This window comes from Meriones unguiculatus, chromosome 12 (assembly GCF_030254825.1).
Source record: "Meriones unguiculatus strain TT.TT164.6M chromosome 12, Bangor_MerUng_6.1, whole genome shotgun sequence".
In the NCBI taxonomy this organism is placed as follows: domain Eukaryota; kingdom Metazoa; phylum Chordata; class Mammalia; order Rodentia; family Muridae; genus Meriones; species Meriones unguiculatus.
Window position 1 is genome coordinate 52,496,766 of NC_083360.1, and position 230,298 is coordinate 52,727,063.

The window sequence follows — 230,298 nt, forward strand, 5'->3', positions numbered from 1 at the left end:
CAAGATGTGACAGTATACTTTAACAAAAGGATAGATCACTAAAGAAAATACAAACTAAAATAAAAATGGAAATAAAAGTTTTAGAATATAAAACAAAACCTCAAAAGTCATAAGACGTGGAAGAAGGAATTTCAGATATTGAAGGTGAGAGAGAAGAAATAGATAACTCAAAAACAATGTTAAATCTAAAAAAAAAAAATCAGTCACAAGACATTGAGGAAATATGAGACACTATGAGAATACCAGAGCCAGAAAAAAAATAGCATGGAAGGAAAGAGAACCCAGGTCAAAAAGACAAGAAGAGGTTTCTATCAAAAAGAAGCCTACCCAATACCAAATAGACAGGACCAGAAAATAAATTTCCCATGAACAATAATAATCAGTACACCAAATGTACAGATTAAAGAAAGGATATTATATGTTTCATGAAAAAAGAAAGAACAAGTAATACATAGAGGCAGACCAGTTAGAATAACACCCAACTATTCAATAAAGTCTCTGAAAGACAGAAGTGCCTGGAAAAATATTTTACAGACTCTGAGAGATACAGATTTCAGCTCAATCTACTATACCTAACAAAACCATCAATTTAAAATTAAAAACAAAGAAAAATATTCTATAATAAAACAAATTTTAAAATGTTTTGTCTATCATTCAAGCTCTACAAGATACATTAGAGGGAAAAAATGGTGTAAAGAGGATAACAACCTCAGAAGACAGGCTGAATAAATATCCCAGATCAGCAAATAAAAAAAAATCAGCAATTTGTCTGCCTTTCTGTGGTGTGGGAAAGGGAGAGCTGTACTTTGTCTCCTCAACCCCTCACCACCTGCTAGAGGTAGGAGAGCTGGCCACAGGGTCATAAGAGTAGAAAAGCCAAGAAGGAATGGTAGACAACGAGGAAGCAAAACCCTCTAAATCAACAAGATTGATGCAGAGAGTGAGGCACCAGGTCCTGCTTGGGTCTGCACCATCTGGGACCCTAAAACCAAATAAGAAGTGGTCACACGGCCTCATTCCCAACCCAGAAGTTCTCTGAAATTGATAGCTACTTACAAATGAAAATTTAGTTTTCTCCAAAGGCATCTCACTGGGGAAACAAACTACTCTTAAGGGTAGGCTGCATGCCCAGCAGTCAATGGCCAACTGAGGAAGGAATTCAATGGGACCTTTGCAGGTTCCTTGTCTCATGTTGTATTCAGGCTTTCTTTATTTTAATCTTACTATTTATTTTTATTTATATACTTTTCCTCTCTTTTTATCCTCCAATTTAGTATTTATATGGGATTTCTGAGTATGCAAACAACTGGGTCTCTGAATCTGTATCTGTTCCTTGTACTTTTCTTAGACTCTTTTTCTTCTGTTTTGTCTTATTTCAATATGATATCTCTTGTTTTATCTTACTTTATTTATTTTATTATTATCCATTAGAAGCCTGTTTGTTTGTTTGTTTGTTTTGTTGTTTTGGGGAGATATTTTTGTTTGGCTGATTGGGTTTCCTTTTGTATTTGGGGGGTTTGTTTATTTGTTTTGTTTTTGTTTTTCAAGACAAGGTTTCACTCTGTAGCCTTGGCTTCCTGGACTCTTCTTTGCAGATCAGGCTAGCCTCGGACCCACAGAGATCCAACTGCATCTGTCTCCCCAAGTGCTGAGATTATAGGCATGCACCACCATGCCTAGCTGCCTGTTTGGTTTCTAATGAGAGAGATAAAGAAGGTAGATCTAGATGGTAGGTGAGGTGGAGAACAACTGAGAAAAATAGGTGGAAAGGAAACAGTAATCAGGATATATTGAAATATATTATGTGAGAGAAAAAATTAATTTCAATAAAAGGAAGAAAGAAAAGGAAAAAAACCCACCCTTATGCGTGGAATGAGTTATATCTTGTTAAGCTATATGACACAGGGTCCCATTGAAGCTCCCAAACTTCACAGGCTGTTCCTAAGGCTACTTGATGATAAGGCCCTATGGCTGAAGACAACACTTATATTATTAAACATTGATCAATCAAGATGGTGTCTAACTATTAACTTGACCCCTATTGACTAAACTCATGGTAGTAGAAGACACTCTTCACACTACTAGAAGAGAAAGGTAAGCAATATTTCTAAGCTTCAAACCTTTGGACCTATAACAACGATCTGCTTGCAAGCTACACTGGTACAATAATAACACAAATGTTATGGCAGAAACATGTACTTTTTTTTAGATTTAAGTCCTACCCCATGAGACAGAACCCATTCATGAGACTGCTAAAGTGATAAAGAGCCTAAATATTAATAGGTCATGGGCCCTAGGGGAAAGCCTATTCTTGTTACTCTGCTAAAAGAACAAATTGATAAAATAGCTTCTAATAATGTAATGAAATACTCATTGATCAGTGCCTCACTCAGCCCTTATCAGAGAAGTTTTCTTCTTGCAGTAGATGGCAATTAACACAGAAATGCACAACTTCATAATGTACAAAGAGTGAAGGACTTTAGAACACTCACCCTAAGTGGAATTTATTTTTTCTTTCTTTCTTTTTTTTTTACACAAAAATATTTTATTTTTCCAATAGGTTTCTTGGCTTTTACAAGGAAATTTTCCCACCCATTCTGGCTGAAACACCAAAAAGAGCAGTCAAGGTGAGTGCTATGTGCTTCCACCACATGTACACATAGGGAGACTATAGCTTCAATATCAAGACACTCACAGTAATCAAGAGAACACTAATAGCATTTAACACAAAACACTAAAAATTATAGAATTTCTTTATCAAATATTTCTCTCCAATGCTCAGAGGTATATGTTAAACAGGAGGTGGAAATATTATAAGAACAATAGGTAGAAACAGTAGGATTGATACACATACAAACTCAAAGCAACTGTGCGACCATGTACAAAATCCCAGCACTGCTAAGGGGAGGTGGGTAGAATATCTCACCCATAATTAAGAATCTATCTGAAAATGATGCACATTGACAAAGAAAAATCAGTTCTTTCCAATAGAGTAATACTGAACATATTAACCACAATTAAGAACAGATCCATGACCAGGAGTAGTTGGCCACACAAAATGAACTCAATGGTACTTGTGAAGAATTTATGTCTCACTTTGCTTTGTACATTTTTTATCATTTGTGTGCTCATTTTGATTTCCATTTTAGTGTTTTTGTGGAGAATTTTGTGTATATGTGTTTATTGGTTTTGGAGGTTTGATATTGTTATTTGCTTATTGTCACTGATTTTTGTTTGTTATTAAAGAGAGAAAAATAGAACATGGTGTTAGGTTGGCAGGGAAGTGGGACAGATCCAATAGTAATTGGGAGAAGGAAAAAACATGATTAAAATTTTTGTATAATTTTTCAATGTTAAAATAATGTAGGAAATGGACAAAGAAGATCAATGAATACAGGGACATATGGACCAAAGAAAACAAATAATGTTTTATTGTAAGTGGATTTGAGTTTTACTTGTACAGAATCATCCATGCTACTTTCTGTTTAATAATGACCAGAGAAAATGGGAATGGAATCAGAAATCTCCCACACAGAGTAACAATTGTGTCATAGACACAGATGACTGGACATGGCTGTTATGAAACTATCTCTAGTTTCCTTTAGGCTCAATGCCAGGAACAGTATAAGTTCTCATGATAACCAAAGAGAATAATTTAGATAGGACACAGCAGTAAAGCAGGCTGTAAAGAGTATAACTATAGCAAGCAATGACGGAAGAATACACACTTTAGAACCAGAGTGGGTTAAGAAGAGCAACAATGGACCAATTCTTGAAAGGATAAGGCAAATATCTTTCTTCTTCCCATTATCTTTTCCATTATTTTTCTCTTGTGGGCATTTTCTAGTAAAAAAGTGTGTTTTCTTGAAAATAGGTAGTCGGACTTCCAAGATGGCGGTGGCTAGTGTGCAGCTTAGCAGAAGGGGAGAGGACCCGCAACATGGAAATTGGTGAGTAAGAGGTATCTAGACTTCCAAGAAGAAAGAGACTAACCATGATCTGAGTCCTTCTAGAATCAGGTCACGGCAGGCTCCTCCGGGAGGAGACACCCGAGAGGTGATGCCCAGGCACTTCCTGGCACCCAAAACCCTACTCCCTCTTTGGAGGAGGCAGGAGGTGTCCAGCAGGATCTGCGACAGACCACACTGTCTGTACCCCAGCCCCAGTGAGAGCTGCAGCTCCCACAAAAAAAAAAAAAAAAAAAAAAAAAAACTCGAGATCGGGGCTGAGAAAACCCAATCCTTTCGGGCACTCCCCCAAGTGCCCGAACGCTGCCATAACCCTGCCGCAGCAGCGCGGAAAAATAGAGAGGCGCACAGCGTCTTCACAGCGCCAGGACCCCAGTGCTGCTGGCTGCTCCTAGCAAACAAACTTCAGCTCGGGATCTGGGACTGTGGTCATTCAAAACGTCCCAAGACTCTCCTGGGTCCAGCACAATAAGAACCAGAACACAGCCATAACCACGCCACGGTGGAGCGAAGGGTTAGAGAGGTGCACAGCGGCTTCACAGCGCCCAGTCCCTGCTCCTAGCGAACAATCTTCAGCTCAGGATCTGGGACTGTGGTCATTCAACACGTCCTGAGACTCTTCCTGGCCCAGCACAATAAGGTCTAGCACCAAGTCCTAACACCAGCAGCCCCCCGGCCCCTGGCAGAGAAACCCCGGCTCAGGATCGGACTAAGAAGTCCCAACCCCTTCTGGCACTCCCCTGAGAGTACCTCCATAAGCTTGCCCTAGCGGAGGGGAAGGTCAGAGGGGAAGACAGAGAGGCAGCCTGCCACAGGACACAGTACCCCCTCTCCAGCTCACCCAGAGGCCCCTGGCAGAGAAACCCAAGCTCTGGATCTGAGGACACTCAACCATACCTGGTACTCTCTTGGAATCAGCAAACATAGGTTCTACCACCAGGCTGCTTCTGGCAGAGAGATCTGGGCCTGGGATCTGTGATTGAGAACACTCAACCCAACTCTTTTCCGTGCTACCCCAGGACCAGTCAACATAACCCCTCCTGGCAGAGGGAAAGTACAGAGAAGCAGCACACAGGAAAGGTGGACACCAAGACCTGTAGCCACAGTGCCACAGAGCTGACTGTTAACCTACCCACGCATTTCCCGCAGCAGGACCAAATCAGAGAGTAGAGAGCAAGGGGAACTCCTGTGCATTCCAACTGGTCCTGCAAGAGAGTGAGTGCCTGCCACCCACACCCCCTAGCGTGGGCATCATAAGGATTCTTGGGATAACGACTACAACATTGAAGCCTCTGCCTTGTGGGTCCACCAGTATAATCCAGGCAAACAATCTCTGGATCTCAGACAGAACTGCATAATAGTGGCCAATAGGCCACTGCAATAGTCAGAGACTTCATACATGCACACTGCGCCCGCTAAAAGCAGATGCGAATAGCGCCAGCATCACATTCCTTACTTAGGCAAAACTGAAACCACAACACACTCCCAAACCAGTGAACCTATCTCATTTTCCTGAAAAAACAGTTCAGAAAACAGAAAGAGATGATCATAGCCCGAATTACAAACTCGAGGAACAAACAGTGAGGATTAGAAATAACACAGATGGCTTACAGGCAGACATAAGAACACATCCAACAAAAATCAGGACATAATGACCTCACCAGCAACCCCACAAACCAATGGACACTTCACTTCACTAGATATACAAGAAAACGACCTCAAAACTATGTTTCTCCAGCTATCACAGGACCACAAAGATGAAATGAACAAAGCCCTCAGAGAAATAGCCAAAGAAATCGAGACGAACAAAGAGGAAAAAAATAGAGCTCTCAGAGAAATGGCCACGAAAATTGAGGCAAACAAAGAAGAAATGAACAAAGCTCTCAAAGAAATGTCCACACAAATGAAGGCAAATAAAGAAGAAACAAACAAAGCTCTAATAGAAATATGGGCAATTATAACCAAAGAAGTAGAGGCACAATTAGTGATATATAGAGAGGAAACGGACAAAAAAATAGAAGCTGTCATTGAAAAGCAGGACTCCACAATCAAACAGATGAAGGAAATGGTGCAAGACATGAAAACAGAAATAGAATCAATAAAGAAAACAAATAGAGAAAAACCTGGAGCTGGAGAACATAGAGAAAAGATCAGGAACTACAAAGGTAAGCATCACCAACAGAATACAAGAGATGGAAAAAAGAATCTCAGGAGCCAAAGATACACTTACGGAAATTGACACATCTCTCAAAGAAAAAAATGAACTAGAAACAGTTCCAAACACAAAACATCCAAGAAATCAAGGACACCATGAAAAGACAAAATCTAAGAATAATAGGAGTAGATGAAAAAGAAGACATCAGGCTCAAAGGTCCAGAAAATATTTTCAAGAAAATTATAGAAGAAAACTTTCCCAACTTAAAAAAGGAGATGGCCATAAACATACAAGAGGCCTACAGAACACCAAGTAGACTAGACCAGAAAAGAAATTCTTCACGTCACATCATAGTCAACACACTGAACCTACAGAAACTACAGAACAAATAAAAAATTCTAAAAGCAGCAAGAGAAAAAGGCCAAGTAACATATGAAGGTAGACCTATCAGAATCACACCAGACTTCTCAACAGAAACTATGAAAGCCAGAAGGGCCTGGACAGAAATCATACAGTCCTTAAGGGACCACAGATTCCAACACAGACTACTATACCCAGCAAAACTTTCAATCAACATAGATGGAGAATTCAAAATAGTCCAAGACAAAACCAAATATAAACAAAATCTACATAGTAACCCAGCTCTACAGAAGTTACTAGAAGGGAAACTCCAAACCAAAGAGAACAACTACATCTAAGGAAACAGAGGAAATAGATAACTACACAACAAAAAACCAAAAGAATACAAGCAATGAAACTCAGTGACACCACCAACCCCATATCTGAAATAAGTAACAATTGTTGGTCACTAGTCTCTATCAACATCAACGGAATCAACTTCCCAATAAAAAGACACAGACTAAAAGAATGGTTGCGGAAACAGGATCCAACATTCTGTTGCATCCAAGAAACACACCTATGCAACAAAGATAAACACTACCTCAGAGTAAAGGGCTGGAAAAATATTTTTCAAGCAAATGGTTCCAGAAAACAAGCTGGAGTAGCCATCCTAATATCTAATAAAATAGACTTTCAACCCAAGTTAATCAAAAAAGATAAGGATGGCCACTATATTCCCATCAAAGGAAAAATCCATCAAAAGGACATCAAATTTTGAATATCTATGCCCCAAATACAAGGGCACCTACATTCATAAAGGAAACAATATTAAAGCTTAAATCACACATTGATCCTAATACCTTAATAGTGGGAGACTTCAACACACCACTCTCACCAAGGGACAGATCAACTAGACAGAAAAGAAATAGGGAAATAAAAACACTTACAGAGTCCCTAAATCAAATGGACCTAATAGACGTCTACAGATCTTTTCATACAAACTCAAAAGAGTATACCTTCTTTTCAGCACCACATGGAACCTTCTCCAAAATACACCATATAGTTGGTCATAAAGCAAGCCTCAACAAATACAAAAAGATTGAAATAATTCCTTGTATTCTATCTGACGACCATGGACTAAAGCTGGACCTCAACAACAACAGAAATAACAAAAAGCCGACAAGCACATGGAAACTGAACAACTTGTTACTCAATGACAGCTGGGTTAAGGAAGAAATAAAGAAAGAAATTAAAGACTTCCTAGAATTCATTGAAAACGATGGCACAACACACCCAAATTTATGAGACACATTAAAAGCAGTGCTCAGAGGAAAATTTATGGCACTAAGTGCCTTCAAGAAGAAATTCGAGACAGCGCATTCAAGCAACTTAATGGCTCACTTTAAAACCCCAGAAAAAGAAAAAGCAGACACACCGAAAAGAATAGACGGCTGGAAATAATCAAACTCAGGGCTGAAATCAATCAATTAGAAACAAATAAAACTATTCAAAGAGTCAATGAAACAAAAAGCTGGTTCTTTGAGAAAATCAACAAGATAGACAAACCCTTAAACTAACTAAACTAACCAAACTAACTAAAAAGCAGAGAGAATCTATCCAAATCAGCAAAATCAGAAATGAAAAGGGTGACATAACTACAGACACGGAGGAAATTGAAACAATCATTAGGTCATACTATAAAAGCCTATATGCCACAAAATTTGAAAACCTAAATGAAATGGACAATTTTCTTGATAGATTCCATATTCCAACATTAAGTCAAGATCACGTAGAAAGACTGAATAGCCCTATATCCCCCAAGGAGATTGAAGCAGTCATTCCAGTCTCCCCTCCAAAAAAAGCCCTGGGCCAGATGGTTTCAGCACGGAATTCTACCAGACCTTCAAAGAAGTGCTAACACCAATTCTCCTCAAACTATTCCACAAAATAGAAACAGAAGGTACATTACCAAACTCATTCTATGAAGCGACAGTCACCCTGATACCTAAACCACACAATGAACCAACAAAAAAAGAAAACTTCAGACCTATTTCTTTTATGAACATTGATGCAAAAATACTCAATAAAATACTTGCAAACCGAATCCAAGAACACATCAAAGATATCATTCACCATGACCAAGTAGGCTTCATCCCAGGCATGCAAGGGTGGTTCAACATATGGAAATCCATCAAGGTAATCGACCACATAAACAAACTGAAGGAGAAAAACCACATGATCATCTCCTTAGATGCTGAAAAAGCATTTGACAAAGTCCAACACCCATTCATGTTTAAAGTCTTGGAGAGATCAGGGATACAAGGCACATATCTAAACATAGTAAAAGCAATATACAGCAAGCCTATAGGCAACATCAAACTCAATGGAGAGAGACTTAGATCAATCCCACTGAAATCAGGGACAAGACAAGGCTGCCCACTCTCTCCATATCTCTTCAACATAGTACTTGAAGTCCTAGCCAGAGCAATAAGACAACTAAAGGAGATCAAGGGGATACAAATAGGAAAGGAAGAGGTCAAAGTGTCACTATTCACAGATGATATGATAGTATATATGAGCGACCCCCAAAATTCAACTAGAGAACTCCTCCAGCTGATAAACACCTTCAGCAAAGTGGCAGAATACAAAATCAACTCAAAAAAATCAGAAGCCCTCCTGTATACCCAAGACAAAAGGGCCGAGAAAGAAATTAGGAAAACAACACCCTTCACAATAGCCACTAATAATATAAAGTACCTTGGGGTGACACTAACCAAGCAAGTGAAAGACCTGTTTGAGAAAAACTTCAAGTCTCTGAAGAAAGAAATTGAAGAAGATATCAGAAGATGGAAAGATCTCCCGTGCTCAAAGATTGGTAGGATTAACACTGTGAAAATGGCCATCCTGCCAAAAGCAATCTACAGATTCAATGCAATTCCCATCAAAATACCAACTCGATTCTTACAGATCTTGAAAAAAAGATTCTCAGCTTCATATGGAGAAAAAAAATACCCAGAATCTCCAAAACAATCCTGTACAACAATAGATCATCTGGAGGTATCTCCATCCCCAATCTCAAGCTGTACTACAGAGCAATAGTAATAAAACCTGTATGGTATTGGCATAAAAACAGAAAGGAGGATCAATGGAACCGAATAGAAGATCCCGAAATAAACCCACACACCTATGAATACTCAATTTTTTACAAAGAAGCCAAAACCTTTCAATGGAAAAAAGACAGCATCTTCAATAAATGGTGCTGGTCCAACTGGATGCCTACATGCAGAAAAATGAAAATAGATACATATTTCTCACCCTGCACAAAACTAAAGTCCAAGTGGATCAAAGATCTCCAAAAGGACACCATCATCAAGACAAAAGGACTGCCTACAGATTGGGAAAGAATCTTCACTAACCCTTTATCTGACAGAGGACTAATATCCAGTATATACAAAGAACTAAAGAAGCTGAAAAGCAGCAAACCAAGTAATCCAATTAAAAAATGGGGAACAGAGTTAAACAGAGAATTCTCGACAGAGGAATATCGAATGGCAGAGAAACACTTAAAGAAATGCTCAACCTCATTAGCCATCAGGGAAATGCAAATCAAAACAACCTTGAGATTTCACCTCATACCCATCAGAATGGCCAAGATGAAAAACTCAAGTGACAACACATGCTGGAGAGGTTGTGGAGAAAAAGGAACCCTCCTCCACTGCTGGTGGGAATGTAAACTGGTACAACCACTCTGGAAAGCTATCTGGCACTTTCTCAGACAATTAGGAATAGTGCTTCCTCAAGACTCAGCTATACCACTGCTAGGTATATACCCAAACTTAGCTCAAGTACACAAAAGGAATACTTGCTCAACCATGTTTATAGCACCTTTATTTGTAATAGCCAGAACCTGGAAACAACCCAGATGTCCATCATCGGAGGAATGAATACAGAAATTGTGGTATTTTTACACAATGGAATACTACTCAGCAATTAAAAAGGAGGAAATCATGAAATTTGCAGACAAATGGTGGGACCTAGAAAAGATCATTCTGAGTGAAATATCTCAGAAGGAGAAAGACAAACACGGTATATACTCGCTTATATATACCTATACGATATGATAAACATAATGAAATCTATACACTTAAAAAAGATAATCAAGAGAGCAGACATGGGGTAAGATGATCAATCCTCATTTAGAAAGACAGATGGGATGTGCATTGAACTGATGACAGGAGTCTACTGAAGGCATCTGAAAGACTCTAACTAGCAGTGTTTTTAAAGCAGATACAAAGACTTATAACCAAACCTTTGGCAGAGCATAGGGAATCATATGAAAGAAGGGGAGTTAGTCTGATGGGGAAAGGATAGGAGCTCCACAAGGACCAAATATATCTGGGCACAGGGTCTTTTCTGAGACTGATATTCAACCAAGGACCATGTATGGATATAACCTAGAACCTCTGCTCAGATGTAGCCTGTGGTAGCTCAGTAACCAATTGGTTTCCCATAGTAAGGGGAACAAAGACTATTTCTAACAGGAACTCAACGGCTGGGTCTTTGACCTCCCCACCCCAAAGGGATGAGCAGTGCTGTTAGGCCACAGAAGAGGACTTTGCAGACAGTCCTGAAGATACCTGATAAAACAGGATCAAATGAATGGGGAGGCGGTCCTCCCCATCAGTGGACTTGGAAAGGGGCAGGGTGGAGATAAGGGAGGGAGGGTGGGAGTAGGAGGGAATGAGGGAGCGGGATACAGCTGGGATACAGAGTTAATAAAATGTAACTGATAAGAAAAAAATAAAAAAGAAAGTAGGTAGTCACATTCAGAGTCAAGAACAAATAGAATTAATGAATGCTGCTTTTTTCTACATTTATGTGGTCCAAGGTCTCTGCTGTTGGAATCATGCAACCCACAATGAGCATTTAATACAATTGATCAAAGACATACTCATAGACAAAAGTGATAATCCCTCATTGAAAGTTAAAAATTAAAGTTACCATCACAGAACTAGATGGTAAGTGCCTCTTGCTGAAAGCACTGCACATTGAAGAAATAGAAGATGTCTGTTGGTATAATGTTCTTGTGGAATGTATAGAATTACCTTTATTGATTCAAAGGCTGATTCTTCTACCCCACTATCTGGTTTCAATCTGGGCATTGCATTGTGATGTTTATTCTAAGCATCACCTGTCTCAAGTTTGTGTAAACATGCCACCATTTATTCTCTGCATTGTCAGTGAAACAACCAGCCAATGCTGAGCAATGGAGAAAATAGGGTAGCACATCCTGGTCCAGAAGAGAGGGGAAAGAAGTGAGTGGGGGAGTTGGAGAGGAGCGATTGTCAGGAGAGGACATGGAACCATGAGGAGGGATGAACCGGACCTAAGATATAACTAAAAGCAAGTATAATGTGGGAAATCTGAATGGGAGGAAAGTATGCAGGTTTGGAGGTTTAGGATCAAGTAATTATTGCCCAGCATTGTGCCCTAGGTTAATTAAACAAATGCTAGTCTCTGTGTGGTGATTTGGGTATGCAGCTGGTTTAGGAATAACAACTGTCTAAATAAAAGATAAATCAATAATAAATATTAATAAACAACAATTGATGTCATGCTGGAATTTATCTGGAATCTTACTTCCAGTTCATTAGCTTTCATAGTCCAGAAAAATGCCGTGTAGGGTGCTTTGGGGGGGAGAAAGGCCATAAGACCATCAAGAGTTAGACCCAGCTGTGAATCATGTGACCTTCAATACCAGCCTGCCAAGCAGGATGTTCTCAGAGCTGCTATCAGGAATGTGACTTATGTTTTACTTCTTATTACCTATTCATTCTTTATTATCTATTATCATTCTTCTTTTTAATTCTCTCAGGATAGACCTTCTAGGAAAGAGGTATGTTTTTTATCAAAGTCCATTTTATATAAAATTTGTTCTGCATAGATGTGTAAGCTGCAGGAATATGCATAGGTATTTAAGTCTTTCTAATATTGAAAAGTTCACCAGGGGAAAGGACAACATTCTGTATGTGTTTTCCAATGAGGAAGTCTCTGAGGCGCTGTGACTTTCATAGTTAAAGTAACTACTTCTCTATATATTGTTTGTATCCTATTTGGGGAGCTCTGAACTGGCCCAGAAGGAAAGTATACTGCCAGCTCATATATATATATGAGCTGGCAGTATACTTTCCTTGGGGAAGCCATCTCACCACCACTATATATATAGTGGTGGTGAGATGGCTTCCCCAAAAAGATAACTACCACCTATTATTTGTTATTTATGGTCAACCCATTTGTCAGTCCTTGTTATAATTACTCTCCTGCCTAATACAATCACGTTGGTAACATAGTTAATGAACATGTGATAGATTTGGAAAGCTAAGGTGAGTAGGATTTTGTGAATAAATGTGACAATTAAGCCTTATTAAGTCAATAAGAGGAGCTTAACCATGGGACATCAAAATCTGACTACTCTTCAGGATGATCTGAATAGACTTAGTATGTGAAATAAGACAACATGGTCCCAGAAGACAGTGCAAAAAAGAGGGCTAGGAAATCTATCACCGGAGAAAGGGTAAGACTCTAACAAATGTTCAAGGTCAGGAACAAGACTCAGCCCAGGAAGAAACAATTAAGTACTGAAGACCATAACACTGAGGACCACAGAGAAATTAGTTACAAATGGAGCTGGGATGTTTTAAGGCCCAGAAGACAGGACAGAACAATGAGCAAAGCTAGACTAAGATTCTAATCTAAAGAACTTGGCTTCCCCTGCTTAGACCCTGTCATGTGAATGTATGACTCATTCAAAGTTTGAATGGTAGGCCAGATCTATTTAAGGACCAAATGATTCAACTCTATGGTGGTGATCTTTTTGGCACTACACTTCTTGGGTCAATAGCTAATAAAGGACTCACTGTATTTTATTACTGTTGGTTTACTAAGATCTGTAGTTTTCTCACATATATTATTTCACATCACCATCAAATACCAATTTATTTCCTTTAGACAAAGCAACTGTCCATTGTCACATTCATAATGTTGAAATGGAGACTTTAATAAAGTTCTCAACCAGACATCTATAAATGATTTCCTTCAGATGTTAGAGCCAGTAAGTCATCAGAGAAACTTCATCTAGGTAGTAGAGCTGCTTTGGTCACTCTTTCAATAACTATGACCCTCTACTAATATACTAGGTACTCCGCCACCTAACCCAGACATGATTTACCATTTTATACCCTATAGTTTTATAAGGCATAAATCCAAAGAAAATGTGTAGAACCCTTGTAGCCAAATCACATAAAAAATATCACGTGGGGTTTTTACCATATCAAAATAGTCTTTACTGAACCTACAAAATTCTTGTCCTTATCAAATATATTCATTTTTCCCATTAGATATAAAATTTTAGTTTGTTTTGACATGAATTCAGAATGTAAGTTAAGAGTCTCATCTAAATATCATCAAAATGAAATGTGTATGAATTCATCTTAAGGCAACCTGCTTTTTAGCTATAAGCTTGGAAATCAAAAAACGTGTGTGCTGTTAAAGTACACTGGTGGACCAGGAACGAAAAGGTCCTTCTCATGCTAAAATGATGGGTAAGAATAGAAAAAAAATTAATATAAAACAAACTAAAACCCAATATTAAATCTTGAGGCTTGTTATTAAATTCCTTTGACTCCATGTAAAGTCCTCTGGATACACCAGATATTAGATTGGAATCCCAAGGCTTCAGGAAGCTTCCATGCATAGTCTTATTGGGTATACCTGCATGTGTTAAATTCATGTGAAAATAGCTCGTCCAGGCTGTCAGTGTATATTTCACTAAAATTCTGAAATTTCAGCATAGTCCCAATTCCTTGGGTTCAGTTACTTTATTCTCTTTGTCGTGCTCTGTGTTTAAGATTTTCAAAGGTGTACTTTAATACATAGATGAAATTATACATGTGCTGAAATATGCCCATAGAATCATAACAATGTGAACATTTTCACAATTCCTATGCCTTCTGAAGAGTGACCTGAACTGCACCTTGGCCCACTACAATTTTGTCGTAGGTGGCCAAGAAGTGTTTGGCTGAGTGAATAGAGCCAAGTCCTGATGTAGCATTGGCAGCAAAATCAAGAATGTTATGGGAATCCTGCCCACAAAGCCCTGGCATGTGAGACATGTGATGGAAGCAGAGGCTCCAAGGATCTCCAAATTACCATTGGTGTTAGTCTCCTACTGTCTTGATAGATGATACGTTGCTTCCTTTTTTTCATACTACTCTTGTCAAATGATCGTTGTTGGTATCTTAAGTACTTTGTCAACTTGTTTTGCACTGTCACATGAAACTCTAACTGTATCTCATGGCCTTACCATTTATTTATTTATTTATTTGTTTGTTTTCTTTATTAGAAAGTAATTGATGTAATATTTTCTATCTGTCAAACCTTAGCTTCTTTTTCCATTGAGTGCCTCTAGGGTCAATAAACTACTTTTTTCATATTTTTTATTTTTTTGAATATTAGTTACAGTTTATTAACTTTGTATCCCAGCTGTATCCCTCATTCCCTCCCAATCCCACCCTCCCTCCCTCATCTCCTCCCTGCCCCTTTCCAAGTCCACTAATAGGGAGGACCTCCTCCCCTTTCATCTGACCCTGGTTTATCAGGTATCTTCAAGACTGGCTGCAAAGTCCTCCTCTGTGGCCTAGCAGGGCTGCTTCTCCCGCGGGGGGTGGGGGGAGGTCAAAGAGCCAGCCACTGAGTTTATGTCAGAGACAGTCCCTGTTCTCCTTACTAGGGAACACACTTGGATACTGAGCTACCATGGGCTACATCTGAACAGGAGTTCTAGGTTATATTTATACATGGTCCTTGGTTGGAAGAACAGTCTCATAAAAGACCCCTGTGCCCAGATTCTTACGCTTTATCACTGTGAGTCTGTAATGAGAAAAGACAAAGTTCTTTTCTTTTTCTCTTCTTCATTTTCTCTCTGAGGAAATGGTTCATATGATAGAAGGTCTGAATCTTAGCAGGATGTCCAAAGCTTGCATTAGGCCTCAGTGTGTAGGAGAAGTTCTGTACTGGCACTGTTTCATGAAGGAGTTTTATAATGTGTGTTTCAGAAACACCTCCTTCACTATAGAGCCTAAACATTCATCTCTATTTGTGAGTTGCAATAACTTGAGCAAGTCATTCTTCATCTCCCTTCTAACTGGTAAAACCACAAGTATTTGCCATTCAAAGATTCCTTTTTCTATGGGACTAATATAACAAATCGATAGCAGTAGGGTCTTCATTCTTTCAGGTTCCCGAGAACTGGCAACTCACAGGCTATCCTTGTCTCTAAGCTTGGCTGAAATATTTCATTCTCACATTTTCACACTATGCTAGACCTCAACATGAGCTGACTTACTTAAGATAAGAAGGAAATATAGACCAATCACTTCCTTCTGTGAAGCAGGATCAGACGGAAGGGGAGAAGGTCCTCCCCAATCAGTGGACTTGGAAAGGGGCAGAGAGGAGATGAGGGAGGGAGGGTGGAATTGGGAGGGAATGAGGGAGTGGGATACAGCTGGGATACAGAGTTAATAAAATGTAACTAATAATAATAAAATATAAAAAATAAAATAAAATAATTGTCTTTAAAATCACAACCGAAAAAAAAAAAAGACTGGCTGCAAAAATCCTCCTCCTCTGTGGCCTAGCAAGGCTGTTCCTCCCTTGGGGGGAAGGGAGGAGGTCAAAGAGCCAGCCATTGAGTTCATGTCAGAAATTGTCCCTTTTTCCCTTTCTCGGGAACCCACTTGGATACTGAGCTACCATGGGCTACATCTGACCAGGAGTTCTAGGTTATATCCATACATGGTCCTTGGTTGGAGAAACAATCTCATAAAAGACCCTTGTGCTCTGATATATTTGGTCCTTGTGGAGCTCCTGTCCTCTCCAGGTCATACTAACTCCCCCTTCTTTCATAAGATTCCCTGCACTCTGCCCAAGGTTTGGTTTTGAGTCTCAGCATCTGCTTTAATACACTGCTAGGTAGAGTCTTTCAGAGGCCCTCTGCAGTAGGCTCCTGTCCTGTTACTTGTTTTCTCCTACTTCCAATGTGCATCCCATTTTGTCTTTCTAAGTGAGGATTGAACATCTTATCCCGGGTCCTCTTTTTTGTTTATCTTCTTTAGTTGTACAGATTGTAGTATGTTTATCCTATCTTATAGGTCTAGCATAGGCTCTAAGAGCAACAATCAATAAATGGGACCTCACAAAACAGAAAAGCTTCTGTAAAGCAAAAGACACTGTCGTAAAACAAAACGACAGCCTACAGACTGGGAAAGGATCTTCACCAATCCTATATCGGACAAAGGGCTGATATCCAGAATATATAAAGAACTAAAGAAGTTAAAAAGCAATAAATCAAGCAATCCAATTAAAAAATGGGGTACAAATCTAAACAGAATTCTCAGTAGAGGAATGTAGAATGGCAGAGAAACACTTAAAGAGATGCTTAACATCCTTAGCCATCAGAGAGATGCAAATCAAAATGACCCTGAGATTTCACCTTACACCTATCAAAATGGCTAAAATCAAAAACTCAAGTGACAACACATGCTGGATATGTTGTGGAGAAATTTGTTCTAATTTCATTTCTGTTGCTGCAATAAAATACCCTGACTTGAAAAAAAGAAAGAAAAATCTTACTTCTCTTATGCATAGAAAAATAAAAACTCTATCTAGCTTACTAATATATTACAATATGAGACAAAGGAAAAGAGAATGCATAAATCTTTTGCAGTTTATGAAACTTTCCAGTCAACTATAGAATGAATCAAGAAGCAAGAGGCTTCTGTTATGCAAGAAACAGCTCAACTTTGATTCACCCTAGACTATAGGTTCTTCAGGGATGGTCTTCTGATGGTCCTCTATTGCTGGTGGGAATATAAACTTGTACAACCACTCTGGAAATCAATCTGGCACTTTCTCAGACAATTAAGAATAGTGTTTCCTCAAGATCCAGCTATACCACTCCTAGGCATATATCCAAAAGATGCTCAAGTACACAACAAGGACATTTGCTCAACCATATTTGTAGCAGCTTCATTCGTAATAGCCAAAACCTGGAAACAACCCAGATGTCCATCAACAGAGGAAGGGATACAGAAATTGTGATGCTTTTACACAATGGAATATTACTCAGCAATTAAAAACAAGGAAATCATGAAATTTGTAGGTAAATGGTGGGATCTAGAAAAGATCATCCTGAGTGATGTATCCTAGAAGCAGAAAGATATACACAGTATATACTCACTTTTTTTTTAAGGGAAACAGGAAGAATTGACCTGGAGAAGAAAGGGGGTGGTGAGGGAGGACTGGGAGGAGTGGAGGGAGGAGAACTGCAGTCAAGATATAATGTATGGGAGGGCTGGAGAGATGGCTCAGAGGTTAATAGCACTGGCTGCTCTTCCAAAGGTGTTGAGTTCAATTCCCAGCAACCACATGGTGGCTCACAACCCTCTATAATGAGACCTGGTGCCCTCTGCTGGTATGCAGGTGTACATGCAGACAGAACATTGTATACATAATAAATAAATCTTTAAATAAAAAATGTAATGTATGAGAGAAGAATAAAAGTTTAAAAGATCAATATAAAAACATTCAGGACTGTCCTTCATCACCTCTGCCATCAGATTAGCCCATCTTCCTACTGCCATTTATTAGGAAGATGACAATGTCTTGCTGGCATGTCTTGCTCTTCAGTGGGTTTCTATATAGCAGGTAACATGTATATAAGCTGATGGTATTTGTTCTAATTTCATTTCTGTTGCTGCAATAAAATACCCTGACTTGAAAAAAAGAAAGAAAAATCTTACTTCTCTTATGCATAGAAAAATAAAAACTCTAACTATCTAGCTTACTAATATATTACAATATGAGACAAAGGAAAAGAGAATGCATAAATCTTTTGCAGTTTATGAAACTTTCCAGTCAACTATAGAATGAATCAAGAAGCAAGAGGCTTCTGTTATGCAAGAAACAGTTCAACTTTGATTCACCCTAGACTATAGGTTCTTCAGGGATGGTCTTCTGATTCAAGGCTCCTCTTTTACCTTTGCATACTGGCCCTGGACCCTATTACCGTACCTATATGATCAATCCTTCAATTTCTCAGAAAACAAATGATTTACTTTTTAAGACTACTTTGCAGATAACATACTAGGAAACTTGGTTATGAGGTCAATGCCAACATCATAGAATAGACATCTGTTTTTATTAAAATCCTTTGTTGGGGTAAAGATAGTTAATGGAATGCCTCCCCCCTAAAAGATATTACATTTGGTTGTCATTTTGAAGGCTTAGGCCTATAATTTGTTATAAAATTCTACTTCATCGCCCATGTATAAAAATTTAGTTTAAAGAGGCCTTGGTTTCTGATCTGTGTTTTCCTATTGTCTCCTTCATATTTACCTCCAAAACTGCATATACAAATATTTTATCAGCAAATAGATTTTACTTGATTTATTATTATCTGTAAAGATGATATCATTTTTGTTAGACACCACCACCACCATTGATTCTCTCCCCCATTCCTTCACTGTCCCCTTTTCTCTACTTGAATTGCTCCTTAGCAAAATGGCTTAGCTACAAATGGCTTCTGGTATACATAAGCTGTTTTATAATGACTGCAGAATCAGTTTTTTTGTTTTTGTTTTTGTTTTTGTTTTTTTACCATATGAAACATTTTTAGTCTCTTACAACAGTGACTTTGAAAAATTTTTCCATATGGTATGTGAAAAGACAATGAATACCAAGCACACATACAGCATGACTTTGAGAACTTTAAGGGAAGTTGCTTCATAGATCCAGGGAGTGACATCTATGTCCATGCAGTGTTCCTCACATCTACTCTTGGATGAGTTTTCTATGCTAGGCCTTCTCTACCCTGAGAAAGTACTTCTGTGCCAATTGTGTATGACAGAATTTTATCAGCACTTACATGACTATTAGTAGAAATTCTGAGTTACATGTTAACTCATTTCTTGCATGTAAGGTATTGTAGGGACCACTAACTGAAACTGTTTGGTTGTTTTATTTTTGGTGTTATTGTTAATTCCTTTAGTATCTTATGCAATACTTTTTGATTATGTATTTGACTCTAGAGTCTCTTTTTCCAAACCATTCATTTCCTGAGAGGAAAAATGCATAGAATATATTTTGAACACATTCACTTTTGCAATGAAATAGCTTACTTCTTTAGCTCCACCTCAGTTGTTTAGTACCTCAAAGACAAAGTTTACCATCTACCCAACCCAGCATGGATTATTGCATACTCACTACCAATGTTCCCTTTGTTTAAAACTGTAATACACTAATTATCAAGGTTTGTCCAGAAGACCATCATTGTCTAGTTATCCAATAATTAGTTGCTTTCATCTTTTATGCTTTCTATATTAACTAATACACACTTGAAGTTCCTAGGCAAATAATCGTAGGCATATGCAACTTCTAACTACAAGTATTGTAAAATCTTAATGTTAAAAAATATTTCATTAAAGCTTAAATTATATATAATGAAACTTAAAAAAGAACAACTCAAAAAACTATATTGCTGCTTCATTACAACTGCTACTTAGATCAAAATATGCTACATTTCTAAAAATCTAGTTTGCTTTCTCATGTCTCTGTTTTAAGTTGATATGTCTCCCAAAGAGAATCACTATTCAGACCTATGTCAGACAAAATCTACCTGTTTAAATAGAATGTATAAGTGAAGCTTTTATTTGGTAGTTTGTATTCATTGCTGTGTAGTATATCAGTGAATAACTATACCATAATTTATTCACTTCTTTATGAACACAAGGACTTTTAAGACATTGTGAAAACACAAAACCTGTCCATTCTGATCAAAGAAAATGAAGAATCCCCTGCCAAAGGCATAGAAAATATTTTCAATAAAATCATAGAAGAAAATTCCCCAAATCTCGATGAGATGCCCATCCAGGTATTTATTTCTATCTTTTAGTGAATTCTATATGTTTTCTTGGAATTTGTTCAGCTTTTCTGCTTAGAACATGAAATAGACAGGACCAAAAAAAGAAAGAAAGAAAAAAAGAAAAGAAACTCTCTACATTATGTTGCATTAAAACACTAATGAAAAAAAAAGAAAAGAAAAAATATTGAAAGCTGCAAGAGATAAGGGCTAAGTCACAGTCAAAGACAAGCCCATCAAAATAACAGCTGTGTTTTCAATAGACTCTGTAAAAGCCAGAATGGTTTAGAAGGATATTTTACAAGTTCTGAAATACCACAGCTGCTAACTCAGAAAAATTATTCATCATAATTTGAGAGAGAAAAAAATAATTCTATAATAGAAACATAGTGAAGGACATTATGACCATTACACTCTCTCACAAAGGATGCTGGAAAGAATACAGCATACAAAAAAAGACAAATAAATACATTCAAGAGGCTAAAATGAAAAAAAAATGATGATAAAATAGTTATGGTGCAAAGAAAATCTACAAAAACACCTAACACTACAAAATAATGCCAAGACAGGCCTCAATCCCAAGGCTAGATAGGTAACATAAACTGGACTCAATCTCAAAGCTGAATGTCAAGGGATGGGAAACTGGGAAATATAGATAAGTGTGGAGTTGGGGGGAAAGGATGAAAATGTTCAAAATACACTATATGAAATATTTAAAGAATTAATTTAAATTGTTTAAAATGACAGTAATTAAGATATGTTTTTCAAAAAAAAGATATCTTTTTCAGTAATAACTGAAAATTAGTGAAAGGATACAAGCTACCAGACTGAATCGGAAAAAAAGATCCCTTTTGTTGTTGTTGTTGCCTTGAAGAAAAACATGTCATGATCAAAGATAGATAGATACTGTCTTATGAAAAAAGGAAGAGCAAATATGTTTCAAGCACACTGACACAGCAAAAAATCATTTGTCAATATTCTAATATGTGACAAAATACATTTCAAATTAAAACTAGCTAGAGGGAATAAAGTAGGTCACTTCATACTAATTAAAGGAACAATCTATAAAAATCATTACAGTTCTAACCATATATGAACGGGGTAAAAATGCTCTAAATTTTATAAAACACATGCTATAAGATATGAAGCCGTAAATAAATCCCAATACAATGCTAGTAGGTAGCTTTAGTACTCAACTCTCACAAAGAGACAAGTAATCAAGACAAAAAATAAACAAGTTTATTTTGGGGAGAAAGTGACTCCAAAGATAAAATGGATTTTGCAGACTTTTAAAGAACATTCCACCCAAATGCATAGACAGCTTGCTTCTGCCTCCCAAGTGCTGGGTTAAAGGTGTGCATCACCACTGCCCAGACAAATAAATAACTTAATGTAAACCGTTAAGGCACTAGAATTATAATATTAAAACTAAATCCAAAAATTAGACAGATGGGTAACAATAACTGATTCACAAAAACTTTGACCCAAAATTTACCTTGCCTACAAAATGTGCGGGCATAAAGATGGAGCAGAGATTGCAGAAATGCTAAGGTGATGTCTGGCCCAACCTATAAACCCCTGACACTATGAACGATATTCTGCTAAGCTTTCAAACAGGAGCATTTCAGAGTTGTTCTCTGAAAGTCGCTACCTAACAGTGCCTCAAAACAGCTGCTGAGATTCACAAACCAAACATTAGTCGGTATGTAGGGAGTCTTGGGGAATAGTGAGAGGAAAGAGAAAAGGATCCAGAAGTAGCAGGACCTCCACAAGAAAAACAACAGAGTCAACTAACTAGGGCCCAGAGGGATTTGCTAAGACTGAAGCATCAACCAAGGACCATGCATGAACAGGAACTACGCCCCCATAAAGATATAGCAGATGGGCAGTGTAAGCTTCAAGTGGATACTTTAGTAAGGGAAGTAGGGACTGCATCGGACATGCTAGCTTTTAGATCACTTTGCCCCGGTGGGACTTCCTTGACAGACCAAAGGGGAAAAGGAGATGTTCAGTCCTGATAAGGTTGATGAGCTGGGGTGGATGGGAAAGGGAGCTCCTCTTTTCTGAGGAAAAGGGAAGGGGGGAGGAGGATGAGGAGAGAGTAGACCTGGAAGGAGAAGAGGAAAGGGGTAAAGTGAATAAAATAAATAAATGAGAAAAAAATTAGACAGAAAAATTAGTATTAAGGAAGAAAACAACAAAACAATGAAATAAAAACAATAAATGTATATATGAAAGAATTATTTTTTAAAAAAACCTGGAGAGATGGTTCTTCAGAAAAATAAAAAAGAGTAAGTTCTTAGCTAAATTAAATAAAAGAGAAAATATATAAATCAATAAGATAATAAATAAAAATAGAGACATTAGAACAGATGCTAATGGAATTCTGAACATCAAAAGATATTTTAAAGATCTGTATTCTATAAAATTGGAAATTCTGAAAAGATAAATGTCTCAAAGCCTATTACCTATGAAAGTTAAAGAAAGATGAGATAAACAACTTAAACAAACCTATAACAAGCAACAAAACTGAAGCAATAATGAAAACAAACTTTCTAGACTAAAAGGTAGGTGTGTCCAGATGTATTTAGTACAGAATTCTACCAAAATTTTAAAGAACTCTCAAATTATTCTGTAAAACAAAAGGAAGGAGTACTTCCCAACGCTTTTTACAAAGTCAACATTACACCAATAACAAAACCAGACAAAGAAAAAACAGTGAATCAGTGGATTAATTTCCCTAATGATAATAAAAATAAAAATTCTAAATAAAATTCTTGCACACTGAACTGAAGAGCAGACCAGAAACACCAAAAAAAAAAAAAAATTATCAGCATACACCACAAATTGTGCTGAGAAATTTGGACATCTACATGCAGAATGATGAAACTAAATTCTTGTCCATCACATTGCATGAAAATCAGCAACAAATGGATCAAAGATCTTAATGTAAAACCTGAACCTCCATAATTGGTAGAGAAGAGACTGAGGGTTGGGGATGTACCCTACATGACACAGGCATAGGTAAATACTTCCCAAATAGTATTTTTGCTGGGGAAATACTGCCAAAAATTCAAAGTGGGACCTTATAGAATTAAAATTTTTCTGTACAGCAAATGCTGTTGTAACTTTAAAAAAAATGAAAGGATATTTAGCTATATAATGTCATTTATTATTAGTCTTATGATTAGCATGGCAGTATTCTCTAACATGCTATCACAAATAAAAAGACACAGACACCTGTTAGATTTTATAATTGCCTTATTTACCTTGGCCCAGTCACATATATTACTCATTCTCTCTCAAAATCCTCACCATCAATCTCCCATTCCCCTCCTTAACTAATGCAATCCTCCTTAACTATCCTATCTTCCATCCATAATCTTATAAATGCTTGCATTTATTCTTCATATAGGCCTTTTCATGTCATTATTAGAGTCCTTCCTCCTGGTCCCATGTGTTTTCTTCTCCAGGCTAACCTATCATGGCATCCTTCTTCCTCTCTTCCCATCAGTCTGTTTCTTGTGATTCTCTTCAAAAGCACGGGAACTCTAGCCATGCCTACTCCATTCTGCCCTGCCCAATTATAGGCTTTTTAATGAATCAAACAGGTACAATGTGTTTTAGGCAGGTTTATACAAACAAGGATGGGTGTATCCTGAGAGCAGTAACCAGATATTGAGTGTTGGTAATTAGCATTAGACCAACCTCCAACAAGCAAAGGAAACTATTCATTGAAGAGAAGCAGCTTATAAACTGTGGAAAATTTTTTGCAACTTGTCTTCTACATTTCACTTAAGCATGTGCCTAGCACACACTTAAGTTGAAAATCTTTCTAAACCTCATGGTTTTGACAGGTGGGTGGAGAGTAGATTTAGAAACCCGGAGGAACTCAGAAGATAAGGGAAATAGGGACAGTTACAGACAATTACGAAATGGAGCTGACACCAGAAGAAATAAACACAACTTATGCATGGCATTACTCTTTCTCTACTCAAGGTTGAAACTTAGTTTTGCTGATTTTAAGATCTAATCTTTTTCCTTTTTATAAGTTCTTTATATTTGTAAGAGTAATAGAAAACTAACATAGACTTTCCTAATTCTAGGTCTGTAGTGTAGGTGACTGGAGATGCTGCTTGGTGAACCATGAAAGGGAGGGGAAGAGCTTTAGGTCAAAAGCTCCACCGTGAATGCAGCTTATTGGGCAAGTGGAGGTATTGTTAAAGGATCTTGATAAAAGGCCAGTGTTTTCCTGCCACCAAGATGCAAAGTTCTTCCAGTAGAGATAAAGGAGCATTGGGGTAAAGCCTGATGACTGACAGTCTAGAGCACATCCAACATTTCCTGGCTCTCTATCTGTTCCACCCTCACCTGCTAAAACAGTCATGGAAGATAAGATCAATGTCCTCATTAAAGCAGCTGGTATCATATTGAGCCTTTCTGGCCTAGTTTGTTCTCAAAGGCTACTGTCAACCTCTGGAGCCTCATCTGCAATATAGGGACTGGTGGATCCTGGATACTCAACAGCAGGTGGTCTTGGCTCCTCCACTGCTGCTGTTCTAGCTGAGGTGTAGAAAGTGAAATCAAAGAATTTGAGGAGTCTGATATTGACATTGGCTTTGATCTTTATTAACCTGCCTTTGTTAATATGTTAAATAAAATATCAAACCTGTTAGAGAAAGAGTGTATTTTAGGAAGAAAACTAAAGAGCAAATTCCAACAAAGGAGCTGTTAATTATCAAAAGCTAATAAGAACAAAAACTGAAGTGTGTCCTTAATATTAGTAATATAATTTTAATTATATCTTGAGAAAAATAGTAAAATAGATTTTCCTTTTGTAAAATAAACTGTAATAAAGTATGCCTCGTGATGTTGGTGGTTCAAAAGGTATTGCATCTGAAAATTGCTTTTTTTTCTTGATAGTTATATTTTTTATAATTAAAATATAATTGCATTACTTCTCCTCTTCCCTTTCCTTCTTCAAAGACTTCTCAGGTCCTCTCCCTTAACCCCGCCCACATCCCACATTTACTCTCAAATTTTTATCTCTTTCTTTTGATTTTTGTTGTTCCATACATATGAAAAATATATAAATATGACCTACTGAGTTCACTTAATATTATTTCTATATGTACAACTTCAGAGCTGATCACTTGGTATTACATAAACAATAAGAGGATCATTCTTGTGGAAGATCCACACTCATTAGTCAACTGTAGTTCTTCCTCTACAGATAGGGTACAGGCGTGTTTTTCTCCTTACATATTAGAATGTCTATTACTTGCTAAGGTCAATTTTATAAAATTCTGTTTGTTTCTCAGTTTCTCTCTTAACCTGGCTATCACACAAATAATTGAGACTCTTTTATATTTGTTTAATAACAAGCTTCACCACATAATAACAGAGCAGTTGTTAGTGTATTCTTAACCCTCTAAACTAATCTGGTTTCATCCCAGTGGAAATCCGAAAGATACTTTCACTTTGTAGCTTTTCTGATACAGCTCCTTCTTCTTATCTCTCTTGAACCACCATGGCTGAATTCCCTACTTCCTTCTCTAACACCTCCTCCCTGGGCTGGCAGGAAGTCCAGCCTTATTCTCTCCCCTGCTCAATGATTAGCTGTAAGTTGCTTTATTGATATATCAAGGGATAATTGGGGAGCATTATTTATACAACATTAACATAGGAGATTCTTAGAACAAGCATTGCAACCAGATATGGGGTTACAAAAATCAACATTTAAATTACACAATAACTTTATACCTACATCTCCCCCTTATACTTTAATAAAAGGCTCTTTCTCTTCCAGTAACAAACTATATGTAATAATAATAGTTATGAACATTATTAGGTAAAATTTACATTTGTATATTTGACACTCTTGGATACAGTGTTCTACTATCTATCAAGTTCTATCATCCTAAACAATTTAAGTATAACTGTGAGACTATAACTATCTAGTCTTCCACCCCATCAGAAACTTAAGAAGGAATTAATATTACCTAAATATGTATTAAGTACAGGCAAGAAGCTTCCAAATGCTTCCTCCCTTCCGTTCCTGGATGCTCTTAATGAAGGGAGACAAGAAGTTGAAAATCTCCTACAATGAGGATTGGACTGGCTCCAAGGAACCAAATTGTCGGTCCTCCTCCTAAGGTCCAGCCCATCGATAAGGACAGAGAGTTCAAGCAGAGAGAGTAAAAGAGATCGGCGTCACTACACAGTAAGGTGAATGCAATCTGCGGGCAAGCAGATGCAGACTCATTTATTACAGAAAGAGAAAGCACGTTATAAAACTTCATCCACAGCATCTCCAAGCCTGCCATTGGCTGTTCACCTCTGGGCAGACTCTCCAAAGTCAGGTCCCCAGGTCATGTACTTTCTGATGGCCCATCTACTTCCGGTGTTGGTCTTATATCAGTGGAAGCTGCCCCAGGCCGTGAGCCCTAATGGTCGTTTTCTAGGGATGCCCACACCAATGACCCTAACCAGCAAAAAGCAGCTCAGAGAACTGTGGACCCTCTATCTAATCCTTTCTCTCTCCTATCTGGTATTGGGGTGTTGGAAGGGATTGTGGTGGAGTAGGGAAAGAGCTATTTAAAAATGTAAATAAAAGAGTTTTTAAAAGTATGCCAATAAATGGCACCCAGATATTGGGCTTAAAAAATGGCTAATGCCAGAGTAGACAGCAGATATGGAGAGATGAATATATCTTTCAGAATATGAGCATATGGTTTGCTGTGGCTGCCACTGCTGCTTTTATTCCAGATTTATTCCCAGAGTTGATTCTCTTGTTTTCACTTTATTGTTTTCTGCATTTTATTTTAAAGATTAGGAAAATGGTTGAACAATTAGAAAGAATTGCAAAGTTGGCAATGCGACTAGGAAATTTGCAGGTAGATGTTGAAAAGAGCCATTAGTAAAGGGAGAACACCCAGTAACTAATCGCCAGAATTCTTCACAAATGCCATCCAACCCTGCTCTAAGCAAGTTCTCACAGCCTCTGGGTATAGTGGGAAGCCAAGATGAGAAGTCTGTACAGGCTGAAATGGTTAGAGAAATAGTTCGTTTCAAGAAAAGATTAATCTTGAACAAACTGAGCTGCTGGAGGAGCAGCCTTAGATTACGAGACTATCTCAATTAGCTTTCTCAGTAGCCACTAAAAGCTGTAGATATTGAAATTCTCAATGCAACCTCAGAGCTGAAAATAGCCAATGTGTTAACTCTGAGAAATATCATACATCCTGCCAAAGGAGCAAATGAGCCTTTTCTGACAGCACTGCGTTCTCTGAAAGAATGTTTAGGTAACTTCTTGCTGTTAGGAACCTAGTTGGAGACTCAACAGCAAAAAGTGCAAGCTGATCCAGGTAAGAGAAGCTGAGAGTCATCAGGTTATAAGAGAAATTATTGATCCAAAAAGGATTTGCTTCCTTGATCATCTCCTTTTAATAAAACAACAGTAAGTTTTGTATACATTCCAAAAAAAGCCTTTTGTTTGTTTGTTTTTAAACAGAAAGGGGGGGAAATGTTGTGAATATAAACAGGTTTTGTTTTAACTCCAGGTGTGGGAATGTGGGACTGATTCAGATAGTACAAAGCAGCAAACTATTTGCCTCATGTGGGCTCTGAGAGCAGATCTTCGCCAGTTGCAGATCATTTAAATCCAAGGACTCTGGTGTGGGAATAAATGCCAGAGCCCAGAGAGTGTTGGGTTGCTCTGAGAAAGACCAAGGCTGCTGTTCCTTAACCACCTAAGCTCCTTGTTGCCATTCATGTAGTGACACAAGAAGTTGGAGATCTGAAATAAGGATTGGACTGCTCCAAGGAAACTGATGATCCTAACCAGTAGGAAGCAGCTCAGAGAACAGTGCCCACCTCCCATTAACTCTTTCTTTCTCTTACTTAGTGTTGGGGTTTTGGAAGGGATAGGGGTGAAGTAGAGAAAAAGAAATATAAAAAACATAAATAAAATAATTCTTAAAAAATACACCAACAAAAACACAAACTAAAGAAATCCACTTCCTGAAGTTGAACCAGAACCAAGATCAGGTAAACAAATTAAATAGTGCTATATCTTCTTTTTTTTTTTTTATACAACATTCTGCCTGTACACTAGCTCTCACTATAGATGGTTGTGAGCCACCATGTGGTTGCTGAGAATTGAACTCAGGACTTTTGGAAGAACAGCGAGTGTTCTTAACCTCTGAGCCATCTCTCCAGCCCCATGCTATATCTTCTAAGAAAAGAAAGGTAGTCATCAAAAATCTCCCATCCAAAAGAAACCCAGGACCAGATGGTTTCAGTGCAGAATTTTACTAGACCTTCAAAGAAGAGCTAATACCAATACTCTTCAACCTATTCCACAACATAGAAACATAAGAAACATTACCAAAGTCATTCTATGAGGCCACAGTCACCTTGATATCTAAACCACAAAGAGTCAACAAAGAAAGAAAATTTCAGATCAATTTCACTTATGAACATCAACACAAAATTACTTAATAAATTACTTGCAAACCAAATCCAAGAACACATCAAAGATATCATTCACCATGACCAAGTAGGCTTCATGCCAGGCTTTCTGGGATGGTTCAATATATGGAAATCCATCATTGTAATCCACCATATAAACAAACTGAAAGGAAAAAAAAAAAAAACATATTGTCATCTCTTTAGATGCTCGAAAAAGCATTTAACAAAATCCAACACCCATTCATGTTAAAAGTCTTGGAGAGATCAACAAACCTGAACATAGTAAAAGCATTATACAACAAGCCTAAAGTCAACTTCTAAACAGAGAGAAACTTAATTCTACTTAAATCAGAGAATAAGGCAAGGCTGCCCACTCTTTCTGAATCTCTTCAACATTGTACTTGAAATTATAGCTAGAACAATAAGAAAATTAAAGAAGATCAAGTGGATACAAATTGGAAAGGAAGAATTCAAGTATCACTATTTATAGACGATATGATGGCATACAATAGTGACCCTAAGTACAGGGAAACATATGAAAGAAAGGAGAGTTTGTATGACGTGGAAAGAATAGGAGCTCCACAAGGACCAAATATATCTGGGCACAGGGGTCTATTCTGAGACTGACACTCCACCAAGGACCATGTATGGATATAACCTAGAAATTCTGTGCGGATGAAGCTCATGGTAGCTCAATAACCAACTGGTTTCCCATAGGAAAAGAAACAGGGACTATTTCTGACAGGAACTCAATGGCAGGCTCTTTGACCTCCCCACCCCCCAAGGGAGGAGCAGTCCTGCTAGACCACAGAGAAGGACTTTGTAGCCAGTTCTGAAGATACCTGATAAAACAGGATCAGATGAAAGGGGAGGAGGCCCTCCCCAATCAGTGGACTTGGAAAGGGGCAGGGAGGAGATGAGAGAGGGAGGGAGGGTTTAGGAGGGAATGAGGGAGCAGATACAGCTGGGATACAGAGTTAATAAAATGTATCTAATAATAAAAATTAATAAATAAATATAGTGACCCCAAATATTCTGCGAAGGAACTCATATAGCTGATAAACAAGTTCAGCCAAGTGGCTGAATACAAAATTAACTTTAAAAAAAATCAGTAACCCTCCTGTATACAAAAGACAAACTGTCTGAAAAAGAAAACAGATACTACAGCCTTCACAATAGCCACAAAAAAAAAAAAAAACAAAAAAACTTCAAGTCTCTGAAGAAAGAAATTGAAGACATCAGGTGATAAAAAGATCTCCTATGCCCATGGATCAGTAGGATTAACATAGTAAAAATGGCCATTTTACTAAAAGCAATCTGCAGATTCAGTGTAATCCCCATCAAAATGCAAACACAATTCTTTGTAGATCTTGAAAGAACAATTCTCAATTTCACATGGATAAACAATAACAAAACAAAACAAAACAAAAAAAAACAACAAAAAAAAAACAGAAGAGCTAAAACAACCTTGTACAATAAAAGATCTTCTCGCCATCACTGACAGTACGGCCCGCCCAATCCCACAGTGACAGAGAATACGCTATATATTCACCCAAACCAGGCAGAAACGCCATACAGCCTAGACACATCAGGCGCTGGGCCTCCCAAGCTTGGAGAGCACAATGAAGAGACCCCAGGACTTCCCAAAAAGCATCGGGACTAGCGACCCAGTCTCCAGACACAGCAGGACTTGGCGGTGGAGCAGCACTGGAGGGGCACAACAGCCCTCCAGTTTAAGACTAACCAGGGCCAAACCAGAGAACAGAGAGCCTGGTTACGCCGATCCCTACTGACGTGACCACCCTGAAATCTCCAGCTGCAGCAAGACCCCAGAACCTGGCAGTGGCAGCAGCACAGAACTGGCAGAGCACATCAAAGAAGCAGGGCCAAACCAGAGAGCAGAGAGCCCGGATATCCAATCTCTGCCAAGTGACCTGCCTGTAAGTGAGTGCACCCTTGAGAATCTGCAGATCTCCAGATCCTGGGTCCTTCTAAAACAAAAGTCAGGCATCGAACCCCCTCCCACCCACATACCCACTTTGGGAAACAGAGGGGCACTAGGGTCATTGAAGTTCCTGCTCTGTGGATTTAATTGAGGAGTTAAGGCAGTTAATGCCAGAAATTGCACTGCGATCATCACTAGCGCCTGTGACATATACAGTGCAGAGCCCCTCCCACACACTCAAGGGTTCAACATTAGCCATCACTCTGTCCCTCGAGACACACATCCACGCACACTTACACACACACACACACACACACACACACACACGCACACACGCGCACGCACGCTTGCATTTGCCCCGTTTGCGCCTGTGTAGTTTCCTCCCACAGGTACAGCTAGTCTTCAGCACACGCTGAGAGTTCTCAGCTTCCTGAAGAACTCTCCAGATGCCAGAGAGAGACAGTACCAGTCTGATCTGCAGAATCCAAAAACAAACAGGGAAGGTTTCAGATAAGCCAATGGCTAGGGGTAGGGGAAAGAACACTTCCAATATAAGTCAGGACATCATGACTTCACCAGCAAACCCCAAAATCAATGGATACTCCAATTCAGCAGAAGCACAGGAAAATGATTTTAAAGCCATGATTGCCCAATTATTTGAGGCTCATAAGGAGGAAATGAACAAATCTTTTAAAGAGTTGGCCAGTCAATTGAAGCTAAAGAAAGAAGAAATAGACAAAATCCTTAAAGAAACGCAGGCAAACATAGCCAAACAAATAGATACACAAGTAGAGGAAAAATTTGTGGCATATAAAAAGGAAATGAACAAAGAAATAGAGGCCATCGTAGAGAGACAGGAATCCAAATTCAAACACATGAAAGAAATGGTGCAAGGCATGAAAACAGAATTAGAATCAATAAAGAAAACACAAAATGAGAAAACCTTTGAGCTGGAGAACTTGGAGAAAAGATCAGGAACCACAAAAGTAAGCATCACCAACAGAATACAAGAGATGGAAGAGAGAATCTCTGGAGCTGAAGACACACTTGTAGAAATTGATACTTCTCTCAAAGAAAAAGTAAAATCAGAAAAGTTCCAATCACTAAATATCCAAGAAATCAAGGATGCTATGAAAAGACAAAATCTAAGAATAATAGGAATTCATGAAAAAGAAGACTCCAGGCTCCAAGGTCCAGAAAATATTTTCAAGAAAATCATAGAAGAAAATTTTCCCAACTTAAAGAAAGAGATATCCATAAATATACAAGAGGCCTACAGAACTCCAAATAGACTAGACCAGAAAAGAAACATATCACGTCACATCATAGTCAAAACACTAAATCTACAGAACAAAGAAAAGATATTAAAAGCAGCAAGGGAAAAAGGCCAAGTAACATATGAAGGTAGACCTATCAGAATCACACCGGACTTCTCATCAGAAACTATGAAAGCCAGAAGGGCCTGGGCAAGTATCATGGAGACTCTAAGAGATCACAAATGTCAACCCAGACTACTCTACCCTGCAAAGCTTTCAATCAACATAGATGGAGAAAACAAAATTTTCCATGACAAAACTAAATTTATGCAATATCTACACAGCAAACCAACCCTACAGAAGATACTAGAAGGAAAACTCCAATCCAACAAAAAAAATTTACACAAGAAAACAGGGCATACAGATAATATCCCAAAAAAAGTGAAAAGAAAACAAGCAATGAAACAAGGTTAGATCACCGACTCCATTACAAAAGGAACTAACATGCATTGGTCACTATTATCTATCAATATCAATGGACTCAACTCACCAATAAAAAGACACAGGCTAACAGAATGGTTACAGAAACAGGATCCAACATTCTGTTGCATCCAAGAAACACACCTATGCAACAAAGATAAACACTACCTCAGAGTAAAGGGCTGGAAAAATGTTTTTCAAGCAAATGGTTCCAGAAAACAAGCTGGAGTAGCCATCCTAATATCTAATAAAATAGACTTTCAACCCAAGTTAATAAAAAAAGATAAGGAGGGCCACTATATTCTCATCAAAGGAAAAATCCATCAAGAGGACATCACAATCTTGAATATCTATGCCCCAAATACAAGAGCACCGACATTCGTAAATGAAACATTAAAACTTAAATCATACATTGATCCTAATACCTTAATAGTGGGAGACTTCAACACACCACTCTCACCAAGGGACAGATCAACTAGACAGAAAAGAAATAGGGAAATAAAAACACTTACAGAGTCCCTAAATCAAATGGACCTAATAGACGTCTACAGATCTTTTCATACAAACTCAAAAGAGTACACCTTCTTTTCAGCACCACATGGAACATTCTCCAAAATAGACCATATAGTGGGTCACAAAGCAAGCCTCAACAGATACAAAAGGATTGAAAAAATCCCTTGTATACTATCTGACCACCATGGACTAAAGTTAGACATCAACAACAACAGAAACAACAAAAAGCCGACACGCACATGGAAACTGAACAACTTCATACTCAATGACAGCTGGGTTAAGGAAGAAATAAAGAAAGAAATTAAAGACTTCCTAGAATTCAATGAAAAGGAAGGCACAACATACCCAAATTTATGGGACACATTGAAAGCAGTGCTCAGAGGAAAATTTATAGCACTAAGTGCCTGCAAGAAGAATTTCGTAACATCACATACAAACAACTTAATGGCCCAACTGAAAAACCTAGAAAAAAAGAAGCAGATACACCCAAGAGGAGCAGACGGCTGGAAATAATCAAACTAAGGGCTAAAATCAGTCAATTAGAAACAAATAAAACTATCCAAAGAATCAATGAAACAAAAAGCTGGTTCTTTGAGAAAATCAACAAGATAGACAAACCCTTGGCCAAACTAACTAAAAAGCAGAGAGAAACTATCCAAATCAGCAAAATCAGAAATGAAAATGGGGACATAGGGACATAACCACAGACACTGAGGAAATCCAAACAATTATTAGGTCATACTACAAAAGCCTATATGCCACAAAATTTGAAAATCTAAATGAAATGGATAATTTTCTTGACAGATTCCATCTACCAAAACTAAGTCAAGATCAGGTAGAAAGACTGAATAGCCCTATATCTCCTAAGGAAATTGAAGCAGTCATTAACAGTCTCCCCTCCAAAAAAAGCCCTGGGCCAGATGGCTTCAGCGCAGAATTCTACAAGACCTTCAAAGAAGTGCTAACTCCAATTCTCCTCAAACTATTCCACAAAATAGAAACAGAAGGAACACTACCAAACTCATTCTATGAAGCCACAGTCACCTTGATACCTAAACCACACAAAGATCCAACAAAAAAAGAGAACTTCAGGCCTATCTCTCTTATGAACATTGATGCAAAAATACTCAATAAAATACTTGCAAACAGAATCCAAGAACATATCAAAGATATCATCCACCATGACCAAGTAGGCTTCATCCCAGGCATGCAAGGGTGGTTCAACATATGGAAATCCATCAATGTAACCCACCACATTAACAAACTGAAGGAGAAAAACCACATGATCATCTCCTTAGATGCTGAAAAAGCATTTGACAAAGTCCAACACCCATTCATGTTTAAAGTCTTGGAGAGATTAGGGATACAAGGCACATACCTAAAGATAGTAAAGGCAATATACAGCAAGCCTATAGCTAACATCAAACTCAATGGAGAGAAACTTAAATCAATCCCACTGAAATCAGGGACAAGACAAGGCTGCTCATTGTCTCCATATCTCTTTAACATAGTACTTGAAGTCCTAGCCAGAGCAATAAGACAACTAAAGGAGATCAAGGGGATACAAATCAGGAAGGAAGAGGTCAAAGTGTCACTATTTGCAGATGATATGATAGTATACATGAGCGACTCCAAAAATTCAACCAGAGAAATTTTTCAGCTGATAAACACCTTCAGCAAAGTGGCAGGATACAAAATCAACTCAAAAAAATCAGAAGCCCTCCTGTATACCCAAGACAAAAAGGTTGAGAAAGAAATTAGGGAAACAACACCCTTCACAATAGCCACTAATAATATAAAGTACCTTGGGGTGACTCTAACCAAGCAAGTGAAAGACCTGTTTGAGAAAAACTTCAAGTCTCTGAAGAAAGAAATTGAAGAAGATATCAGAAGATGGAAAGATCTCCCATGCTCATGGATTGGTAGGATTAACATTGTGAAAATGGCCATCCTGCCAAAAGCAATCTACAGATTCAATGCAATTCCCATCAAAATACCAACTCAATTCTTTTCAGACCTTGAAAAAAAGATTCTCAGCTTCATATGGAGAAACAAAAAATCCAGAATCTCCAAAACAATCCTGTACATCAACAGATCATCTGGAGGTATCTCCATCCCTGATCTCAAGCTGTACTACAGGGCAACAGTAATAAAAAATGCATGGTATTGGCATAGAAACAGAAAGGAGGATCAATGGAACTGCACAGAAGACCCAGAAATAAACCCACACACATATGAATACTCGCTATTTGACAAAGAAGCCAAATCCATTCAATGGAAAAAAGACAGCATCTTCAACAAATGGTGCTGGACCAACTGGATGTCTACATGCAGAAAAATGAAAATAGATCTATATTTATCACCCTGCACAAAACTAAAGTCAAAGTGGATCCAGGACATCAACATAAAACCAGATACTCTAAACAATTGGAAAAAAAAGTGGGGAACAGCCTAGAACTCATTGGCACAGGAGACAACTTCCTGAACAGAACACCAACAGCACAGGCTCTAAGAGCAACAATCAATAAATGGGACCTCATGAAACTGAAAAACTTCTGTAAAGCAAAGGACACCGTCATCAAAACAAAATGACTGCCTACAGATTGGGAAAGAATCTTCACTAACCCTTTATCTGACAGAGGACTAATATCCAGTATATACAAAGAACTAAAGAAGCTGAAAAGCAGCAAACCAAGTAATCCAATTAAAAAATGGGGAACAGAGCTAAACAGAGAATTCTCGACAGAGGAATATCGAATGGCAAAGAAACACTTAAAGAAATGCTCATCCTCATTAGCCATCAGGGAAATGCAAATCAAAACGACCCTGAGATATCACCTTACACCCATCAGAATGGCAAAGTTGAAAAACTCAAGCGACAACACATGCTGGAGAGGTTGTGGAGAAAGGGGAACCCTCCTCCACTGCTGGTGGGAATGTAAACTGGTACAACCACTCTGGAACGCTATCTGGCGCTTTCTAAGACAATTAGGAATAGTGCTTCCTCCAGACCCAGCTATACCACTGCTAGGTATATACCCAAAATTTGCTCAAGTACACAACAAGGACATTTGTTCAACCATGTTTGTAGCAGCTTTATTTGTAATAGCCAGAACCTGGAAACAACCCAGATGTCCATCAACGGAAGAATGGGTACAGAAATTGTGGTATTTCTACACAATGGAATATTACTCAGCAATCAAAAAGGAAGAAATCATGAAATTTGCAGGCAAATGGTGGGATCTAGAAAAGATCATTCTGAGTGAAATATCCCAGAAGGAGAAAGACAAACACGGTATATACTCACTTATATAGACCTATAAGATATGATAAACATAAGGAAATCTATACACCTAAAAAAGATAATCAAGAGAGCAGACATGGGGTAAGATGATCAATCCTCATGTAGACAGACAGATGGGATGTGCATTGAACAGATGACATGAGTCTACTGAGCGCATCTGAAAGACTCTAACTAGCAGTGTTTTCAAAGCAAAGAGTCATGACCAAACCTTTGGCAGAGTACAGGAAATCATAAGAAAGATTGGGAGTTAGTCTGATACAGAAAGGATAGGAGCTCCACAAGGACCAAATATATCTGGGCACAGGGTCTTTTCTGAGACTGACATTCAACCAAGGACCATTTATGGATATAACCTAGAACCTCTGCTCAGATGTAGCCTGTGGTAGCTCAGTAACCAATTGGTTTCCCAAAGTGAGGGGAACAAGGACTATTTCTAACAGGAACTCAATGACTGGCTCTTTGGCCTCCCCACCCCCGAAGAGAGGAGCAGTCCTGTTAGGCCACAGAGGAGGGCTTTGCAGCCAGTCCTGAAGATACCTGATAAAATAGGATCAGATGAATCTGGAGGAAGTCCCCCCCTATCAGTGGACTTGGAAAGGGGCACGGTGGAGAGGAGGGAGGGAGGGAGGGGCTCGGAGGGAATGGTGGGATCGGGACATGGCTGGGATACAGAGTTAATAAAATGTAACTGATAAGAAAAAATAAAATTAAAAAAAATAAAATAAAAATTAAAAGATCTTCTGGGAAGTATCTCCAGAGCAACAGTAATAAAAACTGGATGGTACTGGCATAGAAACAGAATGGTGGATCAATGGAATCAAATAGAAGACCCAGAAATAAACCCACACACTTATGGACACCTGATTTTTTATAAAGAAGCCAAAAACATACAATGGGAAAAAAAAATGGTGCTTCTTCAATATATGGTGCTGGTCTACCTGGATATTTATATGTAGTAAAATGCAGATAGATCCATACTTATTACCCTGCACTAAAGTCCAAGTGGATCAAAGACCTCAACATAAAACCAGACTCACAAAATCTGTTATAAGAAAAAGTGAGGAAGAGCATTGAACTCATTGGCACAGGAGACAACTTCCTGAACAGAACACCAACAACTCAGGCTCTAAGATCAACAATTAATAAATGAAAGGAATCTCATGGAACTGACAAGCTTCTGTAAAGCAAATAACACTGTCAACAGAACAAAACAACAGCCTACATACTGGGAAAGGATCTTCACCAACCCTGCATCTGAAAAGAAATTAAACACCAACAAACTAAATAATCCAATTAAAAAATGGAATAAAGATCCAAACAAATAATTCTTAAAAGAGGAATATTGAATGGCAGAGAAGCACAAATGTTCAACATCCTTAGTCACCAGGGAAATACAATTCAAAATAACACTGAGATTCCATTTTACACCCATCAGAATGGCTAAGATCAAAAACTCAAGTAATAGCATATGCTAGTGAGGATGTGGAGAAAAGGTATCATTCCTCCATTGCTAGTGGGAGTGCAAACTTGTATAACCACTTTGGAAATCAGCACTTTCTCAGAAAATTAGGATTAGCATACATCTAAAATATGCTCAAGTACACAACAAGGACATTTGCCCATCTATGTTCATAGAAGCTTTATTCGTAGTGGCCAGAATCTGGAAAAACAGAAAACAAAAACCCTAGATGTTCCTCAGCTGAAGAATGGATAATGAAATTATGACACATTTCTACAATGGAATACTACTCAGCTATTAAAAAAAAGAAGTCATGAATTTTGCAGGTAAATGGTGGGAACTAGAAAAGATCATCCAGAGTGAGGTAGCCCTGAACAAGAGAGAGATACACATGGTACATACTCACTCAGATATTAGCCATGTACTACAGGCTAACCATGCTAAATATCACAGACCTAAAGAAGCTAAATAACAAGGACTCTAGGGAGGATGCTTAATTCTCATTTACTCAGGCAAATAGACTCGACACTGGAGAAATTTGAAGAGAGGAACAGATGTCTTCTGAAACACTCCTCCCAGGTAGGAGATCAACAGATCCTAAGACTCACAATCTTAGGCTCCAGATAGTAGCTTCCTCTAGTTTCTAGGGAAGTTTAGTGTAATCTTGAAAGAAAACACTTTCAGTAAACTCAAGTGATCTGAACATTAATAGAAATTTATTAGTTTAATCACTTTGGACATAATTTGGAATAGTGGGACCTCATCATTTTCTGGAGATACAGGAGGAAACAGTTTATACCATCAACTTAGTGATCTCTTATTCCCCCTCAAAAAACAACTTGAGGGCTGTCTCTAATACTTCGGAAAATAATAGGATAAAGAACACAACTAAGACAATTGTGTTCTGGTAAACTTCATTATTATTTTAAGGAAATGGACTCTCTGTTAGGGTGAGTATATTAAATAACAGACTGCCAGCCAGACCTGAAAGCCACCTAGTAACATTAAATAAAATGTTTGCCAGCATCTCTGCCTTTTGAAATCTTATTTTTTAACTTTGGTCTACTCAGTGACCACAAGTTAGCCAACATCTTTTTATCACTTTGCAATAAAAAGAAAGTGATCTCTGCCTGACTCATGGGATACACTTCGTATAGGCCCTTAGCTCACAGCCTCATTTAGCTAAGCAAAGGTTCCTTAAGAACATAGAGAACTAGTGAGATGGTTCATTGCCATGAAAGCTTGTTGAGCTGAGTTTGATACCAGGAGTCCATCTTAAAATGCTGATGTTGTGGATTTTTAATCCCAACACATCTTGGATAATACAGGAGGCTAGAGTAACACTGCCTCAAATAAAGTACAAATGGGTTGGTTGGGGGATCCCTTTTTCTGAGTAGAAGGAGGATAGGTAGAAGAGGATGAGAGGGAGGGTTGGAAGGACGCTACAATTGAAATGTAAAGTGTATGTATAAGTTAAAAATAAATTGTAAAAATACTTAAGTAAAAACCTTCCTCTTTTCAAAGAGGCACTTAAGCAAAATTTTTGTAATTTTGAATAACAGTTTCATGAACATGAGAATTTAGATTGCCCTTAACATCTAAAATATACAAAGAACTAAAAAAAACCATGAGGTACAAAGCTAATCAGAGAGTTCTTAAGAGATGAAACACAAATGGCTGAGGAGAACTTTTAAAGAAAATCTCAGCATTCTTACTCATCAGGGAAATGCAAATCAAAACTACTCAGAGATTTCTTCTCACACCAGTCAGAATGGGCGATATCAGTAAATAACAGCTCATGCTGTCATTGGCAAGCAAGTAGGGTAATGAAAACATTTGTTGCTGTAGGGAGGAGAAACTTGTAAAGGAAACTGGAAATAGGTCTACCTCAAGATCTAGTTATACCAGTCTTGATTATATAACCAAAGCATATTTCGTCCTTCTACAGATCCATGTTCCTTGCTGCTCTGTTCATAATAGCCAGAAATTTAAAACAGCCTACATGACCCTCAATAGATGAATAGGTTAAGGAAACATGTTACATTTACATAATGGAATATTATTCAGCTGTTAAAAAAATTATGAAAATTTCAGTTAAATGATGGAGTTAGAAAATAATCCTGATGAGCTAACTCAGACCACCAAGGACAAATATGGTAAATACGGTGTGTTTTCACTTATATGTGGATGTTAGCATTTAAACTTTAAGTAGACATAACCCAAATCCACAATACCCCTGAGGTTGGGTATAGAGTAAAGGACTAGGGATGAGGAATTAATTTCCTAAGGAAGTAGAAATAGAGTAAATAGTTACGGAGAAACATGGAGTTGGGAGACTGTAATGGGACAATTAATGGAGAAGAGGAAGGAATGAGGGAAAGTGGAGGGAATGGGAAGGGACAGATTATATATATGAAAGAAACCCAAATGGTATAATTAAATAGCAAGGACAAAAAGCCCCAAGTAGACAATTCTTGACAATAAGTGAAACCTTCAGTGCTATGAATGGGCTACATCTAATTGAGTTGATACCACAGGGGCCCCAAGAAAATTCCTAAACAACCCAGTCTATTGCCAAGGCAATTGTTTTTTCTCTATTATTTGATGGTAACTACGGCTTTATTGCTGAAAACAATCCCTACATATCTTGTCAAACACAGAGAAATTGAGCTATTACCTAACTAGAGCCTTACATGATTAGTGTTCATGTTACAGGAAGGTACTTTGTAGTTACAAGAGGAGAAAAGTAAACACCAAAATAGCTATAGGCCTTGTGATGACAATGGGAACTTTGCCTGTAAGTTATACTGGTACAATGTGGCATAAAAGTTAATAGAGTAACCAACCACTATGTGACTGGATTTAAATCTGACTCTATGAGATGGAACCCATGCCCAACATTGCTCACATGGCCAAGAACCTGAGATTCAACAAACTGTGAATCGAGGGGAAATCAAATATTACCGTTCTGCTAAAGGAAATTGGCAATAAAATTACTCCTGACTACATTCTGCTATACTCATAGATCAATGTCTTGCTCAACCATCATCAGGGAAGCTCCCTCTTGCAGTAAATGGAAAGAAATACACACACACACAGGATGATGTACATAGAGTGAAAGAGCCTGGAAAACTCAATACTGAATGGAATATCTCCAACAAACCCCTTATGGGATCACAGAAATCTGTGGAAGAGGAGACAGAAAGAGCCAGTGGGCATGAACAAACCAAGAAAATAAGGCTGTCTAAACACAACAGGACTGATACACAACTGAGTCACAGGACTGTGGCAACAAGCCTAGACAGGATCCTCACAAGTTCAAGCCAGATTGGGTTTCATTGCTCAGAGTGGAAGCAGACACAGCCCCTATCCCTAACCCAGAAGCTATGTCTTTTTTTATTCCTAGTTTTCGATTCAAAAGTGTAAACTTGCAAGAGCCTCATGGTATGGGTGGTTTTATGTCACTTTGAATCAAGTTAGAATGATCTGCAAATAGCACTATCAATTGAAACAATACTCCCATCAGATTGTAGGAAATTCTGTGAGGCATTTTCTTAATTGCCCCCTAAGGGCAGGACTACACCTGGGCAAGTGGCCCTCATTTGTATATGAAAGCAGGCTCCACAAGCTATGGAGAACAATCTTTTGTGTACATGCACGGGGAAAGTGTGTGTGTGTGTGTGTGTGTGTGTGTGTGTGTTCTAAGTGCTGTTCTTTGTGTGTGTGCCTTTAAAACTGACCCTTTGGATAACCTTTCAAGGGGTTCATCCATAGAGATGACTGATTCTCCCTTTCTCAACAGCCACAAATTGCCTGTAGCTATTCATACAAGGCCCTATACTGTCATGTCACCTCCTGTTTTCATTGCACAGATCTTCTTTACATAACAATATTTTTGAGATTTCATAGGTTTACTTTTTTATCATATGTAAAAGGAACTATCGTACAGCAGATGTCATAGTTCTCCAGGATTTACAATATTTCCTCCCCTTATTCTTTGTTGTTCCCTACCAGTTAAGTATAGGTGTGCTTGCTTTGGGAAAAGAAAAGACTTTTCCTAGAGAAGTGTATTTCTCTCTCTCTCTTTCCTCCCTCTCTCTTTTTCTTTCTCTCCCTCTCTCTCACACACACAACACAAACACACACAATTTGTTTTTTTTTATGGCTGTTTCAAACACATTTGGTGTTATTTATTTGTGTCCATTCCCTCACCTGTATTGGCCTCCCACATTCTTCCTAGTTTTCCTCATTTTTTCCATTCCTTCTTCAAGCACCTATATTTTCCTAGACCCCTCTCTCAAGCTCCTCCATGAATACCCCATCCCCATGTTGTGTTCTTTTTTTTCTGTTTTCTGTGGTGATAAAGTATAGATAGATAGATAGATAGATAGATAGATAGATAGATAGATAGAGTTATATATAGTCTATATAGAGACAAATATCTAGATATCTATATACATATATAGACGTATACCCATATATAAAGATATATATCTAGGTATACATATGTATATTATCTAGAGATTCAAAGACAGGTTCCACACATAAGAAAGAATATGAAACACTTGTCTTTCTAGGTCTGGATCACCTCCATCATTCTATATATTATTTCCAAGTTCCATCTATTTACCTTAAGATTTCATAATTTCATTTTTCTTTGCATCCGCATAGAATGCCGTTGCATATATACAACATCCATTTATAATTGAAGGGCATTTAGATTGTTTCTATTTCCTAAATATTGTGAATAGGATGGCAAAGAACATGGCCAAACAAGTATCTGTGAAATAGGATGACAAATGCTTTGGGCATGTATCAAGGAATGTTATAGCTAAGAATACGGTAGGTTTGTTTTAGCTTCTTGAGAATTCTCTGCACCAATTTCCAAAGTGGTTACCCCAATTTCCAATCCCACTAACAGTGATTAAGTATTTCTCTTTGATCTCATTCTCAACAGTGTATGTTGTCAGTTGTCTTAGCCATTCTAAAACCAGCCCTGGTACAGCTGAGGCTCACCTCCAATTCATGATCTCTGCCTCTTCAGCATACTTTTTATGTTTGTGTTTATTGTTCATTGGTTTCCATTCTGAAGACCCAAACTCAAGGTTGCACACATGCTGATTAAGCACTCTCCCACTGAGCAACAGAGTCACTTCACTGCCTCAAACCTTACCTTAAATCCTTAAATTTGTCCTTTGCCTTTTTTTTTTAAATCTTTTTTGAATTTGTAACACTCTTGCCTCATCATAACATGGATGATAGAACAAATTTTTTCACATGTCCTAGAACTAGAGGTATGTATCACCTCACCCAGGTAGAGATAGATCCTGGCTTTTAATATTATCTATGTGTCACCATGTAGTTTGGGGCATTTCATTGAGACTCCTGTTTTCCCATTCAGTTCTTTATTCACCTTATTTCATTTTGTTTCTATTTCAAAACTACTTAATCCCACATTTCTTCCTGTATTTCGTAGTTATTTATGAAGCATAATGTTCAGAAAAACTGTTTTCCAGAGATCAAAATATATTCTATATGTCAAGAATGAGATTATAGGTGCTATTCATGAATTTCTTTCAATTCCTAAATTTTATTATGTCTTTTTTCTCTCTTGACTGCAGAGCTATCTGCCTAATCCTGTTCTCATAGTTTTATTATTGTTATTATTATTATTTTATTTCTGATATTGTTGATTTAGATAGTGTCTCTCTGCCTTTTAGTTAGTTTGGCTATGGGTTTTTCTATCTTGTGGATTTTCTCAAAGAACCAGCTCTTGGTTTCATTGATTCTTTGAATTATTCTCTTTGTTTCTAATTCATTGATTTCAGCCCTGACTTTGATTATTTCCAGCCGTCTACTCCTTTTTGGTGTGTCTGACTCTGTCTTCTAACTTAGGCTTAGTACTGGAAACTTCTAACCTCCATATAGTCTAATTTAAGCCTAGAATGTTTTCACCCTTTGGGACTTACTGCTGAATAAATTCACCCTTTCTAGTTCTTTCTGAACTCTGGCTGGCTGGTTCAACTCAGCTGTTCTGGCTCAAACTCCTCTCCAAGCTTACTGATTCAATCAGGCCTCTCTCACTTTCTCACTGAATTGTTCTGTTTGGCCTCATTCTAACTTTGGCAATATTTTTTAATTCTCTGGCTCGTTCTGTCTTCACCTGTGTCTGGTTTGTTCTTTCTTTAACCTGTCTCTGTAAAACTCTTCTGGTAAAACTGCCTCTGAATTCCACAAACTGAACTGTCATGGACTCAACTCCTGCACTGCCTCTCAACTCACTGACTCAACTGAACTGACTGAACAGAACTGGTTAGTACTCAGAGATCTGCATGTCTCTGTCTCCTAGATGCTGGAGTTACAAGTGTGTATCACCCACCTAGATCTAAGGTTTTCTTCACCTGAGGCTTGCTCTATACCAGGCCTGCCTTGAACTCAGAGATCTGTTCGACTTTGTCTCCTGTGACTAAAGGTGTGCATGTATTCGGAGAAGTTAAAAAACTTAGAGTTAATTCCTGGGAAGGGGGCAAAATTACCACATCACAGTCCTTTCAGAGCAGGGGTCCAGCAGCAGTCTCCCACCCAGATAAACCTTCAGGTGTGACTAGCCCCTAAGAAAGCCCATGGAGTGTATTAACACCCCCTCCCCCTTGCTACAGCCTAACCTGTGGGTAACAGGGCAGTACTGGGGGTCAGGTGTCCTCCAAGTAGCCAGACCTGACCAGTTGCAGTTTTGGTGCCTAAAAACAAACCAATCATTTTAAAGGTCAGCTCCCCTAGAGACCCTTTCACCCAATCCTATAACACCAAGACTTGCACTTCTCTGCTTGCGTTTTGTCCCCTTAAAAACGTTGTTCTCCCGGAGTTGGGGGTCGCTTGCCCCTTTGTTCTTGTAAAGGGATGCCACCCAACTCGAGTTTGTAATAAAGACTCTCGTGTTTTACCTCAGACTCAAAGCCTGTCGGTCATCTGGGTATTTCAATTCCAGCCACAGTAGCCATGTACTGAATTAAAATTCCTCTACACTCTCTTCCTATTTTCTTTTGTTATTTGGTACAGTCTCACTAAGCAATCCTGGCTGGCCTCACACTTCCATTCTCCTGCATCATCATGTCTAGTGTTGAGGCTTCAGACAAGGGGCACTAGGTTGTCTTAGACTGATAGCTATTGCACTTTAGAGGATTGAGAAGCAGATGCCTGATTGTACATGATCATTAGTGCTGGAGGAGCAGAGGAAATAGGGAGTAGACAGAGGACAAGTACCAAATGCAATGCAGGCTACAACCAGTCCCTTTCCTCCACAGAATAGGGTATCCCCTTGTATGAAGAGACTCTGCACGTGTGGCAAAATGTTAAAGAATTGACAGCTTGCAACAAGTCTTCCCTCTAGTAATCATTGTTTTCTCACTGAAAAAGAAATAGCTGAGCAAAGCTTCTTTCATTTGCTTCCTATTTCCTAACATTCCACTCTACCACCGCGAAGCTCCACCCACCTGCAACAGCTGCAGCTTCTCTGCCCCTCCTTGAACTAGAGCATTTCACACAGGGACAGGAGCACCTTGGGGTGGAAATGATTTCCTGGAGAGCAGCAGGGAATTCCAGGGTTTCCAGCACGCAGAGGGGAGGCTAAAATAGGATGGGAGATTTCTTTGTTATCAGACTCCTACTAGATTCCCATGCAGTTGGAGGTGGGGGAGGCCCTCTATAGGGGGTGGTGCAGAATAAGGTTCGTAGATGGAATAGAAGGGGGTATTTTCATCAAAGATCACGATGCTTATGAAAGACAATTCCTTCCTAAGGAAGAAAGAAAGGGGCTACTATCAGCTAATATTAACCAAACCGGCAACTTTAAAATTTTCCAGGAATATCCGAAACTATTGCTATTTGGCCCTGTGCATGTGCAATGCTTGTGCTTTCTGCCATTGTTTGAGAATCCCTACCAACTCAACAGTTCTCTTCATCAGCGGAATTCCCGTTGAGGTTGTGTGGGTTGCTCTCCACTCTTTGCTGGCCCCTGGGATCAGGGAGTTCACAATGCAGGGAGCCACTGAGTCCCAGGGGAACAGGGCAGGTACTGTCTAGCAAGCACGATGGGAGGAGGGAGGAGGCGGCCAGCCGGAGGAAAGCATCGGGGCCTAGCCTGACGCAGCAGTAGCAGCGGCAGTGAAGGAGGCCCCCGCCAGAGCTCCTGGGCTTCAGGATTCAGTCTGTTCTCCCCCTCCTCCTGCCTAGCAGGGTCACAGGCGGGCTTCAGACGCCTTCAACCTCAAGCTCTAGCCAAGGGAGGTGCCCTCCGAGCTCTCTATGGAAAGGGGGCGGGGATTGGACTCTGTGAAGAAGAGAGGGAGGGAGGAGCGCTCTTCGCCTCTCTCCGCTGGTGGCCGCAGGCGCCCTGCTGCCTCTGTCCCAGGGCGGGGCTGCAACCAGAGCAGGGACTGTATTAAGAGCTTGTGAATGTTCGCGTGGACCAGGGCCGCGCGGGCCCCGCGCCTCCTACGGCTCGCTCCCGCGTGCGGCTGTGTATGTTCGCTTCTTGTCACTGTGTGCCCAGAGGCAGGAGGACTATGAAAATGATTCACTTTCGGAGCTCCAGCATCAAATCGCTCAGCCAGGAGATGAAATGCACCATTCGACTACTGGACGACTCGGAGGTCTCCTGCCATATCCAGGTGCGGTGGCACGGGGGAGTTTGCAGGGCGTGCGGTGTTCGCAAGGTGCAGGAGTGAGTGAGTGGGCTCTGAGGGTGGGCATACGGCTGGTAGGAAACCCATCTCAGCAGAGAAGCCCGGCTGGAATGCCAGATTTCCTTCAGTCCACAAGGTAGGTGCTTCGGCCCTCTGTAGTCATCTCCTGTGCTTTATCCTTTCCTCAGCCCCCTACCCTGACGTGCTCCTTGAGCTCACTTCGCGTTGCTCTTAGGCTGAAGCTTTAGGTAGACGCCTCTTGCTTGTCTCTGGGCTGGTCTCTTTGCAGCTTACCCCACTAGGACAGAGAAGCCGTGGAGCCAATGGGGACCCTTGCATACTACCTCCTTGGCTTCTTTCTCATCCACCACGTGGAAAAGGACTCCACCAGCCAGGGTTCGCTCTTGTTTCCCGCGCCCAGGCCGTTTGGGAACCTGCTTCTTGTGCCCTGCTGTCTCTCTGACGGTATTTTGTACTTCTCTAGTGTGGTAATGGACTTTTCCAAGTTTCCTCGAAACCCTGAGCTCAGCCTTGAAGGATGGGGTGCACGTTGTATTGAATTGGAGCTACCTCAAAAGAAACATGTGAAATCTGTGTTTCAGAGAAAACAAAAAGGTTCGTGAGGCTAGCAAACGGATCCCGCAGAAACGTGGGTCTTGGGTTACAAAGCTTGAAATTTTGGTGACTATTCACTGTGGTCAAGTTGGAGAAGGTGTGTTGCTTTGGATATTTATTGGCTGCTCCGTTCCTTGGGAGATAAGTGTCTTTGGCCTTGCAAACATATTTGTAAGCTGTTGTTGTTGTTGTTGTTGCTGCTGCTGCTGCTGCTGCTGCTGCTGGTGGTGGTGGTGATATGTGTGTGTATCTGTGCACTCATAAACTCTTTTGTGTCCTTTCGCTGCGCTTGTTCAAGTAGTAGGTATGAGCTTCTCCCATGACCTCATGTGGCATGCACATTTTGCAAAGGTTGTATCAGAGCTAAGCATCAGAGTTAGCATCAGAGTTTAAAAATCGAATTAATTTATTTCTAGGATTCATTCCATTTACCACATCTTGAGGTTCTAAAACCCGTGGTGAATGGATTAGCACCTCCTAGAGGCAAAAATCTGCCTCTAGGTTGTGCCTGAATGAAAAAAAAAAAAAGCATTTTTAATTAAAATATAATTACATTACTTTCCCCCTTCCGTTTCCCGTTCCAGCCCCACCCAAGTCTCCATTCTCTCCAACTTCTTCCAAGTTCCCCAACCACTCTTCAATGGACAGCCTCTTTTCTTTTATTATTATTGTTACATATATATGTATACCAATGCATAAGTATTTAACTACAACCTGCTGAGTCTGTTTTTATTGTTTGAGTGTATACGGCTCCATGACTAACCAGTTTGTATTGGATAAACAATGAAGGGATTTGTGCCTGGGAAAGGCTAATTCTCATTCTCTTTTACAGTCATTAATTGCCTGAAATTCTTTATGTAAGGGTGGGGCATTGTGAATATTTCCTCCTTCTCGGTTATTATGCTTATTGATATTGCCATTGTTCAAGTCTGCTTTATGCCATGTCTATGAAAGATTGTTTCACAGTGGACATTATGGTATTCTGCATCTTGCAGTCTTTCTGCCAGCTCTTACCCAATGTTCCCTAAGCAACAGATGCAGGAGCGTTTAGGATGTATCCACATGCATTTCCCATGAACCTTGATCTTTGTATTGTATTCAGTTGTGATAGCCATTTTCTGTGATTGTCTCCATTTGCTGTAAAGAGATTTTTTTTTTAAATGAGGGGTGGTTTCTACATTTGTCTGTGGGTATGAAAATAAGTTTTAGAATGTAGTTAGGAGTTATGTTGGTCTAGCAAAGTGGTATGAGTAGATTCTCTTGAGATGCATTACCTCACCAGCTCTGGGAAGTTGGCTAGGTTTCTAGTAGTGTGCATGATTTACCTCCTGTTAAGTGGACTTTATGTCCAACAAACAGCTGTTGTACCTTTATAGATATCTTTTCCATCCTGCTGGTGTCTTGGTTCCTGGGTGTCACAGCTCAGTAAGACTATTAATTGTTTCCCTCCTGTATGGGGTAGTTTTATGTCAAACTTGAAACTACCTAGAATTGTTTAGGAAGAGGGAACCTCAACTGGGAAATTGCCCCATTTGATTGGCCTGTGGAAAAGTCTGTTGATTGATGATGAATGTGAGAAGGCCCAGCTAGCTGTGGGCGGTGCCACCTCTGGACTGGTGGTGCTAGGTGCTATAAGGAAGCAGGCTCAACAAGCCATGAGGCGCAGAACAGTATGCCCTACTATTCCATGGCCACTGCTTCAGTTCCTGCTTCTAGGTTCTTGGTCTGCTTGAGTTCCTTCCTTTTCTTCCCTCATTGATGGATCCTTTGTTGGAAACATAAGTGAAATAAGCTCTTTCCTCCCCAATTTGCTTTTGATCATGGCTATACCACAGCATTAGAAACCTTACTAAAACACTCTGGAAGTTTTCATAGTGTTTTCTGGAATTATAGAAGTTAGAACACTGGAAGGAGACTTTCCAGCTTAAATAAAGATAATCTGAGTCCTGTGTCCTAAGTGTGCAGTGTCGCAGTAGGGCTTACCTTCAACCTCATAAAGGCAACAATGGCAACAAAAGTCTTCTATATTGTTTTGGGAATCTCTCTCTCTCTCTCTCTCTCTCTCTCTCTCTCTTTTGGTGCTTCTCACAAACACTTATTAATGCCACATTGTAAATGTGTACAGTGATGTTCCGTGTTTCCATATAACAGAGCTTGCTTAAGCTTAGTCTACATGATTCATCTTGAGTCCACTCAGGGAGCAGTTAATGATATATGTACCTCATTTACATTATCCATTCATCCGTTGAAAGACGATTAGCTTGTTTTTATTTCCTAGTTATTATAAATAAGGCGAGGAGCATGACTAAGTAAGTATATGTGGAGTAGGATATCAGTTCCTTTGAACGTGCACCAAGGAGTGATATAGCTCCACCATAGGAAAGATTTTTTTTTCTTTTTTTGATGATTCTCCATACTGATTCTCAGAGTACCTGCACTAATTTGCATTCCCACCAATAATGAATGATGGTTACCTTTTATACACAGGCTCACCAGAATCTGTTGTCAGTTGACTGGCGGAGCTTAGTCATTCTGATTGGGGTGACATTAAACCTCAGGGTTGTTTCAATTTGCAATTTGCATCTCTACTAAACTTGATACATTTTGGGGGTATTTCTTAACCATTTTTTTTTATGTACTGAGAACACTATGTTTACATCTCTAGGCCTTTTTTTTTTTTAAATTGGTTCATTTGTTTCCTAGACTCCTTTTCTTTCTCTCTTTTTTTTTTTTTGAGTTCTTTGTGTTTCCTGGATATTAATCCTCTTTAAGATGTATAGATGGCAGAGATTTTCTACCCTTCTGGGGGCTTCTCTATTCACTTGATTTTTTCCTTATCACAGAAGCTTTTCAGGTTTATGAAGCCTCACTCACTCATCAATACTTTTCAAATTCCTGAATAAATGGAGTCCTATTTAAAAAATCCTTTTCTGCAGCTATGTCTTATAGTATACTACCAACGTTTCTTCTAGAAGTTTTGGCATTTCAGGTTTCAAATTGAGGTATTTGAGCAACTTGGAGTTAATTTTTTTGCAGAGTGATATACATAGGTCCATTTTCATTCTTCTGCGTGGGGATATTTACTTTTCCCAGCACCATCTGTTGAAGATGCTATTCTTTCTCCAGTGCGTATTGCCTTTAGCCTCTGTTAAATACCGGTTGGTCATAGTTATATGCACTTATGTTTGGGTCTTGTATTTTATTCCACTGATCTACATATATGGCCTTTTAACAATACCATATTGTTTTTATTACTGCAATTCTATAATATATCTTGAAGTCTGGAATGGCAATCGTTCCAGTACTACTTTTTGTTCAGGATTGCTTAAGGTATCTAGTTTCATATGAATTTTAGTGTGTATTTTTGTACTTCTTCTGTCAAGAATATTATTGGTATTTCGGTTGGGATTTAATAGAATTTATAAACTGCTTTTGATAGGATGATAATTTCATAATATTAATTCTGCTTGATTCATTTTATTTGAAAGGCTTTCCTCTATGATTTCTAATTAGCATGTTGCAATTTTCAATTTCATCATCATTTTAGCTTGTGCTACCTTTAATGTTTCTAACTTTTATTAAATTCAATTTTCAAATCCCAAATTATCCTTTTCATTTCATTCAGTAGGTTGTTGTTGTTGACTGCTTTTTTGTTGTTGTTGTTATTTTGTTTTACAACACTCAAGCAATCATTGTTTTCCTCTTGGAGTTTGCTCATGTTTCTTAAATTCATTGAGTTCTTTGGCACATTTTATGATTGTTATTTTTAAACTCTGTGTCCTGGGGTAGTTGTGTCTATGTAAGTTGTTTTATTTATTTATTTATTTATTTATTTATTTATTTATTTAACCTGTGATGTAAGACCAGGTTATCATGTCAGATAGATTTTCTTTGATGAGACAGGAAAGGGTAATCTCACCAGTTGAAGATGGCTCTTGAACAAACACCACTGATCTGGACCTAAATCTATGGATAAGGAGATGGCCACAGGCAGTGGGATGGAGAAGAAATGAAAAGAGCAAGAATCAACTTAACCAGAAAAGGGGCTCATGGTTATTGTGGGATGCACATCTGGAGCTACGTGTGTGTGTGTGTCTGTGTGTGTGTGTGTGTGTGTGTGTGTGTGTATGTGTGTGTGTTTTTGTAGGGGACACAGACAGCAAAGGGAAGACTAAATTTACAAGGCAAAGGTGGATGATGAACAAATAGAGATCATGGAATGCAGGTTTGGAACTAGGTTTCTTCAATTTTTGTTGTTGGTTACTTATTCATTAGGGGTATTTGTTACAGTAGAGCAAAACTTTTGTAATCAACATCTGGTTAAGTTTCAGTGCAGGGCTATGGTTCCCCTTTATGTGCCAGGGAAAGTTACAGTGAGACACCAAAAAAATTAAAAATTAGCAGCTATTATTAATTAAGGCCTGAACTAGGTGGGTGGAGAAGTCCAGTAATGACCTGAGGGGAAGGACTGCCTTACTGCATTCTTTCCTCACCCACTAGAGATAACAGTTGCTAGGAAACTGGCCCATCCCCCTAGGGAGGGACACCAGGTCATTATGGTCTGGGAACCTTCCTATAGCCAATCAATTCAAAATGTAGCATTTTGACCAATAGATGCTTGCCAGGCAGGAATTGCATGCTGGGAGGGACCAGAATCTATATATCACCCAACTAACCTGGGCACGGCCGCTCGGCTCCCACCGCTTCGGCAGTGGGGCTGTGTAGGTCCAAGCTGCAGCTTCTAATTTACAATAAAAAGAACCTCATGTATTTACAGCAGAGTCTAGTTATTCCTGGTCTTTTGGGGTTCGTGAACTGGGCATAACAGCAGCAGCAGTGGCTCTTGAGTGTGTTCATACCAAAGTATACAGAGTGCTTCCTCCAGAATAAGCAGAAAAACTCAGGTTATAAATCCTTGGGTTGCTCTTTAGTCTGCTTTCCTTAGTAAGCATTCCCAGAAAGGTTCCACTGCAAGGACTGTTGTGTGAGAACAGGTGAATGAATCCAGAACCATTCTTCAGTATCTTCTATGTATTATCCCTTTTTAACCTATGATATCCAGTACATAATGTAAACCTTTCAGGTAGACATTTTGATTTTATTAATAAAAAAACTGAGAAAATGAAATATTAAGCTATTTGTCCAAAAGAATTTCAGCTGCTGGCCTTCAAATCTACTATTGTCTGTATCCAAAGCTGGAGTATGCCTTTGGCATACTATTTCATATTCAAAATAGATTTCAGGGAGACTTCCAACACAGAACCAGATGAATCCATGGAAGTCTGCCTGAACTGACTTGAAGATCAGTGGGAGTCTTGTCTTGCTAATTTGCATATGGATCAAGTTCAGGGTCTGGCAGAAAATCTGGCATTCCAGAGCTGATAGGAATGCAGCAATCTAAATGCCACTGAGAAACATTTCCACTCCCAGAAAACACTGTATTTTTTTTCAAGAAAACTATACTTACATGCAGTTAGGTTATACAGACTGTATTTTATGTTTCAGATCAAATAATTTTCAAATTATCTCTGTGAATCAAAAAATGAACTGTGAACAAAGCGAAAACTTAAGAGGAGATTCCCTGGCTGTGCTCGGATTACAGACTGTGATGGTCAAGGGACATGTGGGGTCCCAAATTTCCTCATGCAGCACTGACTCTGGAGGATAGTGTTTTTGTTTAATGTGAACTTTGGAGCTCATAGCATTGGTGATCTTCTTTACAAGCATAGGACAAAGGAAAAGAAACATTTCAGAAAAAAAAGTGTAACTCATTCATGAGATGAACTTTTGTGTAGTTCAGACCACTGCATTTTCAAAAATGAATTAACGTACTTTAAAAAAATCATTTCAGTCGGGGCTGGAGAAATGGCTCAGAAGAGCACTGGCTGTTCTTCCAAAGGTGCTGAGTTCAATTCCCAGCAACCACATGGTGGCTTATACCCATCTGTAATGGGATCTGGTGTCTTCTTGTGGTGTGTAGGCATGCAAGCAGAATACTATATAAATAATAAATAAATAAACCTTGTAATTTCAACTTCATGCAATTAACATTTGTTAAAAATCTTCCATATTTTCAAGCACAGAGCTAGAACAAAAAAATTTAATTGAGTTAGTTAAGAAGTCCTTGATCAGTTTGAGAAAGATACACTTTTTTTTTTTAATTTGAGAACAAAATGGCACATAGCCATGGCATAAAGAGAGCTGTATGCAGGTATAAATCTAAGAAGGCATCTGTACAAGCCTAGAGCATTACTAAGAATGAATGGTTATGTTCTGCCCAGTTCACAAACCCCAAAAGACCAGGAATAAACAGACTCCGCTGTAAATTCATGAGGTTCTTTTTATTATAAAACATTACAATCTGCAGCTTGGGCCCACACACCCCCACTGCCTAAGCGGTGAGAGCCGAGCACCTGTGCTCAGGATAGTTGGGTGCTTTAAAGATTCTGGTCCCTCCCAGCATGCCTAAGGCAGGGGCAATTCCTGCCTGGCAAGCATCTGTTGGTCAAAATGCTACATTTTGAATTGATTGGCTATAGGAAGGTCCCCAGACCATTAAAATGAGCTGGTGTACCTCCCTAGGGGGATGGGCCAGTTTCCTAGCAACTGTATCTCTAGTGGGTGGGGAAAGAATGTAGTAAGTCAGTCCTTCCCCTCAGGGCATTACTGGACTCCTCCACCCACCTAGTTCAGGCCTTAATTAATAATAGTTGCTAATTTTTAATCTTTTGGTCTCTCAGTTATAGATGAAAATGGTAAAGAATTAAAAGATCAGTGGAAATCAACTGTAAACAGGTTAGAAATTCAAATCTAAGGATCTTTTTGATGATCTGTTTTAGGATCTTCATTTGAATGAGAGCATAGAAGATTTCCAGTGGTATTTTATTTATTTTTTTAATTTTTTTTTCTTGAGACAGTTCTGTCTTATTTAGGATTTTTTTGCTGTGAAGAGACACCATGACCTAGGCAACTCTTAAAAAGGAAAACATTTAATGGGGCTGGCTTACAGTTTCAGAGGTTCAGTCCATTGTCATCATGGCAGGAAGCAAGGCATGGTGCTGGAAATGGAGCTGAGATTTCTACATCTTGATTCATAGGCAGGAATGAGAGACTATGTGCCACACTGGGTATAGCCTGAACACATGACCTCAAAGCCACCTCCACAGTGACACGCTTCCTCCAACAAGGCCTACCTCCTAGATAATTTCCTTTACGTGCTTGGCATGATTTGCTTTTTGTTCAAAATTTAAAATTAACCCTCCTATACTTACAAAGAGAAAGAACACAGTGATAATATCAATATGATTCCTGTCTATCCTCTAAAATGCTTTACCTTGTGGTCTTAAGAAAGATTCTGTAAGTCAGTTCAGTTCTTGAAATGTCAGCCCTGGTACTTAGCACTGTCTAGTAAATTAAGAGAACAAAATGTTTCGGGAACTGACCATAAGCTACAACATACTTTTTTTTTTTTTTTGAAAGCTTATGGAGAAGAGTAATAAAATCACTGAATCAGTGGAGTCAGAATAAAAACAAAACAAAACAAAAAACATAACAAAACCTAGTAAATAAAACTTAATGTTCTTTTATACTGCTTGGAACTTTATTTGTGGTAATTCACACCTAGAGTCCCCAAACCTCAAGGGAGATGTTTCTTCAGATGCATGTCCTGCCACCTGGTTGAGGGGCACCTTGAGCGATACTTTTTGCTTCCATGTTTGGAAAGAGTTTTTCCAGCAGGTGGAGGCAGCACTTTCTTGCTCAATGCTTATTAAGAAGGTGAAAGACAGGAAAACTTGTACCATAGTTCAAGGGCGGCTACAGAAGCTGAGTTTTCAGCTGCAGTCTAGCCACCTGACAACAGAAAATTAAAAGAACAAAGCAGGTTTCAACATATGCCACAAAGAGGGTAGTTCAGGTTTTTCTCCAAATTGTACCCTCATTAGAGAAAGTATGTCCTTTAAAGCTATTATCCAATCTATACTGTTAAAATATGCTCACTGAGAAAGAAATGCTAGGTTTTCTTCCCCTTCAGTATGTTAAGTAACTATGAAATACAAACATTTTCTTGGTGTTACTAGAAATAAAATGGGGAGAGGAAGCAGGATTTAATTTGTACCTTTAAGGTATTCCATTATGAAGGCAGAATTTAATACTTATCTATCCATCTATCCATGCATCCATTTTTCACAAAACATTTTCCCCCAGAAGATATTGGACTTTCTAAGTTCACAGCTAAGGTTTTAAACTTGTATGTGCTGTTGGGAATAGAGATGTTTTTTAAAAAAAAAAAACAAAAAACAAAAAACAAAAAAAACCCCTGTGATTTATTGCTGAAATAATTATTTTCAATTATAAATCAGGAAAATGGGAGACCTCACTAAGGCTACTCAATTCTTTTATCTATTGGAATGGCCCTGAGGATGGCTAGAGAGGGCCAAGAGCAAAGTGAAGATGTGAGCTACAGAAGGCGCAGGTTTCCGCTTAATTCTGTTGCTTTGTTCCAAAGCTACCACTCTCTAAAGGGAATTTTTTGAAAGAGATCACTGACGTTTTTCTCATTGACATTTTCTTACTCACATCCAACTTTGCTCTTTTTCCTGCAAATATCTCAGCAAAACTTGAACGTTATTATTATGGGGACATCTTTAGTTTTTTCTGATTTTCACCTTAGCCTGAGTTTTTATTGTTGTGTTTTTTAATGAAAAATAATCCTAAGAGTTTAATTAAAACATACAAGAATCATGATTGTCTTTTTAGAAAAAGAGAGAACTAAGCTAAACAAAAAGACCCTGGCCTTAGCAAACATAAAGGTTTATAGTTCTCCTTTTCCTGTTACTACTCTCTTTGTGCCTCTCCTAAGATGGAAACTTTTAGAAAAATGATGGGTATTTTTTTTTGGGGGGGGAGGGAGCTCACTATACCTAGAATTTAGTCTGCTATAAGTAGATGTATAAGATTTGAGAATAAGAATATGCATTTAAATATCCCTAAAGTTGAAAAGTTTACTAGGGCAAACAAAGGGTAACAATATGTCCCCATGGTCAGAATCTAGAGTTGATCATTACCACAGATGGCCTTTTGAGGACCCATCTGAGATGGCTTATCTGAAATATCCACCACTACGTCTTTAAATCCTGCTTTGTAGACCACCACTGTTTTTATGGCCATCTAGAATGATTCATACCATCTGTTGTATTGGTTGTCTTGTTTTAGGTGTACAGTACTTCCTAGATATAAAATCTTGATTCACATTGCAAAATGTGATTTTAAAGTAAATCCCATGTGTCACTTTCTGCCAGATTTTTACCCTACCATCTTTATTGCAGCAGTGACTGAATATATGCTCTAAGGCAGCATGGGAAAGAAGGAGAGGGCTTTTGAGGAGGTGTGACATATGATACACTTTAAAGAACAAGCAGTCACTGTCCAAAACCTGGGGAGTGAGCACAGTGAAGGGATATGGTAGGAAGGTAATTCTGGTAGAAGGAAAGACATGTCATTTGTGGGGAAATGAAAGAATTATACTGCAATTTACAAAATACGGTAGGGAGCTGACAATTCTCTGCTTATATAGATAGTATAGTATAATTAGAATCCTTAAAACATTATTAGCCATTTTTTGCTAGGGAAAAATTTAGACTATTCACCAAGGTATGGTTTATTTGGACTGAAGAATTGTTTTCCTGAGTAGTTGTTGGGTGCCATTATTCCTGGAGAGATGTGAACAAATGTTTGCTTTCCACAGACAGGACCAATGAAAGACCACAGTGTATCACCGAAGTCCAACTTGGTGAGCCAGTCAGTTTTATGGGGACCAGGAATGACTATAGGCTCATAGTAAGATTTCATCCTTCTTTAGAACATCTTATATCTTAATGAACTTCCCTTCAATATGGGATGTTTTATCTCAGGGGAATGTGCTACATTACATAACAGTGTTTAGCTCATATTTCTACAGCTACAGGTGAGATTTGCTAAGTGTTTTGTCTCATGCTTTAAATGTCTTAATGTTTTCTGAAAAGGATAATACCAGACACACTAGAGTTTGTAAATTCTTATCTAAATTTTAAACTGCCTCCACCATCAGTGAGTAAATCAATGAAACAAGTCATTCTTAATTACAGATCAAGAAATTGGGAGACCTTGCCAAGGCAGCTTATTCCTTTCACCTATTAAGGTGTCACTGAGCCCCCACCTGACTGATATAAGGTATCAAAAAGAAATGTATGAACTTCAAAAGGGCCTCATATACATGTTGTATAGTTTTTCCACAGACATTTCATGAAATTTGAATTTGTTCTGTTTCTGTTTCTGTGCTGGCTGGTAGGTACTAGCTAATAGGGCAGCTGGACAGTTAGGAGCTGAATTTTTAGGGATATTCATCTAAAGTTCCCCACGGTTTGAGTAGCACCTGGCTAGCCTCACAGCAGCAATTACCCTTGGAAGTAAAGGTTCCCTGTAGGGATAGAGTAGGAAATCCTCATTTCTACACTTTCATGTTATTTGGATGTTGCTGAACATGGGTTACATTTTTAAATGATAGAAAAAAATTGTACCAGATATATGCATGTTTATTATCAGAGAGTATTTGGAGGACTAGATTGGATTTTACACTTTTCAATGTCTATATGTTTCCTAAAGATATCCACCTATCATGCTAATAACAAAGAAGATTAGGACCTTGTTCTAATTGTCATTGTTCTTTCTCCCTTGTGATAAGTTATTGTTCATGCAGGCCTAGATAATATGCCATATTTCTCTTTGTATCTAAATATAAATGACCTACAATGATTAAGCGAAAGAAAATTTACTCTGGTAAATATTGATTTAAAAAAAAACCTTTGAAATTAGTTTTCCTTCTCTTATTGATTGTGGAGAGACTATCTTTTATCTTTAATTATAAAAACATATAGTAAAAATTCAAATAAACACAGATTACCCAGCACAAAGCAGATTCTCTTTTTTTTTTTTTTTTTTTTCTTTTTTGTGTGTTTATATGCATGTTTGTTTTAAGTGGGGGAGAGAAAGATGTGTGGGTATGATCTGGAAAGAGTTGTGGAAGGAAAAATATGACCAAACTATATTGTATGACAAGTTTTTTAATAAAAAAAAGGTAAAAGAAACACTTTTTCTGTAGCTTTGTGGGACAGTTTATAGTGTTCCCAGGTTAAAGGCAATTATGTGTTAGATTGTGTATCCCTCAGAGACTGTAAGACAGTTAACATTTGGGCATTTATTATGTAGGTATTAAAGCGTTTTCCCCAGTGTGTAAATTGTACCCCTTCTTTTAATTTGAAACTGTGTCTGTTTCACACTCTCTGCACAATATTATTCATAATGTCATCTAGGTACTTGATTTCTATAATGGTAATTTTCTAGGGAAACAGTGTCTGGACAGCTTTGGTTCTCCTGCTTTCTGATAGGCAGGAACCTCTACTACACCTAATAGTATCTAATTCCACTGATACATAAACAGTATCTAGTTTTGATGACCATGCATAATCCAGCAATGCCTTTTCCTTGCATTCAGAGTCTTCCATTCCCAGGATGCTGAGTCTCATGTTTCAGACTAAAACATGAGAACTTAGTATTTCTGAATATTCAGAGAGTTTAATCACATGAATTTTACACTGAACTGCTTATAGGGCAGTGATCATGGGCTATAAACACTAAAAACAAATATAAATACTGGTGTTGAAATCTCAGATCTCATTAGCTTCTTCACTTTCCCAATGCATCTATGAAAGAGGCTGTGAGCCTATAACTTTTGTGAGAAAATGATCCATGTGTATGCACATCAATCTACCTGTATCCCTGGAAATGGAGGACATCTCAGGTTTTCCCATATATTCACCAACTTAGGCTTTTGTTGTTAGCTATGGTGGTTGGAGAGATAACTCTGGGGTTTCAGGCTCTGCTTTCTCATGAAGGGGACCCAGGTTTGGTTCCAAGCATCTGTGCTGAAACCAAATCAATGGCTCACAACTGCCTGTAATTTCAGTTCCAGGAGATTTAATGCTTTTCTATCCTCTGTGGGCAACTACACATGTAGCATACATTCTGATAGTGACACACATATACATATTTTTTAATTAAATTTTTATTTTTTTATATTAATTACAGTTTATTCACTTTTTATCCTAGTTGTAGCCCCCTCTCTCATTCCCTCCCAATCCTACCCTCCCTCCCTCATCTCCTCCTTGCCCCTCTCTAAGTCCACTGATAGGGGAGGAGCTCCTCCCCTTCTATCTGATCCTAGCTTATCAGGTATCTTCATGATTGGCTGCAATGTCCTCCTCTGTGGACTAGTAAGGATGCTCCTCCCTCAGGGTTAGGGGGGAGGTCAAAGAGCCAGCTGTTGAGTTCATGTTAGAGACAGTCCCTGTTCCCATAATTAGGGAACCCACTTTGGATACTGAGAGACACACATGGTATATACTCACTTATAAGTGGATACTAGACCTATAAGATAAGAAAAACATGCTAAAATCTGTACACCTAAAGAAGATAAACAAGCAAGAGGACCCAGGGTAAGATGATCAATCTTCACTTAGAAAGACAAATTGGATGGACATTGGAAATAGGAGAAAACAAGTAATAGGACAAGAATATACCACAGAGGGCCCCTGAAAGAGACTACCTAGCAGTGTATCAAAGCAGACTCATAACCAAACCTTGGGCAGAGTGCAGAGAATCATATGAAAAAAGGGTGAGTTATTATGACCTGGATAGGATAGGAGCTCCACAAGGACCAAATATATCAGGGCACAGGGGTCTTTTTTGAGACTGTTTCTCTAACCAGGGACCATGCATGGATATAATCTAGAACCCCTGCTCAGATGTAGCCCATGGCAGCTCAGTACCCATATACATATAAACAAAAATAAATCTTAAAAAATTGTCATTTGAGTCACACAGGGCTTTTATAGGTGATTCTGTAAATATTTTCAACACTAACTTTTCATCATTAGCTTCTTATTATTCAAGACAAATAACAAATATTATAAGTTTATTCTATTAAAAAAATTCTACTACAGCCTGGTGAGGTGGCACACACCTTTAAGCCCAGCACTCAGGAAGCAGAGGCAGGCAGATCTCTGTGAATTTGAGGCCACCTGAGTGAGAAAGCAAATCCAGGACAGCCACGGCTGTTGCACACACACACACACACACACACACACACACACACACACGTATTACATTTAATGCATACTTTTTTAATACAGTGCTTTAACTGTATTCTCTGAAGTGAACAGCAGAGATCAAAATGAGATTTTTCATATTCTGTAGAACAGAGGACCTTGGATTAGTAGAGAATACATTATGTATCCAGTATTAGTGTACTATCCCTGCTTTCCTTGCCTACAAGTCCAGCTTTAAGTTCCTCAATTTTCTGAGGTAAGGCACAATATTTAGTCTTTATTTCCAATTTACTAAACTGAGCCCAGAATAGCAATACCAACAGGAGCATAGTTTAGCAAATGGTGGCCAACATAAGCAAGCCTGAAGAGACCTTTGAAGTATAATGTGTGGCTTTATGATTCCCAACAAGCAAACAAAGGTCGGTGTTGTAGACATTCCTCTGTCTCTAGATAGGCTTAAGGGAAGCTAACAGTGATGTTTTGGGGCTTCCCATGTGACAATATTATGATCTAGTGTAAATATGACCTTTGTGTAAACATAAAAAACACATAATATTGCAGTTCAATGAAATTCCTGAGATCTAGCTAACAAGAATCCAATAGTTGTTTGCTCCTAGGTGGTCTTCAGTATACACCAGAATTCTGAATAAATAGGTTCTAATGCCAGTTAAGAAATTAAGCTGTCAGTGAGATTAGCATAATCAGACAAATAGCAAAAACATCTCTCCTAGGCTACCATCAGAAGTGGCCCAGACTTAAGGTGGGTTTACTAATTTCATTGACTTGGGTTTAGAGTGATTTTTCTCACCTCAAATGATCCAATGAAGAAAAATCTCTCAAATGTATACTTAGTGTTTTGGGTTTTAGTTAATTTCAGATGTAGTCAGGTTAATAACCAAAAATAGCCATCACATCCAGATTGGTCTTCAGCTCAAGATCATAAAGTCTGCTTAACACTGTGCTCTGCAGTCATGTTTGCTAATCTTTGAAGGAGCCACTAAAGAGAGCATACAATGCTGATCTTGGAAAAAATAATGAGGAGAGGACTTATTTTACCCTAGTTTAAAAATTTTAACCATCAACCATTCATTTAGTAATGTGGAAGGTATTTTTAGTAAGAGCTGTGAGAAGTAGCCATTGGCTGTTTGGGATGAGCATGTGAAAATCCAATCATCTGTTTGAGGTTCAATCTCCTCACCTAATCTATTCTGAATATTTTTTTGTCTATAGAGAACAGAATAACAAGGATAGTGACACAAAAAAGAAAAGGGGAAAAAATGCTAGCATGTGCTGGCTTTGTGTCAGAATTGAAAGGGTGGCTCTAGACACTGTGACTTATGCTACCTCAGAAGTGACATGCATCTTCAGAGATGCAAAGCAGGTTATATTTATGAAGATATATGTATGTATATGTGTATGTATACATATGTGCATGTAATAATAATTAATAAGAATAGACATGAACTTGAAAGATAACAATCAGGGGCATATGGGAGGGTTTCGAGAGGAAAATAACGGGAGAATTGTGTCAATATATTATATTCTTGAAAATAAAAGAAAAAATAAATTTAGGTTTAGAGCAACACGTGATGTGCACACCATTAATCCTAGCAGGAGGCAGAGACAAGTGGATCTCTGATTTCAAGGCCAGCCTGGTCTACACTGAAAGTTCTGGGTGTGCCAGGGATCCTTAGTGAGAATCTGTGTATACGCGCGCGCGTGCACACACACACAAAAAGAAAGAGAAAGAGAAAGAGAATTTGTGTCTTGGACTTATATTTCACTGGATGAGAGCCTCGCTTTCCCTTATAAGATCTGTAAAAGTACCATATATTAGAGCTCTTGGAAATATTGAAAGGTTCAATGTATACAACGCTTTATGCTTGGTAAATAGAAACTCAGCTCACAAATAGAATCTCCTGTCATTAATCCTAATAAGAGGAAACTCAGTTTCAAAGCAGGTGATTAAGCTAAGATTCCCCCAGCTGTTGAATGGTAAGCATAGGATTTGAACTTCGCTCACTGGAATGTGGAGCTCATGTTTTCTATATGTGATTAGGTCTATGAGAAAAACATTTTTTTTCCCTCTTCAACCCAGTGCCTTTCATTTATTTCTTCTGTGCTAGATTTCTATAAGGAAGTGATGTTCTCTCTTTGGATTTGATGCTGGCTTTTTGAAAATATGGTACAATATCCAGGAAAGCAAAGCATTCTACTTTATTTGGATGGAAAATGAGAAAAATCATGCATCCTGTGCATTTAGAGCTGGGACATCTGCAGTTAGAAATGGAAAGTTTAGTGTATTTGTTTGTTTTGGCCAGGAAAATGCAGTACATTTTTTAGGATTGCTCACTACTATTTAATAATGTGGCTTTATACTCTAGAGCAGGAAACAGATGTTTTCTCATCTATTGATGAATTTTAAAGGCTGCAAGTACTTAAATGTTATTTTTTTCAGGGCTGATGACATTGATTCTTTGATTACAACTATTCTGGCTGAGGTTCAGAACTCCTAAGCTTTTAATCTATAGATTATTTTGTGTTTATCCCATGAGGCTTAATGTGAACATTTAAATCCTCAGTTTACAGAGGCATAGCACAGATTCAGAACTTGGATTATTTGCCTTTTCTCTTTTTAAGCCCATGTAATTAATATACCAAGGTTTGTCTCGTGAACTACCTTGTTCTTAAACATCATAGTCACAAAACCTCAGAATCAATGTTGTCTAACATTTGTTAGATTGTCCTTTCAGCAATGATGGGTTCCACCGCATTGTTATAATTCCCTCTGAATAGCAGTGATTTTTCTTTCTCCTAATGCTTTAATGCCCCATGGTATTAAATCATCAGAGGTATTTTGATCATCTCGTCACACAGTGACCACATATGATCGGAGGCTTCATTTCAAATGCTATCACAGTAAATGGAAGGCATTATCATGAGTCCCTCAGAGGCCTACTGGCCTAAACAAACCACAACTTAAGACACAAGGAGAGAAAAACTAGAATATATAGGCCTATCCCTAATGATCACCATACCTCTAGGACCAGACACAGTATTCACTGCCTTGATACAGCATTTATAAAAGGCACAAGTTCCTATGTCTACATTAAAAGAAGACTTATACAGGTAAGTGAATTATTCAGTAACTCACAGGCTTGAAATGGTATTTGTTCTATGTGATACTCCGAATGTGTTCACTTTCCTCTATTTTGCTGGCTGAAACAACTTAGATTTTATCTTGTCCCCAACCTAGATCAGTATCTGTGCGCTATAAACGTCATTAGAATCTCTCTTTCTCTCTCTCTTTCTCTCTCTCTCTCTGTCTCTCTTTCTCTCTCTCTCTCTCTCTCACACACACACACACAGAGAGAGAGAGAGAGAGACATGATTGGAGAGAGTTCAAGTTTGAGTTCTTACTATGTGGTCTTGACTTTACTGAAACTCATTATGTAGAACAGACTGCCCTTGAGTTTGCAGAGATCCTCTGTCTCTGCATTAGGGAGTGCTGGAAATACAGGCCACCACATCCATATATACCTTTTCTTTCTTAAAAATAGCACTTCTGGGTTAGAAACACTCTCTTAAGACATTTTTCTTAAGAAAGTCTACTTGCATCTGGAGGCTCAGGCTTGCAGAAATCCCCCTGCTGGCTTCAAATATTTCTTTCCTGGAGAGGAATCTACGGAATCACTCATTGTGTGAGAGGAAGACAGGGCTGAGGTAGAGTTGAGTCTTAGAACAACCTTTTATGGCCCTCCCAACTTTGGCAGACAGAGAAAATACAGGACAAGAAAACGATTTATTTCCTTTGTTCCCAATGTGGTTGTTTGACCTACTTAGGGCTGTGCTGCAGTTGCACATGATAATGGATGCTCACATTTGTGGAGAAAACAGTTTTTGAAAATCACAGAACAAGTAAGAGGAAATCACTTACGTTCCTTACCAAACACTCACTTATAAAGTCCCTTTAAGATATCGCCTTTCAGTGACAAGCATAGCTTCTGCAGATAGATTTTTATTTCATCAATTTAAAAATAAAGTTTTAAGGTTTTGCTATTTAGAGTAATATGTATATGTATCTGTCTCATACTCTGTAGTGTGCTTTGGAAATTACATTTGCTTTTTTTTTTTGGAAAATTCTGTCAGGTTGTTTTCTTGACTTAGGCATTTTCTTAGTATGATTACTAGTAATTTAGAAAGAAATTTTAGATGCCTTCTGGCACTTCCCCTCTCTGTGAGTTTGCTTATAGTATCAGAACAGGCAGTGTGTGGGAGGTGAAGCTGAAAGTAGAGGCTAATGCTGAAAAAATGAACTATCCTTCCCCTGTGCCCTCACATGCCCTCCTCCCACACTGCCTTATGTATTCTTGAGGATATCCTTTGCTTCACTTATTTAGCTTTGTTCGGTGACATACACACTTGTTTAAATGGAAAAACCTAATACAAACTTAATTTCTTGTAGCGGTCAATCAATAGGAATAGGATACTGGACCTAAAAAGATGCAGTTCTGACCAGTCTCTTCTATCTTTGTGCTGTTCTTGTATAAAAGACCCAGTTCTGAATATCTAGAGTAAATTCTTGTATTTCAGCCTGGTCAAAGTTGAACAGACTCCATAGGAGACACTGGTATGCAGGAAGAGCTACACTGGCCATAGTCAACGGTGATAGTCTTAGGAAAACTATATGAGCTAAATGAAACCTTGGCTCAAAGTATTTTGGAAATAACTTTTGAACTCAGACTTCTTATATATCACAGAAGTGGCATTCATTTACAAGATGGAAAAATGACTGGGTCAAATGGCAAAGAAAATTTCAGTGTAACATTTTCAGTAAATGAAAATACTGTGAGTTAAGATTTTATAAGTTCATAAAGTTGTTAAAATTTCACTGCCACCACTCATTGCCACAGGCGCTCTTCATCTAGCAAGTACCAAACATCTTTTCCCACACAGATGCAATTTGAATTCACATGACAATTTGTTTAGCTCATTAATGGGGGAAATAGAAGGATGGCAAGTCTAGCTCAAAGTGACATAGTAAGCATACATACACCATGAGAAAAAAACTATGAAAAAACAAGATGTGCCAAGACATATCTGTGATAGACCTCAGCAATAAGCTGATAAAATGATACTTTGAGCTGCTTCTTAAAAACAGAAATTATTCTCAGCTTACGAATTATCTACAAGTAACCACTAAATTTCATAATATTTATCCTAAAAGGTAGTAAACTTGAACTCTAACCAAATTTACATTTATAAAGAATGAGGTGGCCCTTGTGTGGCTGTGTTGGAGATGATTTATATGACATTTAATCATCATCACATGCTTAATTTTCAAAGTTTGGATATTTTCCTTTACAATACATGATATGATTATTATAGAAACTGTTGTTGTCAGCAACATTAAAACAGCCTTCTGATTTCTTGTTTGATATTTATTCTTTTTTAATTAAAACACATTGATACAATAAATTCTGCACTATTTTTCTCCCCTAATTCATCCCTGATGTTCCCCACCCATCCTGCTCCATAACCTTTTCCCCCGTATTTAGAAAACAAACAGGCAAAAAACAAACAAACAAAGAAGCCATTTAAAAAATAACAACAAAGAAGAAATCCATACCCACACAAAACCAAATCCATAAAAACTCAGAAGTGGAAACCATACAGATTCAAGCCAGATGAGGCACTGAGAGGAGGAAGAGGACAATGGCTTCCATCACTAACCAAGAAACTATCTCCATTTGACATTTGTTTGCAAAGGAAAAATTTGTTCTTACACTGGGCATATTAACCACATTTAAGGGTAGGCTCCATGCTCCACAGTAGATAATCAACACAAAATGAATTGAAATGTATTAATGTACTTTTTGTATCATATTTTTTTTGATCTTTTATATTTTATTTTTGTTTATCATCATATCTTTTTGTTGTACTGACCTTTTAAAGAAAAGCTACTTAAGAATACTTATAGCTTGAGACATGTCTCCATTTATTTCACCATTGTTTCTTTCTAGTATGTGATGGTCTATTGCAGAGTTGTTAGCTCCTGGGTAAGCCATTGAAATCAATTTGTAAAAATTAGATCCACCCCATACTACTTCATTCAGTTCAGACTGAAAATTTTCGAACACAGAATAAACAATGTGTAAACCTATAAATGGCATGGCTGTTTTGAAGAAGGAAAAATTACGGTTTTGTCTAGAACCAGTAGTTTGAATGGATCATATCAATATTAAAAATGCTATTTTATAACTAGCAGTTTTAATTAAGAAATTCACATCTTTTCATTGCCACTTGAAACCAAGTTTTTCTTTCTGAGTGAGTTGATTTTTTTCTGCATATACCCTTCCCCATCCAGCAAATATTGTTAATTTATATTATACTAGAGAACACTGTGATTAATCTGTACATATTAGGTTCTTATTTACTAAAAAGCTAAATATAGTGAAGGCACCTGAATCCCTTGTCATCCCTGCTGTGAAGATAGTTGTATGTGTCAGTTACCTATTTAACTATAAATTAATTCCAGTGCAGCAGACCAACAAATAGTTTTAAAAATAGTGAATGGATTCCTTCCATTATCTCTTCCATCTTGGAATTGTTTACTCTTAAGGAAGATACTATAAAATCAGAGCCAAAGACAAGATTTTTAAGGTGATAGACAGCTGACCTGACAAAGAGTCAAGTGAGGTTGGGACAGTGAGAAAGAATTGCATGTTTGCACAGCTTCTTATAAGGCATTCTGGGAATTCCTTACATCTGTTTATTGAGTATGTCTCTCACTTTCTTTCCATAGAGTTACATTCTGTGAACTTATTCTGTTTTGTCTCAAGTCAGATTCTAGAGAGTTTTGAGCAGACAACTGATTCACTCCCTGTATATTATAGTCTCATTAAAATCAATGGGGCAAAGGAATGTTAAAATTTAGAATTATGAACTTACATTTAAAATTTACTAATCGGGATATAAAGATGAAGTCAGAAAAAATCCATTTGAAAGTCTTCCAGGACATCTTTTTAAAAATTGAGAATCATTAAAATAAATGTTATATTTTTTCTATATTCCTCCTATCCTGGGTCCCAAATAAAAACATAGTAAAATAGGACAGAACAGATTCTTTCAATGCAGTTATTTGACATTTTGTTAAACTATCTAGACACACACACACACACACACACACACAAATCCATCTAACACTCTGGGAAAGAGTAAGACCTATCCAAGCATGGGTAAGTGCTTCTCAAGGAAAAAATCACAGTTCTGTTTTGTACCTTTATTGGATTTCAGAGTGGCTCGAAATCTCCTTTTTTCTTTCTATCATTGTAGATACTGTAGTTTGTAAGGCAGGTTTATAAGGGTCAATGTTTAGGCATAGGAAACAGATGGTAATGTTCAAGGCTATATATAATATTTGGCCCCAAGAAGCATAGTTCATTAGCTATCTTTCTCTTCTACCCTTTGTAGCCATTGTTAATTGCTGAGCACACAGGCTTTGATAATGTGGCTAAGAGTTACTTCTACCAAGCCCTTTATTAATGTATTTCTTTCAAGTAGCACTCTCTGTTTTTTTAGCCTTCTGCAATCTTTAAAAAATTTTATGAATAATAGATTTTTTCATATTACACTCTATATTCTTGTTATATTGAACTTGCTAGCAAATATTTCATTAGGGTTTTCGTGGGTGTTCTCTGACCTTTGTTTTGAATTTTTCTCTTTCTGGCCTTTAAAAATTCCAGAAGTGGGCAGTATTTTCCATGGCATGGCAGTGGGTTTTACTTTAATTCACATAGAAAATCTTAGAATTTGAGTGGGCTCTTGGGTAGTAAGAAATGACAGACTGTGGAGAAAGAATGACATAAAACATACATAGTCACATTCTTCCTGGGCCACTGAGTTACCCTAGTGGATCATTGCCATCAGGTCTCCAGCATTTTTCCCACATAGGCTTCTTGGAGCAAGGGTAACTCACTGTCTGGATGATGCAGAAATAGCTTATAGGGGAGGAGATTGTACCAAACATCTAAATTCACATCATTGTTCACAGCTAATAGGTAAATGAACCAGCTTCTAACAGAGGGACTAAACATGAGTCAAGAAAGTATTACTTGTCAGTTTTCTTTTAAAAAATTATTACATTTATTTACTTGTTTCTTATTTATTGTATGTGTGTGTACCATGGCACATGAATGCCATGTAAGATGTAAGAGAATAACTTGTGGGAGACAATTCTATCAACCATGTGACTCTCAGGAATTTAACTCAGGTTATCATACTTGGCAGCATCTACCTTTGCCTGCTGAGCCACGTCACCAGGTCTATGTGTTTTATTTTAATGCAATATTTCTGATAGCTTATTCATGTTAATCCTCCTCAATTATAGATCAATTCTAATAGATTCAGCTTAGAGAAAGACAAAGACATAAAGTTGTGTGGTTAAGAAGGTAAGGACGGTGAAGATACCTGATAAAACAGGATCAGATGAATGGGGAGGAGGTCCCCCCCATCAGTGGACTTGGAAAGGGGCATGGTGGAGATGAGGGAGGGAGGGAGGGAGGGACTGGGAGGGAATGAGGGATCGGGACATGGCTGGGATACAGAGTTAATAAAATGTAACTGATAAAAAAATAATAATAAAATAAAAAAAAAAGAAGGTAAGGACGGATCTAGGAAGAGATAAGGAGTCTAGTCAGTGTCAACTAAATTCAGCGGGTAACAAAACAAAACATGAATCTGGGAAAATGACTGGTAATGAGGAGAAGATTTGATAGTAGTGGAAGAGATGTTAAAAAAGGATGAGGGGCAAAAGTGATCAGAATGCATTATGTATGTACATGAAATTGTAAATAAAATAGGAATAATACCATGAGTACTCTTTAGGAAAATGGTAGAAATATTTTAGAATTTAATCATTAAATGAACTGAGAACTAAATATTTTATCTATAAAAACATTCAACCAACTTGAGTATAATATTCATGTACTATGCCTAAATATGGTGAGCATGTATGTATAAGAATTTTGACTAAGTGTGGTATACAGGTGCATATGAAATTATTTCTCATTCTTTTGATGAATACTTGAATTACTTAAGTTTTATTCTATTATAAAATGCCCTAATACATAATTTTATCATATATACATATATATATATATGACATAGGTAGAGATAGAGATAGCTATATCTCCTGTGTGCTTTCTTTGTAGGGTATGGATATATTGATTAATTCCTTCTTCAGCTCTTCTAGGTCATGCCAGATAGTTTTCTGAAGGCTTATCTTCATTTGCTTTTCTACAAGGATAATATCTGTTTCTTCTTTATCTGGATCCCATTAATACTTTCAAATGGTGAATTTTAAAGTTTAATGGTTGCCAGTCTTACAGGTAGACAATGGTAATTTGATTTTTAGTTATTGTCCTGATTACTCATCAGTTGAACATCTTTTCATATTTTTTAACCTTTTGATTTTTCTTTTTTTCAATTTCCTGTTAATGCTTTTTGCCAATTTTCTCCAGAGTCATCTTTTCAAAGATGCAAAATTACTGAGACAATATATATGTATCTATACTGTTCCATTGCTTTGAACCATTTAACTGGGAGCTTGTTCACAGTTTCTGAGATTTGGTCCATCATCGCCATGGTGGGAAGGAGACAGGCATGGCACTGGAGCAATAGCTGAGAGGTTTACATCCTGATCTGCAAGCAAGAGAGAGAGAGAGAGAGAGAGAGAGAGAGAGAGAGAGAGAGAGAGCACAGATTGAACTTGGTTAAGCACACACCTATACACACAAAGACACACCTCCTAATACTACCCAAATAATTCATCACCTGGGGAAAAAGCATGCAGATACATGAATCTGTGGTGGTCATGCTCATTTAAATCACCACATGCATGTGTATATATAACTATATATACAAGTTGTGGGAGACAGTTCTCTCTATCAACCATGTGAGTCTCAGGAATTTAACTCAGGTCATCTTACTTGGCAGCATCTACCTTTGCCTGCTGAGCCATATCACCAGATCTATGTGTTTTATTTTTAATGCAATATTTATAACTATAGACACATACATGTATATACAAAATGATCTATTAAACATATGATTATATAATTTATATAGGCTAAAGTTCAAAATCAGTTTATAGTAATATCACTACTATGTTGATACTTCAGACATATCATGTTTTTTGCATATTTTAGGAATGAATCTGAGCCCAATAAACAACTGCTGAGAGTTTTTAATTCTAGTGTCTCAGAATAAAGAATTTAACCAATGACATATGGATAGTGAGCTGGCAAGTTTTTATTTATGTCACATTGATACAGCTGAGATCATCTTGGAAAACATAACTTAAATAGAGAAAACGCCTTTATCACATTAGTCTGTAGAAAAGTCTGTAGGACATTTTCTTGATTAATGATTGATCAGAGACAGTACAGCTATCGGCAGTGCCACCCTTGGGCAGCTGGTTCTTGGTTATATTAAAAAGCAAGCTGAGCAACCCATGAGGAGCAAGCCAGTAAACAATATTCTTCTACGTATTCTGCTTCAGTTCCTGTCTCTGGGTTTCTACGTTGAGTTTCTGCCTTCATTTCCATATGTGGATTGTGACTCCACATATGTAAACTAAATAAACTTTTTCCTTCAAAAGTTTCTTTTGATCAGAATTTTGTCATATTAATAAAAAGTAGAATAATATGTATAGTGATATATGAGTTTATATAGAGTTTATCAATAAAGAGAAAGGAACTTCCAAAATGGAAGTTGGCTAGTGAGTTGGAACATGCATGAGCCTCCAACACCCTTGGCCAAGAAAGACAATCCAAATTTCTTATAAGTCCTTTATAAATCACTGGCCTTTGATTCCCGGCATGTTTTTCACACATACTCTGTTTTATCTTCTTCCTCCTGCCTCTCTTTCTCCTTCTTTCTTTATTTCATTATTTGAAACATGTATCCTTAGATGACATAAGTTTTTTCTGTCAGTTGGCTTCTTTCACATTAATAGTGATGCCTCTCATTCTCCACCTACTTAGCTCCTACCACAACTCCGGAAATACTTGGGAGGAGCTGAAAGATTCTATTAATGTTTTGTAATGTTTTCATGTTAATTAGTGGACATTCCTTTTTCTAGAAGTACCAGGAAGCTCTTTCTTTCCTTTATTTTTCAGTTTGAAAAATGCCCTTGGTGTGGTAAGGCTTGGGTGGAATTCCTACACCATAAGTTTAGTTTAAAACTTTCATATACCCTAAAAAGAAACATAAAAATACAAAGTCTAAGTAAAAGTAACCCTAACCATTGTCCTTAAGAAGGACAAAAGCCAGGAAGGTCATGGATATGATTTTCCCAGGAGAGCCATGTTTGTACAGATCCCAGCTGTGATAACTTGGACCATTTCCAACAACAAAATGTTTTCAGAATGTGACAAAGTACAAACAAATTAAAGAAGGAACATAATGGTGGAATAGACTAAGGAAGATATTCTTAAGGTGTAAGCTTTGAGTATAAGGTTTGTTAAAAGAAAAATAAAACACAAGAGAAGGTTACAATTAAAAATAGGTTTATATGTATGATTTTGCTTGGTGTTTAGTTGTCTTCAGTGTTTTAAAGATTTTTTTTCCCTGAAGAAGATTTTTATATGTTTTAGTGCGACATCTGGATTTCATTTCAAATTGTTTTGAATTTAATCACTCAAGTTGGAAGACTACTGGAAGAAGTGTCACTATTTTCTTGACTGATATGCAAAGATTCCATCTGATTGTAACAGTTCAATTAGCTGTTCAGAGAAAGTGGTGGGCAGAAGGAAGATCATCTCACCTTTTGCTTTCTTGGCTTTCCCTCTTACTATTGAGTTATTTTCCCTGTTGCTGCTAATGCTAGTCCTTATGATCAGATATCAGCATTTCCAGTCTTCCATCATCATGTATTAGAGAACTGTGGCTCTCTAGGAACCTTCTCTTTTCTGGCACTAGATTAGGACTGCTGAGATAGCAGTATAAATTGGGCAACTAATGGATGTCTTTCACTGGATAGTCTCTAGGTAGAGAAATCCAGATTTTTTATAAGTCACAGTCTCTACCCATTGAGAGACAGCCATTGCTGGATGACATTGACTGTGGAGACTGACTGCTGACACTGACCTGGCTTTGAGGATCTAGTAACTACATGGTTCTCAGATTTTCTGAGTAATTCTGCTACTGTTACTATTTTAAAATTGATTTAATAAGTTCATCCCATTTGTTCTATTCTGCTAGAATTCTTGAATAAAACATTTAGCGTTTTAGAAGTTTGTAGGTACAAGTGGCCTTGTCTTTGTTACTGTGTCTGGAGACTCCTGAAGATAAAGGTTTTATTTTAGAGAATAACATCTGAGTTCTTTTAGTATGGGTAGGTGGGTCTTCAGGTACCTTGAGGAAAGGTTAGCAACATAAGAAGATATTTATATATGTGACAAGCCACAATTATCAGCAATGATTTAACCGCTATTGTTTTTAAGAATCTCATATATCTACATGTTACAAATTCTAGTTGAAAGGGTAAACTGAGTTCAAAAGTTTTACAACATTTAGATGAGAACACTAAATGTCTTTTTTTTGTCATTGTGTCATGTTTGGGGCAATTCCCAATACTGAGGATTATCTTTATGATTATTTTGGCTTTTCTGTATTTTCATTAACATTGGTTACTATTTCATTTTATTTATTAAGGAATCCAAAATTAGAATGTTAGTAGCCGTCATCTATAGACCATCAATGGGAACTTTTTACTTGGGTAGAAACTTGGGTAGCTTCAGTCCTCTTGGGCCGCCAACACTGAGGCTGAGGTCTAGTTCTCACTTTTGGAAGATGTGTTATTTTGCTTCCAGTGTTTTCCTTCTTTTCAGAGAGGGCAAAGTCCAGTTTCCTGGAATGCCACTGATGGCATTATTTTCAATGTCCTGATTTCTTATGCCTGCAGAAAGCATAATTCCTATATAGCCTCTGTTCATTTACACTTTGCTGGTGTAATATGTTTAGGGAAATATATTATTTTCAAAGGATAAATATGTCATTTGAGCTTGTTCTTGAATCTGTAATCATCCTGTGGACTTTTGTATTGTATTTATTTGTTTTTAAAAATATAACCATGTTTTATTTTAATTTTTTATTAATTCTTTGGAATTCCCACCAAATTTGTGTACTGTTTTTTAAAAATGTTTCAAGACCAATTTGTGCTGCTCAAATATTCTTGCATATGTGATATGCCACTGAAGAGTGGCCAAATTACCTATGGCTACAGTCTTAGAAAAAAGTTGTGTTTCTCTCATTCAACAGCTAATTATTGCCAATAGTTCCATGCTGACATGTGGGATGGTTGCTTAATCTCCCTCTCCATGTGAGGCTTTTGTCTCAATTAAGTTTGCACAGATTTTTAGATGTTCCAACCACTGTGAATTCATAGGTACAGCTGCCCTGTATGTCTAGATGATGTTCCTTGCAGTCATCAATCACCTCTGACTCTTAAACTGCTCTGTTCCCTCTTTTGGAATTATCCCTGAGCCTTCAGAGGGTATGAGTAGCATATATTTCCTTTATACTTGACATTCACCTGGTCTCTTATAATCTAAAAGTTGACAGGTTGTGGGTTTCTATGTTAATCATCTACTTCAAACAGAACCTTCTTACAGGAGGATTGAGAGATGTGTTTATCTATGGGCATATAGTAACTCATTAAGATTCAGTTTAAAAATATGTCCAATTAGCCTCATAATAGTAGTAGATTCTGTAGCAGGGCCTATCACCTGCCCCATAACGATACCAAATATGGGTTATGGATTGAGACATAAAAAACAATTTTAAAAATGGGTGGTTACTCCTATCATGTTCATGCCACTTGTGTACTATTTGGCATATCTTGCCAGGTTAGGCAGAGCTCATAGCTAGGTATAATTGATTATAACATTTCTTTCCCAGTAGTTTTCATAACACCTTCTAACACTAGAATGTTTACTAGTAGGGAACAAACTTCATATCTGCACCAACTTGATTTTGCAATGTTCTATGACTCAAGTGTGTGTGGTCTTCAGTCCAGACCATGCATTGTCCTTGATTGGTGTTTCAGAATCCATACGCTCTCAGGACCCTGGTTGATTGGCTTTGAAGGTCCTTCTTCCAACTCTTCCAACATTACCTCTGTCTATTCTGTTACCCCTTCTGACTGAGATTTACATGCCCTTCCCAGGGTTCTCCTTGTTACTTATTTTCGTGTACATTATAGTTTGTCAGTCCTGTTCTATATGACTAAAATCTGCTTATAAGAGAGTATATGCCATGTGTGTCTTTCTGGGTCTGTTAACTTACCGAGGATGATCTTTTCTAATTCCATCCATTTGCCTGCAAATTTCATGACTTTGTTTTTAATGTACCACAGTTTCTTTATCTATTCTTTGGTTGAGAGACATCTAGGTTATTTCCAGTTTCTGGATATTACAAATGAAGCTGCTATGAACATGGTTGAGGAAATGTCTTTATTGTATGGTGGAGCATCTTTCAGGTGAATACCCAAAAGTGGGGTAGCTGGGTCTTGAGGTATGGCTATTCCCAGTCTTCTGAGAAAGTGCAGATTGATTTCCAAAGTGATAATACAAGTTTGCACTCCCACCAGCAGTGCAGGAGGGTTCCCTGTTTTCAACATCCTCACCAGCACGTGTTATCACTTGAATTTTAGCTCTTAGTCATTCTGACAGGTGTAAGATGGAATCTCAGAGTTGTTTTGATTTGCATTTCCCTGGTGACTAAGGATGTTGAACATTTCTTTAAGTGCTTTTCCACCGTTCGATATTACTCTGTTGAGAATTCTTTGTTTAGCAATATACCCCATTTTTTAGTTGGATTATTTGGTTTGTTGATGTTTAATTTCCTGAGTTCTTTATATATTCTGGGTATTAGCCCTTTTTCAGATGAACAGTTGTTGAAGATCTTTTCCCAGTCTGTAGGCTGTCATTTTGTTCTGTTGACAGTGTCCTATGCTTTACAGAAGCTTTTCAGTTTCAAGGTCCCATTTATTAATTGTAGATCTAAGAACCTGAGCTGTTCATGTTTTGCTCAGGGAGTTGTCTCCTGTGCCAACGAATTCAAGGTTCTTACCCGCTTTCTCCTCTAGCTGATTTAGTGTATCTGGATTTATTTTTGAGGTTTTTGATCCACTTGAACTTGAGTTTTGTACAGGGTGATAAATATGCATCTATTTGCATTTTTCTACATGTAGAAATCCAGTTGGACCAGCACCATTTGTTGAAGATGCTGTCTTTTTCCACTGTATGATTTTGACTCCTTTGTCAGAAATCAGGTGTGCATAGGTGTGGGGGTTTATTTTTGGGTCTTTAATTCAATTCCATTGATCAATCAGCCTATTTCTCTTGAGTGCCATGGAGTTTTTATTACTATTGCTCTGTAGTATAGCTTGAAGTCAGGTAGGGAGATACCTATAGAAGTTACATTATTGTGTAGGATTCGTTTAGCTATTTTGTTTTTTTTTGTTTGTTTGTTTGTTTGTTTTTGCTTTTGTTTTTTTATGAAGTTTATAATTATTCTTTCATGGTCTGTGAAAAATTGTGTTGGTATTTGTATGGGGATTGCACTCAATCTGGAGATTGCCTTTAGTAAGATGACAATTTTTACTATGTTAATCCTACCAGTCCTTGAGCATGGGTGATCTTTCCATTTTCTGGTATCTTCTTCAATTTCTTTATTCAGAGACTTAAAATTCTTGTCATATAGATCTTTGACTTCCTTGGTTAGAGTTACCCTTAGATACCTTATATTATTTGTGGCTATTGTGAAGGGTGTGATTTCCCTAATTTCTTTCTCAGCCTGTTTGTCATTTGTATACAGGAAGGCTACTGATTTTTTTAATTGATCTTGTATCCAGCCACCTTGCTTAAGGAGTGTTATCAGCTGCAGGAGTTTTCTGGTGGAATTTTTGAGGGTCGCTTATGTGTACTATCATATCTGTGAATAGTGATAACATAACTGATTCCTTTCTGATTTGTATCTCATTGATCTCCTTTTGTTGCCTTTGTTGCTCTAGCTAGAACTTCAAGTACTACATTGAAGAAATATGGAGAGAGAGGACAACTTTGTCTTGTCCCTGATTTTAGTGGTATTGTTTTGAGTTTCTCTCCATTTAGCTTGATGTTGACTATTGACTTGCTGTATATAGCCTTTCTTATGTTTAGGTATGGTACTTGTATCCTTGATCTCTCTAAGGCTTTTATCATGAAGTGGTGTTGGATTTTATCAAATGATTTTTCGGCATCTAATGAGATGATCATGTGATTTTTTTTTTTCTTTCAGTTTGTTTATATTGTGGGTTACATTGATGGATTTTCATATGTTGAACCATCCCTGCATCTTTGGGATGAAGCCTATTTGTTCAAGGTAGATGATGAGTTTGACATGTTCTTGAATTCGCTTTCAAGTATCTTATTGAGTATTTTTGCATCAATGATCATAAGGAAATTGGTCTGAAATCTTCTTTTTTTGTTGAATCTTTGGTTTAGGTATGGGTGACTAGCTTTAGTCATGTTTCTTCTGTTTCTATTTTGTGAAATAGTTTGAGGAGTATCAATATCTGGTAGAATTCTATGCTAAAACCATCTGGCCCTGAACTTTTTGTGGTTGGGAAAATTTGATAACTGCTTCTATTTTCTTAGGGGTTATAGGGCTGTTTAAACTATGTAACTGCTCTTGGTTTAACTTCGATTGGTGAAATTTATCAAGAAAATTGTCCATTTCCTTTAGATTTTCTAATTTTGTGGAATACAGGCTTTTGAAGAAAGACCTAATGGTTCTTTGGATTTCCTCAGTGTCTTTTTTTCTGTCCCCCTTTTCATTTCTGATTTTGTTAATTTGGGTACCATCTCTCTGTCTTTTAGTTAGTTTGGCTAGAGGTTCGTCTATCTTGTTAGTTTCCTCAGATCAAACACACACACACACACACACACACACACACACACGCACACACACACACACAAATCTGATTTCCTTGATTCTTGGCATTGTTCTCTTTGTTTCTAATTTATTGATTTCAGTCCTGAGTTTGATTATTTTCTGCCATCTACTCCTCTTGGGTGTTTTTCCTCCTCCTCCTTCTTCTTCTAAAGCTTTCAGATGATCTGTTAAGCTGTTGATATGGGATCTCTCAAATTGCTTCATGAAGACATTTAAAGCTCTGAACTTTCCTCTTAGCACTACTTTCAAAAGTTTCGTAAGTGTCCCATAAGTTTGAGTAAGTTGCACTCTCATTTTCATTGAATTCTAGGAAGTCTTTAATTTGTGTTTTTATTTCTTCCCTCACCCAGTGATCATTGATCAAGGAGATGTTAAGTTTCCATGATTGTGTAGGCTTTTTGTTGTTTCTGTTGTTTTAGAGGTCTAGCTTTTAATCCATGGTGATCTGATAAAGAACAATGGGTTAATTCAATTTTCATATGTCAGTTGAGGTTTGCTTTGTGACTGACTACATAGTCAATTTTGGAGAAGGTTATATGTGGTGCTGAGAAAAAAGTATATTCTTTTGTGTTTTGGTGAAAAGTTCTGTAGACATCTAGTAGGTCTATTTGATTCATGACTTGTTAGCTTCATTATTTCACTATTTAGCTTCTTTCTTAATGATCTGTTCATTGGTGAGAGTGGAGTGTTAAAGTCTCCTGCTGTCAATGTGCTGGAATTGATGTATCATTTAAGCTTTCATAATGTTTCTTTTACAAATGCAGATGCCCTTGTAATTGGTGTGTAGATGTTCAGGATTGTGATATTCACTTGATGGATTTTTTCTTTGACAAGAATGAAGTATTTTTCTTTGATAAATATTAATCTCTCTTGATTAATTTTGGTTTAAAATTTATTTTGTTAGGTATTATGATGGCAATTCCAGCTTGCTTCTTGGGTCTGTTTGTCTGGAAAACCTCTTCCCAACTTTTTACTATGAGGTAGCGTCTATCTTTGTTGCTGAGTTGTGTTTCATGAATGCAGCAGAATGTTGGATCCTTATTCTGCAACAATTCTGTTAGCCTGTGTCTTTTTATTGGAGAGTTGAATCCATTGTTGTTGATAGATAATAGTAACCAATGATTGTTCTTTTTATTGTGAAGATGGTGGTGATTATTTTGGTGTACTTGTTTTTTTTTTGGTTTTGCTGTTGTGAAGTTATAAATTCTGTATTTTCTTGGATCTAGTTTACCTCATTGGGTTGAATTTTTCCTTCTAGCATCTTCTGAAGGGCTAGGTTGGTGCATAGATAATATTTAAATTTAGTTTTGTCATGGAATATCCTGTTTTGCTGGGTATAGTTTCTGGGCTCACATCTGTGGTCTCTTAGTATCTGCATAACATCTGCCCAGGGCTTTCTGGTTTTCATAGTCTCTGTTGAGAAGTCAGGTGTGATTCTGACAGGTCTGCCTTTATATGTTACTTGGCTTTTTTCCCTTGTTCTGTAGATTTAGTGTTTTCATTATTATGTGATGGGAGGAATTTCTTTTTGGTCTAGTCTATTTGGTGTTCTGTAAGCCTCTTCTATGTTTAAGAGCATTTCTTTCTTTAGGTTGGGGAACTTTCCATCTATGCTTTTCTTGAAAATATTTTTCTTTTGTCTATTTCTATTATTCTTGGGTTTTGTCTTTTCATGGTGTCCTTGATTTCTTGGATGTCTTGTGTCAGGAACTTTTCCATTTTAATATTTTCTTTGAGAGATGTATTGATTTCTTCAATTGTATCTGCAGCGCCCGAGAGTCTCTCCTTCTCTGTATTTTATTGGTGATGCTTATCTTTGTGGTTCCTGATCTCTTCTCTAAGTTTTTCATCTCCAGGATTTTCTTGGTTTGTGTTTTCTTTATTTCCATTTTTAGGTCTTGAACAGTTTTAATCATTTCCTTTCCATGTTTGTTTGTGGGTTCCTGATTGTCCTTGATGGCCTCTATTTGTTTGGTTGTATTTTCCTGTAATTCTTTGAAAGATATATTCATTTCCTCTTTATATGCCTCAAATAAATGTATAAGCATAGATTTAATGTCATTTTACTGAGTTTCAGCTGCCTTTGAGTGTCCATTGTTTTGGGGGGTTTCTGGTGGAGCCATTGATGTCCTGGTTTTTGTTGATTGTGTTTTTGCTCCTGCCTTTAGCCATCTGGTTATTCCTAGTCTTGGTTGTTTGTTCCTGGAACCTGCTAGATTTCTTGGGTCTTTATGCTTAAGAGGTTCTGCTGGTCTCAACTAGAAGAGCTGCCTGCCCCTTCTGGAGTAGTCTTCAGGATGGTGAGGGGTCCAGGTAATCACGACTAGATGCAGTCATGCTGGGGTGCATGTTTCAGAAGACAGGTGCCTGGATGCAGGTGCCTCAAAGGGCAGAGTTGCAAGGGCAGGTGCCTCAAAGGGGAGGGGTATTGGCGCAGGTGCAGGCGTGGATGCGTACTTTCATATCTTGAACTTTTTGTTATTGCACTCAACTGAGGCATTTATTCATGCCTTCCTTGGCATTTATTCATAATTGCTGCCTTGAATTTACTTGTCCTGTTCTTTCTGTATATATTTCTTTGTGGTTTGTAACAAAATTGCATTTGACAGCTGCCTAACTCTTCTCTGTTAATTAGCAGTGGAAAAAAAAAAAACAACACAATACACCCCCCCCCAGGAAACAAACAAAAAGCTGAGCTTTAAGAGGAAAGATGATGTTTTCTTAGATGGAAAAAATAAACTTAAATTCTAATACCAACTATTATGACTCGGATTCTGGTAAGTTCCCTGAGCCTAGGCTGAAAGAGTCTGAAATTAATTTTCAAAAAGTTGATATAATTTTCATATCAAGCGCCCGTTAAAGGGTTGATTAGAAATTTCAACATGTCTCTCCTGAACTTTCTTCCCTATTAGGCATGTTTTTCTCCACATGCAATTGTGCAAATGCACACACATAGACATACACAGAGGAGGTGGGGTTTGTGTGCCCAGCAGGATGATTTCTTACTTGTATTTAAAGACTAGAAGGCTGGACTCTCCAATTACACCTCCTCCTCATTTGAAGAGATTAGTCACGGACAAGGAAAACCATCTTGATTATACTTGTATCTGCTCTGACAACACAGCAACTGAAGCCAAGGCTGTTTTGTTTTTAAGAAACTAAAAATATCCAGAATGCCTGGTAGCAATTTAGTCAGTTTTATCAGCTGTTACAAACCTTTTTGTATTCACTAAGCCTCCTCTGCCTTTTTCACTCTGTGGCAGATGGGAGGTTCCTGGAAAAAGGAAAATATCAAACCGCTTTGCCAGTTCTTTATTCTTGAAGATCGTGCTTGCCTATGTTTCAGCAAGGCTACAATGCAAAGCCTGACCAAACTTCAGAAACATGGAAAGCACATTGGGTTCCTTTGTTTGATATTAACTGAGGTTGGGTCAGAGTATCAGATGTTGAAGGATTTCATTCAGCAGTGGGCTTTGTGTACCCCCACCCCACCTTTTAAATTTTATTTTATTTTATTAATTACACATTATTCACCTTGTATCCCCCCATAAGCCCCTCCCTCCTCCCTTCCTAGTTCCACCCTCCCTCCCCCTTCTTCACACATGCCCATCCGCAAGTCCACTGATAAGGGAGATCCTCCTCTCCTTCGTTCTGATCTTAATCTATCAGATCACATCAGGAGTGGGTGGGTTCATTGTCATCTTCTGTGGCCTGGTAAGGCTGCTCCCCCCTCAGGGGGAGGTGATCAAAGAGCAGGCCAATCAGATTATGTCAGAGGCAGTCCCTCTTCCCATTACTATGTGACCCACTTAGACACTTAGGTTATCTCCATGCCTGGTACTGGGTTGGAGTATGAGTCTCTGGGAGGACCACTGTGTTCAAATTTTCTGGTTCTGTTGCTCTCCTTGTGGAGTTCCTGTCCTCTCCAGATCTTACTATTTCCCATTTCTTACATAAGATTCATGCATTCTTCCCAAAAGTTGTCCATAAGTCTCAGCATCTGTGTTGATAGTCTGCAGGGCAGAGCCTTTCAGAGGCCTTCTGTGGCAGGTTCCTAGATTGTTTCCTGTTTTCTTCTTCTTCTGATGTCCATCCTCTTTGCCTTTCGGGGTGGGGATTGAGCGTTTTAGTCAGGGTCTTCTCTCTTGATTAGTTTCTTTAGATCTACAGATTTTAGTAGGTTTATACTATGTTATATGCCTGTATGAGTGAATATATACTGTGTGTCTTTCTGCTTCTGGGACAACTCACTCAGGATGATCCTTTCCAGGTCCCACCATTTACGTGCAAATTTCATGATTTCCTTATTTTTCATTGCAGAGTAATCCATTGTGTAGATGTACCACAATTTCTACATCCATTCTTCAGTTGAGGGGCATCTGGGCTGTTTCCAGCTTCTGGCTATTACAAATAAAGCTGCTACAAACATGGTTGAGCAAATGTCTTTATTGTGTACTTGATCCTCTTTTGGATATATGCCTAGGAGTGGTATGGCTGGATCTTGAGGAAGCGCTATTCCTAGTTGTCTGAGGAAGTGAGAGATTGATTTCCAGAGTGGTTGTACAAGTTTACATTCCCACCAGCAGTGGAGGAGGGTTCCCCTTTCTCCACAACCTCTCCAGCATGTGTTGTTACTTGAGGTTTTCATCTTGGTCATTCTGATGGGTGTAAGGTAAAATCTCAGGGTCATTTTGATTTGCATTTCCTGATGGCTAGTGAGGCTGTGCATTTCATTAAGTGTTTCTCTGCCATTCCATATTCCTCTACAGAGAGTTCTCTGTTTAGCTCTCTTCCCCATTTTTTAATTGGATTACTTAGTTTGGGCATCTTTGTGAAAGATCAGGTGTCCATAAATGCTGTGGGCTTATTTCTGGGTCTTCTGTTCAGTTCCATTGATCCACCATTCGGTTTCTATGCCAATACCATGCAGTTTTTATTACTGTTGCTCCATAGTGCAGTTTAAGATCAGGGATGGAGATACCTCCAGAAGATCTTTTATTGTAGAGGATTATTTTTAGCAATTCTGGGCTTCTTGTTATTCCATACGAAGTTGAGAGTTTTTCTTTCCAGGTCTGTAAAGAATTGTGTTGGTAATTTGATGGGAATTGCATTGAATCTGTAGATTGCTTTTGGTAAGATGGCCATTTTTACTATGTTAATCCTGCCAAGCCATGAGCATGGGAGATCTTTCCATCTTCTGATATCTTCTTCTAATTCTTTCTTCAGAGACTTGAATTTTTTTTCCTACAAGTCTTTGACATGCTTGGTTAGGATTACACCAGGGTACTTTATGTCATTTGTGGCTATTGTGAAGGGTGTTGTTTCCCTAATTTCTTTCTCAGCCCTTTTGTCTTTTGTATACAGGAGGGCTACTGATTTTTTTGAGTTAATTTTGTATCTGGCCACTTTGCTGAAGTTGTTTATCAGCTGTAGTAGTTCCCTGGTATAATATTTGGGGTCACTCAGGTGTACTATCACATCACCTGCAAATAGTGATAATCTGACTTCTTCCTTTCCAATTTGTACCCCCTTGATCTCCTTCAACTGTCTTATTGCTCTAGCAAGGACTTCCAGAACTATGTTGAAGAGCTATGGAGAGAGTGAGCAGCCTTGTCTTGTCCCTGATTTCAGTGGGATTGCTTTAAGTTTCCCTCCGTTCAGTTTGATGTTGGCTATAGGCTTCTTGTATAACACCTTTACTATGTTTAGATATGTGCCTTGTATCCCTGATCTCTCCAGTACTTTAAACAGGAATTGATGTTGGATTTTGTCAAATGCTTTTTCAGCATCTAAGAGAATGATCATGTGGTCTTCCTCTTTCAGTTTGTTAATATGGTGGATCACATTGATGGATTTCCGTATATTGAACCACCCCTGGGATGAAGCCTACTTGGTCATAGTGTATGATATCTTTGATGTGTTCTTGTATTCAGTTTGCAAGTATTTTGTTGAGTATTTTTGCATCAATGTTCATAAGGGAGATTGGCCTGAAATTCTCTTTCTTTGTTGGGTCTTTGTGAGGTTTAGGTACCAAGGTGACTGTGACTTCATAGAATGAGTTTGGTAATGTTCCTTCTGTTTCTATTATGTGGAACAGTTGGAAGAGAACTGGAGTTAGCTCTTCTTTTAAGGTCTGGGCGAATACTGCACTGAAATCCTCTGGTCCTGGGCTTTTTTTGGATGGGAGACTTTCGATGACTGCTTCTGTTTCCTTAGGGGATATAGGACTATTTAGTTGATTTACCTGGTCCTGATTCAGCTTTGGTAAGTCGAATTGATCAAGAAAATTGTCCATTTCATTTAGATTTTCAACTTTTGTGGCATATAGACTTTTGAAGTAAGTCCTAATGATTGTTTGGATTTCCTCAGTGTCTATACTTATGTTCCTCTTTTCATTTCTGATTTTGTTGATTTGGATGGTATCTTTCTGCCTTTTAGTTAGCTTCACTAAGGGTTTGTCGATCTTGTTGATTTTCTCAAAGAACCAGCTCTTGGTTTCATTGATTCTTTGAATTGTTTTATTTGTTTCTAATTGATTGATTTCAGCCCTGAGTTTGATTATTTCCAGCCATCTGCTCCTTTTTGGTGTGTCTGCTTCTTCTTTTTCTAGGGTTTTTAAGTGAGCCATCAAGTTGCTTGAATGCGCTGTCTCAAATTTCTTCTTGAAGGCACTTAGTGCTATGAACTTTCCTTTTAGCACTGCTTTCATTGTGTCCCACAAGTTTGGGTATGTTGTGTCTTCATTTTCATTGAGTTCTAGGAAGACTTTAATTTCTTTCTTTATTTCTTCCCTGACCCAGCTGTAATTTAGTAGCACGTTATTCAGTTTCCATGTCTGTGTAGGCTTTTTGCTATTTCTGTTGTTGTTGAGGTCCAACTTTATTCCATGGTGATCAGACAGAATACAAGGGATTATTTCAATCTTCTTGCATCTGTTGAGGCTTGCTTTGTGACCAACTATATGGTCTATTTTGGAGAAGGTTCCATGAGGTGCTGAGAAGAAGGTAAATCCTTTTGTGTTTGGGTGTAAAGTTCTGTAAATGTCTGTTAGGTCCATTTAATTCATAACCTCTGTCAGAGACCTTGTTTCTTTGTTCAATTACTGTTTTGTTGACCTGTCCTTTGTTGAGAGTGGGGTGTTGAAGTCTCCTCCTATTAATGTGTGGAGATCTATGTATGGTTTAAGTTTTATCAATGCTTCTTTTACAAATGTGGGTGCCCTTGTATTTGGGGCATAGATGTTCAGGATTGTGATGTCTTCCTGGTGGAATTTTCCCTTGATGAGTAGAAAGTGGCCTTCCCCATCTCTTTTTATTAATTTTGGTTTAAAGTCTATTTTATTAGATATTAGAATGGCTACTCCTGCTTTCTTCCTGGGTCCATTTGCTTGGAAAGCTGTCTTCCAACCCTTTACCCTCGGGTAATGTCTATCTTTGTGCCTTAGGTGTGTTTCTTGTATGCAACAGATTGCTGGGTTTTGTTTACACATCCATTCTGTTAGTCTGTGTTTTTTTATTGGAGAATTGAGTCCAATGATGTTGAGAGAGATTAATGACCAGTGGCTGTTAGATCCTTTGATTTTGATGTTGGCCATGGTCATAAGGTTGTGTGTTTTTTACTTTTTGTTTTACTGTAGTGAGGTTAATTATTTCCTGTGTTTTCTTGAAAGTAGCTATTTTTCTTGGGTTGTATTTTTCATTCTAGTGTCTTCTGTAATGCTGGATTTGTATGTAGGTATTGGTGACATTTGTTTTTGTCACTGAATATCTTGTTTTCTCCATCTATGAGGACTGAGAGTTTTGCTGGGTATAGTAGCCTGGGCTGACATCTCTGTTCTCTTAGGGTCTGTATGATATCCGTCCTGGCCCTTCTGGCTTTCATAGTCTCTGTTGAAAAGTCACGCTGCCCCCTTTTTTAAATTAAATGTAGAGCAGCTTGAGCTAAGCATAAGAAAGCAAATATATAGTATTGTTAACTGATTGCCTCTTAGGCCTTTCTAGAACACACACAAGAAAACAAAACCAAAATCAACCAACCAAACAAACAAACAAAAACACCCATCTATATCTTTCCTGCCTCCTGCTTCATGACCACTTCCCACAGTGGGCTTCCCAATCCTTGCTCCATGTCCAAAGTTGGAAGATGAGAAGGAAACAAGTCAAAGATCATAAAAAACAAAACAAAACTCTGTCTACCTTTTGAAGTACACCAATATAACAGTTACTGCAGTGCAGTTTATATGTACATGCTCCATACAAATAAAAAGGGGCAGTACCAGATTCTCCTTGTGTCTCTTAGGTGGACGGAATGTCTGCATGGGCAACAAGCATGGATGGATTTTTCAGGGCTCGGAAACAAAAAAAGGAGATAAACATCATCTCTTGCAAAATAAGAAACAGTCTTGGTGGAAACCCTCATCAACCCTCAGTACTGTTCCCCTAAGTTAAATTCTGCCCTTCTGAAAATTGGTTGCTTGAACTTTTAAGACGGTGCCAAAGGGTCGTCACGTGTCAGCCAAAGTCTGTGAGAATACAAAGCACTGAAGAAGATAGGCATATTTTGAATGTGTCTAAATCTGGTGCCTAACTCTCTCAGTTTCTGCTATTCTGTTTTTGTTTATTTTTTTGTGTAGGTTTACAGTTACCTTTGCTTTACTGTCTATTCTTTCTTGCAGTTACTCTCATCACTCAAAACACTCCACAAAATTTCCCACCACCTTTTTGTTTTCCATTGCCTTCTAAGAACAAAGCCTTTTTTCTTCCTGTCACAACTCTGCTATTGGTTTATTAAGAATACCCAATTGGGACAGGACCTGCTCCCATAGCAAAGTACCTGTGCCCCGGTGCCTCATCCTCTGACTTCACTGAGAGTTGAAGAGCCATTGTGGCCAGGTTTCATATTGCTCTGAAATGTACTGATTTCTTGAGCAAAGTTTCCTCTCTCTGTTTATTGAATATAATACAGTAAATATAATATGGAAAAGCAATGTGGAACTTTTTGTTTTATACTTTCTAAGAGTCTCACAAAGGAAGAAATTGTTTTTCTTAGCATGTTGACCTAAAACAGCACACAAAGCCACAGCCACATGTCATCCATCTAGCCCACATTTTGTTCTCAACACTTTTTGTGAGGTTTTCCTTTAACATTTCCCTGCTTCTAGTGAATGGTTTTACATCTATTCATCTTAGGCACACATATGTTTTTCTGAGTTATGGCATGAATTGGTCACAATGGAAAATAGGCAGTATGGGTGTAAACTTGAGTTTACACATCCATAACATCCAGCTTAACTTATAAGAGTTAATTTTATTAGGCATCCAAATTTTAGTAAGACTAATTACATAGTTATCTTTAAAGACCAATAACTTCTGAGCAGGTTCAGTACACAGAATGAAACAGAAAGTACATAGTCATAAATTTCAAAAAATATTTTTCAATACAAAGAATGAAACAGAAAGTACAATACACAGAATGAAAGTTCAATACACAGAAAGTTCAATACACAGAATGAAACAGAAAGTACATAGTCATAAAGTTCAATACACAGAATAAACAGTTCAATAAACAGAAAAAAGTTCAATAAACAGAAAAGTTCAATAAACAAAAAAACAAAATAAACAAAAAAAGTTCAATAAACAGAAAGTACATAGTCATAAAGTTCAATACACAGAAAGTTCAATACACAGAATGAAACAGAAAGTACATAGTCATAAATTTCAAAAATACTGTAAAGGCACAATTAAAAATATTTCTCAGAAGACTCATCCTTATAGCTTAGGATTATTAGTGTGAATACTGCTAAGGATGAAGGAAATTAGGACATGAAAGACAACAGGCACTGTGTGAATAGAGCAGACAAGTGGAGTCACTCTTCAGGGAAGGAGCAGCTGGTGCTGAACTCCAGCTGACTCTTACAATTAGTCTTTCCAACAGCAGCCAGCAGTCAGCTTGTAAGAACAGTTTCCCACTCAAAAATGTCAAGGTGTTTTGTTGACAAAATAGAACATGCTGGTAAATGTGCTATACCAAATTTACGTATACCTGTGTTTTATTCCAGCATGAGTGGTTACTAATCAACTGTACTTGGCTTGAGGCATTATCTCACAATTTGCCCTGAATGAAAAGTTTGTGAGTACAAAAACCAGGAAAGCTAATTTGTACTAGCTTCAATAATAGGTGTACATCATGACATCTGTTTACATTCCTATTAATAGTTTAACAATGTGAAGACAGAGTCTTCATTTCTCTGGATATTAGGTTCTAGCCAACTGGGTTTTAGGCTATGGTGGCAGTCATAAGCTGCATGCTTTTGAACATTACCTAGAAGCAAAAGAAAGTTTTTTTCCTGAAACCCAAGAAAATAAACAGAATTCATCCTTAAAACTCTAATACATGGTTTATTATGCTGTGTTGTATGTCCTTTTCTAGAACCAGCCAGACAAGAGAGGATGAATTATCTTCAGATTAATCCAGCCTGAGCCCTGGAGATAGGGGTGGTTCCTAGTTTCTTTAGTCTCTAATATGGGTTTGTGTATCTACATTCATGCACATAGTTGCACAATATTGGGATGCCATTAGAAGAAACATAGGAATATTAGGATCCCAGGCAGTCATCCAATGACTTCACTACACTGTGCTTAATATTTTCTGAAAACACAAGGTTCGCCTTTCCTAGATACTATATTCTGTTTTGTAACACAGTGTTTGTTCCTATCTGTGTCCAAATTCTGGTGGATACCATGGGGTGAATATTAACTAAATCAGTGGCTTGTTAGGAGATTAAAGATGTAGTCTGTTAAAGCAGGTCATGCCACACACTAAGTATTTCATTAACTACATGAGATTTTCTATTGTTATGTTTTTACCTTCATTCCCAAAGGTAACTATTCTGAATGCTGAGCTTGGTTTGGAATCATCCTTTTGAGTGGTGTCCCTTTTCAGACTTAACCAACATTTAAAAGGTAGCAAAATGCCTTAGATTGGAGCTGTAGGAATTGAAATTAAGGCTTTTGTGGGTTTTTTCATGGAAAAAATTACTAACATAAGCCATTTATTTCTTTGCATTCTTTTTTTTTTGTATCACAGATGTATTATTGTATTATCAGAGCTATATTGCCACTGATTTAGAACATTAAAGTAAATACATTTCCAGCAACTAGTTGTTGCTGAAAGAGTTGAACCCTTTTCCTGTTACTCTGCATCCCTCATAAGTACCAGTTCTAGGAGGTTAATACTATTCTGAGCAACTTCTTTGAATCTAAAATAACCTATGACACTGAAACAATAATTTATGTTAATTTTATTCATAATTTTAGTAATAATGAGATATCAGTTGTGCTTTGCTATTTCTAAGATGTTTCATAATTTCAAACCACAGGGATTTAAGGTCTACAAATAATTGCTTACTATATTTTCTTCACTAATTGCTATCCCACTGTATCATAGGGTTTAACAAATATGTAAATGAGCCTTAAAATAACCTGTTGGGTATAGATCTGGAAATTATAACTGTTACTCATTTACCAAGGAAACTCAGCTTCACAGAGATTTCATGACTTGTTGAAGGCCTCTCAGCTGGTAAGTAGAAGAATCAAGATCTTAATGCAGTGATTTGTTTTGTTTTTGTTTGTTTGGTTGTTTGGTTGGTTTGGTTTGGTTTGTTTGGTTGGTTGCTTGTTTGATGCCTTGTTTGGAGTGACAAAGTGATATGGAATTTTAAAGAAGTAGTCTAGTTCGCATTCATATAAATCGAGTTCTTTGAGGTATAAGGAAGTAAAACCTATCCAATGAGAAAAAAACAAGTTCTACAGTCAATCTGTGTTTAATAGGAGTTCCTGCTTACTTTATGTGCATGCATGTGACAGCCTTCAAACAAGGCCCATGGCATCATAAGAAAATGCCTTTCTGTTAGATTATGCTGTAGTTGTTTTTTTCTTTTGTTTTGAGACAGGATCTCATTGTATAGCCCAGGACAACATTGAATTTATGATTCATATGTTTCAGCCTTTTGAGTCTTAAGATTACAGGCATTTGCCACTATACTTGAGTATAGTTTTCATTTACTGAACATCTAATTGTTGTTTGTCTTTGAATTTAATATTATAATTATTTACTTTTTTGTATATAATGAACTCTATACTACAGCTATGTAGTTTCTATGTTTCACCATGTAGCCCAGGCTGGGCTAGAACTTGCAATCCTCCTTCCTGAGCATCTGCCTCTTAACCACTGGGATTACAGGTGTGGCCACCATGCCTAAGGTCTTTAAAATTCACATAAAGTAAGGAATATTTTACCAAATACACTAGGTAATAGAAATTCAGAAAAACGAAATAATGTTTTCCTTCTCTCAAAATTATTACCAAAGCAATCCAACTGGAATGTTGTTGCCATGTTAGAATGGGCTAGAAAAGAGAGCTAATTCATTGGCAGCAATTCTAAGACAAGATGCCATATCTATGGCCACTGCTCTGATGTCTCCACACAGATGTCCACTGACTAGCTGTTTCCCACCCTTGGACTTCTGAAAGAGATCCTATTTGGCACTCTGGTGTAAGGACAACAGAATGAGGCCTTTCATTTACAAGTTCCCTGCCTTCTATATTGAAACACATAGTCATTCCATACATGAAGAAATGGCATTTTACTACCACACAGATGAACTTTTGTCCTACTTAAATTTGTCTTTTAAGATACCCAGAATTGGTGATGTGGGTAGTGGAAGCAAAGCAGGCCACTGTGCCTTATGGTATGGGTGACAGGCACCACTATGATGAACAAATATGTTATAGAAAGATGGGAAAGATAGAAAAACAGAGTGGAACATTCACTGTGGAGAGAGGCTGAACTGGAGACTGAGGACCAAGGTGATGTGAATGGCCTGCATTGCCAACTGAGGATGTGCTGATGTCTGAGTCCATGCTGCCACCAAAACTCTGAGGTCTATGTTGATGTATGTAGCTTGTTACCACTGAAGGCCATGTTATGCTGTCACCAGGGGCCATACTGATCACAGTGGTCTGTGCATCCACCTGAAGCCATGGTGATGTCCAGATCCATGCTGAAACTGAGGGTAATGTCTGGGTCTGAAATCCTCTGGCAGCCTGGAGTCATGTTCATGGTCTGTATTGTTGCCAGAAACCATGTGGAAGCCAATGATCCATGCTCCCACTGACTGTAAAGATCGAGAAAGCAACTTTTGCAAGTGATAATTGCAGGCATATAGTTGAGAAAAATGGACATGTAAGACTTCTCTCAGAACCTCTTCCTCAACTCTACTCCCCAACCCCCCAAAAGTAGCAGCCTAAACAGGAAGCCATTGAAGAGAACTCTTAGAAAGTGTGATAAGGGATGCAGAAGTTAGCTCTTGATGGTTTCTAGCAGGACTGCAGAAGAGGAAAGACAAAGTTCTATTTAAAAGGCAGGCCACTGATAGTTTGACTATGCTCTAGGAAGTGTATTGATAACACAAACTGGACTTGCTTCCCCTCTCTTTTTATTAATTTAATTTTTTTGGGGGGAGTGAGTTCACAAGGTTGGGAGAGCAGACATGAAATGACTGGGAAATGAGAGTAATCAGGGTGCATAATGTAAAATTCCCAAAGAATCAATAAAAATATGTTGAAAAATACCCCAAATTATGCCAAGTACCCTGCCGTACTCAAAGGAGTGATCTTTTCAGGTTAGGAATCTGCACACATATAGAGACACTTGTCTTACCAAACAGGTAGATGTGGAGAAAGGGCCTAGTCCATTCACATTTTAAGGCCTTTGACTTGAAGTCCCCACATGAAATCAAATATGGTGGCACTTTGGATCAGTGTAAACATTCTTTGGAATGAGTTCTACATTTTCTTTCCCCATCTGTTGTGAAGCAGTCATAACTGAAACACATTAAAAATTACTTTCTGCTTTAGTCTTATTGAAACTATATCAAGCAGTTAATATTATAACACAGTCCATGGGAAATCCCTATAATATAGTTGCTTAAAGATTTTTAACACAATATTTTACTTATATTTATATTACTTTGGAACAATATATAATCAAAATCTTTAGGGTCCTCTGTTCCCATTTCCCTGATCTGCTTTTACAGTAATTCTTATCCATACTTCAGTGGCATTTACATAGGCTAGTCATTACCTTGTTTGCAGTACTTATTTTTTCTCAGGGGTTTTGAATAATCTTAAGGAGATATTGCTGAAGGCAACGTACTGGTCACTGTGGGCATTCACTAAAAATAGTCTAAATTGGGTTGCTGAAAGATTCATTTAACACCTTAGGGATAAAACATGACCTATAAATAAAAATTTTAAAATTGGAGATATCAACAAGTCAGATTCTTTGCTTTAAAGAAAAAAGACATCTGAGCATGTTATGCAAAAACAAAGTCTTTTTGATTCTTCATGAAGAATTCTTGACCCACATAATTTCATAGTTTTTTTTTAAAGTTTATCTCACATATGGTAAGATGTAGCTGCCTATTCTAGTATCAATTGCAGATAGCTTGTAATCCATAATAAAGGATGATATTTTGTTATGTTCATTTAGTTGATCAAGTTCTTTAAACTCAGGATTTTAAAATATTTTGAACATTGAATTCAGCTATCTTAAAGCAGAATTTGTCATCACAGTAAGCAGGTTTAGAAAAGAATTGAAAAAGTATGAAGAAATTTATTTTGACAGTTTATCTTTGGCTTCTTGGAAAGAAGTAAAGCCTCATGACCAACACAAGCAACTGGGACATGGCTTCAGAAAGGCTTTCCTTACAAACCCCTGGATTTTTTTAGTGAACTCAATACAAGGACTGGCTTCTTATTCATAGCTTCTTCAGCTCTTACTAATATATTTTGATTAAAATGCCATCCTGTTAAGCACAAAATGTCTTCCTCTTTTAAATAATTATTCTTTTAGTTTTTGAAATTATAACATAATTGCATCATATTTCTCTTGCCTTTCATTCTACCAAGCCTTCCTATGTAGCTCCCCTTTCAATTTATGGCCTCTTTTTAATTAGCTATTGTTTATCTATCCATCTATCCATCCATCCAACCATCCATCATCTATCTATTTGTTTATCTATCTATCTATCTCTACCATCTATCTATCTATCTATCTATCTATCTATCTATCTATCATCTATATGTTTATCTTTTATCATCTATAATTTATCTACCTATGATCTATGTATCTATTTATGTATCTATCATCTATCATCATTACCTATGTATATATCTATATATCTATTATCTATCTATATCATTCCGTCTATCTATATTTAACTATCACTAAGTTTATAAATGGTACCTGTATGTATATGTTTCCAGAGAGGACCATTCGTTGTTGAATAAAATTGGCGTGCTCTTCCCCTGGAGAAGTCTAATTCTGTTCTCAGCATTCCTTAGTTTCCTGCAGTGTTTTTTTTTTTTTTGTTTGTTTGTTTTTTGTTTTTTTGTTTTGTTTTGTTTTGTGTGTGTATGTGTAGGCTTTAGGTCTCTGGACTTTCATTTATGTTGGAATGCCAATTGGTGATATCTTTGTTCAGGTCATGTTTAGGCAATCATGTTAGTGAGTCTTAATAGGTGGGGTTTCTGATATATCAAAGAGGAGAATCTCACAACAAACTCCCTGTTCTTTTGACTCTTTCTGTCACCTCTTCCATGGTGATCCCTGAGCCTTGTGTGCAAGGGATGTATTGTAGTTGTATCTGTTGGGACTGGGCTCCATAACGCTGAATTTAGATTAGTTGTAGTAATTTTATGATATGATCTCTTTCTGTTGCAAACAAGTTTTCATGATGAGAAGTGAGAACTACACTTATGTGGGCATAAAGAAAATACTTAAAATGTGGTTATAAGTTATGGTAATTTAGTAGTATAGTGGCAGTTGTAGATTCTCCTCAAAGAGCCATGACTTGACTATCCCCGGGTAGTTAGCAGGTTTCCAGTACCAGGCATAGTTTCTCTTCTGTAGAGGGGATCCTAAGTCCAATTAGAGAGGTGTTGGCTACTTCCCAGGTTTGCATGGCACTACAGCTCCCTGAGAGTTAATGTGCCATGGGGCTCTTTGCTGTGAAGTAGGATAGGACCAATGGTAGGCTCTTTTCTGTGAATGATTTTTTGAACCATGAAAGCTAGTCTTCAGGGAGGAGGCATTCTATTCCACTTTACTTAAGTGTCTTCTAGGCCTTGTACCAGAAGTATATGGTGTTTTCAGCAGTAGGGACTTAAGTTTCAATTCTGGGGAAAAACCAAGGGCAATGGCAGTACCCTGTATTTTTATTTGTTTGTTTGTTTTTGTTTTGTTTTGTTTTTGAGTTTTTGTTTGTTTTTTTGTTTTGTTTTGGTAGTTTCTTGGACAACCCTGACCCACAATCAAATGAGGGCTTCTGATATCTGGTGCTGGAATGTTTGGTCTATGGTTCTTGGGGGATGCATTGACAACTGAGATGGGAAAACTTCATTCAAACTATATATGTGTATTTATGAGCTGACTTATGTGTATTATATGTATAGATAGTAAATAATACAGCTTATTATGGATTTTCAAACATTCTTCCTTACTGGGTTTTTTTTTTTTTGTTTTTGTTTTTGTTTTTTTACTCTTATCTATTCATGTATTTATTTGTCTCCCTTTCCAACCATTTTTTTCCATTTCCCCCATCAGACTCTTTTTTATTGCTTTTCTGTCTTTTCTCCTAGCAATGGTCCAGTTTTCACTTACCTGGTTTCTGTAGTTACTCCAGAATAGGTATTCACATGTGAAGATTTATAGCTTTAAACCTCAGATTAAAAAAAAAAAAAAAGAAACATTATTTTTGGGTTCAGGTTTTATCATTCAATATATCATTCCATTATTTCCTTATTTCAGTGGGACTGCTTCAAGTTTTCCTCCACTTAAATTGATGTTGACTATTGGTTTTGCATATATTGCTTTTATTATGTTAAGGTATGTTACCTCTATTCCTTTCTCAAGGACTTTTCTCCGGAAAATGAGCCCACTGGCAGAGTTGAACAGTTTCTGAGTGTGGAGTGAGGATTGAAAGAAAATTTAAAACAATAACAACAACAACAACAAACACTACACACAAGATCAGTTCCAGAGGGTTGCCAGTAGAAACTATAGCACCTGGTTTATTCCACAATTCCTTTTTATAGACAGAGCAAAGCAGCTGGATACAATGAAGGGTTTCATCTGGAAGTCAAATTTGTTTACCTCTACCACCTGTCTGTGTGATCCTCACACAAACAAAAGGAAGTAAACTTGGCAAAATATCCTGCCTATCCCTGTCTCAAACAAAAGGGAAGTAACTTGGCAAAACATACTGCCTATCCCTGTCTCCAGGTGAAGGCCAGGGTGAAAACATGTTTTTGCTGAGAAGCCAATTACAAAGCAGCCTGAAAGCAGCTCTCCACAGGTCTCCCTTTTTTATATTTTCTAAATTCACCATAGTTTAAGAGCTATAGAGCAGAAGCTTGTGCCTGTCTTAGGTTGTCTCTCTTTAAAGATATATTATTACCCATCATTGCTACATGAATTCCATCATTCCTATCCTAGCTTAGGTTGAATATTCCTCAGAGAGATCTTCCCGTCTTTGAATACCAAACTCCACTAGGGTAGATGCTAGAGTTTAATTTTATGCACATCAGCTTTAACAGTCTAAAAGGCCTTGATGATTTTAATAAGCCAAGTCCTATAACACTCCACAAAAGTGACTTACAAGATGACACCTTATCAAAATACCAAGCCTGAGACACATTCACAGGACTCATAATAAAGGAAGGCTGTCAAATAACCAGAACCTGTTGTCAGTTTGAAAGCTTAGAAATATAGTTTGTTAGTTTATATTGATGGAAAGAAACATTAAAGTTTAAATCTTGTATTAAAAGTTAACATTTCCAAACAACAAAGCATAAGGAGAATTTACACAGGCATTTACAGGGCCTCCCAAGAGTTTCTGTGGCAAGCTTCCAAATATAGGTCTGCTGGAAACCAGAATCAGACCAAAGTTCCATAGTCAGTCCTTTTTCATTCTTCCCGGTTTTGTTGAGGATTGTCCTGATTACCAGACCAATCAATTCCAGTCACATTGTCTTTAAGAGGTTTCTTTGCACAACATTTTTCTCCTGGGAGCGAAAAGAAACAGAGGTGATTCAGGAGTATAAGCCCAATACAGCTCTCCTTTCAACATCAGGACAGAATTCATTATTGTCAGCAGCAGGAGCATCCTCCTTCCGGAAAACATCTCTTGCAAATCGCAACAACCTTTCAGGTTCCTTCAGTGTCCTGCAGAAAAACACAAACATGCCCTCTTCCCACAGGGTCAGGGCCCTGCCATATTCCAGTAATCAGATCTTTTCATTTCACTTGGAGATAATTATCTTTAATATTAGGGTGCCACAATCCAACAGCGGCAGAATAGCCTTGTACATCTGCATTTAAAAATTTTAAAATAAAGAGAGCATGATTAAGATAATTGTCTGTGCTGTTTGGGGGTATAACTCCCCATTTTTTATTTTTTGCAGATTTTAAACATACTCAATGACCAATAATCTATTACCAAGATGTATTGAACGTAGTAAACTTATACATTTAAGCAAACAGACAAATCACCTTGCTCTTTGTTGAATCCAATTTTTATGACCACAGAGGCTTTGTAGCAGAATTAACCGTTTGCTTTATTACCAGAAAAACTGAGAAGCTGCCTTTTTTTTCTAGTTCAAGTGATTTTAGCTATTGCTTGACACTGCTCAGCAAATTCTAACTTTCATAACAAATGATCTTCTCCTGTCAGTTGCTAATTGCTTCCAGTGCCCTGGGCAGAGGGCTTTTGTAGTCAAGGACTCTAACAGAGCTTGAGTAAAAGGTGCTGTAGTACCATATTGAATGCATGCAATTTTCAATTCTTTTAATTGTTTAAAAGGTATAGGGACATGGACTCTCACTATATTACTCATCATGTTGCTCTATAATTGGAAAGCCATAAAACTCAGTTATATCTCCTCCTTTCTGCCAAGCTTATAAAGAAGCTTGTAAAGGGGATACAGTTGCTTGCATAGTGGATAAAGGGAAAGGCCTCCTTGTCTTTTGAGTGAGAGCAACTGTAGCCATCCCAGGAGGTGGGCCAAGCCTGCAATCAATGAGGGAGTTGGAGTGGGGTATTGGCCCTCATTTTCCCTAGTAGTTAATTCTCCAATGTTTCTATTTCCTCCAAGCCCCATTCCAACTTTTTATTTCTTTTTGCCAAGGCTCAAGTTTTTTTAACATTCATAGCCTAAGTCGGAGGGTATCTCTCAGAATAATGATAATAATCTCTCAGAATAGGTGCTTCTTCCTCCAACTCTGCAACCTCATCAGGATCTTTGACGTCATCCTCAAAGACTTCTCCTAACAAGAAATTATTATCATTAGGAGGGACATATAACTTCAGGAGGAGTCAATAGTTCAATCTCATTTTGTCCTGAAACTTCCCAACTTTCTTTCCTCTTTCTAACTCTGAAAGTTTCACTTTCTCAGTCCCATGCCACATATGCAGACTATTTATAATTAAATTCCATACAAAAAAAAAAAAAAAAACAGTAGGCTACTGTCTTCTCCCATTTTTTTTACTCTCGAATTTTATTCACCACACCCTTTTATCTTTATGATGTGAGCTCACCAACACTGTGGTGTCCTTCACTGCTTCACCATATATCTCAGGTCCATGTTTGGGCCCCAGACTGCCAGAGCCCACTGTCAGAGTCGAAGAGTTCCTGCGTTGAGAGTGAGGACTGAAAGAAAAATTAAAAAATAACACACTACACACAAGATCAGTTGGAGAGTGCTGCTAGTAGAAACTCTAGTGCCTGGTTTATTCCACAATTCCTTTTTATAGTCAGAGCAAAGCACCTGGATACAATGAAGGGATTCATCTAGTGTTAGGCCTGGCAGGAGCCTGATAGGCTCAGCAGGAGCCTAATTACCAGAGAAGGAACTGGAGGAAACTCTTGGAGACCATGTAGATGCAAATGCAAGAGGTTTATTCAGGCCATCATGCAAAGAGGCTACTCTGCAAGTCAGCAAGAAGCAGCCGGAGACAAAAGCCTTGGGTTTTTAAAGGAAAAAACTAGGGGAAGCTCAGAGGTTGCAGTCTTGGCTGCACAGGATTGGATGAGGGGCTATAGGGTAGTTGGATTTTGAAATAATTGGCTGATTTTAGACACTCAGGTCTGGTCACTCCTCCCTTGAACATCTGGGGAATATCTAATCTTTAAGTCACATTTGGAATTTTCTGGTACATATGGATGTGGCCACAATTGAAGGTGTGCAGGTGATTAGCTCATCCTATATATTTTCTGAGGAGTGGGGCTGCAGGCTTTTGGTCAAAGGTCAGGGGCTATTCAGGTTAAAAGGGCCATCTGGGCTGATTGCTAGGCAATGTTATCTCTCAAGCACAGGTCTGCTCATTTTTCTTTACTGAGTTGGGGTCTTTGCTTGCTCACTTCCTTATCTCTGCCCCTGCAGATGGCCAGGGTCAGGGGCAGTAACATTCCTTTGTTCTCCGGAAACGTACTAAGAGGCTTTAATTGACACAGACCTAAAACTCAAAAATATAGGTTTCACAACAGTTAAATGAAATATAAGTTACAGGGTTAGTCTGATTCTTTTACTAGAAGTCAAACTTGTTGACCTCTACCACCTGTCTGTGTGATCCTCACACATACAAAAGGAAGTGAACTTGGCAAAACATCCTGCTTATTCCTGTCTACAGGTGAGGGCCAGGGTGAAAACATGTTTGCTGAGAGCTCAATAACAAAGCAGCCAGCCAAACAAGCAGCTCTCCACAGGAAAACATGTTGGATTTGGATTCTCTCAAATGTTTTTTTTTTTTTTTTTTTTTTTTTTTGCATCTCTTCAAGTGTATTTATATAGTTTATTGATGGGTTAATGGTAACCCATTCCTGGATTTCAGGAATAAAGGCAATTTGGTCATGATAAATAATCTTTTTGATTCTTGCCTCTGTTTGGATTGTAAATAATTCATGAATAATTTATATTCATCGGTGATACTGATCTATAGTGTTATATTTGCTGTATCTTTATCTGGTTTTTGTATTAGAGTGATACTGGCTTCACAGAAGACTTTTGGAAATGTTTCTTCTCTTTTTTTCCTTTCTCTCTTTCTTCTTTCTTTGTATCTCTTTCTCTTTTTCTCTTTCTTTCTGTCTTTCTTTCTCTCTCCCTCTCCCTTCCTTTCTTCCTTCCTTCCTTCCCCCGCCCCCCATCAGATTGACTGTAGATTTTCTTTGAAAGTCTGGTAGAATTACTCTGTAAATTCTTCCCTCTGGCCCTAAGGCATTTATTTATTTACTTATTTATTGATTGATTTGCTAGAAAGATTTTTAAATATTACTTTAATATCCTCTTTGGTTATAAGTCTGTTTAGGTTATGTCTTTCTTGGTTTAATTATGGTAAGTAATTTGGATGAATTTAAAAGTTTATTCCTTTTTCATTGTTTTCCAGCTTAATAGAGTGCAATTTTATAAGGTATTACATTACGGTATTCTGAGTTTCTTTTTTGTCTGGTGTATTGTTTCCCTGTTCAGTTCTGATTCTGTTCATTTGGGTTTCCTCTTACAGTTACTTCATTCAAGGGCCTGTACATATTAAAGAAACAGATCTTAGGTTCATTGATTCTTTGCTTTCCTTTTTCTTATTTCATTAGCTTCTATTCAATTTTTATTATTTAAGAAGTCAGTGTGTTTCAGATTTCTTGTTTTCATTTTCCCATTTTTTTCACTAATTAATTTATTCACTTTATGTTCCAATCACAGCCTCCTCCCTCCTTTCCCCCATCACCTCTCCCCTTCTCCTCAGAGACACAAAGGCCCCCATTATGGGTCCCAACCCACACTGTCATATCAAATTGCAGCAGTATTAGGCACATTCTTTTCCACTGAGGCCACACAAGGTAGCCCAACTAGGGGGAAGGGATCCAAAAGCAAGCAACAGAGTTAGAGACAGCCCCTGCTTCAGTTGTTAGGTGACCCTTATCTGTGCAGCAGGCCTGGGTACACTGGTTGGTGGTTCAGTCTCTGTGAGCCTCCATTGGCCCAGATTAGTTGATTATGTAGATCTTCTTGTGGTGTCCTTTACTGTTCCAGCTCTCTCAATCCTTCCCCCACTCATTCACAAGAGTCCTCAAGCTCCATATAATATTTGACTGTGGGTGTCTGTATTTGTTTTCAGCTGCTGGGTGAAGTCTCTCAGAGTACAGTTATGCTAGGCTCCTGTCTGCAAGCATTGCAGAGTATCATTTATAGTGTTAGGGGTTGGTTTTTCCCCCGGGGGATGGAGCTGAAAGTGCACCAGTCATTGGTTAGCCATTCCTTCAGTCTCTTGCCCTATCTTCACACCTGCAAATCTTACAGGCAAAACAAATACTGCATCAAAGGTTTTGTGGGTGGTCTGCTGTTTCTATCCTTCTGTTCTTGCAAGTCCTGCTTTGAATTACGCTACTAAATTACATATTTGTACTCTTTCTGTTTTTTTTTTTTTTAATGTAAGCACTTAGGAATGCAAACATCCTGCTTAGGACTGCTTTTAACATGTTCCAGGGGATTTTTATTGTGTTACATTTTCATTGTCATTTAGTTCCAGTAACACTTTTATTTCTTTTTTGATGTTTTCTTTGAGCCATTCATTTTTCAGCCAGAGTTATTCAATCTCATGAAGCTATGTATTTACAATAGATTTGCTTGCTGCCAATTTTAAGTTTTATTGTATACAGTCAGATAGAATACAGAGTTATTGCAATCTTTTTATTTTTAAAGATCTATTTCTTGCCTCAGTGTGTAGTCTATTTTAGAGAAGCTTCCATGAATTTGGGAGGAAGGTTCTATAGCTTTTTGTTAAGCCCATTTGTTGTAAAATGTCATTTATTCTGATGTTTCTCAGTTATCTGATGTTTCTCTGACTTATCTATTGGAGAAAGTTAGGCATTAAAATCACCTACTACTTACTTATTGATGACGTCAATCTGTGTCTTTAAATTTAGCACTTTTATGAAATTTCGTTCACCAAAGTTTGGTGAATATATGTTTAGGATAGTAATGTTATCTTCATTAACTATTTCCTTGCTTAGAATAACATAGTTTTCTCTATCTATTCTGATTAGATTGAAGGCTATTTTGTCAAATATTAGGATAGTAATTCCTGCATGCTTTCTGGTACCATTTAATAGAGTACTTTTGTCCATCCTGTATATCTAATATTGGTCTTATTTTTAAAGCTAAGATGTTGTTTCTTGTAGACAGTAGAGTAAATTTGTTTCCTGATCCATTTAACTACCTTGTCACTAAAGAATTGAGGGAATTGATATTTAATGTTGTTGTTGAAATATGTGTGCTAATTTTCGTTATTATGTTGCTTGTATTCTCAGTTGTACTTTTTCTTTTAGTAATTATAGCTTTGGGTTTCTTTATTCCACTTCTTGGCAATACTTATCCCTCTCTTCAAGATAAAATACTGCTTTCTTCATTTTCTCTAGTTGTTTTGGTTAGATATACATTCTTTTAAGGTAGTTTTATTATGAATTTTTTTTTCTCTTCTTCAACTGTGAGAAATGGTTTTGCTAGTTAGTCTAAGTTGGCAACCATGGTTTTTTAGAACTCAGAATAAGGTGCTCAAAGCCCATATGGTTTCATGGTTTTCACTGAGAAATCACCTGTTATTCTGAGGGGTTTTTCACTGCTTGTTATTTGTATTGTTTCTCTTGGAGCTTTCAATATACTTTCTTTTTGTATACTTATTCTTTTAACTATGATATACCATGGGCTTTTTCATATCTGGTCTTGCCCATTTGGTATTCTGTTTCTGTCTTGTATCTGTATGAATATGTATATCCTTAGTTTGAGGAAATTTTCTTCTATGATTTTATGGAAGATTTGGTCTCACTCATTGACTTGGGATTCTTGTCTCTCATCTATATCTATAATTTACAAGTTTGGTCTTTTCATGCTGTTCTGCTTTTCTTGTTTATCTTTTTCATGATATTTTCTATATTCTTTACTTATTTAGTCTACATCTACTTTATCTTTGAGTCTGGATATTCTATATTCTGTTTGATTCATTCTGCTTATAAGGTTTTCTTTTGAATTGTTCAATGAGGTTATTGAGGGTTTTCCATTTCATCTTGAATTCTTTTCTATATTTCTTTTCTGTTTCTTTTAATTTTAATTTTTTATATTAATTACAGTTTATTCACTTTGTATCTCAGCTGTAGCCCCCTCCCTCATTCCCTCCTAATCCCACCCTCATCTCCTCCCATGCCCCCCATCAAAGTCCACTGATAGGGGAGGTCCTCCTCCCCTTCCATATGACCCTAGCCTATCAGGTTTCATCAGGACTGGCTGCATTGTTCTCTTCTGTGGCCTGGCAAGGCTGCTCCCCTGTCAGGGGGAGGTGATCAAAGAGCCAGCCACTGAGTTTCTATGTCTTTATTAAATTCCATTTTCAAATCCTGGATTGTGTTTGTCATTTTTATCCCCCTTACATTTTCCTGCATCTGAAACAGGTATCCTTTTAAAGTTTCTTAAATTTCATTCAGCTATTTCTTTGTTTCTTCTTTAAATTCTTTGAAATCTTTAATTGTTCTCTCAAGTTCTATGTCCTGTGATTCTATAGGAATGGTGGTCTTTTATTTGTTTGTTTGTTTTTATGGGTTTTTTTTTACTTTTTGTGTGGGGGTGAGGATAGTACTCCTATGATCATTCATGCCATTTGTGATTTTCCAATGGTATCTTTGCATGTGAATATATATATATACATATATATATGCACATACACACACACATATATAATTTTTTTTCATGTCTGGCATGAAGAAAGCAGGTTGAGGCAGATGTGCAGATTTGGTTAGGTCTAAAGGTTGCATATACCTTGCCTGAAATAAAATGAGGTGTTCATAAATAACTGGGCTAATATGCAGAATGTGCATCGCAGTATAAGCCTGCAATGCAAGGATAGACGTGATGGTTGGGTGAGGGTGTATGGTGGGGAGGAACACAATGACTCACCTGGCTAGACCTTAGAGCAGCATCTGCCTGTATGGCAAGATAAATGTGCTGTAGAAGGAATCTCTTGGTCAGGAACAGCCTACTGTTTGCTTATAGGCTAGTCAAGGCTGTCCTTATTAGTCTGGGATACCAAATATATGGCCTGGGTTTTCTGGGGAGGGAGCTTTTGAGTGTGTTTGGAAGTGGGGATCACCAACTAAATCCTGGAGAAGGGTGTGCAGAATGTGGTTGGGTGCAGAGGTTAGAAATGGTATGGGATGGCCCTGTGTATCAGAGCAGGCATAGTATGAGGATAGGTCCTGGCCAAAGCCTAGAATTTGATTGTTGCACAGGCAGGAATGATATAGAAACTGGGCTGGCTCTGGGGATATGAAATAGGTGAGTTGTTTGGAAGAGAGGAATAGAAGGATTTCTCCAGCTAGACTCTGGAGAATGACGTGAAGAATCTGCATCATTCCCCCCTTTTGACATGCCAATATGTTAGCCTCGCTGTCCTTGAACTTGATATGTAAACAAGGTTGGCCTTGAACTAACAGGGACCATTTTGCTTCAGACTATGGATTGCTGTGATTAAAACCATGTGTGGAGGCTTGTGTGAGATGAAACCCACAGAACAATAAATTTTAATATTTGGTCCTCAGTTGGTGGAACTATTTGGGGAAGAATTAGGAGGTATTCCTGGTTGGAGATGACACTGAGTGTGAGCTTTTGAGCTTTCAAAAGTCTATGCCATGCCAAGTCCTTCTCTTCCCCCTCTCTCTTGGAACAATGACTCATTTGTCTCTCAAATTTCAAATTTTCTATTTATAGTCACAGTGTACCCGCTAAAGCATTCCATAGATCTGTCAGCAACTAAAACGCAAGTTTTATTTGTATTTTTTAGGTATGATGTATGTTCTATATGTCTGTGTCCCATATGTATCCCTACTGCCAAAGAAGAGCAGAGGACAATGCATTGCCATTAACTGAAGTTCCAGACAGTAGTGAGCCACTGTATAGGTGCTGCGAGTCAACTCTGGGTCCTTTGCAAGGGCAGCAATCTTTATCACTGAGCCATCTCTCCAGTTCTTTGTCAGACATATTGATTGACACTTACATTCTCTCTTGATTTACCATATTCTAAAACCAAAGACATGGAATTTCAAAACATTGTTAGTGGGAGCAAGAATATTCCAGTGCCTTTCACTGCACATCCTTGCATTCAAACCATGACTCTCAAATTCTCTCAGTGGTCTCACATATTCCAGAAAGACAGTAATGTTGGGCAGAAAGCCACATTCTACATTCAGATACTAGGATTGAGATCCTACCTTGACCTTAGTTATAAATATCATGAAATTAAATGGCCTCTAATAGAATGAAACAGAATATACAAGAGCACATTGTACCAATGCAGGATATTGCTGTATATTCTATCAATTCCTCCTTTGGGTGGTGTTCTTATTTAAGTGTGTAGGGGAGTAGGGGATGGCTGTGCTCTCACATGCACATACGCGCTTGCGCTTGCACACACACAGACACACACACACACGCACTCATACACACACAGTGCACAAACATGCATTTGTGTTGGCTTACTCTGGTGGTTTGAATGTCAAATATTCCCTGTAGGCTAATGTGTTTGAACATCTGCTTTCTAGATGATGATGCTCTGTGGAGAGATTGTGAAACCTTTAGGATTTGGGGCTTCACTGAAAGAAGTGGGTTTCTGTGGTTGGAATTTGAGGTTACAGGCTTGGTTTGTTTTTGTTTTCTGGGGGGTAGTTTAGGTTTTGTTTGTTTGTTTGTTTTTGTTTTTTTGTTTTTCCTAACTACATTTTATTTTACCCTTCTCTTTCATCCTCTGCTCACAGGTGTACAAGCAGCCTGTACATGGATTCCCATTGTCATGCCTTCATTTCCACCCAACTTGAATAAAATAAGCCTTTCCTATTTTAAGTTGCTTCTTGTAACTTCACTGGTCACAACAATCTGAACATTACTAATCTCACTTTGTAAAATGTGTTGCTTGCTGAGGTTGTAATTAAAAATATTGGAAACCTTGTGCCAGTGTCTGAAGTGATTAAATCTAATGTTCTAAACACAGACCCAGCTGGGTAAGTAAGTCCACTGGGAATGAAATGTGAATGTACATGTGAGCTCTGGCTGTAACTTAAATATTCTTCCTTTGCAGAGGGAGACCAAAGGGCAGTTTCTTATTGAGCACATCTGCAACTACTACAGCTTGCTGGAGAAGGACTACTTTGGAATTCGCTATGTGGACTCAGAGAAGCAAAGGGTAAAAGCCAGTCTTGATTTCCAACCTATGGGGTTAAGAATGCCAGTCAGTGTTGGATCCTTTCCAGAACCCTTATGGTAGCTTTATTCTCATGGATTATTGGCATGAGAAATTAAACAGCTGGTGGGTGTGTGATTGGAAGACTGTATGACTGGAAGGAATAGAAAAACAAAAAGGCCTTTCATAATCCTGCTCACATAAAGAAAAGTAGTAATGCTACCATACTCTATAAATTTAGCATCCTCAGAGTGATGGCATATAATCCAATTATAAAGAAACACTATCACCTCTGAAAGAACCTACTGGCAGAGGTGGGGGATGGACTCGGTAGGGTAGGCTTTCCTTATGGAGTGATGAAAATGTTTGGAGTCTGACACAGGTGATGCTAATTCATCACAGTCAATGACAATGAAATGTACATTTAAAATTTCACATTATTTGGAAAAGAGTTTTGGGTAAAATAATGAATCTCTATGTTCAAGCAGGCAAGAGAAGCTTGAACATTTCCCATCAGCAACACATGGCTTTAAGGTCACTGGAAACCACAAATGCTTCTCTTCACACACAGTGGCATTGCACAAACAGATTTGACTGCCAAGAACTGAGAACATAGAGATGACAAATAGGAGCCGAAGACATTGAAATAGTGCATGGATTGAGTGAGTAAGTGTGTGTGTGTGTGTGTGTGTGTGTGTGTGTGTGTGTGTGTAAAAATAATCAAAGAATAAGATTCCGTCAACTTAAAAGGGTTTATTAGGCCAGGAAATATGGGAAGGGCTAGAGGAACTTAATGGAAGATGGGAAGTTATATTTTTTCTTTATTTTATTAATTACAGTTTATTCATTTTATATCCCACCTATAGCCCCCTCTCCCCTCCTGTCCCAATCCCACCATTCCTCTCTCTTCTCCTATGCACCTCCTCCAGTCCAATGATAGGGGAGGTCTTCTTCTCCTTCCATCTGACCATAGTCTATCAGGTCTCGTCAGGACTGGCATCTTTGTCTTTCTTTGTAGACTAGCAAGGCTGAGGGGGAAGTAATCTTTTAATTAAAAAAAAAAAAAACAGGAATAATCTACTTTTTTCCAATAAATGGGTATCAAAAATAATCCCAAATTTCAGATAGAAGGATGAAAAGAATATATCAAAAAAGTGGAACTGAAGGGGGGAAAGTAGCTTGCTGTTCCAGTACCTGAAAAAAAAATATCAAATTATAGTTAGTCAGAAGAGACAAAGATCTTTTGGTGACTTCATATGGATGAAGAGACCAATTTGCTTTACAGATTGCAGTTCTAAATAGATATCCTAGACACAGTTCTCAGAACAGAGTCAAGAAAACTTTGTGCAGGAGGGAGTTGTAGTCCATGAATGAAGAATGGGATGGGTGAAAAAAAATCAACATAGAATATAGCCTGGGCTAGAACCAGGGAGACAAAGCAAGAGATCTACCAAGGAGATGGAAACAACATTCAGTCAATAATTTTGATTTTTTTTGTAACTCCCTCCACCCTGCTTTCCTTTCTCCCACATTACAGCTATTCCTTATCTGCCAGTGTTTTTATTTTCTTATGTCTCCACTCAGCTCTTCTCGCCCACTAGTTCTTTCTTATTTATTTAGTAAAGCGTATCAATGTAACAGGCTAACACCATACCCTATTATTCACACCTGTTAAGGTTTTGTACACAATCTTCTTTTGGCTCTTTTCTTTTTTTTAATTTTGTTTTTTTCTTTTCATAAGCATTCCTATTACTGTCACATATTCTGAGCCCAAGGGTGACCTTATTACAATATCTGAGTATATTTATTCATTCACTCTTTTTATTCTTCTATTAACTAAACTTCTAAATTTCCCCCCATTTTTCTTTATTCTCACTTTTCTATATTGTTCTCCTCTTTCTCCCATCTAACAAAAAGTACTAATCATTAGTCTTATTGATACCACTCACTCTGCTTCTCTTCAATTTTCTAGTCATATAAGTAATAACTAAAATGTTAACATAGGCAATATTACCAGGGTTCCTTTATATCTTAAATCAAGTAGGACTTTACAAGTATATGATTTATAGCCACCTGCTACTATGAAAGGGTTAACTACTGGTTAGAAATCGCAGAAAATAGTATTCAATCCACATGGGACAGACTGGGGTTAGAGCCTTTTGCCTGGAAAAACAAGACAGACCTATAAAAATATCACTACAACCATACTGTTTTTCTAAATATTCATTAGCTTCTATGACCTTGGAAAGCTGCATCAGTTACAATAGATTCTTATTTCAATTTCAGCCAGGTTCACACATTTACCTTAGGCTGGCCTCAAATTCTTCTACATCCTTTGGCTTGCACTTTATCGGCTCTAAAATTAGAGGCACGTGGCTCTGTGGCACCATACCTGCATAGTTTTTATTTGTTTTGATGTTTGCATTTCTGTGGGTCAGACTAAGAGCCTTTTACACACTAGGCAAGCATTCATACACTGAGTTACAACCCAACCTTTTAAAACTGCCTAGCTAGTGGACTAAGAAAGATGTGTTTTAAAAACCCTGCCTCTTTTGGTTAGTAAGCTGTTAGACCCACCAGGTTATTTCGCTTTTGTGCTCTGTCCCAATGGAAACAATAAATAGAATAATTTCCTTTATGACATATAAGTGCGTGGCACACAGCATATGTTGATCATGTGTTATATGTTGTCCTCTCTGTTAATCAATGCTATTGCTTTTACAATTAACTATGCTTTGGCTAGGTCCATGTGAGTATATAGAGGCATGTTTGGTGCCTGCAGGACATTCAAATGTTTTTAAGTTCTTTTAAAGAATGCTACTATTAACAGTCTTTTATGGCTTATTTATTCATAAAAAGCTAACCATTTAAGAAAGCCAGATAAACTAGAGAAGTGAAGTGTAACTACCCCTATTGTATAGTTAGTGGGTTATCTGTACCTCTTCTCAGCTTCAGTGTTGATAAATCATGGTGGAATATTAATCCACCATGTTAATTTCACCATGTTTCTGAGGTAATGTGGGTAAGTTCCTTTTAGATTACATTTTTTAAATAAGTTACTAATTTCATAACTTTAATTTCTATAATCATGGTTTCATATGTAAAGTGTACTAGACCTTCCTTCTTTGTGCCCCACCTTCTCCAGATCTAGGCAAGGAAGGCTGATACTATGCATTGGAACTAATATATACCCCAGCTACCACCCCAACCAAAGAAGAAGTGGGCCACATCTAGATTGTAGGTGAATGGTTTATATTCTGGGGTACTTGGTACTGGCACCTCCCCCTAATGTAAGTAAACACAGACATGAGCTTTTTATGTAGGAAGCCATATAGTGAGTCTACTGCTGTCTTATTAATAATGGGAAAAGATCTTATCTATAGCAGAACAATTTGTGATTTCTATAAGCACCTTCAGGAGGACAGAGAATGGAATAAACTATTGGGATGGTGGCAGGAAGCCAGATGGTATTATGTCCCACCACCTGCTCCTACTAGTGAAAGGCCATTTCCTGCTGCTCTCCTCGGGGTAATTGCTTCTCAGATGCTCCTCACTGAGAACAGGAAATTAAACAAAGATTTAGGACAGCTCTAAACAGAACATGATTTACTGCAAGCAGAAGTCCCTGCTTATGTTTGGCCTGCTATATAAATTTTCTTTTGTTTTTAAAGGTCAGTAAGGGTTAAATATTATAGTTTTAGAAGCTGGAAATATCAGTCAGTGGTTTGAAGTGCTTGCTTCTTTCACCTTAATTTGATTTTCATCACCCACATTAGACAACTCATACCTGCTGTAACTCCAGCTTGAGAGCATCCTATGCTCTTTTATTGCCTTTTCAGATACCCGCAGTCACATAGACATTCATACAGAGACATAAGGACTTAAGCATAATTTAAAAATAAAAAGAAGTATTTTAAAAATTACAAGTTTTTGTGTGCCTTGAAGGATATGTACAGATGAATTGTTTGCCTAAGGTCACTGGAACCACATAGCCTTGCCATCAGCTCTTTAAAACTGGATGTGTTATTATGAGGTCCAGGTGTGGCTCGAGGAATTAACGTTGCCACATTTTGGGAAGTTATCAGAATACTTCAGCAGACAGCAGAACTTGGAGTTTAACCATAGTTAAACTTGCACAATGGCAGCCTGTCTCCATCTGAAACCCTCCTGAGAGGGAGAGGAAGAACTGGAAGTTATTCAACACTCTCTGATGCCATTAATTTAACAGGAGAGGGGACAAATACACAGAGTAGTTGTTCTCTCGAAACAGAATACAATTATAGGAGTAAGAGATGTAGTGGGCAAATGCAATTTTAACATAACTGCATTCAGGAAAAACAAAATATCCAAAAGAGGGCATTTTTTTCTCACTTGGTTGGAGAAGAATCTGAAGAGAAATCAATTACAGTTTATAAGCTATCATTGAATAGAAAAAGAAACATGTGGGTATACAGCAGCCACAATCACTAGCCTTGAAAGTTTTGAAATAGCTTTCAAGTCATATTTTAAGTCAAGCTGAGAAGTAAACATTGCTATGATGCATAGCTTAAAGAAATACAAATAGTATAATCAAGCAGTGGCCATATAAAGGGGGCTTTTGTTTCTTCTGAACTTAAACCAGCAGATCGTTTTCAAATTTGAGTTGTAATTGTGTTACATGAATGAATCATGGCAAGCTGTGTTAGTTACCTTGCTGCGTAACCAGATCCCTATAATTTATTGTCTCAGAACATCCAGTATTATTCTTATAGATGATATAAGTTTAGGGTGTGAGTGGAGCTAAATTTGAGCAGGTGTTCAGGAGGTGACTAGTGTGGTCTGGAAAATCTAAGAATGTTTTTTTTTTTTTCCTCACACCTTTGTCTTTGCACATTTTGATGCCTTGGTGGAAGGAAGGGGAAAAGTTGTAGGGGAACCTTTTCTCCCTGAACGTAGTTTCGGGACATCTGAAGTCATGACATGGCTGGCTAGGGCTCCCTGTGTAAGTATACCTGATCACCAGATGAGCTGTGTGGAAAGTGAGCAGCAGCTGAGTAAATATGTTAAGTTTGGAAGACCTGTTAGCATAGTTAAAGCAGTGAGACACTGTAAATGTTTGAAAATTTGAGTCAGAAGCTAAATAAGGAGTTTAGGCCTCAGACAGAATTGCTTGGAACCAATAAAATGTTTTATTTCTTCAAACCCTGAGATTGATTGTAGAGCTAAGGAAGAGACTATAGATGAAGGAGAATTAGAAAGCTAAGGTACACTAATATTTTAAAATATGGTCTGAAAAATGAAACAGGAAGACCCAAATAGAGCAGACACACACACACACACACACACACACACACACACACACACATACACACACACACACACACACACACCTGAGGAAAACAAGGCTAGTTATAAACTCAGCACAGAGAAGACTTAACAGTTTCAAGAGCTAAGAAATTTACTATGTAATACAAGAAAGACTAAATGAGATCCCGTCCATGCTATTTGCCTCTTGTATAGTGTTGAGCAGATTCCTTAGCATTCTATCACTCAGTTTCATCATGTTTAGAACAAACAGTATCTATGTTTATAAATAATTCATGTATATTATCCATCTTATGTCACATTTTAAAGAGTTTAAGTAGGCCCATAGTGATATCTAGTCTTAAAACATTTCAGTAATAATGTTATTGAATGTATATGGCATGACATCTAATGTTATACATTGATAAATCATAAACTTGAATGAATTCCACAAGTTTTTTTATTTTTTAATTTTAATTTATCTTTATTTATGTGTATGCTTGTGTTCCTGTATGTACATATATGTAGCACTTATTTATCTGGTGCCCAGTGAAACCCAAAGGTTTCAGATTCTCTAGAACTGGAATTTTAAGAGATTGTGAAGCACCATGTGGGTGCTGGGAACCAAACCTGGGTCTACTGTTGGAGCAGCAAGTGCTTGTAACCACTAAATTATCTCTTCAGTCCTCATAATTTCCATTTAGAATGCTTGTTTTAACCTAATATAGTTTTCAATAATCATAGATAATTGTTTTTATAAGTTGTTGTATTCATATTACAACTAATGTTTTAGTGTTCACTAAGGAGTTATTGACTATATAATAGGAGCTGGCATGAAAGTATGTTTTCACAATTTCAATTTTATTGCAATACAAATATGACTACTTATTGATATGTTATCAATATTTTGGCTGATTTCATGCATGAAAAATAGAGCTAGTAGTGTAACAGGGGCCTTATTGGACACAAAGCCTAAAATTATACCCACTCCCTCTCACTTTCTTAGGTGCACTACAAGAATATAAGGATGTATGGAGAATTATAAGCATTGTAGGGAGTCCCAGAAAGATGAAATATGGAGTTGATGAATTTTAAATGGAACTTTGTAACACCCACCTCCTTCATTTCATTCAACATTTCTTCCTTTAACTGCCACTCCTTTTTAAGCTACCCAAGACTCTATGGCTACAAAAGCAAAAACCACTGTACCAAAGCAGTTAAGTTTTTCTTCTGTGGAGGACTTTCAAACAAACAAACAATAATTTGTTCTTGTGTCATATGCTGTACAGAAATGACTGTAATACATTTTACTGGTAGGCAAATGACAGGAAGCTTCTATTACTTACCAGCCAGAACTATGTTAAGGGCATATTCACTCAGATATCATTTTTTTTCTTTCCAGCAGAAACCAAAAGGCCCATAAATGGTGTAATTGACCTGTATAACACCAGAACTTTGATGCTTTGGGCTTTGCCCTGGTGAATATGAGAATCATAACATTTTTCAGGGCCATGCAGGAAACTGTTTAGTCATATGGATCTCATTACTATTAAGGATAAATGTTTCTGCTTCAAAACATGCATCCATTTTTTAAAGATTTATGAAACGTTGAACATATTTCTCTGGGTTATACATTTTTATACTTTAGGTTATTCAGATGTTTGAGAACAATAAAAAAGAGGAGTGTAACTTATTCTGTAATCATGAGCTAAATCCATGTCAACAGAAACCAAAGATTTGAAGTGTTATAATATTTACTTTAGGAGCCTTTTTTCAAAAACTGGTCTTGGAAATTACCAAATTAAAAAATCAGATTGCTCATAAATTAGTTGCCCATTCATATACCATCTTCCCACCCATTAGTCCAGATTAGAATGTAAAATAAGTGGAGAAGAAATTATCTTCATGTATGCAATTTGTGTACAAAGTTATAAAGAAACAAATATAAGAAAGACTTGGTGCTGTACTTACCCTTCAGGTTCACAGAGTGTGGACTGAAGAAGCAAAAAGAATCTACACTCAATCTCTTACCTCTGATCCTGCATCCCTTCCTATTACCATAGCAAATGAGAAAAATATAGTGTAGAAGTTTGGGGATTCTATCTTCATTTCTTTTATTCAGCTTCCTTCTATTCTTCCTCTTTTTTCTTTAAGCTGCTCTCAATCCAAATGTCCTAAGAAAGCGCTTATGTATTTGTCAGGTTAGATTTTGTTGATCTTAAAAGCTCTTTAATACTGGGACCTCTCACATGGGGCCTTTTGTGTGTGGACTTAAAGAAAGAAAGCAAAGCATTTATCATTATATGATAATGTTGGGTAAAGTCATTTTCTTTTATCTCACAGGGGAGCTGAGGAATTAAAGGTCATGCAAAGATATTTATGCTCCTGCCTCAGTCAATCACTACTTAATAAAACACCCTGGCATTTGGAAGGTAGGGTGAATTATGGAGGCTACCCTACAGTAGATTCCAACAACTTAAGGAACAGTATGCCTAAGAAGAGTAAGACTATTGTCTCAGATTTCTTTTACTGTGATGAACACTATTAAAAGCTGCTTGGTGTGGAGTTAATTTTAACTGATACTTGTAAACTCAAGTTCACTGAAAGTTACCACTGTGCCAGACATTCAGGGCAGGAACTCAAGGCAGTAACCTGTAGCCAAGAACTGATGGAGAAGCCATGGAGGAGCCCTGCTAACTAGATTGCTGTCTAGGCTTATGTTCAGCTATCTGGCTTATATCTTCCAGGGCCACTTGCCCAAAATTGGCAATGTCTGTGATGTCTGGGCCCTCTTACATCAATCATTAATGAAGAATCTCCATATAGATTTGCCTACAGGGCAGTCTGATGGGAGCATTTTATCCCTTAAGGTTTCTCTTCCCAGGTAACTCTATCTAATGTCAATGTTTACAAACAAAACAAACAAGCAAACAAACCAATAAGGACAATTGCTTAGTCCTGATCTCATTTGCTGCTGATGCACTCCTGGTACTTTCAAGTAACGTTAATCAGCACATCCTCTGTTTTCACTTGTTCCCTCAGTTCATTTTGTAGAACAAGTTTCCATACATTTGGGGACTTTCATTCTGCAAACAAACTGAAGAAATTAAATATTTAGCAATAGTAAACCAGCCATGAATTCACATATTCAGTTGGCAGACTTTTCTTTCTGCCTTCTTTAAGGGATACCTGTTTTTAGTTATCATTTTTAAAGAATTAATTATTTTTAAAAACTAAAGTGTCATAAATTCCATGTAGCAAATGAACTTAAACAAAATCAGAAAAAACATCTAAGCTTGTACCTAATTTCCAAGCTCATCACATCTAGACCTCTACTAAAAATAGAAAATGCTGACTTGATTCACTGTTGACATTATTGGCCAGCTTTTAGCTGTAATGGAAAGAACAAGCAAAAGAAGGAAACAAAAGAAGAGAGTGGAGAGGAAAATGGCTGAAAGTTGCCTGGCAAATGCATAAATAATGCCCTTATGTAGAGTAGAATGAAAGGTGAGACAGGAAGGGGGAAAAAATCAATAAAACTCCAGTTCACTGAAAGTTACCACTGTGCCAGCCAAGGAGAAAGACTATAACCATCAGTCCTACACTGAGCCTTACATCTTTCTATTAGAGGAAAATTCCTATGCAGAGTAAAAATTACATGAAATTCATTTTCATCCTCTAAGTAGAGGTTTCTGTTTTTAAAAATGTATTTCTAATTATTCATGGAATGTGCCAATATATAAAAATATTAAAGTTAAAATATCTCCAATAAAACGCTACACAAAAGGCTGAAGTTATAAATTGTTTAACACAGTTTTGAAAATAAACAGCACATAATGTTATAATATATTTGAAAAATAAATATAGGCTTCTAAGCCTGGTATTTAAAGTGTAGAAGCTACACAGTAAATTGATAACAGTGAGAGAATACATAGTATATTATAACATTATGAACTGTTTATTTTCAAAACAAATCATGTTAAATATATGATAGATTATTCAAATTCTTCCAAATTTTTATCAATATATGGTTCTCTTAGCCATTATCTCATTGTTGCCTCTAGGCTGAAGAACATTTCCCTATAAGTAAAAGTCAAATCTAAACAATATAATAGCCATTTATGTATGAATGATATAGTTGAAACTTGCAATATTTTTCACATAAGTTTTAAGAAAAATACTATTTTAATTTCATTCAAAAATAAGCACAATTACTTCACAATGGCAGGGTTGTACCTTTTGGGTACTCTCAGTATCCTACTGAGTTCTTTATGTGTTCTATGCATAATTTTAAATATTTTCTGCCTTTTATCACAGCATGCAAACTAAATTTGCAAAGGAAAGTGATATCAAAAAGTGTCAAACACAAACTAATGTTAGGACTATAAATTCTGCAATGGTGGCTGTGGTATTGACAGATGCTTGTTATAGCTATATTCCCTTTGGTTGCTAACTGTCACTACAGTTATAAATTTTGCAGTTTACTTTTTCATCCTGCATTGTATCTAAAAATTTTTATATATGTTATACATTAAATTTCATTTTATACAACACCCTTTTTGAGTCATCTAGAATATTATCAAACTACTATCATTTTCCTAATGATGGCCTTTGGTGTTATTTGTAACCTTTTATTACTTCACATAAAATTGTAATGAAAATCCTTGCTATGTACTTCTTTATTTACATGCATGAATTACAGAATAATGAAATTGTTTAGCCATTGTATTTCCATTCTGATATGTCAGAACTGTAAAGTCTTCCCAAGCAGTAAGGAGATTCTTCCAACTGTTTCACTATTATGGAACAATTCATCAAGAGTCTGTGCATTTACCCATACAAGGTAAGCTTCTTCATAAGAACAGAAATACAATAGTAGCTTTAGCTACTATTAACAGATTGAGCTAAGCCCTCTTTGTAAACATGGTTTCCTATAATCTTCTGAAACATGACTATTACTAGATTTTTCCCCCCTAGGTCTCTCCCTTGAGAATATCCTTTTACGAAAGGATAGTTTCCCTAAAAAAGTAAATATAAGTCACATTGTATAAGTAAGTGCAATACAGAGAACTTGAAAGAAAAGAAAATGGGAACTGATAAGAAACTTCATTCTTAAAGCAATGAAGAAAACAGCCCATTTAGAATAAATAATTTATTTAGGGCACAGATGGTAAACACCTTGAAGGCATTCCTAAAATAATTCCTATTTCTATCCTTGGCAAACATAGCCAATCCCAAATGACGTTCATTCTTTTTGAACCTTCATCCAGTACTAGCACCAACTTCACAGCACATGAAAGGCAACAGCTTCATCAATTCACTGAGTAAGAGACACTTTAGAGAAATGGGTTCAAATTCAGGAGGGAAGGCTAAGACTTCAAAGGTTGCTAAGCAAGGAGAACTTGAAAATGTTATTTATATTTCAGGCTTGCAAAGTGACCAGTGATTATCTTCATGATATAGTAATATTGCAGGTCTCTGATTACCTTACTTTTTTTTTCCTGAACACAATTCCAGATTAACCTAATTATTTTTCCCAAGGAGATTTAATCACAGTGAAGTCTGTTGATTATTCACCTCCATATAGCCCACTAAAAGATGGGGCCTACCAACTAAATTGTGGACATTAAATAAAAACAATGCAACAGACCTTCATTAGTTTTCACACTGCAGCTGTGAGATTCACATTTCTGATCTTTATACTAACTTTAAGTCCTTGAAACGCCCATAATATTGATGCTAGGTCAATTTTCACTTTATACTTGTTTAATCTGAGATATAGACTATTTATACAGGTTATTTAGAGGTTAAGCAATAAGATAAATTATCTTTCTGATTTTAATTATAAAGTAGGAAAAGTTGCAAAAAATAAGCTGATATAATTTTGGCCAGAAGTTTAAAAAAAAAAAAAAAAGGTGTTCTTTTGAAGAAGCTTACCTGTGTATGGATAAATGCACAGACTCTTGATGAATTGTTCCATAATAGTTTAACAGTTGAAAGAATCTCCTTACTGCTTGTGAAGACTTTACAGTTCTGACATATTAGACTGGAAATATCAGAAAGATTGGTTTACAGCAGAGCAGGGAGTGCTCTGCTACAGCCTTCAAATTCAGCCTGACAACATTTTTTGTCTTTTGACTAGTGGAAAATAGTGTTTTGTTAGGCTGATGTATTTGTAAGGCTTTTTAGGATCTTAGATTCAACAAAGAAATGAGAAACAAATGGCCATTTAGAAGTCTATGGCCCAAGGTAACTTTTTAATTAGGTTCTGGACCAAACTCTTTATAATCATTAAAGTTCTAATCACTTAATCAGCCCCCAGGACTTTCATTCACAAAGTATACTGTTCATAAAAATAAAATAAAAACAAAAACACAGTTTTCATCTTAAAGAGAATAAGAAATAGTTTATTCTGGAGTCATTTTGAGCGTCTATGGCCTGGGAACACATATTCATGTTATCCCAAGTTACATAGTCCAAAGTTTTTATAGTTCTATAAAACAGAAAAAGTCACAAATAAAGGCAAGTTTAAAATTCTTAGACTGGAACTGATGAAGGTGACATCAAAGTAAGATGAAGAAGACAGGCATCTCCAAAAGCAGAATTGTTCTTCCAGTCAGAACAACTGAAAGGTACTAGTAACTCTACAGAAGTGGAGGTTGTGTGCATGTGGCAACAGGGGGATTGGAGATTTATAGGGTCAAAGAGAGGCTGTAGATTGGGAATAGACTGATAACTGGGAAGGAAAGGAGATTCCAATCTCAACAGAAGAAAACTATCCTTTCATTGAAACAATGAAGGACAACAATCTTTAAGAGTGAGGGTTGATCCCTTAGGGTGACTTTGGGCAGGCTTATGTCAGGGAGTTGAGGGTAGGGAAGTATGAGTATGGGCTGTCCTCAGTTTTTCTGAGAACATATAGGGGTGCAGAGTTCCAGTAGGTTCTGAGCAAGTGCAATGCCCCTGACCAGTGTTGAAGGAGCAAAGCTGAATATTTTGGGTCAAACTATTCCAACATACATATTTATTCCAATATATCCTAACTCTGAAGAGGGGGATTCTGTAGCTTTTTAGAACATATATTCTGTGTTCAAGGCAGGGAATTTTATAATTTTATAAGCTGATCTTCATTTGGGGATAGGGTTTTTGTTTGGGGGCTGATTCCATTAGGAACAAAGATCAAGTTAAAGGTGAAGGGCTTGAAATGATCCATAGAGAAGATCACTATGTTGGGTACTAGTCCTGGCCTGAAAAACTTTTTGACCTTCTGGATGGTGAAAACTCATAATCTTTGTTGGAAGAACTTGGTGAAGCAACTGTGAAGGTAGAATCAAATAATTAAATTAGCAGTATCATAAGTATTGTGTCCCTGTGTGATTTAAGTATCCCTCCAAAGGATTGTTTTTTGTTTTGTTTTGTTTTGTTTTGTTTTGTTTTGTTTTTCATACTAGAATGGCAAGGAGAGGAGGTGAGGTAGATAGCCTATTCTTTTATGACATTACCAGATATGCTTTTAGAGGTTTGGGCAATAGATCTCTCTTAACTACTTCTAACTGATAAAGGGGGAATTATAGAAAGGACAGCAGTTAGAATGCCTCAGAAGTACAATAATAAAACTCAACAGATGGAAAAAAATCCAGAACAGAAGACAGCAGCATGATGACATATTATTGAAGCATGGGGTACAGAGCTAAACAGAGAATTCTCAATAGAGGAATATCGAATGGTAAAGAAACACTTAAAGAAATTTTCAACATCCTTAGTCATCAGGAAAATGCAAATCAAAACGACCCTGAGATTTTACCTCACAACCATCAGAATGGCTAAGATGAATAACTCAAGTGACAACACATGCTGGAGAGGTTGTGGAGAAAGGGGAACCCTCCTCCACAGCTGGTGGGAATGTACACTTGTACAACCACTTTGGAAATCAATCTGGCTCTTTATCATACAATTAGGAATAGCACTTCCTCAAGATCCAGCTATACCACTCCTAGGTATATATCCAAAATATGCTCAAGTACATAACAAGGACATCTGCTCAACCATGTTTGTAGCAGCTTTATTTTTAATAGCCAGAAGCTGGAAACAGCCCAGATGCCCCTCAGTTGAGGAATGGATACAGAAATTATGTTACATTTACACAATGGAATACTATTCAGCAATTAAAAACAAGGAAATCATGAATGATCATGAAGAAATGAGACCACAACTCAAACCTCAACAGAAGCAGAAGACTGTCTAATTACAACAATGAAGGAAACAACCACAGGGCTGAAATAGAAATTGAGCCCTCAGTGTATCTTTGGAGCCGGCTTGTACAAGGGAGTTGAGGGTATGGAATGTGCAGGTGTTGACTGTTGGCTATTGTCTTTCTGAGGATATTTAGAGGCTAGAAGCTCCAAGAGTGTCCAAGCAAGTAGAATGCCCTGGGCCAAGGTTTGGGGAGTAAAGCCTAACATCTCTGGGTCAAACTAAGTTTATACTAATAGGGAAATGTTTAGTATGGATTATTCCATCTGGAGGTCAGTTCCCATACAGTTTCAAAGTTGTAGATACCAAGGTGTAGGTGGGAGGTTGGACTGTTGATCTCCTCAACAGAAACTTCCACAAATATTATCAGTCAAGTCAACTTTCCTGTCTAAAGTTTCTCAGTTAACCTGAGGTTCTTAGGTCATTAACCCCTCAAAAATACATTGGTGGCTACTCCAGAGAGGCAGGTACAGCAAGATGGGGCAAGTTTTCTATAGGCCCAAGATACTAGCTACATGATTGCATTGGTAGCTTTCAAATTGGTGAAAGTTAGTTGTCTACTAATTAATAGATTCTAAAAGTTTCTATTACTTACAAGATGTTAGTTTAGACACAAAGAATTGCTGTTCTGGAGAATCAGAACCAGCCCAATGTAAGGTAATTAGCCTCAGGACATTTAACATTCCAGTCCCTCCACACTACTGCAGTTCTGGTCATTTCAGTTTCTGCTGACACAGCTTCGTTTCAGGAGTTTTCATTCACATCAACAATCTCTTTTGTTTTTGTTTTTCTCCCTAGCACTGGCTTGAACCTAACAAGTCCATCTTCAAGCAAATGAAATGTAAGTGTCAAGCTATGGTTTTGTTTCCTCTACAAAATATTAAAAAATAAATTGTTTCCTAAAAAACTGCTTCTCTCTGGAGATAAGGATACAGTCAAAGATATCTGGGTAAATGGCAGCTTCCCTCTCTGTTTGAGAGCTATGAATCTTCTGCCCCCTTTCCCCTGATCTTGGCTCCCCTTAAAGTCATTAGTTCAACTATCCACAGTGCCTCTTCCTCCCTGCCCTCTTTGGTCTTATATTTCTAGCTAAAACAGAAGCTTGGAAATTGAGTGGTTAAATATGTGTTAATCACAAATACATGCCTCTACATTGTAGGGTTTGTAGTTTGGTTTAAAGGTGTTGTATATAGTTTCAAGTGGAGTGTGTTTTGAAATTGAAACTTTTTACACTGAAAAGTTTTACACTGAAAAGTTTACTTGATAGCATTAATTTTTTTCATTTCCCCCAACTCCAAAAAACAAAAAATAAACAGTAAAAATTTTTCTTTCATTTAATTACTTTAAAAAGTATGGTGTTGTAAATATACCTTGTCTCTAGAACCCCTTGTCACTCACTATAGGCACTGTAAGGAGGGTGAATTTTTATTCTTTTTATAAAAAATTATGTATTTATTTTATTAATTACTTTACAAAGTTTATTCACTTTGTATCCCCACTGTAGCCCCTCCCTCACGCCCTCCCAATCTCATCTTCCCCCCTCTTCTCCTCCCATGCCCCTCCCCAAGTCAACTATAGGGGAGGTCCTCCTCCCTTGCCTTCTGACCCTAGCCTATCAAGTCTCATCAGGACTGTCTTCATTGTCTTCCTCTGTGACCTAGTATGGCTACACTCCCCTCAGAGGTAGGTGATCAAAGAGCAGGCCACTGAATTCATGTCAGAAACAGTGCCTGTTTCCATTACTAGGGAAACCACTTGGACACTGAGCTGCCATGGGCTACATCTGAGCAGGAGTTCTGGGTTATCTCCATGCATGGTCCTTGGATAGAATATCAGTCTCAGAAAGGACCCCTGTGCCCAGTTTCTTCTCTCTCTCTCTCTCTCTCTCTCTCTCTCTCTCTCTCTCCTTGTGGAGCTTCTCTCCTCTCCAGGTCTTTCTATCTTTCTTCTTGTATAAGATTGTCTTCAGTCTGCCCAAAGTTTGGCTAGAAGTCTCAGCCTCTGCTTCCATATTCAGCAGGATAGAGTCTTACAGAGGCCCTCTGTGGTAGGCTCCTGTTTTGTTCCCTGTTTTCTCCCTTATCTGAAGTCATTCCTGTTTGCCTTTCTGATTGAGAATTGATCCTCTTACTCATGATCCTCCTTCTTTAGGTAAGTGACATGATTCTCTGGTTGAGTCACCTCTGCCAGAATCGACCTAAACTGCTGATTTTATGTATTTCAAGGAGAACCTGTAACAGATACCAAAGAAACACATTGCCTGCTCTTAAACTCTACCCCACCCTGTCTTGGGTAGTTTTCTTTCAACTTAACAAAAGCTAGGATTATCTGGCAAAAGGGAACTACAATTCAGAAAAATGCCTATATCAAACTGGGTTGTAAGAAAATTAGTGAAAGATTTCCTCGATGAATAAAGAGGGAGGACCCAGCTGAATGTGAGTGGCACCACACTTGGTAGGTCATCCTAAGTTGTATATGAAAGCAAACTGAGCAAGCTATAAAGAGCCATAAAGGGTTCCTCCATGGCCTCTGCTTCAGTTTCTTCTTTGAGTTCCTATCCTGACTTTAGTTCTCCCCAACTAAAGCAAAAATCAGTACAAGGGCCATAAGATAATTCTTTAAAGACTTGGCTATGTTGTTTTTTGTGGGATTGTGGAAGTGTGTAGATATCTGGGACACTGAGAGCTTAATAGAGTGCTGCAGGGACTTAGAAGATAATGCTGAGGGCAATGCAAGTGATAGAAAGCCTGGCTTGTGAAGTTCCGAGGGAAGTTTGGGTGTTCCTCAAAGACTCTATTAACACTATTTACGTGGCATTTTGAATAAAGTGCCTGTGATTCTGGTCAGGTAGGCCTGAAGAAACAGTTTTGTTTAAGAAAAGACTAAGACCACCAATGTGAAATGTTTGCCTTAAAGGGACACTGTTGGCTGGTTAGATGGGACTGAGAAATTAGCCATGATTAAGAAGAGACCAGCAACACTGATGCAGCCCAGAAAATATCATTTGTTAACGATAAAAAGCATCAGCTGAACAGAAAAGGTTGTGATCACTCAACACTTAACCTGGGATCTTTTAGAAAGCAAGTGTCACATTTGTAGGCATTAAAGGCTTGTAGCCTGACAAATCAATGACATTTCTTATTTTCCTTTCTTCAAAGAGTTCCAGATAAGTGCAGTACAAGACCTATTCCAAGTGTAAGAATTGTCCTACAAACTGTCAGAGCTATGAATTTTAAGCTTGAACTTGGTTTATAGAAGACTGTAGGAGGGATATTTTTCTAACTAAAAGTCAAAAGTATATAATAGTGATCATGACTTTATGTGTGTTGCTGAAGTGATACTTTTCATTTTTTTGTGTGACTCATTGAAGCAACTATGGGAAGTTTTCTTCATTTTAAGCATTAAGGAACTATGCTAAGTGATGTTTCTATCCCAAAAAAGTAGTATTTGTACTGTTCTCCAGCAGGGACCAAAAGTCACCACTTGACAGAGACTCAGGTATCTTCCTTCTACTGATTCATTTTGACCTATCCAGACTACTTTGAGACCTGCCACTTACCTGCCTCAGCCCTTCCCCTCAGCCTACCCCCATCCACTATAGACTCACTGACATCTGGGGCCAGAGCCAGAGTACCCCTTATTCTATCTCTGTTACCTTTTGTGGAGCTGGACACTAAATTCTATGTAAGAGAATTCCAAAATCATCCCTCCCACTGCATACAAACCTAAACTTACCCTGTCCTCTGCACTGGGACTGTATATCATATAGACCCTAGAACACAGTGTCTCCATAACTGAAAACCAAGCATCATTCTTTTAATCAAAAAAACTGTCAGATTGAGGCTAGAGCAACCAATGAAATAAACACCGATTTAATAAAGGCAAGACCAGGTTTGTATACCAAATAAAACTGCAAACAGCATATCTCCAGATGCTGGTCCCAGCAAGAACACACAAACAAACAATAAGAAAATAAGTCTCTTCTAGAAGACACCACCACTATTGTAGCATGTTGAAACACAAGAAAAGTACTTTATAATAACAATTATGAATATGTTTGAGGACTTTAAATTTGTATGAACGAGCCATTGTGGTGACAGACACCTTTAATTCCAACCTTAATGAAGATCATGAAAACACAGTTGAATGAAATGACAAAAACAATTCAAGATATCAAAGTAAAACTTTACAAAAAAATGGGATTGATTAAGAAAATCCAAACTGAAATAAAACTGTATTTGAGAATTTCAGGATATAAAATAATAAAGGTCAGAGGTCAGCCTTGATAGATTAAAAGAAGGGAAAGTGAGAATATCAAATCTTAAAGACAAGGTAGAATAAATCGATAGCCAAGTCAAAACAAAGAACATGTTAAATCTGTAGAGAAAAAAAAAAAAACATAAAACACTCAGGGAACAAAGGATACAATAAAAAGACCAAACCTACAAATAATGGGCCTAAAGAAAAGAGAAGAAACTCAGGTCAAAGGCACAGAAAATATTTGTAACAACATCATTGACTAAAAGTTTTTTAACCTAATAAAAGAGATGCCTATCAATGTGCGAGAGAAAACAGAAGACCAAGTAGACCAGGCCAACAAAGAAACTTCCTACAATACAAAATAATCAAAATTTTAAGTGTAACGAACAACAGAAAAAATATATTAAAAGCTTCAAATGAAAAAACACCAAGTCACATATGGCTATGGGTACATTAGAATAACATCTGACTTTTCTATTTTGTTTGTTTTGTTTTGTTGCATTTTTTTTCTTTGAAAATTTCATGCATGTATACAATGTCTCCTGACCATATCCAGCTTCACTCCACCATCCAACTCTCCCCAGGGCACCCATCACATTTCCCAACTTGATGACCTCTTGCTTTTTTGTTTATAAGTCAATGAGTACAACTAGGGCTGTCCATAAGCTCATAGATGTGAGGTCATCCACTGGGATAGGGGAAACCTACCACTGGCTACACTCCTAAAGAGAAACGACTCTCCTGCCTCAGCACTGGAAATAACCTCCTCAGTCCATGCTGGAGTTTTTAGCTTAATATTTTGCAGGTCTTATGTTGGTAAATACACTTCCTGTGAGATCATATATGTTATTTCCAGATGAAAGAATTTCATAGAATTCCTCCCTATGTTCTGGTTCTTACATTCTTTGAGACTCCTGTTTCTCAATGCTACATCAGCCTTAGGCATGGTGAGAAGCACAAATCTGTGTACACAAACACAAATTTTTAGCAGCTTTATAACATGACCATTTAGAAACAGCATCAATGGGTTGTCCCTTAGGACCCATGATTCCTCTAGCTGTGGGTTTTGAGCCTGTGTACAGTATCAGAAATTAATTTCCTCCTATGAAGTAGGCCTCAATTTCAATCAAGAGACTGGTTGGCTCTCCACATAAACAATTTTGCCACTGTTGCACAAGTGGGCACATCTTCAGTGTATTGTAACATGAAAGCCAGAATGCCAAGAATGGAAGTCCTACTAACCCTGAAAGACCAAAAATACTTTTTCTTCATTTCTTTTCCATTTTCCCCTACAGCTTACTTGCACCCTTGCTGTGCAACATATGAACATAGGCAAATAGATAGAATCACACATGCAAAAAAACTGAGATAAAACAATATTTCCCTACTATTTTCCTCTCTGTTGTCCCCCACCCACCACACTCTATGTAACAATGGTCCTCTTTTTTTTTCTGTCCTGGTTTCTGTAGTTATTCCAGAGTATGTGCTTAAATCTAACTATTCAGAACACATGACTGACACTTGTCTTTCTGGGTGTGAATTACCTTACCCAATATGATCTTTTTTTAAGTCCATAACTTACCTACAAAGATCATTGTTTCATTTTTCTTTACAGCTGAACAGTATTCCAATGTGCCTATATAACATTTTTCACTATTCATTCATCAATTGATGAATATTATGTTCACTTCCTAGCTAGTGTGAATAGAGCAGCAATGAATATGGCCAAGCAAGTATCTTGAAGTAGGATATCAAGTCCTTTGGGCATATACCAATGAACAATATAGATAGGTTTATGTGTTGGATTGATTATTTAGCTTACTTTTTACACTGGATCTTTTAAGATCTTTTACACCGAAACCCACAGTGGGTGGAATAGTTTTCAGTGACATAGACTGTGAATGAAGGATTCCTTTTCTCCACCTCACATTCAGCATTTGTTGTCAGTTGGTTTGCTGATCTCTACCATTCTGATTTGGGTAACATGAAATCTGGTTGGTAAGAACAGAAAACATTTTTTTGAGCTATTTCTTAGCCTTCTTTTTCATTTTGAAAACCCTCTCTTGTATTAGCAGGCCTTCTTTATATACTCTAGGTATAATCCTCAGTAAAATGTACAGATGGTACTGACTCTGATTCTGTAGAATTTCTCTTTACCCATTTGGTTGTTTTAGTGGTTTGGTGTTTTCTTTTGTTTTTGTTTTATGTTTTTGAGAGGTTTTTTTTTTTTGGGGGGGGGGGAGGTTGTTTGTTGGTTGGTTGGTGTTTTGTTTTGGTTTGGTTTGTATGCTGGGAAGATACGTTATGTTTTGAATTTAATGTTATGAAATTCTACTTGTCAATTGGTGACCTTAAATCTTGGGCAAATTGAGTCCTATTTATAAAGTCTTTTCCTATGTCTACATCCTGCACAGGCTACCTATATCCCCTTCCAGCCATTTCAGTTCTCACATTTCTGTCTACAATCCACTTCAAGTTAGTTTCTGTGCAAGGCAATCGATTCTAGTCTAATTTCATTTTACTCCCTGTGGGCATCCAGTTTTCCCATCACCATTTGTTGAAGATGCTTTTATTTCTCCAGCATAAGCTTTTGGCAGCTTTGTCACATATTAAGTGGCTGAAGTTATGTGTTCTCATTACAGAGGATCTACCAATCCATGAATATGGCATGTTTTTCCATTTTTCTACTGTCTTTCTCTGTCTTTCCTCAGAGCTTTAAAGTTTTCACCTCTTTGATTAGGGTTATTTCTAGATAATTTTATCGTATTTTTAGTGTAAGTGTCTCTGACTTCTTTCTCTATATGTTTGTTGTTGTATAGAAAAACTGCTGATTTGTGAATGTTCATTCTATGTCCTGACACATTGCTGAATTTGTCTACCATTTCTGTTTTCTTACAGAATTTTCTTATAGACTTACTCTTTCCATGTTTTTTCCCTTTAATGCCCCTTTATTGCCTTATTGCTCTAGGTAGTACTTTGAGCACAATATTGAAAGGGAGTGGAGAGAGTGGAAACCTTTTTTTAAAGATTTCAGTGGGATGATTTCAAGAATATGATCACAATATATTGAATATATTTTTTAAAGAAACCAATAAATACATAACAAAATTCCAATTCATTTCTGAAAAGAATGACTTCCAAAAGAAGGGGATATGGGAATGTACTGGTACAAAAGGGGCCACTCATCTGCCCTTATGGAGACACTTGGCCTGTCTGACAGGCATCAATCTGTCAGCCAATAGATAATCCTACATTTTCCAGAGCAGTTGCATGATCTTGTCATTTAAAATGGGTTTTTCAGATTCTTCCCTTTGCTGCTTCTTCTAAGTGGTAATGACCACCCCCAACACACACAGACACACACACACACCTTACACAACTTAATACATGATTTTCAGCTTTTGAACTGAGCTCAATTTACTCTTCCCCTTCTCTTATCTCCAATTTCTACCTCCTGTATCTGTCTCTTCTTATAAAAGTATTTTTCTTAACAAGAGAAATCTTATGAATAGCTAATGTTCCACTAGATCCATCCAAACACCTCTGGGGTCAATGTGTCAGCTAATATTGTCCCCTCTTTCAACACAGGAAGCAGAAAACTTAGGCGGCTTCCTCAATGACACTAAAAAGAGAAGTATTTATCTAGAAATAAATTAAGGTCCTTGGACAAGTGCCAAGCAGTAAGTGCTCAGATGCCACTTGGCACCTAGAAGGAATCCTGATCCTATTCAGCAGTAATACAGCTGGTATGGACAGATACCAAGGCTCAAGTGCTACCTTCTCAACCTAAGCCGGTGCCCATAATACTTTGGAGGATAGATGGCTCCTCCTAATCTCCTTGTTGAATGAAAATAAATGTAAGTAGCTGTATTTTTCACTGTTTTATTTCTCTTGTAAGGAGAATTGCAAAAACTCTTATTTTACCCTCTGCATGGGACCAATGATGTTGATCCAATACTCCTAACATATGATGAGTTATATGATGATAGAAGAACACAGAAAAACTGGACTTTGAGAAGTAACTCCTTTTTTTTATTGCCATGTCATGTGTTCTCTGATAATGGGTCTATTAATAATGTGTCATGACTACAACTTACTGGTTTTATCTATGATTACATTCACAAAAAAGGAGATGTCAGAACACAGTGTATTATTATTATTATTATTATTATTATTATTAATTTTGCTTGTAACAAGCCACATCACATGTGAAAATAATTAAGATTTGCATGCTGTGAAGACTAAGTACTAAGGAGTCACCAGGACCCCATATTTAAGGAAGCACAGAGCTGCCATAGAAAAACTTTGTTTAGAGCACTTGAAAATGTCTCCTAGTAGAAACAGAGAGAAGAATTGTGGGTAGTTTTCTTATTTTTTAATTTTATGATGGCTGAGTGTTTAAGATTATTTGTTATTCTTGCAGACGACCTGGGTTATTTTTCCAGCATCCTACATTTCAGCAAAAAGTCTGTAACTCCAAGTCCAGGGAATCCTATGTCCTTTTCTGACTTCTGCAGGCACCAGCACAAAAGAGATGCGCATACACACATGAAGGCCAAATAGTCATACACATAAGATAAATAAATGTTTAAAATATTAAAAAAGAGAAAAGACTGTAGTGCTAGGAGCACAGTTTTCTAATGAGGCAGAATTCTCACATGACAGAGGTAGCCTTTGCATTAGAGTGAAAGTGACTGGGTAGAGGTGTTCCTCCACTCAGATGTACTCAAAGATGGTAACTGTGAAACTATGTCTTTCTTTGTATGGTCACTAGTTTTGATTTGTCTGTGATGAACTTAGATGTGTGCTACACCCAACTGTAGGGCATAAGTCCATTTCCTAAAAGATTATGCCCCTACTTGGAGAAAACCTATAGAACAGTTTGCATCCAATCAGGAAATTTAATTTTCTGTGTCTTTGAAAATTTTTTCCAGTGCATATTGGCCCAGGCATTCCACTTTTGGACTGCATTATGACCTACACAAAATATTTAATTGTAAAACTTTGAAAGTAACTAGAATGAAAATTTCAGGCAAATATGTGAGTAAATTTGGATTTACACATAATATGAGCTATTGCAGCTTATGGGAAATGAGTTATATAAATATTACATATACCCTACTGGAGGAAGGGGCATGTAAAGCTTTACATGATAAAAATAAAAGAAATTTTGATAGTTTGATAGTTTGATAGTTTGATTTAATTTTGAGAGAGTAAATAAAAGATGCCTCCATGTGTATGAGTATATAAGAATATATATGAATGAGATCATAAAACTCATACAAGTGAAGTGGAAGTTTCTGGTTTCCTTGCAAACTCAGTTGTATCATGTGAATATGTTGTTTTGGTTCCAAGTATGGAATATGGGAATGTTTTTTTCCCTGTGGAAAACAACCCCTGCAGAAAATAACTCCTGTGAGAGGGCACATGATTATTGGTAAGTTGAATTACCAATAAGCTGAAAGCTACCTAGTGTGAGGAAGCTGCAAAATATCCTTTTGTGGACTTAGAGAAGGGTTAGATAGAAGCCCACAGACACCGAGACAATGATCTCTGCATCTCTACGCTTTTTCACTGTTATGTTTCACATCCTTCACTGGTCCTCACACAGAAATTTGCTCCAGAGAAACGCCCATGCTGCTTTGGTATAATTCTGCAGCTTCAGTGGACTCCGCCATTTGTGTGGAGTCTAGCCACTTCTACTGAATACTTCCATCGCTGCTGATGCATGTTGCTGTTGCGGCTTTGCCGTTTGACTAGACTGATGGTATCCTGACAACTGAGATTAGTAATTCCCAAAGAACCCATCAACCTTTAATAGCAGGAAGTAAAACCTCTGCTAGGTCTATAGCCCCTTTACCTACTAATCTACATAAGGTCAGGGGTTGGAAGGGAGATAAACATGTTTAAGAACTTTAAATAAATAGGTGTTAAAAAATCTAAGCCTACATAGAAGAATATAAAAAATTATTAATAGTAGGAGGAGAGATGGTATTTGGTACGATCTTAAACAATGAAACATCAGGAACAGAGACAACCTAAAGGAGGATGGACTACCTATCATTCTATTTATTGGACATAGTTCTATGCATCTATCTAAAAATCTTAGAAAGAAAACTTTAACAAGAGGTAAAGATGGAAGTAATAAAGAAAATAAAGAAAAGTCTCTTAAATCTTCAGTTCAATTGTTATTCTAGTAAAAAAAATTTTCTGTTATAAAACAGTACAAATGTTTTATAATGAAAATCATAATTTTTTGTAATTTAAAGATGATTTTCAAAAAATCAAATAAACTCTAGATAATGTTCAATGATAAAATATTTTGTTCTAGATATGAAACGAATTACTTAAGACTCACTTGTAGTTTTCTAAGTTGCAATATTGCCTTATGAAAAGTGTCCATTTTTCATAATAAATAAGAAAATATACCACCTCTCATGGTATGTATTTCTATGTATGGTGTGTATAGTACACGCATGCACCTCTGTACATGCCTTTGCACGCCTGAGAAGGACTTTGTCTTTTTGTTGTTGTTTTCTACCTTTTGGTGGGGGGGAACAGGCTCACTTGCTGAACCTGAAACATACTATTTGGCTAAGTTTACTAGCCAGAAAACTCAGGAACCTTCATAGTCTGCAAGGCTAGGATTTGCAAAGCTATGCCGACTTTTGTGTGTGGTAGGAACTTGATCTCAGGTCCTCTTGCTTTCACAGTAAGTGCTCTTCTCATTGGTCATCTATTCATTCTCTCCTTTCTTTAATTGGAATTTACTATGATTACTATTTTAAAGATAGGGTCTTACTACTTAGCTCTCAATCACATAGAACACTGTTTTGTCTGAAATGCCTGATGATTTTCCTGCCTCTGTTTCCTGAGTCCTAGAATGCAGATAGGCATCAATGCATCCATACCTTTCTTTCTTAAATATAAAGCATAGGGTCATGTTGGTAGCAATAACTTAAGAAATTTACTGACAGGAAAACAGCATACTGACTCCTGTGTGATTGTATGTACTCATTTGTGTGTGTATTCACATTTTCTTCCCTAATATAATAGCACTGTTCTTATGATGTGTATATTTTCCATTCAATTATTTTAGTTATAGTTATTTTATTTATGGGGTAGGGCATGTGAAGATCAGAAAACAACTTGCAGGAGTTGGTTCTCCACATGCAGGCCTCAGGGACTGAACTCAGGTTTGGGGACCAGCTTCTTCACTTGCCAAGCCAACTCACCAGCTCAACTCTGAAATCAGTGCAATAATTATTTTCCATATGAATTTTCTTTATTATACAGCCAAATTTAAAACTGCTAGTACTTTCTATGAAACAAATTTGATTACATCCAGAATAGCTCAGATACTGTGAGCTGTCTGGTGATGATTTAACTCCTGCTTATCTTGAAAGAAGAATTAGAGAATAAAATTCCATTTAACCTCATATGTAGATAGTAATAAAAACCAACAAATATTATGGCCTGACTTCTTAAAAACATAATAATACATGAAAGACACCATCTTTTTCACTTAAGAACACATGTATGACAGCAATTTTCCACCTCATGCATTAAAAATTATTTCATGCATTCAAAACCTGAATGGTACTTTTTGACATTTTGTCTTTCACATGAGGGTATAAAGTATCAGAGGAGAAAATATCCTCTTCCTGTGTTATGAAGAGATGAAGGGATGAAAGTGAGTTGTGATGGGGAAAGACAGACTTTTTGCCTTGTTTACTTGTATTCTGCATTTGCTCTGTTAAATACTTTCTTTGTTTGAGTCACCATCATGTTATCCTCTTAAGCATTCTATTGGCTTCTTTCCTACAACATTCCTGCCTTCCCTGCTAGTTGGTTCCTTCATTGCTGAAATTCCTGTGTGTGTTGGAGTCTGTGATCTTTTGCCGCTTATCTCATGCCTTTTTTTTTTATGATGTTTCAGCTCATCCACCATACACCATGTGCTTTAGAGTGAAATTCTACCCACACGAACCCTTGAAGATTAAAGAAGAGCTTACAAGGTATTTTTCTTTTTCTGCGTTTTTACTTTACCACTTGTATCCAGTCAGAGTCTATGCTGCCTAATAGGCTAGTCATTCTTATTATCTCAATCACAACACCTCTAGGAAACAGGCTCCAGAGTCAGCATTGTGCTCCTCTTATTCTTCATGGTCTTGGATAGAGAACCAGAAAGTATTATCTGTACGAGAAAGCAATGGTTACGAGGGGGAGGCTCTCTGAGAAGAAGAAGATGAGTATCTTTTAGATGTGAGCAAATGCAGAGGGCAGCCCTAGTTTGTGTTTTGGATTTTTTTAAGCCTTTCTCAAACAGCAAGATTTGTGGACAGAGTGGACAGTTAACTGTTCTGCTTTCTATATTTGCTAAATTACAACTGCCAAGGAGACTTCCCTTCACTTGTACACTCTTCTCAGCCCCAATCCATTAATTCTCTGACTATTCCTTCTCTACCTCTCTCTCTCTCTCCTTCCCTCCCTCTGCTAGGTTTATGTTCAGTTAATCTTGGAGCTTTGTTTCCCTGAAAATTTTGATAAAAGTTGCTGAAGAGAACTCCAGGGTAGCTACCCTCTAGATAGATAAGTGAAAGAACTGTCATGCCCTTAGCTCTTGATAAGGTTATAATTTGGTAGTATCCAAATTGTCATATGTAATTATGTATAACAATAATCTTAGGTTCAAATTCTACAGAAAGAAAAATACATGTTATTATGATTATTAATAGGTGGAAGGTGAAGGTCTTGGCAGATTTTGAGGTTGAACTACAATCATTACATTTTTCCCTTCACTTTTCTTCTAAGCCCTTCCAAGTACCTGTTGTCTCTGCTCTCCTTCAGATTCATGTCCTCTTTTTTTACTAATTGTTATTTCATGCATAAATGTATATGTGTGAATATGTATACTTCTAATTTTAATTTGTCCAGTCCATATAATGTTAATTGTTTCTCTGTTTTCAGAGTAACCATGTGGTACTAAACAAATAATTGATGAAGAAACTTTGAACATACATCATAATATAAAATAAAGAATGAGGCTGTTGTTGTTGAGAAAAGTTTCATTCAATAATTAAATAATACAAAATTATAGTTAATGACTTTAATGTCTGTCAGTATTTTGTTTTTCTGTCTAAATGATATTTTATTTTGTCTAAATCCACATTTTTTATTCATTCATTAGTTAGTGAACATATAATAAATACCTTTATGTACAAATTTTGATGAAAGCTCCTATCTTGATTTAGTTGGGACCAGGGAAGCATTTAAAAATAAAAAATAAAAAAAAAAAGCCAACATAACTAAAACAATTCTTTTTTTTTTTTTTCAATGCAGTTTATTCAGGAACCTTGAACAATCATCTGACCCTGGGGAAAGCCAGCCCACAGCTTAAATAGCCTCTGGGTAGCCAACCCCAGTGTGCCACATGGGCAATGCAGATAGGTCCACATACATGGAAGCAAGCCAGATCCTCAGCCTTAGCCAAATGTGGAATTGTTCGTGACAGAGAGCACTCACCATCGGGAAGGTGGAAGGCGGAAACCAGCTCCATCTTTAGGGCACAGCATTCCGCAGCTCTCTACAGTTCCCCCTTTTTGTTTTAGATGCATCAGGCAAGAGTAGAGGTCTGATCTCTGATATTAGAAATAAATTGGGACTTTGTACTGATGTTCATTTAGGTGTCATCCACCCAAAGAGCATCAGACCAGTCCAATACCTTTTTCTCAGAGGCAGGACCTGGGGCATCAACCCGCATGTGGGCGGGCATGGGAGCGTTAGCAGGCCTTCTGGTGTTGGTCTCCTTGGTTTGCCTGTGATATATATGCAAAATTAGAGTCTCACAACAGTGTAATGCAGCCATGACCATTCAGGCCTTTACAGCCATTGAAGCAGGACAGTCTCCCCAAGCATGGTTGGCTACCATAAAAAGCTAAAATGTTACGCTCAGGATGTGAGGCTAAGCACTGCACTCAGGGTCAGCCGCTTTGGACCCAGAGAAGAGCATATCTAAAACGATTCTTTAGAAATAAAAAAACAACTGCTGAAGATATCACCATCCTTGATGTCAAGCCATACTACAAAGCAATAATAATAAAAAAATAAACAAATTAAAACAACCATGGTATTGGCATAAAAACAGACAGGTTGATCAATGGAAACAAACCAAAGACCTAGAAATAAGCCTACACACCTACAGACACCTGATTTTTGACAAAAAAAAAAAAAGCCAAAACCATACAAAAAATAAAAAGGGCATCTTCAACAAATGCTGCTGGTGTAACTGGATGTCTGCATGTAGAATACACATAGATCCATATCTATTACCCTGCACAAAATTCAAGTCCAAGTGGACCAAAGACCTCGACATAAAATTGAATATACTAATCCAGGATGATGGCAGATGCCTTTAGTCCCAGCACTCAGAGAGGCAGGGGCAGGTGAATTGCTGTGAGTTCGAGGTCTACAGATTGAGTCCAGTAGAGTCAAGGCTACTCAGAAAAACCCTGTCTTGAAAAGGGATCTTGGAACTACAGCCACCATTGTTACTACCATCTCATTCGCAGCTGTTGGAGCTACCACCGGGGCATTAGCCATGAGTCATACTGGGCAGACTGCTCAGACCCTGAATAATCATTTAGCCAATGTAGCTCATGCCTTAGTTGTACATAAAGGAATTAATGCTCAACTAAAAGGAAGCTTGATGGTGTTCAATCAGAGGATTGACCTCGTGCAGGAGCAAATTGATACCCTATGGCAAATCGCTCAACTTGGCTGTCAATGAAAATATGCTGGACTTTGAGTCACTAGCATATAACATGAGAATTTTTCCTGTGCTGCAAATCTGTCTAAACAATTGTCTAGCTATATTTTAGGTAATTGGACTGGAGAATTCGATACTACGATGGAGCAGCTGAGAGTGGCCATTGTCACAGTAAATTCTACCAGAGTGGACGCAGGACTAGCCACAGGATTATCATCATGGATTGCTGCAGCCCTGAATCATCTGAAGGAATGGGCGGGCATGGGAGCCTTAGCAGGCCTTCTGGTGTTGGTCTCCTTGGTTTGCCTGTGGTATATATGCAAGATTAGAGTCTTACAACAGTGTGATGCAGCCATGATCATTAAGGCCTTTACAGGCATTGAAACAGGACATTTGCCCCAAGCATGGTTGGATACCATAAAAAGCTAAAATGTTATGCTCAGGATGTGAGGCTAAGTACTGCACTCAGGGTCAGCCGCTTTGGACCCAGAGAAGAGCATGTCTGATTGCATGCGGGTTGATACCCCAGGTCCCGCCTCTGAGAAAAAGGTATCGGACCGGTCTGATGCTCTTTGGGTGGATGACACCTAAACGAACATCGGTACAAAGTCCCAATTTATTTCTAATATCAGAGATCAGACCTCTACTCTTGCCTGATGCATCTAAAACAAAAAGGGGGAACTGTAGAGAGCTGCGGAAAGCTGTGCCTTAAAGATGGAGCTGGTTTCTGCCTTCCACCTTCCCGATGGTGAGTGCTCTCTGTCACGAACAATTCCACATTTGGCTAAGGCTGAGGATCTGGCTTGCTTCCATGTATGTGGACCTATCTGCATTGCCCACGTGGCACGCCTGGGTTGGCTACCCAGAGGCTATTTAAGCTGTGGGCTGGCTTTCCCCAGGGTCAGATGATTGTTCAAGGTTCCTGAATAAACTGCATTGAAAAAAAAAAAGAATAAAATATCATATGTTCATTATCTATTTAAAAAAAAAAAGAAAAATCCTGTCTTGAAAAATAAAAAAAAAACTGTTTACACTAAATCCATTAAAAGAGAAAGTGGGAAATAGCCTTGAGTGCATTGGCACAGGAAACTACTTTCTGAACACTAAGATCAACAATTATTAAATGTAAGTGAAGTTTTGGTTTCTTTGTAAACTCAGTTTGTTTAAATCCCAAGTTTAATTTGGATTTTAGTTGGGCTGTAGTCTGTTCACACCTGTTAATTGCCTCATGCAGAGTGTGGCTTTTGCCAGCTGATAACAGCCTTACATGTGTGTGTGGCATGAAAAGGGGTGTGGTTTAGGGCTTAGATGTTATAAACTGAAAGCCCAGAAAGAGAAAGCATGGCATGCGGTGTTGGTGTGTGATGTTACCAGTTTGGAGAGGCCTGAGAGATGGACAGTGTGGCCTTTTGGAACAAACAGCGGAGAGAAACACTTATAGGCACAGTGGCTTGAAGACTGCTGACTGTATCTGCTATTGATAAAGATTTGTATAGAGTCCTAAATAAAAAAAATTTAAAAAAAAACCCTCAACCCTAAACCTCCAGGAGAAGTAAAGGTGCCCTCTCTCCCCACTAACTTTCTCTCTCCTACATAGGATTGGGAGGTTGGAGGAGAGGTTGACGCCTCAACACCCCAAATAGAGTTTTTAAAAAGAGTATTCCAGATAAATGGGGGATCATGAAAATGAAATGTTTCTGTAAGACAAAGGAAACCATCAATAGGACAAAGTGGCAGACTACAGGATGGGAAAATTTCTTCAACCCTACAACCAACAGAGGGCTAATATATAAAGTATATAAAGAACTCAAGAAATTAAACACCAGCAAACCAAATAACCTGATTGAAAAATGAGGTTCAGAATTAAACACAGAAATCTCAACACAGGAATCTCTAAGTGTCGAGAAGCACTTAAATAAATGTTCAACCTCTAAAAGAGAACATATAAATTACACTAGGAAGGGGAGATAGAATAGACAGAGATAGTGGCTGAAGAGAGGGAACAAGATAAGAGAGGGGCACAGAGGAGGATGAAGAACAGACATGGGGACAGCAAGGTCAAGAGAACAGAAGCCCTGTAGAGAAACGAGAAACTGAGGTTGGGATTATTTCTGTGACAATCTGGAGAAAATCAGATGCATGGAGAATTGGGGGAGACCAGGAGAAAGAACAGAAGTTGGTAAGGGGGTGCATCTCTGGCACAGGAGAGGCTCCCAGGAGTCTATTGGGTACTTGAGACTCCTAGCAAAGGGGATTAAGAAACCTGAAGCTGCTACCACCTGTAGCCAGGTAGGACTTCCTATGGAGGGAGGGGGACACAACCCACCCATAAAACCTTCCATCCAAATTTGTCTTGTCTATCAGATGTGTAGGGATTAAAATGAATCAGAGAGTGAGGAAATGGCAAATCAATGACTGGCCCAACTTAAGACCCACCACATGGAAGAGAGCCAGCCCCTGACACTATAAATGATACTCTGCTATGCTTGCAGACAGGAGCCTAACTTAACTGTCTTCTGAAAGGTTTCATTCAATAGCTGATGGAAACAGATGCAGAAACCCACACTCAAAGAATAGGATGAGCTTGGGGAGTTCTGTGGAAGAGAGGGAAAAAGGATAGAGGGAGTTGGAGGGGTCAAGGATACCACAAGAAGACCACAGAGTCAAGCAATCTGGACCCATGTTGGCTCTCAGAGATTGTAACACCAGCCAAAGAACATGCATGGGCCGGACCTAGACCCCCTCCACATATGTACCAGATGTACAGATTGGTCAACAGAATGGAAGTAAGGGCTGGCTGTCTCTGATTCTGTTGCCTGCCTCTGGATCCCTTTTCCTTAGCTGGGCTGCATTGTCAGATATAAGTGGGAAAGGATGTGTTTTGTCCTACTGACTTGAGTTGTCCTGATGGGTTGATACCCTTACGGAGAACTCCCGTTCTGGTCCTGGTGGTGGTACTGGAAGTAAAGTAGGGAAGAGGCTAGGATCAGACTGTAAAATGATTAAATAAATTAACTTATTAATAAAACATATAGAATGTGTTTTTCTTTAATTTTATTTTTTAATTTTTTGAGAATTTTGTAAATGAATTTTCATCATGTTCAATCTCCCTTCTCCAACTATTCCTAGATCCACTCCTCTTCCCTTCCCATCCAATTTTGTGTCTGCTTTCCCCCAATTAAAACCAATTTATCCTATGCAAATATTCTCGGATGTGTGGCCTTCCACTAGAGCATGGTGTACTACAAGGGGTACCTTCTTAGAAAAATAAATGAATAGCCCTTTACCAGCAGATAACAATTGTCAATAGCTCTTTGCCTGGTGATTGGGCTTCATTCCTAATTCCTCATTTCATGCTGAAATTTCCACTGTTTTGGACTCAACAAGTCTTATGCCTACTCTCACAATCACTTTGATGTGATTGTGATTTAATATGTACAGCTCCTTGCTGTGCCCAAAAGACAATGTTTCTTTGTAGTCATCCACATCTGGCTCTTACAGTCTTTCTGTCATCTTTGGAAAAATTGGGAATGATAGACATGCTCCATGTAGAACTGAATATTCTGCAGTCTCTTATTTTTTGCATCTCATTCAGTTGTGGGTCTCTGGTGATCATCATCTTGTACAAACAAAAGCATCTTCTCTGATGAAGGTTGAGAGGTACCTTAATCTATAAATGTAATGAGAAATCATCATGAGTTGGATTAGTATAATATAAACTAAGCAGAATAAGAGAAGTAGGTTCTCTTCTATGGCCTGTTGTATCTAGTAAGGTCTTTGTTAATTGCATTTTAATTCTTTTTTTTTTTTCAATGCAGTTTATTCAGGAACCTTGAACAATCCTCGGACCCTGGGGAAAGCCAGCCCACAGCTTAAATAGCCTCTGGGTAGCCAACCCAGGCGTACCACGTGGGCAATGCAGATAGGTCCACATACATGGAAGCAAGCCAGATCCTCAGCCTTAGCCAAATGTGGAATTGTTCGTGACAGAGAGCACTCACCATCGGGAAGGTGGAAGGCGGAAACCAGCTCCATCTTTAGGACACAGCATTCCGCAGCTCTCTACAGTTCCCCCTTTTTGTTTTAGACGCATCAGGCAAGAGTAGAGGTCTGATCTCTGATATTAGAAATAAATTGGGACTTTGTACCGATGTTCATTTAGGTGTCATCCACCCAAAGAGCATCAGACCCGTCCGATACCTTTTTCTCAGAGGCGGGACCTGGGGCATCAACCCGCATGCAACCAGACATGCTCTTCTCTGGGTCCAAAGCGGCTGACCCTGAGTGCAGTGCTTAGCCTCACATCCTGAGCATAACATTTTAGCTTTTTATGGTATCCAACCATGCTTGGGGAGAATGTCCTGCTTCAATGGCTGTAAAGGCCTGAATGATCATGGCTGCATCACACTGTTGTGAGACTCTAATCTTGCATATATACCACAGGCAAACCAAGGAGACCAACACCAGAAGGCCTGCTAAGGCTCCCATGCCTGCCCATTCCTTCAGATGATTCAGGGCTGCAGCAATCCATGATGATAATCCTGTGGCTAGTCCTGCGTCCACTCTGGTAGAATTTACCATGACAATGGCCACTCTCAGCTGCTCCATCGTAGTATCGAATTCTCCAGTCCAATTACCTAAAATATAGCTAGACAATTGTTTAGACAGATTTGCAGCACAGGAAAAATTCTCATGTTATATGCTAGTGACTCAAAGTCCAGCATATTTTCATTGACAGCCAAGTTGAGCGATTTGCCATAGGGTATCAATTTGCTCCTGCACGAGGTCAATCCTCTGATTGAACACCATCAAGCTTCCTTTTAGTTGAGCATTAATTCCTTTATGTACAACTAAGGCATGAGCTACATTGGCTAAATGATTATTCAGGGTCTGAGCAGTCTGCCCAGTATGACTCATGGCTAATGCCCTGGTGGTAGCTCCAAGAGCCGTCAATGAGATGGTAGTAACAATGGTGGCTGTAGTTCCAAGATCCCTTTTCTGTCTGAAGAGAGTCATAGCGTGAGGGGCATCAACGGGCACAGGCACGAAGTGAGGCATGCGAGTAACCGGGGCATACCTAAATTTACTAGCATTCCAGCATTGGGCAAAACAGCAAGTATCATTACCACAATTACTTGGCTCTATCTGGCTAATAATGAATAAAAATGGGGGATATAGACAAACAGGTGTGGGCTTATAGGAAATATTATGAGAAGCCTTAACCCCCTCGTTGGAACATCCTGCGTCAGTTCTAGAACTAGCAGTGGTGGTGTCCGAGGTCTGAGTAGGTTCAGGAGACCATTGCCCCCAGGGGCGAGACGTGCTCCATGCCAATTGACTAACTCCATGTTTTCGTCCACTTTTGAAAGTCATTTAAGGTTCTTAAATTATTTTTTCCCTTTTTTTTAAATTTTTCATCAATTACACTTTATTCATTCTGCATCCCCCCCATAAGCCCCTCCCTCCTCCCCTCCCAATCCCACCCTCCCTCCTCCCTCTGCTGCATTTTAATTCTTTTTATGTATGAGTATAGGTATATGAACCTTCTATAAAAGAATGTTTTATATAGTTTTCCATATAACATTTTGGGAAAGTCTTTGTTATTTTTCCCTCCTGGTTTTCCTCTTATTCTCTGTCCTTCCCTTCCCCATATCTATTTATCCCTTCTTGTTCCATAACTCCCTCTTTACCCTTCATACCAGTTATTTTTATCCCTATTCCTTTGAAAGCCCCTTTCTATGAACATTTTAATTACCTAACTTTTGTGGATTACTCCAACTGAGAAAATAAAAATGTATATCCAAGGACTCTAGGCTAATGTTCAAAAATGAGAGAAAAAATGTGATGTTTCTTCTTTCTGGGTTAGCCATCCATTTACTTGTATCTTTCATGATATCTGGTTAATATTCCATTATGTAAATATAACATATTTTTTATTGCCCATTCATCTGTTCATAGACATCTATCTTGTTTTCATTCCAGACTATTGTGAATAGTATTGCACTGGACATATTTGAAGAAGTATCTTTGTAGCAGGATATAGGGTCTTCAGAGTATATATCCAAGAGTGGTGTAATGTACCATTATCAGAACATCCACACTGATTTCCACAATGCCAGTGTCAGTTCGCACTCCTATCACCAGGGAATATGTGCTCCTCGTGTCCCTCATCAAACTCAACATCTGCCATCATTAGTTTTTTTGTATCTTATTTATTCTGACTGGGATAAAATTAAATGTCAGGGTAGCTTTAAGTTGCCTTTGTGTGGTGATTTAGGATGAGAGACCCACCCTCCTAATGATTCACATGTTCACTTGAGATTGAAAAACCTATAATTCAAAGTATGGCTTATGATCCAGCATCAAGAGATCACTATTAGATACATGAATGTCCTGCCTACCTACTGAGTCAGAGTAACATTTTAACAATATCTAATAAATGTGCTCATAAAAGTTTGCAGGCTTCAGTGTAGGGAACTAGTCTACACTGTCAGTTCAAGCTGGTAATTAACACATTAGGGACTTTATCTCTTCAGTAGAATTATGTACTAAATGGTCATGTGTCCCTACTAAATTTTTGGCCAACACAATGCATAGTGTAAAGTATGTGAGAGTAAAGATCTATGTGATAAAAACACTAGTAAACTAAGGAGTCCTTCATTGTATCTAATGTGATTTCAGTGAAGTAGCCCCCAACACTCGCAGCCGAACCGAGCAAAACTTTTATGATATTAGCACACGCATCTCTCATTTTCCAGTTTTGTTTGTTTGTTTGTTTGTTTTGTTTTTGGTCGGTGGTTGGTTTTTCTTTATGTTTTTGTTTGGTCTGTTTTGCTTGGGTTGGGTTGGGTTTTGGTTTGGTTTGGTTTGGTTTCAAGACAAGGTTCTCTGTGTAGCCTCAAACTCACAGAGATCCATGTGCCTCTGCCTTTTAAGGATTGTGATTAAAGGTGTGCACCACCATGCCTAGCTCATTTCTTTATCTTTAAAATGGGAGTATGCTTTTTTGTTGTTCATTATACAACCAAGTAAAGAGCAAATTACTAAGCAGTGGAGGTATTACTCAGGGTTTTTCCAGAGAAACATTTAGTAGGATTTGTGTGTGTGTGTGTGTGTGTGTGTGCACGCACACGCACATGCATGTGAGTGGCTATATATATATGTTTGTATAAAGTTTATTATAAGAAATTAGCTTGCATGATTATGGAGTCAGAAAAGCCCCACAATGTTCAAGTTAGAGTTTGCAGAGGGCCAGTGGCTTCTTATCTAGGTCTGAAGCCCTAAGGATAACAAATAAAAATTGCAGAGTACTTTAATTCACGTTGTCAGATCAAGTAAATTCACTTTCCCGCTGCATTTCTGTCTCACTCAGTCCTGTGACACATTGCATGATGTCAGACCCAAATAGCATAGCTATCTGCTTTGCTGTTTTATTAACTCAGCTACAAATTATGCCCATAAACATCCCTGAAGGCACCCAAAAGTCAGGTTTAACTTTATATCTGGGTATCCTAAGACTCAATAAAGATGATGGCCAAAATTAACCACCTAAAAGTTGTAACTGACTGACTGAAAGGTGTTTTTAAAGGTTCCTTTAAGGGCATACAAAGGGGAGAAAAAGGTCTCCTGTAGGTAAATGTTGAAGTTGGCATGAATAGATTATGTTACTTTGGTTAAAAAAAACAAAGACCTCAGACCTGACCCTGGTGGACAGGAGGATTTAATTTAAGAAAGAGCATGGAATGTGAAAAGCATTTGATCAGCATGGATGAACCCAAAGGACTGTGACAAAGATATGGGAGCCAGTATCTACAAATTGTTGCCTCTGGATCTTTTTTTTTTTTTTTTTTTTTTTTTTTTACTATAATGCTCTTTTAAATGTATTGAGATAAACCATATCAATGTAAAGGTTTCCCATGTAAATAATATCTCCTGAGTTTTCTCACAAAGTGAACACATAGATACATGCTTTATGCTTTTCTACAAGATAACACAGGCAGAGTTTCATAGTAGTTGATCCTACCATAATCTACCCTGTTTTTCAAAATGCTTCCCCAGCCCACATTACCAACTACACATGGTACAAGTACCTGAGCTTGTCCTGCAGAGCAGTGGAGACCAAATAAAGTGACACAGAGCTCAATTGAGTAGTAACTATGATGCTATCTGTTCTTGAGGAACATTGATTATATCTTTTCATACTAATTGACTCCAGTTCCTGATTACAAATTTCAGGAAGAACTCAGAATCTGGATGGTAAGTTTTGGTTTACCTTGTGTAAGAGTGATGATTGCTAGGCAATGTGTTTCTTGGTTAGTCTCAGCTTTCTTGGAAAGGTTGAACCCATTTACTTTTAGAAGCTCACATTTACTTTGGGTTTCTAAATTGTGAAGCCTCTACACTCCTTTCTGAGTGTGCTCATCTAAGGGAAGCTTGGCATGTCAAGCTGATTCCTAGAGCTAGGGGTGAATCTAGTGGTTTAAGTAGACAAAGTATAAACATTCTTACTTCCGGGCTTCAACAAAAACCTAGGATGATTATTTCTCCTTTTGTTTTGTAGGTACCTTTTATATTTGCAAATTAAAAGAGACATTTTTCATGGTCGACTGCTGTGTTCCTTTTCTGATGCTGCCTATCTGGGTGCTTGTATCGTTCAAGGTGAGTCTAGTCCCAGAACACTTATCCCACTACAGCAGTGGACTATGGAACTTCATTCTATGGCTCTCCTCTCTGCTTCCCTGTAACCATCTGTCTTTGTCTATGGGGAAATCTATATATGATTATGTAGTTTTCAAAAGATTACCCTATTCACTTTCTCTCCCAAGTCATTGGTCCTGACAGAAGGCTGAGCTCCAGTGTTCACAGTGCTTATGCTCATATTTGAAGACTTTTAAAACCCCAAAAACTATACTATAGGGTCTTTTTTTTCCCAAAGAGATAGACCATCATTATACAAGACTTTTTATTTTGATGTATCATATGTTCTGAGTTTCAACTGTCAAATGTGAGGCCTAATAGACATATCATGGGGTTAAACCATATAAAGATAGTACATTTTAAACAATTATGGTCATTCTAGATCATATTTCATGTATTCATGCATGCATGTATTTTCTATAAATTCCTCAGCTTTTTAGTTATACAAAATGAAGAGACCACTGAATTCACAAATCTGTCTACTGAATCTTTATTCCCATTTCCTAGTCATTTTGTCAAACATAAATTTCTTAAGTTCTTTAAGCTTCAGTTATTTTCTATATAAGTTGAGGTAGTGATATAGAATTTCAAGACACCACTGTGAATTAAGCCAAAAAAAGTTTTGGACCATCAGAGGTGGCTGTTGTTCTTTTTAGGGATGAGCATATTCCCCAGAGTGTAGAGAAGACAGAATATACTCACCAGACTTGGAGTCTGGATGCTTCTATCTTTTTGTTTTAATGCTGGTTTAAAAAGAAAAATTTGATATGATTTCAAAGATTGATTTCTCATTTTGTAATTAGTTCATTTGTTTTTTTGAGATAATAGTATCATTACACCATTTCACCTTCCCTTTCCTCCTTCCAAAACCTCCCATATACCTCGCCTTGACCTTTCTCAAATTCATTGACTCTTTTTAAGTAATTTTTCTTACAAACAAACATACATACATTACACGTACCTTTTTTCTAAATAAAAGAATTGAACATGTTCAATTTGTATAATGTTCAACTTGTGCATATTTTCAGGAGTATGCATTTGGTATTAGATGACCAGTTTGTATGTTTTCCATGGCATGAGTATTTCTTCCATTCTCAGCATTTCTTTGTTGCCTGGAGTACTTTTTTGTAGGGTTTAGACCCACTTCTCCTGTCTATGTTTATTGTTTGTGTCCTTATTCAGCAGAGTTTAGGCAGTCATTTTGGTGAGAACTCATTGAAGTAGCTTCTGACAATCTAAGACACAATCCTCTGTTCCTCTGATCCTCTGAATCTTACTAGTTTTCTACCACCTCTTCCCCAATATTACCTGAGACTTAGGTGCAGGGGTTTGTAGATATATATCTGGTTTATATAATTCTGCATTTTGATTGGTTTTGTTTTCTGAATGCTCTCTGTTTGTTGCAAAGATAAGTTTCCATGATGAGGGGTGAGTATTGCAGGGCATTTGGGTTTCCACTTGGGGTTTAATAAAAAAGACACAGAAAGCATCTATATTGCTTAAGGCTATTTGCCTTTTTCTGGGCAGGCTCTCAGCTAACCTCTAATTTAACCCTACTTCCCTGCCACTGTGGTTCTCGCTGTCTCTGTTCCTCTTGCCATTCCTTCTTTTGCCATTCCTCTTCTGCCCCAGTTAAGCTCTGCCCCAGTTAAGCTGCCAGCTCTAATTCTCCAAAAAGCCACATTCTAGTCTGAACCAATCATAAGCAGAACATCCCAATCCATGTCTTTGGGCTGCACTTTGGCATTTGAGCACTGTGTGATCCTCGCCAGGGCAGCCTGCTTTTTAACAGGATAATCTCAGAGAATCTTCCTTAGGGCAGGTCAAGGAGAATAAGCCTTTACATATAGAAACCTGATGATGATCCATTGAGAGGACAATACCAGCTATTCTGCCAGCACTTAACTCTGTCTGGCACAACAACTTAACATTTGAAAATACAGAAACACATTTTTATACACTGGGAAGGTCATCCCAGATGGTGAGTAATACACTTACTGTGGTTTTCAGGACAAATGTTTAGAATGTACTAAGAGATTATGCTGGCTCAGTAAATTAGCAGTTACAGGTTCCAAGATCCATGGATTCACTAGCCCTGGGTAGTTGGTTAGCAAGCATCAGTTTTCTCTTATTGAGCAAGTCTTACGTCCAATTAGAGAAATGTTGGTTATGACAAGGTGTGTGTAACACTCACTACTGCAACTTTAGGGTTAGTGCCCCATGTTGGTTATTGTTGTGGTTAATAGGCATCACATCTGGGTAGGTCCATTGATTGCATTCCTTTTTTGAAAGGTTACATGATATTTTATGATTCCGTTAAAGCTAGTCCTCAAGGAGGAAGCTTTTAGGTCATTTCTAGATCAGGGGCCTCTGGGCCCCATTTTTTAAATCCATAGTATCTTCAGCAATAGGGGTTACTTTTCACCTATGAGGGGTAACCAAGAGCAATAACAATAGCCTGTAACATTTTAGGAGTTTCTTGAGCAGCTCTAACAAATAACTTTAAAAGGGACTTCTCATGCCTTGTGCTGAGGCTTTTATAAGACAATCTTTGGCTCTCAGATGGAGCTTCATCAGTCCACATGGGAAATTTTATTTGAACTATACATGTATACTTATACTTAAGTGTATTATATCTTTTTTAAGGTAAATGTTTACTATTTTAAGTCCTTCTTATTTGTTCAGACATTCTTACAATTATTTTTACCCTTTTCTCACCTGTATTTTTTATAACCTTTTCCCATCCTTAATTAGAGTCCCTTGCTTTTCCTTTTTTCTATTTCCCCATCAGATCATTTAACTTTCCATCTTTATTGTACTCCTATTCTTGTACCGTTGTAATGATCTATTTTTACTTTCTTTGTTTCTGCACTTACTCCAAGATAAATACTCATCTCTGAAAAATTATAAGATGTTTGCCTTTCTGAAAGTGAGTTACCTCGCTCAATATGATCATTTTAGAGCCATCCATTTATCTTCAAAGATCATTTTATTTTTATTTACAGCTGAATAGCATTCCATATTGTATTTGTATCACATTTTCATTATTCTATGATCAACTGAAAAACATTTAGGTTTTTTTTCCAGTCTGTAGTTATTCTGAATAAAGCATTAGTGACCATGTACCATAAAGCGTCTAGGGAATAGGATATTGAATAATTTGGACATGTGCTAATAAGAGATACTGATTTGGGTTTAGGTTTGTAACTATTGTCTACACTGATTTCTAAATTGGTCCAACCAGTTTACAGTCCCATCGATAGTGAATGAGGGTTCTCTTTTTCATACATTCTATTCAGCATTTATTGTTGGTTGTTGTTCTTGGCCATTCTAACAGAGATAAGATAAAATCGCCAAGCTGTTTTGATTTTGCCTTTTCACACTTACCAGGGATGATAAACATTTTTTAGCTGGTTTTATTCTTCCTCTTCCTCGTACTTCTATTTTTCCTCTTCTTCTTCTTGAGAACTCTCTGTTTATATCCCAGTCCAATTTTTTTGGATGGGTTAGAATTTTATTGATGGTAGTGATAGTTTTATTTTTTTAATCTTTTGGGTTTTTTTTTAGTTTTATATATTCTAAATATTAATCTTCCATCAGATGTGTAGCTAGGAAGGATTCTGTCCCATTCTATCCATTTCTCCTTAACTGATTGTTTCCTTCTTTAGCTATGAGGAAGCCTTTTAGTTTTATGAAGTCTTACTTGTCAGTTGGTGGTCTTAATTCCTGGGGAAATGAAATTTTATTCATGAAGTTCTGTCCTACAAAGAGATCTGAGCATGTTGATTTCATTTGTTAGGTGTGTGTCTGATATGAAAAGAGCAGGTTGGGGCAGAAGAAGAGGTGAGTAGGCTATTCCTTGAAATAGAAACTGGCTTAGGTGGAATGATGTCATGAGGACAAAGGGGACTGGGCTGATGGGCAGGCTATGCATCTTTGCATATCTGGAATATGAGTGTAGATGTGGCTAGGTGGAGAGGTTGAATGTGGCATGGGTTAGAGAACACACAAGGAACATCCTAGTAGAAAGCTAAATGTTATTTGTAGTATAGCCAAGAGTGGTTAGACTGAACTAGGACACTGGGTATGTGTCCCAGGATAGATCTGGCAAGTTAGGGAGGGTCTGAAGAGAGCAGAGCTAAGCAGCATCACCTAGCTAAATCCTAGAGAAGGAAGTCAGGATCTGGTTAGGTAGAAGGTTTGGTGGGACATGGAAAGAGCCTGTGGACTGGGAGGCAGGCAGAGCAAGTGCTGGTAGAAGCCTAGAGGTTGGTTGTGATACAAGCAAGGATGTTAGACAGCACTTAGGAATATCACACAGATTTTCCAGGATAGATGCTGGAGAAGGTACACTTCTATTGTTTAAATTATTTTTTAAGGAAAACGACAAGTGAGCCTGAGCCAAGGATGGGCCCAGTACCTAAGTGAAGAGCTCATCGGTTCTCTTTTCCTAGACCTATTGGAAGATAGCTAGATACATGGATTTCTCAATGGCTCCTGCTATCCTAGCAAGTTTTAGTATATATTTTACTTCCTTTTAATTTATTTATTATTATTTGTGCATGTATGTATCTACAGATATATTTGAGTGGATATGTACATATTATGGCATGCATTTGGCAGTTAAAGGACAAATTACAGGAGACAAAACTTGTTATCTCCTTCCATGATGTATGGCTTGGAGATATACCTCATGTCAGTTGGCAGCCTTAACTTTTGAGCCATCTCACTAAAACTCATCACGAATTCTAATGACATATTTTTTTAGGAGAAAAGATGGAAGAGAAAGAGGAAGAGAGAATCACTATGTCAGTTTCACACTGTATCTACAGAGAATAGCAAAAAAGTATATAGCAAAGTATGAGATGGTCACAACCTATCACTTTGTTGGCCTTCATTCTGTAAAAGAGAAACCTATCCTCCTGGATTTTTCCTTGTGTCTTTATCCTAACAAGCTTCATGTTTGTAGTATTTACCAGTACAAGCCTATCATCCCTTAACAAATTTTCCTGGAAGGAAAAAGACACACTCCTCTCCCCCTCCCCCCTAAAAAAAACAATATCCTTTTGTTTCCTCTACTCTAAAATCTGACATGTTGTCTTATTTAGGTTGTCTCTTGTGACCAAAAGCAGCATGGAAAGGAAAGGGTTTTATTTGCTTATACTTCTGTATCACACTTTGTCTTCAAAGAAGTCATTAAAGCAGAATCTTAGACACAAGAGCTGAGGCATAAGCCATGGAGGAATTCTAAGCTTAGTGGTTTATTCTAAATGGTTTATTCAGCCTCCTTCATATACTACCCAGGATCATCTAATTGGCTTGACACTACATCCAATGAGGTGGGATCCTTCACATCAATCATTCAAAAAAAAAAAAAAGCAAGCAAGCATTACATTATAGTCTTACTTCTACCAAATTGAGAAGTTCTTTTTTCAAATGATTCTAACTTGTATTATTTTGACATAAAGTTAACCAACTCAATAGAACCTTTGTCAACTTGACACACAAATACATCACTATTAAACCATAAACTTTTAGTTCCTATTTGTCCCCAAAATTTTATATTAATATCCATACCAAGACATAATACATTCAACTTTTAAAATCCTATAATTTTTAAAAATTCAAGTCCTTTAAAAGTTTAATTTTTTTTTAAATATTCAGTTTCTTTTTAAAGTTCAAAGTCTCTCTTAAACATACAAAATCTCTCTAAATTCTCCAGCCTCTATAAAACTCCAAAGTCTTATTATATAAGTTCTAATTCTTTTGACTGCAGGCTTCTATAAAATACAATTTAAAAAATAGTTAAATACTTTCTTAATGCAAGAAAAAACATTCAGGGCACAGCAAGACCAAATCAAAATTCAACAGTATAAAATGTTCAGTGCTGGTTGACAGGGACCCACTCACTATTTTTTAGGCTCTAAATGGCTTTGGCAATTCCACTTGTCTAGCTCTGCAACCTGCAGCACACACAGACTGTTTCCTATACATGAGTTCACTCCACTTTACAGCTGCTGCTGTTCTTGGTGATCATCCCATGGTACTGATTTCTCCAAAATGCTAGGGTCTCTGCTAGGATTGGATTATGTCTTTACCAGTAGATTCTCTTCAGCTTGCTTCAGGGAACCTCACCCTGCCAAATGGTGCCAAACCTCAAATTCCTTCCGTGACCTCTTCCTGGAACTTCTGTTACAACTGAACTGTACCTTTGCCTTTAGACTTTCCTGTCCTCTCACCTTGCCAAGGCTCAGATTTACTTCATGATTCTTTCATGTCTTCAAAAACCAGTGCTTTCTGGATGCTGCCAGCAGGATCCCTACAACCACAGATTCTGTGTGCTGACCCCGAGAGAAAACTTCCCAGAAGATTTCACCTGAATGATAATGGTGTTTTCCCAATTACAACTGATTATTCCAATTCTTAATTCAAATTTCCATTTAAATGGCCCTAATTGTTAAAGGGCCTCTGAAACTCCACAACATAGGCATGATAAAACACCCTGACCATGAGCTACATGGGGAAGAAAAATGTGCATTTGGCTTACACTTCCACCTCACAGCCCATCCTCAAGAAAGATAGAAGGAACTCAAGACATGCACTGAAGCAGAAGCCACGAGGAGTGCCATGTACTCATTTGCTTCTCCTAGCTTATTCAGCCTACTTTTTGACACACTTGCCTAGGGCTGGCTCCACCACCCTTCCCCTGTGAGCTGAGCCCTTCCACATCAGTCATTAACCAAGAAAATATACTGTGGACTTGCCTACCAGCAAATCTTACAAAATGATATTCTCAAATGAGAGTCCCACTTACCAAATGTCTCTAACATATGTCAAAAAAAAATGACATAAAACTAAAGAAAATGTGTACTGAAGGGATCCAATTTCCTATTGATGAAACATTGTCCATTCATTTATGGTAAACAGAGCTAATGTGTTGCACCAAGTCCACTGTTAGGTGGGAGGGCCTGTCAAGTGTACTTCTGGAAACCAGTTTGAGTTATTCTTCATTCCATTGCTGATATTTCTGTTCATGTCTTGATTAATCAGTCTTCCTTTTGTTCCAACTATTCTCCATTTGGTTCCTGAAGATAATGGGATTCCGCAGACATTTTTTTCTACCTACAGTCTCATAACATGCTGACTATTACTTTGGGCTACACCGTGGTACACCTCATAAATTAGATAGGACAATAGAACTCATTTAATTTCTTGATTTTGTACTCAAAACACTGTTTGAGACTATTGCTTCTAATCAAAAAGAAAGTTCTGTAGGGTACATTTTTATGTTTTACTCATGACTATGACACTAACAGTGAGCACCAAAGTTGCCTCTCAATTTTAATAATCATGATTGATGTTGTGAAAGCCAAAGCTTACAACATATACCATTCTTTATATCCTTTCTTGCAGCTATGTCTAATATGTATGCCTAGAAGAGGGATTTCTTAATCATAATATTTAGCTTAATACTCCCACATTGTTCTCTATAATTGTGTGCATCTGTACACACATTTCTGTTTTCTCATGTCACTGCCACCTTACATTTTTTTAAGAAGAGTATAGACATAGAGTGACATTTTTATTTTGCTCGCATGTATCTTGTTTATTATAACTTAGAGCATCTCTTCCTATCCATTTTGGTTTAATATGTCATGTGTTTAGATATACTGAGCATTTCTCTTATTGATCATCCTAATCATTTTCTTATCAGTTTGTAGGGATTCTATATATGAGGCCTATAAACCTGAGATATTGCAAGTATATTGCTTAAAGTTGACATGTCTTATTTTAACTAAAATGCAGTTTAACATAATCAAATTAATCAATCTCTCTCCTATTTGTTTAAGGTTTTTTAGGGCTTTAGCAGTATTTGTATAACTTTTTATTTGAAATTTTTCATGCAATGTATTTTGCATGAAATACATCATCTATCACCTCTGCCAGTGCCAACCAAATTTTCTTTACCTCTTTACTCACCCAACTTCATGTTTTTTCTCTCTTTCAGAACAAAAAAAGCCATCTTCATCCAAAAATGTACAAGAAACAAAAAAGGGAAATCAAAGCATACAATAAATAAAACCCAACATGAAAAAACAATACCAAAACAAACTAAAACTTGGCTTATGGGGACCATTTCATTCAAATCACCTCAGATTCTTCTATGTTGTTACATTTTTCAGTATATGATCCACACTGTGCAATCCTTTGTCAGCAGTTTGAGACAGGGTATTCTTTTTTTTATTATTTTATTTTTAATTTTTTATTTAACTTTTATTAATTACACTTTATTCATTTTGTATCCCCCCCATAAGCCCCTCCCTCCTCCCCTCTTGATCCCACCCTCCCTCCCCTTTCTGCATGCATGCCCCTCCCCAGGTCCACTGATAGGGGAGGTACTCCTCTCCTTTCTGATCTTAGTCTATCAGTTCTCATCAGAAGTAGATGCATTGTCATCTTCTGTGGCCTGGTAAGGCTGCTCCCTCCTCAGGGGGAGGTGATTAGAGAGCAGGCCAATCAGATTATGTCAGAGGCAGTCCCTCTTCCTATTATTATGTAACCCACTTGGACACTGAACTGCCATCGGGTACATCTGTGCATGGGTTCTAGGTTATCTCCATGAATAGTCCTTGGTTGGAGTATGAGTCTCTGGGAAGTTCCCTGTGTTCAAATTTTCTTGTTCTGTTGCTCTCCTTGTGGAGTTCCTGTCCTCTCCAGCTCTTGCTATTTCCCACTTCTTATATAAAATTCCATTCACTCTGCCCGACAGTTGGCCATCAGGCTCAGCATCTGCTTTGATAGGGTATTCTTTATCTAATAAATACTAACTGAGAATATGACCTCCAGGAAGCTTTTCAAGAAAGAAACTTTAGATGCTAAAAAGGTCTTTGACAAAATCCAACACTCTTTCATGATGAAAGTCCTCGAGAGATGAGGCACACGGGTCATTTCTCAGTATAATAAAGGCGTTATAAAGATAAAGTGGCCATCAACCTAAATGGAGAGAAACTGAAAGTATTTCTACTAAAATTGACAAGACAAGGTTGTTCACTTTCTCCATACCTATTTGATATAGTGCTTAAAATCTTAGCTAGAGCAGTAAGATAACTGAAGGACATCAAGGGGATAGGAAGAAGTCAGAGTATCATGTTTATTTTATTTTTTATTTTTATTATTAGTTACATTTTATTAACTCTGTATCCCAGCTGTATCCAGCTCCCTCATTCCCTCCCAACCCCACCCTCCATCCCTCATCTCCTCCCTGCCCCTTTCATCTGACCCTGTTTTATCATGTATCTTCAGAACTGGCTGCAAAGTCCTCCTCTGTGGCCTAGCAGGGTTGCTTCTCCCTTGGGACATGGGGAGGTCAAAGAGCCTGCCATTGAGTTCATGTCAGAAATAGTCCCTGTTCCTTATTTCCTGAGCTACCATGGCCTACATCCGAGCAGAGGTTTTAGGTTATATCCATACATGGTTCTCAGTTAGAGTAACTTTATTTGCAGACGATATCATAGTATACACAAATAACCCTAAAATTCCACCAGAAAATTCCTCCAGCTAAAAAACATGTTCAGAAAACTAGCAGGATGGAGAATTAATTAAGTCACCAAAACCAGTAAATTTACTATAATTTCTATATACAAATGACAGATAGACTGAGAAAATAATCAGGAAAACACCCCCTATCACAATACTGTCAAAAACATAAAATATTATGGGTTAACTCTAATCAAGCAACTGAAAAACTTATATAATAAAAACTTTAAGACATTGAAGAGAGAAAATGAAGAAAATATTAGAAGATAGAAATCATCTCACATGCTCATGGATCACTATCATTAATATAGTGAAAATTGTGATCCTACCAAAAGCAATCTACAGATTCATTGTAGTTCCTATCAAACTTCCAATATACTTCCTTACAGAACCGAAAAGGACAATTTTTAGCTTCATATGGAGACACAATAATCCCACGATAGCTAAAACACTCCTGAATAATAAAAGAAGTGCTGAAGGACTCACCATTCTGACTTCAAATTACACCACAGAGTTATAGTAACTAGCCAGCATAGACAAAACTTACTGACAGATGTATCTATCCTGAGTCTCAAAGGACCAGCATATCTATCAAGGATCTAGGCTATTGTTCTTTCTTCCTGTCAATTTGTGAGTAACATATGTACCTTTATTCGCTGAAAAAAAAAATCTGACAGAGGAGAAAGTATGAAATATGTTTGAATATTGAATATACAGGCACAGAATTATATCAGTGAGTTTGATTTTAAGCTAAATCTCTTCTTTTTTATTAAATTTTTATTTTTTATATTAATTACAGTTTATTCACTTTGTATCCCAGCTGTAGGCCCCTCCTTTATTCCCTCCCAATCCCACCCTCCTTCCCTGTCTCTTCTCCTCTCATTCCCCTCTCCAAGTTCACTGATAATGGAGGTCCTTCTCCCCTTTCATCTAACCCTAGCTCATCAGGTCTCATCAGGATTGGCTGCATTGTCCTCCTGTGACCTGGCAAGGCTGCTCCTCCATCAGGGGGAGGTGATCAAAGAGCCAGCCACTGAGTTCATGTCAGAGACAGTCGCTCTTCCCCTTATAGGGAACCACTTCATTATATGAATGAAGAGGCATCCTACAGAACATGTAAAAATGTTTACAACTATGTGTTTAACTGAGTGTTAATATCTACACTATACAGAGGACTAAAAAAAAAAAAAAAAAAAAAAAAAACTAAAAGTAAGGAAAAATAAGAAACCAATTTTAAAATGTGGCATGGAACTAAAAAAGTTTGCAGAAATACACATACAAATGGCTGGTGATGCTGTGTCATAAACCAGACCTTGTTTATATTCTTTAATCCTTAGAACGTTAGAATCACCAGAGGGAGCTCTTATCCTTACCCATCAGGGAAATGCAAATTGAAACTTCTTTGAGATGTTACATCTTACCATGGTTAGAACTAAGATTAAAAATAAAACAAACAAAGAAAAAAAAGTGGGGAGCAGAACACTTACTCACTACTCGGGGGAGTGCTGACTACTGCAGCCATTATGGAAATCAGAGAGGAGGTTCCTCAAAGAACTGTAAAAGCTCTACCTTACAACCTTGTATACTATTCAACATGGGGTTTTGAATGTATGGATATGGATTTTATGGTTTCCAAATTCAAAATGTATGTGTTGTGACCTACTTCATATATAATTTTACATGAACACTCAAAACTTATTCTGAGTTTGAAAAATAGTAAACATATTGAGTAAACAATACTCAACATGGAGCACAACAGATCTCTCGAGTATATCTTTTGTACAAGACTTAAATTTTATGTCCTTTGACTAACTGAAGGGTGCTAATTCTGACGATAACAGTGGTTTTTACTAACATTTAATGGCTGAAAAGTCCTATGAATCTGTGGGAAATCTGAAACAATAAAATTGTTCAGCATCCTAAATGTCAATAGTATCTTAATGAAAAACAAAATGGTTTAAATCGTTTTAGGGTACAGAATATCATGCACAGAAAGGGTAACTTGTATCCACATTTATATAGTCACATGTAAACATGAATATGTCCCTGGAAAATGAGGTTGATGGTTTCCTGATAAGTACAAATGTGTTATATGTGTAAGTTCAGTCTATGATCTTATTTTGAATGGTGGGAGACAGAGTATGTGTCCTGATTGTGTTGTTTTAAATTTCTCTTTTTTTTTCCTCCAATTTTTGATGATTACAGCTGAGTTTGGTGATTACTATCCTGATGAACATCCTGAGAATTATATCAGTGAGTTTGAGATTTTTCCCAAGCAATCACAGAAGTTGGAAAGAAAAATCAAGGAAATTCATAACAATGAACTCAGGTAATTTGAGTGGAAATATAAAGAAAAGCATTCTTACTATGTAAAAAATGAGAATCATGTGAAGCCAAAGTATTTGAAATCTAAATAGACAGCTTCATGTTGCAGGAAAACATTTCTGGGCTCCACAAAGGATGACTTAGCATTTCAGTAGTGTAAGATTTTTTTTTTCTAAAATAGGTGCCTGTGAATGATCAAAAGTAAGAGAAGCTATGTATTTTATTATACAAATACATTACTAACCCTTCTGAGTTTCTGAAAATGAATCTTAGGTTTATAAGTCATCATCTTTATTTTAACCTTGCTTTTTGTGTGTGTGTATCTCTTGGTAGAAGTGTTGACTTTAAGTAGAATTAACGTTATTGAAAAGGTTCCATTTTCTGATTTCAAGATGATGAAGCAGTATATGTTACTCTTTTGCTTGTCCCTAATGAAATGATGATGCACACAACAGATATTATATGAAAGAAGTTTATTGGATGGAGATGGAGAGAGACAGAAAAAGAGAGAGAGCGAGACATGATGGGGGTGAGGGGCCACCTGGACAGATAAAGGGAGGGTAAGAGAGAGAAGAGAGCACAAGAGCAAGAGAGAGACAAAGTGGCTGTTTGGTCCTTTTATAGTTCTGTGCAATTGAACTGCTCCTCCCAGGTGTATCTACCTGGTGGGTGACACATGATGACATCATAGGTTACTAGGCAACCCAGAAGCAGGCTGCCTAAATACTAACACCTAACACTTCACAATAATAACTCTAGAGAAATAATTGTTAAATTGAAGAATCAAATTGAATAGGATATCACTGAGTATCAGACACCATTGCTATTATACACATTGCACACACTGACCCAATTAATCTTCACAAGAATGTAGGAAGGAGATACTATGGTTGTTTTTCCATTATGTGTGTAGGAGCTTGGTCTAAAGAGGTTAAACAATGTATACATTTCTGGGATTTGAATTCAAGCATAAATAAATGGAACAAAATGAAGCTTAGGAACATTGCCAACTTGGAATTCAGGTAACTTAGGTTATAATAACTAACTACAGTTAGTTGGAACTGAGATTGTGTACAAATCACAGAAGAATAATATAGCAGTAGCATAGAAGACAGTGCTATGTTGATTATGAAGAATTGCAAACTGGTTTCTCTCTCCTCCTGTGGTCTGGACCTCTAGTAATCAAGAAAGTAGTCCCTGGGACACGCTTTGTTTTGTTTTTGTTTTATTTTGGGAATTTTATTTTTGTTTTGTTTTGTTTTGTTTTGTTTTGTTTTTGATTCTCATAGTACATGTGAGAATGTACTATGGCTACTCAAAGTGGTAGCATATTTCAACTTTAAAAAGATAACCTCTATTTTCAAAATACTTAAACAACACAGCTTTACACTAATTCCCAAAACACTATATACCAATTTGAGAATCATCTTCTTACCTTAGAAAATCATCTTCTGCTTCTTCTTCTCCTCCTCTTTTTCCTCCTCCTCCTCTTTTTCTTCTATGTTCTTTTGAGATAGGATTTCTCCATGTAGTCTCGGCTGTCCTAGAACTCACTCTGTAGGCCAGGCTTGGCTTGAACCCACAAAAATCCCCCTGTTGGTGTACTTTAAAAGAAAACCCTTTTATTTACATTTTTTTTCTTTTTCTCCCTACTCCATCCCTATTCCTTCCAACACCCCAACACCAGGTAGGAGAGTGAAAGTGTTAATGGGAGAGGGGCGAAGTTCTTTCTTAGAGGCTTCCTGCTTGTCAGGGTCTTTGGGTTCCTTGAAGCCAGTCCACTTCTCATTTCAGGAGATCTCCATCTTCTTGTTTCACAACATCAGCTAGGAGCAGCAAGAGGGAAGCAGGAGCAGCGTCATTCTTTCTCTGATTTCCACACTCTCTGGGCGCTAGCATTTATTATCTCTCCACAGTCCTCAGATTTAAACTATCTGCAGCTGCAGAGAGCTCATCTCAGAGCCCGCATTAGGCAAATAGTCTGCTGCTGTGGAACATCTGAATCAGTCTCATATCCCACACCTGAGACCAAAACAAAAACATGTTTATATCCACAAAATCCTCCCACCTCTGCCTTCCAAAGAAATGTTTTGGAAATAGATACAAAATATTTACTACTCTTATGTTTTGAAAATAAATGTTAGGGTTCTTCTTCTTTCTGTGTGATACTGGGGACTGAACCTAAGTCATCAAGCATGATAAGCAAGGGTTCTACTATGAAACTGTATCTGCAGCCCTTTTTAACTTTTAATTTTAATCTGACTAAATTGTCCAGTATGATCTAGAACGCTCTATATAATCCATGTGGGCATTGAACTTGTGATCATCTTGCTCAGCTTCCAGAGTAATTGGGATTCCAGGCCTATACCATAAGACTTAGATTTCATTATTCTGTTTTTCTTTCTTTCTTCTTTTCTTTCTCACATTATCTTTTTTTCTTCCCCTTTTCTTAATAGAGGGTAGTTTTTAGGGACATTTAGGAACATATCAAAATTAAGAAGACTATAGAGAACTTGCCCATATGCTCACCTTCTGCTCCCATGCATGGTTATTCTTTTATATTAGGGGTATCCCTGTCTGGAGAGTAAGACTAATTACAATTAAGGAACCTAAATGGATACAATGACACACTATAGTCAATAACACTATAATTAACATAAGGGCTCACGCTGAGTATACATTCTATGTATTTTCACAAGTATATTATTATATGTAAATATATCATTATGAGATCATATAAAATAATGTCTGTTTTTAAAATTATTCCTATCCGTAACAACTTTTAGAAGCTATCAATCATTTTACTTTGTCTGTGGTTTTGACTTTTCCAAAAATCATTGTTATAATTATAAAGTCTGTAGCCTTTCATCCACTTAGTAATATACATTTTATATTTCTGCATTGTTTTACAGAATTTTCTGCAAAGTTTTCACATCCTCTGACATGTTTGTTTACTTACCGAACCTCATGTGCCCACCACCTCCTTCCTTGGGGGAGAGTTTATGTTTGGAGGAAATTGCTAAACAATTTGATATGATACTTCATTTACTGAAGTTGTTAATAGACCACAACAGCTCTGAAGGAGTCCTTGAGATCCGTGATATTTCTGTACACACACTCTTCACTTTCTTAGCATACAGCCATATTGTAACTATTCAGCTCTGCTTTTTTAGGGATTAGAATATATATATAGAAATTATAAATGAATTAGCCATAATCATGACTGAATGAGACTTTTTTGATTAAAATGTAGAGTCACGCTTGCCCACTAGACTGATTTTGCTGACTCCTATTGTAAATATGTGAATGTTTGACTAGAATCAATTTCTACTTTACTCACCTGACTGTAGATCATTTAAGTCAGCAAAAGACACATTTGTTTTTTCATATACAAAAAAAATCTCCTTTTAGTTTATAAATATCATTAAGTTTGATGTATATAGGTGAAGTCCCAGTATTGAGATCAATTTAAAATAGCTTATTTGTGAAAAACAGAAAGAGTGGGTTGACTTACCATTTCAGAGACTTTCAGTCCATGTCTTATTCAGAATTACATTGCTGTAAAGAGACACCATGACCACAGCAACTCTTATAAAAGAAAACATTTGATTCAGCCTGGATTATAAATTCAGAGGTTTAGTGCATTATAATCATGGTGGAAAGTATGGTGGCATGCAGACAAACATGGTGCTAGAGCATGTCTGAGAGCTCTTCATCTGATAAGCAGGCAAAGAGAGACACTGGCGTGCCTGGTGTGAGCATCTGAAACGCCAAAGCCCGTCCTAGGAACAGGCTTCTTCCAATAAGGCCACACATACTCCAGCAGGTCACACCTTCTAATCCCTGTCAAACACTGCCAATCCCTGACCAAACATTCAAATCTGTAAGATTATGGAAGCCCTTTTATTCAAACCACTATAGTCCATTATAGTAGAGAGCTTTTAGATCATCCAAAAGAGGGGTGAAAGAAAAAAAGAAGTAGGGGAAGACAGAGCCAGACTAACTGAGATAGAGAGAGATTCATTGATTTCTTCCTTTCCATCTTTTTTTCTCTTTCTGACCCTGCTACATAGGATTGTGCATCTCACAATAGTTAACCTTTCCAGCCTGCCTTTACAGACATACTAAGAGGTAAATCTTATCAATATCCTAGTATCTTCTCAGTCCAATCAGGTTGACAAATTAAGCTATTACTGATGGCCTGGGTAAGGTTTTCAACTGATTCACAGTCAAGGTAGGATTCCCCATTGTTTTTTTTTTTTATTTGTTTGTTTGTTTGTTTTTGTTTTTTTCACTTCTTTATTACCTAATGCCTTGAAAGATTTTTTTTTCCTAAGGATAGTGAGACATCTCAATTTGTAAAGGAACTTGCTGTTAGTCCTAACAACCTGACTTCATTTCCTGTAAGTAACAGTGGAAGAAAAGAACCAATTATTGCAAGTGTCTTCTGACCTCTCTACATGTTGTTGAATGCTCATGGCTATAAAGTACATTCATACATACATACATAATACAAGAATTTATCTAAGTGGTCATATCCATGAAACAGCAATTAATTCACTTGCTACTTTTTATTACTGAAAAAAAGCCATACGAACCATTCAGTGCTCTGAGCTGTTGAGAGGTCATTTGCCATAAGCAAAGTTCAGTGATAACCTGTTTCTATGCTTGAGAGGCTCTTAGAGTCCACAGTAATAGTCCTTCTCATTATAGTCCTTGGGCTACACTCTAACCCAGATATATATATATACTCTGGGCCAAATAATAATTTTGTCATTTTAAACTAATGTCTCTTCCTCTAGGGTTCAGCATCTTTGTAGCTTGGTGGTTTGGTTACACTGAGGCATGACATCTCTGTAACATTGAGACAAAATCTGAATTGTCACAACGCTTGCTTTGCCAATTCATCTTTTGCCTCCATTGGTATTACATATTAACTGCCATGTGTCATAGATAAAAAAACAGAGCACAGAGAAATTACCTGATTCACTTAAGGGTATATGAATATGAAACTCTAACATGAGACTGAAGACCTGTGTTTCTATGTGTAGTGTTGTAAACTTTTTCTGCACTACTGCTTTCCCAAGGCCTTTGTCCTGCATGGCCTCAGTTTATCTTCACTCTCTTCTTATACCAGAGCTTCTGTCCATATTTGCCATGCTTTTTCTAATGTTAGGCATGCAGATAGGAGCTTTCACTATATACCATCTCTCTAAGTGAAAGATTAGAAGTGAAAAGCTGGGGACTTTCCTTTCCAGTGCAGATACAGAAAGATATGCCACACTGATTCCCTCTAACTCTAAATAAACAAATGAAGCATCAAAATTATAGTTTTTAGCTCATCTGAGATCTGAGGACAGATAAAATCTAGCATGTCGTTGTTGTTGATGTTGCTGCTGCTGCTCTTGTTATTGTCATTCTCCTCAAAGAATGGAGAATGTTAGAAAGGAGAGGAACATGCCACAAATAGAAGTAACAACAAGTAGTCAAACATTTAACCTGCAGGACAATTCAACTATTTCTCTCTCAAATACCACATATATCAGCTAGGGTAAGACACATTCTGCCCATGGTAAGGCTGGGACAAATAGGGAAGAAAATGATTTTACAATGCCCAAATTGTCAGTAATAGGCCTGAAGCGCACAGGAGTTTCCCTACTGACCTCAGATTCTACAGTCAAACTGTAAACTCTCTCTGGAGTCTTATGAACACTAAAACCCAGCATCCCACTGAAGGCAGGTCTTAAGAGAATGCCCAAACATTTGAAACCAAATGTGAGGAAATTTTAAAATTGCAGCAATATAGCATGGCAAATTCCAAACCAAGTTGCAGCAAAGTCTAACTCAAATAGATAATTCCACTGCTGAGCATGAAAATGTTCTGTTGGTCTTCTTCTTGGTAAGTTTAATTCTGGAGCTTCTCTGTCCAAACAGGTCAGGCAGAACCAAACCCACTGCTTTTTCTGCTTGTTGTAGTTTATAGTCAGTTCAGTTATGGCTAGTAATTGTCTACATCACATTATAAATTAGAGGTGACTCATAAACATTTGTTCTTGGGTGCTACATGTCTTTATATTGTCTGTGAAGACAATATAATACTAAAATAAGACCAATATGAGAGAGACTGTTTCTTTTTACCTAAAGTTGTCAGGACATGTAATATAAGAATGAAAGTATAGCTAAAACACATGATTATTCAATCTCAGTAAAATTAGTAGAATCTTAAGAGAATTATCTCTGTCTCTCAAGGGAAAAAATGCAACTATTCTCTGGTCTTTCTTTTCACTAGAGAAACTTTATTTTGCAGATCTCTGTGGCCACACTTAAAATTCTTCCAGAAACAAATGTCCAATGTGAGACTGAAAGAACAGAATTTAATTACTTACTGTGAAAGCAAATTATTAAATGACTTTTTCCTCAATAATTTGGGGGTCTCAGGAGCTAAGTTAATTGAATAGTCTTCCCTTTGCTGCTATGACTCTATCCTCTTGCCTTCTCCAACATTTGCACTGAGCATTTTTTCTGTATAAATTTATCAACTAAATTCATTTGAATGCTTAGTTAGCAGAAATCTGCACACAAGCCCAAGCAAGCAAAACTGACATACGGATTTATATTTTATCAATGATCTTTTTCTTTGCTGTTTCTAAACATTCTAACTGACACTTCCCTTCAGTAGGTTTTCTGAGGTAACAATGGAGCAAATGCTAAATCCAAGGGAAAGAAAATGGGAAAAACTAAGCCTAATCCTCATGTGAAACCACAAAATAACCTAAATAATCAGAACAATTGAGCAACATTAACAAAGCTGAGGACATTCCACTACCTGACTGAAGAATAAACAATCAAGCATCATAATTTTGGCAGAAAACAGACGTAAAAACAATGAACCAGAATAGAAAGTCCAAAAATGATTTGATGCACTTACAGCCAATGATATGGAGCAAAGAGCCAAAAGCAAATGGTAGAGGAAAAAAGGATTGTCTTATCAACCAGTGTTGGAAAAAGCATTTATCATTATGCAAAAGATTAAAATTACATCCATGTATTTCACTGTTGTCCTAGTAAGGGTTACAGTTGCAATGATGAAACACCATGATCAAGAACAAGCTGGGGAGGAAAGGGATTATTTGGTTTATGCTTCATCATCACTGTTCATCATAAATAGAAGCCAGAATAGGAACTCAAACAGAGCAGAAAAAACAAACAAACAAACAGGAGCTGATGTAGAGGCCATGGAGGAGTGCTGATTACTGATTTGCTCCTGTGACTTTCTCAGCCTATGTTCTTATAGAACACAAGACTATCAACCCATCAATGGCCCCACCCACAATGGGATGAACCTTCCCACATTAAAAACAAATTATAGACCAATCCTATAAAAGTGTTTTCTTACTTGAGGCATCATCCCATCTGATGACACTAGCTTGTGTCAAGTTGACATAAAAGTAGCCAACTAGTTGAATGCCAACTCAAAATACATTATATTTAAATTTAAGTCATGATATCATGATACACATGAACTTTAATACTTTACTTTTATCTTCAGTTTTCTCCCTTTTAAAACCTATAGAAACAAGTATTCAGTACTTATCAGTGTACTTAGGTTCTTTGGCTCTTGGATCTCATTTTCTATGTATTACTGCTATTTTTATGGCTATACAGTATTTCGTCTTATATCTCCTCTACTATTAATAGACAAACATTCGCATTGTTTTCTCTTCTTTTGTATTACAAATACAACTAAGTAAAACTTTTAAATATTTCTTGGAATAATATGTATGATTGTGTTAAATGTGTAACTATGAGTAGAATTGCTATAATTTATCATAAACATAGTACATTTTAGCAAATCGTGCCAGAATATTTTTTCTTATTTGTTATACCAACTTGCTTTTCCTCATAAGCATAGGAAATTTGCTTCTGTTGTGCACCTAGTTTTTCTCAGTCCTTTTATTTAGGTTTAGCATACCCAGACATGTTAATGGGTTATTATAATTTTAAGTTGTTTTGTTTACTGTAAAGAGGTTGAGCAAACTTTCAAATGGTTGTTGACTGTTTATACTGCCTACTTGTAAAGTGTCTGTAAAGACTTTTGTCCATTTTCTTCTTGTCCATTATCTGTATTATTTTTAATGCTGTTTGTTGATTGTTCAGAGTTTTCAAGGTATTCTACATACTAGTACTTTTTTGGTTGGCCACATTGCTGATCTCCCATACTCTGACTTGCCTTTTTATATCTTGGAGAGTGTACTCTGATTATCAGAGATCCATGAGTTTAATTGTAAATCCTCCAGAGTGTGGCAGCCCTGGAACTCTGCTGTCTTGTGGTATTGTTTGGTGAATAGAAATTAGATATCTATGAGACACTGAAAGGACAGAGACATAGTCACAAAAATACCATGTAGAAAAGGAAAAGTTAGTCACCTTCCATTTTAGACTATTTTCTTTACTTCGAAACACTAGAGGCTGGGCACTATATTTAGAAATAGATGTATTTAGCTCCCACTGTTATAGATTCAAGAGCATGGCATAATCATCTGTTTAGCTCTGGATGTACTGTAGGATTACAGATGGCAATGTGAGTGCTTGTGTGGGAGTGCAAATGAGCATAGCAAGAAGCCAGCCATTCAGGGACTAGGCTCTCTGTCTCTGTCTGTCTCTGTCTCTCTGACACACTCTCTCTCTCTCTCTCTCTCTCTCTCTCTCTCTCTCTGTGTGTGTGTGTGTGTGTGTGTGTGTGTGTGTGTGTGTGCATTTCTTTGTGTGAGTACAGGTGCATGCTTTCAGAGTGGCACAGAGTAGTGCGGAGACATTGGATGACTCTACTTTCCTTCCACATTATTTGAGGCAGAGACTTCTTTTCACAGCTATCTGTGACATTTTCCAGGGATTCTCTGCTCTCCAACTTCCATGTTGCAATAAGTGCACACTATTGTGTCTGTCTTTTACAGGGGTTCTGTGAATTCAAGCCCATGTTTTCATTCTTGAACAAGTACTTTACATACTAAGCCATCACCCTAACCCTTGTATTATTCTATTTCTAACACCACTCTCTCACATAAATTAACTGGTTTGCCGTGAAACCTACAATCATCCTTTTGTGGGCAAAATCCCTACTAATGATTGCACTTGGCCACATGTCTCAAAGAGCCTATCTATCAATTTACCATCCAAGGAGCAAGCATATAGCACATGAAATGGTGAAGGATGAAGTAAACTGTAACCTTTATTATATGGATTAGAAAAGAAAGGTGGACCTTAAGGACAACTGAAATTCTACAAAAAAAAAAAAAAAATTCTGTATGTCTTTAAATACATACTTTTATGGACTGGTGAGATGCCCCAGTAATGGTTAAGAGCATTTGCAGCTCTTCCAGAGGGCCCAGGTCAATTTTCACCACTCACATGGCAGCTCACAACCATCTGTAACTCCGGTCTCACAATATCTAATAACCCCTTCTGGCCTTCTGAAGCACTAGGCATGTTCATGTGATACACAGACATACATGCAAGCACAACACCCACACACATAAAATAAATAAATAAATATTTTAAAGTAAAAATAAAATAAAAATGTACTGACACTTTCATCTTCATGAAAGTGGCCATCTTCATACAGCAGAAGATATCTAACCAGTTTGTGGTAGAGTGAGAGCCTTTAAACTAAGATAAAAGTATGAGCCCAAACAGGCACTAGCCTAAAACTTTTGGAGGCAAAGGTACAGATTGGTTTTGATCTAGGTGCCCCATGAATTCTCTCCAAGTTACTAAGTCTGAAGTTTTACAATGAAGGCTGTCAGAATATGTTGTTACTTAACAACATTATGAATAGCACAGCTTCATCAACTTTCTCCTAATACAAGTGGGAATGTGTGTGCTAGAGAGACAAAGACAGTAAGACACGCAGAAAGATCAAGGAAAGAGAGGTTGAACTAAAGAGCCTACACAACATGCACTATGATATGGATATTCTGCAGACATACTGAAGCAAAACTTCAATATAGTAAAAGCAAAGGAAGAACCTGAAATGCTCAGGGAGAAAGCATATTGAACATAATTTTAATTAAAGTAATGATGAATCCTTTAGTATTTTGAAGGAATTGAGAGTTGCAATCTATCTATGTGGAGAACCTTGCATGCAGTTAGATTTAATGGCAAAATATGATTTTGTAATTATAATATGAAATAGCTTTCATTTTCCATAGCAGACTTTTCTTGTTTGAGGATGGTTTGTACTCTCTGTGGAACATGCAATACATTCATGTCATGCAAAGCTGGATAACTGAAATATCACGTGATCTCAGTGTACAAGTCAGTCAGCCCTTCATGAATCTGTATTTACTCACCCCCTTTTTTTGAAGTTTGTTTATCAATATAGGGGAAGGTTCTAGAACTAATATTTGAGGTTTTTCTCTGATGATCCAGGTTCTTTGTAGAATTTTTTATACATTTTTGTACCCAAAATGTTCTGTGCCAGACTCTGGGAAGAGGGAGAAGATTGCCCACTTTCTGTTCTGACAAGAAATTTTATTTATCCTGAATAATCTTTTAAAATACACAGTAAAGAAGTGATTGCAAATTTTGTTTTCTATTTACACTTACTTTGTGAGGACATCCTTACTGGTAATCTGACAACATTGATTAAGTGTATACTCACTGGAGTGCTGAGAATATATAGCAGTATATTTTTGATAATTAGCTATGGAATATGACATTTGTAAAAGTCTCTTCATAGTGAGAAATACTGATAGTTGGACCCAGTGCTATTGATATAAGGATCTGTACTTTATATTTAACTTATAAAAATAATATTTGATTGATTAAAGCAGCTTGTTTCTATTGATTGTGTTTCACTTGAATTTTCTAATTTTTTTTTTTTTTTTGTGTGTGTGTGTGTGGTGTCATTTTAGAGGTCAGAGCCCAGCGATTGCTGAATTCAACTTACTCCTGAAAGCTCATACACTGGAAACTTATGGGGTGGATCCTCACCCATGCAAGGTAACTGCCTTACACAACAGAAATCATCACAATTAAAATCATCATTTTGTCCAAAAGAAAATTTTTGGCATGTAGGCATGGCAGAATACCCTGAGGAGATTTATATAGCTATAGCACAACAGTGAGAAGTAGGCTATGGTCACATATTTTTTCACATGATAAGGTCTGTGCTAGAGACCTAGGAATGTTCACTAATAGCTTTAGAGTAGCCACATTTTCCAAAATTACTATGTACAGATTTATTCATCTAATGGTTGATTTACCTCAGAAACTGAGACTCTTCAAACAAGTTTCCTTTCAAAGTCCTTTACCAACAAAAATGTAGGCTTGAAGCCATCCTTTACAGATTTTCTTTCAAGCCCATCTCTATATTTTGTGCCCACCTAACCACAGTGTCACTGCGCACCATAGGTCCCATGGATAGGCCAGGCTAGGACTCAAGTAAGGAAACTTTATTGTAATTTCTGTCTTCTATTCCAGACTCTCCAGATTACTCTTTTTTTTTTTTTTTTTTTTTTGAGACAGGGTTTCTCTGTGTAGCCTGGGCTGTCCCAGACTCACTTTGTAGACCAGGCTCGCCTGGAACTCACAGAGATTTACCTGTTTCTTTCTTCCAGAGTGCTGGGATTACAGGCATGCACCACTGTGCCAGCTTCAGATTTATTTACTCTGAGTACTGTAGCAGTCTGCACACAGGAATCCTTCCTCCTATCCCACTTTCATTTCCTGGGAACTTTACATTTTGGTGCAGATCCAGTGCACTCCTAGTTTATTTCTGCAGCCCTTTCAACCTTTCTTCCAGCGGATCTGTTTCTTAGTGATATCTACCTACACACAGAAACAGTCTGTACTACATACCCCACAGCCACTGCCCATGGCTAGGATCCTGAGCGTGAAACAGAAAACACAGAATGTAACACCCATCCAGGAAAGAAAAAAGCAGGCATCTCTACCAGGACTACTTCAAATATTATAGCTCCATATGCTTAGATTTCAACATAAAAACACAAATATGAACAAACGAGATAATATGCCTCTTCCAGAAGCCTGCAACCATATTGCAACAGATCATGAAAAATTTAGCATTTTAGGTGAAATATTTGACAAGGACTTCAAAATAGCAATTATATTAATGCTTTAATGAAGATTGTAAAAACAGAAACAGATCAATGAGATCATGAGCACAACTCAAGACATGAAAGTAGAATTTGCCAAAGAAATAAAAACACACACACACACACACACACAAACAAGCAAAAGTGAAATACTCATGAAATCAAACATAAAGCTCAGATGGGATGCTTACCAATAAATGAAAAGGATGCTAAAATCTGAAGGAAAAAACAGACCAAGTGATATTTAACAGCACTGCAATTGTAATAACACCTGACTTTGCAGTAGAAACTCTGAAAGCCAGATAGACCCAGATGGATGTTCTACAAACTTCAAGAGACCACAGATGACAGAACAGACTACTATACCCAGAAACACTGTCAATCAGAACATTCCATGATAAAATGAAATTTAAGCAATTTCTATACCTATCCATGTCTACAGTAGGGCACTAGAAGGAACAGTTCAGTTTGAAGGTGTTGACTACACACAAGTAATAAACAATCCCAGAAGTCAATAAAAAGAGAGAAAACCTACATCACAAAAACAAAATGCCTGGAATTAATAGAAATGATAATTAATAACTCAATCTATTAATGATCTCAATTCCCCAGTAAACAAACATATTAGATTCAAAACAATATCCAGCTTTCTGCTACATCCAAGCAACATCTCTCACCATGATTGACAGATATCTCCTTATGGTAAGAGAGAGAGAGAGAGAGAGAGAGAGAGAGAGAAAGAAAGCATATTCCAATCATGTGGAATCAAGAATTCAGCCTATATGTCATATCAAATTTAATCAGAAGAGCTAGAGAAGAACACCACATATGCACTAAATGAAAAGTCCATAAAGAAGAGGTTATAATTCTAAAGGTTCATGTACCAGACCTGACAGCACCCAAGCTCATGAAAGGAACACTACTATAACTGATTTCACATATTGACCCTAACACACACTATTAATAGTGGGTAGCTTCAGTACTCCTTCTCTTCAACAGTCAGATCATCCAGACAAAAACAAAACACAAAAATGCTATTATAAAATACTGTTATCCTCAAAATAAAACCAGAAACACTAAATCTGTTAAAAGAAAAAGTGGAGAAGAGCCTTGAACTCATTGGCACAAAAGACAACTTCCTGAACAGAACACCAACAACACAGGCTCTAAGATCAACAATCAATAAATGGGACCTCACAAAAATGAAAAGCTTCTATAAAGCAAAGCACACTGTCATCAGAACAAAACGACAGCCTACAGACTGGGAAAGGATTTTCACCAACCCTATGTCTGACAGAGGGCTAATATCCAGGATATATAAAGAACTCAAGAAGTTAAAAAGCAACAAAATCAAGTAATTCAATTAAAAAATGGGGTATAGAGCTACACAGAAAATTCTCAATAGAGTGATATTGAATGGCAGAGAAAACACCTAAAGAAATGCTCAGCATCCTTAGTCATCAGTGAAATGCAAATCAAAACGACCCTGAAATTTCACCTCACACCTGTCAGAAAGACAAATGGGATTCTCATCAGGGAGGGAGAAAACAGGAAACAGGGACAGGAGCCCACAGCTGAGGGCCTCTGAAAGCCTCTACCCAGCAGGGTGTCAAAGCAGATGCTGAGACTCATAGGCAAATTGTGGGCAGAGTGTAGGGAATCCTATGAAAGAAGGGGGAGATAGATGGACCTGGAAGGAACAGGAGCTCCACAAGGAGAGCAACAAAATAACTGGGCACAGGGTTCTTTTCTGAGACTGATATTCTAACCAAAGACCATGTATGACGATAACATAGAACCCCTGCACATATGTAGCCCATGGCAGCTCAGTATCCAAGTAGGTTTCCTAGTAATAGGAACAGGGACTATCTCTGACATAAACTCAATGGATGCCTCTTTGTTCACCTCCCCCTGATGGGGAAGCAGCCTTACCAGGCCACAGAGGAAGTCATTGCAGGCCACAGAGGAAGTCCTGATGAGACCTAAAGGACTAGGGTCAGATGGAAGGGGAGAAGGGCCTCCCCTATCAGTGGACTTGGAGAAGGGCATGGGAGGAGATGAGGGAGGTAGAGTAGATTTTGGAGGGGAAGAGGGAGGGGGCTAGAGCTGGCATACAAAGTGAATGAACTGTAATTAATAAAAAATATAAATTAATTTTAAAAAGTAAAATACCATTATAAATCAAGTTGTCCTAAAAGACGTCTATAAAACATTATACCCAAACACTAAAAAAATAAAACACACTAAAAATCTTTCTTTACAGTGGCTGATGCGCTTTAGCCAAAATTGACCATACATTAGTAAAAAAAAAAAAGCAAGTCTCACTACTGAATGAAAATTACATCAAGAACGAAATTTAAACTTTTCAGAATTGAATGAAAATAAAAACACAAATGAAATCTACAAAACATAAGGCAGCTCTTTCTTTCTTTTTTTTTCTTTTCAGGAGATTGTAATTTAATTACAATGTTTGTTTCTTCCCTTTCCTTCCTCCACTCCCAATATGCCTCTTCCCCTCTCCTTCAAATTTATGGCTTCTCTTTTTTTTAATAATTGTTATCACATACACACACACACACACACACACACACATATATGCATATATTCTTACATATTCCTGATATACTTATGTATGTAGGTATAACCTTTTTATTACATGTAATGCTCTCTATATGTAGGCTTTCATGGCTGACCTGTTGGCATTTGGCGACCAATTCATGCATTCTTCCCTAGGGAAGACCTCTTCTTCTGTTTCCAGTTTCCTGAATTGCCATTTATTATTTGTATAGGGTCAAGGAATTTTCTATGACCAGTTGGTCATGATTTTTGTGTTGTCCTTGTTCGACTCACATTTGGACAGTCATACTGGGAAAGATTTTATGGGTATAGCTTCTGGTATTACTGGGAGACACAATCTCACAGCAAACTACCTGATACTCTGTTTCTTAAAATACCCCACCCCACCCTTGCTTCCACAATATTCCCTTAGCCTTAGGTAGGAGAATGTTTTCTAGCTGTATCCATTGGGATGGGGCTCTCCAACTCTACATCTTGATTGGTTGTGGGTTTTTTAGATTTTTTTTATTAATTACACTTTATTTATTTTGTATCGCCCCCCCCCGTAGTTCCCTCACTCCTCCTCTCCCAATCCTTCCCTTCCTCCTGCTTCTCCACGCATGCCCCTCCCCAAGTCCACTGATAGGAGAGGTCTTCTTTTCCTTCCTTCTGATCCTACTCTGTTAGGTCTCATTAGGAGTGGCTGCATTGTCTTCCTCTGTGGCCTGGTAAGGCTGCTCCCCCCTCAGGGGGATATGATCAAAGAGCAGGACAATCAGATTATGTCAGAGGCAGTCCCTGTTCCCATTACTATGGAACCCACTAGGAGACTAAACTGTCATGGGCTACATCTGTGCAGGGGTTCTGGGTTATCTCCATGAATGGCCCTTGGTTGGAGTATTGTCTCAGGGAAGACCCCTGTGCTCAGATTTTTTGGATCTGTTGCTCTTCTTATGGAGCTCTTGTCCCCTCCAGGTCTTACTAACTCACACTTCTTTCATAAGTTTCCCTGCACTCTCCTCAAAGGTTGGCCGTAAGTAGCAGCATCTGCTTTGATAGTCTGCAGGGCAGAGCCTTTCAGAGGCCCTCTGTGGTAGGCTCCTAACTTGATCCCTGGTTTCTCCTTCTTCTGGGCATTTTATCCAGAGTTCTCCCTCTTGATTAGTTTCTTTAGGTGTACAGATTTTAGTAGGTTTATCCTATATTATGTGTATATGAGTGAGTATATACCGTGCGTGTCTTTCTGCTTCTGGGAAAGCACACTCAAAATGATCTGGTTGTGGTTTTTGTACTGGTCTCCATCTGTTAAAATTTAAGTTTCCTTAATGATAGGTGAAGGGAACACTTAATCTAGGTATGAGGGCAAACTTTTATAGATTGTCATTAGGTATAATGCTGGCTTAGTAAATTAGTGGTTGTAAATTCTCCTCCAATAACCGTGATTTCACTGGCACACAGAAGTTAGCTAGGTTTCTAGTATGAGACATAGTCTCCCTCTTCTTGTGCAAGTCTTTAGTCCAATTATGAAGTTGTTAGTTGGGTTGGTGAGATAGTTCAGTGGTTAAGAGCTCTGGCTATGGTCCTGAGTTCAATTCCCAGCAAAATTCCAAGGAAGAAAGAAAGCAAGGAAGGAACGAAGGAAGGAAGGGAGAAAGAAAGAAAAAGAGAGAGAGAAAGAAAGAAGGAAAGAAAAAGAAAGAAAGAAAGAAAGAAAGAAAGAAAGAAAGAAAGAAAGAAAGAAAGAAAGAAAGAAAGAAAAGAAAAGAAATCGGATTGCCAAGGTATGCATGTTATTCCTGCACAGGTCATAGACATTATAGCTAGGACTGTTGGTTTCTTCACTTCATTTGGAAGTATCTTTTGTTACCTTTTGGTATTATGAAACTTCGTCCTCAAAGAGAGGGCTTTCAGGTCAGTTTCAGCTCAGAGGTCTTTGAGCCCTGTTTCTGAAATGCATAGTGTCTTCAGCAATAGAGGGTATTACTTTCAACCTCTGGAGTTAACCAAAGACAAAATAATAGGCTATGGTTTGGGAGTCTCTTGGACATCCCTGGCCATCGAGTTAGTGTAACATGTTACATCTACATAAAATTATATTAATTTTTCATTGTAATCTTTGAAATGGAGAAAGGTGAAGAGAAAAAGAAACATTTAAGTTATATTAACTGAAAGTGTTTGTTGATCTTTTTCTTTTTTCATATTATGTGACATTTCCACTAGGATGAAACCTAAACAATTTTTGTCAGAATCACCTGTACTCTAGCTCAGAGCTTCAGATTCTTTCTGTGTCTCTTTCTGTCTGTATGTCTCTCTCTCTCTCATTTTTTCTCTCTCTCATGTGTATGAAATATATATTTGGTAAGTGTATACTTGTATGTGCTTACATATGGAGGCCCAAGGCAAACCTTAGATATCCTTCATTAATTTCTCTGTACCTTAGTTCTATTAGAAAAAAATCTCTCTTCTCAGACAATTAGGAGTAGTGCTAACCTCAAGACCCAGCTATACCACTCCTAGGTACATACCCAAAATTTGCTCAAGTACACAACAAAGGACATTTGTTCAACCATGTTTGTAGCAGCTTTATTTGTAATAGCCAGAACCTGGAAACAACGATCCAGAAATTGTGGTATTTTTACACAATGGAATACTACTCAGCTATCAAAAAGGAGGAAATCATGAAATTTGCTGGCAAATGGTGGGATCTAGAAAAGATCATTCTGAGTGAAGTATCCCAGAAGGAGAAAGACAAACATGGTATATACTCACTTATATAGACCTACAAGATATGATAAACATAATGAAATCTACACACCTAAAGAAGATAATCAAGAAAGCAGACATGGGCGAAGATGATCAATCCTCATTTAGAAAGACAAATGGGATGTGCATTGAATGTATGACAGGAGTCTACCGCAAAAGGCATCTGAAAGACTCTAGCTAGCAGTGTTTCAAAGCAGACACTAAGACTCATAACCAAACCCTTGGCAGAGTGCAGGGAATCATATGAAAGAAGGGGAGTTAGTATGATGTGGAAAGGATAGGAGCTCTACAAGGACCAAATATATCTGGGCACAGGGTCTTTTCTGAGACTGACACTCAACCAAGGACCATCTATGGATATAACCTAGAACTTCTGCTCAGATATGGCCCGTGGTAGCTCAATAACCAAGTAATTTTCCAAAGTAAGGGGAACAAGGTCTATTTCTAACAGGATCTCAAGGGCAGGCTCTTTGACCTCCCCACCCCACCCCCAGGGCAGGAGCAGTCCTGTTAGGCCACAGAGGAGGACTTTGCAGCCAGCCCTGAAGATACCTGATAAAACAGGGTCAAATGAAAGGGGAGGAGGTCCTCCCCTATCAGTGGACTTGGAAAGGGGCAGGGAGGAGACCAGGGAGGGAGTGTGGGGTTGGGGAGGGAATGAGGGAGGGGGATACAGCTGGGACACAGAGTTAACAAAATGTAGCTAATAAGAAAAACAAATTTTAAAAAAATGAAATAAAAAAAAAAATCTCTCACTGAACTCAAAGCTTATTGATTTGGCTAGGCTGGTATTTTAAATTATCCTTCCTTATTCTATAACCAAGGTTAGGTTTACAGCTACACATTATTATACCTAGATATTTTTAAATGACGGTTTGGGAATATCAACTCAGATTTTTATACTTGAATGGCTGGCACTTTGTGAATTTAGCTATCTCCCAAGGCATATAATTTTTCTTTTCTCAATTTTGCAAGGTACTGTTGTATTCATATTCTCAAGAAATTATTCATGCAATCAATATTTTCTTCCCTGCATTTTAACTATGTATCAACCAAATAATAGCACTAATTCTAGGCTGAGTTCATGTCAAACTGAATATTAAAAATAAATTTAGGAGTTATTCTTTGAGCAATTACATTTACCCAAACCAAGTAAGCTTATTAGCTAAGTACTAGATCTGTAATTCTCAGATCAGTGTGCTCATCATAAGCACTTGGAAAACTTTATAAATATCTGCTTGCCCAGATCTTACCCAACCTCTATTACTTCAGGCTCTGTGAGCATGGATGCCAGGCTGGAGTACTGGGATCTACTTCCTTCTATTGATACATGCATTGTTTTCTGCCTATACAATTGTTTTATGGTATTTCCCAGATGCCTCTAGTAATGATATAAGATGATATAAATATGTTTATTTCATTTGATGGCTTAGAATCTTTCCAGAAATGTTATTCCCTCTGTTTATTTTCTTGTTTAGAAGCTGTCTGGATTTTTGTTTTATTTGTTGACCTATCATTATCTATGAGTTGCTTAGAGTTTCAGGTTTGGTTGTAAGTTAAGTAGGTTTTTTTTTTTTCTGGTGATTTTTATACTGATATTGCCAGAAATTCTGCATGTGGTTGAATCACTTGGGCTAAATGCTCAAAGTGTTCATTTCATTGTATTAGAGAGCTAATGGCAACCAAGAACCAGTTTGCTGGCATTACAGAGAAGACCCAGAGCACAAGTAACTCAAAACTCTAGAAAAGAGAGCATTTGAAAGAAATCTGTGTGTTTTTATATGATTCCTTCTAGGGCAAGATGTCTATTTCCGGAAGAAAAACAATACATAACTCTAGATTTTTCCCACAGTTTGAAAGTCATGTTCTTGAAAATTATATCTTAAACACTTAATTTATGGCTGTAGTTTCTGGCCTTGATTAGAATTACCCAAAGATGAAGGAAAATGAGCATGTAAGTTATCGTTTATATTTCTTAATCCAAATAGTTCTTTATTTTTATTTCTTTAGGATTCAAAAGGTGCTACAGCATTTTTAGGATTCACTGCTGCAGGTTTTGTGGTATTCCAGGGAAATAAAAGAATCCATTTGAGAAAATGGTAAGTACATCTTTAGAAAAATGCCTAACCTTTTTTTCTTAATCTTCTCTCCTTTCTTGTTAGCATAATTTTTTTTTCTGGCACTGTCTGGTAGATTCCTAGTTAGCTTTAACTGTCACCTTGACACAAATCTTAGATATCTCTGAAATCAGTGACTCTCTATAAGGAATTTTATCAATAAAAACTTCATTAACCCACAGGCATATCTGTGGGTCATTTCCTTAATGACTAATTGATGTAACATGGCCTATTGCCCACTTTGGTTTTAAGCATCTCTGTGTAGGTAGGCCTTGTCTATATAAGAAAGATAGCAGAACAAGCCATTGGAACAAGCAAGCAGTGTTCCTCCAGGATCTCTGCTTCAGTTTCTGCCTCAAAAGAAGTATACTATATTTAAAAAAATAAGCAACCAATCAGCTTCCTTTGAACAGGGGGTCTAGGTCCTCACCATGCATGTTCCTTAGTTGGAGTATTGGTCTCTGGAGACTCCCATGTGCCCAGGTATTTTGGCTCCGTTGATCTCCTTGTGGAGTTCCTGTACCCTCCAGGTCTTCTATTTCCCTCTTCTTCCATAAGGATTCTAGCACTGTGCCCAAAGCTTGGCTATGTATCTCAGTATCTCCTTCCATACCCTGGTGGGTTGAGTCTTTCAGAGATGCTCTGTGCAAGGCTCCTGTCCTGTTCTGTGTCTTCTCCTACTTCTGATGTCTATCTTGTTTGCCCTTCTGAATGAGGATTAAGCATCTTCCCTAGGGTCCTCCTTGCTGTTTATCTTCTTTAGAACTATAGATTTTAGCATATTTACCCTATATTATATAGCTAATATCCAATTATAAGTGAGTATATCATATGTGTCTTTCTGCTTCTAGAATACCTCACTCAGGATGATTTTTTTCTAGTTCCCACCATTTGCCTGCAAATTTCATGATTTCCTTGTTTTTAATTGCTGAGTAGTACCACAATTTCTGTATCTATTCCACCTTTTGAGGGACATCTAGGTTGTTTCCATATTCTGGCTATTATGAATAGAGATGCTATAAACATGGTTTAGTAAAGGTCCTTATTGAAAGGTAGGACATCTTTTGGTTATATGCCTAGGAATGGTGTAGCTAGATCTTGAGGTAGCACTATTCCTAATTTTCTGAGGAATGCCAGACTGATTTCCAAAGTAGTTGTACAAGGTTGAATTCCCACCAGCAATGCAGGAGGGTTCCCCTTTCTACACATCTCCAGCATGTACCATCCCTTGAGTTTTTGATCTTAGCCATTCTGATGGGTGTGAGGTGAAATCTCAGGGTCATTTTGATTTGCATTTCCCCAAATGACTATGGACGTTGAACATTTCTTTAAGTGTTTCTCTGTCATTCGATATTCCTATGTTGAAAATTCTCTGTTTAGCTCTGAACCCCATTTTTTAATTGGATTACTTTATTTGTTGATGTTTAACTTCTTAAGTTCTTTATATATCCTGGATATTAGCCCTTTGTCAGACATAGGGTTGGTGAAAATCTTTTCCCAGTCTGTAGGCTGTCATTTTGTTGTGATGACAGTGTCCTTTGATTTCAGAAGCTTGTCAGTTTCATGAGTTCCCATTTATTAATTGTTGATCTTAGAGCCTGTGCTGTTGGTGTTCTGTTAAGGAAGTTGTCTCCTGTGCTAATAAGGGCAAGGCTCTTCTTTTTCTCTAACAGATTTAGTGTGTCTGGTTTTATGTTGAGGTCTTTTATCCACTTAGACTATAACTTTGTGTGGGGTAATAAATATGGGTCTATTTTCATTTTTCTACATGCAGACATCCAGTTAAACCAGCACCATTTGTTGAAGATGCTGTCTTTTTTTTTTTTTTTTTTTTTTTTTTGCATTGTATGATTTCGTTTTCTTTGTGGGTTCCCTAGTAAAGGATACAGGGGCTGTCTCTGCCATGAATTCAGTGGCTGACTCTTTGATCACCTCCCCCTAGTGGGCCCAGCCTTGTCAGGCCACAGAGGAAGATGATGCAGCCAGCCTTGATGAGACCTGATAAGCTAGGGTAAGATAGAAGGGGAGGAGGTCCTCCCCTATCAGTGGACTAGGGAAAGGGCATAGGGGAGAAGAGGGAGGCTGGGTGGGACTGGGAGGAGATAAGTAAGGGGGCTGCAATCGGGATACAAAATGAATAAATTGTAATAAATAAGTATATAAATAAAATTTTTAGAATAAAAATGGTACCAGGAGTAGGAACTTGCTATGACACACCTAAACATGTTGGTTTTAGAAAAGATTGTTATAGGTTTTGACGTTATGAGCCACAGAAGAGATTGAGTGTTTAGAGCTTAATGGGATTTCCTGTGGGAAATTGGAATATAATGCTGAAAGCGACTATATTTCTTTCAATAATGGTTTGACTTGTGAAATTCAGACAGAAGAGAAGATTCTAACAGGGTTGTTTGTATGATACTTTGTTTTGAGACTCCGGAAGGGAAACCTTGTTTGCTTTAGTGGAACAATTAATAATGCTTACCTAAGACAGAAAAATCAGCTGTATTAGTAAGACCACCATCACTGAGGTGAAATCTTCTAGAAAATATTTCCTCTGGATCAAAACACTGAAGCTGTGGGCCAAAGAAAACTCTAATCTAAAAGCAAAACATGTTAATATGTAAGATTCTTCTAATCATATTGTTATTGAAGTCATAAAAATGTCATGAAGAACAGCTCCGGCTTGGTACTATGTGGCAGGTCCAGAGTCCCTGCAAGAAGGTCTAGGAATAGTACAATCCCAGTTAAAGGATTGAAGGGGTCATGCAAAAAACTGAGACTTGATAGCATCTGGCTGGATCAGCATTCCTGTAGAGAAGCCCAGGGTCTATCAGTGGCGTGGGTGCAAATTCCATGACCATCAATGACCTCCAAGAGCAGTGGCAAGTATAGAGGAGAGCATGCTGAACCTCTATGTGTGCTCCTGATTGTAGAGCTGGAGGGATGGGACTACTTGAGACCTCTGGAGCCCAAAAGATCATGAGTAAATTCCAGACATTGAACCCTGAGCTATTACGGAGTTTGGGTTTGATAGGATACAGTTGTTCTTGTGTTGTGGTGAGTTTTTGTTGTTGTTGTTGTTTGTTTGTTTTTAGAAGTAAGACACTGTCACATATTTTGGAGTTTACAGGAGCCAACAGTAAGTCAACAGTAAGCTTACTAGATTTTTAAAGAGAACTTTGATTTTTAAACTTTGGAATTTTAAAAGACCACATTGGTCTATTTTCTTAGAAGTAAGACTGTGTTTTATATTGTGATGTGACCATGAGATCTTAGGGACAAGGTAAAGTTATTTTTTAACAATAATAGGTTTTTGTTAAGTTAAAAAGTTAATAATTTTGTTGTTAAGTTTGTTGTCAGCTAGTTAATTTTTTCAACTTGACCCAAAATTCTAGTCATACACAGAAAGAAAACATTCTCAGTTGAGAAATTCTGTCGAATTGGTCTATGAGCATGTCTGTGGGGACATTTTCTTTGATAATTAATGTAGAAGGGTCTAGCTTATTCTTAATGGTGCCACCTCTGATTGACGGGCCTGGGCTGTGTAATGTAACTGAGCAAACTAGAGGAGCTAGCCAGTAAGAAACATTCATCTGTGGTCTCTGCTTCAGTTTCTGCCTTTAGGACCCTGCCTTGAGTTCTTGCCACACTGACTTCCCTTACCTGTTGCGTATAAGTGTAAATGAAATGAATCATTCTGCACCCTTTCCCCATAAGTTTTTTTTTGTTTTGTTTGTTTGTTTGTTTGTTTTTGTCATGGTGTTTATCACAGCAACAGAAAAGCAAACTATAATATCTGTATGAAAACCTAAATTGAGAAATGTCCTAGATCAGAGTGGCCTGTGGACATTTCTGTTGGAAATTTCTTTGACTATTAATTGGGATAAGAGGGAGTAGCCAATTGTGGACAGCACCTTCTCCTAGCAACTAGTTTCAAACTATGATTCCTACGATACTGATTGGCTTATAAGTAGATTTCTTGTTTGCTGTTTGCTGTATGGAATAGAGTGATGTGCTGCCTTCAAGTGTCTGCCTTGAGTTCCTGCCTTAACTTCCCACAATGATGTATTGTGTCCTGGAGCTGTAATCTGCAAAAAATTTTTCTTTCCTTTGGTCAGAGTATTTTTTACATCAATAGAAATAAAACTAAAAAGGTAATAACAATTTATCTTTTAGCTTCATGATAGGTAGATTTACCACATGCAAAGAAAAAGCAGAATTCTAGTAGGCTTTCAAAGAAAATCTACACCCAATAGTTCTTAAATCGCCTTCTCCTGAGGGGGAAACAGCCTTGCCAGGCCACAGAGGAAGACAATTCAGTCAGTCCTGATGAGACCTCATAGGCTAAGGTCAGATGGAAGGGGAGGAGGACCTCCCCTATCAGTGGACTTGGAGAGAGGAATGGGAGAAGAGGGAGGGAGGGAGGATGGGATTAGGAGGGAAGGAGAGAGGGGGCTACAGCTGGGATACAGAGTGAATAAACTATAATTAATATAAAAATTTTAAAAATACTCAAAAAAAATGGAAATATGGAATGCTTCTAAACCCCTCCTATTAAGCCAGTATTACTCTAACATCAAAACCAGGTAAACACACAAGCTCACTCTGTGTGTGTGTATGTGCCAATATTCCTGATAAACATAGATTCAAAGACCCTTAATCTTTACAAATTGAATGTAGGCATGTAACAAAAGGAATATGTCTTATGATCAAGTTGGCCTTATAGTGATACTAGTTCAACATATGTAAGATATAAATGTAATAAACCATATAAAGGGACAAAAAAATATAAAAATAACATGATTTTCCATAGAAGCAGAAAAATAAAAAGCTTTGACAATACTTAACATGCCTTCATAACAAAAAACGTAGAACAAGTAGGAATATAGAGAATATTTTCCAACATAATAAAGGTTATGTCTGACAAACCGACAGCCAACATCATCCTAAATGAAGAAAATCTCGAATCAGTTCCATTAAAATCAGAAATGGGAGAAGACTGTCCAGTACCCCTACTCCTTATCAATAATGTGACTGAAGCATTAGCTGGAGCAATATGGCAAGAGAGAGAAATTAAAGGGCTAGAAATAGAAGAACATTAAGTCAAATTATTCCCAACTGAAAACTATATGATTTTATACCCAAGAGGTACCAAAATTCTACCAGAAAAGTTGTAGAAAATATGCATAATTTCATCAAAGTATTAGGATACATAATTAGCTTAACAAAATTCACTAGTCTATATACATCATTAATAAGCATGCTGAGAAAGAGAACATGGACACACTCCTATTCCCAACTTCTCAAGTAAAATAAAATATTTAGAAAATACCTAACTAAAGAGGTGAAAATCCTCTGCAATGAAATCTGTGAAGAAAGACAATGAGGAAGAGACTAAAAATTAAAGACCTCCCATGATTGGGGGTTTGCAGAATTAACGTTGTGAAAAAGACCTTTCCAACCAAAAAAAAAAAAAAATTTACTAGTTCAATGCAATTCCAGTCAATATCCTCCTCTCATTCTTCAGATGAATAAATTAAAATTTTCTTCAAATCTATTCTTCAAAAACAAAAGACCCATAATAGCTAATCCTAGATTAACACTTGTCTCTATGCATTCTGCTCTTTTTAAGTGCTAGGTTAATCTGTCTCAGACCTCTAACTTTTATATAACGTATTTCTACTATACCATTGATTTTTTAGTCAGTCATACTTTCAGTCCTCCTTTGTACCCATTTGCCCTCTTCTTCCAAAATTAGGAATCTTAGAAGTCATTCATAAATTCTTTAGGTCTCAATGAATTCATTCATAAAATGGGTATTGGTTGTATATGTCTGTCTTAGAAAGGGTAAAGGAGTTGGAGGAGGAACAAATGCAATGTTTGTAATAGTACTTTGGAAATCTAGTGAAATTTGATAACTATAAATTGTTTTATGATGTTGCTATTTGGTTTTCTTCTCTAGATTTTCAGCATCTGACAAAGAAGCTCCAATGTGTTTACTTCAGTCAATTCCAGGGTAGATACCATAGCTATTCCAATTTAGTTTGGGAAGCATGGGTAACTTGAAGACTGCCCTCATTCTATCCCAGGACTGCAAAAGTCTTGGAGGATGTTATATACTCAGGTTTCCAACATTACTTGAGACCTGGGCTGGTTTGATTAGAAGCTGCTTCACCTAAATACAGATTTATTTCATGTCTTTCCCACTTAAATCTCATTTTGTGGAGGGGTCATTTGAAACTTGAAGGTGAATAGTCTTTGGAGTATTTGTTTCTGTTTTCATTTCTTCAGGTTGCCTATGTTACTGGTACTGTGTTCATGTGGATCTCATCCTTCCTGGCTTCTTCTTAAACATATTTGTTTGTTATAACCATTCATCTTGCTAAATCAAATTTTCTTCTCATGTAAATCTTGTGTGTTTTTTAAAATCCAGCTTTATTCCAATTTTACAAATTCTTCGCCTAAATTGAAACAGATGAATAAAGCATCACTGTTTCTTTTCTCATAGGAAAAATGCACATGCAATAGAACTATTATAGAAATTACAAAAAAAAAGAGATTTTTAAAACCCTTCTTTTCATTATCAAGGAAATGAACATGGACCTACATTCAAAACAGGTTTACATCAAATAACCCTTTGACGTAAAAACGAAAGTTGTCTTTTTACCATAAATTTTTTGAGAATTTTAATGTGAACAGGAGTTATTCTTTTGAAAATTTGCAATGCAGTATATGTTATTCCTGGAGATGGATGGAGAAGAATAGAAAAAAAATAGATACCTTGAATCCCTATTATACTACTAACATTCTTTCTATTTTGCAAAGTAAGCTCACCAATTGATGTTTCAGTTGCTAATGTTACAAATAATTCAGAACCTCTTAAATAAACGATGTATCCTAACTGTATAAAAATGAAATAATTTTGAGCTTGCAGAGTATCAACTCTTGGGAAGAAAATTGCTATGTACTTTAACTTAGAGACCTCCATTCTCAATAGACCATCACTGATGATAAGAAAATATTTTGGCATTTGTGAGTCAGATAGATTTACATGGAAGAGACAAACACCCTATTTATCTATAGGTGTTTGGTTTTTTTTTGTTTTTTTTTTTTTGTTTTTTCCTTCTTACCCACAGACTTTCTTTTCTTAGGTCAGATGTCTGCAAATTGAAGTTTGAAGGGAAGACATTTTATGTGATTGGCACCCAGAAAGAGGTCAGCTGCTGATTTTTATAATTATTTGTATGTGCATGTGCAAGTGTGTGTGTATAAGAGAGATCTAAGAACAAAATAGCTTTCAGGATGATTGCCTCCAAAGAGAGTACCTTCGAAGACTGGGAATAATGGATGCTATTTTGAAAAGACTTTAGTGCTAGATAAGTTAGTAGTAATCCACAGGTAAGAATAAAGTAAGTAAGCAATATTAACTGTATGTAAAAGATTAGGATAAACTTTGTTCATTAAATATAAAACATAGATGCTCTCTATAAATCTTTGTCTAAATTACAGATAAATAAAATGAAAGAAAAATACTTATAAAACTAGGCAGTAATTAACACTAGATAACGGGGTATAGAGTGGTTAAGAGCACTGCCTGCTCTTCCAAAGGACCCGGGTTCATTTCCCAGCACCCACATGATAGCTCACAACTGTCTCACAATTGTCAATTCCAAGGGATCTGATGCCTTCACACTAATGCACGTAAAGTTAAATAAATAAAAAATAAAAATAAAAAGTATTATGGCCACAGTATATAGTCCTAAGTGGTTTTTCCCCAAGAGTTTTTAACAGTCATGCCATATAGTTTGTGGGTTCACCAAGGAATGGACTTGGTGGAAGGCTATTGCCAAAATGTTGAACCCTAAAGCTAGGTCTGACGTTTGCTCTTTTTCTTGACCTTTGACATCAACTCAAATGTTCTTCCAGTATGGCAAGTAATTTTTAGATTGATCAAGAATTGATAGAGAGGTAGGTAATACCTGGAATATTGGTAAGCTTTAATCAATCGGTTTTGTGTAGCATTTAAATAGATTAGTAATGTCTGATGAGTGAGAAAAAAGCCATGTCATTTCAACTCTAACAAACATTAGTTGTTTGTAACAACATTAGTTGGAGGGGTTGCTGCAGAGAAGGCTTGATGGGGAAAGTACTAACTGTGCAACTAACATGATTTTAGTGTGGATACCCATCACCTACATAACACTCTTACCCCAGTCGTATGTGGAGAGCTATCTCTAGAGCTTGCTGGCCTTCCACTCTAGCTGAAATGGTGTACTCCAGGCTCAGCAAGAGACTATTCAAAAAATAAGTTGGAAAGTGGTAAAGGAAGATACACAATATCAACCTCTTGCCTCCAGACAAGAATGCATGAACCTCCCTGCATGTACATATTTTAAAAACTGTAATAGGATACAAATACCTTAATAAAAAGCATGAATAATATAAATTGTGTTTAATGTGCCCTTTCTTGTTATTTTTTATTAGAAAAACGCTGTCTTGGCATTCCATACGTCAACACCAGCTGCCTGCAAACATTTATGGAAATGTGGGGTAGAAAACCAAGCCTTTTATAAGTAAGACTCTTGTTTTCATTTGATTATAGGTTTTTAAAGCACTCATGGATCCCTTTGTGCCTTGGCAATGAATGTATATTCATTTTTTAATACAGCTGTTTGTATTCTATTTAAATGTTTTATTTATTAAATGTTTATTTATTAAAATAAATCTGCAACATAATATTTCATCATGTATACATCTGATAGAGGATTACTGTCTAGAATATTCAATAAACTAAAAAAATAAAATTAACAACCCAATTAAAACTGTGCTATTGAAAGAAACAGAGAATTTTCAAAGAAGAAATTCAAAGGCTAAGAAGTGCTTTTTCTCCTTTTTTTTAAAAAAAATATTCTTTTCTCATGTAATACAATCCTACCACAGCCTTCCCTTCCTTCACTCCTCCCAGTCTCTTCCCCTCCTCTCTCCACCAGATTCACTGTTTCACTATTTCCCTTCAGAAAAGAGCAGGCCTCCCAAGGAGAGCAACTGAACACTGTACAATAAGATGCAATAATCCTAGGCACAAACCCTCATCAAGGCTGGATGAGGCAATCCAGTAGGAGGAAAAAGCTCCCAAGAGCAGGCAAATATCAGAGATACCCTAATTCCCATTGTTAGGAGCCACAGAAACACCCCAAGCTAAACAAACACAGCATAGATTCATAGGACCTAGTATAGACCCATTCAGGCTCTGTGACTGCTGCATCGCGTCCCTCTCTCAGAGCCCTACTTAGTTAATTCTGTGGGCCATGTTCTTCATGGAGCTATCCTGCAGCCCTCTGGCTCCCAAAACGCTCCTCCCTTTTTTCCATGGGGTTCCCGAGCTCCACTTAATATATGGCTGTGAGTCTCTGCATCTGCTCTGTTGGGCTAGCATTGGTTTCTAGGCCATCCAGCTTCGAATTCCTGGCCATCCAGATAGTGTAGGACATGGGCTCCCTTGTGGCCTGGGCCTTAAGTTAGACCAGCCTTTGGTTGGCCACTCCCACAAGCTCTGAGCCACATTGCCATAGAACATCTTGTGTCCAGAACAGGTTGTAGATGAAAGGTTTTATGGCTGTGTTGGTGTCCCAGTCCCACCGCTGAAAGCCTGGTTACAGCAGATGACTGGTTTAACTAAGATGTAAGTGCTCAACATCCTTAAGCTTTAAGGAAATGAAAATAAAAACTATTTTATCTCATCCCTGTCAGAATGGCTAAGATAACAAAGACAATATATTCTAGGGAGGGTACAGAGTAAGGGTAATCTTTACTTATTCTTGGTGGTAATCAAAACTCATGCAGACACTATGGATATCAATGTGTAGGTTCCTCAGAAAGCTAGAAACATCTACCATACGATCCAGCTATATCATTCCTTGGCATGTACCCAATGCAGTCTATTCTACTACATGGATACCTCCTCATTCATGATCATTGCTACTCTATTTACTTTGCTGGGAATTAAAAACAGCTTAAATGTACATCAAACGATAGACAGATGATGAAAATGTGGTACAAATAAATAATGGAATTTCATTCATCTATTAAAAATAAAAGTTGTGAAATTCAGAGATAAGTAAATGAAACTAGAAATATATAGTGAGTGATGTCACTAAGAAACAGAAAGACAAATAATCTGTTTTTAACAATGATCTCTTTCACAAGGTGGTTCCTTGGTATTTCCTTCCAAGTCATATACAGTGACATGGTGGGATTTCTTTACACCTCTGACCTATGGCCTCGAGGAATCACTATAACAGGAAAGTCAGAAACTGGATTTGAGGCTAGTGAGGGCTGTGGGCTTGTTCTGAAGGCAGGACTGCCATTTTTTGTTTGGTTTCTATTTGGGAAGCAGCATCTACTTCTTCTTGAACCATGAAGCTATATTGCTGAAGTTGATTTGTGTGTCCTTCCTTCCTTCCTTCCTTCCTTCCTTCCTTCCTTCCTTCCTTCCTTCCTTCCTCCCTTTCTTTTTCTATTTTGTTTTACTTGAAACAGGGTTTCTGTGTGTAGCCTTGACTGTCCTGGACTCTCTTTGTAGACCAGGCTGGCCTTAAACTCACAGAGATCCACCTGACTCTGCCTCCCTGAGCATGTCTTGTTTTTCTTAATTTTATATATGTGTACATATAACACACACACACATAATCCTCTACCCTTCTCTGTTTCCCACTTACCTTTTCAAATCCATAGGCTCTTTTCTTTTAATTATCCTCGTTAATATATATGTCTAAATACATAAATACAGCCCATTAAGTCCATTTAGTGTTACATATATACACACATATGCACACATGTGTATACTATTTTAGGGATGGTCACTTGGTATTGGATAACCAATTAGGCAACTTATTCATTGGGAAGACTGATTGTCCCTCTCACAACTGTCATTAATTGCCTATAGTTTTTCATCTACGTGTGGACCTGGTCTAGTGAGATTTTTTTTTTTTGCATTATCAGTATTTCTTATCATTTTGAAATGTGAAACGCCAGTTATTTCTAATTTCTTTATGTGTAATTGCATAGCGCTCAGAAGCATCCTAAGCTATCATGGTAACCTGTGCTCCATTCTGAGGCAGCGCATGTTCTTGAGTTCTTTCCAGAATGTTGTTGTTGTATTCAAGTGTATGTGTAAATGTTGAATCAGTACTGGACTGAGCCATTCTTATGTATCCAAGCCATCTGTCTTTTCAAGGGCATGATGCTGTGGTGTTGTGGACCCATTCCTTTGATAAAGCAGCACATTATGAGTTTTTTTTAATAATAAAGGGAATGACCTTCTGGCTAGAAAACTTTTTTCTGTTTTAATGTTTACATAGATACAGCTGAAAAAGAGTCTCCATCATTAATAAATTTGATGATGCCATATTATATAATCTTTATATCTCTCAATATGAGTGAATGAGCAGTTCTTTCTATTCATCAACACTGCCTGAAACTTTTTGCTGGCCTGACCTAGAAATGGAGTATAATATCAAATGTGTGGATTATGACCAGTGTTCACAGTCAATGAAAGGAAATAATATTGAACATATCAAATTACAATGTACATAAAATTTCTTTTTGGGGGGAAATACTCCAGATCATGTGTGTACATGCTTAGTCAGCATGTAAAATAAATTTCTTTCTTGAAGTTAAAACAAGTGATTACCTCAGCTCTACTGCATGTCCTGCTTGAAATTTTCAATGTCACTACCACTTCTGCTATGCTTCTCCTTAAAGGTATGCAAAGTCCAGTCAGATCAAGACTGTGTCAAGCAGCAAGATATTTTTTAAAGGAAGTAGATTTCGGTACAGGTGGGTAACAGTGGGTCCATTGCAGTGATGGGTTGGGGTGATGGCATCCATTTACATTTAAGTGTTTTGTTGCAGATATTGTGCTTATGACCCTCTGTTAGTCTATTTCCCATTCCATTGAATTATTCTCCTGACGGGGCATCCTAAACCTCGACATAAATTTTACTCATGGAAGAAGGGAAGGGGTGGACTTTTAGAGCCAACTTGGGAATATGAGACCCTTCCCCATTTCTTTGGTGTGTCTACTCACATACATTGTATTTCTGTATTTTGTAGTGGTAAAGTTGCTAAAGAGGTGGTAGAGGCAAGCTCCAAAATCCAGAGGGATCCTCCTGAGGTGCACAGGTGAGAAGGGAGCTCCCTTTTGGCTTGCAGGAGGGTGCTTCAATGATGAACAAAGTCACTTAAAAGCTAGACTATCACACATGAGGCTCGGGGTTCATTCTTCAACAGCACAAAAATAATTTTATCCTAACTTTTCTGATCCCTCTCTTACATCTCTATGTATAGTGGCATGCAGAATGAAGTCAAGGCATCCACTTCCCTAGAAATCTCCCTCAGATATATTAGGGCTGTGGTCTAAAGGCAGCTTGGCTCTCTCCTAAGTCCCTAGGTAGGCAGATAGGTATTGGGTCTAGGATTCTACATGAGTAAACAAAACATATGCCATTGGATAGCTCCTGCTTGCTCGGTCTGCTCCATTACCTTGTCACACTTCCCTCATAGACTAGTTCTAACCATATCTTACTCATCATGCACAGTCAGGCTTACTACTCTGAATGAGTCCTTCTGTGTGACTGAACAACAAATATCCATCCCTGTAATAGCTTAGAAATTTAGGTTACCATGAACACATCTGCAAATGTGTTCTAGGTTATTCTGTCCCTGAGAAATGAACTGATCTGAAGCATATAGTTATAGTAGAGCAGTAACAGTTTATTAGGAAATTATATAGAATTATCAGATAAGAAGTGGAATGGAGAAAGAAAAGGGATAGCAGTTCAAAATGCAACATTATTCGAATGACTGAGGGGTTTGGATCAAATGGACGGTCTTTGGGCTTATTTGCATACCACAAGCTTTCTCACACCTGCTGTACTCCATTCAGATCTACACCCAGTTCATGTCTCAGTAGTCTCTTAATATACATCTTTTTCAAAGTAACAGTCTCTAGTTAGTTCTTAGAAATTAAGTGTTTTCTTTGCCAAACTGAATTTATATGACTACAATTTACAAAAACAAACATATATCCTAAACTTCAAACATACTGAATGCCATAGAATGAATATTCTTATCATGACACCACACCCTTTAAAATTAAATCATCATAACCTAATTATTTTTAAATTTTGTTTTTAAGTTATCATGTGATATAATGAACTTCATTATGGCATTTACATACATATATGTCATTCTCCTTTGTTCTTTTTCACCTTTATTTCCCACTACCCTTGCAACTTAGACCCTAAAACCTCCTTTCCTAGCCCCCATCCTCCCTCATAAGGCCTCCACTTCTGATAAGCTAAACTATTTAGTGAATTTCTTACAGGATAGTTTGCACTTGAACTTCCTTGTTCAACTTTGGAACCCAAAAGTGTTTCCTTTATGTCCATATTTGCTTAGTTTCCTCCATTTTCAAGAATCTTGCATGAGCTCAGTGGTGTTCTTCCTTATTCCTGGGGTTATAGGCAGGATATAGCTGTGACCTTACAAAAAATAGACTAAGCCAGACATTGAAGGGCATCTAGACATACCTGTCTCCCGAAAAGCTGAACATAGCTAAAGTCTTCAGGAGATCTGATGCAGCTTCTAAGTCATTCCTGCTTTTGGGTAGTTCTAAGGGTAGATCTCATATGCAGTGCTGTTAAAGCTGTCTCTCCACTATTAAACTGTAAAAGAAACCTGCAGGGTTAGAGTGTAGGAACTCTGGATTGAGACTGCCGTGATGCAATATCTAAATATGCGGCAAGCTGCTCAAAGATCAGAAAGCAATTTAAAATGCCCTCCCCTCTCCTAAGCTGAGACAATTTGGCATAGCAGAAAGGAAGACAGGAATAATCAAATATATCATTTTCACTTTTCCAGAAAACTTTGGATAGAAAATAGTCTTAATGATATCTTTATTCCTTCTATTTAATTGATATGAGAGTAAATCATTTTCTTAGACATCAGATGTGTCCAAGACACTATGCTGAAGGCCCTTGACCTCTCCAGAGGCACCACTGTGGTCAGAGAAGCAGAAATATGTGAACCTTTATGTATTTCTACCTTCTTAGAAGTCATTTGCATGGAAGAACGTGTTTCTCTTCAACCATTATTTTATTTTTAAACTATATTGGCTTCTCTGATGTGGCTATCAAAAGTTAAAATGTAGTAATGAGATTACAATATGTTGAGACTCTTCAGAAAAAAAAATGTTAGTCTATAATGGCATTAATACGGTATTAACTTATCATCTTTCCTCACACCTTCCATTCATCACCTCAAAAATATGACAGGCTCATAGACTCTAGCTTTGGAAAAATGTGTATGTATAAAGAGACAGAAACCAACAGACTGAGAATATTTTAGGATTATTCTTTCCTTCAGATAGAGAAGCTCATTCTGACGTTAGTTCACTGGCCTTTTTTGATGGCATGGGAAGATCCTGGGGAAAGCTCTCCTGGGCTGGCTGCTGGGGAAGAATCCCTGAGCCTAGCCAAGAGGCCACATCAGATGAAGGGCTGCAGCTCGGAACATAGCATCCACCACCAGGGGACACACAGAACACCCAGAACCAGCAAGATACAAGAATGTTCTGATACAAAAATGAATAGATTTTAATCTTTGCTACATTGCCTGCCAGCTCTGTGGCCTTGGGTAAGTCACTGGATTTCCTAGTTTATTGGTTTACCCATCTATGAAATGAGATTCCTGTATTGCCTTGACCTACTTCTAGATTTTATTGGGGACTTAAAAAAAATTCTTTTTAAAATGTAAAGTGACATACACATGTAAGGCAATGATATCATTACTACCATTCATTTACACGGAAGCTAGATCTGGGCATTAAGCTCAATAAAGTACTTGTTCAGTATTGCAATGACTGTGGTTCAAACCACAACACCGTAAAATTGGGGAGGGAGAATGAAGAGGATACTTCCATATCGAAATCCCTTCAGACAATAGGCCAGCACTACTTCCTTTGATCATAGAATGGTGAATGACTGTCATAAACTTCAGTGTACTTGTTTCGTTTTGTCACTATTTTCAAGTCCTGCATTTGCCTGTCATCAGTTTACAATCAGCTTATGTAATTCCACCTTTCTCATCTTTGAATGTATGCTTTTCTCATGCTAACAAAAAACATCAGTACTGGGTAAGATGATCAATCCTCATTTAGAAAGACAGATGGGATGTGCATTGAAGGTATGACAGGAGTCTACTGAGCGCATCTGAAAGACTAACTAGCAGTGTTTTCAAAGCAAAGACTCATGACCAAAGCTTTGGCACAGTACAGGGAATCATAAGAAAGAAGGGGAGTTAGTCTGATGGGGAAAGGATAGGAGCTCCACAAGGACCAAATATATCTGGGCACAGGGTCTTTTCTGAGACTGACATTCAACCAAGGACCATGTAGGGATATAACCTAGAACCTCCACTCAGATGTAGCCTGTGGTAGCTCAGTAACCAATTGGTTTCCCAAAGTGAGGGGAACAGGGACTATTTCTAACAGGAACTCAATGACTGGCTCTTTGGTCTCCCCACCCCCGAAGGGAGGAGCAGTCCTGTTAGGCCACAGAGGAGAGCTTTGCAGCCAGTCCTGAAGATACCTGATAAAACAGGATCAGATGAATGGGGAGGAGGTCCCCCCATCAGTGGACTTGGAAAGGGGCACGGTGGAGATGAGGGAGGGAGGGAGGGACTGGGAGGGAATGAGGGATCGGGACACGGCTGGGATACAGAGTTAATAAAATGTAACTGATAATAAAAAAAAATTAAAAAAAATTAAAAAAAAAACATCAGTACTTGAAGTCTACACAAGTTATATATTCTAATGTTAAAATCTATTTTAATTTGCCACAACAAAACCTTTCTCCTCTAATAGATTTCTTAATGACAGCTTTATTTGGATAAAATTGAACAGTAATGTGCCACATGTTTTATCTTGGCATAAGAATCAGTTACTTCACAACAAGGTTTGGCATTTCCACAAGGCTTCTATACCAGAACTTTGATTCTGATAGAGTAGTTACGAGGTGAGAAAATTAAGGGTAAGGCACCTGAAAAGTGTTTGACTCATGGAGGCACTACCTGCATGGATGTATTCCATCTCTTGATGGTGTTGAGTTCTTCCCAATTGAGTTCAACCCAACTGTTGATTTTCTTGACAGTGGTGCTGCCTCACATTTGCCTTTTTGAACATTCCAGTTTGTTTTTCTACATTGTCTGCCATTATGTAAGCCATCATGTGGCCTTCATCAAGAGCTAAGACAATGACGACACAATGCTTTCAGGATTTTTCCAGTGTCTAGACCCACAATCTAAATAAATTAATTTTATTTGTCCATTACAAAAATTCCATATTTGTAATAGCATCACAGAATTGACTAAAATGTCTCAGTCTATGAGGAAGGGCAGAGTAGAAAGCAATTTGAACCTTGGCAAATTCTCAGAAAAGTGCTTGTCACAGTGGGACATTCTTATATAGCCCCAACTTTGAAATATTAGTTGTAAAACAAATGTCTTTGGAATGCTATACACTCACTGATGTAAAAAGTGTGACATAAAACAAAAGTATTAGACAAGGTTTAGAATCCTGGGTTTGCCCATGTAATTCTTTTTGTTTTTATTAAGTTTTTTTGTTTTTATTAAGTTTTGTTTTTTTTTTTTTTAGTATTTCATATTTGAGTACATTAAATCATTTTAATCCCTCCCTTTCTGTACTCCAATTCCTTTCATGGGTACTGTTCTCTGTCATTTGAACATATATATACATGTTTGTTTACACATAAATCTACATGTATATACTATATAAGCATGTAGATATATACAAACACATATATAAACACATATGTATATATACTCAGGTTATATTTTTCTGAATTTATTTAATGTTACTTGTATGCAAATGTGTTTAAGGCTGATTACTTTGATAACCTATCATTGTAGGGAGAATCATTCCTGGAGAAAACTGATTTTTCCCTCTCTCAGCAGCCATTGATTTCCAGCATCTATTCATCTAGGGGTGAAGTCTTGTGAAATTTTCCCTATTCACATTAGCATATCAATTGATATTGTGCTTATGCAGATCTTGTCCAGACAACCATACTGATGAGACTTCATGGATATAGCGTCCTCCTTATGACTAGAACACACATTCTTGCAGCAGGCATCTTGGTCTTTTGATTATTACAATCTTTCCCACTTACTCTTCTGCAATTGTCCCTGAGCCTTCAGCATAGAGATTGTGTTGTGGCTATACTAACTGGAGTTGGGCATACTGTGGACACTTATTATCTGTATTTTGATCAGTAGTGGATCTCTGCGGCAGATGCCACCTGCCTTAGAAAGAACCTTCTTTGATGAGGGGAGAGAACTACACTTATCTGTAGATATTAGTTAGAAAACTGATAGAAATTAAACCATTTAAGAATGGTATAAAATGCCATTTAGGAAAATGGCAATAGTAGGCTCTCCTCTAGGATCCGTGATATCGCTAGCTTTGGGTAGTTAACTAGGTTTACAGTACCAGATATGCTTCCTCCCATTAATCAGTCCTTACATACAATTAGACAGTTGTTGTATACCCCCAAGATAAAATTGCCATTCTTGCCCAATTAGGACTATCTTACTAACTTATTCTCCTGGTTTACAGGCTTTAGAGCTGTGTATGGTCATTGATTTTTCTCCCTGTGGCATTTTCTTTTACCTTCTGATGCTTTGACAGCTAGTCCTCAGGGAGGAGGCTTCTGGGTCTATTCCAAATCTTGCATTTGAAGTATATTGGGTCTTCTACAATGGGATATTACCCTCAAGTTTTAGGAGACAACCAAGCACAATGCGTTAACATACAATTTTTAAGAGTATCTTGGGCCCCTTCTTCCTCTGATCAACAACTAGAGCAAAGATTATCTATGCCTGGTACTAGGGTTTTGTCAGATGGTCTAGGACCATGTTTAGGGGAGAGAACATTACTCTTTTTAATCAAGTTACATGACATCATTAAATTCTGATTTCTTTCATCAGTAAAAATATAACCTTTATTATACCTGACTTATACGCATACAGAGAAAAGCAAAAGTTAAGTAGTATAGGTAAGGCAATACATAAAATGAAATGACCATTCAGATTTTGTTCTGTTATGTATTTGTCTTTAGCCATAGTTCCAATGAACATTTCTGTCAAATGAACCCATGTTAGTCATCCTATTTGCAACTTTCCTAATAGGTAAATAGGGATAATTTATAGTCTAAAGGAAATAGAAGATAGAGTTTCTATAGCAAAATACTATAGACTGGGTAGTTTTTACACAACACCATTTTATTTCTCACAGTTCTAGGGGATGGGAAACATAAAAGACAGAAACACTGAAAGATTTGATTTCTGATGAGGGTTTCCCTATAAGCAGAAATGGTCTTGCTTGTCCAACATTGAAGGAATAGAAAAACAAACTGCCCTGGCAGTCTATTTATTTTTTATGTATTTAGAGAGTATGGGAGGTGAATGAACATGCACTCTCATTTCCGAAGGTATTGAGATGTCAGAGGACAACTTAAAGGAGTTGTTCTTTTCTTTATCTATGGAGCCATAGGATTAAAATAAATCAGGCCATCAAGTATGGTGGTAAGTGTCCTTACCTACTAAGCCAACCCACTGTCCCTCAGATTACACTTATAAGAACTCTAGACTATTCTTAAGGGCTCTCATGATGGAGTCATATCCCAGATGCCCTGCCCCTCAGTAACATCACAATAGAAATTATATATTTTCTCCTTTTTTAGAAATCTTTTTCAATAAATGGAAAAATAATTTTAGACCACAGAAATTCTAATAAAGTTTGAAGAGATGTACTTATCTCATTAACTTTCTATTGTGTTTTTTCTCTCAAGTTATCAAGTTGTCCTAGGGCTTGGAGCCCTAGAATTTTTGTGGGAAATTCCTATGGCTTTATCTGAGTCTTGTCTTTACTGGGAAAATTGTGACCTTCTCTGATATGTTATTTAAATCTGAGGTTTGTAATGTGCTATAAGGGTCATCTACCAAAGCCTAGCTACCTACCTAACCCTCAGTCATAAACCTCTCCTACAATGAAGCAGTATGAACCTGTGTATAGGGGACAAGTTGTCTTCCTTTTGTCAAATACCAAGATAGACTTATACTTAGGAAGCCAATCCTGGTAATCTCAGCCTTTCCCAGAACCGAGCAGTTGTTGGACAATTCACTTAGAATGGAATATCAAAATGTTCATCATCTCCAAATGAAGAATGTTGGGAGGAAAATTGATGATACAAATTGTATTTTGTAATACGTTTCTCAGATTTTTTTAACATGAAAAATCTTACTTCTGGACAGTGTTTTCCTTAATGAGAGAGCTAATAGTCATCAAAACAAACATCATTTAGTACATATCATCAGTTCCAACATCAGCTTCTAGAATAATAAGGGAAGAAAAGACACTGTGGTTAGGCATGTCCCAATAAATTTCCAATGCAGCCAGTGTCACCTGTGAGTTTCCAGTTCAAGATGCTAATAGATATCCTATTCTTTGTCTTTCCATAGAAGTCCTAACAGATGTCTAGCCTGAGAAAATTCTTGGCAATCTGAAATTCAAGGCTATGTCAAGCCAAGGAAGTATTGAGTTTATTTTAGATTAGGACCTGAAACCCCTGTAAGATACTATATAGTAAGACAATGTGAGGCAATTAAGAATGGCTATAGTCTTATATCAATGGAGATGATTAGTACAATAATAATTGAAGACTGACAAAAGTAATGAATGTGATAAATTGTGAAAGAAGAAAAAGTAGTATGTGACCAAAGAGGGAATAAAAGGGTGAAATTATGTTGTGAGGAACAAACTAGAAAGGTTTCAAGACAGAAACATTTGACACCACTTTAAAAGACTGGTTGGTGTAGTTTTGACAGGAAACTAAAAAAAAACTATAGAAAGTTAAACACTTAATGTGCCTCTACTTCCCCCTATGCTGGGATCCACAGCTGGACTCCTGGCAACAGACAAGGCAATGGACTTCTAGCTACTGAGCAGTAGTTTTAATAAGACACTTACAGTTTCCTTGCCATCTGCTACTTATCACAGCTCCTGTTGTGTACATGCTTTTCCAAAGGAGAACCAGAACTGGATTTGCATGGCTGGCTGATGAAGAAGGCATGAATGGAAATCTGAAACACTGTACATTTGACAACATAGCTCACAGTTGCAGATTGTCTGTGTCCTCTGTCCAAGCAGGATTTGTGGTGGTGGTTCAGTAGCTCTGAGCTACTGTCTAATTCAGTGTTATCAGACTTTCCAGTGTGCTGCCTGTGTCTATTTAAAATTTGTGTGTTATCACCCAGCATATCTTGTCTGATGACATTTGGGGAACTTTAATTTATTCCACAGAATTGGGTAGAATTTATAGACTTTTCTCAGGAATTTAATGACAAGGAAAGCTATGTGTTTTAAATGTTAGGACTTTTTTACTATTGGCTTTTATGTATCCAGAGGTAGTTCTGATTTTAGATAGCCCCTGAGAGGGAGGGAACCACCATTTGTAGTGGACATGACATTTATTTGGCTTGTATCTGTTTTTAGAGTCAATATTACTCAGAGTCGCAGCTTTCACTCCTTGAACAAACAGCTCATCATCAACATGGAACCATTGCAGCCCCTGCTTCCTTCCCCCATTGAACAGGAAGAGGAAGTTCCTCTGGATGAAGGTAAGTCTACCACTTCATTCCAAAAGTCATCTTTTTGAAGAAAGCAAAAATTTTTTGAATACAAAATATTTTTAAGATTACTTTTGAAAGAAGTAATGGTACAGCACATGTGCTATTAAGCAAGGCAAGTACTTTTTTTTTAAGTGATAAAGGGTTTATTTTGGCCTGTAGCTCTAAGGTACAGTTCAGCATGTTGGAATGCTCAGGCAGCAAAAGTTCTTTTTTTAATTTTAATTTGTATTTATTCATTTTACATTCCAGTCATAGTCCCCACCCTCCTCTTCTCCTAGTCCCACTCTCCCTCCCTGTTTCCCCTATCAGCCCTCCCCTACTCCTCAGAAAAGGGGAGCCCTCCCTACCAACCCACTTACCCAAGCATATCAAGTCACATCAGGACTGAGTATATTGTCTTACCTTGTGGCCTGGCAATGTTACCCTGCCAGGAGAAAGTGATCAGAAAGCAGACAAAAAAGTCCATGTCAGTGTGAGCCCCTATTCCCATTAGTAAGAAACCCACATGAGAAAGTTGCCCATCGGCTACATCTGTCTATGGGACCTAGGGCCAGTCCATGCATGGTCCTTGGTTGGTGCTTCAGTCTTTACTAGCCCCCCTGGGCCCTGGTTAGTTGGCTCTTTTGGTCTTCTTATGGAGCTCCTGTCCCCCCTAGGTCCTTCTATCCTTGCCCCCAATTTTCTACAAGACTCCCTACACTCTACTCAGTGTTTGATTGTGGGTTTCTAGATCTGTTTCCATCAGGTGCTGGTTGGAGCCACTCAGAGGGCAACTATGCTTGGTTCCCATCTGCAAGCATAGCAATGTATTGTTAATCATATCACGGTTGGCTGTCTCACGTGGGTGAGTCTCAGGTTGGGCCAGTCATACTACAATTCACAGACCCAAAGAAGATGAGTAACAAGGAAGACCAAAGGAAGGATGCTTAAATTCCCACTCAGAAGTGGAAACAAAATAGAGAGTGGAAATAGCTGAAGAGAGGGGACAGGGTAAAAGAGTGAACAGGAAGAGAAATGAGGGTCAATTTTAGACCTGAGGAGAGCAAGGGCAAGAAGACCCAAGGCTTGCAGAGAGAAGAGAAACCTTGAGCGGGGATTTCTCTGTGACAAGCTGGAGACCTGTGACAGAGCAGACTCCTGAATGGATATGAGGGTGACTCTAGAGACTCCAAGAAAGAAGAGTCATAGAGACTGAAAAGGTCACCCCCTAAGCAGACATAACTCCTAGTGGAAGGAAGGGAACACTAATCCACCCACAAAAACTTCGACCCAAAATTTACCCTGCCTACAAAATGGACAGGGACAAAAATAAAGCAGAGATTGAGAGAATGTCCAACTAAGTCACATACTTTAAATGACTAATAGAAACTGTTATAATTCATTAAAATGGAAACCCAATCCTTCAGTCATAATAGCTAGATTTGTAGTACTCAGTAATCACTTGTGGCTGGTGGCTACTGTATCTGTCTGAAACTAAGAACATTTTCATCATTGTAGAATGTCCTGATAGAAGGAATTTTTTTTATCCTAACTAAAAATAAACTAATCGGTCTGGAGAGATGGCTCAGAGGTTAAAACAATTGCTGTTCTTCCAAAGGTCCTGAGTTCAATCACCAGCAAGCACATGGTGGCTCATAACAAACTATAGAAGATCTGGTGTTCAGACAGAATGTTGTGTTAATAAAAAATAAATATTAAAAAATTAATTAATTAATCATTATTAAAGAATTCCCCACAAGTACATCTATGCTGATCCTCCTTTTTTTTTTTTTTTTTTTTTTTTTTTTGTCTCTTAATTCCCAAACCTGTTGTATCTACGTGCATTTTGATAGCTTTTTATCAGTTTGGTCTAGTTTGCTTCAGTTTTGAGACAGGCTCTCATGTATTCCAGGTTCCCTTCATATGCTGCATGTAGCCAGAAATGGCCTTAAACATCTCTTCTTCCTGCCTCTAGCTCCTGAACACTGGAATGACAGGCATGCATCATAGTTCCATTTTATGCAATGTTGGGGATCTAACCAAGGACATTATATATGATAAGCAAACACTCTATCAACTGAGCTACATTCCCAACCTGCCTGGTAGTTTTAATGAAGGCTAAGTATTTAGTTTCTACTTCAATTTGAAAATTTTTGTACTATTGAGAATAAATGTTTTTGTGTCACCACTGAGGCTAATTTTGCTGATGTCCTTTCTCCTCCTCTTCATCCTCATCCTCCTTTCTTTTTTACTTCTGACTTATTTTTCTTTCATCTTCTTCATATATTCTCACTTTGTAAAGACTTACTTCAAGGAAGAATCTCACCACACTGCTTACTTAGTTAACCTAGAACACAATGCTGGGCAATAGTTACTCCCTCCTAAGCCTCCCAAGCCCTCATAGTCTCCTAACATTTAGATTTTACCCATTATACTTGCTTTTAGGTCCAGTCCATCTCCACATAGTTCCAAGATCTCCTCCCAGCTTGGCTCTCCTCGCTCTCCCTCGCCCTGTCTCCTTCCACTCATTTTCCGCCCTCTGGCTCCTCCCCTCTTTCCTGTCCTCTGGCTCCTCCCATTGCTCAACATTATGGCTATTTGCTTTATTTTGACCTGTTTACACAAAGTTGATGCTAAGAATAAATATCACAATGCAATATCCGGATTGAAATCAGAGAGTGGGGAGGAGAAATCAGCATTTGAATGAACAAGGGTAAAGTGTATACATTTCAAAAGAACATTACACCAACATGATAGCATTTACATAATTTGGATTTTGAGTACACAAAAGCACTATTACATGAATTCCTCGGATTAATAGGTATTATTATGTCCCATACTGTGAGGCGTCTGGATATATTACATGGAAAATGACCATTGGAGTAGTTCATGCCATGACAGGAAATACAGTCAGTTAAAACAGATTGCCCATTGGATGCAGGAATTTATTATAATGTAATTTTAAATATTAATACAAAGATAAAGTTAATTTGTTAAACATCAGAGAACATCATAGAGCCTTTTACAGTATTTATTGTATCTTAACATTTTATGTATTTCCATATTTATTTTTTATGTATGTATAAAAATAATTAAAGAAAAACAGGCCATGAACTTTAGAGGGAATTAAAAAAGAAAAACATGAAAGGGACTAGAGGGACAGGAAAAGTTATGTAAATACGTTATTAATACATGAAAAGTAAAAGATACAAGAATAAATAGCTTAATATCAGGGCCACATACCCACACTAGCCATGATGTTCTCTTTTGCCTTTAACTTGAACCAATAAGACATTTAAAGCCAGACCATCTACAAACAACTTAAGATGGAGAAGGTAGCTTTGCCCTGGTTAATATACTGTTGTGACTGATTGCAATAATCCCCTTGATGAAGAAATACTCTTGTGGAAATCCACAATAAAAACAGGTAACAACCATTTTTCCTTTTTCCTTTACCGTAGTAACAAAGGCTATCATTTTCCTATTTTCTTCAGTGCTTTTTAAACTTTGCTCATGATTATAAATGATTTTGGCAGAACTTTTAAGAAGGTAGTCTAATGTGCATTCAAAGTACAAAAGGATCCTTTTCATATTTTGCCTGTTTGAGTTATAAGGCAATCTCAAGATCAAGAAGTGGGGTCTACGTTTCTATATTTCATCAGCTCTCAGTCTTTCTACAAGGGCTGAAGGTGACTTCTTGAGGTCCTCACAGTAACCTGAGCTGACTTGGAATAATTTAAAGGCTTGGAGTAAGTTCTCTGGAGTCTCTTAAAGAGACATTTAAAAAAAGTCTCTGTCTTCAGTCCCCAACAGAGAAATTAAGGTCCCAGTGACAGTCACCCTATGGGCCTGCTCGTGTCCCAGGTGAGAAGCTATTTTCTACTTTTATTTGCACCTCACCTGTTATAGGGTTTCTCTTTATATTCATTTCATGTATCTGGCCTGAATAAAGAAGCTTTTTCAGTGAGGATCAACATCTGATTTGGGAATAACATTATATTCTTCTAGACTATGCCAGAGGTTAAGAGAGTCCCTGGAAAACCTAAATATATTTCTCAGAGTCTTGAAAATTACATTTTCTCTGTCTCAGGTCTTGGAAGGAAAATAACATATATACCCTGGTTGGTCTCTATGTCTGGTCAATACCTGTCTGCTCTAGTGGCAGGAAGAAAGAATATTCTTGAGGGAACCCTGGGATCCTAAGGCTGATACATTTTTTCTGTTGTAAGAGTGACTGATTTCCTGTTTCTTCTTCTTCTGATGTCCATCCTCTTTTCCTTTCAGGATGGGGATTGAGCATTTTAGTCAGGGCCCTCCCTCTTGATTAATTTCTTTAGATGTACAGATTTTAGTAGGTTTATCCTATATTATATATGTCCATATGAGTGAGTATATACCATGTGTGGCTTTCTGCTTCTGGGACAGCTCACTCAGGATGACCCTTTCCAGTTCCCATCATTTACCTGCAAATTTCATAATTTCCTTATTTTTCATTGCTGAGTAATACAGGAAACAATTTAGGAACCTGCCACAGAGGGTCTCTGAAAGGCTCTGCCCTGCAGAGTATCAAAGCAGATGCTGAGACTTATGGCCAATTGCTGGGAAGAGTGTATGGAATCTTATGAAAGAGGGAAATAGTAAGATCTGGAGAAGACAGGAACTCCACAAGGAGAGCAACAGAACCAGAAAATTTGAACAACAGGGGTCTTTCCAGAGACTCATATTCCAACCAAGTACCATGCATGGAGATAACCTAAAACCCCTGCACAGATGTAGCCCATGGCAGTTCAGTGTCCAAGTGGGTTCCATAGTAATGGGAACAGGGACTGCTTCTGACATGAACTGATTGGCCTGTTCTTTGATCATCTCCCCCTGAGGGGGGAGCAGCCTTACCAGGCCAGAGAGATGACAGTGCAGCCACTCCTGATGAGATCTGATAGACTAAGATCAGAAGGAAGGAGAGGGGGATCTCCCCTATCAGTGGACTTGGGGAGGGACATACGTGAAGAAGGGGGAGGGCAGGTGGGATTAAGAGGGGAGGAGGGAGGGGTTTATTGGGGGATACAAAGTGAATAAAACGTAATTAATAACAAAAAGAAGAGTCACTGAACCTGCAAGAGGACATTAGCAGCTTAGACATTCCCCTGATATAGGGGCACTCTGGAGTACTGGGGTCAGCATACCACTCCTTGTGTATGTCTGGGGTGAGCAAAGAATACATTATGAATCTCAAACCATTTACTTTTTTGACCCTTATAAAACATATATAATTGTAAAATGATATTAGAAGTAATATTTCCATCTCATGGCCATTTTTAATTGTCTAATTTATATTCAGGCCATGGTCAAGTACAAAACAATAGTAGGCATTTCATTTGTAAGATATGTAGATAGAAGAGCTGCCAGTACAAAAGCATTTAGTCTGCAGGAATCTTTGTTAAAGATATACAGCTCTCTATATGTAAAACAAAAGAAGATATATTGTGCCGAGTTCTTATCTCCTTTGCCTTCTTTTCTGAAGCTTCATCTGGCAAGATTTCCTTATTATTCTCTTCTTGCCTTTTAAACAACCATGAGGAGAGGCCTGTTAGGCTAGCTACTCTCAGTGATAGGACCTTCTGTATAAAAGAAACCAATCAGACTCAGCAACATCACTCTAGCCAACATCTAACCATTCTCACCGACATTATTCTGATTCTGATACAGAACCTACCTTGAATGGCTGGAAAGTCAACCTCTAATGATTATGTAAGATGTAGGGACCCTTAAATCCTTCTAATAAATCTCCTTAGACATTTGATCTAGACCTCCTTTTCTTCAACATTTGAATTAGCTAATATATTTTATATTTCTCAGCCTAGATAAGAGGCATGCATGAGAACTGAGCATGTGCTCTTCCCCTGTGGCCGGACAAGGCAGTCCTGCCAGAGGGAAGTGATCAAAAAGCTAGCAGGAAAGTTCAGGGGTGGGAGGGCTCCCTTTTCTAAGGAATAGGGGAAGGGGAGAGAGGGTTGGTGGGACTGGTAGGCAAGGTGGGATGGGGCTACAACTGGGATGTAAAGTGAATAAAAAAAAAAAGCAAGCATGATAGTGCTAAGTGTGGATTTCTCATTTAAAGATAAAACTCTTCTTTAAATAATGTGAAGATGAGGAGTGCTTTCATATTCTGTCACTATGAAGAAATCCATATGAAGGCCACCATGCCTCCTTCTCACCTCTTCTGAATAGAGAGTACAATGTTTTCTTAGCATAACAAGGTGCCATCTTGTTCTATAAGGGATATGCTTTTTTTGTTCCATTTAGCTTTTGCCTCTCTACATTTTTCATTTCCTCTTGCTCTTCCCTCCTTAATAAATCCATAGTCATGGGGAGTAAAGGAAATGTATACAAATTGCCTGCTTGCTTACTTTTGCTCATCTTGGTGTCTTTCTACCCATAAAGTCCAAGATCTCCTGCCTGAGGAATAGTAGCACCCACACTGGGCTGGATCTTCCAAGCTCAGTTAACTTAATTAAGATAGTCCCCTGACAAACATACCCACAGGCTACCTCAATATAGACAATTCCATACTGAGACTCTCCTCTCCATTGAGATTCTAGGTTGTGTCATGCTGACGAGTAGAGCTATCAAAAGCATGTAATGAAAATAGAAATAAGTTTGCTGCAGATGCATCAGTATAGGTCTTTCAAATGGCTAACAGAATGTTATGTTTAACTCTTTAATTTAAAATCCATTTGGATAGAGATGAGAGCAGATTTTGTTGTTATTCTGGAGCTTAGATTTTACTCACCTGATGTTAACTGAATTAGAAAGTGCAACATGGCCTTGCTACTTAATAAATTTCATTAATTCACCCAAATTAATTCTTCTCTCTAAGATTTACTTGTAATATGAAGGAAATGTCAGCACAGTGATGGGCATGAAGGTGAAGGATGCAAAGAACTCACCACTTCGGTGAGAGTTGTACAGCCCACCCTACATGCCCCATGTAGCTGCTGAACACTACCAGCAGCATGGTTGGTCCCAGTTGAAACTTTCTTTACATGTGCAACACACATAAATCTCTAATTTTTGGTAGCAGTGAAGAATGTGAACTAATTATTTCATGTAGCTGTATGTTAAAGTGATGCATTTTTTGATACCTTGCTTTCAAGTAAAGTATTATTTAAATTAATTTTAATATAGTTTATTGTTTAAAGGCTTCAATAAAATTATGGGTTACATTTTTGCTGGCAGTCAGTGTTCTAAATCATAATAAAGGCTCAGTAAGTATTTTTAAATTAAATCAAGTTGAGTTGTTTCTCCATTGTGGAAAATATAACATTGTGTTTTGGTAAAGCCTTACCTGCAGCAAAATTGTGTTTGTCTGTCTTCTGAGATAAGACTCCAGGTCATGTTTCAAATTTCTGGTATGTACTATGCCCTTGGCTGTCATCTTGTACCTAAAGAAATATAATTGCTTTCAGTTACACACTCTCACTAAAACTTCGGAGAACAACTAAGTATGAATGTGGCATCCAACTTTTTATATGAAGGAGAAAAGAACAAAAGGGGAGACAAAAAATAGAGAAGCAAAAGCTAAGTGGAAAAGAGAAAGCATATCCCTTATAGAACAAGACAGCATTTTACTATGCTAAGAAAAACGTACTCTATATTCAGAAGATGTGAGAGGGAAGCATAGTAGCATGTTTTTCTAGATTTCTTTGTAGTGAGAGAAGATGAAAGTACTCCTTCATCTTCACATTTTTTAAAGCAGGGTTTCCATTTATGGATGGAAGGCCTAGATAACCGTGACTATGCCCAAACACAAAATTATAATGTACTTAAAAGAACATGAGATATTGTATGATTTTTTAACAAGATTATAGTTTCTTGAATGAGAGCTTTGTAGATGACAAACTAAATGTATGCATATTCTTACTATTTGTACATGTACATGGCATCAGTTTTATGGTAGTCTATGGCATAAAGTATGTTATATTCCAAGGAATATATGTATATTCATAGTAATATACATATTTTAAATGGCCAAATAATATACATAGGGATATAATAATTCACTTATGTAATTTTCTAATTATTGTTGGAAATTGACATTTTTTACCATAAGACATTCATGCAATGGATTTAGAAATGGATTTCTCTATGATAGACACTCTTAAGGATATAAATTATTATGATAAATGACATACACAATATAATAGAAATTCTTTAAATATGTTCTAAAAGATAACAATGAGTACTACACAAAGTTCCACTCCTAACTAAAAATAATAATCAGTGAGTATGATACAAAGTCCCACTCCTATCTAAAAAGCTATACTTTCTGGAAATTAAAAAATCTGTTTTCTCTAATAAAGTGTCACTGGGTTTATCAACCTCAGTTCTCAAGCACAGGAGGAGTTGGCCAGCACTAAATAGTGTCATGGTTTGTTTGTAGGATTTTATTCCATTTTGTTTTCATGCTTTTTGTCTTGTACATCTTGTTTGCTTTTATGATTTTCATATTTTTGTGGGAGAATGAAAGAAAAGAACATGAAATTGAATGTGCGTGCAAGACCTCAAAAAAGTTGAGTTGGTGACCATCATCAAAATATATTGCATAGGAAAGGCCATTTTACTTGCTCACCCATCCACCTGACAACATCTATCATAGTTGTATGTGAAATCACCCTTTAGCTTTCATCTAGACAGGGAACTCATTCTCATTTGCCTCCTGTTGCTGGTAGTTACAGGATGTGATATGCAAAAGTCTATATGCAGAGGAACCGCCCCCAAATCAGCAAGTGCTCAAAATTATGTGCAAAATATGAATAAGATATTGATTTCATTAAAAAAAGAAAATAATCACAAATTAAACTTTTTTAATCAAAAATGTAATAAAACAGGCTTGGGTTTTCTGACCAAAAAAATGCTGCATATGAAAAAAATTAAAGACTATTCACAAAGAAATCAAAAAAGAAACAAAATTCTGAGAGTAATTCAAGAGAACACATACTGGTGCATAAGCTAAAGAAGTCAGGGTTGGGCATGATTTACACACCTCTAATCCCAGATCTTGTGAGGAAGAGGCAGGCAGATTTCTGTGGGGTAAAGGCCACCCTTAATAACATAGAGTTTCAGGCCAGCCCAGGCTACACAGTGAGACCATGTCTCAAAGAAAATAAAGAAGTCAATACAATATATGAAAGTGGAATTTAATAAAGATATAAAGAGGCTGCAGATAGATGGCTCAGCAGTTAAGAGCACTGACTATTCTTCAGAGGACCAGGGTTCAATTCCCAGAACTCATATTGTAGTTCAAAACTGCCTGCAGCTCCAGTTCCAGGGGACCTGACACCCTCACACAAGCATATTCATAAGCAAAACATTAGCACATAATTGAAAAATAAAAATATAAAATAAAGATATACAAATACTACAAGTGAATTATTACATCCCTTTGTATATTATTTGGCAATTTAAAATATGTATATTACTATGTTTTGTTCCTTGGAATATAACATATACTGGAAATGAAATGAAAAATTTAGTAACACATATAAAAAACTATGAAAGAGGTGGATCAAGAGATAAGAGTACTAACTGCTCTTCAAGTACCCAAATGGTGGCTCACAACCATCTGTAGCAAGTCCCAGGAGATCTGATGCTCTCTTTCGGGATGCCCAAGAACCAGGCATTCACTTAGTGCACAGACATTCATGGAGACAAAACATGCATTGACATAAAATAATGAGTATTAAGACAAAAATCTCTGTGAAATGCCTCAGAAATTGAATAGGTAAACATATATGCAATATATCATAACTTTAATCATAAGGCAGAAGAATGGGAGAACTCACATAATTCGATATATTAATAATGAAATATAAAAAGAGCATTCAAGCTTTGTGGGATACCATGACATGATCAAAGCTACAAATGATAGACATAGAGCCAAGATGAAACTTCACGCATAGAAAACATGTTCAAGAAAATCATTGCCGATTACTGGAAAGCCTAGGGAAGGAAATACCCATTCAGATACAGGAGATAGTTAAAACACTAAATACATAGAACAAAGAAAGTGTATTGAATGCTTCATTAGGACAAAAAAAATGAAAGTAGATACATCAGAATAACAATGGAAATTTCCAAAGAAACATTAAAATGAAGGATGATTTGGAATTATTTATTTCAAACTCTGAATCACAATTGATATCAACTGAGATTACCACACAGTGTTGCTGTTGCTGTTGCTGTGTCAAAATTACTGATCAAATAATTTAAGTAAATGAGCGATTATTTCATCTTAATTAACATTATGTAGAAACCCCACCACTGAAATGCAAGGAGGTGTGCGTACTAGGTGCTTATAGGTCTTTCTATTTGACCACAACTGTTAATCAATACATCCAACAACAACAACAATAAGTCACAATTCAAGGAAAAGAAAATATTTCCACAAAAAACACAGGTTATAGCAATTTGTTATCACTAACGAAACTCTACACAAAGTACTAGAAGTAATACTTTGCAGTGATGAGAATTATAATCAGGGATGAAAAAACTACCAAAAAATGTAAATAAATGAGAAATAAAAACAAACTAACAAATAAAAACCCATAAACACAACAAAATTGCAGGACTTCAACACCTTTCAAAAATAACTGAATATTGCTCATCTAAATTTCCCAGTCAAAAGACCAGCAACAAATTGGATTTTTTAATTTTTAACTAAACTTTTATTTTTTCTGTTAATTACAGTATGTTGACTTTGTATCTCAGCTGTAGCCCACTCCCTCATTCCCTCCTGATCTTACCCTCCCTCTATAATAGGCCTGATCTGTTTCTTGCCTCCAAGTAGTACATCTCAAAAATACAGATCTAACCTGAGGATGAATAAATGGATAGAGTTATTCCAAGAAATTTTAAATAGGAAGCAAACAGGAGTTTTTATTTTGATATCTGATAAAAAAAATACTTCAAGCCAAAATTAATCAGAAGAGGTAAAGATAGGTTTATTTTAATTGAGGGGACAATCTATCAAGCCTATATTAGATCTAAAATAATATATTCATCAAACATCAGTGTACCCTATTGCAGGGGGAAAAATGCTACTGAAAGTAAAGACAGTATAACAGTGGTCAGCTTTGATACCTGACTCTCACTGGGAGATGGGCCCTCCTAAAAAAAATGAAACAGAAACATTTGAATTAAAGAACATCGTAGAGCAAATGAACCAAGGGATTTATAGGACATTCCATCCAAATACTTCAGAGTGTCCATCAGCAACCCTAGGAACTTTCCCTATAATTGATCATATACTAAAACAGACACAGACACACACACACACACACTTAACAAATACAGAAAATTTCAATTAATTTTTCTATTATATCTTCTTACTAGGGAATAAAACAAGAAAAAATTATAGAAACTATATATACACAGCCATGGAGAACATACACATGAATGAACGATGAATGGGTCACTGAAATAAGAAAAAAAACCTTGAAATTATAGTTTTTTGTAGAATTGAATAAAAATGAAAAAGCATAGAGTTATGGGCTAGAGTAAAAGTAACACTAAGAAGGAAATTTATAGGTAAAAGTACCTACGTAGATCATCAGATAATGCCAATAAAAGTACACTGAGATCCCGTCTCACTAGTCACAATAGTAACCATGAAGAAAACAAACGACAAAAGTAAATATGAATTGTAGGTAGGATTGTAAACTAATCCAGGCACTACTGGCAGGATCTCAAAACTTAGAAAGAGATTATATGCATGACCTAAGTAGAACATTCCAGAGGAAGAAATTCCACCTCAAATACCACAGCACTTCTTGCATGCTGTTTATTAAAGTACTATTCACAACAGCTATTTCATGATTCAACTGAGATGCCTAACAACAGATGAGTGGTTAAAGAAAAATGTGGTGTATGTGCACAACAGATTTTTTTTTTAGCCATAAAAGGAAGGAAGGACATGCTAGTATTTGTAGGAAAATATATGTAACTGAAATAATCATATTAACTGAACTTGAATTAAACCAATTACAAGAAGAAGAATAAACATAGTTCTACTTGTCAAAAAGCAAAACTATGTTGTTATGAACATTTGTTTGCAAAGTTTTATTTTTAAGATTTATTTATTATGTGTACAGTGTATACATATATACATAATATCTGCATGGACACCTGCACCAGAAGAGGGCACTAGATCTCCTTGTAGATAGTTGTGTGCCACCATGTGGTTGCTGGGAATTGAACTCAGGACCTCTGAAAGAGCAACCAGTGTTCTTTACCTCTAAGCCATTTCTCCAGCCCTAGCAAGTTTTTTTGTGTGCCTATATTCAGGAATATGAATGGAATGACTGGGTGATATGATCATTCTCTATTGACTTGTTGAGGAGCAACTACCTTTTATTCATATTGACTGAGAACTTTATATCCTTGCAAGTAATATACAGCTCTTCACCAACAATTTTTGCTGTAACCTTTTTTAAACCCACTTTGATTATAAAAGGCCTGATAGTTTTGATTTGTATTTCCATGGTGTTTTTCAATAATAAGTAATTTTTATGCTTTTTAGCCATGTGTCTATAGATTGGTTTTTATTTTGCTTTGTTTCTTATTTTTCTAAGTTTTTTGACAATTATGAATAATGTATATTGATTATGTTCATCCCACATACACACATTTCTTGTCCAGTTCAAGTTTCTATTGCTGAGATTAAATACCATGACCAAAAGCAAGTTGGAAGAAAGGGGACTTGTTTGGCTTATACTTCCACATCCTACAGTTCAGTGGAAATTTGGGATAGGAACTCAAACAAGGAATGAACCTGGAAGCAGGAACTGATGTGGAGGTGTGCTGCCTACTGTCTTGTCCCTCATGGCTTGCTCACCCTGCTCCCTTATAGAACCAGAACTACCTGCCCAGTGTAATACCACACACAGTGTGCTGGACTCTACCCCATCAACAGCAGTTAAGAAAATATTCTTCAGGATTGCTTATAGCCAGTCTTTTAGAGGCATTTTCTCAATCAAGGTTCCCTACTCTCAGATGACTGTAGCTTGTGTCAAGTTGACATAAAACAAGGCAACACACTTTTCAACTCCATTCCCCATCCTTACCCAGCCAATCTAGTATCTTATCTTAATCTATAAAGACCAATTTGTGCTTAGACACATGGAATTCTACTGGAGTGTGATTGACTAACCCAGGAATACAGGGGCTACACTCTTGGAGAAAACTGGTAAATTTTCCAATAGCTCCTTGGCTAGGATTGGAACTTCAGACCCAAATTTCCTCTACTCACTGAGATTTGGCCTATGTTAGGTTTAAAATACTGCTGGAAAGTTGCAAAGACACAGCCAAACTTTGGGCAATGCACAAGTCTTATGGAAGAAGAGGGGAGTGGATAGAGGGAAATGGAGGGGACAGGAGCCCCACAAGGATACCAACAGAGCTAAAAATCTGAGCCCAGGGGTCCTGCAGAGACTGATGCACCAACCATGGACCATGCACGGATAGGACCTACATCCCCTGCTCAAATATAGCCGATTGCCAGCTCAGTCTCCATGTGGGTACCTGAGTAAGGGGAACAGGGGCTGCCTCTTGTCATGAACTGGATTTCCTGCTCTTAAATCACTGCATCACCCCTGCCCATGCAGTCTTGCCGGGCCACAGAAGAAGAGGATATATGGAGTCCTAATGAGAACTGATCAGCTATGGGGAGATGACAGAGGAAGAGAACTCTCCCTTTTAGTGGACTAAGAGAATAGGGAATAGGGGGCAAGAGGGACAGAGGGTGGGACTGGGAGAAGTTGAGGGAGAGGGCTCCATTTGGGATATATAATTAATAAATTGTGAATAAAAATAAAATAAAATACTGCTGGAAGGTGATTTGCTTACCAACAGAGGAGAAAAGTAATCATCAATATTACCCATCTGTGAACCTTTTAAGCTACAATAATACCTAGCCATCTGGAAGATACCCATTGCTTTAAAATAGTGGCATGAACATCATGTAAGTAACTAACAAATTTTTCATTAGATTTAAATCCTGCTCCACAAAAGACATGACATCATTGTCAGGCAAAGAACCTATAGCTAAATAGACCTTATAAATAGTCTTTTAAGTGGACATAGTACTAAACCAGTAGCTAGTGATGCATTATTATACCTACAGGTAAATGCATCTCTCAGTCCTCGTCAGATACGTTTCTATTTGCAGTATACAATAAGTAACATAGATACCCATAACTGTATATGGCTTATTTACATATTTTCCATTTAAACTGTTTTCTGCTCTTAGGATAGAGCTACTGGAAAATATTTGGCATTTTTCTTAATGATAAAAATCAAGGGAATTGTGAATTATATTCTTCTGTTTTACACTTGCCTAATTAATTTACCTGGTTGCCAATTTCATGTTGTATTATAGCTCTATGATGGAGAACACTTCTTTGATGTTTTCATTATTTACCATTACTCACTTAAGATTCAAAATTAGTAGCCTAGATAAAAAGTGGCTAGATAACACATGTAAAAAAAAAAAAAACCTAATATTAAGGAACACATGTTTCTCAGTAAACATTTAAAAAATCTTAAGCACTTTAATCAACTTGCCTTCTGGATATGCACCTGTAGAAAATTAGAAAATGAACTGATATGAACAGAAGTAAAAAGCTGTATATGCAAAGGCAATCTTAGAATTTTCTTTCTTAATTCTTCCAGTATCTATCTTACCAGTAGATAAATAAAGTTACGGAGAAAATTTGGCCTAATTTATAAATAATAGCAATGACTGTAATCTATTTGCATGTAAACATATGTACTAAAATGTTAAATAAAGAGAAAATTGCAGGTTTGTACATTCCACATGATTGCAATTACACGTTGAGGAGAATCTAGCCCAAATGCTTTTGGTCAAGAATAAATTACATTTCACAGGGTTTCTTTTCTTCTTCATGCCACTATTTTGGAACATTTTAGTACACTTTAATGTTTGAGTATTGCTAACTTCAAAATCTAAAATCCAAAACATTCATGGATTGAATTCTTTAACTTTGCTTTGCCTTGCTTTGCTTTAAACATTCTGGACACCAGAACTCTTCATATTTTTGATTTGTGCATTAGAAGCTAAGCTAGTGTAATAATAGCAACAGAAATCCCAAAACCATGCCTGGAATAAAAAATAGAAAGCAATACTTCAGAATGATACTCAATTATTCCTGTAAAGTCAAATTCACATAATACTCTGATGTTAAAATGTTGAATTCTGAAAGACTTTGTAATTTTCACATATTCCTTGACCATTTTCACATTTTTCTTAATGACTCTACTCTAGTTAGAGGTTTACAGACCAGAATCCTATACTTAAATGTTGTATATACTTTAAAACTTTGATCAGTATTGTTTATTTCAGGTTTATTGTGTTGTGCTGAGAAGTTATGATGTAGAATCTGTTACTAGCATGATTTTTTTCTAATAACACTATGCTACTGAACAGTTTCACACATTCCTTAAACTTTTTTTGTTTATACATACATATTTTTGTGAAAGAATAAAATCTGAAATTTAAACATTATAAAATAATGTTTCTTTCCAGGTGCCCTGTTACCTAAAGTGGATGTTTCTGAGCCCCTGGTTGCCAGCTCACCAGTGAAGGGAGCTCGGTGTGCAGATCTTCCAAGTGAAGAGGAAGATAAAGTAAAAGAAGACCCCTTGACCATTTCTGAGCTAGCATACAATCCCAGCACCAGCCTGCTCCCTACCCCAGTGGATGATGATGAAATCAACATGCTCTTTGACTGTCCATCTAGGCTGGAGTTAGAAAGAGAAGACACAGATTCATTTGAGGAACTGGAGGCAGATGAACATGCCTTTTTGATGGCTGAAGAGGAGGAGCTGAAGGAAGCTCGTCAAGCTTTGTCATGGAGCTATTCCATCCTGACTGACCGTATTTGGGTCAATCCCCTGATCAAGAGCTTCTCCAGGCTCCTGGTGGTGGGCCTGGGACTGCTGCTGTTTGTATTTCCCCTGCTCCTCCTCCTTTTGGAGTCAGGTATTGATCTCTCCTTCTTATGCGAAATCCGTCAGACACCAGAGTTTGAGCAGTTTCACTATGAATACTATTGTCCCCTGAAGGAGTGGGTGGCTGGAAAAGTTAACATCTTCCTCTACATGCTGGGTTGTTCATAAGGTTCATATCTGATAACACTAAGGGCTATTTTCCATACCAGCAGTATCACTTTCAGTAGATGCTAGGTTTTGAATGGCCTTGAGTTATCAAGAGGTAGTCTTTTCTCTTAGCTGACTGCTTAAAGCTTGAAATAACTTTTCTGTACTTCATTGATTTTTAGTCAACTTAAATCAAATATAGTTCTTTGAGTACTCACTCAGAAAGGCAATCATGAAGTAACAAAAAAAATTCTTTATCTTATCATAATAATATAATACATTAGAGTTAAGTATTCCTGTTTCTTTATTGTGAACTATAATGAAAATCAGGATTTTAGTAAAAATAGAAGGGAAATCTTTTTAATATAACCTTTGGTGAAAATAATATCCTCTTACTGATGCCTATACAAATAAGTTGATGCTGGGTTTTTCAGTTTTTTTTTTAAAAAACTATTTTTATGGGTTCTAACTATTTTCGTAAATTTTTAGCAAAAAAAAAAAGCTTTCTGGAGTTATTTAAGTATACATATTGTAAAACTAATGCATGTCGAATTTTTTAATGTTTTGACACCTGATTTTTTAAAGATATTTTTTGGCTAACTAATCCATAGTTTATTACCTGCATATGACTTTGAAAAATTACAGTAAGAAACTATAGTAAGTTCTCAAAACCTGATTAGAAGATGTGACCATAGAGAACAATGAGTTGATATTGTGGGATCTAGTTTTCAAAGTTTTAGGCCATGATAATCTTATAATTTTATTTGCATTTTGTCCATTTGTTTGGTCTGGGGAAGCAGAGTGCTTTTAAAAGAAATTGAAAGTACTTGAGATAGTAAAATTGTTAAAGATCCACTAGTTAAGGGAAAGCAGGCAGGAGTTTGGCAAGTGGAAAGTGGCAACAAAGAGTTCTGGAGAGACTGCTAGGCAAGTGATTGGCATGTGGTTGCCTGTATGAAAGTGATGGTGATACATGACACTCAGTGTAAAGAGCTGTGAACTCATTTTCTGAGTTCATAAAATCATGTTTAGTTAATAAAAGTGGAGAAATTTTTAGGGTTAATTTTTGGGCTCCCTCATGGTTTTTATTATTATTCTCTGAGTGAACTTTCAAAGTGTGTGTGTATGTACATGTGCGTGCGTGCGTGCGTGCATGCATTCGTGTTTTTGTGTGTGTTTAAGAAAGAGAATGGGGGAGTAGAGACAGACAAACAAATAACAAGAGGCAGAGATTGAGGGAGAGACAGAAATAGAGACAGACATAGACACAGAGAGATTTCTTTTATGGATTTCTCTAAGTTCTGAACTCTTTTGTAATTGAGGCTTCTATTGAATCAATGAAATGAATACGCCAGTTCTGTTTGGGTAAAGTAGAAGTGATAAATCCGGTAGTGCGTTCCTTCATGTCAGTGAACCTAAGATAGAAAGCTGGTGCTTTCCATTGCTGGTCTTTTACCAATGATGTGTTACCAGTAAGAAACAAAGAGGTATGGAGTTTACAACATAGTTTGTTTTATGTTGAAAACAGCTCATTACCTTTGGTTGTGAAGAGACTGGGCACACAAAATGAGCACACTCTGAGTGTTCTATTAAGTAATTACTTTGGGAAGTAAGCATTAAAAGTAAGCTTTGAACGTCAGCTCTTGAGACTTTTAGATAGAGGCATTATAATATATACTTGCTATTGCATCCATGATTTATATTACCTGGACATGAAACCATTTATTTTGTAATTTTGCTACCGATCAACATTTTGACTGAAGTTTTAATTTTTCTCTCATATGACTTTGAAGTCATACGTTCTGGCATGGGGATATTCCAATACAGTTGATAGAAAATTACTCACCCTTTTGATGGTGCTTCATATTTTCTTTGAAATGCTAAAAACTCATCTATCCTTCATTTTTAAAAATAATGTTTAAGTTGGATAATATTTTTAAATTATGGAGATAGCATATTTATATTATAAAATATAAAAAGAAAATAAGACAGATATAACATGTAATATATGCATGCAGATTTGTAATGAGGAGCAAGATGCAGATAGTTTTAAAATTTGTGGATTGCATCATCCTTCTCTTGAAGAACAATTCGCTGCAGAGTAGAAATACTGTTAGGGAAAGACAGAGTCAGGACTGCTAAATTAAAACAAACCCAAAAAGCCCAACACGGGGATCTTATAACATCATTTATTTGATAGAAAATGAAAGCCTTTAAGAAATATTCAGTTTTTGTTAGAAAGTTTCATCAGTTGTTTGAATCAAGTGAAGAAAGTATTCTTCAAAAGATACTATATAAAATTCTGAGATTGAGAGTTCAACGCAAGTACATAGTATGTGAATATTCTATATTATGGTGTATGTGTATTTATAAAATATATATGTGTTTATATAGACATAGCCCACATGCATTTCATACATACTTACTTGTGCTTATTTTGCCCCAGGTGAGGAATTTTGGGTATACTAGTGTTCCTTTCTCTCCCAGATACCATGATCTGTAGACTCTCAAGTGCTTAATTATTTTATTCAAGTATTTTGTGTACGTTTGTGGATTTGTGTACACAGAGAAAGAGAAAGCAAGTAAGTGTACACACACTTCTCTTTAGTTCTAATATGAGCTTTATAATGAGAATGATATAGGTAAAGAATCATATATTTCTGAGTTTGAAACATAATGTATGTTATGTATTTACAGCATACTTTGTAGTTTGTCTAATATTTATGAACATTGGAAATAATTTGCAATGAGTTTATTTCTTGGAAATAACAAGAAATATGGGGGCCGTATTACTGTTATTGGAGCTGTATCTTTGTATAGTAAAATTAGCATTTCTATGTCAACATCCAGATTGTATGTCTGTTAATATGGTAGCAAGATTGTCTAATAAAATACTCTGGGGCAAAATATTTTTTTCATCATTCAGTTTTATTTTATGTAAAGTAATGGTTGGAAATTATAGGACGATGTTTGTTAGGTAATGGAGAAGATTGCCTACTATTCTACTGAAGTTACTAAGGTCCAAACAGAGAAATAAGCATGAGAAACACACTCCAGTATAAAAGAAACCATTGGCCAAATTATTGGTATTAAGACACCGATATGGTTGGGACTTGTCCTTTTTGTGCAGAGCTTTGATCGAGCCCCCCTTAGTTCTCCGCCATCTTTTTTTCTTCTAACCTGTCTCCATTTCTTTATGACTCCAGCTGACACAGAACTTGTTTCTACTGTAGACCCAGAGCCATCACATTTGCCTTGTCTGAAAAATTATTAAACTCAAAAACAGATTAAAGACCACACTTAACCCTCCTTCCTGTCCTCCACTCAGGTCTCTCCAGACTTGTCCTTAAGCCTACCACTGCCTACCTCGCAGCCCACTTCCATCCCTTTGGGACTTGGTGGAAATCCAGAATCCAAAGTATCGCTAGTTCCTCCCTGCCACACTTTTCAGCCATTTGTTTTAGATCAACTGCATTGCTTTGTGACTCCCCGTATGACATGCAGAACTACTCTGTATAAGCATAACCACCAAACTAGGGTGGGAATAGGGACCTTGCAGCACCGCACTTAGCTAAGACTCAGATTGGGCAACAACAACCAAAGAAAAGAACATACACACAACAAAGGCAAGATACAAAAATCTCCAAATGACACAACTCCAGATAACTGGATCTCAAAAACAAAACAAAACAATAACATAAACAATCAGGGAAATACATGGCGGGGCTGGAGAGACAGCTCAGAGGTTAAGAGCACTGGCTCTTTCAGGGGTTCTGAGTTCAATTCTGAGTCCCAGCAACCATATGGTGGCTCACAACCATCTGTAATGAGTTCTGGTGTGCAGGAGTACATGGCAGGCAGAACAGTGTATATATAATAGATAAATAAATCTTTTTGAAAAAGAAAGAAAGAAAATACATCTCAGAGGCTGGAGAGATGGCCCAGTGAATGAGCACTGTCGGCTCTTCCAGAAGTCCTGAGTTCAATTTTCAGCAACAAAATGGTGGTTTACAATCATTATATTGTAATCTGATGCCCTTTCTTTCATGCAGATATATATGCAGATAGAGCACTCATACATTAAATAAATAAAAAAGTTTTTTTTTTTTTAAAGAAAAGAAAATATGTTTCATCCAGAAGCCAGTAACCCCCAATAACTGTTCCGAGGAAAGAAATTTAGCTGAAATACAGGACAAGGACTTCAAAATGGCAAGTATGCATATACTCAAGAACCTTGAAGATGTAAATAAACAAATGCCTAATGAACTGAATGAAAAAATAAAAATAATGATAGACACGAAAATAGAAATGAATGGAATCATTAAAAATGCAAACTGAAGTAAACCTTGAGATGAAAAACTCAGGCTGTTAAAAAAACTCAGAGGTAAGGCTCACAGATTAAAACACATGGAAGAGAAATTTTCAAAAATTAAAAACAAGATAGAAGAAATAGCTCAGTTGAAGAAAATGTTAAATATTTTTTTTAAATTTATTATTATTATTATTATTATTATTATTTACATTTTATCCCAGCTGTAGCCCCCTCCCTCATCTCCTCCTGGTCCCACACTCCAGTCCTCTTCCCCCCTATGTCCCTCACCTAGTCCCCCAATAGGGGAGGTCCTCCCCTACTATCTGACCTTAGCCTATCAGGTCTCATCAAGACTGTCTGGATCCTCTCTCTTTCTCTCTCTCTCTCTCTCTCTCTCTGTGGCCTAGTTACGCCACCTCTCCAGGTAGAAGTGATCAAATAGCCAGGCACTGAGTCTCTGTCAGAGACAGGCCCTGCTCTTCTTACTACGGAACCCGTATGGAGACTGAGCTGCCCATGAGCTACATCTGAGCCAGGGGTCTAAGTCTTCTCCATGCATGGTCTTTGGTTGATTCATCAGTCTCTGCAGGACTCCGTGCACACAAATATTTTGGTTCTGTTAGTCTCCTTGTGGAGCTCCTGTCCCCTACAGTTCTTTCTATCTCCTTCTTTCATAAGATTACATTCACTCTGTCCAAAGTTTGGCTATGAGTCTTGGCATCTGCTTTGATAGCCTGATCAGTAGTCTTTTAGAGGATATCAGTGGTAGGTCCTGTCCTGTCCCACTGTCTTCTTCTGCTTCTGATGTCTACCTTGTTTGCCCTTCTGAATGAGGATTAAGCATTTTCCTTAGGGTCTTCTTTGTTGTTTAGCTTCTTTAGGACTATAGATGTTAGCATGTTTATCCTATATAATATGGCTTATATCCAGTTTTAAGTGAGTATATACCATGTGTGTCTTTCTGCTTCTGTGTAGCTCAGTTAAAGAAAATGTTAAATCAAAAAAAATAAAAAAAATAAAAAGAAATGAAAAGAAAAAAATCCAGGGAATAGAGAGATGGTTCAGTGGATAAGAACATTGTCTCCTCCTCCAGAGGTCCTGAGTTCAATTCCTAGCAACCACATCTATACTGGAATCTAATGCCCTCTTCTGGCATGCAGGCACACATTCAGGTATTACACTGATACACAAAATAAATAAATAAAATCTTTACAAAAATACCCATGCAAAAATATCCAGGAACTCTGGGACAATATAAAAAGACTAAAATTAAGAATAATAGGTACTCAGAAATTAGAAGAAACCCATTTCAAAGCCACAGGTAATACTTTAAACAGAATAATAAAAAAAAATTCCAATCTAAAGAAAGACATCAAAGTAAAAAAAAAAAAAAAAAAAAAGCATAGCGAGCACAAAGTAGACAAGAATAGGAAAAAAAATCCTCATGACATATAATATTCAAAATACTAAATGTACAGAACAAAGGATATTGAAAGCTGCAAGAAAAAAAGTTCATGTAACATATAAAGGAAGGGCCATTAGAATGACACCTGATTTTTCAGTGAAGACTGAAAAATATAAGGACCAGATGGATGTTATACACACTCTGAAAGATCACAGATGACATACTTGACTACTATAACCAGCAAAACTTATCAATTACAAACAAAAGAGGGAAAATAAAATTCCATGGTGAAAGCACATTTAAGCAATGCCTACCAAAACAGTTCTACAAAAGGCACTTAAAGGAAAACTTCAGTAATAAATAATCCCAGAGCAAACAATAAAAGAGAGAGACAAAGTCCATACCATAGTAACAAAATTATAGGAATTAATATTGTTCATTAATGACTCAATGTTCCCATCTCTCAATTAAAAGACATATTAATAGACTGGGCTAGATAATAGTATCCATCTTTCTATTGCATGCAAGTAACACACAACTAGGGGCTAGAGAGATGGCTCAGTGGTTAAGAGCACTGTCTGCTCTTCCAAAAACCCTGTGTTCAATTCCCAGAACCCACATGGCAGCTCACAACTGTCTATAATGATGATTCCAGGGGATGTGACACCTTCACCCTAATGCACATAAAAAAGTAAATAAATTAGTTTTAAAAAAGAAAGAAACACAACAACCATCAAGGACAGACATGAGTGAAAACAGTGGGAAAGGGCACTCCAAACAAATGGAACTAGTAGAAAACAAGTGAAGCTATTGTAATATCTGAAAAAAATAAACTTTAAACCAAAAATAATCAGAAGAGATAGGGATAGTTACTACATTAAAAAAAAATCATCAAGAGGATAGTGCAATTTTAAACATCTATGCACCAAACACAAGAATGCCCATTTTCATAAAAGAAGCGCTACTATAGCTAAGAATCACATATTGACCCTCACACAGTGATAATGGATGACTTCAATACTCCACTGTCATCAATAGACAGTGCATCCATAAAAAATGAACAGAAAATTGTTAAAGTCAAATAACATCATAAACCAGATGAGTTTATCAGACATCTAAAAAATATTCCACTCAAAACTAAAGAAAACACTTGCTTCTCAGAACTCATGTAACTTTCTCCAAAATTGAGCACATGTTAAGATACAAAGCAATTTTGAACAAATATAAGAAATTTGAAATACCACCTAGCATCATAGCTGACAACTGTGGATTAAAGCTGGCTATCTACAACAACAACAAAAATGCAGAAAGTACACAAACTCATGGAAACTGAATAACTCACTAATGAATGAAAAATAGATCTAGAGCAAAATCTATAAGGAAATTAAAAACTTTACAGAATTGAGTAAAAATGAAAACATCTCATACCAAAGCCTATGGGACACAAAGAATGCAGTTCTAAGAGACAAGTTCTTAGCACTAAGTCCTTACATCACAATATTGGAGAGATCTCATTTTAGTAATTCAATCACACACCTAAAATCTTTATAAAAATAAGAATAAATAATAGTTAAGTAGCGTAGATGGATAGAAATAATCAAATTCAGGGCTGAAATCAATAAAATAGAAACAAATAAGCAAAAAAAAAGCAATACAAAAAATTGAAACAGTTGCTTCACTGGAAAAAAATCAACAAGATTGACAAACTATTATCCCAATTAACCAAAAGATGGAGAAAGAGCTGAATTAATAAAATTAGAGATAAAAAGTGAGACATTACTACAGACACCAAGAAAATTTAGAGAATCAATGACATATTTTAAATTTCTTGATATATGTGGCTTACAAAGGTTAAATTAAGGTAAAATAAATTGTTTAAATAAGCCCAAAACCCCTAATGAAATGGAAGCAGTAATTAAGAATTTTCCAACCAAAAAAAGCTCAGGGCTAAATGTATTCAGTGTAGAATCTACACGAGACATTCAAAAAAACTAATGTCAGTGGTTCTCAAATTATTCCAAAAAGTAGGAACTGAAGGAATATTTCAAATTCCTTTTTAAGTTATTTTTATAAGTTATTTGGTTTTTTTAGGTTTTTTTTTTTTTTTTTTCTTTCAAGGCAAGGTTTCTCTGTGTAGCTTTAGCTGTCCTGGACTCACTGTGTAGATCAGGCTGGCCTTGAACTACAGAGATCCACCTGCCTTTGCCTACCTGAGTGCTGGGAATACAGGCATGCATCACGGCCCCACCTGGCTTCAAATTCTTTTTATGAAACCACCCTAATCACTGATAACAAAAACACAAAGTCACAACAACAACAAAAAAAAAGGAAATTATAGAACAATATTTTTTATGAATATATATCTTAGTTACTTTACTAATGCTATGAAGAGACACCATATGACCAAGGCATATTGGTGGTTTCATGACTATTTCAGAGGATGAGTTTGTGATCGTGATCATGGTGGGGAGTAGGCAGGAAGCAGACAAGACAGGCATGGTACTGGAGCAGTAGCTGAGAGCTTACATCTTATTTGCAGGTTGGAGGCAAAGAGAGAGAGAGATACTGGGTCTGACATAAACATTTGAAGCCTCAAAGACACTCCCCCCCGCCCCCATGACACACCTCCTCAAACAAGGCCACATTTTACAAGACTTCCTGTGATGGTTTGAATAAGAATGGCCCCCATAGACTTTTACATGTGAATGTTTAGTCATTAGGGAAGAAACTATTTGGAAGAATGGCAAAGGTTAGGAGGTGCTGCCTTGCTGAAGTAGGTGTAGACTTGGAGGAAGTACATCATTGGAAGTGGGCTTTCAGGTCTCAAAAGCCAATACTAGGTATCACCCCTCTCTCTCTTTCCCTTTCTTCCTCCCTCTCTCTTTCTCCCCTCCCTCTCTCCATCCCTCCCTCCAGATGAGACTGTAGAACTCTCAACTACTTCTCCAGCACATCTGGTTATGTGTTGCCTTGCTCCCTGCCATGATGATTTTGGACAACCTCCAAAATGTAAACAAGCTCCCAATTAAATGCTGTCTTTTACAAGAGTTGTCATGGTCAGGGTGAGAGACCAAAAGATAAATTAGCAGCTATTATTAAGACCTGAAGTAGGTGGGTGGAGAGGGCCAGTAATAGCCTGAGGGGAAGAAATACCTTACTGCATTCTTTCCCCACCCACTAGAGATAACAGTTGCTAGGAAACTGGCCCATCTCCCTAGGGAGGGACACCAGGTCATTATGGTCTGGGGACCTTCCTATAGCCAATCAATATTGACCAATAGATGCTTGCCAGGCAGGAATCGCCCCTGCCTTGGGCATGCTGGGAGGGACAAGAATCTTTAAATCATCCAACTAACCGCTTCGGTGGTGGGTGTTGTGGGCCCAAGCTGCAGCTTGTAATTTACAATAAAAAGACCCTTGTGTGTTTTGCAATGGAGTCGATTCCTGTAGATCTTTTGGGGGCTTGCGAACTGGGTGTAACAAGGGTGTCTCTTCACAGCAATAGAATAGCAGCAATAGACTAAGAAATTTCCCAAAATGTTTCTATCAGTTAATGACAAAGTAATAAAATGTATATGAGGCCATTTTTATCCAACCAACACATTATAGGTTCAAAAATGTTTTGTAGAATACTTGCATACTAAATTACAAAATGCATAAAAAAGATTCCACACTATGATCAAGTTGGCTCCACTGAGAGATGCATGAACATTTAACCTATGTAAATCAATAAATGTAACTCATTGTAGAAATAAACTGAAAAACAGAAACCACATGATCATCTCATTAGCTGCAGAAAAGGCCTTTGATACAATGAAACAGTCCTTTATAATAGAAGTCTTGGGAGACTCGGCATGCAAGGGACATATCACAGTATAATAAAAATAATTTACAGCAAGCCCACAGGCAACATTATCTGAAGTAGAGAGAGAAATTATAAACATTTCAACTAAAAGCAGGAAAAAGACAAGGATGTCCACTGTCTCCATACTTATTCAATACAGCACTTGATGTCTTAGCTAGAGCACTAAGACAATTGAAAGAGTTCAAGGGAATACAAATAGGAAGAGAAGAAGAAGGGGTTTCTTCACCAGAGAACCCCTACAACTAACTGGAAACACTTTCAGCAAATTAGTGTATATATAAAACAGTAGATTTCCTATATGCAAATGACAAACATACTGAGAAAGACATCAAACATTGTCTTAAAAAAAAAACAATTAAAAAAATCCCAATATGAGGAGGACTTCCCCTATCAGTGGACTTGGAGAGGGGCATGGGAGGAGAAGAGGGAGGGAGAGTCAGATTGGGAGGGAATGAAGAAGAGGGCTACAGCTGGGATACAAAGTAAATAATCTGTAATTAATATAAAAAAATAAAAATTTAATTAAATAAAAAAGAAAAAATCACAATACAATTCTTAACAGAAATTGAAAGAACAATTTTCAACTTCACGTGGAAGCATAAATAAAATACAGAATAACTAAAGTTTTCCTGAATAATAAAAGAACTGCTGGAGCTATAACTATCATATATTTCAAGTTGTACTACAGAGACATAATACTAAAAAACAGAATGGTATTGACATAAAAACAGGCACATTGAACAATGGAATCTAATCAAAGACCCAGATATAATTTAAAAAAAAAAACAAAACAAAACAAAACTATGGACACCTGATTTTTGACAAAGCAGCCAGAAATACACCGTGGAAAAAAATAAAAAATAGCATCTTCAATAAAAATGGATGATGGCATGTAGATGAATAAAAATTGGTTCATGCTTATCTTCTTACACAAAACTCAACTCCAGGATAAAAGACCTAAACATAAGACCACATACCCTGAATCTTATAAAAGATAAAGTAGAGAATAGGCTTGAACTCATTGACACAAGAAAGGACTTTTTTAACAGAACAACAATACCATAGGCATAAGACCAACAATTAATAAATGGAACCTCACAAGGTTTAAAAAACAAAGCTAACAAAAGAAAATAAAAACCTGTGTAGCAAAGGATACCATCATGTGTGCAAAAACGTCATCATACAGGGAGGGACTGGGTATCTTTACGAATTATGTATCTGATTGAGAGTTAGTATCTAGAATATACCAAAAAAAAGTAAACATTAAGAAAACAAATATTGGGCCAGAGAGATGAGTTAGTGGTTAATAGCACTGTTTCTTCTTCCAGAGGTCCTGAGTTCAATTCCCAGTAACCACATGTTGACTCACAACCATCTGCATTTGAATCTGATGCCCTTTGCTGGCATGTACATGCAGATGGAGCACTCAAACATAAAATAAATAAATACATCTTTTAAAAAAATGAAGAAAAAAAAACAAATATCCCAATCAAAAATGAGGCAAAAAAATAGAGTTCTCAAAAGATGAGAGGCTGAGAGCACTTAAATAAATGTTCAACATTCTTAGCCATCAGAAAAATGTAAATTAAAAGTAGTTTGAGCTTTCATCTTGGGCTGGAGAGATGACTCAACCATTAAAGGCAAGGTTCACAACCAAAAATACAAGAGATTTTATCTTACCCCAATCAGACTGTCCAAGATCAATAAAACAGATGACAGTACATGATTACAAGACTGCAAGAAAAGAGAATACATTAATTTCAGTTAAGAGTTCAAACTGGTACAGCTTCCATGGACATCAGTGTGGAGGTTTTTCAAAAAGACAAACAAACAAAAAACTGTTCTACTACCCGATCCAGCTATACTACTTTGGGCATATACCAAAAGGACTCTACAACATACTACAAAGATACTTATTCCTCCATTTTTATTACTGTTCTATTCTAATAGTCAGAAAGTGGAAACAACCTATATGTCCATCAACTGGTAAGTAAATAGTGAAAAGAAGTACATTAAAACAACATAATGTTATTCAGCTATAACCCAAGAAAAACTTATGAAATTTTTATGATTTCTTAATTAAATGGAACAAGAATATATCATCCTTAGTGACATATCCTAGACCCAAAAAGACAAATGTTGCATGTATTCTCTTATATATGAATGTTAACTATTAAGCTTTAGATATTTGTGTTTAATTCCAAATAAACATAAAGGTTAGGCAGCTAGTAAGAGTCCAGTGGAGAAGAAGATCTTCCAAAGAAAAGAAAATAGAATGCAGTGTTATAAAGAGATAAATGGGTGAATAGAAAAGGAGGATTACATGGGAAGGGGAATGGGATGGCAGAATAAAGAGAGAATATGGGGAGGGAGAACAAATAACACTAAAGACCTTTTGAAAAGTCATAACAAAACTTACTATTCTAGAAGCTTCCTAAAACATATATATATGAAATCAATTTAAATGGAATCACCATATAATTAAAGAGAAAATACCCCAACTAGACATGTTATGCCACCAAATAAAACCCCAAGTGCTTAGAATTAGTTACATCTTTTAGACTCATTGGTCAAGGGGTCCCGTAGACACCCCTACAAAACATCACAACTTATTGCCAAGGCTATTTGTTAACTTCCACAACTACTTATGTCATTAAACACAAAGAACTTGATCTGGTGCCCAATGAAAAGCTTCACCTTACTGACTAGCATTCATGGTGCAAAAGGTAATCTGTTCAATACTTGAGGAGAAAGTTAATCATAAATATTGCCTAACTACAAACCCATAATCTGTAATAGTATACTAGTACTATAGTGGCACAAGTGGTATGAGAGAAACCAATCACTTTTTGATTGGATTTAAGGCCCACTCCAGTAGATGGAACCTAAACCTGACACTGCTAAGTGGACAACATCCTGAAAATAGATAGGCCATGAGCCCTAAGAGAAAACCTACTACTATTATTCTGCTAAAGAAATGTAGGAGTAAAATTACTCCTAACAGCATAGCACTATACACTTACATAAATGCACTGCTCATTCCTCATCAGAGAAGCCTCTTCTTGTAATGAATGTTAATTAACTCAGAGACCTACAACTGGACAGTACGCAGAGAATGAAAAACTTTGGAACACTCAGCCTTAAGCGAGACGTCATTATCAAGCCCCTCCCCTAAAGGCTCGGAATATATGCAGAAGAGATGTCAAGACTGTAAGAGCCAGGGATCATGTATGACTCCAAGGAAACAAGATCTTTAAAACACAATAGGATCAATACCCACTTAAACTCACAAAGACTCAGGCATGTAAAAGGCCTATACAGATCCAAATCAAACAAGAGCCTAAGACTGAGATTTAGACACAAATTCCCAGCCCTAACCAAGAAGCTATTTGCAATTGATACCTGCTTGGAAGAGGAAAATCAGCTTTCTATAATGGAGTGGCACTAGGTAAATAATCCGTATTCCACCGAAGTCCCCATGCCCAGAAGTAGTTGGTTAACAGAAAATAGACTCATGGTTTTTGTGGGGTTTTTTTGGATTTTGGTATTTCTTTGTCTTGTTTGTTTGTTTGTCTGTTGTGGCCTTTAATTTTGTTTTATTGGAGAGAGAAAGAGAGAGAGAGAGAATGAATGAATGAATGAACAAACGAATAGTTGATTGGGTAGGAAGTTGAAGACTTGAGAGAAGCTGCAGGAAGAGAAAGAATATGATCAACATATATTGTACATAAAAGTAATTAATAAAAAGAGATATGTAGAAAATAAGCAGAAAATAGGAGAGATGATTGATTTCAGAGTGCTAGAAATTAGGAGTTACCATTACTGTCTTGAAAAAAAAAAAAAGAGTTCCTGTTCCAGAGAGAGTTGCATCAGATTCTTAACTCTGCTCTGCTTGCCATGAAAATCTTCTGTCACATGCTTGAAAGAATTCTACTGTTGCACTTTTGCTGCCCCTCTCGTGTGTATTCAACCCACTCTTCGCACAGCTGCAGAAGAAATTCTGTATATGTAAAGCAGGATCAGCCCCTGGTTATAGCTGTTTTCCTGAATATGTTGAGTCGGTCTTACTCAGCTCTCTTAGGACAGAGTCCAGAACAAAGTGAGTACAGAGTATAATGCTCAATGGCTGGATGACTTAGGAACTTAAGTCCACATCCACTTTTTATTTTTACTTTATACTTTCTGCAGAGTTAAGCAGACTCTCCCACAACATTCCCAACTTAAAGAGCAAGTACCGGCAATATGCTTTTACATGCAGGGTAACTTCAGGCATGGTTGTGATTGATGAGACTTTAACATCTTTGGGCTGACTTTCTCTACTTGAGGGAAATAATGTGCTGAAGGTCTCTGCTCACTTATCCTCCTACTTCTCTCTCTCTTTTCCTGTCTGTCTTGGACCTGATTTTGGACTTCCAGTCTCTCTGCCATAAACAGACTCAGCAGGACCTGCGCATGGTGGACCCATCCAATACCAGTTCTCCACATTCCAACCTCTCTCTCTCTCTGACTGTGTGGATAAATTTGTAAGCCAGCAAAGAAGGCTCAGCTGTCATCACTTCAGAGAGGAAGAAAGAAACATCTATTAGCCTCAGACTTCAGTTGCACTGGCCCATCCATTAGTAAAGCTGATTTGAACCATCTTCTGTGTCTTTTATCTACTGGGAATTGGAATAGTGGCATGGTGCTGGGTAATACTTAGGAACTTTAACTTCCAGTGTCATGAAAATAAAGGAAAGTGTACAGAAGGTTGGTCTTGGCTAAGTCTCTGGTATCCAAAGATGTTTCTCACCAACATGGGTCCTCACAGCCTTCATATATGAAAGGAGAAACTAGGAATCAATCAGTAACTAATAAAGGGTTGACTGGAACCACATATCCCTATTCTACAGCCGTAGTTACTGCAAATATCTCTTTAGAAGGGGTACCAGGGCTATTTTCATGGTTAAAGAGTAATACTGTTAATAAGATAAAGAGATATTTTCTGTGGGTATTTCATATTGAGACACCTTGCAATTTCTAACAACTTCTACCATCCATAACCTTGATTCTTCTAATTCACTGAGTTGTTACTTTGATTATTAAATTTCCAAGGGGAATACTCTTCAGGGTAGAGAAAACATTAAGAAAACATTGTTAGTTCACATGAAGTGTGAAAGCTGCATTGTTCAGAAGTAGTTAAAATTTCAATATTCTTGTTTAGGTCTCCTATAATTTTGTCCATTTGAATAAACTCTATCCTCTGTCAGTCAATTTAAATTTTATAACATGGTTGGAGGTTAAAGTTCTGCAAACAATAATTCAGGCTATGGTTTACAGTGGTGACCATATAATTACAGTGCTTCTTGGTGTCAAGATATTTTTAAAGGCATGTCATAACAGAAATCATCTAACACTGTTCTAGGCACTTTGTATGCGTTAGATACACTCTTTCAGCTGCTCTTCTGTGATTTTTTTTGTATCCTTGACAGATTTAAAGAGTAGAAGTACTGCTTTGCAATCATAGCTTTCTCACTTAGCAGCACTCAGAAGATGGGGACATAGTCTAGTGATCAAACTTATGTAGCATGGGTGAAGCCCTAGGTAAAGTTTCAGCACTAAACAGACAAAACAAGTAATTCACTACAATAACTTGTAGCATATGTTTTGACACAAAATTATAAATTACAAAGAAGAAATGTTTAAGTTAAAATTTACAATTGAACAGTAAGAAGTACTTCCCTTACCATAGCCATGTCCTTAACAATAAGTATGACCCTGTACTTAAACTTAACTATATCCCTAATGATAACCCTAAATCTAACTTTAATGTTAGCTTTGTCTTAAACTTAAATATCATTTTAAATCTAACCTTAGCCCATTCCTATCTTAAAACTAACCATGTTCCTATCTCTACTACTATTCAAACCTTAATACTATTCCTAATTCTAACCATAAATCCTAATTCTAGCAAAAATTTAAATTAATGTCACCCCTATCTGTAACAAGAACCCTTACTCAAGCACAAGAGTTAAACCTAACACTAACCTCAACTACAACATGGACATACCCATGACACAAACCCAAACTATACATGCATTAAAATCATAACACTAACACTTATTTTTAATACTAATAACCCTAAATCTCAATTTCCCTCTATGCAAAACTTTAACCCTCATCTTAAAATGAGGCTAATCATAATCCCATCATGCCTCAATGTTTTAACCTAATGCTAATTCAAATAACCAGAAGCCAAAAACTATCCTAACCACAACAATATACTATCCTTAAGCCTAAACTTAACGCTAGTCATAACCCAAGGTCTAACCCTAATGTTAATAATAACACTAACCCTAAATCTATCCTGACCATAACAACAACCTAGCCCTAACTCTAATTCTAAACTAACCTTAAACTTAACCCAGCTTAACATTAACAGTAGACTCTAACCCTTATGTAACTCTGATCCTATTCCTAATGTTAACACAACCTATTCATGGCATTAACCTTAACCATAATCATCACTCTAACCCTGTCCCTAACTCTAAACATATCTTAAATTTAACCTTAATCCTAAACAAAACCATAGCCTGAATTCTAGCAGTAACATAAACTCTAACTCTTTTGAATACTTTCCCTGACCTTATTTATTTATTTATTTATTTATTTATTTATTTATTTTTGAGACAAAGTTTCTCTGTATATCTATGGCTGTTCTGGAATCACTTTTGTTGACCAGTCCAGTCTCCAAGTCACAGAGATCCACCTGCCTCTGCCTCCCTGAGTGCTGGGTTAACAGGTGTATGCCACCACGCCTGGCTTCTAAACTTATTCTTGAAACTAGTTCTTCACCTGACCAAACACACCCCACACACACACAGTCTTCACCATAACTCTACTCAAATTCATAATCCTAACTGTATCCCTAGTATAACCTTAACTGTATTCCTAACCTTGATATTTAGTCTAACCTAACCCACGCCTAACAGTACTATTAAACCTAGCTCTAACCTTAATCCTAGACCTAAGGCTGGCTCTGAACCTACCCCTGTCCCTAACAGTGACTCTCAGCATTACCCTAAATTTTTCTCTAACCCTAACCACGTTCCTATTTCTAACCATAACCCTAAAGTTAAAATTAAAGCTTTCTTAAACTATCAGCCTGACCCCAACCACTACCTTAGCCCTAATCCTAATAAGAGCCCTACACCTCACTCATATGTAAGCAAATATTCAGATAGAATTCCTCACCCACAGCCTCTCTCTCACACATACACTCCTGCACATGTTTATACATTCTTTCAGTCAAACACAAATATACAATCATTTCACTAACACACACTGTTATGCATTTATGCACATTTGAAAATTACTATATGTACTTTTTCAAATACAATCACATCTACACACTCATACATTCACTTTCCAACATTTGTATAGTATTGCATTCACACACACGTATTTCACACTGACACAGAACCACATGCTTAGTTCAAACACAGTTGAACTACACAATAATGCATATATAATCACAAATACTGATGATCAATTGTATGCACTTTTGCAATCACAGATTTTCACACTCTTGCATGCTATCAAGTGTTCCACACACATTTTCACATGCAAGTGCATTCAGTTTCTTCCACTCACATACTCATATGTCCTCATACATCCTTTCACACTCTAACATACTCTTACATATTCACACATTCACAGGTTTTTAAACATTTCACACTGACACATTCACACACCCTTGCACTCTTCAAACCCAACATGCCTTTCTGCAGTCATACACATACAAACACACTCAAAACACAGTCATACATACCCTGTTGTCATACTCTTGCACACTCACATGCTCATATTTTTTACTCATACTAACAGTAACACACACACTAACATACAGCATACCTAAACACACTCACCTGATCTTAAATTCTCACAAATTCACAAACACTTGGATACCCTTACACAATCCTACATGCAAAGCCACATAACACACAGACACACATGCATGCAGTCACTCTCAATTATAGAAACATAAATGCTTGCTTATACTCAGACATTAAAGCGAACCCACACATACATGCATACACATTGACTATATACTCAAATATTCATACATGCACAAACGGAGATACTGACAAACTCATACATTTTTACTTAGTATCACACTTACACACACTAAAACAAGACACATGCACATTTAAGCATACACATACAGACACAAAACCACACACATTCACACACTGTTACAAACCCTAAATACCATTGATAATAGTAAGTACATTCATATATCTTCGATTGACTCCATTCTTAACCCTGATGATATTAACCCCAAGCTCTCACTGTAATCACAGATGTAGCTCCACCCCTAACCACACCACTAACCCTAATCCTAACCCAAGACGGAGCCTAACCTTAACCCTACTCTAAATCCTAACCATAAGCCTAATCTGAGGGGACTAGAGAGAGGTCAAATGTGAAGAGCACTGGCTTTTTGTTCAGGCATCCTGTGGGGTTTCCTAAGGATCATATGGTGGTATAAATTATCTGTAACTTCCACTCCTTTGGAACCAGTGTTACTTCAGGACTTCAGGGCAAGGGAACTGCAGGATGTGGTTCACATATAAGTAAAACATTCATTTACATAAAATGTGAAAGAATACTCTTTAAAAGCCTCAACTGAACTATAACCCTTAGTCTAGCTGTAAAGGTTAGCACAGTCTTAATTTATTACACTCGTCTAGCAACATAATCCTAACCTTAAATCTAACCCTGTGCCTAAACTAAGTCCTGACACTAAGTCTAACATTGTCCTTGACAGAACTGTAAAGCTGGCCATAGGCTAAATAAAACACGAACACATGCCCTCGCCCTTCTGTAACCACTACATGTAACCCTATGCCTAAACCAAACCCTAACACCAAACCCTGAGCACACACTCAAACATACTCCCACACACTTGCGACTCACACACATTCTTACACTATTGCCCATTCATAGGCTTATGCACATGTACACACTATAACACACACTATCAATAAATGGCACACTTTTATACAATCACAGAGTTTCACACCATCTTATACTCTTTCAAACACAGAAATACCCAAATACACACTCACAATGACACACACACACATTCTCCACTCATCTGTATTCACCTACTCAAATACACTCATACATTCACTGGACATTTGACACACACTCATACATTCAAGCACACAAAAACATGCCCCTGCTCTCATACACTCACACAACCACACACAGAGTTGTGTATTCCACCATTATTTCACATACAACCATACCTACTGGGCACACCAATCCAAATACAACTGAAAAAAAAAAAAAAAAGAAATGATTCCTAATGATATACTCATAAACTGTGCCTTGTCAGTCATCGTCAGAGATGCTTACTCTGGCAGCAGATGGAACTGATTGAAGAGACCCCTTAGACAGCCCTTACGCAGAGATTCTAAATTGTTGATCACCATGGTGTTTCTTCCCTCGGAGTTCAGGGAACCTTGTGGAAGAAGAGGAGGCAGACTATAGGAATCAGAGGGGATGGAAGACACCAGGAAACCTGGCCCACTGAGTAGACCAAGATGGACTCAGTAGGGCTCATATGGACTCAGAGACTGAAGCAGCAAACACAGGAGTGCATGGGTCTGCACCAGGTCCTCTCCATGTATGTTATGGCTATTAACTTGGTATTTTTATGGGACTCCTAACTGTGGATCAGGTTCGTCTCTGACTCTTTTGTTTGCTCTTGGGAACATTTTCCTCCTCTTGGGTTGTTTTGTCCATCCTCAATAAGAGGAATTTTGCCTTGTCTTAGTGTGTGTGTGTGTGTGTGTGTGTGTGTGTGTGTGTGTGTATTGTCATGTTTGGCTGCTGTCTCTTAGAGGCCTGCTCATTGCTGAAGGGAAACAGGGAAACAAAGGGGGAGTGGATCTGGGGAAGAGGGCTGGGAGAAATGGAGGAAGGGGAGAGTGTGGTCAGGATGTATTGGGGGGTTGGATTTTTCTGGATTTTTTAAGTTTTTTATTGATTCTTTGTAAATTTCACATCATGTAACCCAATCATACTCATCTCCCTGTCTCTCCATTGCCACCATCCACTCTTGCAACCTCCCCCAAATGAAAAAAAATAAAAACAACAAAAATAATAAACAAATACATCTTGCTGCAGAAGCTATGGTATGTGGCAGTGTGTCACACTTTTGCCCAAATAGCTTTACTTGCAAATACTCATTGCAATGAGTCATTGGTGTGATTTGAGGCATCTGACTTCTGCTACACAGTCAACACTGGGTCCTCATCAGGGTTCCTTTCAGATATCTTGTTGTTTCTCTGGGTCAGGAAGATTCTGCAGCGTTGTGTCTTCAGGAAGAGCCCTTTTATACACTGTGTAAACACTGGCTGTGTTGTTCAGCCTGCCAGCTCTACTATGCTTCCCAGTTAAGGAGCAAGCATAATCTTCCAACTGTTACAACCAGA

The 230,298-nt window shown here is 37.5% G+C and overlaps 1 protein-coding gene across 4 annotated transcripts; it reads left to right on the plus strand.

Moving 5' to 3' along the window:
* Nucleotides 1-45,763: 45,763 nt before the first annotated feature.
* On the plus strand, nt 45,764-224,740 carry Frmd3 (FERM domain containing 3). 4 transcript variants are annotated; one of them, XM_060365719.1, is made up of 15 exons: nt 45,764-46,535; nt 104,538-104,642; nt 118,974-119,016; nt 130,375-130,453; nt 141,764-141,861; nt 153,643-153,766; nt 164,676-164,763; nt 173,208-173,296; nt 180,466-180,529; nt 181,799-181,887; nt 185,078-185,152; nt 185,429-185,497; nt 193,947-194,071; nt 209,664-210,119; nt 224,234-224,740. In XM_060365719.1, the coding sequence occupies exons 1-15, from the start codon at nt 46,389-46,391 to the stop codon at nt 224,245-224,247; spliced, it is 1,665 nt and encodes a 554-aa protein (XP_060221702.1). In that variant the 5' UTR covers nt 45,764-46,388; the 3' UTR covers nt 224,248-224,740. The 4 variants fall into 4 exon arrangements, with proteins under 4 accessions (XP_060221702.1, XP_060221705.1, XP_060221703.1 ...); XM_060365722.1 differs by lacking the exon at nt 224,234-224,740 and adding an exon at nt 214,350-214,640 and having other exon boundaries at nt 46,313-46,535; XM_060365720.1 differs by lacking the exons at nt 45,764-46,535; nt 224,234-224,740 and adding exons at nt 46,552-46,686; nt 214,350-214,647.
* Nucleotides 224,741-230,298: the final 5,558 nt, after the last annotated feature.

Bases quoted from the DNA above. Each gene is read 5' to 3' on its own strand.
- Frmd3 (XM_060365722.1), top strand. From the start codon at position 46,389: ATGTTCGCTTCTTGTCACTGTGTGCCCAGAGGCAGGAGGACTATGAAA. The intron at 181,888-185,077 runs GTAAGACTCTTG...TTCTCCTTAAAG, and splicing joins GAAAACCAAGCCTTTTATAA to GTATGCAAAGTCCAGTCAGA. The intron at 185,153-185,428 runs GTGGGTAACAGT...TGTATTTTGTAG, and splicing joins GGAAGTAGATTTCGGTACAG to TGGTAAAGTTGCTAAAGAGG.